Below are 269,049 nucleotides of genomic sequence, written 5' to 3' on the forward strand. Positions count from 1 at the left end.
CAACAATGGCCTATCTAACTCATCTTGTCAACCAGCTCTGTGACAGGTTAACAAAGAGGTGACTAGTCAGTTAGCAGGAGGCTAAAGTCAGTAAAGAAAAAGCTCAGACGGTGGTGGGATTTTCAGTGGCCATTATGGTCCCTCTGTGTGACAGCTGGCCATTGCCCCCATTCATCGCCTTTCAGCGTCTTTGTCACAGCCTCTTTAATCACACCAGAAGGACTGTTACACAGCAAATAAGCTGCCATGACCTGCGAGCTGACTGAATGACTGTCCAAACGTATAATCTACTGAGCTGCTGTAAAGTTTTTGAAACATGTATCCCTCTCTCATTACCCCATTAACATTATGTCAGGATAGCTATCACTATTTATAATCAAGAATCAGTATTTTGCATTTTCAGTTCAATGCTTTGGCTGAGACAATGGAAGAGGGCACAAATTAAATCAGCCATCACACAGTAATAAGATATTTTCAAATCAACACTTGATTATTTTACTACTTATATGTGAAAGGGGTCATTCATAGTGATGAATCTACAGAAAATTATCTGACCAACTTGCTCACTGTTTCAGTTTTCTGGTCTGTAACTTTAATGTTTCAGTTCGATCTGACTTCTCTTATCTGCATTGTTTTCTCCAAAGCAAGCTGGAGTTTTCAGCAAAAACGAAACTATGAAAAACCCATTCTGCTCTGTGGAGCCCGATATTTCATTAAGAACTTACTGGACAACACAAACAGAGCAAAAAGAAACTAGACATAGTTAGCCAAAGACATGATTTCACATTTGTACTATTGTTGGTACATACTGTATGATCATGATCTGGTAACAGGCATCTGTTTCCAAAATCCATTCATTATCTATACACCGCTTAATCCTCATTAGGGCCACGGGTGGGCTAGAGTCTATCCCAGCCGACTTAGGGCAAAGGCAAGGGACACCAGTCGTCAGTCTATCACAGGGCTACATATAGAGACAAACAATCACACTCACATTCATACCTACAGACAATTTACAACTATCAATTAACCAGAGCATGTTTTTGGACTGTGGGAGAAAGCCCAGAGAAAACCCGCGCATACACAGGGAGAACATCCAAACTCCATGCAGAAAGATCCCATTCTGGCACGCAAATCTGGGATCGTCTAGCCATGAGGCGACAGTACTAGCCACCGATCAACTGTGCAGCCCATAAACAATCATTCAGGTTTTAATTTATCAAAAAGAAAAATGAAATCGGTGAAATGGCCGCGATTTAGTGAATTTCTTAGAGGCAAAATACAGTAAATGTGACTAATGTGTTTATATGGAGTTCTACTGTGAACAGCTGCGTGGTCTGTAGCAAATTGATTCAAGCAATCTAAACTTTGACAGTTAATATTACAGTTTATTTTCCTTCTCTCAAACGACCTACAAGTATTATCTGTCATCAAGATTCAAAATGGGCACTGCTTGTTTTAAAAGACTGCACACATTCCTTTAACTGTGCTATTTTCTAGTGTGAACTGACACTAACTAATAAACTGTGTTGAGTGACGTTACATTGGAAAATTATGGTATTTCTCCCTGTGGGTAAAATCGCCAGATATCATCCGACTAACTACCTCTGCAAAGTCCACTGAGTTCAGTAATAACTGCCTTGCAGCGGTTCGATGGTGCTGACAGCACTGTGAAAAGACTCCATGAAAATATTAGGCCACGTTCAGTATTTACCCTTTGCAGCTCTGTTCACTCACCACTGTACAGTGGTTGACCTGACAGATTCTTAATCCCCATGTGGGAATGTTTTCTCCAATTATTTTCTCTTTCAGTTCACTATGCAAAGTCAAGAGGGGGCAAGTCATTAGCTGGGAGTGTTTACCCTACTTTCTCAGCAGTCATGCCATCTGTGTGAGCTCTGTAGGTTGCATAAGGCCTGGCAGATATGACACCTCCGCAAAACCTGTTCCCTATCATCCATTGTTTCAGTCTGCTCCTTCCAAAATTATCTTTCTCTCCTGCGTGTCTTTTTTTCTTGTTCCTTCTGCTGTCTTTTCATTATTTCACTCTCCTCACCAATTACTTTTTCATGATTTATTTACCAGTTTGCATATCTACCTCTTCCTCTGTTTCATACACCTCTCCTCTCCTCTCCTCTCCTCTCCTCTCCTCTCCTCTCCTCTCCTCTCCTCTCCTCTCCTCTCCTCTCCTCTCCTCTCCTCTCCTCTCTTCTCCTCTCCTCTCCTCTCCTCCTGTCATCTCCAACAGCTGACAGTCCAGACCCTGCCTGGTGGTGACACTTCACCCACGCCGACCCGAGCCAGATCCCTGGTCCATGTGGGAGCCAGAGCCAGGGCCAAGGCCAGGGTTTCTGCTGCGGGTGGAGGAGGGCGGAGGTGGGGGGGGATACCGAGGCCAGCAAGATGGCCCTAGTCATCATAATCATTCATTGCCTGCTGGTCCTTCTGTCCCTGGCCTCCTCCCACTCCGCATGCTTTTTTGTCCTCCTCATGTCGGGGCCACAAGGCACGCGTATCAGCTGAGCCCAGGATGGTCAGAGTCAACGGGGTCAGGTGGCAGACGCCTGGTTAATTCTCCTGAGGATGCAAAGTGCTTGCGTCAGCTCACACAAACGGACACTGAAACGCACAGATAAAGACAAAACGTACACGCATTTGCATGGACTCGCATGCACGGTATGCACAGAAATAAGAGAGTGAGGGATATAGATAGGCATGATATTATTAGAGAGGGGCTGGATCGTTGGAGGGGTTGAACAGATAGACCGGCATTAAGAAGGAGGAGGGGAAGATTATAAACACATGACCAGATGGAGAGAGAGATAGCCCTATTATGTAGATCCCTGCAACCCTCTGCCCTGTCTCCTCTCCTTCACTTGAATCCCTCATGCATATATACCTTTACATTATTCAGTAGGTTATAATGAGAGTAACTGAATATTGTGGGGGTTAAAAAAAAAAAAAAGGTTGCTTGGTGGTTTGGATGGCAGAAGGTGGGCCACAGGTGTACAAGCCGGAGACTTATTCTTCTCTTTGACCTCTCATTATCACCCCCAAGTTCTCATTCATTACTATCCTTCCCCATGTCCTCGGGTGTTTGGGAGGCAGCGTGGTGTGTCTGCCTGCTGCAGTCTGTTCGCCGCACAGTCTGTCATTCATATTTTAAGAATAAATTATTCCATATTTTTCATGTATTATTGTCAGCTCATCTGTTTGTCTGTTTTGCAGTTTATCCATCTGTTTTCCTGTCTTTCAGCTTAAGTCTGATCTCCCAGCTTTGCGCTTTCTTTCCAGCGATTTCTCAAATGGCTTGCAGGTGCTTAACAATAACATGATTCCCAGTTGCGCCGATAGATTAAAACTCCAGAATCATCACTCATCCGACTGTCACTTTCGGTAGAAGTCTTACAAAACCCTACTGTCACATCGAGCTCAATCTATTTTCCTTTTGTCCGTTATCAGTTCATCCATCTATCCACCAGCCTGTCATGGGCGGCCTGTAGATGAGAGGTCTGGTCTGTTGTTACAGAGGAACAGGTGGGGCAGGCTAAACAGTCAGCGCAAGGCTTGAATCACACACACACACATGCAAGCTGCAGGGAGGCAGGCAGTCAGCCGCTCAGACACTGGCCCATATGGTAGACCTCTGGAGCTGTTGCCCTTAGCAGAGTAGGGGAGGGAAGGCTGGAAGGAAGCAGAGATGGTTGGAGGATGGCAGGAGCAGGAGGAGGCAGAGGGAAGCAGGGGGAGGTTGAAACTAATCAGCAGGACACCCCAACTGTCCACTGTCTTTGGGGAGTTGAGACATGCATATATGTGGCTGATTGAACTGTGGGTGTAGAGATGACATGCGGGGGGTTGTAGCGTGTTCAATTGTGTGAGTGTGTATAAATTACTGGTTTTATTTCTTTTGTTATTCCACTTGATATCATTTATCTCGCAGAAATACAAAGATTTGTTCGTATTTTAAACTTTTGAACAACTTAGAAAATGTGAAATGTATTCAATAAGACATTACATACTTGAACTCTTGTTATGCTTCACAAATGCTGTAAAACATTTCTTAAAGTTTTCGATTATATTTTTTTCCAACAATATATATTGATACTTTCCAGATATGCCATAATTCAAAAGAATTAATTTTTTAAATTAAATGGTAAATATTTTTTAAAGCTGTTTCTAACTTTGTTTACAAGTTATTCTTGTTTGTTAAATTGCAGAAAAATATATACTATTTACACGTTAAAAACAGGCAACACTTAACACTTAATATCCATGTCTCTCTGTCTCTCTGTCTCTCTCTCTCTCTCTCTCTCTCTCTCTATATATATATATATATATATATATATATACACACACACACACACACACACACATACAGATATTTACTGTTATGTTAAGAATTAAAAAATGGCTAATAATTCCTTGAACCGTTATTTTACAATTATTCTATGTTTTGTTAAGTTACAGATAAAATCTCGTAATATCACAGAAAAATGTATTAACCTGTATGTTAACTACAAAAAAAAGGCCAAAACTGCAAACAAAATCCACATCAAAACAAACTTTTATATATGCATATCTATCTATCTATGACACTACACTATTACATTGTTTAATTGTATTTAAATCAGCTAAAACATTATTTTTCAGATATTTGCTGTTATTTTTACAGTTTTTAGTTTTTAAGCCTTACAGTATTCACTGGATTCTTTTTATTTACTTATTTCTCTATTTTACTGTGTACCGTGTCTGTGGTTTGCAGTTAATATTTGCTATCTTGCATATGGCTTCTTGTTACTACTGGATTTTTACACACAAGCACAATGAAGCTCTTCACAGTTGTTAAGTTTAGCAAGTATATCTGGATAAAATGCTCTGTTAGAATGTATTGCAACTCATGAACACTTCAGAAGTTGTTGTTGTTGTGACTCTACTCCACAGGAACTGGATCTGCCATTTAAAAATGTTCAGGACAATGCAAAGGCACTGATGGAAAATGTGCATTAAGGGCTGAGAATCTTCCAGCATTCATTCAGTATGGATGTAAACACCCTCAAAGACACTTACAGCAGCGCTTCGCAATCAATCATTATTTCATCTCAAGTCAAGAATAGAGTGAAATATCAAAATATACGGCACTGTCCATATACTTAGACATGGCATTGTGCTTATGTTCCCATATGACAAGCAACTTTAACAGCTATGCTTGACTACATAAACTCCAGGCTACAAATGTGTTTTCTATGAGAGGACATCTATTCTTCTTTGTGCGAGAGAGCCTTACAAATCCCGCTGTTCCAGTCACTAAAGCTTTGAAAACACATTAAGCCATGCTACTGTGAAAGATAGGCTGGCCACCTGCCACTCACATCACACAGTAATAGACTGACAGATGTATAGACAGGAGGTCAGATGGTCAGACACTTTGTCATAATGCTAAACATCATTAGATTGAGACGCTGCTCAAGTCGTTGAAGCCTCCAATTCATTGTTGCAGAGACATTTACATGTGATTCATTGTGCATACAAGTGTCTTTGTCTGAACTAATAGGTGAGAGAGAACTTGTCAAAAAACTATATAAACCATACGTTTACTCAGTTAAAAGTATAAAGCATTTACAACAATTTCAATGTATTTTACATTTGATAGAGACAGAGAATCTCCCTATGAATCAATTCAGTTTTATGGTGACTTCGAGACAAAACAACAAGCTTTAATCAGATTATTGCTCGTAAAATGTTAAACAGCTGCCAATGTACACATCAAGAAGACATTTTAGTTGGAGTTGTGGTTGGGTGCAGCTAAAAAAAGTTTCTTCTCCTTCTAATGTTTTCTTGCTTTTTTAAAAACTGTTTTCTGTCTACTCCTGAGAGAAATAAATGGTTCTTTATTGCCACATAAAAATCAGCTGGCACGCCATGGTTATATCACAGTCGTCTTTTTTGCTGCAAACATTGTTGTGAGTTCTGAGATTGAATCATTCAATGGATTTGCAGGCCTTAACAATGGGGTGCTAAAAGAAGCCAAAAAAACATCAAAATCATGTAAAATCGCTGTTAATACCAAAAAATAACGAATTATTGAAGCATTAAATAATTTGTCTCTTCCACAAACCTAGCTGGATTTCAAAACCAAACTCCGTGTTGCTGCATTATCAAGGCGGCTTTTTAAACTGCTGAACTCCATTCAGCATCACTTTATATGTATAAATTATCCAATTAAAAAAAAATGCTTTTGTTGTTAAAGCCTATCATAGTTGTATCTTGAGCAGTTCCCAGTAGACACCTCTTCATCTAACTTTAAATTAAAATTTCATCCTCGCTAACTGGACAACTAAAATTGACTGTAAATCGAAATGTTTCTCGATTAAAAAAAAAAAAAAAGAAGTCATTTCTGTCTTTCATTTTGGTAACTCCTTGAGATAAAATGGTATTTATCTGACTTTTCAAAATCAGTGCTAAATAGATTTGTTTGTTTAGAAAATGCATGCTGGACATATGGTTGGATATGAATTTAACAATGATAGTGCATTTAATCCTGGGGCAGACTGTGTTTTTTTTTTTATTCAAACAATGACACAGTAACTGTATCTTTAATCTTGCGCTGAAGAGATTAATTTATGTATGACATATATTATAATATGTATACGCAAACATATGTCTTCTTTAACAAGGTCAGTTTGAGATTATTTCTGATTGAAAAAACCCAACCTGTCTAGCAAAAAGTCAGAAATTGTTGCCCTTAATCCCTATTCCACTCTCATCATGCAAAAGCTGGTCTTTAAAGTGCTTTAAATTTTACCAAAAAGTCTAAACTACTGACGTTAGTTTTGTGTCATATTGAAAAGAATGCAGTGCTAGTCAAATGTTTGCACATGTTGAGGTAATAGAGCCATTTAATCACTAGGGGGAGACAGAAGATTGGGAACAAATCTTTAAAACCCATGTTTGATATTCGGTGTGCAGCCTGAATATTACTGTCAGTGAGTGCAGAAATTCAGGTATTGATAATAAAGCTACAGCTTCAATAGACACTACAGTAAACATGAGTCAATTACTAACCAAATGAGCAGTTAATGTTGGTGTCGTAGTCTACCTGTTTAACTGTTGTAAAGCAGTTTTATTAACAGATGGGCATCTGTGTGGGTTGACAGCAATTTTCAGTCAACGTGCCAAACTTGTTTTCATTAAGGTAAAAAATTGCCCCTCTTGCCAGCCCACCCAGAAGAGTGTTTTCTAAAATTGGGTGCTGGAACTTCTTTGCTATTTCACCTGCTGGGAAGCAGATGCAAACATGGGCTGCCACACACATAGCTGAGGGGCTGGCGGATTACTTGCAGATGCAATAGCGCATGAGCAATCTGGACTGCTTCATCAGCTTGTTTCAGTGACTCACGCATGTTGTTAATGTCTACTCTGTGCAATTAAGTGTACCTCTGCTGAGTCACCACGTCAGTGCAGCACTAGTCCATGTTTAGTTGGAGTCCAGACCAACAGCAAATGGCTTATTACTGCTGAAGCTGTAGGTTATTACAGATCAGTTTTACATATATAAGACAAAGCATTTTCAGTGTTTTCCATTAAATTTGGTTACCGTGTTATTGGAAGAAAAATTGAGAAGTTATAACTGGTGGCTTGTCGGAGACAGGAATTATTGCAAATCACATAGAATTGCTTGATAAATCGAAGAGATGGAACGTGGATGAAAATAAGAAGAATAAATCTGGAAAAACAGAGTTGGTTCAGAGAAACTGATGTTTAAAATGTAATATTGTGGACTAAAAATAATGGAAACATAATTAGAATCGAGGCAGACAGAAACAAAAAAAAACTGAGAGAACTTTGAGCATACAATGCCATTTGGAGGACATTTGTTCCAAAACTCTGTCTGAATATCAAATTATAGACATAACCAGCGATGCTATGTTATTGACTGATGGTTTTGAAGACACCCAATAGCAAACTTCTTCGCCAATAATTTTTGGTCTTTTAAAGTGTTTTTCTTTTCTCTTATGGAAGTCCCAGTCTGACACATCAGGTCCTTGGGCTTTGGCCTGTGTCCAGTATTGATTCAGCTTCGTCAGTGCCCGCATGCTGTCCTGCCAACTCATTTAGAGCCTACTGGACAGAAGCTTTGGGCTAATCGCTCTTCAGAGAACATCTCACTGGTCCTGTGTCTGCCTTTCATTAAGGTTTTTGCTCATTACTGATCGGAGCTCTTTATTTTCCACAAACAGTTTAACTATGCAGGAGTTGTTGTGCAAAAGCCCAGAACTGTCATGGTACTGAGCTGGCATCATTTTTGTCAGCTCTTTCAAGGCAAAGCCAGAGTGTTTTTGTTTGTTTGTCTTTGCGACTAATAAATCTAAATAATTCCTCTTTGTTTAAAGCTGACAGGCTTTAGGCTTCTTTACTCTGTTAACATCACACCCAGTGTAAGAATGTTTGCTGTCACGCCTGATGTGAGACCTCTCCACTGGAAACTGTTACTCTGCCTTTTGGAAGCATATTGATTTTATTTTCTCCCTGACAGAACATCTGTACATATGAAAGCAGTGATTTTGTGTGTCTTTTGGGGCACAAGGCAAATGAGATGTGTGATCTGAGACCGGGTGGTTGAATGCACTCGATATAAATAAATAAATGAATGAATCAAAACTTAATTATGTGTGACTCAGCCGCACACAGCTGATTAATGGATGGGCCCAACAAGAACCTCTTTGAACTTTGAGTGTGTGTGTCAACACCGTTGCTAATCGTATCACCCTCAATTAACTTTAGCCTACTTCTTACTACTGGATCAAACCTCTGTGGTGAAGGAGAAAGTAGCCGGGGAGAGAGAGGGGGAGAGAGGGGGGACCGAGAGTCTGCATGCCCCCTACCCCAGCCCTCCACCCCCTCTTTACAGGACTGCCAGCCCGTCTAGAGTTATTCCAGGAATGCGTTGAACATGGCTGCCGCGATGAAGGCGCAGAAAACGGGACTGCTGGAACTTCGAGTGACCGTGGACCGCTGGATCCGAGTGTTGGCCACACTTACCGAGGACACGCTCACCGTGAACCCCGGCGAGGGCGCAGAGGAGCCCGCCAAGCCCAGCCCGAGTCCCGCCGGCGCTATCAACGGAGACCCCCCGAATCTCAGCACGTCCCCGGTCCCGGAAACCATCACCAACGTGAAGCGCACCGTGCGAGTTACCAAGCAAGATGTTGGAGGACTCGGTATCAGCATTAAAGGTAACAGACAGTTTACTCCGGTGTCACAAAAAACGGCGGAAAACTTGTCAAACGGCGAGTTACAGTCAGTGAACCCAAGTTTTATCGAGGAGTTTGAGAGCAGCTGCTGTCAACGGCGGCGTAGAAACACCGCAGCCAGTTAAGTTAGCTAACTTCACACTGACCGTTAAGTCCTTTTAGTGTGCCGCAAAGTTCTACTTTTCCCACCTTTTGTGCAGACGAGGTGTCATTTACAGTGCATTTCGGGCTGCTGTTTGCTCAGAAATAAAATGACAGCTGTGGTTTTCTCAAGCTGTGCCTTACCTCAACGGGGAACCATTTCAGTTGCCTGGAGTCACCGGAGATGGCAATTAGTTAGCTTCTGTTGTGCAACGTTAGCCTGGAGGTTTGACTTTAATAAGTTGCTTCGTGTGTGACAAGGAGGAAAATGCACGTTGCTCTATAAAGCGTACTCTTTTGAATTAAACGAAGGTTGCACATTTATAAAATAACATGTCTACTTTCTGCACTATCAATACTAATAGTAGAGTTAATTTTTTGTGCTTTATTTAAGTGTTCAAGAGCCAAACTATAGCCAGACAACTAGCATGTTAAACATGCCACTATTTGCACTTGTTTTGTGCTCTAAAATTTAATGTAAGCCCTGCACAGTATCCAAATAGTTCTAATAGATGCAGTAAAAGCAGTCACTGAAAGGTGTGGCTCTGAGGACCAATAGGTGACAGGAGCAGATTCATTGCTCTTGTAACAGAATAGTGTCTAAACTGGTAATTTAGCTTAAACCTATTTTTTGCCTGATCAATTTTGGCTTTTCTAATAAGCTAAAGTGAACATCTGACATGCACACAGAGAACACTCCTGCACACTACCACTGTTGCTCCCATAACCTCTCAATAGGAAAAAGTTATAGCCTTCCCGTATTTTACAAGCCAAGCTTACATACCTGTGCTGTGTTATGCAGAAGCTCATAAAAGCCCCTTTCTTTGTCTTCTTTCCTGGACCTGCAGCAACAGGCTCCTATCTCTGTGGAGATCTCAATGTGGAGAAGGCTGGGAAGGTTGAGCACAGAGAAGATATGTAAATACAAAAGATGTAACAAATAGCATAGCGCAGTGATTACACAGTTGGAGAAATGATCTGATTTGATTTGACGGAGGTGGTCAAAGTTGTTAAGTTTTGTAGAGCATGCTGCATTGACAACCACAACATTTCTTTTCTCTTTTTGCACAGCTTTCTTGTTTATGATGTGTCTATAATTTCATAGCCACAATATTTAGTGTTCTACCTCCTGGGTTAGTTAAACTAGGCCTGTTTGGGGTTATAATGTTGAAGTTGTGAGTCCTCTGTGCCGCTCACCTTGAGATGTCATGCACAGCATCACAACAAACATCAGTGCAGTGAAAGCTGTGATAAATAATGGACGTGCATTCTGATATCTATATGCAGTATGTGCGTGGGCTTGCATGTATGTGAGTTGATGCCTCCTCCTCGTGGCAGGTTTGCATTCTCAGGTAATCACTTGGCCACTGGCTGATGCACAGGGTCGATGTGATGGATGATTGTGAACTCGTATTATTATCATGTCGCAAAGATGGCTCATCGTTGTAGCTGCTGGTGACGTGCTAATTTTAGCCCGCCATTGCCACCAACAGCAAAACAAAGCCAGACCCTAATGACATAAATGTAATGTCCACCTCTGTGAAAATGGGTGGTTTTGAAAAATCAGACAGCATGCTATTAAAACAAAATCATAGCTGGCAGCCTGTTGGCTTGACATTGTTGTGATGTCGTTTGTTCAAAGGCAGCAAGGGAGGAGGGGTATAACAAAGCGATAGAAAGAGAAAGGCGCAGGCACAGAGAGCAAGCCACAGATCAAATGGGACATGGAGCAACCCAGAGAGGTCAAATGAGTGGAAAGGAGGAAACAGAAAAAGTGTCAGTCAGAAGCACACAGGGTGAAGCAAATGAAAGAGCAGGGCAAAAGTTGTTGTGGGCTAGCTGACACCACATTGTGAACAGCTGAGAGGAGCAGCCCACAGCAGTCAGTTGTCATTGGCCAGAGATGAAAGCTATGTGGCTGGGAGTGAGTACTCCACTAGTGGTAATTTTAGGGAGCCCACCCCAGCATGCAGAAGAGCTTGAAGGCAACCTTTACTCACATGTCTAAATTTAAGAGGCGAGGCGAGGAAGCTAGACTTCAGGTCTCTAGACAGGCCCACTGGTCAAATGTAGGAAGGAGGAGCCGGTTGCTGCAGATCTTTTTTCCTTTTCAAAACCATCAAGGTGTGAGCTTGGTGGGTCTTTACCACAAGCAGTCCGTGGACAGTATTCTCAGTGTTTTAAATGGGCATTGTTTACATTTAGAAGAATCCCAAGACATTATCATAACAGTCCGTATGTATTGGCACAACTTTTAATAAGTTGAAATTAGTGATCGGATTTTAGTGAAAATCTGAAATAGCTTGTTTCCTTGAACTGAAACCAGCTCAGATGTTCATAGAGGCAGTCAGTTAACGGGGCTCAGGTGCAGTGTGACACATATTTTTTACTAAAAATGTTTTCTCTTGGGCTGCACAGTGGCATAGCACTTTCGCCTTGCAGTCTTGCTCTCTTTTTTTTATTCAAACTGTTTTTCTGTTTGCAGCTGTTACACTGTAAATTTCTGAGCAATGGCATCAATAAAGGTTTTATCTATCTATCTATCTATCTATCTATCTATCTATCTATCTATCTATCTATCTATCTATCTATCTATACTGAGGTTTAAGTAGTGTATAAATAATGGATGGATGTGGCTCTGCGCAACAATCTGTAATACATACAGCTTTTTTTAGTCTTCTTAAACCTGTTGTCTGTTCATTTGTACGACTAATTTGATGAAGTTTGATGAAGGTACATGCGGATCATGCTGAATTCCTACACACATCGTTAGCACAAAATTACCCTAATAGGTACATGTCAGCATGGCATTCATTTACCTGCCATGTGTGGCTCCACCCCGTCTTCACCGCTGCCTCCCACAGGTCAGCTGAGTGACAGACTGCCAGCTGAAAGGTGCTCAACTGTGTCTGACATGAAAAGTTTAAATAAGAAAGGTAGAAATAGGTAGGGAATAAGGGTTGTGTCGGAGTCGGGGACATATTGACAGTTATTTTTGCTACAGTATGTCAAATATGTTCATTCAGCAGTCATGTCAGTAGGAGGTATTTCAAACTGGAGTGAAACTTCAGAGTCTGCAACAAGAGGAAGGTGATATAATGCTGTGAAAGGGTTATTGTAAGTGTTTCTTGTCCCTGTTGTTGGCCGTCACCTCCTTTGGCTGCCCCAAGATCAGATTTAATAGTTTAGAAAGTTAAAAAGAATCCCTTCAACCATCGTTTACATCAACTTATTTTGTGTCTGTATTGATTTGAGCATCTACTATCTAAACGTACCTTTGTCCTTTTGATGCTAGAGTTGTTTTGATTCCAATGTCATCCCCTTTTCTCTCCGACACCAGTGTTACTATCATCCTCTGGCTGACACAAAGAAACAGAGCTCCTTTGCCTTCCTGTCAAACCATTTACAAGGTAGAACTGCAGTTGGCAAATTGGGAAGTGCTTTGATGAGCTGTTTGTATGACATGCAGCCAGCCTATGTCAGTTTTAATGAAGGAAAAAGTTCAACGTCTTGGCAGTCATTGTTGAAGTGTACAACACCTCCATGCATTAGTTTTCAATTCCAGTCATTTTATGGTCGGATCAGATCAGCTTCTCACTGCAATTATGGTATAGCCTAGCCGCGCTAGACAACCCATGGCAACGAATTTAATTCTTTGCTAGGGTCGGTCTAATTACCCTCGGTAAGCCTCGAGGTTGGATGCTCCTAAAACTGGCCGACAGAGGCGCGACGATTCTGACAGAAACAACCGGAAACAACTAGCCTAGCTGCGCTAGGCAACCCACGGCAACGAATGTAATTCTCTGTCAGGGTCCACAACAAAAACGACAACAGTCGTTGAGCTCCATTAGCACCGACTCTAAATAATCTTTCTGTTAACATGTCTGTAATATACTTGAGCTTCACCCATTGACTGTATAAATAAGGCTTCACCGAACTACCGCATCCTCTGATTTCCGGCGCTCTAGGAACTACGTCAGCCTATTCGTTGCGCTGATTGGTTGTATTCCTACCCAATTGCTGCAGAGTGATTTGATAGACAACCTTTTAGCCTGCCTCCCTCCCTGTCGAGAGTTCCTAGACCCTTAAGTCTTCAGACCTGGGTCTAGCGCGGCTAGGCTAATTGTGGTATGTAGTGCCATTTTAATTACAATTTTTGCAATATTAGTAATTCATATTTAGCAGTTTAGGTTTTTTTTTATTCATCAATTTTGTGCAAATCATTTGGAGCTTTTCTGCCAGCTGGTTCAGATAATAAATCTGCTGTTTGTGTACTGGTTGTGGTACTGTGGAGTTTTCATGCAGTGAAAGTAGATTATAGAGCAATTCAATTCACAATGGTTATGTCAGTGTAAAGTGGGGGCAGAGGTGATCTTAAGGTTAGAGAAGCAACTTGTGACTGGAAAGTATTCAGAATTAATCCGACAGCCAGCTGGGGAAGGTTGGATTGGAGCGAGTGAAGGACAATGGATGTCAGAATATTTATCTGACGGTCAGAACCACGTGTTAACAGTTCACATCTTAATTACGTAAAATAAGTGCAATGCTAATAATGATACTGTAAATATGTATTTGCTATGACTGTGAGCTTGTTCTGCGTAATGATTGTCATTGAAAATCTTCTTTTGCAATGTGGTGGGCTGTGTTAAGTCTCACTGTTGGTTGTGCTTCGTTTTCCAGGCGGCTGTTTATAATAACCTTCAGGTACATGTCGTTCCTGTCACTAATTCTCATCCATGTAGAATGTTTTCACAGGATTACTTGGTGCTGACTTTTTTCAACAAAGCTGTCCTGCTTATTAATTGTTTGTGATTGCAAGAGCACAGTACAGTCTTTTATTTTGAATTAAATGTCAGAATGACCAGACAAACAGTTTGTCTGCAGTACTATTTTACAGAAAGTCCTAAAGAATTGCAGCTTAGAGCTGTACTCTGCTAGGCTCCGTAGGTAATAAAAATTAATATCTTGGTATAAAAATTTAGTATAACACAAACTCCAACACAAAACTTTTATGCATCACATATGCTTGATTAATAATGAACCTTTCCACATTTATCCTTCGGGGTTGATAGGCCACTTCTCACGATGTGCAACAATCAGACAGTGCTGAGAGCTTGACATAGCTTGAGTCCATTGAGTACAGATACAGAGAGGTGGCTGCATCGGAGCCAACAGTGCACAAAAATGATACCAATAATCACAGCAATGCTGAATGTCAGATTCTATATTTGATCACGTCGATAATCGCTCATTCCCTGATAACATTGATATTAATAGTAATGATGACAATAATGATAATACACACGTATGTACTGTATGTGTTCCTGTAACAAAAATAGCATTTTACATATTTAAAGAGTTGAAACAGTTGATGAAGTGAGTGATTTGGATGAATTTTAAGCTTATGTCCACTTCTGATGCAGTCTGTTACCACATCATGATTCAGAAACTCAGTGAGCACAGAGCATAGCTTCACTTCTCATACTTGGTCATGCAGTAAAAAACTATTTGATGATACACAGTGGGCAAGAAGCTGGTAACTGCCTCTTTCTAAAATGTTCTAAAACTTTGTAACACAGCAGTGTGAATGGCATTCATAGTAGTTTTGTATTACGAGTCGGTTGCTTCCAACGAAAGACACCTGAGGTAAATGGGAAAGAATCCCCCAGAAAAACACCCCGTGGAAGATGCATTTAAAATTAATTAAATGTAATCCTCTAGTAGATAATTTCTCACCAGCTTGAATGCCTCTGGCCCAGCTGACATTAATGATGATATTTCTGGGGAAGAGTGGAGGCCCACAGCAAGAGGTACATCCATCAGCTTACCAGCTGACCTTCATTTAACGAGAGAGAGAAAGGGAGGGAGAGAAGTTGGTACAGGAGGGCAATAACTGTTGTCTGTCTGTCCTTATACGCTCTTGTAGCTGCAGCTGAGGTGACTGAAGTGGCTTCAAATGAGGAGTGCAGCATTGGAATCATAATAGGTGTAGAATGGAGGCTGCTTTGCTAGTTTTGCAGCTCACCAATTGTATTCTGTTGTGGAGTCATAGTGAATATAATGACATTTTCACTCAGTGCTGCATTTGCCAAGGTATGAGAAAACATACATATTTTGATTCTGTGAGAATACGCTCCTGGCACATGCATTTGCACCTTGTATGGATTGTCGGTAGGAAAGAATTTAATTCCAAACTCTGAGTGAAACTAATAAGAGCCAAAATATTTTGATTGTACTCTGCAAAAGTGAGCACATGTAGCTATGTCATGTAATTGTAAGATGAAACAACAACATGATTTTCTTCTGTTGTCATGCAGGTGGCAAGGAAAACAAGATGCCAATCCTCATCTCCAAAATTTTTAAGGGCCTCGCTGCTGACCAGACTGAGGCACTTTATGTTGGCGATGCCATACTGTCTGTCAATGGTTTTGACTTACGAGAGGCCACGCACGACGAGGCTGTGCAAGCGCTGAAAAAAACTGGCAAAGAAGTCATCCTTGAAGGTAAGATATTTTTCATTGAGAAGAAAAAGAATCTGGAATACACTGCAGTTTTTCTTCTTTTCATTGTTGTGGCTTTGCTTTGTCTAAATATGTTCGCATGCAAAGCGAGAGAAGTCTAAGAGTTATCTACAAGACACAACATATGTCACAAATGGATGATAAAGAAACACGACATTCATATTTCTAAACAATACAATCCTCAGGATAGCAAGAGAAAAAACCGACAGAACACTTCCACTTACCCCCGTCTGCACTCCACAGCTCCAAACAGATACATAGATGGAAATGATGGGAACATTTGAAACCTTGATATGCTTTGATGCTTTTCTCCAGGCCTGCTTGATTTTTTGCGTAAAGGAAATGTATTACAAGCTGCGAAAGACAATTCATTAAATCAGAACTTTGATCAGACTTCCTTGGAAACATCCAAGTAACGAGTTGAACTGAAATAGCAAGAGGAAACCAAAGACTCAGAATCGAATAATATTGTTGTGGCTCACACCTCTGAGCGTCTCAGCATGCTAATGAGCAGGCTGCCTGAACATCAAACACTTTTGACACTGATGGGAAGTTAAGTTTATGTCAGATCGTAGAACTATGGAGAAATTATGGAGTAAGACTTGATATGCGCAGGAAGGTTTGCCGTGGACTCAGCAGGTGGTTTTCCTCCCTCTTGCTGCCACTCAAATGTGAGCTGCAAGAGCAAAAGTACAGTATCTCACAGTCTTTTACTGTCGAGTCATTGGATGGGCGGGTTCGTTCGGGTGTCTGTCTGACAGCACATGTTAAACAACAAGGTGAATCTGAGATGTGATCTTTAGTTGTGAGGACAGGCAAAAGGGATTAAAAAGGATCCTTCCTCTTGCAAAATGATTGCTTCACAGGAATTTGGCATCTCCCACCAGGCTGACGTTAAATCCCAGGGCTGAATTGCAAATTCACCAAAAATACACAATGTCTAAAGGCAAAAGTTAAGCAAGGTTTTGCACTGGATGCTTTTATTGAAAAAGAGTATATGCCATAAAACTTTAGACTTTGTTTTGTTCTCTGTTTTTTTTTCTATTGATTGGTAAATTCAAAGTCCGTGCTTTGAAAAACAGATTCCCAACAGATTCTAAACAGAGGCTAACATTTATTTTCAGTGATGTGAGTCAGACACATTGCATTGCAGATGCATGGTGTTTGCTTCAAGATGAAAACCTCATTTGTGCTCTCTTTGGAAAGTGCAACAACAACAAAAAAAAAACAAAAAACGGTTGTTGCATTTTTTCAAACCTAAAAATGTGATTCAAAAGCAGGTTAAATACGCAATATGAAGGAGAAGAGTTACCACTTTGCCGTGTCACAGTATTTCTATGGGTTAACTTGCACAGTGGGCTAGCTTCAGTAACTTCAGTCAGCGGAGCAGATCCAGCTAGAGCTGCAGCCATGGGAAATTATTGCAAATCCCCCTGTCTTACTTGTCCACAGTCAGGCAGAAAAGTGTTGATATCAGACGGCTCAACCAGCGCTGCTCTGTGATCCGTCATGTCAGGAATCATTTCATGGGTTTCCCTTTCCCCTGAGGACCTGATAGAGGAGTGAAGAGACGAAAGAAGCTTGAGGCTCACTGAGGGGAGTGGGCTGTGGCTGTGTGTGTGTGTGTGTGTGTGTGTGTGTGTGTGTGTGTGTGTGTGTGTGTGTGTGTGTGTGTGTGTGTGTGTGTGTGTGTGTGTGGGCATTTTTTGATGTCCAGCGATTTCTTTGCTTATGTCTGTCCGTACATCCGTCTGACCTGGAGATTGGAGGACTCCAGGATTCATATGTTTAGTGAGAAAGCTTTAGAGTATTTTTAGGGAGCAGACGAAATAAAAATAAAAAAATGCTTTTGGTCAACACTTCAGGGCTATGCGCTTTCCAGCTGCAGTTTTTGAGATTTAGATTTAGTTTCAGAGCTATTTGCGCATCATAAAAATACTTGTAAATACAGATGACATGAAGTTCAAGCGCAGTGTTTATTTTGGTTTTGGCATTTTATCAAGATATTCAGAAACACAGTCAGAAACAAACTCCTTCTTGGCACCACTACAATGTTAAAGGTCACGGTAACAGTCTTTCTAGCATGTGCACAGCAACAAACAGCCACCACTGCTATGCTCACGGCAGTTTTCAGCGTTCTGTGAAATTCATAACACAGACGGCCTTGACTGAGATCAAGGAAAAACTGCCTCCATCACATTAAAATATCAGGAAAATGTGAACAGTAATGCTCGAGTCTGTCAGATGGGTAGTTTCACAACATTTACAGAAGGCTATAAGCCCGATTGCCATTCAGCACAGACAAAGAAATATTTTGCATTATAACAGATATCTGCTCACTAATTTTTTTTTCATTTTCGTTGAAGTCATATCTGTAGCTGTACAGTTAAGCTGAAGCATGCTTTGCTTTGTGTGTTCTAATTGAGAGTGCACTGGCAAAAAGCGTCTACATGCATAAGATGAGACCATTAGAAAACAACAAAACTGCTTATTTGATACATTTTTGTGAAGGTTAAAGGTTTCCAGTTGCTCATATGTGGCACAACTGGAAACATTATTACAGTTGTTCACTTTATCAATTTTTAATAAATCTTCTAATTTTAATGGGCCACAGTGTTGCTTAGCTTCCAACAGTGCAGGGAAAGGGCAACACCCGACAGCTCCTAAGTGTGAGTGTGAATGTGTGTAAAAACCTTCTGTGCATAGCAAAAAAAACCCAAACAACTAGAGACTTACTTTACCTTACTGTCGCACCTTACATCAAAATGGTGATGGAATAATCAATGAGTCTGTACAGGAGAGGGGATAAACATAACAGACCAGATGAAACAATAAAAGCACAGCTGCCTTCATTTCCTCCTGGCGACATTTAAAGTCTGACTGTGTGTACACACGTGGACAAAATTGTTGGTACCCCTCAGTTAAAGAAGGAAAAACCCACAATTCTCACTGAAATCACTTGAAACTCACAAAAGTAACAATAAATAAAAATTTATTGAAAATTAAATAATCAAAAACAGCCATTACTTTTGAATTGTTGATTAACACAATTATTTAAAAAAACAAACTAATGAAACAGGCCTGGACAAAAATGATGGTACCTCTATAAAAGATTGAAAACTATTTGACCAGAGTGACATGATTAACTCAGGTGTGTCATTTAATTGACATCACAGGTGTTTCCAAACTCATAATCAGTCAGTCTGCCTATTTAAAGGGAGACAAGTAGTCACCCTGCTGTTTGGTGAAAAGGTGTGTACCACACTGAACATGGACAACAGAAAGCGAAGGAGAGAATTGTCCCAGGACATCCGAAAAAAAATGATAGACAAACATCTTAAAGGTAAAGGCTATAAGACCATCTCTAAACAGCTTGAAGTTCCTGTGACAACAGTGGCTCATATTATTCAGAAGTTCAAGACCCACGGGACAGTAGCCAACCTCCCTGGACGTGGCCGCAAGAGGAAAATTGATGACAAATTGAAGAGACGGATCGTTCGAATTGTATCCAAAGAGCCCAGAGCAACCTCCAAAGAAATTAAAGGTGAACTCCAAGGCCAAGGTACATCAGTGTCAGATCGCACCATTCGTCGTTGTTTGAGCCAAAGTGGACTTCATGGGAGACGACCAAGGAGGACACCACTGCTGAAAAAAACTCATAAAAAAGCAGGACTGGAATTTGCAAAAATGCATGTTGACAAGCCACAAAGCTTCTGGAAGAATGTCCTTTGGACAGATGAGACCAAACTGGAGCTTTTTGGTAAGGCACATCAACTCTATGTTCATAGACTCAAAAACCAAGCATACGAAGAAAAGAACACTGTCCCTACGGTGAAACATGGAGGAGGCTCAGTAATGTTTTGGGGCTGCTTTGCTGCATCTGGCACAGGGTGTCTTGAAAGTGTGCAAGGTACGATGAAATCTGAAGACTATCAAGGCATTCTGGAGAGAAATGTGCTGCCTAGTGTCAGAAAGCTTGGTCTCAGTCGCAGGTCATGGGTCTTCCAACAGGACAACCATCCAAAACACACAGCCAAAAACACCCAAGAATGGCTGAGAGAAAAGCGTTGGACTATTCTAAAGTGGCCTTCTATGAGCCCAGATCTGAATCCCATTGAACATATGTGGAAGGAGCTGAAACATGCCATTTGGAGAAGACACCCATCAAACCTGAGACAACTGGAGCTGTTTGCTCATGAGGAGTGGGCCAAAATACCTGTTGACAGCTGCAGAACGCTCATTGACAAATACAGAAATCGTTTAATTGCAGTGATTGCCTCAAAAGGTTGTGCAACAAAATATTAAGTTATGGGTACCATCATTTTTGTCCAGGCCTATTTCATTAGTTTGTTTTTTTAAATAATTATGTTAATCAACAATTCAAAAGTGATGGCTGATTTTATTTAATTTTCAATAAATTTTTATTTATTGTTACTTTTGTGAGTTTCAAGTGATTTCAGTGAGAATTGTGGGTTTTTCCTTCTTTAACTGAGGGGTACCAACAATTTTGTCCACGTGTGTATTTCTGTGTGGCTGTGTGAGCACATGTTGTGTCCATACCTCTGTGTGTGTGTGTGTGATTCTGCTGCACCTTTAAGTGTATAACAGAGTGTCCCTGTATTTTTATGTGGGAATAGAATAGAAGGGATGAGAGGGGAACAGGACGGCTCAACATTCTCCCAGTCACACGTCTCATTTGCGGTTGCTGTCACAATCAACGGTAAGCTTTACATCTCAGTTTTGTAAAGATATTAAGTGCGAGAGCATAATGAATCAACAACATGTGGCTCTGTGGAGCAAAAGTAAACAAACATGAAGTGAAAAAATAAGAATGAATCTAAGGCGCTTCAGTCATATGACACATGGATGAGCAACAGTGCATATCTCTGGTCCCTCAACTGTCCCGCTGTGTTTATGCCCAATTTTTATTTGGAGTCTCCTGCAACTGAAAACACATCGATCATATCAAGCAGCTTGCCAGCCAAGACAATGCCTGTTTCACTACCGTATGTACAAACACACACATATATACACAAAGGCATAAACTGGGTGTGTGTGAAAGAAAGGGTAGGGGGTAGGGATAGTTCAATAGTAAAGTTGTTCCCTGGGCAACCAAGGTCTGACAGAAAAGCAGACACACAAAGAAAGTACACAACCACATTCTGTGCATGTTTACACACGTGAAAATTTCCACACACATACATGTGCACAAGATGCTAAGCAGAGAGGAAGGATAAAATGGGCTGTGGAGGACAGGTCAGGACACCCAGGTAAGTGAATGTGGAGGCTAGGTTGTGTGTGAGTTTTTTCATTGAGGACAGATATATGTCTTTGTGTGTGCATGTGCGAGTGCCGTCCATGTATCCAGAGAGTCAAAGTGCTGGCACACGATGTTTTGTAGTGCAGCAGAAGAATGTAACAGCCCACCGGTCACAGTGATGGACAAGGAAAAGGGCACATAGCAATTGAACAGACACTAAGTGTTGCAATGAACTCTTGAAACCATGGAGAAAATGTGACAAATGTCAGCTTGAACTTTTCATACTAGTGTTCTACAACAAGTTTAGACAATTTTGCAGCCAGTGAGGGCCAGCACAAACACATAAACAATCAGGCCACTGACCAGTAGGGTGGGGATGATCCATGTTGGACAACTGCTGCATTAGTACAGCACTTTGGGTTACTAATGGAGGACTCTTGGCCATATAATTTAGTGGTTAAAGGCCATGGTGTGCTTGAATCAACCTAGCTTGTATTACTGCTGTCATAGAGAGGGTAAACTCTAAATGGGGATAATGGTGTTTGGTTCCAGGCAGTTCATCCTCAATGTCATTTATGGTGTTATACTTGTCTGATGGAGGTTGTGGTGAAACAAGTTATTTTTTTAATTCCTCTCTCACATACCAGAGTACAGTAAAGATCCAGCTCTGATCTATAGTCTATAATCTTAAATGACTGAAAAGCCCCATGTGGAAAACTCTCCCCACTTGGCACCCAAAAAGACTGAAAGCTGCCATTAAAAGTACATTTTGGCCTTGGCACGACTGGAAGGTTTGACGTTCTTGTTCCATGCGGTTGGGCCCATGTTTGTCCTGGGTGCGGGTATTAGCTTAATGTCAGCCTGAATTTCAGCAGAACTTGGATACCCAAAGGGACACAATTTTCTGTGTGTCTGTGCAAATATGTGTGTGCAAAAGAGACAGCGAGGGACAGAATGAGAGAGAGCTAGTCGCCTCTGCCAAGACTTTTCTGGACACTGCTGGTTCTCTCTGTCCTCTCCTTTTCATTAAGGTAGTTGTGCTCAGGCTCAGTGCACACACACACATGGATTAAGTAGGCTTAGTTATGGAAGCTCTGTGGTTGCAATCTTTCCCTTGTCTAAATTTCTTTTAGCAGGGAGGGTGTATGTCTTGGACATGTGTTGTTTGCTGTGTCAAGTCTCCTGATTTCTGTCATCCTGACTGGGCTTTTGGCCAATCAGCATGAACTATTGATTCATGCTGAACAAAGTCCGGTGTGTTTGTGTAAGTCATGCTACTTTTAAAGCCAAAACAAGATTGAAGCAAATGTTACTATGTTACTCTGCCAAACAGTGAAGCAAAAATAAGTCAATATTACTAAATTTGGTGATGTAAACGGAAGATTTAAGTCTGTTCACTGTGCTTGGCAGGTAGATTTTTTTGGTTTACAGCGATTTGAAACAATGAAGAAGAAAAGCATTTTATCTGCTGACATGAAGTCTCACTAGCCTGAATAATACAGAAAGATGGTTTATTTATATGCACTGCAGTAACCTGGTTACTCAAAAACATGCAAACATACTTGTCTGTAAGCTGATTCAACTCTCTTCTGTTCATATGACAGTTAAAAAAATCTTTTAATTTCAAAAAGCTGGCTGTAATCCTGTTAAGTGCATTTAAACACACAGCCATATGACATATGTTTGTTTAAAAGATATGTTGTTTGATTGAAAGGGAATCTTGTCATAAATTTCTTAGGCTGGAGTTTCTCTCTCTCCACGGCAGTAATGACTAATGATGTTAGAGAGAGCCACACACTCATAATTAAGATGCAGTGTTTCTATTTCTAACTCTGTAGCTCAACTTTGTGTCACATTTTGCCTTCCTCATGAAAAAAACACCATGTGGCGTAGGACAGGTGTTTCCACTCAAAGAGCTCACAGGGTAAGCAATGTGAACATAGAGCCAGAACACACAGAGAGGTAATTTAGCAAAGACAGGTCTCTAAATTGTTACTGCTTAAGTAGAATTTTTGCGTTAAACCATTTTTTTTTAAATCCATAACTTTCTGATTTGCTGATTCCCATACCATGGACATATGAACATTGCAGGCCATGAATTACCTCTCTATGGGATCTGCTTCGATGGTCATGTTGATTGCTCACTGATTCAAAGCACCTGTTCTGTACGCTGTATATGTCACTCAAAAAGGCATGCAGGTTATTTTTTTTATTATTCTAGCGACAGCAGTGTGTTAAAACACAGATGCATGCAATGAAAAGTGCAAGTTTATGCAGTTTTAAGTGTGAGGGCCTCCTCTTTATCTGATCTTTAACCTCAAGGCAGCATCTTACAAGAATGTGTGAGCATTTTTAGCCACATGGGCTACGCAGTACCACATGTGCCAGGGACCAAGGGATAATTAATAGCGACAGCCTCTGCTGAGTTATGTGTTGCTGAACTGTTTAGTCTGTGCCTGTCATGCAAGCTATATTTTGTGAGTTCCATTACCTCTTAAGAAAACCCAGCGCTTGCCCACTGCCATGACTTTGTTTAATAAATGTGACTACACTCACTACATCATTCCTCGAAATAATGCTTGCTTTAAAACTGTCCAAGGGTGAACATCCCGTACGTGCAGAGGGGGGATGTGTTTCAGGACTGCTTGAGTTGAGACTTCAGTCGAGGAAGTACATTTGTGTTTGTGATAAGCATTTGTGGAAGGCTGCCTTATCGTTCTCAAACAACAGCTTACCCCAAACCTAATCTCTCTGTTGCTCTCTCTGACACACATGCAACCAACTTGCCCCTCTCTATATATCTCTATATCAAATGCTTTAACAAACTGCATTTGTAATGGAGACCAGCGGTTCCATTACATTATGTAGTGGTGAATTTGGGATTAGGTGTTCTCTCAGTATAAAGTAGAAACTCTGATCAATAGCATTCACAATTCGGATCCAGTGCTTCCTGTGTTTAAACTACAGCATGTTCTTCTGCAGTTTCTGTTCCTTTCTGTCTGTGTAGAAATCAATGAACGGCCGAACTGATGCTTTGCAAACAGGGCCACTGGACGTCAGACTGGGTCTGCCCTCAGCTGCAGCATGCAACCCCTTTTAAACAGTATGTTTGACCCATTTAGCTTTGGTTATGCTGCTGGTCCCTGAAGAGCAGTATCGTTATATTAAATGAATATTACTTAGGCTATTATTACAAGTACAACTCGAACAGTGTCGCCCTTCAGAAGGTTTAGAGTGTAATTCGGGCTCCAATTTGCAGGCTAAAAAATCGTATTTCTTATCTGCAAATCAAGCTCTTCAAGGACATGTAAAAAAGGAAGATACATATCATACAGTCTTTTTAAGCAAGGCCAGCAGAGATGTATACTCACGCCCTATCTTCCTCCACTGATTCAAGTATGGTTAAGTGAGTGATTTATGGAATATAATGACTTTGGGGAGTAAGGTTCAAAGCTGCTCATTGGGACACAGCGTGCTGCTGCCTGAGACTCTCTGTACTATTCATTCTTTGTCTGAAGTTCTTTCTGTATAAGTTCAGGTTCTGTTACTGAAGCAGCATATCCGTCAGCCCTGTTATTCATTCACACACAATAAAATCTTTAAATAGACTGTGCTCATGTATGCATACACATGCGCTTGCACATGAATCTTCGCTCACACATACTCGTTCTCCCTGTCCTCCTGATCCACACGGTGACCAGTGTCTTTTTTTGGACCTGCTAGAAGTGAGATTTTCTTAATTCACAGTTTCAAACTGCAAATTCTCAGGTGGTTGTCTTTTGGCTGAACTGCATCAGTCCAGTCAGAGATGTGATAGTTGGCGTTTTTGTGTATTAGCTAATCTATTCATCTGGTGGGTGGCAACAGCAGCAGCACAGCCCTGTTGTTTGGACTGTTCCTTCCAGTATCCCTTTTGATTCTTCATTTTGTGTTGCTGGTTAATCTAGGGATGCATACCCTCTTCTGTGTTGTTTTTTTTTTTGCAATGAAATAGTACATTGGGAAATAGAAGGACTCGAGGTCTTATTTCCTTGACATTGTGCAATGATTTGACTGTGCTTCGACAAAGATTCAGGCATTCCTGTCTTTCACTGTCACCTAATGAAACATGTCTTTTGAAAACATGCGCACCATAGTGTCCATTACGCAATACTGCAAATAAAACCATTTCTCTTAAAATTGGAACTCCAATTTAAAGTTCTGGATTTCAAACACCCTTTTTTATTTTTCCTTTTTTCTTAAATTGACCTGTCTGTCAAATATAATTGAAAAGTGCATCTACATGTGGAAATGTGGACCATGTAGAATCAAATATGGATGGTTTACTAATGAACCTGTGCACAACTCATGCACATACAGTAAACATGGCTGTTTTATCACACTGGTAACTGAATGAATCCAGCTAGTATCAATAGTGAGGGTGCATGCATGATTGGAGTAACCTTTTAACAGGGCTGTGTTTGCTCTGTTTTAAACAAAAAGTGTATGGTTGTGCCAAAAACATGCATGTACTTTATCACCTAATCAAACTTTCTGGCTCTTGCTAGTAGTGTGACAAAATAATTACTACTTTGAAAATAATTCTTCCCTCTGTACCCTGACTGAATCCCTCATCCCTCCTGTTTCTTACTACCTATTTCATATTTGTTCTCTTTGTTCTCCTCTTCTCTGCAAGTGACTTATATAATAGCAGAGAGATAATAGATTTTCTTGTAGTTGAAAGTGTACTATTATCTAGATATGGAAGGCTTTGTAGAGCGGGTTAGTACACCGAGTAGTCTGCATTAATTGGGAACAACCTGAAATTCAATTCAATTTTTGTGGTTCAGTTGATTGTTATGTATTCCAGGATGCAGGGCGATCTCATTTAGAGACAGAGCTTCTTTCGCTGGCATTCATTTCGTTTTGTTCAAGATGAGTAAATGTGGAAACTATTTGTGAGTCTGTACATTTTCCAGTGGGCAGTAACAAATAAGATAAAAATGACTTGTCAGTTTTTGTCTGCTTACATTTCACCAGTGTACATTTGATACTCAAAGGGAGTTAGCAGACCTAAAGACATACAAAAATCAACTTAAGTTAGCAACACACAACTTTTTGAGTCTCTTGTAAGGTTTCAAAGTGGTATTACAGTTGCAAGGAGCGGATCACACAAAATGAACACCACCTAGGATGTAAGTAGGAACAAGGATACTGCTAATAGCCTGCCTACTGCCCAAAGTTACAAACAGCTATAAGAAATACAATTTGTAATAGTAAACCCAACCTCAATGGTATGATAAAGGTGAGTACATCACCAGATTGTATTCATAAGAAGGCTAGTTTGGTTGCTTATTGTGGATATTGCAGATTTCGGGGCAGCTGTGGCTCAGGTGGTAGAGCGGGTCGTCCAAGGATTGAAAGGTTGGCAGTTCGATTCCTGCTCTCGCCTGTTGTGTCCTTGGGCAAGACACTTTACACGCCTTGCCTCCAGTGCTGCTCTCACACTGGTGTGTGAATGTTGGTGTTGGTCGGAGGGGCCGTAGGTGCGGATTGGCAGCTGTGGCTACAAATGTAGCTTACCACCACCAGATGTGTGAGTGAATGAATAATGGATCCATTGTGAAGCGCTTTGAGTGCCTTGAAAAGCGCTATATAAATCTGATCCATTATTATGACATTCTAATGTCTGATTTGAACCTTTCTCCATTGCATGTCTGCCTGTCCCAGGTTCATTCGCTTTTTGCCTCACTTTCCATCACTCTCCCCCTTTGCCTTTTTTGCTTCCTCTGACAGTGGGGCTCTTTTTCTTTTGCCTGGTAGAGCTTCCACATTTAGTCTGGTTGTTCCACCATCCGCCAATTCAGCTACCAGGGGAAAGCTACCGATAGCTATCAGGGAAAATAAAATTGCTGTCCTCTTCCTGTTTTGGTTGTAGAACTGTACATGCAGTTAATTTGTGCTGTAAATCGAGCTTTCATTTTCCAGGGCGGTTTTGTGTCCACACAGAATTACATGGTGAAAGTGAGGCTGACAGGGAGCCAGAGGTGTCACTGTGTAGCCGTTACATTGTGCAGGCAACATTTACGTCACAGTGATGAGTTGAGGCAAAACAAAAACTTGTCTATTGCTCCTTTAGCTTATCGCCTTGTTCATATTGTACGGAGTTGAGCACATTTAGTGCATCTAAAAATAATGCTGACGTTGTGAAAGTGTATGTTTCTAGTGCTGAGAGCTGCATTAGAATGTGTGGTTCTATATTCCTTCTTTACACTGACCTAGATAAGTTGATGATGTTCCCCCTTTTACCTGCAATGGTCTTCAATCCTTCTTGAAATGCCTTTAATTTAGCACTCCGATCTACTCCCCGGATCTGGGCCAAGTTGTACTTTGAAAATACTTTCTGTTTGTTTTAGTGTCTTCAGGTGTGGGTCTTCCCAGGACACAGGAAGGTGTGTGCTGTTATTGACAATGTATCTGGCACTTTGTGAGAAATAAATCCCACCCATCTGCTGCCCCAATTCTTTAAACACTCACAAATGTAGCCCTCCCCAAGGAAAATCGAGCATTTTCACTTTCTTGCTGAAGACTTATTGTGTTCCTTTTAAATGCAAGTTATCTGAAAAAAATGCACAGGAGTGGTATATGTATTAAATATAGTAGTGTCATGCCAGCATATTTTTGCTTTCCCCTTGCCTCTGTTTTTTGTGGCTAAGTATGGTTAAAGTGAAAAAGACATATATGCACTGAAACAGCAGCTTTTTTTTTTAGTGATACAGGCATGGTTCCTCTATGCATTACTCTTAGAAACATCAGATAGAAACAGCTATTAAGTGTCGATATTTCTGGTTTGTGTATTTTAATCAAAATGCCACTTAATGTAACCAGAGAGCAATCTGTCTGCATCAATCATCTTCCGCTGAAGTCTGGTTGTTCTGTTGCTGTTTCTGCTCTGAGTCTGTGGTGTGTATCCCTGCTGTGAAACCTCTAACCCTGTGGGCACAAAGCTCGGTTCCTCTTTCCTTCAGAGCTGCTGGCCCGTAAGGACATTCTGCTTACTCTCAGCAAGGGAATGGATTAACCGGCAAAATAACATAGCTTTATTAAATCACAGATCTCCCTCAGACCGTCTCTCCCTCTGTGGCGTCAAGTTTGCTTAACAAGCCCCCTCTGAACCCGTCTGCCCTGATCCTGGGCCCCTGATAAATTGCAGCCCCAGTCTTAGTGCCACTCTGTCTCTTCATTACAAACTCAGATTCCACTGAACCATCTCACAGTATTGTGCAGCACGTGGATGGATGCTACTTTTATTTTTTTTTAAAAGATAAGTAAATAAACAAGATAAAACATATGTGCATAAAGGCATGTATACACAAAACAAATTAACTTTTCACAGCATTTCTGAAAACTGCTCATGCACCAGCCAAAATGACATTAACTTGCCGTTAAATTTAACACTCTGTTATTCACTATTTTTTGGTACTCTGTTACTCTATACTTTACTTTCCAAGCCTGCTGTTATTTAAAATGAAGAAGCTGATGGTAAAATTGCTTCATTTGCCTCAACACAAATGAAAATGAAATGTAAACAAGGCTGACAAGCTGCCACTTTGAATCACACTGAGAAACTCTACACAAACCTATAGATGGAAAATTGAGTTTCTTTACATGTCGTGCAGCAAAAGGAAATGCAAAGATGGAAAGCAAAGTGGAAATATCTGCAGCTGGACCTTCTGTTCACTCTGTTTTTGTCCTCTGCCAGATCCTGTTCAAGTTTCCGTCACTCTCACTTTGTTGAATTAGGATAATTAACTCTCCTGACACACTATGCAAAGTAATCAAATCTGGGCTTTGGCAGTATGTGAATTAGTTTAAAAGTGTGATTCGCTGTGCTCTGCCCTCTTTCTCTCTCTTAGCCTCTCTCACACCACACCTAACACCATCCGATGCTGGCATTTATCCATGATTTTAATAAGATGGGCTATAGGAATGATGAACTTATCTAAATCATACAGAACAGGGGAAGTCTTCCCTGGCAGGCTAATGCTGCCAGAAGGAGGCACACATTAATCAGTGAAACACTGGGGATACTTAAAGCTGGCATTTATTAACTGCACATGACCTCACAGATTACTGAAACGAGTCATCGCCATGCTCTTTTTTTTTTATTCACACCCATGCACACATGCCTCAGAATGGGCACAAACGCCACAATGTAGAAGTGGAAACAGGATTCTGGTCATATTTCTCTGCTATAGTGTCCTTTTGACAAATTCTTGAGTGTGATTTGGTTCATGCTGCACAGTGGAGTAGTGGTTAGCACTTTCGCCTTGCAGCAAGAAGATCCACGGTTCAAATCCCGGGGTGGACCTGGGATCTTTCTGCATGGAGTTTGCGTGTTCTCCCTGTGCATGTGTGGGTTTTCTCCGGGTACTCCGGCTTCCTCCCACAGTCCAAAAACGTGCTGAGGTTAATTGGTTACTCTAAATTCCCCGTAGGTGTGAATGTGAGTGTGATTGTGTGTCTGTATATGTAGCCCTGTGACAGACTGGTGACCTGTCCAGGGTGTCCCCTGCCTTCACCCAAGTCAGCTGGGATAGGCTTCAGCACCCCCTGCGACCCTAGTGAGGATAAAGCGGTGTATAGAAAATGGATGGATTTATTTGGTTCATAGTATCTGTAATTTTTAACTAAGAAGACCTTCAAGCATTAACCAGTATATTGAGATTAACAATCATAGAAATTACATCTATATGTGAACTGTTGTTTGAAGCTATGTTCCTAACTACTAATTTCTTCATCAGTTAAATGGAAATTAGGGGGCTGTTATTTGTTGGTGCTTCTGGTGGGCGGCTGCCTAACATCTTAGACCCTGGTTGTGCTGGTGCACCAAATGCTTACATATAGGTGCACCTAAAAATTTTTGTTGTGCCTTCTAGCACTAAATAATACATTGCAGACAGGATTCCTATGTGCAGTGATTATTGGTAAACATTTAGCTATCATTTTTGAATCCTCATTGCTCCAGTCATGACAGAGGATGAGTTTTTTTTTGTTTTTTTTTAACCATTTCAATTGGAAACATTGATGCCGTGAGAGCTGTTCCCAGCCATACTTTGCCACACTCTTTTCAATAAATGCAATGCACAATGCTGGTCGTTTATCACATCTCAGTGTTTTTCCACAGGCTGTAAATTTCCTCGTGGTGTGGGTGGCACGGTGTGACTGATGTGCATGTACAAACTCATACAGTTTAGAGGTGGACAGTTTATCCGAATCCTGAGTTACAGCTACTGTTTACATATGTCCCCTGAATGCCACACATGCAGACACATAATGTCAGTAGACATTATAATTACTGATGTTGCCTAAATGTGTCAGATGCGGCGTTACATTTTACTAAGGGTCCCTAAACACCTCACATGCACTGGTAGACATTTTTGAGACAGCTGAGCACAGAGAAGCCTCTAGTCCTCAAGCACAACAATTCAGACCGGCATGTGGCCAAAAATCACAGTGAAAAGAGTCAAGTAAGGTGTTCTAATGTCAGACCATTTAGTGGTTTTATCTACTTGGGCAGAGACAAATCTCTGGAGCTATAAGTGCAACCATTAAAAATAGTTTATCACACTGCTGAGATTTTTTGTCACATGTGCAGCTGAAATAAGCTAAACATTCCTGATAACATTCTGATAACGGTGCTGAATCTATCAACTTTCTCATATATAGTTTCATTCTATTTTGCACAGTCTCTGTCAACTGTTACAAACCATGAAAGCCATCTTTGTCTGCGTCTTATGTATGATTGGAAGGCTTATTAAATAGCCTCAGAAATAGCTTCCTTTTTGTTCTCTTTTACCTCAGTTGACCTCGACGTACTGATTTAATGCAGCAAGAGTTCCTTACGTTTTGTTAAATTATTTATGCCGTTGTTTTGGCCCAAGACATCATTCCTCGGCAGTGTAACATTGGGACATTCTTTGCTTGACATGGTTTACACAGCCAACAGCATGCTTCTGAGGTCGCTGACTGGCCAATGACATTCCAGCTGCTCCCACAGTAACCGGCAGTCAGGGGGGAGGACAGGCTGGTATTTAACTTTAGTGCATTGTTTGGTCTCTGACAAGCCGATGTAGTTTTTTGACTGCCAAGTCAAGAAACATGTTAGCAACTGCCTAACACATCAAGCTGCTGGTGTTCTGATTTGACACGGGGTAGTTTAAGACTGCTACGGTGTTTGTAGAAGAGTACATCCGGGGGACTGGGAGGGACGGGTTGATGTATGTATATTAGGTAATGAACACAATGGGGAGTATTGACTAAGCACAGTTTGAAGCCAAAACTTTTCAGACCTCATTTAAGTGAATCGTATCAAAACTGAATGGGCTGAAAATGTCTAGTCAGGATTCGTGGGGTTCAATGTAAAAGTAAAAACTTTAGCAGGAAAGCTTAGTGGCAGATCCTGCAGAAAAAGCAAAGAAACACCACATGTGCGCGCGCACACACACACACACACACACACACATTACAAAAGTAGTTTCACTGGCTGCCAGATAAGCTGAAGTAATAACGGTGCCATCTCAGCTAATTTTAGCTCTGTATTGAATGTGCCGCCACTGGTATTCATGGCAACATTGCTGGCTGAGCTTAGCTGTATATTCGGTCTGTCTGTATGGCTGTCTCACTCTTTCATTTTCTCTTTTCTTACTGCTGATCTTCGTTTTCTTCCTGTCTGTCTCTCTTCCGTGTTGTTCATTCTATTCCTCCATGCCTCTCACCCCCTCTTTACAATACACCACTCTGTTTGAAAGCTATCTCGTACGATTTGCTATGTGGGGCCACAGCTAATGCCTGACAATTCTAATCTGGGAAATACCAATGTGATCATTTCCACATCCCTTTTTGGAGAATGGTAAAGCCTCTTTACAGAAGTAAACATCTCCTTATACCTGCTGCGGTTGGTGTTTTCTCCCAATCTGTTCTGTTGTGCGGTTCGTGCAGCATGAAACGGCGTCATAAACTCATCCTTATATAATGAAGAGTAATGACTACTGGGAATATAAATCTGTTTATGTGCCAGATATGAGCACCTCAGCCATGCCTGAGCTTTCTGTGCACTCTTTTTCTGCAAAGTTTTTGTACTGTTCAGAGTGTCGCACTAGTTGCATGACTGAGACGTCCTTATCTCATAGCTGTCACTGAAGTGCCAGTCTGTATCTATTTGACTGCACCATGCTGCCACCCACAGATTTGATTGAAAAGTCTTGCAACTCTTAGTACAGTTCCAGGGTTCAAGAGACCTTCTATGGTGGCTTTCACTTGAAACAATTTTGTATCCAATCCAATTTGCATCCGCAGTCTTATGGCCTTGCCTGCCGTATTGACATTGACCACATCAATTTTGAATGGCCTTAGTCCAGCAACAAGGAAGCAGTTGGCTACCCCGTGGTACAAACATCAGTGGGTTGGCACAAGAACAAATGGACAGAAGCTCATTTCCATGAAACATTACGTATGCAAGTTGACAGCTACTTCAAAGCTGGTACATACTGGTTCCTCACTGCTTGATACACATTCTGGGTCTACACTTTCCCAGTACATCTGGTTTTGTCTACAAATGCACTTTTTTGTGCGTGTGAGTAAATGTGGCATGTAAACATGACAAATTCTTCAGAAAAATGTGAGAATTGCATTTTTATAGAGCTTTCCATTTTAGGGTCATGGGAGGTGAAAGGTTACAGAGATGCACAAAACATAACATTAGGGGAACATAGAACACAGAACACAGTGGTGGTACATTAAAGGGATTTTACACTCGAGTCCTAAATACCTCACTTGGATACCTATAGAGCTGGGTATCATTTTCGATACCAGTGCTGGTATGATACCTGTAGTTGGGTGCCATTGGTTTCGTGCAAATCTCATACCTCTCCATCCAACCCACGAACATTTTGTTGGCAGGATTTTAATCAGGAGGTACAAGTAAGTGAGTTTTTTCTAATGTGTGCTTGTACGTCTACTTGTCCATGTGAGTGTGAGCAAGTTTTTTTGTAATCGCAGGATGTATCTTTAATGTGTGTCCCAAGAAACCATCCTGGTAGGTCATCGATGAAAGAAATGCTGTTAAATCAGCAAAGAGAGAAGCCGAGTGAGAGAGAGAGTATTTTCAGTACTCTTAATCCAAAGTCAGGAAAAGGACTCTTTGTCCTTAATGATTTTTATAGATTTAAGAGGGAAATCTTTAATGGTGAGATTTTTTTTTTAGCTTTCTGGTATTGAAACAATTCACTTCCAAAATCAAACTGAGGAGGAATCGACCTCACCTTCGAAGAGAGAGGCACAGAAAGTCTAGACAGATTAGAGATTCAGGACATTATAACTGAGAACGAACACATTTTCAGAAGAAGAGGTGCGAACTCGAAGACACTCCTTATTGTGCTGACTCAGAGGAGACACTGCATGTTTATCGTTTTCAGCACGTAGGTCATGCCCTTTGCTGCAGCAACTTAAGCCCCCTTTTAGACATGCACTGTAATCCCTAAATGCTTATGGCACCATGTTGGAAAAGAAACTGAATCTTTTTTCCCCACAGATGTTGCTATAGTAATTTCTTTGACATGTTTGTACAATGCTCACCTGTGGATAAATGTAGTTTCTTGTGCAGTTTATAGACATGCTTACATTTTAAATCGTATGTAGCAAAAACGTGGCGTAATTTGTGAGTTCTGACTGCACAAGAATTTTACTTTTCAGATTACACTGAAAATAGACTCCTGTGAACCAAACACAATACAGTAGTTTTATAAGAATGGCTAGAAATGGCTCGGTCTAACACTGAAATGTGAAACTCATTGTTTCTTTGTGCCAAGGACGAGATAACAAGTGAACCACCTCCCGCCTTGCTTATCATACATAACTTCTTTCGATAGCTGTTCTCACGTGTTAGTTGCCAGCTGTGTGGGTGTTTCATTTGTAGCGGTCACGTCCTTTGAAAGAGTCAACATGACGCTTTTCCACAACAGAGACCTATGTGTGAAAACTGAAAGCCATTACTTAAATTGACATGAAACAAGCTGTGTCCACAGACAGCGAGTAGGTAGGTGTACAACTCTTGACCCTCTGACCAGTCTCTGAGACACAGTGTCACCTCCTGATAGATGATGATGGATGAATTGCTAGCGCTCTGCTTGTAGTGGCATAAACCCACAAAACGGAAGGAGCCATCCCACTAATTCACAGCTCGATGTTTTAACAAAATAACTGCATGGCTGGCTGGCCAGCTGGCTGGCAGAGGCTCTATTTAGGGATTGGTGGAAGCCCCCCTCTCTCACTGCTGTTGTCCTGTGACTCCTGTACTTGCCCTCTGGCTACATGCCTCTTGTACTGTGCAAGGAGAGCACTTCACACTTCCCAGTGAAACCAGAGCTGCGCCTTCAGCCTCCTGCCTGGCCATGTCCTCCGAGCTATTTTTGCTCTTGCTGTGGCTACTTCTGCTAAACCCATACCACAGCCTACTGGACTGGTGCTGAGGCCATGTGTTTCCATCTGTGGTGGTGGTGTGTGTAGGTGTATGTACACGTTTGTGTGAGTGGTAAAACTGCATTTACAGAAATGTGCACCCAACAAGTCATAGTCACAATATGATAACACTTGATTATATCCAGCAAAAAATGTGTAATCATGGGGCACCCCCAAAGCTTTGAGGTTAGGATGCTGACCACAGGCCACAGATTCCCTGATTCCAATTCAGGCGGGAGGTGTCTGGCAGCTGTCCAGTTTAGCAAATTGAACTTGTTCCACTGCATCCTGTTGATGCTTGATCAGAATAGGGTCTTGGAAGTTCAGCGATCAAATCAACATCTTGGACGACTGTCATTTTCCCCAAGATGTTCCTGATTGTCTGAAGTTTTTGCGATGGGGTGGGGTGCATTTTCCTGCGGGGGAATGCCAGTGACATTTGCCATGAAGAATTTATTTGCATGAAAGAGTGTGCTTGTTCTGGGACCATGTTTATTTGGGTGTCTAAGTCTCATCAACATGAACGCCAAAATCCAAAGTTTTCCAGCAGAACACCACATAGAACCAATCTGATCAGTGTTATCCACTTCACCTGCCGTTAGGCTCTTATAATATACCCATGGAAAGATGAAAAATATTTATTACAGGGGAACTGGTATAGGTAGACGACTGAAAAGTGCAGCCTGTAAATAAAGTGTTTTATTTTGGGGACGTCCAGTGTAGTTGTGCACTCTAAAACCTCCTGGACAAGAAAAAGTGCAACAGTTCATTTATTTATTTTTTAATATGATACTGAATAAAAATCCTCAGATATTTAGAATTTGGCTCCTCCAGCTGTGCTTGGAGGAAATTACATCCCCTCTCTGCCTCCAGCTGTTATTCACGATAAGCCCACCAACGCCAGAATCAACTATAGACACAGAAATCCAACATAAGCCTGATTTTAAGATGATCAAATATTTAATGTGGCTGATTTCTTTTGCCACATTAAGACTTTTTTGCCAACATTAAAGAGCATGACAGGATATAATGATCAAGAGTATGTTGACAGATTCTTTAGAGACAGACTTCTGTACCCTTTTTAAGGCGTTCCTAAATGCTACAGTTTGCAACTCATCTCCAAACCTGGAGGCTCCATTTTCACAAATTTCTTTTCTCGCCCTCGTTTGTCCTCTGGTACTTCATCTGCCTTCTCTCTTATCTAATTCGCTCTCTCACCCTCTGTCGCTCTGCTTCAGTGAAGTACATCAAGGAGATGTCTGCCTTCTTTAAAAGCTCCGGGTCCCCTGGAGCAGCCCTCCCGTGGGAGTCTCCCCCTTCGACACCGCAGAGGGTCCCTGAGTTCTCGCCTCCTGAGTTGAAGGAGCCCCGCAGCATCCCCCTGAAGATGTGCCAGGTGTCACGAAAACAGTGCCCCCCAGACACAGAAAACAGGTACTACATGGTAAACGTTTGCTGCTTCACGAAAATAAAGAATTTGATTTGGTTCATACAGCTCCCAGGAAAAAAAAATCTGGTTCCTATCTGAAAATAGCGAAACGGCTGTGAAAGATTACTGAAAAACGGACATCTTATCGTGGCTTGCTCACACATTCTCCTTAGTATCTGAAACTTGCTCTTACCCCTCAAGCTCTACTCTCGTTGCCAGTTGCGTTTTGGTTCTCTAACTCCGACCTTTTTCTATCTCCATCTTGCTTCTCTCTCTCTCTTCCTCTCATCTCATTTGCCAGGTATTTTGAGGTGGTTTCGTCCAACAGAAAGAACTCTGTGTTCCTGCGGGCAAAAGACCCTGCCATGGCCCAGTCCTGGTACAATGCCATCCAGGCTGGGGCTGCCAGCCTTCTACCACGAGTGAAGGAGGCGTTGAAGAGCATGCAGTCTGGCATGGAGGTCAAACATCTGGGCTGGATTACAGAGCAGGTGTGGAAGAATGCAAGTGTACATTGTGATAACTGCAAACTCCACTACAATATTCTTTGTTGTAACAGTATTTTTAATAATGCTCTTATTTGCTCTTTTGTGTTACACGCTTTTGTGCTTTTGCATTAGGTCTTGCTAGGAAAGTTTTCCACTCAAAGGAATCTGAAAAGCACATTCACATATACCATGTATGCGTGCAAACTACCTAATCCCAGGCTATATACTAGGCCTAGCTAATATCCACTGGCATTTGCTATTTACAGTGGTCACATTTTTAAAATTACCTTTGAAGCTGCTTTTCCAGATTACCCTCCTCAGAGGTTTGCCTAAATGCTTTTTTCTGCTTTAATGCTCTAAAACCCAAAACCTGCCAGCAGATTTTAACAGCATGTTTTCTTTAACTAACTGTCAAAATGACATATAATTGACAAAAATGTAGTTACTTTCTGGTGGAAAAGAAAACAGATTAAATATTGAAGTCATAGAGTCTGCAGTATGCAGAGCTCCCATGCTTTTCCAGGACCAGCAACAGATGTGGGCTTCTGGAAGAATGCTGGTAATTCCATTTTTTAAACAAGTCCACAGTGAGTAAAAGTACAACAGGAGCAAAAAATGCCTGGAAACTGCTTGGGGCTCAGATGATTACACCATCACTCTTTTGGAATTATTTTTTAAAACATTCGTCACAGGAAAATTTTCTTACACAGTGTTGGGCAGCTGTCTTTTTCCTTCCAGGCCAATCAAAGTCTGTGAAAAAGAAAACCAGGAAGAACATCATTTGCAGATGTAATTATGAACACATATTTTATGTTTGCACAACTAATCATGTACATAAAAACAACCATAGTTACTGTAACAACATTTACACTAAAAGCCGTGACCCTAAACACGGAAATGCCGAAGAATTTCACGTGCACAAAAAGAAGGTAACCTGTATTTTAGAAGCTCTGAAGTGGAAACGGTGAAACGGACCCGCATCACAACGGGTGATATAAATGATTTGTTAAATGCTGATGTGAGTGTCCGTGTTCGTAGGTGTCTCATGGCCCAGAGAAACCTGTGCTGGCTGTGCTGACTGACAGGGATCTGCTCCTGTATCCTTCCTTGCCTGAAAGCAAAGAAAGCCTCAGCAGCCCCACCAAGAGTCACCCACTCATCACCACAAGGTTCACATGCACATATATACACAAACACCACACACTCCATATTATGTTCTGGTTTTTCTCTTCCTCTTTCTCCTCCTTTTTATATAAATACGCTCACATAACATAACACATACTTATCTTGTTTCCGAACAGCTCTGTCCTCCACCACAGTTTACAGTTAGCGTTCGTTTCCCTGGCTTGCACGTACTCACTCTTTCCATAACTGGACTATTGGACATTTTGCCACACAGCATCACATTCAATTGGAAAAAATGAGTGGAAACAGAATCTATGAGTCATGTGTTTTTCTTCCTTTTTCTCTCTCTTGCGTATTTAGGATCTCACTTTCCACTTCAGTAATAATTTTTCTGCAGCATAATTCACTCATGGTTGCATTGTTTGGCTATTAGTCTTAATTATCTTTCTTATCTGTGTTCTTCTCATGTTTTCTCCTTCCTCTCCTCCCTCCCCTCCAGGCTGGTCCACTCTGGCCCGGGAAAAAGCTCCCCTCTCCTGGACTCTGAGCTGTCCTTTGGGCTGCGTTCAGGCACCAAGCAGGGTGTGGAGACTCATGTGTTCAGGGTGGATTCTGCTAAAGAGCTGTCCACCTGGACTCATCTGCTGGTGGAGGGTTGCCACAATGCCGCCGAGCTCATCAAGGAGGTCACCACGGGTACAGAGATTCTATGACCTCAGTTAATATTCTCACGTTTGGCTGCACAGTTTCTCTAACTTGGAGTAGAAAATTCAGATATTTCTGTGAGCTTTCAGAGGTCCAAAGGAATTAGAATCATTTAGTCATCTCTAAGTGTGAGTCTAACCAGAGCATGACACCAACAGGGTTCAAGATCTGACTCCTGCTGGGATCACCTTTAGTACAAATGTGTCTTCTCGTGGTGATGCCGTTTTTACTGAACTGTATGTCCCCTACATATCTGTGATACTAACACAAGTTGGAGTGTCTGCCCCTGCTAGCAGTCCACAGTAAAGGCTTGCTAGTTGCTGATTAGTAGCTAAATGTTTAATTACAAACACATTTAAAGAGAAAGTGCCTTCACAGCACAATGTTTTGACCAAGAGAAGGTCGTGTAGACTGAACATTTTTCTTTCACTATCAGCTGACAACACAAACAACATTCTAAATATGAGAAAAAACAGAGAAACGTAAAATATAACACTGCTATCAGTTTAAAATTGATAGACGGGGTCTTTTACATGAATGCATGATGAGTTAATCTAATTTGTTCTGTTTTTGACGCTGCCAAAACTGGTTGTTAGAGCAACTCAGGACAACATGCCTGTTGTTCAATCCGCTAAGAATTAAAATAGCTGATTGTATCAAACGCTTCAGTCAAGTCTATGAATATACCTCAAATCTGTTTCACCCAAACAATTCCTGCTCGGGCACAAGACGTGCTTCTATTCAGTGGAGACTCACAAACATTTCAGTCCAAAATAGTGGCCCGTCTCACAAAGCAGGATTAGTGTGTTTTATTGTTCTTTACACAGTGATTCCAGACACTCTGCTTCTCCGCAGAATGTCCCCAATCTCTAAAGATTTCTTCTGGTTGTATTTTTATAAAAGATTTCAATCGTGTTTTTAGAAAGGAAAGCTTTTTTATAACAGATTTTTAGGAACAGATTAAATAAAGACAAAACATTGTTCATCTCAGCCACAGCTGTGTATATGCTGTCTTTTCCCATATCTGCGCTGAGTAAAACTCCCTACAGCTCTTTATACTTCAGCCCAGGATGGAGTCCGACTTGATGAGAGGGGTACCGTGCCACATGTAGTGCAGAGGAATAATGTCATAACGCCCTCTGCTGGTAGCATGAGGTGGTACAAACACTTTTAGGCAACATCAGACTTATGACAAGCATAAAGGGATAAGAGTTCAGTATAACTAAGATTTAGATCCATTCTCTTTTTGTAACAATATGAATGATTTAAGCCATACTATATCCTTTCAAAGCACTGAAATGTCCCGTTCAGAGGAGACTCCTGGAACTCTTAGCTGAGCTCAGTATAGAAGTCACAACAAAATGAAAACCAAGACATCCACATTTATTTGAGATGACTTTCATTAAGCACTGTAACCTCTTTTTTTTTTTTTTTTGCACTGGCAGCCTGCAGTTGGAACGGGAAAGAGTGCACCCTGGGAGTGCACATCGATGAGGGCTTCACGCTATTCACAGAAGAAATGGGGGTCAGGAAAAGCATTCTGCTCCAGCAGCCCTTTGAGCGCCTCAGAATGTCGTCAGACGATGGAGTTCGTATGATGTTTCTTGACTTTGGAGGCCCCGAGGCTGAGATTGTAAGTTAGACATATTAGTGTAGTTACAGTACGGTTAAATCATTGCCACCACAGCTGTTATATTTAATACATTAAGTGTAGCAGTAAGACTAAATCTGTGGAAATGATTGCAAGTGAATGAAGTCATTTAAAATTATATTTATCTGTAACTATAGTAATGGGAGTTGTCTGTATTCTGAGATGTGATCACAGTGTGTCTAGGATTTTGTATCTTTAAAATTTTCATTTGAAGGTATCACATTAATTTTTGCAAATCATCCAAACATGTGGTGTCCTTGCTGTTTTCAAATGCTCTCAACTGTATGTTTGAAACACTCAAATCTGCTCGTTTGTCATGAAGACGGTCAGTCAGGAGCAGCATCTGAGCCTCCTCCATGACAAATGAGATGCAGATATGATCCACATTTGGAAGTTCAGTGCATCCAAAGTTCATCATTCTGGTGTAATTTCCCTTAAAATGTCTGTGGCTGTCCTCTGAGTATTGCCTTGTTTGTTCTGTGTATTTTATGAATACTTGGGAACTGTCATCAGTATTCAAAGATTCTTTTTCTGTCTCTGCTTTTTTCTAATTTTTCAGCAACTGGACCTCCATTGCTGCCCTAAGACCATAGTCTTCATCATCCACTCTTTCCTGTCTGCGAAAGTGAAGCGACTTGGCCTCCTGGCATGATAATGACCAACCATCCACAACACCATATTGGAATACTGAGTAAAACATACAGCCCAGAAGACTCTGAAACTCCAGACGATGGGGCCCAGGAATCATGCTGACTAGCCTTTTCTTTTCAGCCTTCCTTGGCCTCTAAATTATCATCTGTGGTCAGGCACCCACTGGTCTTTCTAGTGGAATGGAGAGAAATCGCAGCAATGATGGACATTTGTTGAACCTGTAGTTGTGAGGTAAAAAAGAGATTTTAGAAAAGGCGCAAGTCAGTAGCCACTTAAGGGATCTGTCAGATCTGTCACAGTAGGTCATGACACACTAGGATGGCAAACTGTATGACAACGGCAGCCTGTATCTTAATGTTTCTAAGCTTGAAGTCCCAAACATTTTTTTTTTGTCCCATTGTTTAGTGTTTTTTCATGAGTCATGACAGGCTTTTGTCATGAGCATCCTTTCATCTTTCAATCTTTGCTTTATGCGCTGTCAGCAGCCAACAAAAGTTTTTTTTTTCCACAAATGTCCTGATTGATGTTGGGCAAACACTTTTAATAAAGGCAGCTTCGGTGGAGTGACAGGATGACGTGACTGATCACTACACGATCTATAGTCTGTGCTGAACGATGTACAGAATACAACCATAACGATATGTTTGTGTGAACGGTTAAGTTGCCTTTACCTGGAATTGTTTATGTAAGAAGCTTTTCCAAATGCCAACTCAGATACATGTTTATTGTAGCTGAACAACTCATTTTATCTTCCTCTGTCTCTCCTGAACCCTCATTTTAAACATATGCATAACCTATGGCCTAACAAAGAGTTTAACAGAGTATATTATAAGAGCCATTTTTTTATTTTGTTTTAGTTTACCCATTAAATTTGATAAAATGGTCCAAACAAAAAGATACCTACCTTCAATCTCATTTAACTGCTGCCCATGTGAAGTACAGAATCAGAGCTCTTGGTGTTTTTACCAGCAAAGGTTGTCACATTAGGGTTAGCTTAAAGAGTGCCAAATAGTTCTTCTGTCTGGATAAATAAATAAACCCACTATACAGTACAAAATAGTTTATCTGTACTTCATTTAGTCAGCAGAGGACAAAAGGCATCATCAAACTCCCTGATATTAAAATACATTAGCTCAAATAATATATGAACGATATTAAGTTGTTTACATCGTAAAATGTTTGATCATTTACTTTTTTTTGTTTGTTTGTGATGACTGAACATCTGCAATTTGGGGCCTTCTTTCTCTGTCCAACACTAAACAGACTTGTATTAATATATATTTCACAACTAAAAGTTGACTGCTTTCAAGAATAAAATGTGTTGTATATTCTTATTTAAACAAAGGTGTGCCTTGCAGGGTTGTTTGTATATAAACATGTAATAAACTTTGTTAACTTTTACTGTTGATTTGCATGGAATTAATTCATACCACATAAGTGCCGCTCTGGATTATCAGGTCTCTCATTTGCTTATTTGAAAACTGAGGTTCAACTGGAAATTTGAAACATACAATTTTATTTGCAAACCACTTTATTTCAATGTGAAAATATTTAGAAAATGATACTTAATGACCCTCTGTTTTACAAACTGACCTAAGCGTAAAGTGTGTCCTCTGGAAGGTATTGCTTGTATGGACAAACTTGCTCACATTTCCTCTCAACTCTGCAGAAGTTTTCAGCATCTTTCAGCGTTTTGTTTTGGTTTTCCAGCCTTCAATTGTTGTGGTTGATCCTCACTGCAGTAATAGACATATTTTATTTACATTACATTTTATCACTGGACCAAAGTGAGTCTGACGCCCCTGGTCGACAAGAACTACAACTAGACGTGACGATTAGGGAAGATGGTGTAACAGCAAGTACAAGGACATTTTCCTCTCTCCCAGGAGTTGATGGAGGGATAAACAGCCAAAGCAGAGTAAATGTTGCACTTAGATTCATCAGGTAACCAGAAACACGAACACAGATTAATGCTAATACTGTTGTATGTCTCCTGGATGTGTAAATAAGCAATTGCTTCCAAGCACTTTAGCCAGAGCAACCGTATTAGGTTAATGTGTTTTCAGCCTCATCCACAGCATCCATCCATCTCTCTAAATAGCTCTTAAACCAAAGTCCTTTAAGTCAGTCCTAATGCACTTCATATATTCAGCTGCGAGTTTTATATCTCATGGCCCGTAATGAGCCGTTCCACTGAGCTGCTTCTGACAGCAGATCGAGCCTTCATGCTGTCTTTATTTAACAGTCCCAGCTGGTGGTCTGACAGTTTTATTAAGTCCAGACAGATCTGTAGAGAGGAAAGAGCAAAGATGATGATGATGAGATGCTTAAGTCAGCAGGGTGCGCGACGGAGACAGTTAGGCCTGCTGCTAGCCATTGTAAAAGGAGCAAGCAAACAGTCCGCTCTCATATGCTTTTACTGCCATGAGGCAGCGTTATCAGTGAGGCGCAGATGCTGCTTGTTGCTATATAAAGTGTCAGCCTGAGTGTGTGCATACGCCTTTTAAACACATGTGAATCTGCATGTGCGTGTGCCTGAACAACAAATGGAAGCGGGAGAGTGTGGTAATAACAAACTGCGAGCTGTATATCGAATCAGAATGGACTGCTCACATTTGATCATATCTTCTCCCTCCTTTCTCCCCCCCTCCCTTCCCATTCAGGTCTCACCCCTGTTGTTGAGACGTTACCACGGCAACGGCAGGGAGCTCTCAGTTTGGCTGCGTCCGTCTCTTCCACTGAACTCCGGTTTTGCTGCTGAAATTGCCAATCAGCCTCTCAGATCCTGCTGGAGAGGAGGAGGAGATTGTGTGAATATATTTTGATTAGCAAAAATGGAAGGGCACTTTGGAGGGAGAGGAATGGGGTGGAGGGGGTGGGTTGTCAGAAAATATGATGCTAGTGAGGGAAGAGGCTGAGAGAAAATGTTGCACTACACAGAGCACACTCCCGACAATCCCTTCTTTTGTGTTGAGGTCTGGAAAGCAAACATCATTTCATGCAAAGAGAAGTCTCTCAAGTCTATAAACAAGATTGGCAAAACTCCCATCCAGCCAGACATAAGCGTCTTTGTGTGAGTTTTTACAATGACCAAAAATATTATATATAAGCCGCTGTCTCTTTAGATCCAGGCTGTTCAAAGCATTGATACTCTACGATATTTAAAGGCCTTCCTTTGGCATCTTTGCAAGGTTTTAGTTTGTATTTCAAATCCTGTGCTTTATCCTATAGCAACACTTTAATAATGTTGCAGACGTAATGATTTCCAGAGTCTCATATTATCCATGTAATCTCAAAACATCATAATCTCTGTAGCTTTCTATCTCGGATCAACTACATTGTCACGCAACCACAATCAGTTATCATCAATTATGATCTATAGCCAGGAAGTCTACATATTTATTTTTGTCTGTCATTCTGAAAAAAAAATTGGACCACATTCTTCTTGGAGGAATGGGAAAACTCTCACAAGTGTAAAAACAACCAAATCAATTCTTGGCATAAAAGGCCAGTAAAACAATAATGAGATTAAATCCTTGAGAAATTAGTAGTCCATCTATGTCTGTAAATTTCTAGGGCTACATAAAACCAAACACTTCAATATTCAGTTTATCACTTTTGTGGATTCTTGGCACAATTTACTGCTCTACTATCTCAAATACACCAGATTATTATTTTAAAAATGTAAACTCCCTGCATTCTGGCTCCTTGTATTCAATAAAAAAGTTTATGTCCTGAATGCTTCATGGCCACAGTAAAGTCTGATGTGAGGTTCTTCACAGTCTTTTCACATATTTAAGTATTTAATCTTTTGTTGCATTTTCATTTATCATTTTTAATAATTTGTATTGCATTTGGAGTAGATATTGGCAAATAGTGTTTATTAGAATGAAAAGACATTACAGTGGATATGATACTTTTGAATGATAAAATTTAAATTTTCTAAATTATTCTCCAGGTTACAACCTGGACTGGGCACAGGCCCAATTGGTCCATTTGGGATCATATTTTTAAACTTTATTGCTCCATTAGAGCTTTAACAGATGAGTATTACCTTTGTACAATGACCAGCTACAACCTACTGCTAATATCACAAAAGTACAAACAGAGATGGACTTCAAAATGCATGACCCAGGAGGCTCTAAAATCCTAAAGATTTATTGCACAATTAGGCACAGTAATCAGGCAGAGGTGTCTAAATCCCAGAAGCACATGAGAGATCACAAAGAGAAACAGCAGGGCAGGAATTTACACTGGAAAGCAGACAAAGACCAGGGAGTGCAAACATATGCAACGAGTGTGAGCACAACATACAACAGGAACTATCATACTGAAACAGGAAGCAAGAGTACAAAAGCAGGAGCTGGACGTGACCGTACAGCCCCCCTAGGGTCGGTGCCTGACAGCCGTGGATCCTCAAGATGAACTCAGTGAAAACTTAAGATGAGTTCAGGGTCCAGAGTGTTGCTGGCAGAAACCTGTGTCCTTAATCAAGGCCGTAGCCCTCCCAGTCCGTGAGGTACTCACAACCATGTTTTCGGCAATGAATGGCCAAAAGCTTTATAACTGTGTGGCTGGTCCATCACTGATGAGTTGGGGTAGAGGAGAAAGAGTGGCCGACACCAAACGGCTTTCCCAGGCAGGCTTGAGCCGGCTGACATGGAACATTGGGTGGATTCTCGTGGATCTAGGGAATGTCAACCCCACAGCAGAGGGAATGCTAACTTCTGACAAAGTAAAGGGTCCAACAAAATGAGGGGGTCAACTTACGAGATTTGGTGCAAAGAAGGAGGTCCTAGCTGGCTAGCCACACCTTGTCACCCACCTTGTATTGGAAGGTAAAAGACTGATGGCGGTTTGCCACCCGAGCATCATTTCTGAGGAGGATGTGTCAGGTGTGGGTCCAGGTGCAACTACAACGCCTTACCGGGGCAGAGAACAAGGGTGCTTGGTAGCCATAAGTAATCTGGAAGGATGAGAAGCTGGTGGAGGAGTGTGGAGGCAGCAGCACTGAGTGACAAGAATGGTGAGAAGGTCACAAGGATGAGGGCACTAGACAAGCTAGCAAGTAACACGAAGAAAGGGGTGAGTATATAAACAGAGGAGACAATCACACACAGGTGGAGAATGGTGAGAAGGTCTGTAACAGAGGATTCACTGGATCACCCTGTCTGTGGTGACAGGGTGATGAACAGGTGAACCACATTCTCTCTCTCTCTCTCTCTCTCTCTCTCTGTGTGTGTGTGTTTAAGATTCTCAGTCGTTTGTTGATCTTAGCAACCAGGACAATTGGAGGTCTAAGTCGGCAGGCACGTCATGAGGAGCTAACTGATCCTTCATGACAGCTAAGAGTCAACGCAGAAAAGCACTGAAAAGCCCCAACTGGTTCCAGCTGCTCTGCAGGTAGTGTCTGCTGAAGCCACTCACATCATCCTGAACTTCATATCTGCCCTGTTGGAGACCCACCAGAGCTTTGACTGTTTCTCTGCCAATAGCAATATACTGGAAGATTTGGGTTAGCATCTGAGTGAAGAGGGAGAGCTACTTACTAGAGACTTCCTGCTCCACACTGCTGTAGCTGTAGCTGAAGCAAGACCAGAGTGGTGAGAGATGATACAGACTATTTTGGCTCAGTCGGTATGCCAAGCCGAGCCCTTCAAGCTCAAAATGGAGTTCAGACTGGGTGATGAAAGTCCTGTAGTCTTCTGAATTGCAAAATAAACCCTCTCTGGGCTGGTGAGGCGTGGAGCAGAGAGAGAGAAAGGAGGAAGTGTAACTGTTGTGGGAGAAACAGCGGCAGTAGAAGGCAGACTTTCAGGAGCAGAGAGGACAGGAGAGAGCGTGGAAGATGATACAAAGAGTCATTTGACTGGGCAGAAGCTTATCTGCTCACTCACAGCAGAGAAGAAGCTTTCATGTTGGTCTCCCGTGTTCCTATGTCCGAGCCTCGCTTTCTCTTCCATGGGGTGAATGTGTCGTCCTTGGGCTTTAAAGGCAGCACAAACAGGATCTGAGTCTGCTGAGTCCATCTTTGTGACCAGTTCCTACGATCACAAAAGAACAAACAGGAACAGATTGAAAAACATACGACTCGGGAGGCTCACTAAAATCCAAAAGATTTATTGCACAGTAAAGCACAATAATCAGGCAGAGGTATCCACATCACAAAAAACAAGCTTGGTAGTCAAAAACAGGCTACGTCACAAAAACACACAGGTAGCACTCTAGCGAGATCACAAGGATGAGGGCACTGGACAAGCTAGCAAGTAACACGAAGAAAGGGGTGAGTATATAAACAGAGGAGACAATCACACACAGGTGGAGAACATTAGGGCGGGGCAGGAAAGCAGACAAAACTGCAACAAGGTAAGGGTGAGTACAACACACTGCAGAAAAAGGCAAAATAAAACAGAAAGTACACCGATCAGCCACAACATTATGACCACTGACAGGTGAAATGAATAACACCGATCATCTTGTTGTAATGCAGTGTTCTGCTGGGAAACCATGAGTCCTGACATTCTTATCTATGTTTGACGTGTACCAGAAATACAGGTCAAGCAACCTCCCAGCCCTCAACCCCCCAGCCCCCATGGACACACTGCAAAAACTGGTCAGGAGTGGCCCAGGGAGCACAACAGGGCAAAGAAGGTGTTCACCATGGTTCCACACCCCCCAGATCCAGATCTTACTGAGGATCTGTGGGATATGTCAGGATAAGCCTGATCTAGGTAGGTCCCACCCTGCAACCCACAGAATCGCTTGCCACCATCCAGGACATCCCCAGAGGTCTTGTGTCCATGCCCCACTGGGTCAGAGGAGTTTTAGCAGACCAACACAGTATTAGGCAGGTGGTCATAATATGCCTGATCGGTCTAAGTAGCACATGATCTAAGAATGGAAGACGGGCGTGACAGGTGATGTTCATTTATGTAATTTCTTATTTATTATGATGTGTAAAGCAATTATCAGTGTGATCATTATTACCGTCTCTGCAGTCATCAATACTGTGAATCTTTTATTTCAGATTTTGCAATATTTGATCATCTTAAATATGAACTTTTTAAAAAATTAAACTAACCAACAGCACATGCGGTGAGCAAATGAGCTCCACCTCAAACAGGTACATTATAATAGACTGCGACTGCAAATATATCAAAAATAGAAATCTCATAGTGCAAATTATAGGATCATATAACACTAAGGACATTCTGTACAGTAAAATTTGCTGCTAAGCCTTCTAATAAAATAGATGCAAGACTTTTACTTGTAAGGCTTTTTTGATTACTCACATGTCTCTTATCTGTGTTATGCTATTGTATTTAGTTTTAAGCCACTGAGTTAGAGTGGCACAAGTAAATAAAACAATACAACAAACAAATGAAAAAGACAGACAAAACTAAGAAAATACATCTTGCCACTTTGCAAATCACAGAAACTTGACAGTTATTGTCAACCAACTATTCAATCATATCTTTCCAGATGTACATATAGGGTTTAGCTTAGTCTCTATGTTCATAGGATTTAATCAGGTTTACATTATTTTTTTTCTTAATTGTAGTTTAGCTTCCTTGAGAATGTGTGCAAATGCAACTGGCATTTTTAAGCAAAGAATGTGAATGCTGATACCCAGTGTAAAAAAATATATGACCTGTGCAGGGGTTTAATTAAAAATCTGCTCAGCTGTAGCCAATCCGGGGGGAAAAAAACTTCTGATATTTTAGCTGGAACTTAATAATGCCCAAGTAAATTAAGTTCCTGCAGCACTGAAAGCTTCTGCACTTTGCTTGCATTTTATGAATGGCAGACAGGTGGCAGTAGAATATAAAGTGATGAGAGGGAAGATTCAGTGTGAATGACTTCAATGTATCTTCAGAGACAGTAGGGGTCTCTGTCTCTCCATAGAAAAGAATCACAAAGAGTGCTGGTGTTCAGAGGTTTAGAGAGAGAGAGAGAGAGAGAGAGGGAGAGAGAGAGAGAGAGAGAGAGAGAGAGAGAGAGAGAGAGAGAGAGAGAGAGAGTGAGAGAGAGAGAGAGAGAGCATTTAAGCTTTGATTGGTCCTGACCAAATTCAGAACAGGACATCCCACAATATTCAATACTCACCCTACCCCCCACCCCCACCCCAAAAACACAAAAGGACTAGAGAGAGGAAAGAGGACAAGAGATTAATACTAAGGCTCAAGCAGAGCAATTCATATTCCAATTGGAAGAGCATGTTATCTATTTTCTCACACTCGTTCATTGTGCTTTTCTTCCTGAGAGGCATTCGAATCAAAGCAGGATTCAACAGGAATCAAATAGGACTTTCAAGGAACTGAACAATGGCGACAACATTTAGTATAACTGGAACGTTTCAACCCTGCACAGAATCCGAAAGGAAGCAACTGTGCAATCACTTTCACATCAACTCCTCAATAGCCATGTCAAATATGTACAGAGGGATGGGGTGAGGCTAACGCTGAATCCTGTGTCATTGGAAAGTCATTCATCCAAGCTTAATCAATCTGGGTTGTTTGATTCAATTCAAACTGCCTCCCAGGCAGAAGAAGAGAGGAAGAGAAAAGCAGAAAATGAGAGCAGAGCTGAGCTGACTCTTTCTAACTTTGACAAGGCTTCTCGCCATCTCTTGTCTCCTTCATTTCCTCCCCTTCTCCTTCTTTCTCTCTATCTTTCCCTCATCCTCCTCCTAGAGGCAGGAATTATGGGTACTCATTTCATGCTAAGACATACCTTGAATTTCTTCTTTTTTTCCCAGTCACCAGTATTTTTTTTACATTGTTATTACTACTGTATGTCTTAAAGACCAGGTTAGGGTTATTAAATATGCCAAAGCGAATTGTATTTTCGCTCAAGTAAGCTCCTTGGAAATATTCCATCAGGGCACCCTTTTATTCTTTCCAAATGTAGTTATGAATTTTAAAGTAGACTTGTATTACTGGAGGAGGGAGGTGTGTGATCAGAATACTGAACAAAGCCCAGATTGGACTTCCTTGTTCTTGGAACATTGAAAGGGAGACTGTAGGTGTCAACAGGAGAGGTAAAAAAAAGTAATAAAATAAAGAGAGAGGGAGAGAGAATAGTGGTTAATATCAGCTGATGACAAGCATATTTGAGGGGTTTTTTTTCTTTATTTGAGGCAATGAAAATTGACCACATTGCTTTCAGAAAGGTGAGAAAACAAAACATTGCACAGTACGAGCATTTAAAAACAATGACTGATGAGGAAATGGCAATAAAATGTGTTATTACATTTAAACGCCTTTGTTTTAGTAGTAATATCATCGTATAGACATTCAGATCCAGCAACACCAGCCCCCCTCAACACCCTTCCCCATCCTGCCTGCATTTCATTTTTTGGTATTCATGAGCATATGCTCCTGTGTGAAGTCCCCTGTCAATAAATATGCACAGTCTTAATTGTTCCCATCGTAATTAGACTGCAGTTCTGTTCTTTTTGGCTCAGGTGTATGTTAAAGCTCTTTCTTTTGTCCGCGGTTTGGCACCTCTGATGATTTCCATGACAATCATTTGAGTGAGCGAGGAAGTGAGAAAAGGGGAAAGAGAGGGAGAACGAGAGAGAGACAGAGAAAGAGAGAGAGAGGAGGTGAGAAACAGTTGCTGGAATAAAGCCCCATCTCAATCTGAATAGCTTATTAATAGAGCTGGTCCCAGGCAAACAGATGACAGCTGCCAAAAACAAACACAGAAATCACAGAAATGAAAACCCTAATTCAATTAGGTGGGAAGCATTCCTCACTGCAGCAGTTATTGAGCAGTTTCCATTAATTTGATAATCCATTTTTCAAAAGGAACGCATTCAAAAGTGTCTTTTCCAGAATGTTCTCCTGTGTTTATTATCTGAGGCTGACAAGCAGAAAAAGGAGAGGCCGCGAGCTGCATGTATGTGGGTGTGAGAAGAAAACAGGATTTAAGTCATTACTGGCTCACGGTTAACAAATGCAATTAAAGTTACTAATGAATGATTAAACTGTGGTGTTTCTAATATGAATTTATGGTTCAGGTTGATGCAGTCCACTGGATGAGTGAGTCAGGCTCTGGACTGCTCATATAAGAACATATTGACTTTTTATAGATGCGGCAACAGAAAAAAACAAGAGAACGGATGGAAAACTCAATCCATTTTGAAGATTGTGGATTATTCTTATCCATTTCCATCAAATCACCTTTTGCTTTTCTGTCCACAATAGTACTTGATAGATCTAAGCAGATAGGAAACTGCAGAGTATTTTCTTTGTAGCCATGCTTAAGGCTAAAAGGATGGCAACAGACTATCACCCATTTTTATTAGGACTGTAATATCTCAACAGCTATTGGATGGATTGCTCTACAGTTCACATTCACGGTGTCCAGAGGATGAATACGATTGACTTTGCATAACTTTAAAGCTCAATTTCAAAAAGCACTTGAAGTATTCAGTAAATACAGAAATTTGTTCACAGGTTAGCACGGTATGCGGACGATGGTCATGTTTACTTTCTGGAATGTCAGACATCCCCAGTGGAACAGTTGGACATGCTCACATGGCAGAAGGATGCAAGTAACAAATGTGTTTCAACTGGTACACACTGATGGAAAAGCAGCTGCCGCCTGGATTAACCTGCTTTGGGAAAAAGTTTCTTCTTTCATTAAGAAAGCACTTTGCAGCGGGCTTTGCATCCTGGGTCGAACATGTGCTTTGTTTGAGGCAATTAAAGCCCTTCCATCAATGCTAGGAGAAGATTGCTGTTTTGTTAAATGTAAACACATCCTGTCTCTCCACTATTTCATCTTGTTTCACATTTTCAATAACTGAACCTTTCTCCAAGTGCTCTTATTGCCTAAACATAACCACAGTTGAAAAAATAAATGAGTTATCACTCAATATTTTGCATTAATTTCAGAATGAACATTTTGTGACTTGGAGAAGTTAGTGATTTGTTCATTTTGAGAAAAAGAGGGTAACAAAAGGTCAACTTTACCCAAAGTGCCTGAAAACTCAGTAGAATTTTAGCTTCAGTGTGTCTGCAAATCTTCCCAGTCTGATCTATCTGTCTTTTCTCATACTCAGGTAAAGTCAGGGACATTTGCTTTTTTGGGCCCCAATGCAAACTCCCCATCCTATTTCAAGCACTCATGAATAAATTTGATTCACATTCCATATACATATACATATATGAAAGCAAATGCTACATTTTCTTACGAATAAAAACTTAAACATAGGGAAAATAGATGCATTGGTAGCTTTAACATCTAAATAGACATGAAAATGATCAAATCTGAGTATTAAAATAGCATATCTTAAACACAGTTATAAGCAGCACGATGAAACTGTTGCTTTCCCTGATTCAGCTCTGACCAGCTGTCCTTAGGGAAATGCCTTTGAAGACAACAACATGCCTGATGCTGTGAAAAAGGGGCTGAGTGAGACAGAAAAAAAGGCATGGAGAGTGTGGGAAAAACAATCGTCGGCACAAGTGGGGATCAAACCCACAACTTCACTGTTCGCAACATCTTGGTCTGGCCAACTGAGCCAGTGAGCCATTGCTATGAAACCACTCACAAAACAGACTTACATGTAGGGGACCGAGACAATTGTTACACACTGCGACAGTCCTGAGGCCTGTAATTACCGAGAGTGTCAATTTATATTCAAGGAGGAAAAAATACGTTGGCGCAACAGGACCCCTTGGCGGTCAAGGGGCTCTGTGAACATAGGTAATCTGGATATACGAAGAAGTGACTCTGGGTGGTCAGCTTCAACAGCTGGTGCCCATCTCCATGGCGAGCTCATCCTTGACAAAATAATTCTGGCAGATTTTAAGAACGAATGAGTAAAAGTCAAGAAAAAAAAATGCATTCAAGGAGAACACATTTATTTGTAACACTTAAGTGGTCACTATGTGGTCTTAGTCAGAGCTCTGCGTGAATGATTAAGTTCTGGATGATTTTTTTGAATTGAATCCCAAGTTAGAATTCAGCCTGCATTTTTCATCTGCCTTGAGCCTTTTAAGTCAATTTCTCTAAAACCAAGGAGACTGATTGAAAATACTTTAGAGTGATAGCAAGCATCATTACTTGGAAGAGACACAGAGAGGGATAAAACTAAAGAAAGAGAAAGGAAAACGTTGTGGTGTATTTGATTCTAATGGATGCAGATGCACCTGACAAAAATAAATGTCCCTTGGGAAGAAAGAAGAAGTTTGTCGCGCAGACATAAATAGAAAGTGAGAGGGTTTAAAGATAGAGCGATATATTGGATTTGAAATATGAAAATTGCAATCATGCACAAAGCAGTCTGGATTCTGCAGGTACATAAACAATGTAATTGGTGAAAGAGGAAAACTACTTGAGCATAACATACCATGTGTCAGACACAATGGAGCTCACAATGACTTAACAAGACAATCTGGTTTGTCCTCGTTTTAACTTGCTGTGAGCTTATGTTCAAGCGAACCACACAGAATTCACATTTGTCATCTTTTACAAAGAAATTATCGGAAATGTGACAACTTTCTGAGATAAAGACATGCAGAAGAATCTCTGGCTCTAGCTTGGCTGTGTGATTTTATCAGGAGGTAAAAACCTGAAACATGGCCACATGTAACAAACTTTTGCTTTAACAGATATAAAAGGCGAGATTTACAGCTATCAACTCAATCACCAAGTATACATCACCATAAAGGTGAAGGTGCTTTACGCTGGAAAACGCAGACAAAAAGCCTTTTAAAATCATTGCCAGAGAAGCTGTCTGCCAACTTAAAAGTGCGTCATGTAGCATTTAACAGCAGCTAGCATCTCTAAAGCTCAGGTTCACCAAATATCAGAGAGATTTGCACTGACCTCATATGCATACTGACAGTGAAGCGAACAAAAATGACAAACTCACAAAAAAAACAAGACAAAACACAGTTCTGTTTCCTTTGTTCGTACTTCCTGAGAGTGTCTGCTCTATTGCACAAGACTACTAGAGACTGTAGGAGATTGTTGGTATTATGAGCCACGACCTGCACGCTGCCCTCATAGAAACTTGGCAAAAAGCATGCTTTATTCACGCGAGTTGTCATATCTGAATCACATTTGATGGTATGATGTTCTTTTTTGTATGCTGTTGAATGGAGAATGTGCTCTGCTATAGGAAGACGTATCACTCTTTTTTAGCCATGTGGCAAACAGCACGAGAAAAATGCAATATTTCCCTGCGAAAAGGACTCAGCTATAAAAACTCATGTTTATTTTTCCTGCACTAGAAGTCACTGTATTTGTGGTCTGTTGTCCCCCTTCCTTAATTCACTGAAATCATCTCATAACTCAGTTACTGAGTAGACAGAACATTTTCAAATAAGTACTTAATTTGTTTATTTTCCTGTGTCTTTTCTGTTGCATGATTGTGAAAGTGAATTAAGCAGTGGGTGCCACTGTGATGATAAAATAAAGGAGCATGCCGCTAAAATGCATTGTGATGTTATGTTTACTGTATATTGGCAAAGCATGTTCCACAGCTTGGTTGCTATGGCGCTGATTTTAAGAACATGGACCTTTTTTGCCAACCAAATGCTAGAACTGACTATTATACAACATGCCAACATGTTGCTCTATATTCAGTTGAATCCTTTCCCGATCTCATCTTCAGGCTTATTCAAACAGCGTTAGATGCCATGTGCATGACAGAGCCGAATACCTAACTCACCGAGTAACTATATTGTATTTTCATAAAAAAAAACCTTTAATCCCAAACATCTGGACCAGAACCTTATTACAATAACACAACTGTTTCTTTCTAACACTCTCTCCAGCATGCAATTATTGGAGGATCTAAGGTGCAGCGTGTGTGGGCGATATTGCTCAAATAGAGCAGCTGTGGTGTTTAACAAACATCTAAAATGACTGTGTATGGCTGGTCCTTTTTTTTGCTGTGGCTCCAGTCTGAGGTGTTCCAGGCCATAAAGAGACCTGACTTTCACAGACGGCTGCAGGGGTGATGAGAAAATAGTTATGTGTGCGGTTCTCAATCTGACTCATCTCCACTTCAAGTCAAGACTTAAGAAGTGCTGAGATGGAGAAATGTGGGGCTCTATTATTTTACCTCTTAGTCAGTGAACACTGCGGGTTCTCTACAGGGATGTGGATTCCTGTCCCATACAGCTCCCCCCTCCCCCAGACAAACGAGGGGGTAGAGGGGTGGCGACTTCACTTCTCATCAAACAAGCCTGTCTTCCGGCCACCACTGGCTTAATGCTCTCAACCACAGTTTTTATTATTTTTACACATCCATAAAACTCAGAACTGCCTCATCAGCTTTTGCACATCACTTTCTCTTTCTAGTCAGACAAAAGAATCTGATAGACAAGGACAGCTTCAGAAATATCATTTTTACAATCACAGTCAGAAATGTCTAAATCTGCAATGATTTATTCTTCAGCCACGCGAGCAGCGAACACACTGCTGACGGAAGTTGATGCATCATGTAAATGAAAAGCAACATTAGCATATTTTAAAGTCGTGGTTGTACGTGTCCATTATGTAGCTCTGCGTACGAAAACCCGGGGGACGGATTTGTTTCTTAACCTACTAAATCCTCTGTATTCGCCACTTTAAACACCAGCTAGCTGCTAACTGTGTCTGTGTGCCGTTGAGTGTTGGGGCGGTTAGTGTACGGTTGGTTTTTAAAGCTTTTTCACTGCTAAGAGCTGTGATATGAAACCAAAACAATGCTGCAGCCGGAAAACCAATATAATAAGGTGTAAGATGCCATAAAGCTAAGTCAAGCTAATGTGAACTGAGCTCGCGATGTGCCATTATGAGTTACTATAAATCATTTAAATCTAGCATTGTCAACGCTGGTAGCAAGTGGCAACATTAAAAAATGTGTAATTGGAAAAATATAATATATATTATACAGTAATGTTGTAAGGCTGAATTTGTACAGAAATAATGTAAAGGATAGGGACAATCTCAAATAAACCTTGTTTTTTGTGTTTTTTAATGATGAAAATAATTGCCTATACACCCCCTGTCAAAAGTTTTAGGACACTTTCTCATTGAAATAAAGTAGAACCTGTCCTACAGCTTTTGACAGGGGGTGTATCAACCAAATTTGGTACACATATGCAGCACATCAGGCTGAACAAAAAAGTCAGTGACAGCCACATTCCAAACCCAACAGGAAGTGAGTTATTTTTCGTTGAATGTCAGATTTTGCCCATTTTTCATTTTTTCTAGAGCGAACTCCTCCTAGGGGGAAACTCCAATTCACCTCAAATTCGGCCAGTACGTACAGGAGGCCTTAATGATCCAAAGTTATTAAAATCTTTTTCCAAAGTCAAAGGGCGTGTCCGTGGCGGCCTCTGGAATTTTGATCCTTCACCATGAAATTTCAAATGCTGTGTAAACGCCCTGAACATGCTCCAATCTGCCTGAAGCTTTACATGTATGATCAGAGTCCTGCCCTGATCACATCCATGTGATGAAATACACCCCCTGTCAAAAGTTGTAGGACAGGTTCTACTTTATTTGAATAAGAAAGTGTCCTAAAACTTTTGACAGGGGGTGTATATAAACTATCATTCAAAGGTTTGGGGTGACTCATTCAATTTTATGTTTTCCATGAAAAGTCACACTTTTACTCATGTGCTAACAAAACTGCACAAGGGTTTTCTAGTCATCAGTTAGCCTTTTAACGCCATTAGCTAACACAATGTAGCATTAGAACACGGGAGTGATGGTTGCTGGAAATGTTCCTCTGTACCCCTATGGAGATATTCCATTAAAAACCAGCTAGAATAGTCATTTATCACATTAACAATGTCTAGACTGCATTTCTGATTAATTTACTGTTATATTCATAGAACAAAACTGCTTTTCTTTCAAAAATAATGACATTTCTAAGTGAGCCCAAACATTTGAATGGTAGTGTGTGTGTGTATTTAAAATGTCATGAAAAATCAATCATTTCTGATTGTCTGTACAGATTGCTTGGCAAAGTTCCCATATTGATATTGAGACACCCAAATTTAGTTTAATCAGTCATAGAGAGAAATTCTTCATCACCTGATGTTTCACAATGAGTCGAAGGGGATTTCTATATGTATGTAAAAACACGTGAAGCCCCCGTTCTAAGAAATACAAGGCCACTGCTTTTAACATCTGATTAATGTTCATATCAGGAAAAAGAGGAAATGGATCAAATTTGGCCACCGCAGGCAGTACTTAATGGTTAACAGAGCTGACATTGCATATATGCGGGATTACGGCACATAAGCCTGGGCTTCAGGTGTGAAACCACAAGTGTGCTCTGTGCCCCACATTTTGCCCTATATGATCTATTTTGTCACCCACTGTTTGCTTTGGGGGTTTTGTGCAGAACAATGAGAATGTCAGTTGCAAATGTCATGCTAAATAATTTTACTTTGTGAAAAGAGGCGCATTTTATACAAAACACGACTATAATGAAATGATGAGTAACTCCTCACTTAGCACAAGTTAACAGCAGCAGAATAACTACAAATTAGTGTTGTCTTATTGTTCACAAAATCTGCAGGCACTATTCAGTATCTAGATTAACTAATACAGTTTGTGCAGTACAGTCAACATTAAAAAAAGGTAACCTTAACTGATTCTGAACACAAAGCGAAACTCATTTCTTGTCAAAACCACCCACATTTCCTGCTGTTTGTTTCTCCACCGCAGCACCAAAGTTGCAACTGAAACGTTTTGCCTGTGTGCTACAGTGGCTGGTCTGTGAGAGGCTCGGTGCGTTTGGAGCTGCATGCACAAGCCTTTTTGAGGTTTAACTATAGCACTGACCTTCTCACCTGCTTCAAGCTCAACTCAAAGGACAGAGAAGCTCCAGTTCGCTGGTTGTCTGTCGTGGTCAAATAAACAACATTTTAGGAAAATAAGAGGCTTTTATCGAGGCGGATTTTACAAGTCTGTTGGTGATGGAAATGTTCCACCACTGGCTGTTCTTCATCTGCAAACACACTGAACCTGTTGTATGTGCTTTTCTGTTACTGAATAAGAACGGGGGGGAAAGAACATGGCAGCTATGCACACAGTTTCCAACACCAAAAGCACATTTTGCAGAACTTCTTCTGTGTTACTGACTCGCTGGGTGTCATAATGTCTTATAATATTTAACACTGCACAGTTGTTTTGGTAATAATAAACTGTAAAATTAAAATTGCTATGTAACTTGGTTTCCAGTTTAACTGGGTCACTATGTAACTGCAGGACTTTTTGTAACATAGTTGGAATTTTTGCTGTTTTCAGGCCCAAAATCAACACGACCACCTATAACCAAACACCACATGGCATTTTTAGAGGAAGATTCTTCTAAATATTATATTTACAATCGAGTAAAATTGAAATTGAAAGTTATTTTTCAAGATATTTTAGTAAATATAGTTCAGATCAGGCTCAATCTGCTGCACCTGTGTGATTGAGCTCAGCTGTGTGCTGTTGCCAATCAGCTGGGCGGGGATGTAAGGAGGGATCTCCCAACTGCTCAGATGGCTGTGGGTAGGTGACCTGGAAGGTTTGACACCATCAGTCGGCCTTCTAATGGAAACCTAAGTGTCTTTGTTTCCTGTCAGTGCACAGAACCCAGCACTTCCTTTCTTTTGTTTTGGGGAATGTTTTAATTCTAAGGGGTTTTGTTTGGTCTACCACCTTGGTAAATTTAGTGGAGGATAGTGGTATTCAACCACACACTATCCTCTTTTAAACCACAGAACCCTGTTTTCTGCTTGTTTGTGCGGTTTTTTTGTTAGTTTCACCCTTTAACAACCATGGTTCATTTAGTTTCGTCTGAGACAAGAGGGGGATGAAACGTAACAATATGTTTACATGCCATAAATCCACACTTCACTCACACACTACTTTATATTAAATAACTCAGAAAGCCTTGGAGAATCTCAGGGTTTTTTTTCTCCAGGAGGAAATGACATCATGTGGAGCAGGTCATGTGATCTGGAATTAACACACTTCCTTGAGAGGTGTTTCTGTAATGGGTGACTTAGTTGAAAGGGATTTCTCAGACACAATTTATCGTTTTCCATATAAAATTTGATATATTGTCAAAAAAGAAATATCCCAGATAGCAAACTATGGGTGAATCAGTGTTGAATCTATGTTGAGACCTAACGTCGAAATTATACAGAAAGCGCAAGGTTGATAAAATGTTGAGTCAACGTTTGCTTTTCAACCATAAATCACACTTTACCCAGACAGCAAAAGATGTTAAATCAATGTTGAATTAGGGTTAAGAAGGTTGAATTGTGGTTACGGTTGAAGATTGATGGTTGGATCAACGTTGATTCAACAACATTTTGTCAACATTGAAGTTCGTGTTTAAAAGATGCCATTGAATCTACGTTGTATTTTGGTTTAATTAAAATGTTTGACAGGTCAATGTTTAATTAATGTTGAATCTATGTTTGCAAACATGTAATCTATGTAAGCAAACGTTGACTCAACATTTTATCAACCTTGCGCTTTCTGTATAATTTCGACGTTATAATTTCAACTTAGATTCAACACTGATTCACCCATAGTTTGCTATCTGGGATTTGTCCTGGTTATCTCAACTTAACAAAAACAACACAATCAAAACTATTTTTGAATAAACTCATTTTATTATTGTTTCGCTAATTAGAAGATGCTGTTATTAAATTTGGCTGGTTATTTAGTGGACATTTTAGAGATTTCCAGTCATTAGTGATTGTTTGCATAATAAATAATTATGGAATTTCTAAATACATGATCATAATGAACACAAAAGACGAGTTTTTTTCTTTTGATAAAAATGTATGCAAGATACAGCGTCCTCCGTAATTATTGGCACCCCTGGTTAAGATGTGTTCTTTAGCTTCTAATAAATTCATTTTTTCCCCAAAATAATATAGGACAACAGTGAGGGGGGTGGAGAAAACCCAACCTTTAATTCAAGTGCATTTATTCAGTGGGGGAAAACCACACATTAAGAAATAATTCTTTTACATCAAATCATGTGTGCCACAATTATTAACACCCCTGATGTTAATACTTTGTACAACCCTCTTTTGCCAACAAAACAGCACCTAATCTTCTCCTATAATACATTTTTCAACTATTTCCAGTGTGAAAGTATGCTTCTGCAATAACTGAATTTATTTTAAGGCTTTCAACACATCTTAACCAGGGGTGCCAATAATTATGGAGGGTGCTGAATATCCCACGGACTTCAAAAGTCCCTCAAGTATATATTGAGCCGAATAATGCCACAACCTGTGAAAAGAGAGCCACAAAACAAAATATAATATCAGCATCAGTTTGCCCAAAAAAACGTCTTTCACTGAGGTTTTTAACCTTGATATTTAACAGCAGGTTTATAATGGTTTTGCATCATTGTCTTCTAGAAGGACACCGCTCTGACCTTGTCTTTGTCGACCAGCCTGCTGTTACAGATGTCCTCCATTTAGTGGTCTTTTCAAATCTATGGAAACCAAAAAGGCCGCTGCATTCACCTCTTCTCAGTGGCGTCCTCCACTATAAATTGTTGCTTTCATTCTCTGCTGGCCTCATGACTTTGACTCTGGGATGAGGGATGGGATTAAGGGCGCTGACAGAAGCGTCAAATTGATACTGTCTTCTCGCAGTATTTACTACAGTATTACTACAGACAGTGACTGCCAGTGTGGCTGTGGAAGGCAGAGTGAATATGTAGTAGCTGTTTTGGTTGTTTTTTTTTCTTCTATTCTATAATAAGAATGAAGAAACAGACTATTGTTGCCGTACCACTTTTGTATGCACAAATATACCTACAGCTAGAGAGGAGAGGCAACACCCAAACACAGAAAGGAAGAAAAACACACACACACACTCGTACAGAAGCAGATATTCATGCTAACACGACTGCATGTACACAAAAGGCACAGAGGCAAGGCTGTGTGGCTGCACCCCAAACCCCCTTTTATCTGACACTGCATTAAGAATGTATGACTGTGATTTTCATATAATGTGTGTCATATCACAAAGTGGCAGGTTTTCCAATTGTCCAATAATGATCTATTTGCCAATTCAATGCAAGTGAAGAAGAGACGGCAGGCAGACGTAAAATGAATAAAACATTGAATGAAGGGATCGTGACAGTTCCATTTCAATCTCTTTCTCTCTCTCTCTCATGAAGTCTCTAAGAAGACTCGTGTGCAATTGGGGTAAAATCAGTACTTGGACGGTTGCCTGAGTTTGTATGCACATTGCATTTCTCTGTTCTCTTTATCTCACACTAGACGCCTACGATGCACTACTTTCACAAGCAAAGCAAACGTCTTCTCGCATCTGCTCTCTTGTTTGTTAAGATAGTTTACTGGCAATATCCGTGCTGGCTGGTGTACACTGTATCCATGGTTAATTAGCTGATGGCACTGGAGCCCTGAGCTAAATATAAATATGGGAAACAAATGTGACCCTCTTAAGTGCAAACACACTGCACAGTGCAGTAAGTTGGGGGTGTTTGTGTATCTTTAAAATAACTTATCATGTCTTCAACGCAAAAAAAGAAGAAGAAAAAAGTGTGATAGTCTAATTAGAAAAGGGGACAAAAAGAGAGAGCCTACAGGGAAATGAACAGGCATCAGGCAAGAGCACTTTTAAACTTTTTTTTCTTTATTATGCAGGTTTGAAATAAAAGAAGCATTGTGACACAAACTGATGCTGCTGGCAAGGAAAGAAAAGGAGCAGCATCCCAAATGTATAAAATAAAGAAATAATCATTGTTGTGGTCATCATCATTTTTATCAAACCAAAGCAAAGAAACAATAAAATAAGAATAAAAATACACCTCCATTGTAAGAAGCAAAAGAGATCTAATTTCTTTCATAAATAAGAAAAAAAAAAAAAAAACCTGTCAAATGGCTGATGGGTAACTAGCAGAAAAACAATATACTGATAACCATTTAAAATATTTATCATTACTGGCTTTACAAATAAAATAACTACAGTTGGCAGGTTTTTTTGTTGTTTTTTTTACACAATTTAAAATGTTATAGTTTTGTAGCAACTAAAACTGAAATTATGCTACACGTAAGAGATAAAAACGAGATGTCTTTGTCAGCAAAATGCATTTCTGTTAATCACACAAAAGTTAAAAAGATGAGATCAACACAACCAAACACCAACTAGAAACTCATAAGAATCACTGTAATGTGGATGTGATGGCTCCATTCACATATTTCATTACTTCACTTCTGCATGTTGAGGAGACAAAACTGACATTATGGTCAGACAAAATAACAAAAAGGGAAGGGGCGGGCATTTTGAGGCAATATCTTTTTTTTTTCTTTTCCCACCTGCAACATTACATCTCATTTTATCTCACAGCGTTTCTTTCTCTTTTTCTATCTCTTTGCTCTCTATCTCTCACCTGGCTCTTTCCATTTAATGATCTGCAGGACACATATTGTGTATTCAGTTTTAGATTGAACTTTATTGGAAAAAAACACACCAGTGAGCACAGATTTAATGCAAGAACGAGAGTGTGAAATACTCCTCTGAAATCCAGCTGCACAAGGCTGTTAAAATTCACGAGAAAGACTCGACACTCCAACACTGAGACACCCTTGCACACAAGTGTGTGTCCGTGCACATACACACATACGTACTCAACTGCACACATCATGAATGCGGTACATTCTATCGTCCAGACACACACACACACACACACACGCACACTCAAACACACACACAATGACTTACATGTAATATTAAAGAAGAAACAAATCTATCTGGACTTCCAATTCCCAATTTGATCCCATAAAAGTGATATTTACAATCACACTGTGACAGCTCAGTAGACCTCAACAGGTCTTTAATATTAAAAAAAGATTCTTTTTTTGTTTTGTTTCTCTTCCCCACCCAAGCTTTTTGTATTAATTTGCAGGCCCTTAAGCAAAGCTACCATAACATCAAGGCCTGCGTTGAACCTACTAGAAGTTAATATTTCTCTACAGTACAGGGCCCATCGCTTATTGGCAAAGAAAGAATAAAAAAAATAGAGGAACAATTTTTGCAAGCCAGAAATAAATAAAACGACAAACAACAAAAAAGAGGGAGGAAAAAAACACAAAAGGAAAAATGAAGTGATTAAAGAAGAGGAAGAGTATTTTTTTTTTCTTCTCATTCTAATTAAAGCTGGATGGGGTCCCTGAGGGGACTTTGATGGTGACACACAAGAGCGGCGCTCCACAGCCTGTATTCAGAGAGGCCACAGACACCCGGCTCAGGAGGAGGGGAGGGAGGGAGGGAGGCTTTATAAGTGCTTGGCAAATTCAAACAGCAAGAGGACTGCTAATACATTAAGTGGTACAGACAGTAGTCATCTAGTCAAAAAACTCTGGTCACAAATTCTAGAAACTGAGAAAAATAATAATTACATTGACCAAAAAAAGGTGGTGTCTGGGAGGTGGAATGTGTGTGTGTGTGTGTGTGCGCATGTTTATGTATGCGATTGTATGTTAAGTGTGCACTGCATGTAAGTGTGTGCATCAGAAGACGATGGGGATGGAGGAGCAGGGCGTGTGAAGGGAAATGACGGGGATGAGAGTAGACTCCTCGGTGTCGTATTTGTCGACAGAGTATGATCTTCAGTTTTAGGTGAGGTAGAGTGGCTTGTCCCTGCCTATCATGCTGCCACTGGAAACAAAAAAAAAACACAGAAGAGAAGGTTACATTTGCACTGAAACTCTCATGGCCGCAATTCAGTTTTTTCCACCATCTCTCGAACCAAATCCTGTGACTAAAATCAGCATTTTACAGCAGCCGAGTATGAATAGCGCTGCACACTTGCACCGTCTCCCACTGCTGCAGGACTGCACAACATGCCAAACAGTTTAGTACAATAAGAGTGAAAACTTGTGCGAGGAACATCTGTCTTTTACCGCTGTCTGACAAACACATGACAAGCTCTATTATCTCACCATTACCTCTCCAGCTGTCTGGCCCGTCTCACTGGAATGGAGCTGACAATTTTCAACACTTACATTGTGAAAGCAGTGGGAGAGACGTCTGACATGACTATATATACTGATTTTTAAGGAAGTTGTGGCGTCAGATTTCAACTGGAGCGCATGTCTCTGACAAATGCAACTTGAAATTAAGACTGTGGAGACATGTAATCTTAGCACTTTCATATAAATAGATTTCATTTAATGAAACTGTCTCCATTCCAATCTACATTATATGATTTGGTGATTCTGCGTCCACTGACCTGCAGTGGTTGCCACACTCCCGATTGCAGTATTCACTGTCCCAGTCATGGGTTTGAGCCACTCCGGGGCCTGGACCAGGGCCAGGGGCTCCTGGAGATTGGGAGCCCCCAATGCTCTTCTGGTACTCTGACTGGAGGTGAGAAAAACCCTGCAGGAGGAACATTGAGAAAATTAACCCCACGTCTTAAACTACTTCACAGACACCATGTCCCAGTTTTGTTACATCAGTCAATCAAAGTTTATTTGTGTAGCCCTTCACAACAGCTCAAAGGGTGACCAAAGTGCTTCACAGTAAAAAAAACAACAACAAAAAAAAACAACAAGAAAATAACTTAAACAATACAGTAACTTAAAGCAGGACAATCGCACTTGCGCCTCTGGGCAAATTTAGAATAATCCATTACCCTCAGCCTGTTTTTGGACTGTGGGACTTCGTACCTGCTGCCCTGGAGGTGGGGAGTGAAGGGAGGCCTGAAGCCCCATCTGGTGAGAGATGATTGGCTGGGACTGGACCTGCTGCATGCGGATAGGCTGGTTGAGGAGCGAGCTCTGGTGCAGGGAGAGCTGCTGGTGGGGGTGGAGTGGTGGGCTGATCTGGAAGGAGGAAGGGGGAGAGGCACTAATGCTGGGCAGCATCTGCGATTGGCTGAGCGTCTGCGACAGGGTGTGGCGAGGGGCGTGTCCTGCGTAGCTCTGCAGGTCGGTGAGAGGGAAGGCCCGGGCCCCAGGTATGGCGATGACGGCTGTGGGGGGGGTGGCACGCTGTACAGGGGCGGGTTGGCTGGCATCATATGTGGAGAAGCCTGGCTTGTTTGGGCACTTTTTGTCTCCACGGGGTCATTATATGTCTGGAAACGGACAGAAAATGGTTACACTCGTTGCAACAATACCTTCACCCTTAAAGGATGATTCTAGTTAATGGCAGCATAGATCACGCTTTATAGTTCTGTGCACCCATAGCTTCATTGTGTAATGAGGAGTTTTTGTGTGCTCACTTTGAGGTTTTCTTCCAAATGAAGGAGTTTATATCATCTGTCTTGTTTACAACCTGTCTGATTGCCCGACCATTACTATTTCGTGCCCTGTCTGACATTATTGATGCTGGCATGCTCCCAGATCTCAGCAGTTTCTTTGATGAATACAGCGTTACCACGAGCACTACAAACCATGGTCAAAGTCCCAAAAATAACACCCAAAGTGTAATAAGTGGGGTTTATCCTGTTTTAGATCTGTAAGTTTTATAAATTAGCTGTAGTACTTTGGCACTTCTCTTTCCAGAATTAAACAGTGAGTCCACACTGCTCAAAATATTATCTACTCGTATGGGAATGTGCATACACTACCAGTCCAAAGTTTAGACACACCTTCTCATTCAAGGCTTTTTCTTTATTTGTATTTTCTACATTGTATTCTTTTATAGTTTTGATGTCTTCAGTATTAGTCTACAATGTAGAAAATAAACAAAGACAGAATGAGAAGGTGTCCAAACTTTAAACTGGAGTGTGCAATTGTACTTTTTGACAGATACTGTATGATGGTCACCAAATGATAAAACCATCCCATAATTCTTTGCAGCTCCTTTTTCCCACAGAGACGATCCTCTCAGGGGAACTTTTTAAAACAACATGCCAGTGTAGGAAAAGAAAAGGAGCTGCAATCATCTGCAACTTTAAATTCAAGGACGATTATTTCAGCGACTTCATGGAACAAACTAAACGCTGACTCCTCTTCCAAGAAACTTTACTAAAAATGCGGTTGCAAATGGCAGCATGCACTGTATTTAACATGTGTGCACTAATCCCATACTATTTATTCCCTGCAGTGAAGTGCTTATAGTATGTTAAACTATTTGATATGTTTCTGCCTGTGGTCAACATTCTCTTTTTTCTTCTTTGTATTTATTCATTCTTTATGTATTCAATCCATCTTACTCCACTGCCACACCCACATACATTCATACATACATACATGCATACATGTATCCTGCAGCTCTTTCTGCCTCCTTTTCCTTCATGTGAAAAAGGTGTATGTATGAAATGCATCCAGTGTTTCTCATTAACTGTCAGTGGCTGGAGTGATGTGTGGTCGTCTGCTATTTAGTAATGGCTCACAGCCATCCAACTGAATCCCTGAAATAATCAATGGAACGGGATGAACGGATGGATAAAGCAGAGGGACGGGCACATTTGCAGGGTCAAGTGGAAAATGAAATACTGAAGAAATAGTGTGGAGGGGAGAGGGAAAGAGCGAGATGATGGCTTTGATTTGTTGCAGCTTATTTTATTTTAAGTGGGGATTTAAGGATGGTTTATTGCAATAGGTTGGTTTGTGGAACATTATTTATGTCAAAATATAGTCTAAAATTTGTAATTTTTTTTTTTCTTGTACATGGAGTCTTTGCATTCAGCGTTAACACAACAGAAGTGTCCTGACATATAGCTGGTGGCAATCAAACTTTTGTGTTTTTCCTCTCCTCCCAAACAAACTAACACGCGTCACAAAACAAAAAGGCAACAGGTGCACGCTGGAGATGTGAATCCTTCAAATGAGACTCCAATTACCTCCAATTCCACCCACCCCGATTCACTTTGAAAAGACTCCTTCATTGGTAATTTAAAAAAAAACACAAAAAAGGGGGGAAAAAAAAGAGTCGTGTTGAATCATGAGCTCCAGTCCTGCATTCAGATTGGCTGATCCTGAATGAGTGAAGGAGGGCTTGCAGGTTTATTTTTGTCCTTTTTTTTTTTTTTTTTTGTGACTGGCAATCTACCAGCATATAGTATCAATCAAGCCTCTGTATAGGAGCTCTGACATGAATGTCTAATTGCAGCAAAGACAAGAGATGAGAATAGTCTTTTTGGTTGAAAGTATGCCACAGTGAAGGGCCTGATGAATTAACTATTCATGCCTTAATCAAGGTGCTTGTTTTGGGCCCATGAACATGAGAGGAAGTGTGGCGCTGTGCTTTGGGGGTGGGGGAGTGCGAGGGGATGTAGGGAGGGAGGGAGGGTGAGGAGGAGGAGGAGGAGCTTGGTATATGCTAATGCAATTTGGAGTTGTATTTGAAAAACAATGCAGAAAGACAGAAATGAAACGCAGTGCACCAACAGATTGGGGGGGAAAAAAACCCTTTACTGTATTAGCTGCTGTAGAAGCCTCGCAGATGTAAGACAATTTAGTGAAGGGGGGGGGGACGACACACATTATCATTCTATGGGACTTTTACCATGTGGGTGTGTAAAAGCGGGTAGAAATATGTGGGCTAAACTGGAGCAACCTGCATCAAAGTGAGAGCAGTGAGTGTGAGAGAAGCTCAGCTAGCACATTAGCGGCCCGTCGGGGTGGACAGAAACACCAGGAGGACGGCAAATGACAGGTAATGTCCATTTCTACTTACAGGTGCACACTGATGAGCACACTCACACGTAGGCTGTGTGCTATTACTTTCCATTTCTCCCCAGGTTACAAATCGGGTGTGTTCGAGGCCTAATTTTCACAGTTCGCCTCTGAGCACACACACATGCACAAACATACTAACGGCTCTGTGCAGCCAGTGGACCCTTTCCTTAGAGTAAGAGTGAGAGGAATTCTCTGTCTAATTTATCATCCCTTATATCGCCGCTGACCCATGTATATCAAAGACGTGACCCCCGCTGTTACCTTGGAAACCAGACTGGCTCTGTAGGCGGCCAGGGCTTTCAGGTACTCCTTCTTAGCAGCCTCTGTTTTCCTCTTGTAGCTCTGTAGGAGCAAACACAACAACAACAACGACTGATTACACGGTGGTGCCAAAGGCTAAAATGACCCTGCGGTCCACACCGACTGATGTGGATGAGATTTTGGGAGTCATGGTTTGATTGTGTGACCCGGCAGTGTGCTCTCTGATGAAAAACATATCAAATGCATTCACCACACAGCATCGGGTCAAGGAGATTTGGCCCATCTGAATGTTGTTGCCGCATTTGAATCATTTATTCCTTCAAAAAATATCTCAAATGAAAACGGCGAGAAAGCTCGCGCACAATAACAGGAAAATAGGGTTCCAAATTTCATGGAGTCAAATGAGGAGTGAGACGCTGTTTGTCATTTTGTGTACTGCTTTTCAGTCTCCTCCTCTATTAAGGCTGTTGCTCATCTCTTAATCAGAGCTGATGTCCCAGCAAATCATTCAGAATTGGAAGGAAGGGGGGAGAAAAATAATAAAAGAATTCAAAACAGCATTAGCAAAGAGGCAATCTCAACCCTTCTGAATGAACCTCAAATGATGCGTTAAGACAGGGAATTCGAGTTAATGTCATCACATGTCACTCACAGGCTCTTTATAGCTGGCATTGCCTTTTTGATGCACGGAAAGCAAGTCGCAGAAAGTCCACCCTTAAATCGATGAGGAAGACTCAGATCTCGGCTCGTCTCTGGAGCATTTTAATATGAAGGAGAGCAAGTGTTTGTGTGCGAGTGAATGCAGTGGGTAATTACTGATCCTCAGTGAGAGACTGTCTGTGGCTCCGTGGACAGGGTCATTTCTTTCAAAGAGGTGGGGTAGAATAACCATTAAGCATTCATGTGTTGCCAAATGTACATAGGCTGGCAGCCGCTAACACATACAGTCAATAAACAGACATGCACGTAGAACGGCAAACAAACCGGGATGAAGGCGGATACAATCTCTTGCTCAAACAGCTGATGTTTATCCTCTTACTCATCCGTATTTACAATACTATTATTATTTCCCTTCCCTGATATACATTCACATATTTTTAGAAACAAGGCTGGATGAATTAGAAACTCCAAAATACAGGAATAAAACCACACATTTGAATAATCAGCAGAAAAACAACATGACTTACCACTCACCTCTTGCACACTGACAGACCCACAGTGGATTCTTTAATAACCCAAACTACTCCCAACAGCTTTAATTTCAAATTAATTTAACACAGCTAATGATACACCCTACGTCGGATACTTTTAAATAAATTACCATGCCTAAGGATGTCTAATTATTCCAAAGTGAGTGGATTCATTAGCAATTGAAGCCGTCAAAGGCTGCAGGTCAGTATGAATTAAAAATAACAAAGCTGCAAGGGGAGAGCATATGCCTCCATCGTAATCCTGACACAGAGGTGTCCCGCCTGAATTAGCCCATAATTGTACCTTAATGAAATGTTCTTGTTTGATAACCAGTTAATTACAGGAGACAATAACTCTGCACCCTGCTGACACTGAAGGGAGTGATTACCCTACAACCGAAGGACTGAAGCATCGGTGAGACGTGGAGAGAAGAAACAAGCGGAAGTACGAATGGAGGAGAGAGAAGAGGTAAAAAGGAGATCAGTTACTGAAAAAATACTCAAGTGTATGCAAATAGCAGACAAAGATGCTTGAAAAAAAGATGATTATACTTAGACTCATGCTAAAACTGAGCCTACATAAGGAGTTTAATAATAAAACATGCAGTTTAAACAAAGTGACAGTGTTCTTTTCCTTCTATCTTCAACCTTTTACTGGTACACAACTCCAACACACAGACTCAATTAAATAAAGCTAAAGGTCTCCCCTTCTACCTCCCTAAATCCATTATCACTGTTCCTCCCCACTGCTGCAAAAAAAACTGAAAATTGATCTTAATCTTAAACAACAAAAACAAGAAAAATGTTCTTTTGTGTTTCTGGGGCAGCTTTAACATGTTAGTCACCTTGAGGAATAACACAGCCCAAATAACGCATTGATCTCACACTATAAAGCAAAGTCCATTGGGAATTAAAAAACGCTGTATGGCGTGCAAGCTTGGAAAACATCTTAATAAAAAAGAAAATATGAACATAAACATAAATTTTGAAAGGGGGAAAAAAGGGGACTTTGTTCTTCCAAACTCAAGGAGAGGCACTGGAGAATACACAACAATACAAGCAAAGTGGGGGAAAACGCACAATGAAGCTCGACAAAAAGAATCACGAAAAGAACAAAAATCACAACAGTGGAACTTCTAAACATTTCTCCAATAAAACACAGCAATAACAAAAAAAAACCCCGCTGCCTTTAATGTATTTATGTGAATTCCGCTGCATGGTATGTTTGAGGAGTGCTATAGGTAATTGGAAACAGGGGCCATGATCTAGTTAAAACAAAGCTGTGTGTAGGGGAAGGGTTGTGTTTACATTCTGGTGCTCCTGCATGGCTCCAGAGGGTCTGACTGTGGCATTATAGAACACACCTCATCGCTCCTATAGACATGATGTGACGGCCTGTGTTGGAAGAAAAAGGCCATAGCAGCATATACGTCAAGGGGAAGATAGAAATTAAAGCTGTGCGATGAAATGGTTAAAGTATGAGAAGCTGTCATGGAAAGTTTTCATTCCGAACGGATTTCACGGCAGCATTGCCAGTCAGCAGATGTGGATACAGCGCGCCACGATGTACTTTGACGAGTTTATGCCATTGTGAAGAGCAAGGACAGAAATTTTAATGACTTTAATGAGTATTAACGTGCACTCGCAGAATTGGGTCTGCTCTGTAAATACACGGTTATCAAGTTTATCCATTTGTTGTGCTGGAATAAATGACAGTGCTAGTCAGTGAGAATAATTAGAGCAATCACAGTGTTATTGCCCCGACGGGCTACTACATTTCATTCCATAATGACATCATTACCTCAAGTTAATTATGTGTCTTGCGAGGTGACACGTTTGATTAAACACATGAATGCACAAACAAATCAAAAAATTAGCTGTGGAATGGCACCCTAAATGGGAGGATTTTTAATGGTGGAATTGTCATTTTGCTGGTTCGCCTCTGTTCCCAGGTACAACTGTGAAGGACAAATGCATTTAGGATGAGACACACAGAGAGAGAGAGAGAGGGAGAGAGTTGCCTGTACGGTGCAAAATCTGAGGTGAAAAAGAAGCCAGGACGCAAAGGGTTAAGAAGCACAAACAATAACATTTCAGGAGCAGATGTCCTTGAGGCAAAACCAAGGACAAGGCAATTGCTAATCTTGTATTCCCAGCATGATCAAATCACCAGGCAACAGATATAAATAAAAGGACAGGAAATGAGGAATTCACATTCAACGGTGTCAGCGGCGAAATGAAGATTCATGGTGAAGAGCCGCGGTGAAGGCGGCAAAAATTAACTGCAAATAAAAGGGACAGACGGCCTCCAAAGTCCAGCGTATAAAGTAGGTTTGGTGGGAGAAAAACACACACGCGCTAGATAGGGTCTAGTAGATGGTGGCTGGGGCGAATGGGCTGCACTTTGTCATGGAGACAGGTGCTTTTATTTGACACCCAACAGGCTGCGCCCTGACTGGATATTCTAAAAATATGAGTCTGCGCATGATCATCAGACTGTCTCGTTTTCCATTCATTTCACACAGTCATTTGTTACTGCAAACGCACACAGAAACCCCCTTTTGACTTTGTCTGTTGGTCTGAATGCTAAAATGAAATAGAAAATGTGCTGGACGGGGATGCTCTAAACTGCAGTAAATGTTAATGAAGTTTCATATTCACAGGTCAGGCTGTAAGAAAATGAAAGCGACTCCTGAGAATATTCAGGTAAATAGATCTACACAGATAATGGTTCAAATGCACTGCAATAAGACATGAAGCCGTACCGTTGGCACATGTCTAATACACAAATACTCATATAAAAGAAGAATTTAAGGCATTCAATACATGACTCTGACTTCTTAAAACAAGTATGCTATGTGCAAGAGGACAGCTATTTAATTTAGAATGGAAATGGTGACTTCATGAGTAAAAATGATGATTGTTTTCCAGTTTCAGCAAACAAATTTTTATGCGATCACATATAAAGCTCCATTTAGAGAAGGTGGAGACCAAATGTAGAGCTAAAATATAGACTGTATATATAGTGGACGTAGCATCTGGCTCCAGAATTGAAGCCCACCCGGAAGTGTCAAAAACTTGCAATATCACGCCGTCCGCTAGGGTTGGCTCCAAAAAGCTTTTGCTCCATAGACCTCAATTCATTTTTGGAAAAAATCTAATTTGATAGACTGATTTTCTACAGCTCAGGATTTTTTTCCCGTTAGTTTTCATGGTCAAAATGAGAGATCAGGTGGCCGATCTTAAAATAAATCAATACTGAATTTTAAATAAATCGTTAAAGTTGGCGGAGCCAGGGGGCGTGGCTATACTTGATAGACAGCAACAGAAGCCTCTGCGGTAAAATGTGGGAGGGGGTTAGGGAGTCCTCAGCCAATCGTGCTCCGAGTTGCTCTCCAGTCCAGTCTGTTTGATGACGCTTTTTACGTCACTGGCTCCAAAAAATGCAAAACGCGACCAGGAAGTAGCAAAATCCGGGCTTCATTTTCTCGGCGTTGAAACCAACGGGTGACGTCACGGTTAGTTTACGCCTGAGCTAAAAGGGGAGTAAATATTCAATTTAGATATGCCAGGTGGCCGGAAAAAAGACTCAAAAATGAATGTTAATGATGTTTCATAGTGACTGGATGTACACTACCGCTCAAAATTTTGGGGTCACTTAGAAGTGTCCTTATTTTTGAAAGAAAAGCATTTTTTTTTTCAATGAAGACTTATCACAAATACAATCTAGACGTTAATGTGGTAAATGACTATTCTAGCTGAAATTTTAATGGAATATCTCCATAGGGGTACAGAGGAACATTTCCAGCAACCATCACTCCTGTGTTCTAATGCTACATTGTGGTAGCTAATGGTGTTGAAAGGCTCATTGATGATTAGAAAACCGTTGTGCAGTTATGTTAGCACATGGATAAAAGTGGGAGCTTTCATGGAGAACATGAAATTGTCTGGGTGACCCCAAACTTTTAAACAGCAACGTGTAACAAGTACCTTTTTTCAAGCAAGTTCACTTGGATGATGATGTCAGATTTAGCTTGTTTCCTCTGTACTCAAATAACCGAAAGAATTGTTATTGCAGGTTAAACATTTTCCCTTAGTATCAATCTACCTGTTTCTGCTCCTCTCCCAGTCCGTCCCACATGGAGGCTACTATTTTGGATACGTCTCCAAAAGTGGCGTTGGGATTCTGTCCTTTAATGGCTGCCTGGGTGTCTCTGAAGAACAAGGCGTAGGCCGACACGGGCTTCGTAGGCTCATTCGGATCCTTCTTCTTCTTCTTTTTTGGGGCTTGGGCTTGGGCTTCATCATCTCCGAAGACGGCCGTTTCTCACCCGTGATCTGGAAGACCATCAGTGGCACAGAAAAAAACACAAAGCAGCTTATTGACACTGAAACTGGCTCTAGCAATTCAACTTGAATGGGAAAAAATAGACACCCATAGAATGAATAATTGCATCTGTGATGAATGCTTATAACATCGGGTCCAGGTGAAGCATGTAAACTTCATTAAATCCATAATTCAATTTCTCTGTTCAATACCCAGCGTTTGAATATTGCAGCAATGTTTCATTGACAGTAACCGTTTTACCCTGGCACTGGTTGGCAGCCGCTTTTTCCTGCCTTACTTTGTCAAAAAAAACATCTGTTAGTTGAATTTATCAAACCTTTTCAAATCTTTATTTTGCAGTTGTTCAGCAAGTCATAAATTCTGACTTTTCATGCTAGGGGTGAAAGGAATTTTAAATCGCCTGCTGTATCTGCTCTGGCTTTGATGTGGTCTCAGAATGAATTGGAGAGAGCAAATGGAATTACTTACTGATAGGAGAGATGGTAATCATTTTTATTCACACACACAGTGAGAAGCACAGCAGAGATGTATAGCCAGGGAAATATATTTTTTTAAACTAAAGGATCCCTTTCTTGTTATACTGTATCACTGCGAGCTAGCAGTTAAATACACAGATGAATCTGAAACAGTGTGCAAGTGGCAGATTCAATTATACACTCATTCACATTCCCCTGACAGAAATGAAGCAAATCCACAGAGACATTGGTTGGTGGGCAATTTATGAAAGCAGTTTTACGGATTTACATAAACCAAATGAATGTAAACAAGTATCCTTCTCCTCTCATTTAAATGAATGAGTGATTTAAATGAGGGAGTGGTAGCTTCAGAGCCAGAGTGTAACTGAGAACACGGTGAACCGGCGGTGAAGCAGGGCAGGAATGGCAACAAATCATGCTGGTGTTGTTGATGGTCAAAGCAATTAAAACATTTTTTTGACATTTGTACATAAACTGAGGTTTGTTCACTACAGAGGGGAAAAAAGGAAAAAGGTTTTGTGTCGGGTCCTGTGGGTTTAAGAGTTAGCCAGCAAATGTACAAACATGCCACGGTGGTAATGGATTGCCAGCTATTCACGAATGTGTAACTGGAAAAGAAATCTTTTTCTGAGGGTGAAATTATGTCTCACAAAAAGAAGATTGGGTTGCTTTTAAGTGAGAACCAGATTTTGAACTCTTTCTAAATGTCACTTTTGATTTAAATGGACTGCGCTGCAAAGAAAAAAGAAGAAAAATGAAGAAATCACATCAAATCAAGCTGGCTTCTGCATTTGTTAAATCTAAATATCTCAAATGTACTTTCTTTCTCGAGATGTGACGGCACGCTGCGCCACACCGTTACAGACACAAAGAAATATAGCTCTACCTCCAAATCCAGCAAAACTCTATAACCATGCCTGAGACTTCCAAGCAGCCATAATAAAAGAAGTATCCCTCTGAAAACACTGCAGTTAGCATGGGAACCATCTCTGAGAAGCACAGCCAAGCCCCTATGCCTCCATTTCTACTACTACAAGCCAGAGAAGCCACATCAGTACCTTCGAATGAGGATCAGTCTCCTCTTCCTGATTGGAGCTTGAAGGGGAGGGTGTGGCGGATTTACTCCCGGGAGGTGAGGGGGAGCCGTGAGGCAGTGCGCTCCGGCTGACCTGAGGGTTTAGCTGGGACAGTGCACTCATGGGGTTGGGCAGTATCGGAGGTGAGCTGTTTATCAGGGGGTGGTTATGGGCGGCGGTGTCATAATGAGCGCCGTCAGGGTGCTGGTGATGGTGTTGTTGGTGGTGGTGGTGCATAGCCATCTCCTGCATCTGGGGTGAGAGAAGAACACCAGCTTTACTATCTTCTCCTCTACTCAGAATACTCAAAGTTTGCCAATTAGCCAAATATGCAAAAATTTCAGAGTAGGAGATGACATTTTTTTTAATTTAAGAAAACTTGTATGTGTGTTGGATAGGATGTAAATAACGCAAAAAAACTGTGAGAAGTTGTAGCGAGGGAAATGTTTGTTGGAAGAAACATGACAGACCAAAAAGAAAATGTCTTGCAGGTTCAAACTCGTACTTTGTTCTGCCAACTTCAACACTGACCTTCACACAGGGACCGATACGGAGAAATAGACACTCAATCAGATAAACATCTACACTCAAACCAGCCAATTCAACTCACCCCTCCACTGACAACATCCACTATTAACGAACCAGACTAGATGAACGCAAATGTGGCATTTTGGTTTGGTTTATTGCATGTTGCCATTTTTGAGCGTTAGTGGAGCCAGAAAACACTTTCAATGAGGTTCTGGGAGGGGCCTGATGATAAACAAGAAAGCAGCAGTCGCAAAAAGAAAGAGCACAGTTAGAGAAGTGAAATCAGCTACTGGGAACTTAAAGAGGCCATGAATAATGTTCTCACAGTCGATCACATGACTAATATGAAAACAAGGTTATTGCAGGGATGAGGGTTTGGCATCTTTACGTTCGGTGTTTCGGTTTAGCCGCAGCAGGAAGCTGAGCTTAGGGAAACTGCTCTAAAACAGCTGTACACCACCTACTCTGCACCAAATGACAGACCTACACAGCTAGCTAGTAGCTGCATGCTACTGCTACACTTCAGAATTTAATGTACATCAGACGTAAATGACGAGAAAAGCTAAAATGATGGCGGACATGGCAACATGACAACATTGTCTGCTAGATGAGAAGATGGAGCAGGTTTACCATAAAAAGAGACGATATGTCAGTGTTGTGTTCTGTTGGTTTTACTAGTTTATAACAAGTTTGTCTATGAACAAAATCTACCGAACAGTTTATTAAAGTTTCTTTTCCAGTTCAAGACATGGTTTTAGACGCCTACAAGCCATATGGGAGCTGTCTCCCAAACCAGTTTTGCATCATTGTAACATTCAGCCATGTCACACACAGGACAAGTTTCCATCCATCCATTATCTATACACCTCATTATCTTCATTAGGGTCACAAGGGGGCTGTAGTCTATCCCAGCTGACTTAAGGCAAGGGCAGGGGACACCCTCAGCAGTCTATCACAGGGCTACATATACAGACAATCATACTTGCCTTCACACCTACGAACAATTTAGAGTTACCAATTAACCTCAGCATATTTCTGTACTGCGGAAGGAAGCCGGAGAACCTGGACAGAACCCACGCATGCACAGGTAGAACATGCAAACTCTATGCAGAAAGATCCCAGTAAGGCCAGGAGGTGAACGGGCGATCTTTCAGCTGCAAAGCAAAAGCGCTAACCAAACAGTGACTTTGCAGCCAGGACAAGTTTATTTTTAAAAAATAGATAATTTTTCAATGAGGCTCTCTTTTACAGTTAAAGGTACAATCTATGAATTTTATTGACTTCTGATGACTTCTGTGGGCAACAATTGCAGCCCCTCCAAGGTCTCTGAGACACGGCGGCCTGTTTGATGGCGGACATAGACTTTAAGTTCCTGCTTCTGAAAATTCATTTTAGAGAAGCCAAGATCTGAGCACCTGCTAAAGCAATCGTTGAGTAAACGGTATCGATCAACCCCCTGCAGATACATTATATCCACTGCAAGCTAAAAATGAGAAAAATCGCACTAAAACCAAGTTAAACAACACCTTTTGCAGCACAAATGGAAAGAAAAGCGGTGCTCACAGCTGGACGTACATGTAGAACACCCTTCAGTGATTACTAAGTCAGACTCTCAGAAAGTTCCACTCTTAGCCATTTTAAAAGATCTTCAATAATAACTACATCAAAAGCTTTTCTTCAAGATTCAACAGGACAGAACATGAGCACGGAGCAAAGGATGCTTTTAATGCAGGCATAAATGGGAATGTTTGGCAATTTACAGATCAGAAAGTGATGAACTAGCATTTGTTAGCTCTTTTAAACATTTATGAGTTAAATAATACATTACACATTAGTGCAGCGCTAAAAAGATCAAATTGAAAGGGCCCGAGCATATGAGGTCTTGATAAACACGAGCAGAGGTTCAGAGATGAAGGCTCTGCTCTCTAATCATAATTGGTCCCAGTAGATTGCTCGAATAAAAATGCACAACAAAGTAATGTTGTGCGAGGATCTGGCCTGCTTTGAAAACTCATAATATTCACACGACATTAGATTCTGTGTTTGCCTCAGCAGCTGCTCACAAAAGCCAGCCGTGAACAAAGACATTCCTTTTGCATTTCAAATAACCGAGCTCTAACCTCCCCCCATCCACGGCAATCTCCAACTTCCAATCATAATTCAAAACACCATCGCTACACTTCTTAAAACATGAGGAAATGGCTTCAGCAAAATAAGTAGTTAGACAAAAAAAAAAAGGAGGAAGAAAGAAGGAGCAAAAGAAGGAAATAGAAATCCATTAATTTTCCATTTTCCATGGACTTACTCTTTAAGGGTCCTCACAAACCAAGAAGCATTGAAAAACCAATTAATCAAACATGAATGGCCTATCATAGCTATAGCAGATGCATTTCCATAGCAACAGCCTCCAGGCAAAATTGTCACCCTTTAATCTGAGTCACACCATGTTTAATATAAACAAGAAGGAGACATGCAGAGCAGAGGAGTTCATTGGGGGGGAAGGCACCATGGCATCGTGGATACTTGGTGTCAGCCTCATAAGAGCAGAGACAGAAAAAAAAAGGTCGCTCATGCTTTACAGACATACATAAATCTACATTTATATTCCTAGTGGAGGAAAACCATATTTTTTGAGATTGTGGTAGCGTTCACTCCAGATATGAGTCAATATCACGTTTTTAGCAACAACTGTTTTGTTTTTTTCATATGTAATTCTTCAAATGTACTTTCATATTTCATTTAATTCCATTTTCATTAGAGCTGCATTGTCAAAAAACACAGAAGCATCAAAACTGGCTCGTGCTAAGACCGCACAAGATGAATTATTTAAGCATGAAAGTGTCCTATTCCTAAAAAAAGTCTGCATTACTATATGACAGTTGCTAAAACTAGCCTCATACTGTCAAAGAGACTTGTGCACACTGCTCAGAACTCCCCCACTGTGATAATTTACTTCTAATAGTCAATTCCTGTGTCCTTTCTGAAAATGTCTCTGAGTGCTTTTAGTTGGTGCTTTCACCTGAGTGAGACACAAAGAGCAAGAAGTTATCACATAGCGCCATCAAGCCCGAGCTAAATAAAGCTAGTGGCAGACGGCTGTACAAATATTATGAAAGAATCTGACAAAGGTTGCCGGTTGCCATAGGTACTGTATGCTAATTCCTAATGGTATCATCCAAATGGCTAGCCGAAAGAAGTGGGAGTGCACAGTGAGTAGCAGGATTTAGTTGGTCAGTGGTCTCTGCCGTTAGCATGCAACACATGGACACTTCATATAAATGGCAAGCCTGAAATACTGACTTCTTTTCCTGACATATGTCTTATTGTGGTATCATTTTGAGCGGGGCAAATCGGACAGAACTGTAACTAATAGATGGTGAATCATTTTGGAAACTTTGTTCATTATCATTCTGCTTTTAATTTGCTACGTTTCATGGCTGATGTTTATATTTAGAATATTAATAAAGTGGGATTCTATGTTCTCTTGATGGATTAACCTCCTGAAATTTAGCTGTTTGTTGCAAAGCCCCAGGACATCACAAGTCCATCATAAAGACTGGAAGGAGAGTAAGAGGGAAGGAAAGAGGTCACTGGAGCAGAGAGCCAGACAGAAAGAGAAAACGGAGGGGGAAAAAAAAGAACTCAAAGTAGAAGAGGAAAAAAACCAAAACACGTGACCTAAGGAGTAAAATCCATCCCCAAAGTTAGCGAGGGGACAGTTAGATATTGCTTTTCGGTGATGAGCAGCCAGGCAGACCTAAACTGTGATGTAAAGCCAGGAAACTCGGTGTGAACGTGTTCCTCTGCCATCGTTACGCCTGTCGTGTTTGTATTCACATCTTGTACATCATAGTCAAATGGGAGTCAAATAACAAAGGCTTTCCAATTATGTGTAGCACATTGTGTGCGAGATGGAATATCACAAAGCCATTGTTCCCTTGCTCCTGCTGACCTTACCTTTGAAATGGTTTCACGGCCGCTCCAATTGCCTGCACCATTTGATTTAGCTAAGGGGATTTGACCACCAGCACAGAGATGAGAGAAGGGGAGAAGAGAGCTCTACACACAGCTACAAGGAGAAAGAGGAGAGACTCACACCAGAGGAGGGTAAAACGGCTAACCTTGCTCTGTCCTTATGATGATTATACCAGAGTGGCATCTGTTTCATCATTTAAATAAGCTACTTGATTGCTATGCAGGTTTTTTATTGCACAGGCATCATAATAAACCAGTCTGGATGCTACACAATCAATAAATGTTGTGGTCATGCTTAACTTGTTAGCTTCACCTGAAATAAATCTTCTCAGTTTGTACTTTCAGTGGAGCCAAGTCACTTTTTGTTACTTTAAAATGTGTAAAATGGGACATTTCGTTCTGACAATGCTGCACAGTATCTGTCCGATTGGGGATTTTAAAGAAACGCCACCTGCGGATTCGTTTTAATCAGCATTATCAAACGCCTTCTAAATGCCGTCCTGCCTCGTCTGAACGAAGCGTGATCAATGCCTCTGCGAGTCCTGAGACTTTCCTCTCCTCACTCCCTGCTTGACTGGAGCCATCTTGTTTAGAGTGATGGCTCACTCACACAGGTTCACGGCTGCTATTGTAAAATCAGCCAGCGTTTAATTGAAACAAATGACTATAATAATAGAACATTATCCCTGCAGGCGCCCAGCCATGACAGCTTTAATTAGAGGCGCGTTCGAGACTGATCCTTCAAAAGCACAGCCGCCGCGCAACAAGGTGGTAAACACGCCTTTAGGTGGGGAGCCAACCCTGGGTCTCGCAGCCCTCAAAGCTACTTCTCATTCACCCTCAGGGCAAAGCGCTAACAACTCTGTTCCTCAAAGAGCCTCCGAGCCTCCCATCCCCTCCCGCCTCCTCCTCGCTCTCTCTCTCTCTCCTCCCCTCTGTCTCTCCCTCTTTTCTCTCTCCCTTCATCCACGTCTTTGGTTTATCAAGCTTATATATACCCAGGAGGGTCATTTACACAAGCTGAGGAGAATTAATAAGAGAGTGGATTCATGAATCATATGCTACTTAAGTATGAAAGCAAAGGAAAAACGCTGCATCTGCCTTCTTGTGACATCAGACAGATGCTAAGTGAGGAGATATGATGGGCAGCGGATGCTCACAAAAAGAGAAACACGAGCGTTTTTAAGGATTTGTTGGCGCTTAATTGGCTGCATCTTTTTAAAAGTATTTTTATTTCATTTGATACAATAAGGCAAGGTGACTTTGATATAAATGCAATCTGATGCTCTGCTCCAGGTGTACTACCAGCCAACTGTATTTAGCAACACACTATTAAAACCTCATTTTTTTTATTATCTTGGCAGTCGCTGCATGTTGCCAAAACAAGACACTCTAAGGTCACTTTCAATCCTTCCAATTACATGCGAGTGAAAAGGCGAAAAAAAAAAATCAAATAAAATACTTGCTCTTGCACCTCCTGCGCCGAACCGCGATCGTGTAATTAAACTGGCAGGAAAAACAGCAATACCTCATAAACTAGCAGTACAAGGAAATAATTGTGGGTTTCAACGCAAACTTTACAAGAGAAAGAAAGCAATTTATTCCGAGGACGTCTTAAGTAGCCACACTGTTGAAATGCACTTCGCTTCTATATCTCTCAAAGCCAAGAACAGTCCACACCAACACATTTGATATTTTCATAAAATACAGGAATGGCTTTTAAGTCGTGCCATAAAGATAAAGTTTAAAACAGCAAAACTGAAGTGAAGTCATGAGAAAACGCAAAAAGGAAGAGATCAACTTTTATGTTGTTGTCCCTTTGGGTGGATATTGTATTTTTCTCACAGTAATTTTTATAATAATCATAAAAGAAAGTACAACTGTAAGCACTTGCAAAGGCGCTGACGTTTCCGGCTGCGATTGACTGTCGGCTTGAAAAGTACAGTACCACCCTGAACGTTTCTACAGCGAATCTGCAGCGGCAACAAGGCAGTGGTTGATTTGCAGATAGTAATGTCATGATGTCCCCCTCGGCACCATCCTCCATGTTCCTCATTACTGCTAATGTTAGAACCTCCTTTGCTTTTATTTTCTCCCTGTCTATTCCTCTCCATTTTTCTCCCCACCCCATCCAGTTCTCTTTCTTGTTCCTCGGTCTTTTCTTATTCTCTCTCTCTCTCTTGTTCTGTCTCTTTCTCCTCTTCTCTTGCTCCCTCTCAGCCCGGGCGTGTCTCTGAGCTCACCTCACAAAGCACAGCGTCAGAGAATCAGAGCCTTGCCTGACATGACATGTAGGAGACGGTTGTGAGGAGCGGCAGGGACAACACTCTTGACAGCAGAAGGCAAGGCTCCTCTGCTCCCACTAATGAGACTCCTGACTGCCGTGTCAAACGCACTTTGTGTGTGTGTGTGTGTGTGTGTGTGTGTGTGTGTGTGTGTGTGGATGCGCCCATGCTTGCACAACAACAAGAACATGCAGAAATAATGAACACAAAAACAACAAAGAGCACAGAAATGTTAAGAAAAAGCACATACAGCATTGCCTGCGCCATGCGAGCGGAGGTCACGCCAAGGTTATTTAAATGCGCGCAAAATCCGAAGAGGCCATCTTCACCTTATTCTCGAGGTTTGAAGTATCTTCAGACTAGTTTTTACCAACTGTGATCACACGGTTCAATGTGAGTGCAAAAAATACACACGATTTCAAGAGGAATAATGTTCCCACAAATCAAAAAAAAACTGGTCCAGGACGACTCCGAACACCAAAGTGGATGGTCAGTTAAAACCTTTAGCAAAGACAACTCAGAATACACTTCTGGTAATGGGGATCGGTCTTAATGAGAGCTAATTTCTGCACAGATGCCATACTTGGTGACATTTTGGCCCATATTTTCCCTCTATTTCAATACTGCAAGCTGTGCCAACATTTCATAGTTTGTGTCGACAGGATCGAAGAAGGCTGCTGCCCCTGAACGCAGCCTGCATCTCAGATCTCTCCATCTATGAACTGTATTATGTCAATACAAGTGTTTTAATCACCCCGGCTCGAACCACTCCTGCACATTAACAGACAGAGGGGCGGTGATGTGAAGCTGGTGACGGGAGGCGTCCCAGAGTGAGATGACACGGGATGGCTCTCCACTGCCACCAGGGCTGAATATTCCTGGTGGTGAAAGCAGAATGAGCTGATGGATGGTTGAGATAGGGCACAGTGCAATATGGACACGATTTCATGGCATGATAAATCTCAGCAGGGGCACGTGGCTAAGTGTAATATGAAATCCCTTATCTTTGTATCTGCTTCATAACACCTGCTATCTGCCGCAGCTGAATCTGCGTTTGTTTCTTTAGCTTCTGTTCTTTGCTTGAATGGCACCCGGTGATCGCATCTACAGTATGGAGGAGGACGCTGACAACATGCGTGTGATAACACATATTTTACTCAGTTGTTTTTGAAATATGAGGTGATGAATTATCTAAATTGAAAATTGTCACTGTGGAGGTCCTCTTCTATTACCGGTGATCACGGTGATAAGCAGTGTTATTAGAAGAGCTTTTGCGTAGCGCTCCATAGGAGCTGGCCTGTGTTTGTGCAAAACAAGTTTAAATTACACCTGCAATATAAATGAAATGCAATTTGTCCCACACAACTGATCCTTTTAAATTTCGGTGCTGGTGTTATTTAACACCATCTCTTTAGAATTTTTGATTAAAACAAAAGAAATGAAGTCGGCACCTTATCCTCTGATTAGCTTAATCTGGTAGGTTAATTGACTTTATCAGGGAGGAGAGAAAAGATGAGCTGCCATTCCAGCCTGCAATAAAAATCCCTCCAAAATGGTGAAATTGGAAAATAACCTATATTTCTTTTAAGATATTTCTTAATATACAACTACAGTTTCATATCACATTGCCAGAGAAATAAGGCACTTTCTCCCAGGAGATGAGAAAAGAATTGAATTTTTCCTTATCGGTCATCTATTTTTCCACAGAATGCTATTACTTGCTGCCTGCCGTTGCTAAGCAACAGGAAATATTAATAGGACCTTTTATTAGCTAGGCTTTACCAGTGGAGTACTAAAATGAGGAAGTGGAAAACATGAATGTGTTACATAAATCTTTGAACCTTTCAGGGTTTGCACAAGTCTCTGTTTGTCCGGTGATTTATGGCTGTGATGGTTCATTTATGGGACAGGGAGGTGTGAAATGCCAAAATGGAACATTAGCCTAAGGGACAATTTGAAAATAAATAATCACAAAAAAAAGTGCAAAAAAAAAAAAGGGAAGCAGTTTAAAGAACAGCCTTCCCTCGTCTTGTATATTTCAAGAGGCCATCAAACAAGCAAGTGATTTTTGTTCCACTGCAGGCATTGATCATTCAGAATCATCTATGCCTGAATCAACATTGGAATAACTAATATAAGTCCCATTCTATCACTGGGCTTGTTGAACTGTGGTGAAAAGCGACAGACATTCCATCATTTTCTGCAGACGCTCTAATCCCTTTAAAAAATGACTAAAAATGAAGGTCTTTCAAAGGAGAAATAGGTTTTCATCATCTGAATAAAAAGTGTAGAATAAAGCAAAGCCTCAAAGAGCAGAAAGTCTTTAAAGGCAGAAGTAAGACAATTTTAAAATCCTTATTGGGAAAGTCTAAACACATTTAATTACAGCATGCCTGAAAAGTCATTTGATTGCAGGTTGGTTGACATATTCATTCTTTAAACTTAAAATTAGGGCCGGGATTTTCTCTACAAATGCATCACCGTATCTCTAATCCACCTTTTCCTGTTCCGTGTTTATACAAAAGCCAGCAGGTGTACAGTATGCGATAATAGGTTTGCTGAGACCTTCCATCAGAGACAGAACACATTAAAACACACCTCTGCTCTCTTATCATTAATTCATCCCAGCTTGTCTGTGACAAGTTCAGTTGACATTGCAGCTCATATTTCATTCACACAGGCTTGGAGAGCGAGCACCTGCCAGCAGCACTTAATACCTTGTGAGGAAAAATAAAGAAAGAAAAGAAAACAAGGCTTCCACCCAACTTAACATGACAATCGGGGTGGGATTAATACTTGATAATTAACCTCAACAACTAAAGATAAAGCGCTCGTGAGGAAATTCTCACATTCAAACGTTGCAACAAAAGAAATTAGAAAGACGAATTTGAATATGAATGTGGCAGGCAGATCTTTAGGGTGCCTCATTACAAACGAACTGACCCTCATTCAAGCAGATTCGCTTCTTGTATTCTGGAAAAATAACAAATGAGATAATACCTGGGTGTTTGATGGAGCTAAGGCGGCTGGCTCCTTTACATAGCTCTCTCTCCTAATACACTGCTGTTATGCATAGCATCCCCTAGCTGATTATACATTCATCATCTGTTACATATTCAAAACATCACACTCCAGCCAGTTTGATGATGGCTAATACTGCATGCACCATTGAGGAATATGAAAAAAACTAAATCAAAGATAATTTATTCCAGTTGCAGGCACAGGTCATATGAATTTGAGAGGCATTTTAAATATATCATAATTGAATATGAAGCGTTTCTGTTCAGACAGACTGCAGATGTAGTCGTCACAGTACAGGTGTGAGGCTTAAATAAATACATCCACCCAGCCAGTAATTAAACAGCGTGGCTTTAGGCAAATTCGAGTTGTAAATGAAGATGGAACAGACAACAATGAGGCCACTTTCCTTGCGAGACCAGAAATTATTCAATAGTAGCAGCCGAGATGTGTATCTGTTCTGGGGTGTATTGATAAGATCAATGCAACCTGAGCAAGGCTATTAAATGTCTAATGTGTTTTGGAACTTGTAGATGCTATGACAGTGGGGGCATTAACAGAGAGAGGCAGAGAGAGAGAGAGAGAGGCCCTGCCAAGTGCATCAGAGCATCAGAGAAAAGAGCTCCCTGAAAGATATCAGGTTTGGCCAGGAGGGGCTTCAGACCACAACACAATAAGCATCGGTTTAAAAAAACAGAAAAAGAAAAGAAAATATGAATTGAAAATGGCCTCTTTACAAAATTAGGGAAGGGGGAGAAAGAAAAGTAACTTCTATGGGTTAAAATCTCAATTGGTAGCTTCATTGTTTTGACTGAAATTATCACCCAATTTCTCAAAGTCAGACTGAACATGTTCAAAATGCCGGAAAAAGCACCAAAAAAAAGCAGATAGTCCAGTCAGCTCCTCCCTTTCAAGAAGTAACAACAAATTCATTTGCAGATTATGAATTAGTGCCATATAATAGACCTCCACTGTTGTCCAGAAACTATTAAATCAGCCGATGCTCTAATTAACATGCTCCATGAACCTGAGCTGTGTTGATTCTACATCCTGCTGCTGCTGCTGCAAACCAGACACGTTAGTCTGCTGCTGAAACGCCCAACAAGTTCACCATTTTGTCCTGTGCTGCGAAACAAAACTACTGTCAGAGCACAGCTGTGTTGAGAGCTGATTTGTTTAATTAATGAAGCCACATGAGGCATTGTTAAAGATTTCCGGGGAAGTCAGAAACACACACTTTAATGGAATCTGCTGACAGTAAGAAAGGTATAATAAAGCTCCAGTCGTATCCTCTACTCCTCATTTTTTGCGAATATTACTTCCCCCTACCTATGATTGGCTGGTCAACGCCCTGATTGATGTAAATCTAAACACCATTTAGTCCTGTCGTTCAGCCCGGCACAACAAAACCAAACGCACCCTATCTGTTCTGCTCCCTGCCTATGATCAACTGCTGCTGCAACACTGCTCTACTCTAAATCCTTTTTGTTATATAATCGCCCTATTTATTTTATGTTTATATTGTTGCACCTGCATTGGAGTACTTTCAAACGTCCTCATACTTGAATCACGTAGGCACACATTTGAAAACCAGGAGCTCTCAGCCTTTTGTTGAGACAGAATAACCTTATTTCACTCAACTGAATTATCTCTAAAATATCTAATAATGAAATCCAGGAGGTACAGAAAGCTGGAGGTATATGCTCATTTTGAATGAGAGTTACCTTTTTCCTCTTTACAATTTCTTCTTGCTTTCCTCCTCACAATGCTCCCTCTCTCTCTCTCTCCCTCTCTCTCCTCTCTCTTTCCATCCTCACCCCTCCTTGCTTCATCCAACTCTATTGCACTCTTTTCATTGCCCAGCTCACGTATTGAATCTGCCTGATGAAAACAGATCTCACTGCAGCACCACAATAGAATGGCTGATGCAGGAAAGATGAACCCTAATGGATTTTTTTTTTTCAGTGTGCTCAAGATTGAATATAAGGCCTGACCTCCAGATGTAGTAGATCCATTTCAACAGCAGAGATATTGTTTATAGTGAAGACACAAAAACACACAGACACACACACACACACACACACACACACACACACACGGTACAATGTCAACAGCAGCGGCCGCCGCATTGTACACCGCATCTTTTAACAACCAAAACAGTCTAAAATTGGAATTAACCCTCATTATTTATCTATCCGTGTCAAGTGAGTTATTCAGCATCTCGTGTTTGAACTGCAGAGTTTGCTTAATTACTCTGCTCAACAGACTGTGTCAAGGTGAGGCACCAATTTAATAGACACTTCGTTCTCAGCACAAATGAACCTCTGCTACGGTTTGGTAGTTTTGCCAGGCGGACTATTTGATTTAGAAATTTTCTGAGTTCGCTTTATACGCTGCTTTTGAAGCACAGCCCTGAAAAGATCTCCTATATATGTTTAAGGAGCTTCAGTTAGAAAGATCCAAGAAGTTTACAGACAAAGATCCACCAAGTGGTTCAAATTTGATGCTTTAATTTCTCATTTTCCTTAATGTAGACAATGCATAGCCTTTACAACTTGTGTGGCACGTCTCTTTGTATCCTTTAAACCCCTATAGGCTGATCAGAACAACAATCACCAGGAGTTAGAGGCGTTTGTACTACGTGTGTTTTAAATATATGTTGATTGTGTGTGAGCTGAAGATTTAAAATCTCATGCATTTTTATCACACAGCCTGCAGTATTCAATCTATTAAAAGCACAGAGTGTGGCCCTCTATCGCAGTAACAAATACCCCGGCTGCCGAGTGGAAGACCAGCCAATCAACCACTGTCTCCACAGTAAAGGTCATGACCAAAATGTGAAATGAATATGAAGATAAATGACACATGAATTCAATACCTCGGGGGGAATATTCCAACATTACATATAATGCATAGTGTGTTTATATTTCAGATCTTTATCGAGCCATATTTTGACTCTGTGCTGACTGTTGTTCGCCTTTTATCTCTGCTGTTTATGATGAACATTATGCTCGACCTTGATATGTATCTGTATGTATTTAGTGTGCGCTGTATATAACACACACTGCTATCTTTTTATTAACATACACAAAATATACCGGTAGCTTCTGTGACGCTAGAGAGAAAGGAAGCAACTATAATCTGACCTGCTGCTGGTAATTTATTGAATTAGCAGAAAGGCACATCTGTCAAGTCAAACTATTTCTGTATCTGTTTATGATATCAAAGTCAATATCAAATAAGCTATGACATGACCTTCAAACCTTGAATGCAAAAAATGTATATGTCAACATTGTTTACTATTCTTTCAATCAATACAGATCATCATACTTTCAAAGGAACATAGGTAGATGTAACACTATCTCACACAAACGCTACATAAAAGCAGCACTTTTAGCACAATATCTAGATTTATGTTGCACAGTTGGTAACAAATAATTAATCTCGACTTCAAATTTGAAAATACACTACATGTTTACAGCTATAGGTGCAGCATACTGTAAGAAATTACATCTAAAGAGATATCATTTGCGTGTACATATGGTCTATGTATGCAGCTTTCCATAGATCATTTGTTGTGATAGAAATCGGCTCCATTTCCAGCAGTTTTCATGAATGCAATTATGGCTCGGAGACGCTAATTTGTAGAGGTGCAGTTGTGCGAGGAGCTGAGGGAGTAATCAGCCTGTATTCATGTTTGAAGGCCTGACAGATTGACCGATGCATGCTGTCGATGCAGATATGATGCTGATGGATTTCCCACAATCCTTTGCTCCATGCATTAGAGCTGACACGGCAACCGCCGAACAATCATCCCGTTCCTCCACTTAGTTACAGTCTCTTGAAAACTGCAATTATCTACAAAGGTTCTCGTCCAGTATTAAAAAGCTGGCAGTTTTACATGGTTTGCATATATAAACCATGCATAATTCATGGTAAATGTAATTTAGCACGACTTTTTAATTGCAAATCATGCTAAATTACTTTAAAAAGTAAAATTTGTTCAACCTCTCAGGTGCTCCAGAAATGTATCCTGAAGTGGAGCATTGATTGTACTCTTCTTTTGCTTCGGTCTAGTGTTTGTTTGTGGTTATGTAAAGGTTAACAGTTTGCCTTCATGTCCTCCAGGTTACTACAAACAACAAAATGAGTTCTTCTTTATGGTTTAAGCCATTATAGTTGACCAAATTACACTTCCAAATCCAAAAGGTTTCATTTAAAACCAACACTTAAACCCCTGAAGCATAAATTAAATATTTTTTTACTGTAATTAGAAGCTTAAATTGACTGAAAATGTTAGTTATATGCTGCTAGGGCCCCCATGGGACGCTTCAGTCCACGTAGCGCTACTCACCGAGGGCATTTGGCTGGAGACAAGGTGGCTGTCCTGTGCCAGCATGTTCGACATCATGAGTGTGGGCAGCTCTGGGTAGGAGTACGGGTTGATGAGCCCATTGTGTGGCAGCGAGTGACAGAGGTAGCCTGTAGAGTCGTGCTCCATCAGGTGAAGAAGAGGAGGCTCGGGGTGGTTCGGCGGAGTGATGGGGGGGATCTCGTAGTCCTCGTCCCCGTTTCCACTGGAGGTGCCGCCGCCGCCGCCTCCTCCTCCACCGCCGCCTGTCTGACCTGTGTAGTTCTGAGTGGAGGGACAGGCACAAAAATGAAACAAGATTAGGTTAGAAAAAGTGGTATAAACACTTCGACTTGAAGCTAAGTTTCTAAGAGACACTGTTATTGTAGGTGCAATCAACTCCAAAAGTGCATTTAAAACCGTACAGATTTCCTGCAAAGGTGACTCAGACTTTTATTCATGTGCTAAAATAATTGCACAAGGGTTTTCTAATCATCAATTATCCTTTCAACACCATTGGCTAACACAATGTAGTAGGGGTGTAACGATACATGTATTCATAGCAAACCGTTCGGTACAGAGGTGTACCGCGGTGCGAAAATGTTAAGACTATTAAGAATGGCCAATGTACAGAATTGTTTCAATTGCAAAACCTAAAACTTCATAGTGCCCACAGTTGCGGTGGACCCTCTCTGGCTCACGCAGTCGCACAGTATCGCGGAACTAAAAACAAGTAGGAGTTTCCAGTGAACCACAGGATGTGACGGATCGTTTATTCTCATGCCGGAGTTTCATGGATAATGCCAGCAACAACGAGAAGAAGCTCGAGCTGGAAGATGCTCCGGCGTCATTAAAATCACCCGTTTGGGATCACTTCGGTTTCCCAGTGAAGTACGAAAAAGTAGAAAAACAAGCGGACAAGACGAAAGCCGTATGCCGACACCGTGAAGCGGTCCTCAACTGCATCCGTCAAACTTAGACACACGTTTGAAAAAGCACCATCCAAGTGTAACTATCCCCGCTGCTAGGAAAAAAAGTCTGAACTGTACAAACGATGCACCCAACATCATTTCATCAAACCCTGCCAAGCAATTCAGAACGGGCTAAAGCAACAACCAAGTCCATGGTGTTTTCATAGCAGCAGATGTACGGCCATACTCTGTTGTTGAGAACCGAGGTTTTAACGTATGATGAAGGTAAGCTTACGTTAACTTTACATTATTGCTGTGCTCTTTGCCATAGGTAAATGACTATATTGTGTGTGTGTGTTTTTTAGCCTACTACTATACAGGGTGTCCCAAAAATGTATACACCTTTTAGCAGCTGATAACTAGCTAACCTCACACCACTAGACTTCTTTTTATGGGGATACCTGAAAGACAGTCTACGCAATGAGACCTGCAGCAGTCACTGAATGGAGAGCAACCATTGAACGTGAATGCACGCAAATACCAAGGGAACTGTTTCATGGTGTGTGCTATTCCATCGCTTCGTGTTGTCGGCAGTGTCTGGACCAGAACGGACATCAGTTTGAGAACAGGCAGTGACAAAACAATAGAATGATGTTTGTAAATTCTTTTACATGTTGAAAATTAAACGAATTATAACAAACACCTAGTTTACAATTATTTAAAGTGTGTATACATTTTTTAAAACACCCTGTATTTATGTTGGTAAACAAGATCCTAACTCCACAATAACACTGCATTAAAATATATTTCCTATTTTAGGTGATAGAGCCCCGTTATGAAGTTCTTTCTTGTCCACACTTCAGCCAGAAAGTCATAGCAGCTCTTATATCAGCAGGTTTGTTTGTTGTTGTTTTTTAAATTTTTCCCTTACTGAGAACCCAACCAAGCCAAACCATGACTTCTGTCGCGAAGTATGTACCAAACGGTGATTTTTGTGTACAGTTACACCCCTACAAAGTAGCATTAGAACACAGGAGTGATGGCTGCTGGAAATGTTCCTCTGTACCCCTATGGAGATATTCCATTAAAAATCAGCCGTTTTCCAGCTAGAACAGTCATTTACCACATTAACCATGTCTACACTGGATTTCTAGTTAATGCTATATTCATTGAAAAAACAGCTTTTCTTTCAAAAATAAGGACATTTCTAAGTGGCCCCAAACTTCTGAACGGTAGTGGAAACTCTCCAATGCAGCTGAATTATCAGTACCAGAAAAGATGAGCAGCTGTACTACAAAATGCATTGCTCTTTACTGAAAAGTCAAACACACAAGCCTGTGTACATAAAGTGCATGTGAAAAAGCCAACTACCAGCTCCCAGTGTGTGCTTCAGAGAACTGCCAGATTTCAAATTTTGTTGTGTGCTCCCCAAACAGTGAACAAAAGCTCCTGCAGAAACTAGTTTAGTCTTGGATTAGTGGTCAGTTTGGGATCAATCGGACAACAATGACAGAATGTCTCGTCCCCCGAGTGCAACAACAAAGTGTGCTGGATTTGCTATAGCCATTCACAACACCAAAACTGTTGTAAAATGTTTTTTTTTTCTTCTTTTTTTACTAAAAGTAACATCAAAGTAAACCTTTAACAGTGGGAAATGGAAAATACCTAACAGGGAGATGGAGATGTTTGAATCCTAAATGTAACGTGTTGCTTGTTGGAAAGGCAAAAAATAAAGACACGCATTGATGCTCATCTGCTTGCTGAGGATTCTAGCCTTTATTTGGCAGAGAATTCGTCACCAGCAGCTGCACTAACTAATATTTGGTTGATTGGTTAAAAAAATGCAAAACTGAGTTGTTTGAATATACTGACCAGTGCTTTAGTGCTTTGATTGATATCATGTATCAGAGGACTGATTCATTAATTAACATAGACGTCATGGTGTTAGAAGGATTAATTCAAAAATAATGTAAATGTTTGGGTGGAAAACGCTGCCAAAAATAGCCTGAATAAATATTATTCTGTTAACATTTTGTCAACTGAGTAATTCCATGAAGAAGCTTTGTAAACTGTTTAAATTCTGATCTGCCATTGTGGTAGAATAGGTATAATTTTGTTTCAAATGCTGAACGGCTCATTTTGGAACAAAAAAGCGATGCTCAGCGATTGGTAATAAAGAAGACCAACAGTCTGTGTATTTGTGTGCTGTCACACTAACACAGTAAGTCCAATCAGATCAGAGTTGTGCACAGAGCAAGAAGAAAAGAAAAATAGCAGGGAAATTCAACGGGGAATGAAAAGCAATTTTGTCTGAGACGATCCAACTTGACTCCCATTGTAATGACTGAGTCAAATTAATCATCACAAATAATATTCTGGTGTCAGCCATTCAAGGGTTTTTTAATAGAATTTTTATGATTCATGTCTAGCAGTATACATCAAACAGTCAGTTCTGCAACATTTCTGAAATCAATTCAATATCATCTTTGTGTAGGCTGTCATCCTCGGCAGCAGAGTGGTCATTTATCTCTCAAACAGATACTTTTAGAAAATAAGAGGCATGGGGAGATGGAAGAAAGGAGAAAGGATACAGGGTACATTTTTGTCTTGTTTCTTTCAACCTTGTTTTAAAATGAAGGTGAGTGCAAAAGCCTACTCTGCCATTTTTGAGGGTATATATTAGAGAATTTTAACAAATATATAAAGAAGAGGCTGATTTTTATATGACAATTAAGCATTTTTAGCTGCTCCGAATTCAACAATAGGACTGTTTTGCTGCAAATGAACCTCAATCGACACCAAAAATGATTAACAATGTGAATGGAACTGTTGCTTAATGTGGGTGCGTGCTGATTTTGAAGTGAAAGCAGCTTTAGATCCTTGTGTTTTTGAGCCTACAACACATAATGGCAGACAATCTCTTTTCCACAACAACTTCAGCAGGATTAAAATGCATCCAATGTCTTTTAAATGAACACCAATCTGAGGGCGTAAGCACAAAGCCAGATGAGAGGAATTTCATTAAGTTACAATACCTAGAACACCCCCTCTTTAATTCTACCACAAAAAAGGAGGTTAGCGATGTTTTATTGTAAAGCAAGGATGTAAAGACACACTCAGCATTAAAAGCGCACTTTCATCTTCCTGAATGTTCCAGCAGATAAAAAGAAAAGAGGAGAAAGAAGTGCGATTGCCTCAATTTGATTTACTTTGTCCTGACATAGCCTGCGAGCAAGTTGATATTAATTTTCTGGACTGTCCTTTGAAGACAGATGTTTTTGCAAACCTTTGGGGATAGTGTTATTGTTTGGTCTAATGGACAAGAAAACGAACATTTCCTGAGATTCAATTTCCCTCATAATTGTTGGAAGGAAACTAAATTGTCTGCTGTAAACATTGGCGCTATTGTGTGAAGTGAGTCCCGGTGCGTGTCCCCTCTGAGCCATCATGTGCTCCACTCCGACTGTGGGAGACCGCTGTGTAATCTGCAGACCACCGTGCTTAGTCATCACCCCGCACGCTCATCAATCTTTTGTTTTTCTCAGTGTATTAATATATATCCGAGCGACCGAAAACATTTTCCCGGTGCCATCCGTTGCTTTTTGACTGTGCAAAAGGGACAAGGACTGAGGATGTGCCATGTGTTAGATTGCTGTGAAGGCTCATCCAGTGCCCTTGATGATAAAATGTAAATACCAAGGACGCTCCCAGTTGGATTGTGGCAAGATAAATTATTCATATGCCTCTATTCAGAATGAGATTGCATGTGCAGAACCACATGTACACTCTGGCTAATGTATACTCTTCTCTCCTTTAAAAGTAAAATCCAAACAAAGGCAATGCATTTGATGGATCGTATAGACCAGCATGTCTCCTAGTATGGAATTGGCTTTTCAAACAAAAGCATCCTCTTTGTTTTCTTTTTTTTTTTCCTTTTTCCCTATGAGCTACTCGTCATCGGTTTACTTTCAATAGTCAGGGCCACACTCTCACCAAAGGCTGCATTACCCAGATTCTATTTTCGACACTGAAACATCCTTTATTTTCTGCATCTGATCAATACACAGCACTATAGAGAACATTATTTCCAATACACAGTATGCTGTGTGCACAGCGAGCGAAACACAAGCTGTAACATTTTAATTAAGAGACAGATCTCTAGACTGTAAGTGTTGCATACCAGCACACCTTTCATTTGAAAGAAACAGATGAATAGACAGTTGGTCTGGGACTGAGAGAGAAAATAACATTGATTGGGGAGCTTTCCAGCTTGTCTTTTATTTGGCACAGATCTCTCCCTCCCTCTGTAACACTGCCTGAGTATTCAAGGCCTTCTGGAGATGATATTGACTGTGGCTAATGGCTCATTATCTGTATATTCTTCTTCTTATTAGATTATTGTTGTGATGCCTGTAGAAATCAAGATTTAGGACATCATGCCGCTAATGTTAAATTGTATAATCATTTTAAAAAGACTCTGCTGTCAAATATAATTCATCTGTACAATAAAAAGTTGCATGCCTTGTAGGATGTAAGAAACATTACATGAACCTGACATGAAGGTGTGCTTTGAGCTGAAACTATCGGTCCATTAAGCATCTACTTGAATGAATCTGATATGAATTTAATCACTGGAGTTTTTAACTGAATAGCAACTTGAACAACTAAACAAACACTCCTGCATTTGTTAGAGTTCTTTTGGACTGCTATCTTAGACTAAATTATTAATTTACTACTCTAGAAAACAACAATCTGTAACCACGACGATGATTAATCGCGCCTATACTTAGTATCATTTGCTGGTTAGCAAACAAAAAGGAACGTCATTACACAAACATTTTGACAAGTGGGCAACAGACTGTGAGCATTTTGCAGCAGCGAGACATCAAGTGACACAATAAGAGCGTAAGTGCTGTGTTTTCCAGGCCGGTTCCTTGTGTTCCACACAGACGAAGAGTTTGGAGTCCTCCCAAGTCAACGTTTGTTGCGGGGAGAGGGCGGGACCGACAGCTCCAAGACAGACGATGACATATCTGTCTCACCACTAATGTGCACTTATCTGCCTATTGGAGAGCTTTGTCACCGCCGTGATTTATGCTTAAAATCCCCCACACACCACCGCCACTTCCATCACCTCCGACACTCTTTGTTCCAACACCTTCTCGCACTCGGAGCGCAGAGACAGAGTCGGGCCCTGTTATCTCTCCTTTCCACGCAGTCCATTTTGAGTAGAAAACTGTAGATTTATCTTTGGGATGAATTTAAGAGCATCATCTATTTTCATTCACTCCGCCATCGCTCTCCCGAAGGAGGATTATACTGTGTATTTATGAATGATCCTGTTTGCTAGTGTACACATAGCTCTTGTTTTAATGTAACACAGCAAAGGTAAACAGTGTCGAACTACAAAGATTCTTACTTTCAAGCGCCTAATCTGAACGGCATGAGCTCGTCGCTGGCTGTTTTCGATACTCTTTCTCCTCTATGCTCCTTATCTATCCATCTCGCTCCATCAACTCGGGCTTAATTAAAGCCATAGCTGTTCTTGTGCTACAATATCAGGTTGGGGGGGGTATCAGCACGCCACAGAGCCTTCTGTCTAAGAATCCAAAGACAGGGAGGGGGAGAGGGCACCAGATCCAGTTACAGCCACCCTACACCTCCACTTTCTTGTTTCTTTCTTAGGTTTGGCCGAGTCGGGTCTGTCCCTAGCAAAAGCCCAAACAGTTCTGGTCCCTGCTCCACATCCCTCCCTCCTCCCACCCCTCTGTCATCTCATCTCGCTCTAAAATAGCCCAGCTGCATTATTTATCTGTCACTATTACTGTTTGGGAATCATGAAAAGAGCAGTGGGGATGGGGGGGGAGATGCCAAACCACCAAGTTTCTGTTTGGCGAACGAGTCGGACGGGAAGGTGGGAAGAGAGGGGGGAGGGAGGGAGGGAGAGAGAGGGTAAGGGACCTACTCTTTCAAGGAAATAAACCCAATGGGAAGGGATGGATAATATGGAGGGAATAGAGAGAATAATTAACGTGAGCACCAACTGTCCGAAGTCCAAAGATGCAGATGGCCTCATTCACCTCAGATACTGAGGTGACTACTAACTAACCTCCTCATTGACTAAAACCGGCCCTTCCGATTGCATGTATCCCCCTCCACCCCTCTTCTCTTTTATATTTCCTTCCCTTCTTCTCCCTCGTGTATCCTGTTCCCAGAGCTCGTCTCACTTGTCAGTCAAGGTCAGGAGGTCATCCTCATCTGATCGCGTGTCAGAACAGATTAGAATCAGAGCTTTTGTGCCATGTCATATTTCATTATGCATTTGACTCATCTCGCAGGTCAAGGGGTCAGTGTGATTTGATTGGATGACAGAAATGATATAATTTGTATTTAACCCTAGGCTGTATGAGGCTTTGAGTGGTGTACTAATGCATTTTGCAAAGACGGGGCAGGCCCTCTCCACGAGCGACTAATTTGAAGTGGCACACCGCAGAGTTGAAGGAGAGCCAGAGCCATTGCACAACATGCTGAGGTTATAAGGGAGGCTTTATCAAATAATAAACACAACCTCCCTTGTAACTCTGTTTCTGTCTGCTTCTCATGCGCTTTCTCTTTATTCTGCAAACTGATGCAAGTGCCCAGAGATTAGCTGCCTACTGCGGCTAACGCGTTACTTTTACTCTCCCTTTTTTTTCTTTTTCCCCTCTTCCTTTATTAATTTGATTCGCTGAAAATGTGTCACTGACCCTCATCTCTCTTGTTGTCTTTGTTTCCTCCTCACTGTCTAATCACACTTGATTCTGGTGAGAGAGGAGACTAATGGAGAAGTGCTGTCAGCTACAACAACCACATCATTATTGCTGGACATTCAACTGGAACACAACATTACAATCTCTGCCAAATGACTGTTTAATAGAATAGAATAAAATAGAATGAGTATTCATGTCTTTCTCTGGTGGTTTGTGCTCAGAGAGAGTTCAAGACCTTGTGGTAGTAATGATATGCAGATGCCGCACAGTGTCAGTGAAAACTGTGATCTCCAGTAATGCGGTCGGGGAAAACAAACCATGGGTGCACAAGATAGCTCAGGTTTCCCAATAGTCATCTAGAGTGATTGTGATGCCGATGTTGATACTCCTGTCAGTGGAGGAGGAGGTAGGGAGGGGAGAGAGAGCGAGAGGAGGGGAGGATGGAGTAGAAAAATGGAGAGGAAGGAGCAGAAAATAAAGGGGGGGAAGGGAACGAGATGAATCCAACATTTCAAATGAGGACCATAATCAAACTTATTGCCTGACAAGATGAATCTAGAATTACAGCGTTGCTCTGGCAGACATTTAGTATTATTTCCAGAGTCCCCCCTCTGTCTCATCCTGTCGGGAGCAGCCATGTCTCGCAGAGAGGGAATGCCGTTTTAACTTTGGCACACCGCTGCATGTTCTGCAAGACTTAACAACAGCCACTGCCATCACCGAGTTACTGCACAGAGGCAGCACAAGAACTCAACAAGGCCAAAAAAACAACAGCCAGTCAACTGTTTTTTAATTTTTAATGACTCTTCAGTTATCTACTGTTCTGCGCCCACTGTCAAAAATCGTTATTAGCATGTGGACAATGGTGCCACTGTTTCTGAATGACAAAACTAATTATTGTTAGAAGAACAAGTAAATGGACAAAAAAAAGGCAGCAGAAAAAAGGGTTGGTGAATCTGTACCGACTGACTCTAACAATGTTCAAAATAACAAAGGGAGCGCTGATGGCGCAGTCATCCAAACAAATGTGCATTATTCTGAGAATTGTTAGGATCCTGTCACCCACAAATAACTCTGCTGCTAACTCTACACCAGGAGAAGAGGAGGGAGAGGGGGGTGTAAAGTGCATGTGGCTGGTGAGAGTGCATATGTGTGTTTGTGTGTGTCATTTAATCTGCAAAAGCATTCAAGAGCTATTGCACTCCGTTTCGTGCAGGCAGAAAACAATGCAAACATTTCCTAGGTATCCCAGTATTTTTAACAAAAACCTACTGTAAGGGACTGCCTGCACTGTGTGTGTCTGTGTGGTGTCAGTGTGTTCTTAAGTGTCTTGCCTCCCTGGTTCAGAGTCAATGAGGCTGTGTATCGGAGGCTGGCACAGCTGGTGGGAGCAGGAGACTAACATCTGGACCCTTGTACTCTTGGTGCCATTGTTAATAAGAGGCTGGTTGTGAGTGGAGGGGAGTGGAGGAGACAGCTCTCCAGTGTCAATGAACCCCCCTGTCTCTCACTAGAGCGCTGCGCTGCAAGTCATAGTTGATGCGTCATAAAAGTGTCCACGAAAGGACCTCCAGCTCCGCAGCAATGTCCACGAATAGAATTACAGAGTTAATTTCAAGCAGGGACAACTTGGTAAGCCTGAGTTTTGCAGCTTTTAGCCACGCAAGGCTCCAGGGACGGCAGAATTGGTCCGCCAACTCAGAGGAGAGCCACCATGAAGTTGGCATTTGATGTTTTTTGTCTCTCCACAACTATTAGATTAGATAGATTATGAAGGCAAAGATATTCATGTGCAACTTAACATTCAATTTGAGTAACTTTGGAAAGCCTTTAACCCATCTTGCATAATTTTAAGCACATTTTTAATAGAAATGTACCTGAAAAATAAGTACTATTCCTGTTTGCTTCTGCTGAACTGTGTATTATTGATCAATGTCAGATATTACCATACTAACATGTGTAATAAGATAAAGAATTGCTCAGTTGAATCAGTTGGCATTCAAATGGTGGCAGCCTCACAGAGCGACTAACATGACTATAAACTCTATAAATAACAACGTGGTGGTTTTAACTGCATTAAAGTAAGCTCTGTTTCTTATGAGGTTAACATACCATGTCGCAGTACAGGAAAGTTAAAACCAACTCACAAATATATTTTATGTAAAACTATAAAAGCCACTTGCCCCAGGCTTGGTACCAACATTTCCACTCTGTACTATTTAACCAGTTTAATAGGAGAAATGATATTACCTCATGTCAACTTTCTCTAAGCAGAGGAAATAAGTCAACATGGATCGATGTCAGCTCTGGGCTTTTTTCTTACCTCGAAGATATTGCATCAATAATTAACCAAGTATTTTGCTAATGAATCGTGGTTCAATGTTACATTTTCCTCTCTAATAGCCCATAGCTTTTTTACCCCACACTCACGAAGGAAAACCAATCTGAGGCAAACTTTGTACGTTTTTTTTTTTTAAGAAATAAAAAAAAAAATCTCTGCAATTAGGAAAAGGCTGAGTCGACACTGTGCATTTTATATCTTTTATCCTAGCGTGTGATCTAGCACAAGAGCAGTCTCTTGTAATTGTATCCAATGGGGTGAAAGGCCTACACAAACACATTAAGGTCGCCATTACTTTCATCTGATCACCTGGGGCAACAGTTTGGCAGAGTGAAGGCCTTACACAAATATACAGCTGTGCATTTATACATCGTGCCATGTCAGATGAGTATTTCAAACAGAGGGCTTTTAAACAGGCCAGGAGAGAGTGAGGAGGGTGAGGTGGGGAGTTTCCAAATGACTGTAAAAAGGCCACAGGGAGAGAGAGCTTTCCATCTTTCTGCTGCCGCGACAAATATGCCTGCACATCTTTTTGCTTTGTCTCCGTTCCCTGCTTCGTCAGCGAACGGCTATAGAAATATTTTGGCAGGCCGCTCTTTGTTTTCATTTTCACAAAAGATGTAGTGAGGGAGTGAAAGAGTGAGAGAGAGAGGGAGGGGGGGGCAGGACATAGAGCCACTGGATAGGAAAAGGTAAAGGGATGTTGTCAGAGGTTGTAAAGAGGGATATTTGGGGAAGAGTGGAGGTGAAGAGTGGGGCCATGGGTTACAAGAAACGCAGAGAAGGGTAAGGCCAAAAGTGTAAGTCGGAGAAAGAATAAGGAAGATGAGCAGTGGTGGAAAGCAAGAAGCCAGAGGGGGGACTTGCAAATGAGGTGAACAAGGTGAGGTGGCATGAAAGGGGGAGCAGACAAGGGATTGAGAAGACTGAGGTGACAACAAGAGGGTGAGGTACAAAGTGGGAGAATCAATGGGAAGGGGGGGCAGGTGGAAGTGAAGTGGAGGAGGAGCCTGCCACTCTGGTACCCGGCTACAATCTAAACAGCAGGAGGAAGCTGTAAATCAGACTAATGCGACCAAGCTGTAATTCAGACCAGCAGGGCCAGGGCGCTAGCGCGGGGACCCCGAACGGCGGGAGTTTACAAAACGCCGCCGCGAGGCTTTAATCAGTGCAACCATCCGAAGATACCGTCTCCCCCAATCAGCAGGCTTCCTGTCAGTCACACACGACTGAACCTGACCAATCAGGCTCCGCCGAGGTTCCAGACATGCCGGCTGGGCTTTGGGCTGCTGCCAAACAAGAGAATTACTCATCTAAACTGGAAAGGTGGAATGGGCCTTTAATTCAGAGCATAGAGGGAAGAGGTGATAGATTTGTCAAAGGTTGGACATAAAAGACTATGGGATCATGTTGTACAATGGTTCATCAGAAACATATGGGAGAAAGATGAGACACGAGGGAGCTTTAGAGGAGGACTAAATCATATCTAAAAGACGGCAGTTTGGAGAAGTTTCGGCACCAGAACTATGTGACAGACCTCATATCTGATCAAAATCTGTTAAGTAGAGCTCTTACACCACTAAATCTCTCATTAAAAACAAGATGAATAAAAAAATTAACACTGAGGCCCCACTATGAGTTCAGTCTGTCAACTTGTTTTATAAACTGAATCATAATCACATGTGCTTGCCGCTCGACGAATAAAAAAAAAAAACACTAACTTTCCGTCAATCGTCGACGTGCCTCTACTTTTTCTGTATCTCATAGATCTGCTGTTGGCACTCAAACACCTCCCTAATTACAATTACAACACCCAAGGGATCGCAGTCATCCCTGCCAGCAACGACTTACAAAATAATAGAGACGAGAAACAGCATCAAGCTCACCGATAAAACATCATTTGAACTCCCGTCATGTAAAAAAAAAAAAAAAACAGACAAACTTTCAAATCATTCGTTACCAGAAACTGCCTTTTCGTACCTGCGTTTCACTCAGAGGGGAAGGAGGGCAATGCATTAACTTAAAAGTGAGCGGAAAATGCAAATGCAGTCCACTTTATCATCGTGCATTCAAACAGACCCTTTCAACTCGGCAATCCATAATATTTCAGCTTTGATGATCAGGAAATGGCCACAGCTCGATTTTAACACTGAGCTGGATTCTACTCTGGCAGTGTTGTAGTAGTCGGACTAGTGTGACTGGCTGGGCTACACACACACACTGTGCATGTTAAAACCACATGCAGCGTCTTGGCAGCAAAGACGCTACAGCAGCAGCCAATCAATAAAACCTTGTTACGCTAATTGCAAGATCATAATCTCCGTTCCTACTTCTGCTGAATATCCAAACAGTCACTCCATTAGCCGAATTATTCCCCTGTGCAGTTTCTCCATCTCTACTCTCCCCCTCCTCCTCTTCCATTTCCTCCTCGTGTTCTTTTTTCTGTGACATATTTCTCTCAAACAGCAGTTCTGCTAAATTAATTCATAAGTCAGGGAGAAAGACATCAAAAGAAAGCATTGTCAAGGTAAAGTGCTGATGAAGTATATTGTTTCTTTTACTTTGCTGTGCAGCTATGAGAAGGCATCTCCATGGTGCATTATCTTTGATCGTGTCGCTACGCACTTCTGTTTAGTAGTAGCAGGAGAAATCTCACTTCGGATGATCTGGCCTACTAGGACCTTTGTCATATAAAGGCTCTCTACTTAGGTGGTGCTCTTCTGCTCTTTCCACTATGGGGATTTCATCAGATCGAAGCCATGTGATGACACGGGAGCTTCTCTTCGTTGGTTTCTCCTTTCCACAGTGTTCCTACTACAATGGTCAGTGGCCACGGGGGCAGACAAAGAGCTTGTTGATGCCAAGACCAGGGTCTGTGACCTTGTCATAGAATCACTAACACTTTGTCACTCTGCTGGGGGCACTGGAGAGAGAGAGACTGGAAGAAACACTACCGAGAGCTAAGCAGGGTCATGCAACGATGCTCATGGGAACATCGATATGACAATGGCACTGACCCCATTTCCTTGTGACTCATCACTAGAACATACCCATCTAAGCATCGCACAATTTGATGTGCTTACTTAGCCAGATTCACTCACCAGGGCTGTGCTTATGACCTACATGAATGTGCCTTATGTGTTTCTAAAAATGCATTGAGGTAGGTAGATTGAATAGAGCCGTTACATGGCGAAACTGAAGTGAGAGAAAACCAAGCACTGAGAAACACTCGTTCACACAGTTCTGAGGCAGAACCGCTGACCCAAATGCATTTAAATGCAATGGAGGGTGAGAGAGAGAGAGAGAGAAACAGTGAGAGAAAGCGCAAAAGAGGGGGAGTCTGAGTGAAAGAAAGATAGATAACTAAAGTGAGATAATAACGCAGCAAGCAGAGAAAAAGTCAGCTTTAGGCAGAATGATTTGTTTTTGTTCAAAATGGAATACATTGAGAATAATACGGTGTGTGTGTGTATGCTGTGCTGCACATTTCTTGAAGAATATAACTGGTTAATAAAAATTAGCCCTGCAGCTGTCTTATCCCGCTCAGCACAAGTCCATTTTACTTCAGCCCTGGCAAACAATTGAAGCATAAACAGATTCAGAATTTTTTTAATGTGTTTTAAACTTTATCACTTTAGCCAATCAGTCAAAATCCCAAAACAATGAAACACACTTACAGAAAGTAGCTGGAGTGTACTTTTAGATGAGACACAGAAAATCAGTTCGCAGGAACGTGCACTGATCGTGTCAATCAAACTGTAGCTTCGGCCCAAATTTGCACTAAACACAAATGCTGTGGTTACAAAATAAAGTTACTATGCATTCTAAACAAAAAAAGCACTCTGCAAAGGCTGCTCAGTCGTTGTATCATTTCCATGAGATAAATCCAGAGCAGTGGATTTGTAGTAGGATCGCAATCATGTGATCATCAGCAGGCAGCTGATGTAGTGTAGACTGGTTGTCATAGTTACAGTGCCGCTATCTCACAATGATACAGAAATCTTAAAAAAAAAAAAATCTGTGGATTCAGACAAAAAGCTGCATCACTGCCAAAATCTAATCAGTTGGTCTTTGTGACAGTTCTGGCCTTCCCTGAAAATCTCATCCAAATCTGTTTTTGAGTTATGTTGTGCACAGACAGACAGACAGACAGACAGAAGGACAAACGTCACATAACTCCACCAGGTTCCATGGTGAAGTAAATACGTGGTGTTGATGCACAATATTTTACTGAAATGCAGAGCAAAAAGACAAAAGTGGAGATACTGAATAGTAGCTCCAGAAAACCGCAGAAAAGAAAAACTATGAACATTTTGAAAACAAATATCATTGCAGTCTTCTGGTGATCACTCATTAGTAGCTCGATTTCTGCACAAAGAAAGTGTTCTATAAGGATCAGTACAGAGTATGTATTGGTGTGTAGTTTGGATTTAGGACACTCGATTCAAGAACTATGACCTTTTTTAACAAAATCACACTCAATGATTAGAAAACCTTAGCATCCATATGACTTCATTGATTCTACTTTTCCACAGTAAACATGCTTGGGGTAAATATGTAGTGTCGACTTAGGCCACAACTAAAGAGGTGCAGATCAGTGATTTTTCTTTTTGTTGCCTTTCTTCTATCTCTGTGTTTTGTTGTCTGAGTGCGTGTCCACCCCTAAGGCCTCCCTGATTCTAGCTGTCAGAGGAAAGGAGAGGCTAAACTTGGTGAAGCGGAGAATAGAGCAAGGCATATGTCAAATATGAGGGGATCTTGAGTAAACAAAGTATAACACAGAGCAAAGCAAAATCGTCTTTCATCCCATCACCGTCTTTCACGCTACTTCCCTCTCTCCCTTTCTCTCGTGCTTCCTCGATCCCTACCTTTCTCCCCCTCGCTCTCTGTGTCTATCTTTTATGCCAAATTTGCAATGTTTTATCTGTCCCTCAGTAATTCAGCAAAAAACACTGCGCACAACAGCGCGGCTTGTAATCAGTCAATCAGTACTCCAGTAAAGCTGCATGCGCTGAATCAAAATGGTCGATAAAAGCAGTGGTTCTTAAGGGTGTTTTTTTTTTTTTTTTTTTAAGTCAGCCAACTATCTGCATGAGAAATTTGTCAGATAACAGCACTATTCCACAGAAAATCACTTGGTGACAGATATGTTTGTTGTCAGAAGCATCTAACTAAACTTTACAAATGCAGAAAAGGAAACATTAAGCAGCTCCGTGTCTCACTCCGGGCCCTGAGCCATACGCTAGCGAACCGAGGCATTAAGAAATTAAGCAAAACAGCAAATGCAACAGAAACACAGAACCACCCTTGCCTGTGGGTTCTAATAATTGCAATTGACAGGGACAAATTCCCTGCTCCCCTGTGTATGTCAGATGGGCTTATTCCCAAACTCCACAAATCCCCCTGTCCAAACACAACCATATGGTCTCCCAGTTGTTCATGGCCAGCTGTGCTACAGTATCTGGCAGGGTTACCATGTACTGTAGAAGAGCACTGACTCTCCCTCCATTCCATCTTAATAAATCCTTTGCAATGAGGCCAAAATGTTTCCTGCACTGGCTTTCACTAAAGTACAAAAACTGTGTGTGCACAGAGGATGGTTGTATAATTGGAATACAGTGAATTTAAAAAAAAAAAATGACGGTTGTGTTAGCTTAGCGGTTGAAAAAGACAGTACCAGCACCCTCTGTGTGGAATTTGGACATTTGCTGGTTGAGGTTCTCTGGTTTCCATCTACTAAGCAGAAATGTAATTATGAAGTACAATGATGGACTAGCAACTTGTCCCTGAGTGTTTCCGTGCCTTCTGCCCTTCGCATGGTGCACAGGCTCCAACTTAAGCGTACAAAGACAATAAGATTTTTTTTTATTTTACATAGGAAACATAACTACTGATTTAAAAAGTGTGTTTTAAAATCAGGATACGTCATGCTTGAAGAATTAAGTTGAGGAAACAAAAGGTTTCCAGGAAGAAATAGAGTGCTCTTTGAAAAAAGGGAGTTTTTAAAAATGTTTTAGTGGTAATTATTCTAGCGGTTTTGACGTATATGTTTCTGATGATAGGTGTAACAGTATTGTATTGTGTTGAGTTGTAATTATTTTACACTGTGTTGATTTTACTTTACATTATATGTTTCCTGGGATGAAAAGTGTTCGTAATGGGGAACAAAATGAACATTAGATAGTAAATAAACTTAACCAGACCCTAAATCGACAAAACATTTCTCTGCATTTAGATTCTATGTCCTAGGAATAGAAGAAATGACTTCTCGTTTGTTTCCAACTGTGACCACTACAACCCGTATTAACAATCCTGTGGGAGCACTTCAAACACACAGTGCATAAAACATCGAAGAATGCTCCCCGTTGCATCTGTCAGTGTAAAACTAATTGGGATAGTTTTTTGGAGGGATTACGGTCTCTTTGCTTTCTGCCGATGTCATATGACTCCGTGGCTGTTTTCAGTAACAAGTTGTCGTCCATCTTAACAAGCATGAACAGTGGCGGAAGGAAAAATGGCTCGACAACAACTCGGGGAACAATCCTGAGGAACAGATGAAATGAGAGGAAGAAAGGCGAAGAGCAGGCACCCCATTAGGAGCAATTTGAGCTCACCTGGTTTGGCGGGAGGAACTCATGGTTGTTTTCATTCATGTACATGTTGTCACCATCAAACTGTAGTAGAGAGAGAGAAATGAGAAAACAGTTAGGCAGAGGCCGACACATCACAACAGGGATGAAAAAGAGAAATTTCAGTCAGTGAGTGGAGATACAGAAACGGGTGTAGCACGGCGGCCTAATGACTGCAAGTCCTCGGCTTATAGACCTCGATGCTCTGGTGGATGTCAGTAATTACAGTTCATTAGAGACATGTATAATTAGGCCCTGTCAAAGCTTGTGTAACTCACACTCTTCGCCTCAGCCTGCCTTCAGCTCGTGTGCGTCTGCCTATGTGTAAGTGTTTGCACACCTAACTGCTGCGATTCCTTGGGTGTCACAAGGCGACAAAGGCACAACCGAGTGATAATCACAACACTGAGAGCTCAACATTCACACCAACGGCCATCTAGTTAGTCTACCAGCGAGTTCGCCAGTCAATCATTTCAGTACAGCAGATCCATATCCACTAACAAACTTTTCAGTGTTATTTTTAAATCAGTCTTGGAGCATGGATCTAAGGATGGCATTTTGATGTACCAGTTGGTTAATCAATATGGCACTTTTGTTGAGACCAAAACATCTTAATAATTTCAAATTACAGCCAAGAACATAAATCCTACTGACTCTGAGTTTCCTGACTTCTTTTGCTGCTACTTTGAGAATAATATTCACTTCATTACACTCCCATTCGCTTTAGTTATGTTTAGAAAATAATTGGATATTGTTCACTTTGTCGTTTCTTATTATAGGATAGCGTTACTTTTAAACCAACAATTCAGTAAGAAAGTAGAAAAAAACGGGCACGTCATCACACATCAGATGACGCTCTGAAGAAGACGGCTGATGCCACCAAAACATGTCGGCAAGGTAAAACCATACTTTCTGACTGAATTGTCAGTAATGCTATCCTATGTTTAGCAAATGTTTTCATGCTAACATGCTAAGCTAAGATGCTAAACATGATAAACAGTCTACCGTCTTAAGACACCGCTTAAAAATTAATGCTTTATTAATAGTTTTAAAATTAATTTTTTAAAACAATTGAATGTTGTACAGATTTGTTCTGTTTTGTTAAATTACTGATAATAACAGGTAAAATTAGAGAAAAAAATTAAAATTCACATGCTTATCTAAGAAACGGACACAAAAAATCATGTCAGCATTTAATTTTGGTAATTTGTTCTTTTCATTGTTTGACAGAAAGATTGCACTGTTTGTTTAGTTATTTTGTTACTGTATTTAAGGTTAAAATTTTAATTATGTCACTGTTAACTTCACATTTTCTACATGAGTTTTCCACCATTTTTTTAAAAACATTTTTTTCTGGCACCCATGATGCCACGTTTCACTTTTTATTTTAACATTTTATTTTATACATGCTAGCATTGTCCTATTAGCATGTTACTATGCTGATGTGAAGCATTGCTCAGGAAGCCTCACAGATTTTGTAGACTCATGTGTGCACGAAGTACATGCACAAAAGCTGCATCAAAGGCAACAGTGGTGTCATTAAATGACACACAACGGATAAGTCAGCCAGCATGTTGACCCAGAAATTGATCTGCTGTGCCACCTAGTTCTCTAGAAAAGCTACAGGGATTTCCAGGGACCTATTTCACAAAGACAAGTGTTCAAAATGATTTCTGTTAAATAGGCACTTCTCAAGATGTAGGATGCGGGGGTTTTGTTCTGATCTACGTCATTAGTGAAGTGGCACAAGATTTTTCAAGGTGGCATGTAAAACATTCTCATGACAAACTGTCACAACAGACAAAAAAAAAACATGAGAATAAAACCTTGGCTGACAAATACAGAAATTTTATTCATCAGCTGAACTGTCACCCACAAATCCAATCACCCGAATCAGTCGGTGACATGGCTGACCAATCACAACCTAACACTTTTTTCTGACCTTGTCAACCAGCCGCTTGGCTAGCGATAGACCACACACGCTCCACGAGGTGAGAACAGCCTTTAGCTGCTCTGCAGTTTTCCAGAGAATCGAGGACAGGGCAGGCCTGCTAATGTGGAGCTTCAAAACACAGAGCTCAAAAAGCCTAAAGGGGAGGCTTAGGCTAGAAGAAAGGTGACAGTTTGAGGTTATGGCGAGAGGAATAAGAAAGACGAGGCTGTATCCCTGAGCTAATGGGGAAGGAGACAGCGATCTTGTGTAAGTGGGAGGTCAAGTAGGGAAGATACTGTAGGTAAGGGGGGGAAATTGAGAGGGAGAAATAAAAACAGAGCGAGCGCAGAGTATGAATGAGGAAAGAAATGGAGAGGGAGAGGAGGAGGAGGGCTCCGGCAGCAGTGGTGGCAATAGAGCCTGTGGTTGTTGTGGCTGTAGAGTGATTAACACTGGGGTCACAGCCAGAGGCTGCAGCTTGAAACACACAGACGTATAAACACACGTACACACACACACACACACACACACACACACACACACACACACACACACACACACACACACACACACACACACACACACACACACACACACACACACACACTCTCAGAGGCCTCCCCTGCCTCTCTGTCTGACACTATTTGGCACCGACCATTTATGAGAAAACAAAACACACCTCAAGACAGCTAGTGGCGGAGATGAATTACTGTTGCTACTGTAAGGTCAAGTAACGGGATGGATACGTGCCCAAAGAACGCCACTGAAGGTGTTTCTAAAGCTGTGGCCAGGGACTGAAAACGGGACCACAATCATTTTTATAGGCGTGTTTCACCACATGCAATGGACCATATGTTCCAGGGAAGTTCATGCTGTCAGTCATTTAGTAAGATTTCAGTATTTTCTGTTTAAATTATGGCCAAATTCAACTCCAGTAGAGCTTTTCTTCCCTTTTTTTTGTTTCTGTCTTCATACATGACACTTTCAGAGCACCAAACAAACTCCAGTACAAAGGCAATTCTTTGCAACATTATTCAATTTGAAGCCCCAGTTCCATTTTCACGTTATCGTTCAGTCTCTGATGGAAGTGTTACTTCTAGTGCAACGATTTCTATCTGATAGCACTATTAGTTTGCTGGAGGAACAATCACCGCATTCTGCAATGAAAATGAAATCGCTTTCTTTATTGCTCTTGGAAAATGATTTTACATGCTGTCCTAATCACATTGTGCTAGATGTGATGGTGTCTCGCAATAGGTTATTTTCACACCTGCAAACCAGGTCTTGATGAGCAAAACAGGGTGCGTACAAAACAATTATACAGAGTGTCAAAGAGCAAAGTGAAGTCTTCGGCTGTGTGTCTCCTGCACAATGGGAAAGAGTCACTGAGGGCAGAGCTGTTAGAATAATAAACAGGATCTAAATCGAGGGGAAAGGTAAAAATAATTATTTCCGAGCTCTTTGTGGGTAACAACTGGTGAGTTAAGCTCAGTGCACTGTACACATGCTACAACACGGACACAAGAGGTGATCAGAGCTAACAAATCTCTGCATGACCTTAAGAAATGAGAGTTTTACAAGCATGCGTGCCCTTGGTTTGCATGCTGTGCCAAGTGTAGTTTAATGGTCTTATTCCAATCTGGAGTGTGTTAAAAGGAATGATTTAACCTTTTGGGAAATACATTTATTCACTTTCTTGCCTCGAATTAGATGAGAACATCAATACCACTCTCATGTCTGTACAACAAATTAAAAAAAAAAAAAAGAAAGAAGGAAGGAAAATGCTTAAGCCAGCAGGTGATTAGCTTTGCTCAGCTGAGCAGAATACAAGCAGAGAAAAACAGCTTGTGTGACTCTGTCCAAAGGTTAAAAAATCTGCTCATTGACACTTTATCTCATTATATCTGTGTACAAACAGAAAAACAAGAAGTTGTGCTTTTATTACACGCTGTAACTATTTCATGGCCGTTCACACTGTCATCATGCTAAGCTAAGCTAACTCATTGCTGGTTCATTTTACAATAGCAACCTAGATGACAACACAGGGAAAAAATGTTTTGGTTTGTTTTATAAGTCAGATCTGACACACGTATGCAAACTTTAACTTTAACCATGCTTCCCAGTGACGTGTTGTTGACCCTGAATGCCTCTATGTTCAACTAATTTGATGCTTAGCTCGGACCGTTGACCCCTAACCTCTGAGGTCTTTAACTGACATCTGGGGTGCATTTCATCATTTGGAGCACACAGAAAAAGGACAAAAGCTCTGAAATGTGAGTCAATAATGCCAAAAAAATGGACATACCGCACACTATAATAGAGATTTATGATAGAAATTACATTTATTAGCTTAATCTGGAAAATAAAAAATTAGCAGAAACATGTAGAAGATTAAATTATGTGCATATAAACTCTTGGTCTTGTGTGATCTGGTTCCTAATATGCAGATCTTTTATCAGAAGTCATAATGTGTTTGGTGTGAACATATAAGCGGTTGACATATGAGAAAAAGGGAAGGTTTTGTAAGAGAAGGGCGAGCATGTCTCTCTGTGTTTGCTTTCCTGAGGCTTTGAGGTCATTAATCATAGCGGTCAAATCTACAGCAAAACAATTGAGCAAAGGAAAACACAGACAGGGAGAGAGGGTGAGTCGGGGGGGAGGCAGGGAGGAGAGGGAGGGAGGGTGAAGGTGAGAGAGGTGGAAAGCTACAGTGAGATGGAGGAGAGGGGGAGTCATGTCGAGCGAGGGAACGAAGGGGAAGAAATGTTGAGGTAGATTGAAGCTCGAGAAAGAAAAGGGACAAGCAAGGCCCGTACGACTGACGCACTTGACACCAAACTCCTGTTTGCATAGCAGAAATGCAAATACGCAAGAGGGAGAAAGATAGAGAAAGAATAGGAGGGAGAAAATAAAGTGGGAGAGATGCTATAAATAACTTTGGGTTTGTGTAAAGCCAAACCAATGTCAGTTTGATGCAGGAAGTGCAGCACAGTCGTAGAGGTTATAGAACAACAGTTGGCTGGAATGCAGCATATCAGAAATGAAGTTTTCCAAAATCTTCAAATAGTCAAATAGGGACTCAGTTTCATCCACCAATTAAATGATAAGTTTCCTTTGCAAACCTCATACCATATGGGTCAATGTATAATTGCGGGATTTTTTGTAACATTGCGGGATTTTTTGTAACAGTTAGTTTATACTAGTTGGCTTCAATGGAAACGGCTGAACTTTGAATATTTTAATTCTCTGTCATGCTTCAGTCTTATACATAATCTAGTTTGTCTTTAATGCTTTGTATAAATCTGTAAGCACATTTGGAATATCCATGTTTTTGCTTTTGTTTTGGACTTCTGAAAGTATGTTAAGTGCGTATTATAAATTGTATAATAATCGATGCCAGGATTGCTAAAGCCTATACATCATGAGATGAGTTTGAGAAACTCTTGTGATCTTAATTCAGAGTTTTTTGTTACATTTGTGTTCTTTAGTAATGTTGTTTAGGTGCTAAAAGAATATGATTGTACAAAACATCTGGATATGTATTGGTTAAACTTGATTTACTTTATCTAACTACTCACATATTGTGATGAAATAAAACCAATGTAACACTAATCATGTATAAATAAGGTTATGGCAAATTCTTTTGTTTCTCTCCAAGATCAAAAAGTATCTGCCAATATTGAGTACTGACTGGATATCATGGCTTTCTTCAAGCCAGGATTCAAATCTGTATAGCTTCCGTGTTTACAATTCTCTGGGATAAATAAGAGAAGTATTTAAAGTGGATCGATTAAGTCAGCTCGATGCACGATCAACTCCCCGAGGTCACTGTCAGATCAGTTTTGTACCACTTCCATATCCCTCCTATGACGGTTACTTTGCATTCTGTGCTACGGCGCTGCTAACCTGCATTGATCTGGAGGAGAGGGTTTTCTCATAAGGTCGCTGGGAGCCCAGCTGTGCTCTACTGTACGTACTGAATACCAAACCTCAGAACCGGCTACTGCAGCCGGGGATGTTTCAGATTTAAAGAACGATGAGGCAGGAGAGACGTGGAAGAAGAGGACTTAACCCTCCTCCTCGTCTCTTTTCATGGTTACAGCCTGCGCCTCCCCAGTTTTCACCCCAGCGTAACTAATCGCATGTCAGTCAATGTGCCGATGGAAAGAGGCAGCAGTCAAAACACCTGTGTCAGGACTGTGGTCATTAGAGCATTCAATGACTCACTGGCTGGCACGCACACACATATACATACAGACATAACCAAAGCACTGTGAACATGGGGGATGGTGTGTTTAAAGCAGATATGGATTGGCTGTGTGTCTGTGTGGTTATGTCTGCTGCTGCTGCTGCATGTGTATTTCACCTTTATGTGTTGCTAATGCACGTTTGCATAAAACTTCAGCGTGCGCGCATTTTGCTTCAGGCTCAGATAGCATATGTGTGCATATGGCACATTCTCCTTGACGTGTTTGTGTAATGTATCCTGTCCAATAATACACACATTGATCCCAGCGCGATAAAGATAACAAAGTTAGGCCTTCCATAATATTTATTTTCCCATAACAGACCTGCTCAGCCACGCCCAATCATATAACTCCATGCAGATGAAATATGGTCCTCATTACCTTTAAACCTCAACACACAGACACTAGTGAGGTGGAGGGGTTAGACTTGCCCTTCTTTCCCAACTGAAAGAGCACGGAGCAGCTGAGATTTTTAACATTACCATGACAAATACAACGAAACAGGGAGGAGAGAGAGCGAAAGGGGAGAGACAGGGAGACACATGACGACAGACAGTAAAGGGCAGAGCAGACAGAAAGACCAAATTGTGTGTGGGGAAAAAAAAAACACATCAGTTCAATTTGTGCTCGACTGTAAGCTGTGAGCTGAGAGGAGAAATAAAATAAGGCATTTAGCTGGGGATCATGTTAAACCATGCAAGTGAATGAGTCCCCAGAGAAGAGTGTTCCCCCTCTCGCTTATGATGGACTTAATTGCCTCTATCAGTGTTAAGATATAACATTCATCTCAGGTTTATTGCTCGGCTTTATGGTCTTGTCCATCACACTGAGGGGCTTCAAGAGGCAGGCCACTCCTCAATTGGCGCCTTAAAATAATGAGACAGATTACAAAGCAACAAGAGGAAGGGGGAAAAAAATGAAAGAGCATAATTTATGTTTGGAAAATGAGAGCATTTGACAAGAACTCTGGATGAGCAGATCTGATATGTGAGCGAGCCGGCGAGGCAGAAAGGTTCTGATGGTATGCTGGATGGATTACTCTTCGGGTTTCTGGCTTTTTCAAAACGCATGGTTCACCGGGCTAAAGGCACACACATCTCCCCCACCTCTGACCCCCGAAAGCTCTGGGTAGGTGTAGGGTTTCAGATGGCCATACAATCGTACCATTGTGCTCCTGTTAACACAATGAAAACAAAGCTAACACATCGCTGGCATCCACCTCCCCCCCACTCTGCCTAACCTTGACTGCCAGGTGGAGCTCAGATATGGATAATCAAGAGATATAGAAGTCTGACAAATGCTTTCGGCAACGTAAAAAGAAACACGCTCAATATTAGGTCCGCATGCACCAAACAGCTAAGAATATTGAACATATAATCAGAACTTGACGTGCTTCTGGAGCAACATGACATTGACATAACATTTCATTTCTTTAAGATGTGGTTCTGATCACCTAAAACAGGCTGCTTCTCATCACATGCGGGCTCGAGAACCATGTCTGCTTGTTCCATTAAATCTATTAAATCCACTTGCATTATATCATAGTGCTTACCACACAATAGGAGCCTTTCAAGGGCAGTCCCAGAGGAAGCCAACAAAGGGCCCTCTCTTTCAGGGACTAGTCAAGTAATTCAGAAAAAGCCAAACACAATTTTTGTGTGCGCGGATCTTCTCCACCAGACCCACAAGCCGCAATTCCACGAAGTCAAGGAAAAGGCTGTCAGAAAAGAGGAAGAGAGAAGAAAAAAAGAGCGCAACAAGATATCTGTTTTTACTCACAATCGCCTTATTTGAAAAGATACAAAGCCCGGTGAAGTGTTCTTCCATAAAATAATGAGCCTCTAGAGCAGAAAAGGCACAGACCTGGAAAGAAATGCTGCCGAGAGCAAATGAAACCTGATGATGTTCATTAATAGACCAGCAAATACATTTATTTGCATCCGCTATTGTTACATTCACCACAGAAGTAATGTTTTCAGTTCTGTTTGTCTCTCACACTAACCTCATCTTCACACAAGAGAGTAGATATTAGGTGACACCACAAAGCCGGCAGCATCCTTTAACATCAAAGTTTTTGAAATTCTGGCTTTCTGTACTATCAGCTGTGGTATGGCTAAGTTTAAGAATAGATCGTGACCATAGAAAATAAACAGGGCTAAACCACTGAAACACTTGGTTAAGATGAATCCTAATTGCAGGTCTGTGATGGTACACAAACTTCAGTCTGTTGTACAAAAGTCAGCTGCGTTCCACCCTGAGCTTTCTACACCACTGCACCAACAGCACTCTATTTTCAGCACTGGCTCTGAACACTGGCTTATCATATGGTGCAAAATCGTCCAATATGGATGTAATTCCTTTGGATACCAGGCAAGTCTGTCTATCTGTTAAATTCCCTGGAAATGCTTAATGTTGCTTTACACAACTGCCATGTGGCCATTTGGTAGTACGCTACAATTACAAATTATGAGATGATTTAAAACAAAATGATTCCTTATTTTGATCATTTTTCAAGCCAAAAAAATTGCCAAAGACTCACTGGTTTCTTTTTTTAATGTAATGAAGCTATAATTCAGGGGTCATGAGTTGTTACATCGGGATGGGATTTACACTACCATTTAAAAGTATGGGGTCACTATTTTTCAAAGAAAGCATATTTTTAAATCAAGACAACATTAAATGAATCAGAAATCCAGTCTAGACATTCTCCATAGGGGTACAGAGGAACATTTCCAGCAACCATCACTCCTGTGTTCTAATGCTACATTGTGTTAGCTAATAGTGTTGAAAGGCTAACTGATGATTAGAAAACCCTTGTACAATTATGTTAGCACATGAAAAAAGTGTGAGGTTTTCATGGAAAACATGAAATTGTCTGGGTGACCCAAAACTTTTGAACTGTAGTGTATGCATTCTCCAAAAAATTATCGGTCTTTTCTCAGTCAGCATGATTTCCTTTCGCTGTGATACTTGATGCAGACTTAGATGCAAAAATTTCCCATTAAAACAAATTCTCAGCATCTTGTCGTGGAGGCTGGCAGATGTAAGTGCTCCCTGAATACTATTTAGTGAAGAAGAACTGGAGCAATTTTGATTAAAAACCTGCACACTCTTTATGTTTTGCAGACAATGACATTTCTGAGTCTCTCCATTCAAATCACAATTACAGCCTTGCTTCCCCCTGCAGCACTGAAGCATAACTTCAGCTGCTCAAGAACTGTTTTCCCAAGAAACCAACCTGGTGTGCACAAGTACAGTCATTTGGAATTTGAAAACACACAATATAGCACCACTAGGAGAGGGAGAAAAAAGCCTTCTTTCTGTATTTTGTAACTCACCATATATTTAAATCTAAATACAGCATCCAGCAGCATCTACTTCTGTCAATGGGGCTCAAAATAATTCACTGTTCTTTCATTCACTGCCATGCTGACTCCACATCCAGCCTATGCCACTAGCATTCAGGCAGAATTTTCTATTACCAATCTAATTGCACATTCCACCCTGACAAGAGCTCATTAAACCTTAATTATACACATGTTGTTTTCTACAAACATCTCCATTTGGGTCTCTCTGCCTTGTAATTGTTCAGCAGGGACAACCAGTTGAGATTTTGCAGATTGAGAGCAGAAGAGGAGCGAGAGCGAGGAAAAGAGAGAGGGAGGAAAAGAGAGGTGAAGGGAAACGAGAGAGAGAGAGAAGGAAGAGAAAGAAGAAAAAAAATACCAGAGAGAGAGAAAGAGAGGAGTGTCTGGAAGTAGGTCATGCCTCTCCATAAACAAGGCATGGTTTCTAAAATAATATACCCATCCAGTGGAAGTAATGCCAAACAACTGAGCGAATGTGGAGCTCATGTAATATTTACAGAGCACTAATACATAGATGGCAGGTCTTTTTCTCAGCGCCCCCGCCCCCCCCTTTTCCAAAGCCAGAGGTTTCTCTTTTTTTCATCTGCTTTTTTTTTTCTCCCCCTCTTGCCATTTGAATTTCAGAGAAAGCCAACTACACTGATATATCTGGCAGGGAGGGGGATTGGCGAGTGTTAAGATGTTGAGTTTCCCTTACTTTCTTTCTCCCTTCTTTTCTGCCTCTCCTATCTGTTAACCCACCACCACCCCCATCACCACCACTCTCTACATCGTTCTCTCCACATTGGCTTTGGCTGTGATGTTTTTCACACATTTGTTACATTTTAGCGAGGGAAAGTGGGCCTTAATCCAGACTCTTTGAGGCATGGGCGATGATATTACTGTGGAGAATCGGCCTTTTAAAGACTTCTTTAAACTCCAGCTGGTGCTGTAAGGTCACCGAGCACTTGTTCGACGTCGAGCCCAGCATGATGCTTCTGGGCTCAGGACTAACTGGCTTTGTCAACTCCAGGCCCGGGCTCTCTGGGCTTTTGACGGTGCCTGGCAATGCTGCTGCAAGAGGGAAAGGATTGTATAGAAGCGCCACTTCAGCATGTTTACAGGACCAAATCCTGTGAGGAAAAATACTATCTGCTGATTATTATGGTTGATATGCGGGAGATTTGTGGGAGCCTACCTGGTTTGGCAACTAGAGGGAAATGGTGCTTACTTTGAAACAAACAGAAAACATGGACAGTAGATTAAAATCCTGTTACCCTCCAGAGGATTTCTGACTCACGAAAATGAATGATTTTTTTATTGTGGCTGAACAAAAGCAATTGTAATCATCGTGTCTGTGGAATACAATATATTTTTGCTATTACATCCAATTATACTTTAAAACATATACGCAAGAGGGAAACTGTATCAACAGCTAATTATACGCTTTAACTGCACTACAAGACAGGGACATTATTCAACATTAAACGCTCATGATATCATGTAAACTTGTAGGTAATTAGACAAGTCTAGGGGCTGCACAGTGGATGGTGGGTAGCACTGTCGCCTTGCAGCTAGAAGATCCCTGGTTTGTGTCCCGGCCTTACAGGGATCTTTCTGCATGGAGTTTGCATGTTCTCCCTGTGCATGAGTGGGTTTTCTAAGGGTTCTCTGATTTCCTTCCAGTCGAAAAACATGCGGAGGTTAACTGGTAACTCTAAATTGTCTGTAGGTGTGAATACAAGTGTGCTTGTTTGTCTGTATATGTAGCCCAGCGATAGATTGGTCGCTGGGATAGGCTCCAGCCCCTCTGAGACCCTAATGACGACTAAGCGGTGTATAGATAATAGATGGATGGATGGATGGACTAGACTAATCATTAAAGCAAAATTGACACACATTCAATTTGTGCATCATCTAAAATTTGAAGATTTACTGCATTTTTCTACTTTATTTAACTGAATTTTGGTTTTGGCCTGCTGGTCAGACAAAACAAGCCATTTCAACACATCAGACACAGCTATTCAGTTTGGTGTATGTTACTTTTTTATGACATTTTACAACAGCAAAAAAAAAAAAAAATCATTAAAAAAAATCCCTTAACCAACAGTTAATGAGTCATCAATTCACTGTTAAATGAATAAAATACAGTGGATTTTTCCAAAACAGGATTTACCAACTGACACTTAATTTAAAAAAATATCATTTTGGGAATTTGATTAACGGATAAGACACCAATTTACTAAGTTATAAATGAAATTGAAATTGCTACAACAATTTAATAATCCAGAGTATCAAACACAGCAAACAAGCTGCAGTTTTCTACAGTAAAAAACAAGTAATGGTATTAATGTCTTCAAAGTGGTCTGATATCACAGTAATCCTCATATCTGATCTACATGATCGAGCGACTTATTCACTGTAGTTAACATTAATCCAGCTGTTGGAAACAGCTGAAGCAGATGTCTACAAATACAGTCACAGCAACTTTATCAGTCCAAGAAATCATTCTGTTTTTACAGCCATCTCTAAAGTGTATTTATATTCAGCATCACTGATACACTTCATCACTTAAATTTGAAGGTTGTTAGAGGTGTGTAATCAGAGTCCTGCTGCTCCTGAACTTTAGCGACTACAGCTTGTCTCTACTAACAGACACTAAGTCTATGTTAGCGTTTGGAAATCCTAGTTCACCATTAGCATAAACCTCAGGTAGCTACGCAAACCAAACAGCAAGCAGACACCTTTATGATGTGGACTTTATCAATTCAGCTACCACAGTGAGCAGGCAGACAGCAGGAAGGGGCGTTTGTTTAAAGCAGTTGGTCAGCAAACACACCTGTAACTCCATTTCATTTAACGTTAGGAGACTCCACCTGGTGGTGCAAGCAGGCACCGCAGAAAATCTACATTTTCTGACATGCATGCCCGTTCCCTTCTGCTTTAATGTTCAAAATGTTTTCAGCCAATTAAATTATCAATTTGAATTTTCTGAATAATGCTTAAACATTACTGCACTGATTATTTCTGGGTTTACAAAACACCCTCTTTAACAAATGATATAAGTTATTATGCTTTTATACAGTGTTTATGTTGATTACTTTCTAAAATCAGATGCTTTTGTCAATCTGTGATGGCATGAAATGAGATGTCTATCACAGACCACATGGTGTCACCGCCACTTAGCACCCAAAAAGCAATAAGTGTCCACGCTGAGCCTCTCAGTCATCGCTGGGGACCATCTCAGCCTGTCACTGTTGACACTTCCTGTATGCATCATTGATACCCACCCAACAGCAGAAAATAAATGGCCTGCCTTCAGATCCCCTCCTGCTTTGCAATATGCAATATTACAATTATCCTGGCAATGTACTTTTTTTTTTTTTTAGTATTTACAGCAGGCATTTGTTTTGTGTCTGTTTTGTTTGTTTATTCAGTTGGTTAGTTAAAATATTCCATTCTTAGCACAATTACAGTGGAACATCACTCAGTTCTCGCTAACATCAAACACGCTCACTGTACGGTGTGATGTGAGCCATGTCAAGATAAACAAACATGACGAATTAAACAGGAAAATGACTCACTCTTATTATCCCCCCAAAATAAATCAGGAAAACACTAATTATAACAACCTGGGCCTGATCCTGACTGATTCACCCCTGCTCTCAGGCTTTGTGTGTGTGTGTGTGTGTGTGTGTGTGTGTGTGTGTGTGTGTGTGTGTGTGTGTGTGTGTGTGTGTGTGTGTGTCACATTCTTCTCCTGCTGCTGCCTTAATAGGCAGTCTCTTAGATATTCGCTACAGAATAGCGCTCATGCAATATTAATATCACACCAAAATATGGAAGCCGGAGCCCCCACTCCATCTCTCACTCCCTACATAATTGACTATGCAAGGCTCCAAATCAGCTTGGAAAAAGAGAAAAAGACACAGAGAGAGACAAAGCAGCAAGGAGAGCGGAGGAGAGAAAGAGACGTGGAAACCAGGAGAAAGAGACGCTGAAAGAGAGAAACAGAGGGAGTCCTGAAACGATCCTGTCATCTCTGCGTTACAGCAAATTCTGAACCTTCACCCAATGTACCACCGTCAAGGCAGCGGAGGTAAAACAACAACAACAATAACAACAACTACAACGGTAGCTCAAACAGTTTGACTCCCTCCAAAGAAAACAGTGATGCTAATCCAACCTGAGCTGAACAACTCTCCACTCAAACAGGGGTTTTACGGCATCACTTCAAACACTCATTGTGTTTTGGTATTTCTTTTCGTTGTATAAATTACAGTAGTTTCATGACAATAAAACTTAAACTAGAGCAGATTAACCCAGCCATGCAATCAGCAGGTATGAGTTGACCTTTTAAAGTCTCACCAAAGAGTCAGTTATTACAAAAACTGTGCACTGTTCAAACCCACTTTTGCGTGAAACTCTCACAAAGTAGAAGACGCACATAAAACGATGTACTAGACACCTTCAAGGCAAGCTAGGATGAGACAAAATAATACTTTATTAATCCCAAAGGATTATCTTGAGCCAGATATTGCTCCAAAAATAATAAATGCAGTGCTTACCTGAATAGCAAAAAGATACAAGTGTGATACACAAGCAGGAATAAAAATAACCAAGGCCAAATAAAACTAGAATAGAAAAAAGTACGAAGTAATACTAGCAATTTGAAGCTACCTTGACTTGTCTTACAGCACAAATCAACAATATTCAGTACTACACAAGAATATTTTTCTTTGCAAATTCAAGGTATGTAACCTTTAGGAGTTATGGATTGCTTTTGGCAGCATGCAGCTTCATTTTATGAGTGGGTCCTCCTTTTATCCATTCTCTTGTACGCACATTAGCACATGTATGCACACACACAAGCATAAGTCTGACGCAACGCACATTCCTGCCAATGGTTTCACACTATTCCGCTAATCTATACGTAGTGGTAATGTGCCCAGATATGCAACGACGTGCCAGCAAATGCAAAGGAAAGAAGACGCCTGCAAGCTAGTAAGCAGCACACATGTAAACAAAGCAGGTTTCAGAATACTGAAAAGAGTCAGCCTTGCAAATGTTCTATGATGAAGAAAATGCATTCAGCACATTTTTTAACCTCAAGGATGCACAGTGTTTGGTGAGACAACACTGAAACAGAAACTTTGTTTTGTTTTTTTCAGTAGGAAAAGCTCTGCAGGGCGTCTTTAAGGGAAAAACAGTGAAAACAGAACAGCCTGACCTGCATGTTGGATGGCAGGATAACATCTACCCAACACCTTTCCAATGTCAGACGGGGAGTGTCTGTAGCAACTCTTTTTGTAAAAGCTAAGAATCTGACACTGACACCCACTTCACTCTGTCACTGGCCAGCTGTGCAAATGTCAGAGAGGTCTCAGGTATTGTGCTTTGATTTCTAGCTGTCATTTTTCATCTGTTGCGCAACTATCTGTGGCACTTTTAATGTGAACAACTCAGTGCAACACTATGAACGCCTCCCTGGAGGAAAACATGTGCTGTCATTCCTCATTTTTTTTAACAGTGTCACATCTCTCTGTCTCTCTATCACGGCCATTTTTTTTTTAACTTTCATGCCCGTTTGGAACAACTCTTAACACTTCTGATTTCCAACGTGGTCCCAAAGAACATGTTCAGAACTGGTCCAGAGAGGCCATAACCTCGACCTCACCCTCTCTGAAACCTAATTTTCCTCAGAGGAAGTCGGTAAGGGAGTCGAAAAGGTTCTACCTCCCGGCCCGATGGTATATGCTGCATAAGTGGACATTATGCAGCACACGCAAAGAGCAATGCAATAAAGTGTAAATTCTATTGTACGGCCAGAGACTCGGTTCAAAGCCACAAATACAAAAAAAAAAATAAATCCATTCTGGTCGTGTACATGCAGAGATGACAAGATCCCTGTAGAGCACAAGGAGGGGGTCACGCCCTCTGCACTGAGCATTTAAAACAGAAGAAGAAAAAACGAACTGTAGGCATTTAGAGCCGTAATAGATGTTGAAAGAAAGAAAAAGAAAAAAGGGCCGTGGGGGGGGGCAGAGCCAGTGGGTGGAGGGGAGGAGGAGGAGGAGGAGGAGGTGGGCAGTGCACCTTGACAGGAAGCATAGAGGTGAAGAGCAGGAGTTGGAGGTTAGTTTGACAGAGAGAAAAAGAAGTGGCGGCGGCGGTGGTAGTGGGGAGGGGTGAGGGAAAGGGAGGGGAGGGGAGGAGGTGGAGGGGGGGGAGTTGCTGCGGAAGTGCCAAGCCCACTTTTAACTGAACCGAGGGGTTGGCAAGAGGTGGTGGTGAGGGTGGTGGTGAGGGAGGAGGGGACAGAGATAGAGATCAGAGTGGGGGGGAATAAAAGGGGTGTGTAAAGGGGAAGGAAGAGGGGAGGAAGGAGAGGATAGGTGGGGAGGGGGGGGGTGAGGGAGGGGGGGTAAGGGGGGTGGGGGCAGGGACCTACTGCACCTTGACACTTGCTCTCACCGCAGCACCTGATAAGTGCAATGGAAAAACGTCTGGTTTCCTCCTGCATGTTAAGTGGTTTGTATTCTGCTCCTCTCCATGCAGCCTGTAGCTACAGTCTGCTACTGTACTGACGCTACACCCAGGTAATAACAGACAAACGGAAATGACAGAAAGGCAAGGGTGAGGGAGGGAAGGAGGGGTGAAAAAAATAGCACATATTGTCTCCTTTTGTGATGTGTGTCTAATCTGCACGGGAGATGTCATCTTTTAAGTCGAAAAATAAAATAAAAACAGGCAGTTTGGACACGTTCTTCCCCTTGCGTTAATGTTTATCCGCAACTTTGCGCATGTTCATTTCACTACTTGCATGGAGATTTAGGTGCGGGCTTTAATTTGCACAACAGAGGGTCAGATGAAAGTGGATATATTTCTTTACTTCCTCACGCATGTCCTGACAAGGAGCTCATTCCCATGATTTGTAAGTGGGTCTCTCCACTGAAAAGCATTAACAATATTCACTTTAGATAACGTATGATTCCAGGCCCTGGGAGAGGATGGGTTTCTTAGAAATGCTTTGTTAGCACTCTCCCCCCTTGATAAATGATTTAGGACATGTGGCCTGAGACATCAATACAATCTCTGTTGTAATTAAAAAAGGTGCGCACCAACAATATTACACAGCTTTCGCTTTGTCTGTCTCTCTTTCTCTCTTTCTCTCTCCCTCTCTCTCTCACTCTGTCTCCCCCTCTCTCCCTCACTCACCCACTCTTCCTCTCGTTGAGCCCCGGAGCAGTGAAGAGATAATTCAAAAAGCACTTGCATGGAGTGAAACATGAAAAAGGGGGACGTATGAAATTAAATTCTCTCTTTTCGCTCCATTGTTCTTTCATTTTCTCTCCTTTGTTACATAAATGCATAAAAGCAAGGCAAGCTAGATTCTAATTATGATTTTCACAATACTAAAAGATTTTTTTTATTAAAAAAATGAAAGAAAGGTTTCACAAACAAAGTAGACTGACTGTTCCAGCACTTTGTCAAAGTCAAAGTACTGCGAGTGCTGCATCACTTAACTTCAATAAACTTAATCTTTTCCTCTTTCCATGCGTCCCCTCATGAAGACTTATATAATAAAATAACTGAAAATGAGACTTTGATGTCCAAATACAGCTGCTTTACAACAAAAGATATAGGGGGAAAAAAAGGAAAAATCACCAAATATTTTAACTTTTATACTTAATCAACATTCGCCCGTCCTTTCTTTCCACCTAAATCAGGTCTGAAGCAGCAGCATTTCATCCAGAAAGCCACTGCCTGTCTTTGTTCTGTGTGAGCGTAGTAGGAGGCGGTTGGTTGGCCTATCACCTGCAGCAGCACGCTTTGAGAAGCTACCAGGCAGATACCACACAAACCACCAAGTCAGACGGGTGTTTTACTGGGAGTCTTGTGGTGGCCAAAGATGGTTTGGGGAGAGAGGACTGTTGGGGTTAGTTTTAACATTCGGTGGAGACAAAGGGTGAGGAGGAAGTCGGATTAAACGAGGATTAAGTTTGAAACGAGGTTGAATTTGGAGTTTGCTGACTCAAGAGTTCCCCAACTAAAACTTTCAACTGTTTGGAGCTTTTGCTGTGCAGATGAGGGACGGTTCTCCTCACTGTAGGGGTAAATGTGGCATGTAGATATGGATGACACCAGGGGTGAGGAAGCAGGGGTGAAGGGGGGAGGAGGGATGAATCTTACCCCAGTAGAGGGCAGTCTCTTGCCGTCAGGGTTTGGGCGCATGGGCAGGGAACTGTAGAGCCTCACACCTCGATCTGCAGCACCGTATCTGCTCTGGAGGGGCGAAGAGAGAAAGATTTTAAGCATATTTTCTTCATTTGACAGACCAACATTGTAGAAAAATGAATGAAAAGGTCCAGATTTGGATTCAACGTCTTTAAAACAAACTTAGTTTCGAAGTTGCTCATCCGAAAAGCAGGCATCGTACACAGCAGTCACTATGCATACTCATTTTGTTTACCAGTGTTAGTTTCATAAATTTCCACCAAGTCACAAAGCCTGCACATGGGCTGCCATGTTAAATCACATCACCTCATGGTGATGTACCACACATAATAACTGGATAAGATTGGCTCATGCAGCGGCACTAATGGCACTAAGCTGTTGTGTTTGGTAGCCAGAGTTCCTGTGCGCAGCTCTCCTCGACTGACTCCATCTTTCTATACATTACACAGCTGATAATTACAGTGTAGTGGGTTCTAAGCCTGCTAGCTCCTCCCTGCACTTCCCCATGTGGGTTTCACATGTATAGCATGACCTAAAGGAGTGGTGGAAAAGCCCTCAGTGCTGTGGGGGGCTAATGATTTGCAAAAAGTGGTCCTTGCCAGGGAGAGACAGTGTAGCTCAGTGGGATTCACACTGCTACAGCCACAGCATGGGCACCTCCCAGGATTTACGTCACATCTCACGTACTTTATCTCACTCTTTGTCTTCATCTTTCTCCTCACTCTCAGCTGTACCTCGCTGCACATCTGTGATTGCTTGATATTCTGTTGTTCTCATATTAACATCTCTCCTCTGTAACATCTGGTCAACAGTTTGCATGTGGTTTCAGTCGTCTGATTTGTGCAGCGATAACCTATTTACTGTGTGTGTGTGTGTGTGTGTTTTAATTGATCAAATGAGCTACATCTTTTGCTCTCTTGTGCTCAAGAGTCTGGTTTAGCGTCTGAGTGCTGCCTTCTGTCAAAATAAAAGCTGCGACTGGTGATGTGGAAACTGCTTTCTCATAAATAAGAGGATAAAACATGAATTCGTGTTTGGAAGTGACTGCGGCTGCTTCCTGCTATGTATAGTGCATAATGACTTTGCCACACTCGATCCATACAGTCTGCTAATGAGAATATGATGCAGATTGTTGAGGGAGAAAAAAAAACACAGTGCTGCAATTTGGAACAAATGTCACATTATCTCTGCCTCACATACTTACTCTTTTACTTGGGTTCTTCGTTTTAGGGTAAAAAACACCCACATGCAATCACACAGACACGAATACATTTCAGGGCAGGGCCTCGGATTGCTATGCAGCGAGACATGCAGTATTTAACTATATTTAACAACTGAGTGACAGAACATCAATGAAACTAAGCAAAACTGGCCCTGCCTTTCGCTTCCAATTGCTCACATGACGAAGACAAATAAGCATCCAGCGCACAAATGAGTAGGCCGAGCTTTAACAGTGCAACACCATAAACACACCTTTGCAGATTGTGTTTATGGGCCTAAATGCTGAGAGAATACCACACAGTGAAACCCACATAGCAATGTATGCAAAAGCTCGTGTAACGTGCAACATGTGAGATACAGTCAAGCAATAGCAGCCGCAAAGAGAATGATTTATACCCTATGAGTAACATTCCACATAGATCAGTGAACAGTATGTGTTTGCAGTATGCTGATCTAATGGCGTGGGCCCTATCACACACTGTACACAGTGCAGGTTATCCCCCCAGTGAGAATACTTGCTGCGTAAGGTTTTGATTTCCTGTGCTCATTATGAAAGGTAGAAACAGATGAGTGGACAGCTGTGGCCATCTTGTCGATGTGGTTTGCATAACGATGACGCAGCATTATTAAATATAATGCTGCACCGTTCTGACAACAACAATGGAAAAAAACAGCGAAAACAGACACTTTATAAAGTGACCTAATGTGTCTCCTATGTCCATAATGAACTAGTCAGTTAAAACTAGGGCTAAACATTTAATTTGAATCCAAATAGCAAATCGAAACAATGGAATTAGCGAATCCCAAAGGCTGAAAGTTAGCATCTATGTTATGCAGTGCAGCTGACAGAGGATTTAAACTGTCATGTCAATGGTTTCACAAATTCATGCCGTCCTCCATGTGTGACAGTCACACTTTAGATGGTGTGGTGACACTTCATCGCATGTTTTAAATCTGTAACACAGAGAATATTCAACTGAAGCTTGACTTTGAAAAAGAAATCTATATCGCAAATCATTGTTCAGCCCTGTATAATTCTAGGCAAAAAACCAAAACAAACAGTAACGTGACCTGATGTGTTGTCTTAAACATCCTCTAGTCTGACATTTCTTTTTTTGCCAGCCCTGCAGAGCAGCTACTGTACGCTAACTCCATCCCTAAATGGAGACTTTTTCTTTTGAGGCTTGTTAGGTAGCTTGCCAGCATCACAGCTAAATGAATGCCTCGCAGAATTGCTGCTTTAGCCAGCGAAGGAGCCACAGTAAGTGAATGTTTGATATTTCTCCAGTGTGCCAGGCTAATCTGGCCCTGTGGCATGCCATTACGGGGCTAATAACAGCTGTCTGCGGCCTGGAGGGGACACAAGCAGGCCTGGCTGTGCTAACTGGCCCTGACAGACTCATTAGGAGTGCTGGCACCCAGAACAGCAACAGCCAAACTCCTCACATTTCCTCGCTGGCTCACAACAGTTTGCAAGTGCAAGAAGCATTGTTCTCTACACTTGTTCTCTGACACCTTTCTTTTGTTTTCTAGTCCTCACTTCAGAGGCTCTCGCCCTCGTCACCTCTCTCTCACTTTTTGGCTGGCATTGGAGTTGCTGCGATATTTCTACCAAACCAGATGCTGCCAGCCATTTACCATCTCTACTCGACATCATGTTGAGTCTAACCTCTTATTCTTCTTTTTTTTTTTTTTTAAATCCTGCACACCCACACTCTAGTTCAGACCAAAATAGAGCAGAAGGCAGAGCTCAGTTTTTAGTTTTTCCTTTTTTTTTGTTCATGCCTTTGCAATCTTCACAGAAAAACAAAAGGTAAATAAATGAATCTGTAAACAAGTAACTGACGTCGATTTCTAACTTTTTTGTGATCAGCCACAGGAAGATGCTGCACCACACCAGGAAGAGGCTGGCGTCCTCTGAACTTTGCGTTAGTTACTCTATCTAGGCCTGTTTGAGGACAAGAGGGACTTCCCCAGGCAGACAGCAAAAGCAAACATTGTCCTGTCGCTTAGCAGGGCTGAGCCAATCAGCACGAGCATAGCAGGCTGACAATAAACACAAAAAAGCCAATGACGGTGCTCTGGATGTGGAACCATTAACAATAGGGGGAGGATATGCATTCTCACATGAGTGCAAGCAAACTTTAATGCCTGCAAACTGATTTACATGATTACTCTGATGATGTCAGTTTCAGAATCATGTTACTAATATTAATACGAAACAATGAAAATATCCACGAGCACGTTATTTAATTGAGGTCAAGTTAAAGTTTTCACAGATAAAAATAAACTGCGGCAATTTTTTCTTTCTGCATGTTTTTTTGGATATATATATATATATATATATATATATATATATATACATATATACATATATATTCAAATTAAATTGTCACTGCTATTGTCATCATCAATAATACCATAAGGCTTATTGTTCAGCTGAAAAACAGCTAAACTTAGCTATATCTTTATTACATGAAGTTAGCACATGCTATGTTTTTATGCAAAATTAGGAAAAGACTGTAATGGCTAATATTTTCATCTTATTTGCTTATTCTCAGTAGACGATACAACCCCAGTATCTCTGCTCTATTATGAAACAGACATGAATTATCTTTATCTTCTCTACAAAGCTTATGCACTGCAATACATTTTCTCATTAGATGTCAACACTGGCTTTCCCTTTTTATAGGCCAGGCTGTTGGGGCACCGTAAAGCCAAAGGCGCAGCTGTGGGGGTTTAGTTACCTGTAATGTTAGCTGTTGCATGTTATATTATTTACGCAGATCTGGACTTAATGGAACACATGTGCGTCTGAAACCGACATTCTTCCCAGATTAGCTGAAAGCCCGCACACATCAGACTCTACTGATGAGAGGAATGCAAGGCCCAGACGGGCTTATGGGGGAAACCCTATCACTCATCTATGGTATACAGTACTCACAATGTATGCACAAACACGCACAAGCACTACTGCATGCACACACATTCTGTATTTATACATTACGGAGGCAGTGCTTCATAGTGTATGTACAGTATGCACTCCACAATGCGCGCACACTGACATCAGCAGATCAATAATACAAACTCTTTCCTTATAGCCTTTATGTAATTCACTTCTCCCTTTAACATTTCGGATATTCTGCTGATAAAACGTGCAAATCTGTCAAATCAGCTGCACAAACATAATATCAGTCAGCTCTGGTGGTCTAACAGTCAGTAACGGAGTATGATTCACGTTTTCAGTGGTTTTTGCAGACTTTAGTCTCAGACAAAACCGACTGCAGCGTGCAACATTGGTTTGCATATTGCATCGCGATGAATCATTTTCATCTTCATGCATTTTTCACCGAACGTGCTAAAATTTATTTTGACGACAGATGATAGCAGTCTTTCTACCATGCTTTATTTACATCTGTGATGCTTACACTCTGTAACTGTAGTATTATTTTTTAAACAAAGGCTGGAAATACCTTGAGTTTGGGGAGGTTGTTTGTACTATTATCCTACTAGAAGAGACTACTCTGACTGTTTTTTTTTATACTCCTCAACTTTATGTTGCTAACTTTTCTTTGCAGGGACTTGGAAACGATTAACTGACATCTTTTCATGTTAATTCATCCTCAGTATATCTGCCACCATCTGTGAGTTCTAGCCTATGGACCTTGAAGACACAGACATTTAAAGTGTTGTTTACTTCAAAGTGAAGGGCATGCTGAAGCTGTACCAGAAACGAAGATATATTAAAGGGACATGCATTAATATGTGGCTCAAGGTCCTAGTATAGAGATGTGTTTGGAGCCTGTTGTGAACCCAGTACAATGCATTTATATTATAAAAAAAACATGTGGAGGCATACTGCACATCCCATCCATGTGTTGTTTCTGTTTACTTTTCCATGCATTAGGAGTATTTTGTAATCAATTTAGGTGAATAGAAATACTATTATGTATTTCTATGAACTGTATTGGGAAAAATAATGTTTTTATGTGTGAAAGAGATGTTAACTAAGGCCATAGCAGCTCAAACATAACCAAGACATGAAGCCAGGGGCTACCTGCCTCAGGCCACTACTGACACTCAGACTATTGATCACACCATTGGGAATATCCAGCTAACACCAGCTCAGACTATTTATAGCTGACTGCAGCTTTTCCAGAGACTGTCCCTTCATTCCTAATGTAAACATGCCAGTGAGTATGTACATACATGTTTAAACTTCTGCTTCTATGGCGTGCAGAAGTGATTATACAATAACCATTCTAGTTTAATTTAGCACAGCTTCGCCCTCACATTATGACTCCAATATTCATTTGTCCTCTTGGTTTGGCTCATATTTTCTGATGGCCAACACTCCTCACTGAGCCTCCGCCCTTCCTCTTGTTGCCTTATCTTGTGTTTACATTTTCCCAATAGTTTTTTGTTCTACCAGTCAGCACGGATTGTGATTTACACTGGGGTACAATATATCAGCTGGAGATACTCCACACTTCCCCTCCCTCGCTGGCCATCTATCAATCTGTATATTCATCTATCTCTCTATATGGTTCTTTTATTCATTTTCTCTCCATTTTCAGCTCAGTCTTCAGGCGTTTCAAGAAATAAACATGTTGTGATGAAATGCAAATTCATGCTCATGTCGTTGAAAAGCGAAAAAGTGCAACGGAAAGTGAAGCTAAAGACGTGCTTGTGCTTAGTTTCCAAGCCAAGATGCTCCTAAAACTAAAATCTGATCATATTGATTTTTTTTTCACCATAGTCCAAACCTAGGCCTTCACCAGAGTGATTTTTGAACAGCTGAAAATGTTACAATTTTTAAGGAATACAATTAATAGTGAAAGCTGAGGTCGTGCATCTGCAACTTGATTTGGGTTTCTGACTTTGTGCTCTTTTCTCAAACTTTCACGACGCCGTGCTCCTCTCATTCCTGTTCTGTGGTTCTTTCTTATTCTTTCTAGCGTGCCTTTGTGTGTGTACCTGGAGCTACAGAGGCCGGTGACAGGAGGTGGATTCTGCATCTACTGGAACAAAAATGCAGAGCTCAGGTGCATGTTTTCAGGTGAGATCGGAAATTCGACAGTACCATCTAAAATTGTATATAAAAGCTCAGATACAACGCACAGTCCGCTGCCTCTGTTACGGAGCAGATTCAACCGTGCATTTTTTAAAACTCTCCACAGGATTATGGAGGTAAATATATTATAAAGGTAATTAGAACATTTTTGCTTAACTCAGAGGTCAGGGACAGTTTGTTGTAGGGATCATTAAAGTGCCAAAATGACCAACTAAAATACTTAAGCTTCATCTATGACGAAGCTGAATGTAAGCAAGAAGCCATTAGATGACGAATTGTGTCCCCTGTTTACATCAAAGGATTATTTTAAGGATGCCACAAAGACCTCTATAACACTGCAGCCCTCGCCAAGGATAACACAAACTGGAATAGCTTCTGATGATAGAAATTTGGTCGCTTTCTCCACCGTCACTTTCTCTCTCGCACTCACACACAAACCTGCCCTTTGTATTACACCTGACACAAAAGCGAGGGAGATGGAGTGCATTAATAAAGTGCAGTCAGTGCCCTTGCTGTCTCTGATTCAAAGAGGAGAAAAGAAACTTTTCATTTTCTTAGTTTTTTTTAACCCTTCTCCAAAAACCCCTCATCTTTATAGGGCTGTTTCCTGCAGACAAAACAACACGGTGTTACAACAATACAACTTCCCACCAGCAGCTGACAAGCAGAGCCAGCACCTCGGCTATGCGATGGCCACAAAAAGAGCGTTACAGGCAGAAAACAGATAGCTGGAAGAAGCTTTAGCTAATACAAAAACGGGATTTTTTTTCTTTTTCTTTTATGCTACACGGCATGCAAAAGGCTATATTGCTTTAACACAGACTGATTCCTGGGCAGAATGATTCCTTCACATACTGGGATTGCTGAACAGAGCTCTCAGACTGTCATGTTCTGTATTTAGTTTCCATTAACAGGACTGAGTCAAAGTTACGACATGGAAAATAGTGACATATTTCTTTACAATATTCCTGATAAGTCAGGAAAAGCAGTAGTGCTTAAGATCAAATGATTAGTTTGTAAGAGAAACTTAATCCACTTTTTTAATAGCTGTTATGTGTGGCATCGGTTCATTCTTGGCCCCAAACTGGTAACCGATTTATCAAGTGGCAACGTTCTTTAGTGATAATTTACTGCTTTTGTCTCATATGTTTTGGGTTTTGAACAAAACAAGCTGCTTGAAACTGTCAACTTGGACTGTCAGATTTGATCGACATTTACTCATCAATCAATATCTAAAAACAATAGTCAATTGCAGGCCTAAAAGTGCCAAAGTGCTACATGCTGGTAATAATGAAACAGTGGGAATTCTTACTTGCATTATGCTTTATTCTCATGCTGAACAGAAACGGAATGGTTCCTTGTTCACTTTCAACTGGCAAAATCAACACCACCACCCCACTGATGTTAGTCAATACAGCAAACGCACATTATGTCATTTCTAGCACTAACATGTAGTGTTTAAATCAAACAATTAGACAAGATGTTTGATGATGTTGTGAGGATTGCTGCTGAAAATGACTCAGGCAAAAATAATGTTTATGGACGACACCGACAGGCGACCGAAATGAAACGTATGTACGCAAGTGAACCGAGAAAACAACGTCGGCCGAGTCGGCAAATTGAAATCTTGCTGCATTTGGGTCTCGGTCAGCGGTATAAAAAGGTCATGATCCTCAGCCCACATAAATATCACAACAGAGCAGCAGCAGATGCAACTTCTTCTCCAAAAATAGCATCACTTTAAAACAATCAGAGCTGCTGAGGTAGTTACCATCTACAGTATGTCGGGTTCGTACAGTAAGCCGGCTTTCGAAACATATTTATACGTTCAATCACACGTTGAGGAGAGAGGGGAGGGTGGGGAGGAGGCTGCTGCAAAGACAGAGCGGAGAAAGTGAGAGCAAAGATAGAGAGATAGAGGGAGAGAGTTAGCTGAGAGTTGATATGCTGACTACAGGCAGTTGATTTGGTTTCAGAGAGCATTGTTACGGTGCTTTGAATTAATGCCTCCCAAAGAGTCCAATTGTGATTCTTGGGCTGTGCTGACAGAATATTTGACAGCCTAGGGTGAGCTGCTGATCTCAGCTGAATCCTCTGTTCTGTGTGTGTGTGTGTGTGTGTGTGTGTGTGTGTGTGTGTGTGTGTGTGTGTGTGTGTGTGTGTGTGTGTAGTGTGTGTGTGTGGCTGATACCCAACACATTCATACACCTACTCATGTTCAGATATACGTGGATGTGCAAAACAGAAAATGAACCAACACATAAATCAAATCATAAATGACAGTTAACTAAGCACTAACACACGCAGGCTCCACAGTATGCAAACCGCCCTCATATGCAGGTAAATCGAGCACTTTCACTTAATCAAGATGAAAAAGTTTGGCCGACTGTTCTCCCTTTTTTTTTTGTCTCCTCTTCCCTGCAGGAAACATGTTGTCCCTCTGGGCTGCTGAATAAATAAATAAATAAATAAAAAAAAACACACAGACAAGCCCAATGTTTCGTTGCAGCGATGGGAAGAAAAAGAGACACTCCATCAAAATAAACCTGCTGCACAAATACTGCTCCATTCTGACAGCAGCATTACACAAAGAAGAATCATTCGGGAAAACGTAATTCACAGACTTGCCGTTTCTGCGGGTGTACTAACACAGTCATCGTGTTAAATCTCTGGATAAATAAGCTTTTTTAATCAATTATGCTAAACGTCTTTCTGTAAAGACGCTGTGGGATTCAATGTAGAGTAAATCATTAGCAGTTTAAATAACTGAATGTGCTTTGATAAACACTTAAATACATATACAGATGCTAAACTGAAGCAGTTACAGGACTCACTGATTTAAAAAAGATCCAGCTTGCATGCCCTTGTTCAGTTATTTGGCTTCTCACTGGCGTCAATGTCCACTCTTGTATTTTTCTTGAGAGATAAAACTCGAAATAGACACAGTAAAAGGACATAATATGTGAATTATTATTTGCAACAACTTCATACAAACTTGAAAGCAAAACAAGAACATCTTAAAATTGAAAAGGGATTGTTCTAGCTGTGTTTAAAAAAATAAAACATCAAAACAGCCTTAAAAGGCAGAGAAAAGTAACTAGCATAGCAATTATCATTTGTTGGATCCAGCTTCTCAGATGTGAGGATTGGCAGCTTTTCTGTGTAATACATCACTGTAACGTAGAACATTACCATTAGTTTCAGTCCGACTTCAAATGTGGTATAATTTTAATAGCCAGCTGACAAATGATATATGGTTTGATGTGGATTAGGCCTTAGGCTTTTGACATTTAACTCTGAAAAAAGTTGACTTTGACCACCAAATAGAAATGTATATAATACACCAAGTAATGCAAAATGACTTAACGTATGAAAACCTCTTAAGAGTGTGCACGTATGACTTCACACAAGGAATGAGTCAAGTGTAATGACAGAAGTGGCAGATGAGTCAAAGGTAGATAAGTCCCCTTCATTTTTTCCCATGTGAAACTGTCATTTGGCTAATTTGAGAACTAAGCTCACCACAGTGTCAGAAAAAGTTTAGAATCAATGTGAATTTTTTTTCTGTAAAACTTCCTTCAATTAAGAGTTTTTCAGTGGTTTTAAACAATCAGTCAATCAATCAATCAATCAATCAATCAATCAATCAATCAATCAAGGTTTATTTATGGGTCATTCCAGAATGTCTCACCCCACAAATTCAAATAATCCATGTACAAAATACTAAAACATGCAGCTGTTGTGTAAATTTACTTGTCCTAAGACTGAATTAAAAAAAAAAAATAGTAAAGGAGAATGTTAGAAAATATTTTTAAAAATACTAAGTAAGTCTGGAGCACCCCTGAAATGTAATTTTTCTCTTGTTCCACCCCCTGATCACCAAATTGAATATCAAATAAAACTGTTAAAATGAAATGTAAATTTTCGTTTTGGGCTTTTTTTTTGTTTTTTTTTTAATTGATGTCTTTTGTGATTGTGGGAACATTTTTTTAAATCAGCATAATATTTTAAATAATAATTACTATGCATGTGTCCCATAACAACTCTGCTAGTATAACCTTTTAGCAGGTAGAAAAAGAAAAGAGTGAATCACATGAAATGCTGAAACTAAAATCATCAAACAGTTTTCCTGAAGAATGGGTAGAGCAAACTTATGTCCTCTCTTCATAACATTGTCAGCATTCACTGAATGTCTCAGTCTACCTCATGCAACCCTGTTATGCATATTATCAGGATTAGACAAATTCTTTTACTTTTTAACATCAGTCAGTTTGTCCTCTTGGTCAGCAGTAACAGCTAGCTAAATATCTAGTTTCTACTCCTGAGAAAAAGCTAACATTAGCATGGATTAGCAACCCTGCTACTATGATTAGCTTAGGGTTAGCAAACAACAAATAAAACATAGAATAAAAACGGTACCCTTGATGTGTAAACCTTTGATAGTTTATTATCTATTACTGATGAATACAGAGCAGGAAACTGTAAAAGAAAAGGTCTATTTTTCAAAAATGCTGAAGCCCAAATGTCCTCCAATTCTGGAATGACCCACATCTGGCACCTTTACAGCAGCACAAAGGGTGATCAAAGGGCTTCACAGTGAAAAACAAGACAATAACTTCAAAACAATATTATAACTTATAACAGACACAGCAGTACAATATACAATAAAACAATAAAATAAAGATCATTAAAACGACACTAAAATGTACATCTGAAAGTGAGCGCATGCAGATCGAAATAAAATGTCACCACGCAGCTAAGTATTAAAAGACATTTTCAACAGAAAGGTTTCAAACTTTGATTTGAAAAGATCCAGGGCAGTGATAATCTGCACATCAGGGGGAGCTTGTTCCAGAGCTTATGGGGTCAATATGAATAGTTTTTTTTTTTATGTCAAACTTCCTTAAATAAAAGTTTTTCAGAGGATTCCACAGTAAAAAACGTCAGCATGTCTTCATAAATTCAGCCAGGAGCACATACAAAACCTGTTATAAGCATGCTTTTTTTTTAAGAGCGTCAGAAGCCGGGACATAATTAAAATTAACGAGATAAGTTAGAAAAAGAAAAAAAAAAAACAATGAGAAGAGAAGGAGGCAGGAGACTCGCAGCCAACTGAAGAGTATAATTGTAATGCAGGTGTTGATTTCGTGGACTTCTCTTCTTCCAGCTCTCCCCCTCTCTTAGCTTTCTCTTCTACCTCTCTCCTTACCTGCGCTATCCATTTACAGCAGCGTTTCTCTACCTCACTGTCTCTCTCTGCCTTTACATCTTTCTCTCCATCTTGAGTGCCGTGCCTCACCCTAATTAGAAATTCCCCCTCCGACCAACTGAAATTGAATTGCCCATCATTTGCATAATGATAGCTCACCGGGCTGACGGCCGATTTACCGTGAGATGAAATGTAGCAATCACTTAAGAGAGTGACCATGAGGGAGTGTGGGTAAGAGGGGAAAGGGAAAAAGAGAAAAGAGAGAGAACGTGGGAATGAAATGGGATCATGACGACAGAGGGGAGGTAAAGAAACGCAGACGCAAAGAAAAGAAAGTGGGAATCCGACAGGTATTTAGGTTATTGTCTCATACGGTAATATTGCTGGAAGGAAGGTTGTGTCCTCAATATGACAGTAAGTGGACACGACAAGGACACCTGAGGACGCTTATGTAACACCGTTCCTCTTCTCAATGCAAATACATCTGTCTCTGAATTCTAATTATCACTGCTGCTACTCTGCAGAAATGCAAAAAAAATCTTGAATACTTGGATGATCACCACCGTTTCTCTTACATCTTTGCCATGGCAATTAATCATTAAAACACACAAATAGGGAAGTAAATTAAAATGATTAGGAAATACTTTGCAGTTAATATCATTTCTTTAAGTAAAAATTCAACATCTATTAAGAAAAATTGATTACTGACATCCAGATTTATGTTTCCCGCTCTCAGAACACGAACAAAACACTTTAAAAATGAATAATGACCTTCATTGTTGATGCCAGTGTCGAGCTGTCATATGTTATTTTTAGTGTCTTGAGTAGATGTTTGGCATGTTCTGACTCGTACTCGAAAACACACGAGGAACTCCCGAACCACCCACAGTTTATAAGAAGTGGCCACATTGTCAACTGTGTAGCTGTCAGTGAACGCCCTCTCAGCTGAACCGCCGCCACACCATGTACAAATTACTGTAATCAATGATATGATAATCATCTTGTTGTCTCGCCTCTTCTGGGCCATCAATCTCACATTCCGGCAGGCCTGAAAATTTGATTTGAGAAAAATCCTGATAAATCTTGCGCCCGTGATGTCACGTAAACCACGGGCAAATCGAATAAAGCGGCGTGATCAGCGGGCCAAAGTGACAGTGAGGAAGCACGGAGGTTGAGACAAAGTTGCCACCGAGGGTCGCTTTTCGTACAAAAAAAAAATTGCTTATTCATGAGAGCGAGTGGTGCTGCAGGCAAGTGGTGTAGAGGTCATATTTGTTTCTAATACTTGGAGTGATATGTTGGGCTATCAGGTTGGAAGCTCTGCCCAGAGTCTGATAAGGCCACTGTTTATTGTCTAACTTCCACTCTCTAACCTGAGGAACCTCAGACTCTCAAACACGGTACTTTCCACTCCTGAGCCATTACCTCAATGTGCGTGTGCATGTGTGTGTGTGTGTGTGTGTGTGTGTGTGTGTGTGAGAGAGAGAGAGAGAGAGAGAGAGAATGTGTACTTGTGTGAGAGAGCTCTGTGTGTGTGTGTGTGCGTGTGTGTGTGTGAGATCTTTGGTTTCCATCACAAGTGTTGACCTAATTAAAATGTCCTGTCAATGCTCAATAACTGACAAGTCATCACAAAGCTCACAGCAGTGCTCCCACACACACACACACTCACACGACTCCAAATCATTTATTCACTTCTTCAATCTCCTCTTCCTCTGTCCATCTCTACATAAGTGATCAGTGATCACATGTCGCATGTTAAAGTGGGCCGGCCCAGACAGGAGGGAGTTAAGTCCCTTATCTCTCCTCCCCAGAAGAAATTCCTACTAGAGGCCTCGCTCTGCTGGTTTCCTGCCTTCTTGCCCAATGCCCTATTTTTACTCATCGGGGCTCTAGAATACCAGGGGCAGCTTTTTCCTTGTCACTAACATATTTCCTGCCATTCTCACTCTGACATTTCTCCCCTCTGCACGCTTCGCTCAAATCGTTCCCCCTCTTTATGGGTCATAACCTTTCAGTCGCAGCCGTTCATATTCAAATGTACCTGCCGATGCCGGAGCTACTGCAAGCTCAGCTATCATTCTGGTTGACTTTCTTTCCTCTCTCTCTCTAGTGTTCACAGGTTTTTAACATCAGCTTTCAGTAGGTGTTAATTTCAGATCTCTCTGAGTGCTGCCAGAGACAATCAGTTCCACTCTGTTCTGTGCTGTCAGGCTGACTGCAGCATATGATGTTCTCCCACAAAACCATAAGCTGTTTGGTGTTTCAGACTCCTGACACTGTTATGAGGCCTCTTCACTTTCGGTTTTTCATTTGAAGAGATGAATTTATCTGTTTTTTTTTCAAGAGCGCCACTGTAACCAGCCGAACAATCTTCTGTTGGTGTGCAATTTCAAACGCATTTATTACCACTCTGATAAGCAATCACCCTTCCAGTATCATATTGATTATCTGTGACAGATGGGACCTTCCCACCAAAGATCTAGACTTTCTACTGGTCTTCACAGTGGTTCGTAACCAGCCTGAGTAACAAGGTGAACTCAGATGGTCTGGTACAGACTGTAAAGTTAAAGAATTCAAAGTAAAGAGGCCTAAAAGACAAGAATGAATGGCAGTTTAATGAATGCCTGGGGAGACATGATATCAGTGACTGGCTCTTTCAGCAGCTTTTATCCTATTCATACACCGACATGGTCTAAATGCAGGTGGATCGATGCTGGTTAAAAACACTAATGGCACATAAAGGGGGCACACTTAGCCACTGTGTTTCTTTCTCGCCAAGGTCTGATCACTCCTATTAGTGGAATGCAGCTCTCAGTACAGAACATCCAGCCATCTACAGGTGAAAAAAAGAGGTCCATTGTCTAAATTTCAAGGCTACTCTTCTTTTAAAAAAAAAAACACAGCAGCATTGACATTCTAGATGGAGACAGTTTGGCTTCCCATTCATATTTGGAGTAATAAATGTGCTGATTCTCATTCTGTCGAGTGGGATGCTACGAATTCAAGACGACGGACACCTGCGCTCGAATCACACCAGCTTTTGTAGTGCTTATTTTTTTGTCCCTTTACTGGGTACATTTGTGAATATCAATATTATTTCCCAGTAGGAGGTAAATTGTATTGAATGGTTGCCAGGCTGCAGGAGGAGGTGGATTGGAGGGAGAGGAGGCGGGGGGAGAGACTGCTCAGCTGACTAAAAGAGCCATTCTCCATTTTATCTCTCAATCAGTGCATTTGTGTGCATGTGTGTATGTGTGTGTGTGTGCATGTGCCCGAATGTCATTCCACTGGTGTGTGTCTTTGCATGTGCAAATGTGTGCTTCGTTTTGATGAGAAGCAGAACGAGCCCCAGCTTGCTGCACGGCGAGGCCATGTGAGAAAAAGTTCACGTGATTCCGACAAATACAGCCAGTCTTCAGCAGGATGGAAAGACTGTAATCAAACCATAAATCAGAAATCATTGAACTGCCATCCACCCAACCCTCTCCCTCTCCTTCCCTCTTTCTCTTTGGCTACTGCCCTCCTCCTCCTCCTCCTCTCTGCACAGCCATATGTTACATTACATACAGCCATGCATACCGTTCCTGAAGAGGTGAACAGCAGCTCCATGAAAAATGCATACAGTTTTCAATCGTTATGCACCTGAAGCCATATAGTGTAAGAAAAATCCAATACTTTTTTGAACAGATCGGTGGGCTGAGTTGGAGGTGTTGCGTTTATTAAAATAATTTCCATAACTTGCTCAAACAGCTCCGAAATCCACAGTCACGTGTCTTTTTTTTTTTTTTTTTTTCCCTGTTCACAAACACATGCACTCCATATTTGTCTGGCCATGACTTTCATAGTGAGCCACCTGGTGTGCTGTAATATCAGGAGAACAGTGGGGTCATTGTGAAGGAGCTGTGTGATATCAAGGAGAGTGACCCATTTAGAGCCCAGCTACAGAGCTGACAAGCCTCTGTTATGTCTAGGACATCTGGAAGGCCGGAGCTGCTCACTCCACTGAACTCCACATACGAGTCAATCGTTCTTCAGAGAGGAAAAGACGGATATTTTACACACTCGCTTATAGGACCTATAGGTAAACTGGCGCTGATAGGGGTGAGGCTCTGTTCGCAGTACACTGATAAATCTGGAAGGGATCCAAACAATATCTAAAGCTCTTTTGGTCATCTTGCAGTGATTTCTGAGAGAGGCCGGAGCGAGATGCTATCTGCTGCTCGGCTAAAGTTCTCTGCAAAGATCAAGCGATCGAGGCAACAAAAAAAAAAAGAAGTTATATCTCATTATCTAAATGAGAATTACTTTTCAGTAGCTGATTCATTCTAGTGATGTTCAAAAGGGGGCCTTGCATATTTTTGCAAAATAGTTCTAGCAAGAGACTGCTTAAAGTAAAGAAAAAAATACACAGAATTCAAAGAAGAGAAATATTACCATTCAAGTATCATACACAATGGTGACCAAAACGACTGAGATTTGTCCAATGAAGCTGCAGAGTTGCGCATTATATAAACGAATACATGAATGCATAATGAGAGGCCAAAATGAGCCAAGGAAAGCACACTGAACAAATCCCCCAGGGTAAAGGAAATTATTCAGAAGAGACGAGGACACAATTCATAACAATATTGGGAAGGGAAACTTTTTCCTCTCTTTATTTAAACCCATGCTTTAAATGTAAAACCAGAACTACCCCACATGAACCGAGCATACTTTAGCAGCAAGATAAGGATTTTAAGGGATCCGTTTTTTCACTCAATTCAAAGCCTTGCTTTCATATTATTGCCTGAGGTAAGATTGCCGAAATGATATATAGACAAAATGCAAGCTAACCTAAAATATGTGATGGTTCAAGTACAAGCATTTCTGCAACTACTACAACACAAGAGTCTCAAAGAATCCCAATGACATTTCCCTTTTTGTAGCTCAAACAATAATTCTGTATCATGAGGTAATTCATTTTTGTATGAAGAGGCAATTGGCTGCAAAGATTGAATCATCAGCCCTTGTTTCATTTTCCATGTAATTAAATCAGCTATTGAAAAAACTATGTAAGCTGGCATACAATTTAGGGAAAATTAGCATTTTTAATCACAGTACATTACTTTAATAACTCAATAAATCCGTGGCAGCTGGAGCATCTGAGAATGTTGTCACAGCTACTTAGTTCTGCATTTGCAACTAATACAGGCTGATGAGAATCAGCCTGAGAGAGAGGAAGAGAGGGAGAATTAAAAAAAGAGAGTAGAAGAGAGGAGAGAATAGAAATCCAGCGGGGTGAGACACAGAGGACGAGGATGCGGGGGAGATAGAAACAAAAGCGTGGCAGGTGAGGAACGTGGGTAAACGGAAACCTGGGAGGAAGAAACGCCACCGCAGACTTTGGCACCGAAATGGGCTCGGCACTTGTCTCCCCTCGTTCAGTTATTAACGGTTAATCCCCAATTAGCTCATCCGTCACCTCCATGTCATACATGAGACCTGCTTACCCCTCATGCTGCTTTGTTGCTCGGGTTTGTTTGTGCAGCTTAGCAATAGTAGTTGCCAAATACACTAAACAAGTCTGAATGACGACAGGAAATCTCATTTAATTATAAAAGAATGTCAGAAAGAAAAACAGAAGTCCTTGAGATGCTTACAGCCACACAACCAAACTGCGAGAGCCACTACAAATTAAAGCCTTCCTCTCTCCCCTGGCTTCCACCCTGTTCTATGTTTAGTTCAGTTTCCCTTTCAGTTATATAAAACAAACTTATTTTTGGTTGTAAATCATGTGTGGTCTCCCCTCCCTATTGTCCAGCTCTGAGTGAGGTTGAAACAATAAACAGTTCAGTGCACCGACTGCAGTTTTTGCTTTAACATTTTGAACCAACTTTCTTCAGCGGAACGCCATAAACACGTAAACAACTGCACCTCGACCGTCACAGAAATGTCATACGGCCCATTTCCGACTGTCTTGACGATGCACTCGCCATTTAGTTTTACAGTGCGATCACACTGTGGTGGGAACTTTGATGTAGGACAACGTTCTCTCCTCTGTAATGAAAATAACAGTGAGTGTCAGCAGGTGCATGAGCACAAATGAAAGTGAGAGCTGGTGTCATGTCAGCACGTGCATGCTTGAGAAAGAGACCTGTCTTGGTATGTGTGAATGGGTCCATGCTAATGTGCGGTACACAGCGACTTTATTCTGCTCTTTTTTAGTTCTTTGTTTGCAGAATTGCTCCACTTTTTGTCTGCCAGATAAAGATCTATCTCTGCATCTCCTCTTCCTCTCTTGCACTTTGTATAAAGTTCCTTGCACAATTACAGAGCTGCAACAGTAGAAACCTCCATCGTTTTACAGCTTAACACACACACGCATTTTCACATCAGTGTATCTGGCAAGGCCTAAACATGGAAGACAACGTAAAAGAAAAAAAAAATCCTACGCTCCATTGAGATGCGAGTTTACATTCAACATAGGCAGGAGAGGCACATGAATGCATTATGGCACAGAGTCAATGCCCTGAAGGTGTGCTGGCGTGCGTCTGTGCCCGTTCGCTCTATCTTTGCAGTTCCATTGAGCAGACTGAGGAGCCTTGTTTCCACTGATACACAGCTTTTTTGATTCACTTAGCAGGCTTTGTCGTGTGCATGCTGGATTAAGCCTCTAAAAAATCAGCCGTGCAGCATGAGCACACACACACACACACACACACACACACACACACACACACACACACACACACACACACACACACACACACACACACACACACACACACACACACACACACACACACACACACACACACACACACGCATGCATGCATGCTACAGCACCCGCAAACAGCCATTAGCGTGACAGTGGTAGACCCCACTAATTAGCTCATCATCTCAGCACCTCTCTGCCTCGTTCCATGGATCCGGTTTCAAAGTATATTTCACTACAGTGTCACAGTATAACGATGGCATTATGGCCTCGGACACACAAGTAGATTTGCATGGGCTCTCTGGGGACAAGCGGCGACACACACACACACACACACACACACTCAGAGAACTCGTAGTTTCTTCTATCGACTGTGTGACTAACACTAAAATAGCACCCAAAGAGGCTAAGTTGATTTGACAGAACACGTACAAGGAAAAGCTATTATAACGCTATGCCAGGCTGATTTTGTAAGAACGGCTCCGCTGGCCAGCTCGATCCATTTGCAGATCAGGCAACAGTGGATCAGAAACGGCTGGATTTTTATAATACTCCACGACCGACACACAAAAACCAAACAGCTCACCTTTATGATTCTGAACTTAACTGCTGGTTCCTCTCTCCCTCTCTTTCTCTATCGTAATGCAATTGTTCAGGCATTTTAATGATGTCGTGACCAATCAGAATTCGCTATTATTATTATTCCACTTAAACGTACTTGTAGGGAAACCATAAAAGTCCTCTCAAAATTAAAGTGCAATTTCCAGAAATTTGAAAGCAAAAAAAATCTGCAAATCTGAGAGTTTCTGTGTGTGTGTGTGTGTGTGTGTGTGTGTGTGTGTGTGTGTGTGTGTGTGTGTGTGTGTGTGTGTGTGTGTGTGTGTGTGTGTGTGTGTGTGTGTGTGTGTGTGTGTGGTTCATACTGGTCTGCGGTCATTTGAAGAAGTTGAAAATTACTTTGTATAATAAGAGTGCCAAAACAACCTCAAAGGTTAATTACTGTTCTTTATAATACAGCTGAAAGGAAGAAAGTGATAACCCTGTACATTTTTAACTGTCTTCGGTTTATACAGGTTATGATGAATTCCTTTAGATAAAATGTTAAGTGTGCTTTTCATAAATGTAGCAGCGAGAACATTTGCTTTGACATACCATCATATATTTATATGTTTGCCTACATTGCAGTTCTCTTTACATTCTGAAGAGACTTCACTCTTGCTTTCACGCTCTAATATTTTTCCTTATGTGTGTGAATCAGTTGGTCATTATTTTCGAATTATGATGGTTGGAAACATCTGTTACATGTTTCAGTGGTTAATTTTTCGAAGGACAGAGGAGAAAATAAGAGACTCACACCCTATATGGTACATAAAAGCAGTCTAGTGCAGTTTCATATGTAAACTGGGAGCAACAACTGGGCTTTACATGTGACTATATACAAACATTATTACAAAGTCTACTTCTGCAGCATGGTCTTGTGGTTTCTGATATGGCAAAGCCAGTGAAATGGCAGCGAAGCCAATCTACAGTTTATAACTCAACCACACATCAATAATAGAAAAAAATAGATTACAGTAAATCCATGGTTCAAAAGCTGCATACCTTTGAAATGTCAAAGGGGAAACCACAACGGATAACTCATCTCAAAACTCATTTCAACTGCACAATGCAAGCTGTATTACAAATATTCAACAGCCTACTGTTCCCTCCAGGTATTTTTCAGCAAAACACTCTATACATTTTCATTTGAGATGAGAAGAAAGAAATGTATTTTTTCACTGGCAAGCAGCCAAACCAATTTAATTACATTCCAAACGGGCGCAATCTCCACATAGCAACCAGCTCGTGTTGTATTTCTCAAACTTCAACAGCCTTCTTGACTTTCTCTGAGTAATTGAAATCTTCCACTCTTCCACCCTCGTCATTATGCGGAGCAGCAGAAAGTACAACAAACCAAACCAAAAGGAACAAGGAGATCTGGCGCTCGGAATGAGCTGCTTTAGCCAATTTGTAACTTCATCAGCACGTCTTGATACAGTTTCTCTGAAGTCAATTAAAAGAATATTAGGTGGTGCATACCTAGAAAAAACCTGACGCCTTTCTCCTGCCAAAAAGCTGGTGATTACCCGTGACTGGTGTCAGCAAAATCCTGTCAAAGTCTGATGAGGGGTCACCACTTTCCATTTTGGATTCATTCTTCCAGCCTCGAGCCATGTCCAAAAAACACGGAAACAATTCTTTTGATGTGGAAATATTCCTTCATTACTTATCAGAATGCAATGCTTCTGCATCTGAAAGATATCAAACTTTGCAAACAACAGCCCATGGTGCCAAGAGGTAATGTTTCACTACAAAAAAAAAGCAGAAATGCAGCAATTAAAAACACAACTCCAATTTGGATAAAAAATAAAAAAGATGTTTTTCATTTTACAATGTTTCAAATAGTTTTTCATTTCCATTTCCACCACTACAGCGATGGCGACTACATTTCCAATTAATGTTTCCGTTCTTGATAAAACATCAAAAGACGCTTTAAAACAGCTTATTGGCAAATCGTTTAAAGTCTCACTGGATTTTTTTTTTTTTTTACGGCAAAGACCAACTATAAGCTCAGAGAGATCCTCCCATCTTCCCAGTGGGTAATTATGGGACGGCAGGCAAATAAATCATCCATCCATACTGGCAGTATATGTGGTTGTCTGTGTATTCTACAACCCAGAATAAGGTCCTGAGGTGACCAAAGCACCAGGCATGAAATCAGTCATACGATGCTGTGTTTGCTTCAGGAAGTCCTTATGACTGTGATGTTCAAGGCCTACAGAAATCCTACACAAAGGTAATCTTCCTGTCTAGGTAGGGAGATAATTAAAAAATAAATAAATGTAAATGGTTTAAAAATGTGAGATCTGGTAACTTTCGCGCAATTATCCCCCTATTTATGTACACTTCCCCGCACCTCTCTCTGCCTAGCTCTCTTTCTCTGTCACTGAATCTGTCTGAGAGCCCAGCCACATGCCAGTGCCTTTGTGTCAAAGATTAAGTGAAACCAGGAGTGCCAGCAATGCTGTGTTTGCACAATGGACACACTCAGTTTCAGCTGCACCAACACATCACATACCAATCAACATACTGAGGCCTGAAACAGCTACTGTACGTTCACAGTTCTTGAAGAGAGGGTATGAATTTAAGTAATCTCAAGCTCCTTCACACATTGCTTTCAGTATCATCCTGCATGTGTGTGAGGATTTAAAAACAACAGTGTAAACGTAGTGGTAGATCAGCTTCATCACCGATATGCAAGAAGAAGAGAAATGCAATTACATCTGCATTTAAGTACAGGGTATCTGCTGCATAGGACTAATTATACTAGGCTGTCACTGAAAATGACTGGGTAGCAAAGACTGACTACCAACACACGGAGAATAAAAATTCCTGGAAAGTAAGGCAAAGCTACAATGAAAATATTATGAACAAAGCCCAGAAGTGCCAGAGGTGGTTTATAAGACTGAGGCAAAAAAGGGGCCTGGGGGGACTGTGGGTTTGTAGTGATAGGAGGGGAGTCATACACACACTTGGCTCAGAGAGGCACCAAGACAAACAGAACACGGTGGAGGACCAATCCTCTGTGGCCCAGCCAGCTAAGTAACCTCCTGTTGAGCCCCGAGGTAACTCAATCACGATCTATTGACAAGTCGAACATCTGCGGAAAAAGCCAAACAAATAAAACTTGCTTATCTTCCTCATCAGTGTGGTCGCCGTGCGTGCTTTAACCATAAATCTTTCTGAAAATAATAACTGCAATCACACATTTGATCACAGGGTCAACCGTTAATACCAAAAACATTCATGCTATAAAGTACAGTAATCTGCGGGTTGGGCTGTCGGTGCACAGCAACACGACAGCATTTCTGTGGTCTGTGTGCTCGCATGTGCGCTCGTGTGTATTTATGCTATGCAAGTACGAGCATGCTTGCATCTGCATGCAAGAGTGTGTGTGTCTACCTGTGGGAGAGTGTATGTCTCTGTGTGTGTACTCAGTGGGCCCGTGGTCTTTGAGTGTGGACCTGAACCAGCCGTCTCCAGTTCTGTTTGCACAGGACATGCCTCAGGAAGCTAAGACAACTGTTCGTGTTTGCCCAGGCTTGCGAACCTCTCTTAATACACCCGACAGCTGCATTCTTCGACAGCGCAGACACTGTGTTTATCAGTGTTTTTATACATTTATCCTATGGAATCTGTTGGATCGCAGCATTCTCGCTGACCTTTTCTGAAGGAACACCCATCAGGAGGAGCCGCGAGGATTGCGGTGCCAGCCGATAAACCACATGGCATGTTGCAACTCCAACAAGCAAATTCTCTCTGCCTCTTACGTAGTCGAAAACTTTCCTGTACCTGAATCGGCTATCAGTCAAGAATTAATACGACAAAAAATGATTAAGTCAACAGTGGCGGTGATGAACGCTGTCTCCAGAATAAGCTGAGGATGAATTTATTTTGTTGGGTGATTTGGTGTCTTAACAGACTTAACTGAGGTTGATAGAAATACCCAGCGTAGAGTCGATCTGTCATGTCCACAGCTTGTCAAAACAGGCACTGTCTGACCTGTCAAGATGCCCCAAAATCGCCCTGACCCCTCTCCTCCACTCCTTCCTTTCCTTCGTGTTTCATTTCCTGCACCATGGTCTCACACCATTTCAGGTAAAGGCTTAGCTGTGAGAAAAAAAAGTCATGACAGTACCAAAACATGGGCTATAAAATACCATTCCCAGAGAGATGGAATGAAAAACAAATTGCTGGATGAACTGTGAGATCTTTGCAGAGTGGCTAGTGTGAAAGTGAGAGATGATGAGCTCCGTCTGTGCTTATTTGAAATGTTGATATGGTTTTCTCGTACAATCGTTACGCTAATTTATGTACCAAAGCCTGCTTTACACAAATCTGCCAAGGCCAAGAACTGCGCTCATAATCTCCAGCATCTAGAATAATCACTTTGTGGTCTATTTGTTTATGAATGAAATGGAGCAATTATCCTAATGAAGATCAGCTTTCTTGCTGGGGGAATTGCAGCATTTCAGCACAATGAAAATGTTTTGTCTTTGTTGCCTCCACGTTGGCATGCTGATACCTTAATCATAAAACAATAGGAACAACAAAATGTTACTGTATGATAATTAGGAACATGCAGTTCACAGTTGGGATTCTAAAACTGTTGCAAAAACACTGAACTACGCACTTCCTGACCCACAGTCTAAACCACATGCATGTGGATGCCGCTAAATGTCAGCAACAACAATAAGTTTGGTTGTTGGCCTTGGTGAACCAAAGACATCAAGTTGCATAACAGGTCACAGCTGTCTGAATGTTAATACTGACTTTGACATATTGTTATAATGAAAAAAGAGGCTTCCATACAACAAGTTTGGATGCATTGTCTTTGCTGTAAGTACCATATTTTAGTCCACTAAAGCATGCTACATGGTGCTCTTTTGTCTCTATGCTTTATGGAAATATAAAGGCCACAATCTGTAGAAATCAAAAGGAAACATGACTTAATACAACAAGGCCTCGGTACAACAAGGACTGAGTCAGGGGGTTGTATTTTTTTTCATATGCGGTGCTGATGGAAAGCAGATGAATCCGCTTTGAAATGCTACTGTAGCACAGTGAAATACAGTCTCTTCTCATCAGCAGACAGAGCAAAGAACAGGGCACAGAAATGGTTAAATAAATCAGATAAAGCAGATCCTTCTCTGTCGCTCTCTCTCATACACACACACACATACACACAAATTCCTTAGTGAAATCCATCAATCAACATTTCATGCAGTTTGGGTTTGAACCACACCAAATGCACTAAAACAATAAACGTCTGTCTTTCAAGTCGCTATCTGGACTGGAACACATCTGGTGGCAAGGCTCATTTTGGTTTCCACATCGTTGAATGACATTACAGACTCAATGGCGAGCTGAAAAATAAAGTACCCCTAAAAAAATCTTTCTCCATTTTCCCTCCATCTACAGCCCCCTTCTCTCTCTCTCTCTCCCTCTCTCTCTCGCTCTCTCTTTCTGTATCTTTATGCACACACCAAATCTACTTCCCCCTCCCTGCACTAACCAGCTAACCTCTCAAATGCTATTCCACCACCCCATCCCCCAACCAATCAAGAAGTGAATATAAAACAGCACAAGGAAACTGGGCTGCATGAGGAAAGCAGTAGAAGCAGGGGGGGCAGGCGGGGAGAGAGGGAGAGAGAGAGAGAGAGACAGCCAGTCAAGGCAATTGCTACTGAGAAACCAGTGGCCTCCTGAGGTGAAGACAGTTTAAAATGCTTTGGCACATTGGACTAGACTTTACACAAGCCACAAGTGTATGAAACACACACCCAACATCCAGCTGAGGAGCCAAGAGTCAGGCCAGACTGTAGCATTTGGGTTTCAAGGGGCGGCGACGATAATTAGGGTTAATGTGATTTAATGAGGGGCACGACTTGGACTCGGGCTGGGCTGCTTCGATTAGCAATCAACGTCAAAACCGGAATTACTCTGACATCTCGCGACGCGGCTGATGTGCTTCGCAGTAACTTACAGTTCGCCATGCGTGCCACCGAGCCTGGAAAACCTGCTATCAGTCTTACCCTAAAAGCAGTCTGGCGATTTCTTATAATAAACTCACTGGGTGATAGATTAGGGCGCGATAACAGCACAGAAATGATTTGGATAGCAGTAGTATATCACCAAATTATATTGGGAAGACTTTTAAAAAATGCACTGTCATGACTCAATTCTTGGTAGTTAATACAATCAATCATCAGCATAAATAGCCTGTTTCTACGGACCTTGGTGATTAAGTAGCTAACCAGGCAGGATAAACTATAGTATCTATTTTCAGCTATACATGACTTATGACCCTCTTAACACCTCTAGTAGCTCTGAGTCATGTCTGGTCGAGATTATAAAGTACAGAAAAGAGCGACGGGACTGCTGCAGAGCCTGGTTAAGGCTTTGTCACCTTCACTATCCTGTAGGTTAAACTATAGCCTATTGTGGTAAATCCCTGTTATGGACAGCTGTATCCCCCTTACTTGTTCTCCAAACAGACAATTGTCCTTAAAATACCCCCCATGAAATCCTCAGTAGGTGCAGCTATGGAATAGGAACTACACTATCATTGCTGTGGCAGCGCTGGGGGCTTTCTCCTGTGTTGAAACTATACAATAATGTAGCTGAACAAACATAAACCTATTACAAGGAAGGTTAAGCTCTGCATGTAACCGCTCAATCCGTGCAATTCAGTTGAAAAATGCACAGCATCTCTCGCTTTTTCTTTTGCGTTTTAAACGCGATCTAACAACAAAATCCTCGCAAACAGTCCACTCTCCTCCTACTGTAACGGTCTGTGCACACAACACAATCTAAGCCCCACTGCTCCGAGAGAATAACACTGTAGCTACTTATCATTAACTCAAAGACACAATCAGCCCCAGGCGATCCAGCTTCCCTCCATAACCTTTTGACATTGCTGCTGGGAAGGTAAATGAGAGAAGAAGTTAGACAGAGAGAGAGAGAGAGAGAGAGAGAAGGGGGGAGATGTGGGGAGACAGAAAGACTTGATTATGAATACTGCCAGGAAAAGTAACGTCACAAAAAAACACTGTTTAATGATCTTTTTGTAAATACAAAAAAATAACAATAACAAAAATGTCCATTTCATGCCTCCAAGATATGTTATCTACTATTTGCTCTGAGCTAACTGCCTGGAACTGCGTTAGAAAAATAAACTCTTTGATAGTTCCCACTTCCAGCCACTAAGATTGCATTTCTTTGCCCCTTTGGTGTGCATTTGAGCCATGCATGGGTTAACATTTTCCCAGTGAGAATGGTCGGGATATTGCAACTCGGACTGGCCAGTCAGCAGAATGTTATGAATGGGCACAATGAAAAACCCCAAGTCCAGGCTGCCGACCCAAGAATGCTTGCCTCCATGTAATTAACTTCTCTCTGTGTACAGAATGAGGTACTGCTGGAATAACTCTTCTTTTTCTGTTTCTATTACAGTCATGTTTTTGGAGAGAGAGAGAGAGAGAGAGAGAGAGAGAGAGAGAGAGAGAGAGAGAGAGAGAGAGAGAGAGAGAGAGAGAGAGAGAGAGAGAGAGAGAGAGAGAGAGAGAGAGAATTCAACATGGAAAATATTTTCGCCTGTCCATACTTTGAAGTATTCCGTGACTAATACAGTGATTTGGATAGTATTGGAAATGGAACGGACCACTTGAAAAGGGGTGGTACGTGCTCTGCAAAAGCGGGCCTCATTGCTCTTTGAGTGGACAAATGTCAGCTGCTTGTTACTTTCGCTCATGCAGTGATGTGGGGGAAAAAAAGGTATTACAAAGCAAAACTGAGAAAAATCTGCATCGACATATATGTAAATGAGGGTTATCTTGTTGAAGGATGTGTAATATATCTCGCCTCAAAGTATATCAGCAATTAGGCATGCACTGCATACAAACACGCATGCATGCGGTCCTTCATAAAACGCTGAAGTGCATGTAAATAACATACAGTAAGTTGGAACAGACTGCGACTATTGTAAAGAATAACATCTGCAAACCATTGGATTATAAACCTACAGTATAGCTAGCTACAGTATAATTACACGAGAGGCTCTCTCTTGGGCACTATGCTGTTAGAGGGAAGAGGGATGAGGAGAAAGTGGAACATCTACAGTAATCTATCCAACTTCATTTCACCGGAGTGATTCTGCCTGGGGGTATGCACAAGTCATAATGCATTTGACAAATAGTCTCCCACTAAAACAGGCATTTGCGAAGAAGTGGCCTTCAGCGCTGGTATACACAGCTGAGTGTACGCTGAACAAACAAGCCTCCCACTCAGCGAGGAAAGATACAGAGAGGCTTCAAAAAGATTAGGAGAAATCTTGGGCGAAAAGTAAAGATGACTCACAGTGATTGTGCAAGTGCAGGACAATGCAAGTTGGATGGAGTTGAGAAGAGCAACAGAGCCGTGGGGTTCTTAGCGAAACACAAATCGATGCTTTTTCTCATGTGTTGTTCTTTGCATTGTTCCGAAATGTGGATGCACAGGTTGTGTTATCAAGCACTTTAAAATGAAATGCAGACAAGCACAATGCCCCTTTTGTCTTACATAATCTTATTATCTCTTTGTGTTTTGATTATGAAGCACATTGTGGTTTGGAAAAAGCAAAACAAAGCATCACCTTTTGATTAAAACATCAGTGTTGCGTACATTCAGTTGCTCGTTTATTAGGCACACCTAACACTAATGCAATCAACAATCCTGCAATAAATCCCACCTTTATTAAGATTACAGCCTTGTTTTGTTTAAATTGTTTGAGAGAGGTGTTAATTCAGCTTTATGACTGCAGGATGGAGTGTGTGGTGCTGTTGAACTGTATTGTGTTATACTGGCAGGTGTTTCTAATATCTTGTTCACCTCATTTATAGGATCGGCTAAACTACAGAAACACCTCGGTGTATAATGCAGTAAAATGGAACCAAAGTTCAGCATTCATGAAGGTAGAATGTATACTGTAGTCGACTGCATTTCAACAAGTATCTCAACCTGGAAACTGATAGCTGACTTGTGGATGTTTATTCACTATTTACAAGCAAACTCTTACTAAATTCAAAGCTCAAACGCATTAACACATTTGTGGAATTCACTTTTTCTGTCAAAAGGATCCATATTCTTGCCATGCATCAATCAACCACCACTCTGACCGTAGTCAATCAGCTTGAACCGGTTTCAGTTTACACATTCTTAACGTTCCTCAATTATTAACCCCTTCAGGTAGAAAACAGGAATGAGTAAAGGTCCAGCTACTGTTTGTGCATGTACACTTATAGCCATTCTGACAAAGCTCAACAGTCACCCTCAGAAATAGACGTGTTGAGTTTGTACCACTAGAACAGGAAGCCATGGGCTTTTAAATATGGACTGTCCCACTTACTGTTATGCTCACTTCCTGGTTGCTGTGCTTTGTACTGTACTGTGATGCATAATCACACTGCTGACTTTCACACAAGCTATATATGTCCGTATATTCGGCCTGTTTTAAGTGTAAATTATGGTGATGAATCAACACCTTCCAGGAGGCCTCAATTGGGAGGGTTTGAGACTTTTGAGTCTGTTCATATCGCACTGCATACGTGTAGCTCTTGCACTAGAAATTATTCTATCTGGTTTTTATTCTTGTCAAAAAAGCTCCAAGTACAAATGAAATCCAGTGTAATGCAAAAATCTGTGACTTATAATCATCTTTCCAATTTCCTGTAAAATACACTCAGAAAACCACTCAAGTCATGGATGCAGTAGCTATAACTAACCCACTAATAACTGTGAAATGAAGGGGGAAAAAAGTTATTTTTATCATCTTTGCAAATTTGCAGGCGACGTAGCATTAGAGCACTGTGGCACTTCTGACACAGTGCTATTCCAGGAGGTCAACTCCATCCTGCTCCTGAAATGAAACTGCCTGAGAGATGAACTATTGCCAGAACGTCGCATAAAGCTCCTGTATCATTATTCAACAGTTATGTGTAGCAGCAGGACTACAGTACAGATAATGTGTCACTTTACATCTTAGTCACAGCTGTTACTTTAGTAATGACAATGTTATATGATTCTGTCCTTGAAACCCAAACCTGCTCCGTACCGGGCCAACAGCCTCGACGCTCGCTGAATCATGATAACTAGAAGGCTACAGTTCATTGTGTTAATGCTACAAGACCTGAGACTTAGCCTCAGTCGGAGGGAACCGGGTCCCACTGTGATCTTAAGTAAACATCTGCAGCTACCCTGTGCATTGCTATGTGTATGCATGTGCAAGACTTAACCACACATACACAGAAATACACACAGACACACACTTAATCGTGAATGTTGTAACTCTGTCATAGGGACAAAAATAATGCAGCAGCCCCGCTATTTGTGTCGTCATTTATAAACATGAGAATTGAAGGTGTAATTTGAGGTTAAGTTATAATCACTTTACGTTGGAGTTTTACAGTGTGTTTGGAGTCAAGGCAGAGCTTTGGATGATGTAAATAGTCATGCATTGTAATTCAAACCCCTCTGCAAGTGAGTGTTGTGTAACTGTGGGAGAGTGTGTGCATGTGTGTTGTACAAGTATACATGCAGGTGACTGTGTGTATGAACAGGGGAGATTAACAATTCAAATATTGTCCTGTGCTATAATGTTTCACTTTGTCATCAGCAAATGTTAACTGCCTGCTGGCTTCCCTCCAGGTGCTAAGGCAAGCAAACCTATTTGAATGGCTGCGGGTATAATGCGTCTTCTAGCTCTGCCCAGCAGTTACTGACAAATGTTTACACAAGTTTTACCTTGACCACAGGAAAATGAAACAAGCTTTACTTGCGACTTGTAATCTTGGGACTATTAGTTGGACATTTCTCATTTGTATATGCCAAGCTTTTTTCTCTCTCTCTCTCTCTGCAAAGCAAAGAGCGTGCACCGTGGTGTATACCACTTGGAAAGAGTGCAACAGTGAAAAGCTGATTTCTTTACAGCAGGCTCAATGACTGTCAACAGAAATATCAATAACTGCATAATTCAGGAAAGATGACAATTCAAAAAGGACTGAAGCAAACAAATACTGTCTCTCAAATAGAAGCATGTCAGAGATAATTAATTCATGGCACGTATTTACACTTCAGGTCATCAATAAAACTATCTGTAAATATACTAGTTCGTGCGCAAAAAACGCAATTCATTTGGCAACTTCTTGCAATTAATGTCTACACAAATGGCAGTACAAAAAAAACCTAAACCTTATTTTTCATTTTCTGGAATTTTAATTGCCATAGATGGTTGATTTTTTTTATATCGCTGATGAATTTCAATCCCTAAAAAGTTACTATGCGCGTAATGGTACGATTAGGTTTTTGCGCATAACGGTGTTGATGTCCAAACATGCAAGAATATCCCGGTGAATATTCTAAATGGAAATACTTTTGTCAAGCAATAAGGCAAAATAACACAAACAAATGAATATGCAGGCTCGTCAGTGGCACGGTGCATGTTACAAATACCCCAGACGCGTAAGATGCTGTCACTGTCACATTTCAAGGCAATCTTGATAATTGTCTATTACGTTAATTGCACACTGACCATTACCATGTGCGCAGTAGATAAGAGTGTGTGTGAGGTCCTAAACGTTTAAACCATACAATGAACAATTTGATGGTTATCAGGTAAAAAAGAAAAAAAAATCATGCACACATTCGCTGTTTGCCCAGTTTGGTTTGGAGAGAGCACTCTCCAGTTCATCCAGTGCGCCAGAGAGAGTGGTGCGCTCTAACTCTGCTCACAGGACGGTGCAGCGTCCCCACAGTTAATTCACATTAACACATTAACAGATTGCAATTAAAGGAAGCCCCACGTGCACCGAGGAAAGAGCAGGTGTCATTTTCAGCGCCGCAGCAGCATCAGATCTGCAGCAAAGTTCCGAGATAATTCAGACTCGCGTCACTCATTTCATCCCGAGGGAACCAAAAGTGCACCAAGTCTCCAACACATTTGTAGCTCATCATGTGCAGCCCGCATGTAAGAGTCACCATGTGAAATCAACGCACTTCTGCGCGCTTGCATCATCTCACTGACTGGAAAGTACAGAGAAAATGTGTTTACCTTGTTGGAATGGTAATAGTCCAAACCGGAGTCAGTCGGTAACGTACATGAACCCACGCTTGAAGGGGGAGCTGGATAAAATCTGACGTCCATCTCAGAGTCCGCAAGACTGACGGCATGAAAGCGTAGCTCCAAAAAAACCTGTGCGACTTCTCTCTCCCTCTCTTTCTCTCTCTCTCCTGCACGCGCACACACACAAACACGGGTCTTTCTCTCCCTCTCTGTTTCTCTTGTGTTTCAAAATCGAGCCAAAAAAGTACAAGAAGAAGAAGAGCACAGCGTCTCTCCAGAGGTTCGAGTCTTTTAAATCCGTCCTACAGCTACTTGAGCACTATCTGTTCATTCGGCACGGTGATGCTCTGATATAACATCCCTATAAAGTTCACTTGGAGAGACGGGAGAAAGAGGGCAGGGGCAGCTTCCCGCCTCAGTAATCTCAGTAACTAAAGAAGCAGTGCGCTCGGTGAAGTTGCCTGACAGCGAGCCGAGCCGGACGTGTTGCAGGTAAAGATGCGGGAATGATCTTGTCGACGTTTTTTTTTCTCTCTCTCCCAAAACGCCCGCTCTCCGTTCCTGATTTCCAGACGCGCTGTAGCTTTGTCATGTGGAAGCGCTCTGATCCATCCATGCGTTCCCGTCCACTCAGCCACTGCTAGGCTGCGACCTCTACCGGCCAGAGGGAGGAGAGGCGAGGAGAGGGTCAGTGGGGCAGGGAGGGATGGACGGAGGGGAGCAGAACGAAGCTTCTCTTCTTCTTTTTTTAAACAAAGAAAAAAAAACGGAGTTTAAGTTACCACCTCGGTTGGCTGGGATAGAGGTTGTCTTTACGCGCAGTGATCGAACGCTATCTCGAGTTGATTAAACACTGGTCTGTGTCAAATCGGGCCTGATTTAAAGATCTGTGGACAAATTGTTTGTGTCGAACTTGTTTTCTGCAAATTAACTCTGATGGTGTGCCATCAAGATCCCTCTGAATTCATTAAATCGATCATTAGTCTCATGTGGCAGCTGCTCTTCCCTAAACTGCAACAAAAACTGGTGATGCAGATGAAGTTTATCATTGTGTCTTCACTAGTCAGAGTAACATTGGCACACGATTAAAGTGCATCAATGGAAGTAGGTAAACATATAATTAGATTGCACTGAAGAAAATGCACGTGTCAAAAATACTACCCTACTTATATTATGTTATGTTATATTGTATTATATTATAAAAAGAACAGTTTTCTATTGTTCCTCATATGTTTGGCATCTTTCGCTGTCAGAGATGAGGAAAAAAAGCAATGCTTGTTTCTCTAACTGTTGTGGATCTGTTAGTATTATAAGGAGTACTTCAAGACTGTCCTTCCTCACTTCAGTAAATCGACTTCTTTTCTCTCTCTTTTTTACATTCAGCCACAGATCTTCAACTACATGGTGCTTATTGCTACATTTACATGAGAAAACAAATCAATCAAGTCACAAATGAAGTGTCTCTGAAGATTACAAAACAGTATATTGATTGAATGTATGCATGTAGCATTATGTGGAAATGTGTATAAAACACGCTTAAGAATTAAAAACACCTCGGTGAGTAGTGCAGGAGTTAATATCATTTCATACACTTTCAGAGCCGATACATAAGCAGACATAGTAATTGTTATATGCAGTCGTGATATGCCACCCAAGAAAATAGTTTGAAATCTCTGCATTAATTGGTATCTCACAAAAATGCAGACTAGAAAATCTCACCGTGGAAATGTATGAAGCTTCTGAGGTTCTCATTGTCACATTTGTGTTCTGCTTCTCTGGTAATATGAATGTCTACTGACACACATACGCCTCCGCTGAATATTCGGAGTGACACATCGCGTCGGTAAAGAATAAGACTGCAGACTGCAGACAAGAATAAGGCTAAATACATATGTAGTGTTTACTTCTCATACAGCCAGTAAAATATGATCTCCAGGTGGTGAGCGTTGTAAAGCAACACAAAGGGTTTAAAAGCAAAGGTGGAAATACAAACTATATTTTTTATAAATGCACAAATTTGTGTTTTCTGACCATTTTTTAAGGCCATACATTTTGATTATTTATATCACTTTGATACCATTTGTTGCTATGTATAATTCTGGCATCAGTCAGAGTGCAGAGTTCATGCTAAGCTGTCTTTGATAAACAGTTTCACTTACTTCACCACATCGCTGCCTGCAGCCAATTTGGAAATGCACTTCTTTTTTTCTTTACTTTATTTTGATGCCTGTCTGCTAGCCAGTAGGCACTGGAATACAGACTGAGAGTAGACACACTGATCATACGCACTGCTACTGAGCTCCAGTTATGACCCTTACATTCATACAGACATTTACACGCACCTGGACAAATGCAAAATGTACTTACACAGCGGCCAACACAACAGGATGTGTACTCACAGAACAATGTCCAACCACAGCTTCAGTTACATACAGAGAGGGAAAATAACCTCGCTCACAGCCAGATGTGTATCACACTGCTTTTAAGAATGGGGTGGAGTGGTGTTATGTACTCACTCATATATGCCTTTTAGGTGTTTTTGTGAGGCAGAGCTACATGTAAGTCATGCGTTTCTGGCAAAAGTGTGCATTTCTTTTCTGTGCTTTTGGTGTGGGAGTTTTTGAATGAGTGTTAGACTGCGCTTGTGTGAACCAAGTCTTCCATTGTCATCCCAGTGGGTGACTTGTTGGCCCCCTCAGGACTGTGCCTATGTCCATGTAGCTATTACACGGCATGGTGGCTCCGGCCCTGGGGTGCGAGCCTGCTTTAATACCAGGCACAGATGGGTCGCACCACGGGCTTGCTGTTGCGGTCTGCCATCGTCTGCCAGCTCAGGCTGTCCTGACTCCAAGCTCATAAGGTTAACTGTCACAAGGCTACTGGTTTCTCCTCATTCTGTACCTCTGTCTGTCTGATTCCTCTCCGTCCGTCTCTCACTTTCTCTCTCTCTGCCACTTGTTCACTCAGTCTTTCTCTGTGACTGTTACGCCAGAAGATACAGTGCACTGGGGTATCTGGCACAAGTGGACACATGGCTTCATTGGAAAGGAATGTGTGTTTTTTTGCGTACGTGTGTGTGTGTGTGTGTGTGTGTGTGTGTGTGTGTGTGTGTGTGTGTGTGTGTGTGTGTGTGTGTGTGTGTGTGTGTGTGTGTGTGTTGAACCCCTGCGTAACATTGGCCAGACAGAGAGGGAATCTTGCCATAGAGAAGGAAAATGGGTGATTAAGAAAGGAGGTGGTGGAAGAAACTGGGTAAATGGAAAAGAGTAAAATGACAGAAGGATGCTGGTAAAGAAGATTGAGACGAGGTGGAATTAGCTGTGGGATGGAGGGGTGTAGAAAGTAGCGACTCAGACTCATGTCATATGTATGTAAAGTGGAGACAGGATACAGGACGGGAGCACAGTCACATAAACCTTAACGTTCAAGAATTAATTCTTTCCGACGCAGGATGCAAATCATAGCATTTGGTGTACCACTTTGAAAATACGCTCATCCATTCAGAGGAATAGTGGAACAAACACTTTTTATTGCCACGCTAAGAGCTCTCGCTAGCATCAGGAAATGAGGGGAAAATATAAAACATTATTTTCCATTAAGGGTTATAACCCTGTAGCTACTTAGATGATGCCAGCAGTACTGGTTTTATAACTTCATCCGAGCTTAAGTGATTTTACTTTTCAGAAATTGATAACTAATTTCCCATATGTGGAAAGATAACTTTTAGAAGGAACTCATTAATGTTCACTTGTGTACACTTTCTGTTTGTACACAAGCAATCAGCTTCACAGGAAAAAAAACATCTGTTTTTTTTATATTTATTACAATTTCACTTTAGAAGGAAACGTTTACTGATAAGTGGCATAATACAAAGACAAAATCATTTTATTCCCTTTTTACTCTGCTTGAGATCTGAGATCTCCCTCCAGGCTTTCGACTGGGCTGTTAATTCTTCTTCCAGACACTAATGTTCACTGATTACCCCCAGTTGCTGTTTTTGCTACTGCTTTAGCAAATGTTTGGATAACATATATTGCAAGATTCCATTAGCTTTAAAATAAAAAATAAAAAACACCAATTTATGCTGCAGTTGTTAATTGTGCTCAAAATTGATTGTGACGAATATAAAAGTCACTATCACAAAAATATATTCTTGTATATTCTGTTTAGAATTACAACGCTTTACCAATATAAGAAAAAGAAGAAAAAAGCAAGTAGACAGTTCAGCCCTACTTTACTTTAACACATAGTTCACCCACAAAGTCGTGAGACCTCAGAAAGAAGATACAAAATCTCGTAGGCAATGTCCTGATGACACATTTGAGAAAGAGACACATTTGGGTCTGAAAAGTGAGGCAGATGAAGAAGTGTCTTAAACCTGCATTCTCTCTAATGGCCAACAGGGGGAGCTTCACTGGCTGCAGGGGGAAAAAAAGTAATTGTCCAGAAGTCTATGAAAAATTTGATCCACTTCTCACTCGGTTTACTTGCTCAGAAAACATTTTCCCAATGAGTATATGGTGTCATTCACTAGTTTCCTGTTTTCTTTGATAAAGCATGCAAAGCTATGTTCATCTTTTGTCTACAGTTTAAGACTCTACTAGATTCTAAATAATAGATTCTGTAACTGAATGCAGTCTGTGCAGCCTGAAACACACAGTGTATGTTTTAGAGAGGTTCTTTTCCAAGGATGTATTGTTAGTTAACTGCATTATTTATCAGGGCATCCAAACTAATTGACCATACAGGCTGTTTCTACCTGACCTCTAAGATAATCCAGTGCTACCTAGGGGTGGAAGGAGATACACCAGATTGAAACTACTGAAAACCAAACTGTCACTTGTCTCATTTTTTTGTGGTTTGTTGAGGTTTAAGGACGAAAACAGTTTGGTTATGCGTAAGGATAAGATCAAGGTTTGACTTAAAATATGCATTTTGTTCAGGACAGAGATCTTTGTCATCATGTGTTAAAATAATATATACGCATATAAACATTTTTTAAAGCATTTGTGTCCATCAGCAGCCTCAGACACTGTATCTAAAAGGTTGTATTGTACACTAAAGTCAGTATTTCTTAAGTGGTCTCCTCCTCCACATGAGAGAATACACATTAGCCTACTCTCTCATCTGTAACAAATAAGAGAGTTATGCAAGTGTTATTTAACGTCACTATAATAAGAGCTTCAGCTCCACACTAGTTATGGGAAGTGAAGCTGTCAAGGTGCAATTTCATCAGACACCAGGACTTTTGTTGTCGGTCATTCTGAGTAAAATATTAATGCCTATTCTTTTGAGAAATAGGTCAAAGCGTTCACTTTCAGAAATTACCCTCAGAACTTTTGTAGGTCAGAGACTTTCTTCACTGCAATCCGAAGAGAACAAGGTTATTTTCTATTTTTCATTTGCACCAAGTTATTCTGCTTTTGACCCAAATTTAAGCCACTAAAAGATGCTACCTTTCTCTGTGATTTAATTTAGCACTTATGTAAATATTGTAACAACACTGCCTCGGTCCACTGGCAGCAATTCCATATAAGGTTGTCCTGAGTCCAGCAAATAGCAAAGTAATGGTAAACAGGAAATAGTTCAATAGGTCCATTAAGCCGAGAGATGACTCATTAATGACCAAAATTTATACAGAAACACACACTGTTTTTGCAGTGTTACACATAAGCAGCGTATTTGTGCGGGGGGAAAAATCAGACCAATGGAAACTGATTATGCTAAAAAGATTCACCTTTGCTTTGATTTGTGTCATTTGTGTTCTGCGAATCACTTTGTTATAGAGCAGCTTGTGAAAATGCTCTGTAAATGCCTTTATAAATGACTTTGCCTTTGACATTGCTTCTCATACAATGAATTTCCCTTCATGTCAATTTAAGCTACATCAGACTGGTACTGAGGTGCTTAATTTTCCACTTTCACATCTCTGCTCAACGCAAGCTACATAATGAAAAACCATTCAGGTCAGTAAGTTTGGTTTTATCCCTGCAACCATGCACATAAAATGATTTTAGTTTATCTGTTCAAAAAGCATGGGACGGTGATCGTGAATGGAAGACAAGAAAGTGATTTTCGTTGGGCCTTTAGCAAACAACGGTTAAGACAATGGAAATTATGACATGGCAGAGTTTGGTGGGGTATGATTCTGGGAAACAAGGCATCATTACTGCTCCAGACGCAACATGTACATTTCCTAGATTGCCTAAAACTGACACACTGACCACAACATTACAAAGGACTCCATTCTTGTCTCAGGGTGTTTTAATGCCCACAGATGGATTGCTTTTGCTCCCCTATGACATGAAACGACAATACACCTATAGCTAAGAACAATAAGAGAGATTCGCAAACATTATGTGGCAGAGCAACAACTCAATTAAAACCTCCAAAATCAACTGTAATGTATATCAGTTCCAGAATGACAACAATTACGTGCCACAGAACGCTTTGCAGAATTTGCACTTCTTTTTCAACCGAAGCACAGTTGAGTTTTGTATCAAAGCTTGTGTGAATAAATTCAGTGTGAGGCCGTGGCAGGCGCACCACAAAGGGCTGTTCAATGGTGAACCTTTGCTAACCTTTTCTAGCCACTGACATTCAATAATGAGACTATGTTGTCTCTTGTTCCTTTGGACAATCGTCCATTGAAACAACTGCCATTCATGGAGTCAGCTCCACCCTCTGCATGACCCTTGTCCGTACTAGTAATTAGCTGCTGTTGCATTTCCACCAGATGCAAACCAACCACATACAATATTTACTATTCATATAGAGATGCATGGGATTTTATTAGATTATATATCATTTCTTACAGCATTGTCAGGTTTAATGTGTATGCTCTGATTTGGTTTTGCTTCACAAACCACTGAATGCAAATAAATGGATTATAGATACAATTAATTTGACTTTGATTCTAGCAGAGGTAGATACCACTATACATGTGCTTAATGCAAAATGAAGATTTTTTGTTGTTATTTTAGCTTTTAATCCAGAACGTGTTATTTTCCCTCATGTTTTCACAGCTCCATCATCCCCTCATCCTCCCATTCCGCTGTGGAATAAACCCTCCTCTTCATCATCCTCTCATTGCCCGACCTTCTACTTATGTTGCACATGAGAAATGAGAGGGGGATGGGAGGGAAGATGAATGAAATAGGGAGTGGGGAATGAAAGGGAGGAGGGGGGGGTGGTGGTGGTGGAGGGAAAGAAGAGAGCAAGATTGGGAAAAATGCCCTTTGACTGGATTTAAAAGTCTGTGGCATTTCATTTTCAGAGAGAGGGGAGCTTCATCTCCTTCAGATCCTTTAAGGGCCAACCTAATTGATTAATGTTTCCATCTCATTGAGAAGGGGGTGGCGAGGAGGAGGTGGTGGTGGTGGTGTTGGGGGGGGGCATTTGAAGCTTAACCGGAGCCTTTCACATTCCCAGGTCTTAAAACAGGACCACCACAAAGAGAGATGATGACAGAATGAAAGACAGAGTGATGAAACCAGGTCTAAAATTCCAGCAGATGAGTAAAATATGTTGAAGGTCGAAATTGTTTCAACAATGCTCTGAACAGAGAGGGACAGAGCCACGTCTCAACCGCCGCTATAAGATCTCCCAGTAATGAAATAATGTGCATAGTTCTAGCAACCAGGTATTCAGCTTTCAAAGAGGCTGTTTAGGTTTTCTGCACCTGTCACGAGGAGCCAGCAGCAGGCACTTAATATGATTGCAGAATCTAATGTAAGAAAATCCATTGCCTTTCCATTGAAAGTGAAGTCTGAGAGAAACTACATGCTGGTGACATTAAATCTGTGGTCGAACGGGAAAATGCGTGTTTGTATTTCGATAATTTAGTGCTTTGAACAGGTGATGCTTTCCCCAGATTATTTTATTTTTCAGATCACGACACATGATACGTAAAGTCTTACGCTAATTTCAAGCTTTCTCTGCCTGAGAAGTGAGGTCAGAGCAACACAAAGCTGATCATGGCTGAATCGAAGGAATGGAAATTAATAACATCACAGCTCTGTACGCTCAGGTGTAAGCTGACCAGCCTGGTGCGGTTGGAAATCTCAAAGATCACTGGCGGAAAGTGTATCATGATTGCTTGCCCTTTGCATGTTTTTGACAGCAACATGAAAATATTTATATATCGAAGACTCTGTGGGCATTTCCAATCACACAACAAAACCAGTGGAGAGAAGCCAAAAACAGGAGTGACCTTTACCCAACATGGTATATTAAATATGAAAGGTCAGCTTGCATGGTGGGGGAGGGTGGCAGAGAAGTCTAGCACATAGCAGACACAGACAAAATACTGTAATATCTATCAGGCAAATCCCCGTGCTGCCTTCAGAGGTCATTTGAATGTGAAGGATGTTGAGGCAAGAGGGAAGCAAAGATACATAGTTCACAGTCCTTCTGCTGTGGTTGAATTTGAGACATGCTGCTCTGCATTGTGTTGGCAGTTTTTTTTTAATTAGTTTTTTTATATAAACCTTTTTAATCCTGCAGCTCTCAAAGCTGATGTTAACATCTGTTCCACTTCCTCCATCGAAAATATTGTAATTTAATATAATTTGTGGTTATTTGTTAACTTAAAAAATGCAGACTTCACAATAACAGCCATACAAATGATTTCTATTCACTGTAATTAAGGCTCCGTTTTATAATTCAAATGTCCTCTGAAACTGGAGTCAACTATTTTGCTGCCAATCACTCTGCTCATCACTGAAAGCTCGCAGCGACAAAACAAAACAAAATTGTTACCCTTCATGCATGCGTCTGCTTTTCACTCTGCCTAAATTAATGCACAATCAATAGTTTTGACAAGAGTGAGACATCTGCGGCTTCATTAATACACCATTTAGCATTAGTTTTAATACTATATCTGTAAATAAAAATGATCACATAGCATTTTCTAACATGACATGCAGAGGGGGATATATGTATCTGTCACGGGGGGAAAGATTGCCCATCAGTTCCAATTCATTTCAGCATTGGTATGTTTTTTGATTTGATTGCTTTTAAATTAAGTTTGATCTGAAAAACGGCATAGTCATCAATTTTATTTGGGTTAGGTATTATCTGAAAAAACATTGCTTTCAAACTCACGAATCCAATCCAAATGCATTAAGTTTATTAAAACATTTGAATGTTTGAAAAGGGAGTATTTGCTTTGAAAAATGGCATGTTTGAGCAGATACTGACACATTGTAAGTTCCTCCATTCATTGGTTTTCATCCATCAACCTTCTTCTGAGATACTGTTTATCAAACATGCCAAATGGTTTTTACCCATCGCTTGTCCCATTCACAAAGTCATTGTGTTACCAAGTCATGGCAACAGTAAAACAATAGTGGACAATTACCAAATGGATTTCATTATGTACTTTATACTTATACACTATTGACATCCCTCTGAATAGTAATGGGAGTGGGAAGACACATTCTCATGGTGTCACACTATGTATTTAAGGAAGCTTGTGTGTGGAAGCTGATCACTCAGTGTAAACAAACACACTGCTACTAAACATATGTAGCTAAAGCTAATGCTCCAAATGAGATCGAAGCGCTTTAGTTCCTCTGCACAAACTATTGACCTTCTTCTCCTTTTCTTTGTAGGCTGCATTGTTCAAAACACCTGAAGGTCAGCTCAAACTTCCACCTCATCACCAAATAAGATTCTAGCATCCCAAAGCCCAAAACCGATGGTACATTCAGGTGGTTCTTGTCACATTTTAACGTCCAGTAGCTCTACAGCTTTGAATAAGCTGACAAAGCACAAGTGGAAGACTGGGGCAAGTTTCACAATACCAAAGGTTAAAGGAGCAGTTAGGATGTTTCTCAATCTTATTATAAACAACTGACAAAAATACTGCACCAGATAAATTGTAAACAACATCCAAGATAAAGATCTTCATGTCCAAGCTGCTTCTAAGAACCACTGTGTTTATGCCTGGTTTCCATTATTTACAGTATTTGCTGCAGGATCGTTTTCATTGGTCCTGTTCATGTGACAGTATGAGAACCATCTGAAGCAAAATGCCATGTAAATACACCACAGTTACATGACAAGGATCAGCTGAACATTCAAGTGTGGGATAGTGAGGGCTTTGCTGAGCCATTATAATAATATCTGGGCGAGATCCTGCTCAGGAACTGGCATACGCTGGTAATTGTTTCCATCATGATCATTGGAAGCTTACAGGAAGAAAAGAACTTGCTGCTTGCAGTAGGAACTTATTGGATACAGAAAGGAAATAAGTGTTATTAGATATATAAAAGAGGAGGATCAGTAGGGCACAGATAGATTAACTAAAACTCCATAAACATTAAGAAGTGTAGTTTTGATTTTCCAGCATTACTGAATATTACAGCGCTAAAAAAATTAATCGAAATGAAGCATTCACTGATGTTCAAAAGGGCTTGGTAAGTTGCTTTCATAAACGGATTGGCCATCTGGAGAGCCTGGAGTATTCCTGGTGGCTAGTCGACCTGAGGGTCAGGCAGCAAGCCAAGCAAGGCTGATACAAAAAGATTTTAAAACGTCCCAGACTGTAGCCTGATCTGACAGCTAGAGAGGGACAGGGGTGGGAGGCGGAAATATGAGGAGAAAAAAACACATCAGACTTACAGTGTTAAGAAAATTCCAGTTAAGTGCCACAAAATGATTTATTTAAAGTGTATGGTGGAAGCACAAGAAATGCCATTAGTGCAACAAGTGTTAGTTCTGTTAACATCAACTTCTCATAAAGCGCATTAATGTTCACACTTCACACAGTAACACTGACACACATAAACCGCCCCAGAAAACCTCTTAAATATGACCAAAATACATTTTTAGAGATTCTATTAAAAATCCATAGAGGTTGAGGGTTGAAGTAGAACATCTTTAATGAGTAAATTGATTTAAAACGCAACAATAAAAAGTGTTGTTTTGGCTACTCGGAGGCTGAAGATCTCCACATCAATATGAAAAATATCAATCTCTGACATATTAGTGCCTACTAAAATTGCTCATGTGCCATGTGTACACTTCCTAATTATACTGTCCGGTTTTGTTCTTGCACTACAAGTTTTACTGAAACTAAGTTGTAGGATTTTGAGTCCAAAACAAACTGAGAGCTATATTCTGTCTCATCTGACAACATTTTTAGCTCCTATGCATTGTTCACAGAATGGGAAGTACAGAAAACCTGTTATTCCAACATGGTCATGGTCAAGGTCAAGGTTCACTTTATTGTCTCCCATAGGAACAATTTGTCTTAGACAAAGGCAAAAGCAAGCTGCACTGCAACACATAAAACAGAACACATGCTACTAAAAACACATAAAATACGTGACATATAACAAATAAGTTAAATTAAGTTAAAATGCCATGAAGAGGCACCTATCTGTTCATTAATGAGCTTGATTGAGAGAGGGATAAAAGAACGTTTAAAACGGTTGAGCCTGCACAGCGGGACTTTGTACCTTCTGCCTGAATTCAACATAAGATACTCTGGAAATGGGGCATGTGATGAGTCCAAAGGAATACTGTTAGCCTTCTGATGGTGTCCTGTATAAATAAGTCTTGCAGAATGAGTGGAGCAGGCGTACCCATGATCTTACTCGCCATCTTCACCATGTTATGAATCTGAGTTTTTGATTTGACTGTCAGTGCCCCAAACCAGCAGGTGATCCTGTACCTAAGCATGGACTCAGTGGCTGCACAGTAAAACATCAACACGTGGGAGTGGTTTATTCCACAGTGTTAATATTGAAGTCGCACTGTTGAAATATCCGATGTCACATACTGTAACTGGAAAGGCTTGTTTACAAAGAAACTACACACAAATGAATAGCATCTATCATCTTTCTGAATTTGCTGAATTGACTCTATTAGTACTAAAATCAATTCTTTGGATGATCCACAGCTGTTTTCATCAACAACACCATGACCACAACATTGCTTCTTCTTGCCACCTAGGTCTTACCTATTGATACATTTTGACTAAAGACAATCTAAGTCCACTTATGTACCGGGTCTTCACCAATAAAAACACCAAACTTCATCTAGATTAGATCAGATCTAATCAGGGGTTGTGTTGCTGAATGATGTGTTCGGATTCATAGCCAGACTCAGTCTACTCGTATCTTCCTTACAAAAAAGATCTGCCCTATGCTTAACCCCTTCCCCCTGTACTCTCAGTTGTATGAATCTGAGTAAAGTCTTCAGGTTATGTAATGCCAAGGCAACATTCCAACCACTCAAGCATTCACCACTGACAGGTTTATCTAACTGTATCATAGTGTGCTTTAAAGGAAGGCGGCGTTTTTGCAGAAACTACATTTTTACAAATTATTAGGGCAAATTCTGCAGACATTTAATCTCTCCCTGTAGTTCTTTCTGTGAGTGACAAAAGAACAAGCAGCCATCAAGCGCTGCAGTCATCAAAGGACTTTTTATTCCTTTTGTGGGGACTTGGAAACATTAATTATGAACATCTGAAATAAAGCATATCTCCATTTTTTCTCTCTCTCTCTTTCTCTCTCTCTCTGCATCTCTCTTGTGACAGGCAACATTTCCAAACTGCGGTACATCGCATTAATTGTGGCGACACCATCACTTTAGAGAGGCTAATCTCATGCATGCAGCATAATCAAGGATACGTTCTCGCAGCTTCTCTGAGAGCAATTTCCATCAGCACAAAAGATGTATCTTGGATTTTTAGATAAGTGAAAAGAGGAGAGGATCTACAGATTTATACCATCTTGTAAAGTTACATAAGCCACTCTAGGCCCATGACATACTTAAATAAGCAAGGTTATGTAACGGCTCCATAACTGCACTTTACCATTGAGTTGCAAAGCAAATTAAGTAGGTGCACAGGAATTTACAAGTGAAGTAAAACATTGTACCAGATTCCTGCTTTTGTTCTCGGTGTGCATTAAGCAGTGTTTTCACATAAAAAATAAAGGTACAGCTGTAAAGTATTTCCCCCCACTGCTGGTGAGTCACAGGAAGTTAAAGGGAAAAGTGAAAAAATAAGTCAAAGCTGCACAAACAGAGCATGCACATGCACAGGCACACGCACACACACCATGTTTCTGCTCGGCGTGCCTGTGTGAGAAAGACACAGACAGATGCGACTGCCTGTGTTGTGTACCCATCTATTAAAAGAGAAAGGGGTGTGGCTGTGAGTGCTGGAAGAAGTTATTTATCACTATCCTGTGTAACTGTGCGCCCTTATAAATTCAGAAAAGCGACTGTTATGAGTAAAGCCTTTCATGGAGTCATTAATATTTGACAGAAAACATGGCTTTTTACCAGACAAACATTTTTACCATTTCTTTTCTCTGCTCAGATGTGAGGCCTCGTGTCACGCTGCATTACAGGGTTTTGCTTTTATCTCGCTTCATTCTATTACCGCACCAGCCGCACACCTCCAGAGTTAGCCGTTCTCGACCCCTGAGATTGCGAATTAAAATTTCTACTTGTGTTAAAAAACAAAAGCATTCTGTCACCTTCCTCAGTCGTAAACGTGTCCTCTACTTCTATTATCACAGCCTTTACCGGGACACCTCAATTATTCCAAACATCTGTTTCATTATCATTAATTTGCCATTGCAGTGTCTGTCATTTTGTGTATTCCCACTCATACTTGATGAACATGGAAGTAGTGCTGAAAACAGACGCAATCAAGTGAATAACAGCTTTGCAAGGGAACATTCCCTGATGAAAAAATGTAAACAGGCTGCTCTGTGTGTATTTTGTAGACACATCACTTCTACTTGGATTCACATAGGACCTACATTTTATATACAGCATCAGCGTGGAAATGATTAGTTGAAGCATCAGTTAGGTTTAGATAGGCAAAAAAAAAAAAAAAAAAGTATGGCAAATGTAGTCAAATGTGCCCACTCATTTGATGACTGATGAATCATTTTAGTCAAGTAAAATGACAAGCTGTCTCCGGGTTAGCTTCTCGAAGGCTTTGCTTCTTTTTTTTTGTAATATCTGATAGTATATTTGGGACCCACACTGACACAAGGAATCACACATCATTTTGTAAGTTAATAGGCATTACTACTTGGTTTGTATGAAAATGGATTACAGACTGCGCATCTGTACTATAACCATTTGAAATGGTATCATTGATCATTTTCTATAAGCCTGTGCTGGTTTTATACTGTTGACTGTGTGTGAAATTCTCAGCTTTGCCGTGCGTTATGAATCCATAAAGCACTGATGTTTTAGTCATAGTCAGGATGTTAAATTATGTAGTCAGAGTTAACAATTGTACCAGAGAACTTGTGTTTTCTGCAGGTAAAAACTGGTCTGAGAAGTCCAATGAATGGCGGCAGTTCAAAGGCTGTGACTCTTCACAGTTGCAATAATTTTTTGGCTTATTTGTGAGTCAGTCCTGTTGCTGTCATCAGAAGGGAACAACCCTGTTTCTATGGCAATCACAACTGGCCGCTTAATCGACGTTGTTACATCCGTCCTTTTTTCAGATCTGGTAAAAAGTAGTCTGACTCACCAGATACAGATTGCAGGTATAAACCTCCCATTGGCCTAGCATTTTCACTTGCATTCTACCACCCTTTCCACTACCTACATGTCACCGTTTTCAAAATCCCCTTTGCTGTGGGAAACGACAACAACACCAAAACACGCTGGGCTAGCAACCTACCACACTGAAACTTTCAGGTTTTTGGATCATGCAGTAAGGCAGCCTTCTGGTTCTTTAGTGAAGCAGCCATTTAAATGACAGGGTTCACCTCCCCGCTGCAAATGTTTCACAATACCTCTGTCACCTTCGCTCAATACGACTGTGATTGTCTGAAAGAAATACAAACAAGCCAGAGTTTTCTTTACCCCTGTGTTAGAATAATAATGAAGTGTAGTCAGATCATTCTGTTCTGCACTATGGAATGACTAATAGGCATGCAAACCAAAGTTTTTTTTGTATCTGCCACCCAAATGTTCTTGTTAATAAGCTAGCCACTATGCCCAGTGTTTGAGGCTAAAGTGTTGCTAGGATAGGGTTTTAAGCAGAACTCAGATTCAAGTTAGACCAACGGTTCAGTGTTTTTATTTTTTTATTTCTACTTTTAGATTTAATGTATTTCTTTAATGGTTTTGTTGCTCTCTTATGACTCCTATTTAAAACTGAAGTGTGCCTCTGGAGTTCACTTTCCAAATTCTAAGATAAACCAGCATCCCCTACAGGGATTTCTTGTTAAAAACTGCATTTTTTTGAGATTTTAAGTGAAAAGGTAGCTAACAGACTGATGATCCAGAGCCATAATTTAAAACTTCACTTACTCAGCCACACTTTAACATTTGTGCTCCTTACAGCACTTTCATTTGAACCTCAACCTAATTCAGTTTCTACACTTGAAACTCCAGCTCATTTCAGAACTTCCATGTTGAATACTAATTCAAGACTGTTCTCCCATAAAGCAACTCATGATCTATGGTAGTGTTTAATTACATGTCATTGTAGTCCATCCATTATCTTAGGGTCTGGAGCTGGAATCTATGCCGGCTGACTGACTTAGGGCGAAGGCAGGGACACCTGGACAGGTCACTATTCTATATCAGGGCTACACATAGAGACAAACAATCACACTCACATTCACATCTATGGACAATTTAGAATTACATTAACCTCGGCATGTTTTTAGATTTTCTAGCTGCGAGGTGACGGTGCTAACCACCGATCCACTGTGCAGCATGTCATTCTAGTGAGCAGGAAATTTTAAAAGAAGCGTAGGTGGACATGATGTGAGAAAGTTACAGAGCCTGGGAGGAGGTTGGGGTGGATGGATGTGTCGATAAAATATTGAACTCTCATGTGGGAGCTTACGTTTTCTGTTTCGAATCGATTGTCAGCGGGTTTTTTTAAAAAAACTTTAGCTTAACCACTTTATTGTAGCTATGATGCCAAATCCCAAACCCTGATCCTTACCTAAACAAGTTGCTTTTGAAGCCCCCGTGGGTCACATTCAGAGGGCAGTTGAACATCACCTATGGGCTGTTCAGGCTGAAGGGCACGTTGGCTAATTTAGCTTCAGCTTTTGGTATCTCTATAACTGGATTGACAATTCAGCTGCAGCTCACAGTCATATCAGCTATTTCAAATGCAAAATGAAATCTTCAGCAGAAAACTTTTTTAAGAATATATATAACCTTTTTTTTTTTTTTTTTTACAGTACAAAAATATTTTACAGTGTTTTTTCAGGTTTAGGTTATCTTTACTGCACCTGCCCTTGCAATCATCATCACTGAATTACTAAATGTCATTAAATGTCTTTGGATGCCATTATTGAAAGTGTATTTATCTGGCAGTAGAGCTGTGCAATTACACAAATAGTGAGAGAAGTGTTCGGCCAGAAAGACCAGAAAAACGTGGGTTTTTTTGTCTGTCATGATGGATTACAAGACATTTGTAAAATTTTCTATTGCATTATGCATGTTGTACTATGTGTTGAAAAGTGTAACAATTTAGTTTGTTTAGTTTTATTAAAGTAAATTATAGTGCAAAGTCACTGGATGTTTGCTGACTGAATTAATGGTAAATTCTGTTAATAAATGAAACAGACGAAAACACGAACACCACTCTTACCACCAGCTTGCTGAAAAATGAAACATCAGATATTCATTTCAAATTGGTAGATTAATAATAGTTATTCATTGGTACAAGACTGCCATCCTCCTACAAACTGTATTGACAGACCTGGCATCACATTGTCCAATTATTTGACAGAGCAGACGGCGTACCAGAGAGAAGTCTGCTCTTACCACGTCTTTAGCGTTACAGTTGGTTTGGATCTGCAATTCTCTGTACACATTTCAGTTCTGGTGCTCGTTCCACAAAGCCAATTTTAGTTTATACTGATAGCTCCACTGGTAAACAAAATGGAGAAAAGACAGTTCACAATGAAGTTGTTTATTTGAATGTTGTTGTTTTTTAAATCTGTGCTATTGCAGTTTATCATACAGGTCTGAGAATGTATTGTAATGAACAAGCTCTGGTACTTGCATCATTAATATATAGTTAACCACAAAATCATTTCAGACATTACAAATAAACTGTACAAGGTCTGGAAGTTATGGTCGGGAGAGTTTTAAATCTTTCTTTCAGTCATTTTTCTCACCACACACAGTAAGATTTCATGACAAAAATTAACCATTTGTTATCTTGCCATCACTTTCAATTAGCAAATAATTCATCTCATGCTGTTTTACATTAATGCTTCACTTCTCTTGTCTGTGAGAAAAAAATAAATTGCTCCCAGCTTTGAGGACAACACAAAATCAAACAATCTCGTGTTCATATCTAGCTGGAGAAAGGCTCACAGTAACCGTTGCTTTCAGTCTATTATTTCCATCCATAATGTGCACAGGTGCAGCTTAATTCAATTGGAAGACGTTGCTGTGGTTATACACAAATAATACATCTCCATGTTACCAGTAAAGCCGTTGTCATGGAGATGATAAGGCTTATATAAGCTCAAATGTATTTTGTTCAAAACAAGTATTGTCTTCCCTGTGCTCATTTCATTATGATTTGTTATACCCACACATATAACGGTAAATTGATTCAACTGTCTCTGTCTTTTCAGACAGGCACAGTTATAAAGCAATACACTTAAAAATGCTTTCTCTTTTTTTTTGAATGGCTAGCAAGGCACGAAGGATCTGCTCTCAGGCAAAGACCTTCTGTGCCATCTGCAAAAGTTGATAACAGGCATTTTGCATTTCCCCTCAGTATCACTTTCATCTGTATCACTGTCACAAGCAGGGCTGCAGCTTTGATATTAAAACTCAGACGTCTGGTTTCACGAAAAACAATGAGATGATTTGAATCCTTACCTTTCAACCAAGTATGCACGGGTGATGGAAAAAAAATACTCTTGCAGTGGTTTGGTTGTCATTCACATCACCTTTAGCCTCCTGTCTGCTTCTAGATCCAGCACCTACCAGCTTTCAGCAGAGGATTAAACAGCTATTGACAGAGAAGTGACGTGATTGACAAGTTAAGGTTTCCTTCCTTGTCAGAAGGGCCTCTGTGTCTGTCTGGCCCATTCCTTCCCAGAACTCACATTTCACATTCCAGCGTGACTTGAACAACTTCTGAATTTCTCTGCTGTGAAATACGAGTGAATTTCTGGAGCCCTGCTATTCGCACTGCGTGTCTAAAATGACTCCTGTACATCGAAAGGGGGATGAAGTTCTTGAATAAACTATCAATCATGTGTTATGTAAAGTTCTTACTCTGCTGTTTGTGTGCCTTGAACAAGGTTCTCTCATAGCTGCCTGTGTCCAGTGTTCATCAGTGCAGCAACACCTACAGTCTGCTGCAGTCACTCGTCTCAGATGAGGGAATTTTCAGTCTCAGTGAAACATGTGGGAGTATGTAGTTACTGTACATTTATTTTAAGAAGCCTTTGACTATTTCAACTGAAAGAAGGGCTGACTGCTGGTGGGTATCACCACTTGAATAACCCCTGTTTGGTTATGATTTTGTCTGGAGAGCCCCTGCGTTTGGAGGCGCAGCACTCTTGCTTTACTGGCACACTTTCAGCACTGTAACAACACGATAAGCGTTGTGTTTCTTCAAAAATTTCGACAGCTAAGTGGAAAAGAAACTGAACGCTGGTGGAGGTAGGTCAGAAAATGAAGCGACGCCACTCTTAATGTTCCTGTCACATGAAATGAAATGCATGGCAGATAAGTTAGCTGTATATCAGTGGGAATGGACAGAGAATTATAGCATAAAGTGTAAAGCTGGAAGGACTTGTCTCTCTGTCTCCCTCAGTCATCTGGACCCACCTGTCCACAGTCAGAGCCTCTTAGAAGATTTGCTGCCGGTTGGGGAATTTGTAGCTGAGCGATGCGTCAGGGGTTGTCATATAAAATGTAAGTGCTTTCCCCTGAGTAATTTAATCACAGACTTTTATGGAGGCATCAGCCAGCACACTGAAAGACAGAGTGAAAGGACTGTAATTGGCATTCTTTCATTCAAAGTAATATATGGAATATGTGGTATAATTACAGCACCGGGTAATGGTCTGAGGACGACTGAAATGCTAACGCGCAGTGATTGGTTTAATGTGTGTTCATCAGGGGGAATTTGCACCGTATTGACTTGTGACTTTTCTTTGGTGGTATTTCATTTCGGCGAGTCAGACATTATCGCGTGGCTTTCATAACCTCCCAACTACTCATTGTGACCATCCGGGATGATGGAACAAGCAGAAAACTTGGTCTTCTCAATAAATGAAACTTAGCAGAAATGGTCTATTATGTGCCAAATGAGTAGCTTGCGTGGGCGATGTCTAAGATCAACTCTCCCGTCATTAAAAAAGCTCTTGAAAAGTCTGGAAACCGTCTTATACAACTTCAGGAGAAATTGCTGTCTGCTTTGTAGCTTGTTACCTGCTTTCATTTTCAAATTTGGGTGACGGCAAATTGTTTGTGGTAAGATTGAGCATGTAATCATTTAAAAGGAAGCTGTACCAGTAGTATTATTAATGTTTGATGCTTTCTTTGTTGTCCTACGTTATGCAGGTGAACAATTACACAGTGACAGGTTTATCTTTTTAAAGTAATTTGTAGAAATCTCATAAATAATAAATCACGGTTTATTTGAACAATATTCCAACAGTAGAATACAAGTCAAATAAAAATATGTCCGTTGTCTTTGATAGTTGACATATCCGTACATGTACAATTCCACAACATTATTTGCATGCGGTTACATTGGGCACATTACTGTTCAAAAGTTTGGGGTCACCCAGGCAATCTCATATTTTTCATGAAAACTCACACTTTTATCCATGTGCTAACATAACTGCAGAAGGGTGTTCTAATCATAAATTAGCCTTTCAACACCATTAGCTAACACAATGCAGCATTAGAACACAGGAGTGATGGTTGCTGGAAATGTTCCTCTGTACCCCTATGGAGATACTCTATTAAAATTCTCAGCTAGAAAAGTCATTTACCACATTAACAATGTCTACACTGGATATATGATTCATTTAATGTTATCTCCATTGAAAAAAAGAGTTTCTTTCAAAAATAAGGACATTTCTAAGTGACCCCAAACTTTTAAACAGTCGTGTATATTTGGTTTCTATGGAGATTCAAGCATATCGCCACTTAATTATTATGCTTCCCGAGTGTACCACATACCCTTTAAGAAGCAGATCTTTGTGTGTGTGATCTATATAAACAATGGCACCACAGCAACTCCTTGTTCCTGAGAAATTGTACATCAAACACAAACTGCATTTGTGGTGACGTAAAAATGATTTTTTACTGGAAACCAGACAGTTCCTGGATGGCCTGGGAGTTGACATGCTGCATGCTGCAGGTTTATGGTACCCTGGGCTTTTCTATTTGCATCAGCCCCCTCATTTCTCTGTCTCTCAGCTAAACCAATCAGATAAATCTACAATTTCACATGGCTTCTGTGCAGTGCGTGTGTGTGTGTGTGTGTGTGTGTGTGTGTGTGTGTGTGTGTGTGCCAGCACGCGGCAACATACAGAAGCTTTAGTTATTCTCCTCCTTAAGAACTTTTCTATAGAGATTTTTATTTGAGTCGTGTAACCTCATCTGATGAGCTCCAGACCTCTGTTGCTCCAAATATACAAGTAAGAGGAATGCATCTTGCCTCACAATTAGCAGTGTAATGTAACCTGATGATGGCGCCACACAAACATCCAAAACATTAGGTGTAGTCACACTTTCCATCATCTCCTTCATCATGAAACATTACTGAAATGAGATCCAGGCTGGGCGAGTGTGTGTGTGTGTGTGTGTGTGTGTGTGTGTGTGTGTGGGGGGGGGGGGGGGGGTGTCTCGGTGAAAAAGAGAAAAAGTGTGGGAGAGACATAGGGGGAGAGTAACAGAGAAACAGAGAAACAGAAGAGGACAACGTTCCACAATCCTCAGATAAACTCAATGTGACAAGATGGTTACTTTCTCCCTCTGCTGTGACAGTTAATTCTGGACTAGGAAAAATGTCAAAAATGTTTAGCTGCGCTTGAGCGGAGTTAATTACAGAGCCCAAGGCAAGTCAAACTAGGGCTGCTAATGGTCCTGACTTACAGATAAAGCTCCATTTACCGAAACAGTTTTTTTAACCACTGATCTAATTTACTTAAAATCAAATATTTTGGCAGCAGCAATTAGATTGTCTCTGTTTAACTTACAATTTAGATTACATTGTCTGGTTTTGTTTCACCTGCCATTAACTTGATGAATGCTCATTCCAGTTTCTGTCATTTAAAAAACACCTTTACCCAATGAGTGCAGTGTATTGTGCGCAGAGGTTTGACATGAGAAGCGAAACCGCTCAGCACTAGTTTGACATTCATGCTCCAAACTGTCACCACCTGACATTTAGACCCCCTGACCACCTATTAAACAGTCACTCTGTCTGCTTCTATGCGTCTCTGTCTGCCTCTCTCTTTCTCTCTTTGTCTCTTTCTTTCCTTTGAGGTCAGTGAACCACAGTGTTAGTGTTTCCAAGCCGCTCTTACATGTCTTTGTGGTTGCATCACTTCCTCCTCACAGGTCCCCTTGGCACTGCTGCACTGACACGTGAAAGTCTATGAAACAGCAATCAAGACATCAGTAGCACAGGGGCCGGGGCCAAGTGAACCCAGTCCCAGAGATCAGGACCCAGAGATGGCCCGTGAAATGAGTTGGAGTAGGAAAATCACCAGAGGGATATTCCACGCTCCGCTGCCAATTTCACTATCATAATCAACCTCAGCTTGTAGAATGATATTATAGGGCCAACTATTTTCGCTGACACTTTTTTTTTGTGGTGCAGATGATAAGAGAGATGAAAAGGAATATGCAGGGGATGAACTGTAGACTGTGCCAAAAGAAAAAAAAATTGAAATGCAGATCTTTTTTGAGTTTTAAATATTCTAAATAAAAAAATATGAATTATTTTCAAAGTTGACGCCCGGTTAGTCAGTGATTAATGTCATTATGTGCTGCTAAACATCAAAATACTGACAAAACAAATGTTGATGTTTGTTTCTTTCTTTTATACACACGTGGACAAAATTGTTGGTACCCCTCAGTTAAAGAAGGAAAAACCCACAATTCTCACTGAAATCACTTGAAACTCACAAAAGTAACAATAAATTAAAATTTATTGAAAATTAAATAATCAAAAACAGCCATCACTTTTGAATTGTTGATTAACATAATTATTTAAAAAAACAAACTAATGAAATAGGGCTGGACAAAAATGATGGTACCCATAACTTAATATTTTGTTGCACAACCTTTTGAGGCAATCACTGCAATTAAACGATTTCTGTATTTGTCAATGAGCGTTCTGCAGCTGTCAACAGGTATTTTGGCCCACTCCTCATGAGCAAACAGCTCCAGTTGTCTCAGGTTTGATGGGTGTCTTCTCCAAATGGCATGTTTCAGCTCCTTCCACATATGTTCAATGGGATTCAGATCTGGGCTCATAGAAGGCCACTTTAGAATAGTCCAACGCTTTTCTCTCAGCCATTCTTGGGTGTTTTTGGCTGTGTGTTTTGGATCGTTGTCCTGTTGGAAGACCTATGACCTGCGACTGAGACCAAGCTTTCTGACACTAGGCAGCACATTTCTCTCCAGAATGCCTTGATAGTCTTCAGATTTCATCGTACCTTGCACACTTTCCAGACACCCTGTGCCAGATGCAGCAAAGCAGCCCCAAAACATTACTGAGCCTCCTCCATGTTTCACCGTAGGGACAGTGTTCTTTTCTTCGTATGCTTGGTTTTTGAGTCTACGAACATAGAGTTGATGTGCCTTACCAAAAAGCTCCAGTTTGGTCTCATCTGTCCAAAGGACATTCTCCCACAAGCTTTGTGGCTTGTCAACATGCATTTTTACAAATTCCAGTCTCGCTTTTTATGAGTTTTTTCAGCAGTGGTGTCCTCCTTGGTCGTCTCCCATGAAGTCCGCTTTGGCTCAAACAACGACGAATGGTGCGATCTGACACTGATGTACCTTGGCCTTGGAGTTCACCTTTAATTTCTTTGGAGGTTGCTCTGGGCTCTTTGGATACAATTCCAACGATCCGTCTCTTCAATTTGTCATCAATTTTCCTCTTGCGGCCACGTCCAGGGAGGTTGGCTACTGTCCCGTGGGTCTTGAACTTCTGAATAATATGAGCCACTGTTGTCACAGGAACTTCAAGCTGTTTAGAGATGGTCTTATAGCCTTTACCTTTAAGATGTTTGTCTATCATTTTTTTCCGGATGTCCTGGGACAATTCTCTCCTTCGCTTTCTGTTGTCCATGTTCAGTGTGGTACACACCTTTTCACCAAACAGCAGGGTGACTACTTGTCTCCCTTTAAATAGGCAGACTGACTGATTATGAGTTTGGAAACACCTGTGATGTCAATTAAATGACACACCTGAGTTAATCATGTCACTCTGGTCAAATAGTTTTCAATCTTTTATAGAGGTACCATCATTTTGTCCAGGCCTGTTTCATTAGTTTGTTTTTTTTAATAATTATGTTAATCAACAATTCAAAAGTAATGGCTGTTTTTGATTATTTAATTTTCAATAAATTTTAATTTATTGTTACTTTTGTGAGTTTCAAGTGATTTCAGTGAGAATTGTGGGTTTTTCCTTCTTTAACTGAGGGGTACCAACAATTTTGTCCACGTGTGTAAAGATCTCCTATTAGCTTTTGCAAGACAGCAGCTTGATGTAACCCTCAGCACAATCTTACTGAAACCTAAAAGGTCTTGCAGCTATTGTCAACAAGGTTATCACTCAGTATTGAAGAGTATCTTTGATACTCTGAACATCCTGCTATACAAATATAGGATGAAACTTAATGTCAAAAGTGCTTTACCATCTGCAATATGTCAGTGCAGCAGACAAATACCACTCAGCGTGTTGAATCAATACTTGCTTTCAGGTTTACCGACACATCCAAGTCCTTGAACTCACATATCAACATATAAACACATGTATAGCCAAACCGTGCTTTCCTGACAACATACATGATCGCAAACTGAGAGGCCATATGTTGAAAAAGTACCCTGACAGCTTACTGAGGTGACTTTTACTTTTCTGTAATGCCAGTTTATTGTAAATCAAAACTGCTTGCAAATAAATAAATTAGGGTGGGTAAAGTCCTGGTTATGTTTTCTCACATTTTATATTGATTTTGAGTGTGTGGTGAATTCTTAGAATCACAGACGAGACACTGGAAAAAACCGATAGCGTCACCAAATAGTCCCTAGTGTTTCAGGCAACAAAGAGAAGGAATGCAGCAGTTAATCCGATGACTCATTGATGTAAATATTTATTTGAATGTGCTCTGAAAATTATTTTCAAAATGCTCTTGGACATGTATACACTAATAATCCAGAAGTTATTTTTTTGAGAAGACAGAAAAACAGTCATGGAAAAAAAAAAGGAAGAAATGGTGGTTTAAAATGCACACCAGTATGTTCAACCAGTTTGCACAGTAAAAAAGTACATTGTTGTGGTGGTGATAGCACCTTTTGCCCATTTGATAGACTCAGTTTAGTCTAGAAATTGCTCAGTATGCAGACTTACAGATATTCAGGAAGTAAATGTGGTGTGGTTGAACTGATTAGAATCAAACCACCAACAGTTTGTTCTCCAGTAACTTATTATTATTAGGCATTCATTCAGATACAGTACATTCATTTTCTGATCTCCTACTGTCTTCTTGACCTATTTGCTGTACTTTTTGTGTAATGTTTTTTGGTTTGTTTGATGTACAAATGCCATTGACTTTCTTAAAGCCGAAAAAGCCTGACTGTTTTGGCCCGATCAACATAAAATACAATATTTATAACTGTAGAGTTTCATGTTTCAGCTGACCCACATTTATGATAGACCAGTTTTTTTTATCTACTATGTTTACAGATAATACTGAAGTCAAGAAATTTTAAAGTTTCTCATTTGTCCAGTCAATATAAATTTAGCTTTTGTATGTAAATATGTTTCCTTGTGCGACTGCATGAATGGGAATGCACGAATATGTGCTATTTCTGTGATGTGCAGTTAAAACAGGTGCACTTCTAATGTTCTGCTTATTTTATTGAAAGATTTTCATTTTTAAAGAATACAGATATATTCTCAAACTTGTTTTAAATCCTTTGTGTAATATTTTAATTGAGATTCAGAGCAATTTAGAATTTGCTGAAGAACCTTTTAAAATGGTTCTCTACTGAAATGAGAATCCTACAGATTTCTGTTGAAGGTTCTTTGTAGCTCAATAAAGTTAACACATTTTGCTGGTGTATACATCCTGTCTGTCAGTTTTGCAGTGATGGCAGGTTTCAGACTTGAGTTTGGTTTTGTCTGCAGTCTGATTACAGGTTAGTCTGTTGCATTTTTGACACAAAATTTCTTTTACTAGTTCAGTATCTGTTGCCAAAATCTTTTTGTATGTTCAGTGTTGTGCACATCTTTTTTACTCTTTTTTTGTCTGGTAAAATGCCAAAGTTATTGAAGCAATGAAAACAACTGAATATGGGTCAATATATAATTGAGGGACTTTTGAAGTCCGTGTTATATATCTTGCATACATTTTTATCAAAAGTGAAAAAAATAAGGTTTTTATGCTCATTATGATCATGTCTTTACCAATTCTATAATTATTTATTATGGAAACAATCACTTATTCATAAAAAAAAATCACTAAAATAACTAAATAACCGTCCGAATTTAATAACAACTACTTTCTAATTAGCTAAAAAATAACAAAATGAGCTTATTCAAAAAAAAATTGATTGTGTTATTTTTATTAAGTTGAGATAATCATGACAGATATTTCTTTGTTTGGCAAAAAAATTAAATTTTACATGGAAATTAGAAATTGTGTCTGTGTCTGAGAAATCACTTTCAACTAAGTTACCCACAACAGAAACACCTCTCAAGGAAGTGTGTTAATTCCAGATCACATGACCTGCTCCACATGATGTCATTTCCTCCTGGAGAAAAAATTGGCAAGACTCCGTGAATCCAGAGTGGATTTATCACATGTCAACAAGTTTACTACTATACACACGTGGACAAAATTGTTGGTACCCCTCAGTTAAAGAAGGAAAAACCCACAATTCTCACTGAAATCACTTGAAACTCACAAAAGTAACAATAAATAAAAATTTATTGAAAATTAAATAATCAAAATCAGCCATCACTTTTGAATTGTTGATTAACATAATTATTTAAAAAAATAAACTAATGAAATAGGGCTGGACAAAAATGATGGTACCCATAACTTAATATTTTGTTGCACAACCTTTTGAGGCAATCACTGCAATTAAACGATTTCTGTATTTGTCAATGAGCGTTCTGCAGCTGTCAACAGGTATTTTGGCCCACTCCTCATGAGCAAACAGCTCCAGTTGTCTCAGGTTTGATGGGTGTCTTCTCCAAATGGCATGTTTCAGCTCCTTCCACATATGTTCAATGGGATTCAGATCTGGGCTCATAGAAGGCCACTTTAGAATAGTCCAACGCTTTTCTCTCAGCCATTCTTGGGTGTTTTTGGCTGTGTGTTTTGGATCGTTGTCCTGTTGGAAGACCCATGACCTGCGACTGAGACCAAGCTTTCTGACACTAGGCAGCACATTTCTCTCCAGAATGCCTTGATAGTCTTCAGATTTCATCGTACCTTGCACACTTTCAAGACACCCTGTGCCAGATGCAGCAAAGCAGCCCCAAAACATTACTGAGCCTCCTCCATGTTTCACCGTAGGGACAGTGTTCTTTTCTTCGTATGCTTGGTTTTTGAGTCTATGAACATAGAGTTGATGTGCCTTACCAAAAAGCTCCAGTTTGGTCTCATCTGTCCAAAGGACATTCTCCCAGAAGCTTTGTGGCTTGTCAACATGCATTTTTGCAAATTCCAGTCTGGCTTTTTTATGAGTTTTTTTCAGCAGTGGTGTCCTCCTTGGTCGTCTCCCATGAAGTCCACTTTGGCTCAAACAACGACGAATGGTGCGATCTGACACTGATGTACCTTGGCCTTGGAGTTCACCTTTAATTTCTTTGGAGGTTGCTCTGGGCTCTTTGGATACAATTCCAACGATCCGTCTCTTCAATTTGTCATCAATTTTCCTCTTGCGGCCACGTCCAGGGAGGTTGGCTACTGTCCCGTGGGTCTTGAACTTCTGAATAATATGAGCCACTGTTGTCACAGGAACTTCAAGCTGTTTAGAGATGGTCTTATAGCCTTTACCTTTAAGATGTTTGTCTATCATTTTTTTTCGGATGTCCTGGGACAATTCTCTCCTTCGCTTTCTGTTGTCCTTGTTCAGTGTGGTACACACCTTTTCACCAAACAGCAGGGTGACTACTTGTCTCCCTTTAAATAGGCAGACTGACTGATTATGAGTTTGGAAACACCTGTGATGTCAATTAAATGACACACCTGAGTTAATCATGTCACTCTGGTCAAATAGTTTTCAATCTTTTATAGAGGTACCATCATTTTTGTCCAGGCCTGTTTCATTAGTTTGTTTTTTTAAATAATTATGTTAATCAACAATTCAAAAGTAATGGCTGTTTTTGATTATTTAATTTTCAATAAATTTTTATTTATTGTTACTTTTGTGAGTTTCAAGTGATTTCAGTGAGAATTGTGGGTTTTTCCTTCTTTAACTGAGGGGTACCAACAATTTTGTCCACGTGTATATACTACTATATCTTTATAAACAACTTTCAATTTCAATTTTACTCAATTGTATTTAAGATTTTACAAGAATCTTTCTTTAAAAATGTCATGTGGTGTTTGGTTATAGGCGGCCATGTTGGTTTTAGGCCTGAAATTATATATTGACCCATATATTTTGATGTAAACTGTGTGTTTTTGGACTGTGGGAGGAAGTCAGAGTACCTGGAGAAAACCCACGCTGCACAGGGAGAACATGCAAACTCCATGCAGAAAGATCCCAGGCCGGGACATGTACCTGGAATCTTCTTGCTGCGAGGCAACAGTGATAACCACCAACCAACTGTGCAACCCATCATTTTTCTCCTTTTAATATCAGTCCTCACATATCTTCCTGAAATTCCTTTTCACTATTGATTTGAAAGGGAGGGCGACCTGCATGCACAGAGAAAAATCAAGATCAATGCATGTCTATTATATGTTACAGCAGGAGACCTTTGAAAATCTCTGTATAGCGGAGAATAAGCTCTTGAATGCCTCATTGTGGATGTGTGTGTTCGAGAATGGCCTTTCTTACTGTAAATCTCCAGCACATTGCGCAGATATCTCAGGCAACCGCAGCCAGTCATCTTCATTCACTCCCAATGCACATCTGCCTTTGGTATGAATATGGCTGTCAGTCCCGTAAAGACCATCACAATGGAACACACTCATTAGTATTGTGCTGCACTGTGCTTCACCATCAAGCGCGTACCACCCTTGACTAATTTTCTGTTTGTATCAAGAAACAAAAGCTCTTCCAATCCCCCCATGGGCTCCGGAGTGGCTTTACCGCACATCAAACTATGCTAATTACCTTTTGCATGATTAATTGGACCAATTAGAATTAGTAGAGGAAGGAGATGATTCTTGGCAAGGTGCGAAACATTAATTAGTCGTAAAAAAAGAACGTTTATTAGTGTTCAAATTTAATCTCGCAGAACACAATGGGATTAAGAGGAGAAGGACTGTTAATATGTGGCGTGTTCAATCACTCTTGACTGCAGATGGAATAATGAGTGTCACCGCTTACATTGTGCTCTATCACACACATACACACACGTAGACAGCCTCCATCCCCTACCACAGCTACTGTACTGTTAGAAAACACCCATCTTCATCCATCATACAAAGTGGCAGTTGTAACACAAACATTCCCTCTCTGATTGATGAATCAAGACCATACAAACGACTCATACGCAGTAATCCCATATAAGATTTATGGCCCGGGGACGATGCATTACAAATTTGCAATAACAAAATCAACAACAATAGCAGCAGTGGCAGCAGCAGCAGCAGCTAATGGTGATTTAGCTGCAGCAGCTTTTATAATGGTGATGGTGTAGTAATAACAACGCTGCATTACACCAGGTTCACACACTATATCTGTAGCATGGGAAATGACAGCCGCAGGGCAGTTGTTTGTGCTGCTGAAAAAACAAGCAGGTACATTATGGGCAGTGAGGAGCGTGTGGGTGTTTTCTCACATTTTGCACATTTCATGCAATAAAATAACACAGGGAGTGGCTTCACACTGAGCGAAACCTTGGCCTATAAAAAATAATCTGCACACACTCTGAACATAGAAATAGCTGTTCCATGCTGATCTCTGCTCCACGCTGCATTGTTGTAGATTATGTATGTGTGTTAGAGAATGACTGCAGGTATTTTCTATTTTCCAAGTTAACAAATCCTACTTATAATCTCATGTAATCTCTCTCTCTCTGTGTATTTCTCTCTCTCTCTTTCTTTCTCTCGCTCATATAAGAGTTACAAGCTTGTTGCTTTGTTCCAGGGGAAACACCTAAACAAGTAATAAAAAACCGAGAGTCAGAGGTGAAATATGAAACTTAGAAAAATCACACTGCAGTGTCTTTCCATATCACAAACACAATCTACCAAAGCAGCTGTTTCAGCAATGTGAGCGTTTGGTAGCCTTTAAACATGATAAATATATCGGCCAATGTCTTTGTTGTTGTTTTTTCCACTTCTCTGCTGCATTACATAAGAAACAATTTCAGTGAAAAACCACAGACACTGACAAGTCAAGTGATAACCTAATTACAATGAAATGTTTTGCTGGGAAATCTTTCATTATCGTGTTATTTTGACACGCACCGTGCATCTGAACACACGCATCTCATTTCCACCCTGGCGTGACAATGTGCTCCACGAAAATGAGACGAAATGCCAAGGCATAGACCCCGCCTCCAGATTTCCCACGTCTCAATCTGATTGAGCATCTGTGGGATGTGCCAAACTAATCCACTGTGTCCCAACCCTGCACCCCACAGTTACCAAAGGGTCTGCTCCTAATGTCCCACTGCCAAACACCACAGGACCCAAAGAGGTCCCATGTCCATGCACCGATGCATCAGAGCTGTTCTGACAGCGCAAAAGGAACCTACATAAAATCCAGTGGGTGGTTTAATTGTGTTTACTTATACAAACCTATATTAGAGCTTTATTTGTCGTGATACAGTGATAAATGTATCCCAAATGATAGCAGACTGGCTGCTCTTAATTTGACGTATGAAGAGGTTTCTTTCTATGCAGACATTCCTGACGAAACAAGAAGGATCTTTTAAATGGAAATCCTAAATAGTGGACTCAACTTAATGTCAATCCACAGGTTTCAAAGTAAATCACTGAACGTTCACTAAACTGTTCAAATGAAGTTTCTAAAAACACACAATTACACAAACTTTCCGTGCATGATTTAAGTATTGGCACACCTTTCCTTCCAGTCAACGGACATAACGGTAGCGTATCTAGCTGTGCAGAATGACACATGTTTGATTCACTCTAGAAGGCTGTCTTTGCAATGACCTACCAGCCTACACATGTAAAATGGAAACCTAAAGCTTCCAGAACATCAGAGAATTGACTTTTCAAAGCAAAATGTCATTTTATGGCATGTCTAAAAAGAAACTTAAGGTCACACTGCATGTGTTTCCTCTGACCACAATGATAATGAACATTTAATCTTTGGCAACTTGCGTTCTATCTTTGATTCACATTTTGGTATCAGATGGTTATATGGCTGAATATATGACAATTCTAGCTCAGCATGATTTGAAATAACATGTTTGTCATTGCAGTATACTGTTATTGATCCAACTTGTTTTATCTTTTTCATTGAACTTAACTTAGTGCAGTTTTCTTTGCAGCTTTCAACAGCTTGTGAGCAATTTTTGAACATATTTTTCAGACAGAAATGGGAACTTGCCATGTTTGACATTGTGGGGATCTTTCACTATATTGGAATTTGTATTTTTTTTTCTTCCTTAGTTACTCTTGATTAATATCTAAATGTTAGAAAAATTGAACATTTTTAACACAACTATATCCACTGAGCAGACAGTCTGAGAAAAGTAATTACATTCCAGAGTCATTTGGCCAAATTGCTGTTTCTCTATGTAAATAACCTGGTTTTGAAGCATCATAACAAAGCATACAGTGGCATAGTTGAACACAGATCTGATTAGGAGTTTTCAGCAGAATTTATCTGAACAATCAAGAGTTATTCCAACCAAAGAAATCTCAGGTATTGCTTGCCCACAGATCAGTTCTAAAATCTCACCCTTTTTCTTCTTCTTCTTTTTTTGCATGTGACTTATATGAAATCTTTTGAGCAGAGGTAATATAGAAGAGCAATAATGTCCAGCACTAATTTAATACCTTATTACCATAAGCCTGGTGCAATGCATGCATAATAAATTGTTGTATCTTTTACACGGCTCAAGCATATGGTTGGGAGACCGGATTCTCTTCAAACTGCACCAAATTTGCATGATAGGATGTGAGAGTTGGATGGATTTGGGGATTATATGAAACACAGCTTCCATTTCCAGTTCATTGTACTAAGGAGAGGTATCACATTGACACAGATGGCAAGGAATTTGGAAATGCACAGCTTCTGTGAATCACAAAATGTGCACAGAAGTTAAAAGAAATCACTTCGAAGACAGAATCTATGCTGTTTTTTTCTCCTAAAGAAAAAAAAAGGAATGTTCTTTATCATTCTGTACTTTTTTTAATGGGCTGCAGCTTTATGCAGCTCAGATGGAGCTGATCAGTGCTGTTAGCAGTGTTAAAGCCACGTGGTCACAGCCGCACTGTGTTTCATGGGAGGTTCTAGAGACCCTGCTTGGACAATCATGATGTTCATTATGGTTAGATCATTCTGGGGGTCAGTCCAGGGAACGCATTACTGCACAGTTGACTGGCATTATCATAGCAGTCCACAAGCGTCTACTGGTATTCAGTGAGCACAGCACACTGCATTGTGCATTGTATAAGAACAGACAGCTTGGTAAATAAATCTTTTCCTTCTGTAGTAACATTTTCTGTCCCTTTTATGTTTGTTTTTTATGTTTGTTTGTGTTAAAACATTCATATGCAATTTAATTTTATTGTATTCCCTCTTTATGTTCTTCAGTTATTATTTCAAATACCTGTATTGTTTGCCATTCCGCTGTTTACGTGAGCTGTGTTGTATAATGTGTTTTGCTGATTACCTTCCTCTGAAAAAAAGGAGCTTTACCGGTCCTATTTTTTTATACAACCAAAGCAGCAAATATATTGACTCAGTAAGCTTACAAACACTTCACAAAGATTTTATCGCAGAACTTGAATTGCAAGATATTTACTTGGCCACAGATTATAGTTTTATGTTTAAAAAAGACTTCTTCGAATATGAATGGTAACCTCTCTGCCTCCTGCTGTCAGCTTGACTCTGGTTCGGCCCAGTGTCTGATTCAGTATTCAACCACAAATACCAGTGGCCAGGTAACGCTGATCTGTGGTGACGTCAGGGACAGGGGAGTAGCTGTGTTAATCAGGAGCGTTTTCTTCAGGTGACACTAACACGTCTGGCTTTGCTGTAAAAGGTCAGGCACACAGCAGTGCAACTAGCTGGGGTCCAATTTGATGTTTTGTTTTCTAACAAGGCTCTCTCATAGTGTCCGCTGTGCTGATAATGGAGCGTCAGGGTAGGTTGCGTTTTAATGTAAGTACACTGACTTACTTACAGCCATATATGTGCATAAGTTATATCAAAACATCATTTACCATCCAAGAACCTATGGGTTATTATTCCCTGTGTCTCTCTGTTTTCGTAGCTAGAATGGGGGCCTTGTTGGACTCTACAGAACTAGCGCATAAGATTTTAAAGAGCAGTGTCATATTAATTGGCACTTTAATAAAGGTCAGTCCAGTAAAAGGCAACAACTTCCTGTGATGGCAAATTCAGCCCAAAGTTCAGATCACATTTTGGAATGTAATCTGAAGTCTTTCGTTATGCAGAGGTGGAAGTAACACAAGCTGAAACTAGAAAAGCTTTCAGGGAGCACAGTACTCCGCAGAGGCTGCTCAGTCGTTGTATCATTTCTGACAGATAAAATTTGTAGTCGATTAGTAGTAGGATCACAATCATGATTGTCACCAGGCAGCTGACGCAGTCTTCACTCATTGTCATAGTTACAGTGACGCCGTGTCGTTATCAATGATACAGAAATCTTTTACAAATCCGTGGATCCAGTATAAGCCGCATCAGTTTTAATCAGGTGGTCCTTGTGTCATTTCTGACCTTCCCTGAAAATTTCATCCAAATCCGTTTGTCCGTTTTTTGAGTAATGTTGCTCACAGACGGAAAAACAGACAAACATACGGTAATCATCACACAACTCCGCTGCGTTCCTTGGCAGAGCAATAATGTAGGTCCCACTCCGTACGGTCCTACGAGAAACCGGTGCTTGCAAAGAGTTCCTAGGTATGTATTGAATATGCACAAACTGGCATTGGAGGAATACATACGCCAGCGATATGATGTGGATTTGCAACAAGCAGCGTTAAAGGCTTAAAATAAGACTATAAGCCGCATCACTGCCAAAAATGGATCACTTGGTCCTTGTGTCATTTCGAACCTTCCCTGAAATTTTCATCCAAATCTGTTAGTCCTTTTTTGAGTTATGTTGCTAACAGACAGACAAACAGACGAACCAACGTCGATCATCACATAACTCTGCAGCGTTCCTTGGCAGAGTAACAAAGTGCTCAGTTGGAGTCCAGTTTTTGGGATGCCTTTACATTCAGTCATCAATGGAATTTTAATTGTGTGGCATAAGCATGAATTCGGCAACAAAGATGAACAATGTATTCCCAAATCTTGATCAAAATTGTTCAGTGGATATCCTACCCTTCAGTGTTACTGTTGGCTCCATGTCCAACAACTCCTTAAAGTGACATAAATCTACAGCTGAGGTTATAAACTGGTCACACTGCAGATAATTCTCAATAAAATAATGTGTCACTCACAGGCGCTTTATCAGCAGGAGCAGCTATGTATGCTCTGTTGCAAGGATGTAGTTCTGGTTTTAACTGGGGGAGGAACTGTTTTGCCAGATGTTACTCTTAGTTTTACACTGTGAAATATTCACATTTTCACTACGCATTTGCTTAGTCTGACACATAATAAAGTCATAGCGAAATGTTTCTGACAAAGCAAGACAAGAATTTCCTGCAGGTATTAAAATGGTGTTTACTCACAGAGCCACTGCGGAGCTAAACTCATGACCTTCACCAAAATATGTACCCATGTGACGCTACTTTGACCAGTGTTTGGCAGAATATCTACTCAGAATCAAAGGAATAAATAAACTGACTCCTGCTTGTAGCTGCTGGTGGCTCCTGATCAACGAACAAATTTGATCTTGTGAGGAAAAGCTCTTTTTTCACTTCAGTTTTTCGGTTTGCATTAGTTTCAAGTAGCTTCTATGCTTTGCATATGCATTGTGTGTGGTGGTCGGTCTTTATACATGCAGCTTCGATTATTGCCACTTAAAGGCCAAACAGATAAAATGATCAAAATTCTACCTAGACTGTTGGGCTAACACAGAAAAGTAGCAGAGCAGTCAAGAACCATGCGATAATTTAAATTATGCCAAGAAAAGCAAAATATTTAAAGCTGACTACTAAATTCAGGGCTGTTTTCTCTTCCTTTTTCCTCTCAGAATGAACACGTGACTTTCATTGTGCACAGCAGCTAAGTGTGCCTCTTTCTCTGTCTGTGTCACTCTGTTTTATAATTGTGTACTTCAAGGTCAATCTGAAGCACGAAGCTCGCTAAAATTAGCGTGTCTGTGAGTCATATTTGAAACCATCCCATAAAGGTTGCATGATTCTCAACGGCAGTAGCTGCAATCAAGGCATGTTGACTGTGATGGAGGACTTTAACCACAGAGACCCAAGTGCCGTTGTGCTCTTTCCACATGCTTTCAGTCAAACCTCGTCAGGTTCTGTGAGTGGACTGAGAAGACTTCGGCGCTCAATAAAATGTTGATGGTTTGAAATGAAGGTCTGGGAGTCAATGAATTGTTGTATCCATCATCTGATGCTATTGCTGTGATTTTGATAAGATTGCAAAAAGCAGTCATTCTGTTTGTATTTCCACTGTAGAAATGCTTGCATCTATTGAAGGCAATGTCAGTGTTTCATTTGGCTGGTGCGCTTCGGTCCACACTGAATCATCTTAACTATCCAACACCTCGCTATAAAATTTTATTCAAATATTTGTGATCTTGCAGAAACTGATTATAATACATTTTGCTGTGACTTCCTGTCCTGTGGTACAGTGACATTTGTGGTTTGTCTCACAAAAACGAAATGCAGCAAACTCGTGGTTCATTTTGTAGCAAAGAAATTCGTGATCTTGAAAACGTTGCCACAAGGTTTTCTAGTACTGGCCACTGGTGGTAAAGTTCCCGAAACATTCTGGCAATGATGAGAAGTTTACCATTACTGGCAACGAGTTTACTCATGCTTTGTCACGCAGTTGGTGTTACACTTCTTCCAACGTTTTGATAATAAGTTTTCCGTAGTGGCAAACATGTCACTTTATGCAATGCCGCAGATAACATCTATGGCATTAATGGTTTCTGGTAAGCAGTCGTATTTAACTGGAAAAATCACAGTGTATGGAAATTAGATCTATGACAAATTTACAGTGTACTTATGGCTAACTTTGTGGAAAGCGTGGCAGGTTTGCTGGAATGTTCACTGCCTGCATCAACTTTGCCTCAAATTCAGATTTTATGTGTCATCATTGAAGTCCTGAGGAAACTTAGACAAGTTTTCTCTAGAATTGAATGATGACACATTGGTTTGCACTGTTGCCCTAACAACAAGAAGGTTGCAGATTTAAATCTATTCTGTGAAACTATTTGTGCTACGTTTTACACATGGAAGTTCTCTATAACTTTGCCCACAAACCTAACTGGCATATGAAAATATGACCTTATGGCAAATTTGTAGAACCAGTGCCAAAGCCGCAACTACTTACCAAAAATCTGAAATCTGGGGTTTGAGTGACACATCTCAACAACTCCTGAACAACCCTGGAATGTAAATAACGCATTTGTGTACCTTCAAGTTAAACTGCAATCAATCAAATGATCTCTCAATTTTCCTTGTCCATCGCCAATATCATTTTAAAACGTAAGTTTTTCCAACGCAGCCCTCAAACATGGAATAATTAGCATTTTACTCTATGCTTTCATGCTAAAAGTATCTGATACCAGATTATAGATGCAAAACGTCATCAGCATGTTAATCACAGTCATTATCATAGTTGTAGTCTCTTAGTACAGTAGAATTAACTCAGTAATGTTACACTACCACATAATAATAAAAAAAATACACAGCTTGGAGTACACATTAGTAATCACAGCACCTGATGACAGGGAAAGCTGATATGATTCACATTCAAATATCTGGAAAGATGATATCTGATGAGTTTAATAAGTTGGGATCAACTGACTCATAAGCGGCCTTTCTGGTATTTTCCATCCACATTCATTTCAGTCATATTTGCAGCTTCAGTGTTCTGTTGTTGCTACAGATACATGCAGCGTCTGTAACCTACTGTACAGTTATTCACAACACAGTTCTTTTCATTTCACTAACAGCACATTTCACATTAGCACAGTGTCAGTGTCAGGGTGAATCGGGAGCTCATTTGAAGCTGGAAATATGTCTCTGCATCATGTTTTGCTTTTGATTTGTGCAGTGCTGTTTTACTGTGGCTATAGTTCTGTTTATGTTGGGATTAAGGATTAGGACTTTCATTATCTACTTTCTCAACACCGACAAGTTCTCCTTTTTAAAGAAAACATTGGAAAGAAAAGAAAGAATGTTGACGCAGCTCCTCAAACTTGCTATGATGTCAGACATATCCTCTCATAAGAAGAAACACAAGCAGCCTTATTAACATCAAAAAGATAGGATTGGCTCTATCAACACAGCTCTAATTTTTAGTGCAAAGTTTGTTTGTATTTTTTGCAGTTGCACGGTTTAACACCTTTCTGAAAGCACTGTAACACTTTCGAAGCACCTGCAACTATTGACGCTCTGCTGTACGCTCACAATCCCTGCACTTTTTATCTGTACACCTTGCCTTAGATTTTACTAAAAATGAAGACCTTTATGTATTATTCATCTCTGCCTCTTCCATTTATACTTACACTTGGCTGGAGTTGTATACAATGAAAAAGCCAGGCTACGCACTGGATGAGAGGCCGCTTGCTGTACTCGTGCTGATATTCCATGTTTTGTGTCCTCATTCCCATGCTACTTGTGTTCTCATGATATTCAAATGGATTATTAGCATTTCACAAGACAGATTCATTATGTTCTTATTTTCCTAAATGAGAAATTTCCTGAATTTTTAATATAGGGTTTTTATAAAGTTAAAGAGAAATAGCAGAAGTCGTGATATGTATTGACATGTATGGTCCACTTGCCCTCATAGATTCACAGACAAAAAAATGTTGAAAATGCTGCTCTGTGGACTCTGAGCCTGTCACGGGGGAAGTCATTTTTCTGCGGCACCATTTCTTTCAGATGTGGTCAAACGGCATGCTCTCCTGCTGCATAAAAAGAACACACATTTTCTGAAAATGAAGTGTTTTGAGAGAAATGAGTTGTGGAGGGAGAGTCCCTTAATGGAGACAAGTAATATAAACTCACAGAGAGAAAGCAGTGTGGGAGACGAGAACCAGTTTCATAAAGTTTGAAGTTTTCCATCAGCAGGGACCACCAAATGCAGAGCTGACAAACGACCAGTCAGATGTTCTTGTACAGCGTGTTATAGAGCTCAACGAAAACGACTTATTAAACTTACACTGTGTCTTAATCTCTGTTTAGATTACAACATGTCACTGAATCCACTGGATCTAATTGAAATGCTATACAAAGTAATTAAATTCCACCATTGGTATGAGCCGCTCGAAAATACATTTTAGAATCCTGCTAATAAATTAAACAATCTGATCAAAAGAACACCAGGTATTTTCAATCCTTAAAGAGCAGCCTCTTAAGTAATAATGAGAGTGAGAAATGCAGCACATTGAAGTGAAAACTCCGATTAATTATGTATGATCAGAGGACTCCTAAAAGCTTTGGTGAGAGAAAAGAAAGAAACTGCATAAACAGAACATGAAGTCCAGAATGGTTGGATGGATACCAGATGTGAAATTGTAAATGAACCTTAAGTATACAGGTGACTGCAGAATGATGAGAGATATTGCTTCTGCATGGCTGGACACTGGCTGACTGAGTACAGGTTACACCACCCTTTGTGCCAAGGTACTGTCCAATGTTTGTAATTTTTATATCAATGCTGTGTTTTATATTTGCAATTCACTGTATACAAGCTTTCCTTTACTTTTAATACAGCTTTTCATTGAGATGTGACATTGTGATGCATGCACTTCAGTGGTTCCTGCACTCATCTAAGTACACATTTTATATTTACCTCGTGTTGCTTTTGAACCACTATATGTGATGCAGTGTAAATACAAGAGAAGATAACACTATTTTGTTTCATCTGGGAGGCTACATGTATGTTTTTATCAGCGAATGAGTCACTGAGCAGAGGTCATTTGAAACATCATTTCATCTGAAAATACATTCAGACACGCGGGTCATGCTATACACTCTAGATAACTTCTGCAATCCCATGTTGTTTGCCTTCCCTTCCTCTTTTATTCTTCTTTTCTCTCCCTCACCCACCCCACTCTTCCTTCCCTGTCAGCGGCATCATGCATGTTTTCACCTCTAAAGTGATTGTACCTGATTTATATGACAGGCCTTTAACCCTGCGTGTTCTTGTCCATCAGCATCACGCAGAAAACACCCAAGGGCATGTGTGAGTAGGACCAAATCTGGTTCTCTGTCATTCAGTGGCTACAACCTCCAACTAGAATACACTCCAACAAATCGCATTTATTCCTGCGCAGTTTGGAGATGTGAGTCAATCACACAAGGTGAGAAGCGCTGCAAGAGCTACGCATCCAAAAATATACTTCCGCCATAGGAATCTTTCTGTGTATACATCTTAGGGTATGTAAATCGTTGGAAGAGAACACCGACTTGACACTGATAGGCAATTTGAACAACACAATACTATTTGACACCGACTCTCTTCTACAGATAAAGCCTGCAAAAAATGATTATGCAACCACTTTACAGAATGTATGAGGTTTAAGAGATGAAAGAGCACGCTTGCATGTCTGAAAACATGAATTTCGAAAATATTGTAATGAAATCAGAGACTATGAGGAAGTAAACAAAAGAGAACATTGTCTCCACCTGCAGTCAGTAGACGGAAAGAGAAATGATTAGTTTTGTGGTGTAATGACTCCACTTACTGGTTACAAATAGAAATGCAGGTTGCAGAGAGAGAGAAAAAAAGATCTTGACTGCAGTTTTTCAACATTTATGGCTGAAATAATTAATGTTAGCGAATATCCTTAAGTGCTTGAAACTCACATCCATTGCGCTTTTGTTTGCTTTGAGGAGAGACAAATGCAGCTTTCACACAGCAATCACTGTGTAATAAAAGTATATTTCGTATATTTAAGGTTTATTTTCTTGTCTACTTCGCAATTCACCAAACTCTCTGTTAAAGATTGTTATGTGAGCGCTGCATCATCAAAAAACCTTAACCTTGTTAAGGTCTGGTAGAAAGAAAGACACTTAAATATGTCTGTCAATGCTATTTATGTTAATTTTTGTAGCATTTTTGTCTTACATAATTAAATATGTAATATATTTTAAAGGTTTAAGCTGTTGTTCACTCAAAACAAGCAAATTAAAGACATGACCTTTAGGATTTTAATAAAAAATATGTGATGCACATTTTCAGTTTTCTTCAGATTTGACAAAATAAATCATTATTTGATCAATCAAAATAATAATTTATAATAAATATTGATATTTGTTAGCTGGAGCCTCATTTTTCTAGTTTAATTCATCAGTTTGTGGTTTTATCATTTTAGTTCAAACGTCTTAGATTTGAGTTGAACATAAATTTCAGCATCCATGTAACAAAATATAATATTTTAGCGTTCAAATTTGATTTTATTTAGATGAGGAGAACACAAATTTGATTCGTATATCGATATGTACGTGTGATATTTTTTCTGTAGCCTCCGGAGATACTTTTTTTATTTACAGGGATTTCAAAATAGCGGTCCTATGGCTCCGTGGTCACGTGACTCCTCTGTTTACAGACATCCGGAGAAACATGGAGGACACCACTGGCAGTAATCCCCAATCTCTCGGATTTACAGAGAAACTGAAGTCTTGGCTGTCTTGGTCATGGACATACGTGTGCTTCATCTGGTTCGGCATGGTGCTGATTATGATTTACGTCCTGTGGAGTCCGCTGAAACTGCAGGAAACTCTTACCTCAGGTGAATTAAAGCAGCTGCTAGCTAGCTATTGTTAGCCTTCGGTATCTGTCTTTAGCTGGCAGCACCGGGAGCTGTTGGTTTGACAGCTCGCTGTCCGAGTGACTGACACACAAACACAGACCGCTTTCTGGTTGTGTTTAAGTCGAGTGTTTCGATACATATGGGCAGACACTAGCTGGACTTTGCTCTCACCGTATCGTACACTGTATACAGTCAGTATTCAGTAGTTTAATTCTGTTAACAAGTTTGCTACTGCGAGCTTAATATGTGACATACTCTGAGCATCCAACTGTCACCTCGTATAGAAAACCCACCACGACCGGTGTTGTTTCTGTTGGTGCTACAGCAGTTACTGCATGGTCACAGCAGACTAATCTAACTGTCTCTCCCTTATCTTCCAGCCTCAGTGTTTTTGAACACACTGACTCCCAAGTTCTATGTTGCTTTAACTGGAACCTCCTCTCTCATCTCTGGACTCATCCTTGTGAGTTATCACTTCAGTAATATTTCAATATTTCTGCTTTCTTAGGTGCAACTGGTATTCAGTACTGTGCTAGCCTCTTTTGAATTATGTCAAAGCCTGACGACAGTGTTTGCTGATGCACAATCAAGTCATACCTAGCAAATGATTTTTAAAAAACAATTGAAATTGGTTGTTATTTAATCAGAATTAAGTCTCTTAAGGCTTGAATTAGGCTTGCTGCCACCACGTTTATGCCTGTGCTGGATTATGTTGATGTCATATCCGTACATGCCTCCTCTCAGTGTTCACATACATTAGATACAGCCTCCACCAAGCAGTGAGGTTTATTACAAATCTAAAATCCCTTACTATTTTGCTTGAGTTGGATGGTCTGTCTAATCCACAGGTAGACTCCATCATTGTCATGTTCTTATCTGTCATTTAAAGCTATTCTTGGTTTCGTAGAGCAAGTGGAATGAGCTTCATTTGGAGAAATTTGGGCAACCTAATCAAATAGGAGTACTCTCTAGCTAGCAAGGCTGTTGAAAGTTATGTTTTGAAATTATTTCAGATACAAAGATGACATGTGGTGGGTACAGGATGGACAGATTTTTGCCAGAGAGGAAAAGAAAATTATGGTGCTCATCAGAAAAATGTCAACTTATCTTCCTGTTGAGTTCCTTGTCATTATTGTGATGGAGACTCTTGTGTTTTATGGCAATTTGGGCAGAGTTTAAAATGCATAAGTTAAATACATTTTTTTATCCTTTTAATGAGGGGCAACCAAAGAAATAACAAAAAAAAAATCGAGGAACCACGGGTTGATTGATGTGATAATATTAGTTGCAGTGTTTCTCATCATATTCTTTTTGAAAAACATCATGTGTGTTGTCACCGCAGATATTTGAATGGTGGTATTTTCGGAAATATGGGACCTCGTTCATTGAACAAGTGTCGGTGAGCCACCTGCGTCCTCTGCTGGGTGGAGTAGAGAGCAGCTCCACAACTGGTCTGTTCTCATCAGTTAATGGAGAGGCAGAGCCCAGACCCAGTGTCTCAGGTAAATATGTGTGCAGTAAAAACTGTGAGAGCAGTGCTATTCATAACAAAATCAGCACTAACAGCAGTGCAATCCTTTTTTTTAGAATGTAAGGTCTGGAGGAACCCTTTGAATCTTTTCAGAGGAGCAGAATATAACAGGTATGTGTGGGTGTCAGAGGGCTGATTCACATATTCAGCTGCTATGAATGCATCGAAAGTGTTATTAATGGTGACTCTTGATGTGAAACTGTTCATAAAAATGTAGATCTTCTTAAACTTCCTGTGCTTTTGGAGTAAGAAAATTAAAGGTTTAGTAAGCAGTAGGTGAGAAAGTTTGTCGATATTTGAGCAGCCAAACAAACACACCCTCCTCCTTCTGGGCTCCTTCAGAAGCTTTTCCCACCAAACACATGGACATGAATTGCAACTAAGTCAGCTGACCAAAGTAAAATCCTTTCAACCTCATGCGGCATGGATGTGGGTGTCCTTTTTTCATAGCTGAAACCAAACAAGCATAATAATATTATGGATGCAGAAAAAAATCCTAAAAATTAGTCTGGATTCTTTTTATTGGCCGGGAGAACCACAGAGCTGCAGAGATCATCTTTTCAGTGGTGGAGCCGGAGTTATTCCCAACTCTGGTTGCCACTGATGCACAAGCTTCTCATTCTGTGTCCGCGGGTGAAGGAGCAAAGCCTGGTGTTGCTGAAACTGTTTTTTTGCTCGACATTCCCCTTCAAAAACAGAGAGGAGAGGAGCTTTTGCTGCCGTCTCTCACACCTACTCTACAAGCTGTTGCAGTAAAAAACTCATCCACTGGTGCAAAAAAACCCAAGAAAAGCACTCAGAAAGAAGAGCGCAGTACTCCGCTAAGACTGCTCAGTCGTTGTATCATTTTCGATGGATAAGTCCTGATAAGTCTGCAGCGGTCGATTTGTAGTCGGATCGCAATCGGCTGTTATAGTGTTCACTTGTTGACATAGTTACGATGACGCCGTGCCGCTATCTCGCAATGACACAGAAATCTTTAACAAATCCATGGATCCAGACTATAATCCGCATCACTGTCAAAATCTCATGAGGTGGTCCTTGTAACATTTCTGACCTTCCTTGACAATTTCATCCAAATCCATTTTTCCGTTTCTGAGTGATGCTGCACACAGCTAAACAGGCAAACGTACACAGATCGTCACATAACTCCGCAGCGTTCCTTGGCAGAGCAAAAAAACAAACCTGTGTTTTAAACATCTTTATTCCAGAATATGTGCAGAGATTCACAGAGCTGTCCTCTACACACAGTCCAGGCCTAACGCCTCCCGTTGTTGGTGGAATAGTGTTATGTGGATCAGTCTGAACAAGTTTGATTTTTTCCCCATTTCCAGACCTAGAGCCGGGTACAAACACCAGATTTTTTCACCACACACGAATGGACAGCTAGTGGACTAAGAGCTGATATTTAGGGAATCTGACAGAAAGTGCAATAGAATGCCTTACTGCGCTTTTTATTCACAAACATGATGTTTATTTTTCCCTGTGTACTAAAGGTACACCTGGGTGACTGGGAAGGAACCCCTAACGTACTATGACATGAACCTGTCTGCTCAAGATCATCAGACCTTCTTCACCGGAGACACTCAGCAGTTAAGGCCAGAGGATGCTGGTGAGTTGTAATGATTTATTGTGGAATTGTGGAGTGCTGCAATGTCATATATCAGGGTTGTATGGCTGCATCTATATTAAGCTTGAGCGCATCATCTTCTTACAGTGATGCAGAAGGCCTGGAGAGAAAGAAATCCTCAAGCCCGGATCAGAGCAGCTTACCAGGCCATAGAAATGAACCACGAGTAAGTTCTACTAGTACATATCATCTCCATACACTCAGTTACTGAAAGTGAAAACTGCATCTTTATATAAATGCATCGGTGCTAGACTGCAAAGATACGACCTTGTATTACCATTACAGTCATCAGTATATAGTGTGAAAAAGTAAATTATATGAGGTGTGAGTAAATCAGTAGAAATGTGCTCATATATCTTTGAGGATGTTGCTGCAGCTCTAAAACGAATATAAGCAGCAGTTTTCGAAGACATTTGTTCAGAGTCGGATCCATACTTTTTATTTTTTTGCCGATACTTCTATTAATATTTGAGAAGACAGTACGCTAGAGTGGCCAGGATATTGGATAGGTTGGTATTTGCCCGTACCCTTTATACTGCTTTTAATACCCAAGTCCTGAAATGTGCACTTGAGAGCGAACAGCCAAGTTGTAAATGCAGTGTGAGTAAAATAATAAATTATAAATGCGTTCATATAATCATATTATAGCCTTTTTATGGGCAATGTCTTACTCAAGTCATTGCCTTGGTTATATTATGTTTTAATTTTTGATGTGCATGCAAACACAAATATTGTCTTTTCATGCACCACAAAGGAAAACTTAACGAGAATGGACTGCTGTAAATCTCACCATTTGATTTTCTTTTTTTTGTGTGTGTGTGTAGATGTGCAGCAGCTTATGTTCTTCTAGCAGAAGAAGAAGCCACCACTATCACAGAAGCTGAACGCCTCTTCAAAAAAGCATTAAGTATTGGTAAGGATGGGCTTGAAGGCTAATTAAGTACTCGATTGTGTGGTAGCACTAAGATAGCTGACTAGGTAAAGATGCTTCTACCCAGTTTATTAATGCTGCACTTGCTGCTCCTCCCCTTTACTATGCACTATTGTACAACACCACATCACAGGTGGGTACAACAGAGCATATCTGTCTCTGCCCACCTGTGATGATGGATGTAGTCTCAAGTACAGTTTGACAACGGTGCTTTTCCTCTGCACAAGAGCATTTATTTAGGTCTGAGGCCAAATTATAATCGTAATCATGTTCTTAATTTTTCACATTTCTCTAGACTGGTAATTGTTTTTTTAATTACCACACATTTTTCTCTTTGTGATCTACAGCTGGAAAAGATATAAACTTACTGGTGTACATTAAACGCAGACTGGCAATGTGTGCACGCAAGCTGGGGCGCATCAAAGAAGCAGTAAAAATGATGAGAGATGTAAGTTTTCTTCCAGCCTCTATCGAAGTATTAATCTATAATGTACGCTGCCAGAGTGTGGAGTCTGTCAAATTGCTCAGGCGTCTACGCCCTGAAGCGATATGTTGACTGCATCTCACACAATGGACAGTGCAGTGTGTTTTATCTCTTTACAGTTAATGAAGGAGTTCCCTCTGTTGGGAATGTTAAATATACACGAAAACCTCCTGGAGGCACTTCTGGAGCTTCAGGCATATGCTGATGTCCAAGCAGTCCTTGCAAAATATGATGGTGAGACTAAGCACAACAAGCATTCTTAGCCATTGCATGAATTTATACACATCACTTAGCTGTTTTTGGATTTACACAAAAATCCCTGACTTAAGCCACATTTTCTGACTGAATTTTTAGACATCAGCTTGCCAAAATCAGCCACTATATGCTATACATCTGCACTGTTGAAAGCACGGGCCGTTTCAGATAAGTATGTTTTCTTTGAATTGTGCACGAGGCTCACATATCATTTACTATGTGTGGCTCCTGAAGATTTAACCTGCAGCAGCGTTTCATCAGAGGTCTGTTGTCTCAGGTTCTCTCCAGAAGCGGCGTCCAGGCGAGGGTTAAGCACAGCAGAAATGAATGCAGTGGAGGCCATACACAGAGCCGTGGAGTTCAATCCACATGTGCCAAAGGTTAGTCTGACAGCACATGTGGGCCTTTGAAACCTGTTGATCACTTTATCATGGGGTGTTGGCCTATGAATGAAAAATAGCCTAAGCGTGGCTCGCGTTGTCAGTGAGTCAGTCAGTCATCCGTCTCTCACATTTGGTATCAAAATGAGCATCAGTGCTAAATTTCTACTTGAATTATTAGTAGATGAATAATCCTTACACTGTCTGCCATCTAACATATGCATTTCTTTCCATCTCCACACACAGCTCACAATTTCTTTCCACAATCATCAAGATTTGAACAGATTTTTTTCAGTTTTAGTTTTTATCACATTGTGTTTTTGGCTGTCATGTGTCAGTCACATGTGTAAAGTTCTCCTGCAGAGCAAACAGGCAAAGCAGACAGACTGTATGTGTAATCAGTGTGACAAATCAAAGACAGGTTATGTTGGCTCTAACAGGTGGTGCAACTAGAGCAACATTCATTCCAGACGTGCTGCTGGCTCACCAGGAGATGTCAGTGTGGGTCTCTACACAAATAGTGTCGTTATCTCACATTTGATGTCAGTTGTTTATTGGGCCTTGTTTCTGCTTTTGCAATTCTCTCTCTATATGCATCATCTTGGATATGTTAATATCAGACTGATATTTCTGTATTTTATTACCATAGTTATTTGAAGTGTGACACACCACCATTCAAAAGTTTGGGTCACTTAAAAATGTCCTTGTTTTTGAAAGAAAAGCATTTTTTTCAATGATGATAACATTAAATTAATCAGAAATAGAGTCCAGACATTTTTGATGTGGTAAATGACTAAATCAGAGAGACAAAAATCCTTTAATAATCAGCCGTTTCTAGCTGGAAACAGCTGATTAATAAAGGAATATCTGCATAGGAGTGCAGAGGAACATTTCCAGCAACCATCACTCCTGTGTTCTAATGCTACATTGTGTTAGCTAATGGTGTTGAAAGGCTAACTGATGATTAGAAAACCCTTGTGCAGTTATGTTAGCACATGAATAATAGTGTGATTCCTGGGTCACCCTAAACTTTTCAACGGTAGTGTACATTTGATAGGCAGATTTACACCCCTCAGTTGTCTATTGTTATGAGACTTCATAGTATTTTTATAATTATACCTCTAATTAAACCTAAATTTTGAACCCTCAGAAAAATGAACAATGTGTTAATATTGCAGATTGGTCAGAGTACTGATTAGTAACGTCAGTGCAGCCCAACGTCGAGCTGAACCAGGGAGAACACGGCTGGATATCTGTCCTTCCTTTCACATCAGTTCCCACAGGATTAGATGTCACACATGCACACACAGATTTACGCACAACCAGTTGCAGCAGAGTTCTGTCCCAGTTTAGCCTTTGTACTGTGGTGTTGTTTCATTTCACAGACTCCTTTTCTGAGAGGGAGAGAGAGAGAAAGAGAATCGGTGTGTTTGTATGCGTGGAGGTGGGAGACGTCAGCCAGCACTTTGATCCAGCCTTTGACTTTAAAGTGAGGGCCCTCATCTTCAGTGTCTTTCCAACTCCTCCCTTCTCATCCTGCCCAGAGGCAGCCGTCCTCTCTCCTCTCATCGCGTACCCTCATCCTGTTTCTTATCCTCTCATGTTCCCTTATCCCTTCTCATCCCCAGTTTGAGCCAAGCAGACAGTCTGAATGTGACCACCACTGCCAACTCTGTCCAAATGACTTCTTTGAATTTAGGTGAATAGCTAAATGACATTATGAAATTTTAACACACCTTTCATGGAGGATTATTGGAGGGCTCGTCTTTCACCGTTTGACTCTGGAATCTGGTACGTACCCAGTGCTCTCATAGCAGAGCGCTGGGTATGAAAATGCAGCGGGGAAGGAGGGGGTGTTGCTTTGTGTTGTCTGGCTTGTCTGAATGATGACTGCACCTGTGACACTGGCCTTTTTAGCTGGGTTGGCCCGTTGTCCCAAAAAGCAGATTCAAAGCGTAGGGATTTTGCACCAATACTCTGTCTAATGTGTAGATCTGACTCATAATTTCTTCAGTAGTGGAGAGACTAGTGTGTGCTGTGGAAAGATCACACCAAAAAGTTTCCACCAACTAATTAAAAATTGAAATAATGTTTCAAAGAAGGCCTCTAAAAATCACAGCCAGCTTGAATACTGAAACTGATTTCAATAGCTGTAATAATTCATCCCGTTTTTATACTGACCCTTGAATAATCTTTTCACGATCAACTTTCAGCTTCAACAGTGTTAGAGAAACATATTGTTCTGTGTTAAAATGTGTTTCACAGTTTTCATAAAGCTAACGCGATGCTTCTATACGCGGATAAGTGGCATTACATCTTTTTCTGGTAAATAATTTGGGCTTAATTTGCTGTTTTTGTAACTGTTTGTCTCGAAAAGAAGAAAAAACTGCCCAAGAATACACAAAGAGAATAGGCTGTACATTTGGAAAATATCCCCTTAATATGACTTGCTCATCCTGCTGAAGCATCATATTAGTTTTAGATGAACATTGGGGCACAGACTAGGAATATGGATCTTTGGAAGTACAGAACAGATGAAAAAAAATCTTTATTTTTACACTAATTGGTTTTAAGGCGGTTTATTTGACAAGTGTAATTTCCTTGTAGAATGGGAATTAATGATGAAAGAACCTCAGAAGATGCATCAAAAGTGACTTAATAGCAGAACCTGTGGGTGTTTGTGTTACTGTAAAGAATCTATAGCAAATATTACTGTTGAACTGACCTGAGGCAAGCAGAGTAGAGAGCTTTGGCTACTTAAAAAGTGCATTTTTCTTATTTTCACAATCATCAATTTACCAGTCGGCACTCGTGGCCCAAACTTAACAGAGACGGGCTTATAAAAGGAAAAGTTGCCCGTTTCAACTTTATTGCTGCAGGTTAGATCTAGATAGGGATAAGTGAAGCTGCAGCGCTTGTTCTTCCTCATTACCGGCACTGAGGTACCCTTAAGCAACAACATAATCCCCCAACTGCTGAAGTGGAACTGCTCAGCAGATCAGACAGTGTTTCTACAGGACAGCTTCCAGGTGTGAACATGTGCAACTGAGTGTGAATGGGATGTCTTCTAACCCCAAGCAAAGACGCACAAGTAGAAGTTTAGAAGTATGCTAATGACTCTGTGAGGATGTCATTTTAATCTGCTTGTGATTACAATGCTACCATGTAAAAAAAAGCAAAAAACATGCAGCTGACAGGAATAGCATTCATTTTTGCCAAGTCAAAGGATTGAGAAAAATATAATTTTACCCTGATGGTGGTGCTAGATGAAAAGTTAAGAAATCACCACGATTATTATAATTTACCCTGAGGGAGGCAAGAAAGTCTGTGCTAAATTGCATGGCAATATGTAGTTTTTGGGGTGTAGTATTTCTCTTTATACCACAAATGTCAACTTGCTAGTGACGCTAGAGGAAAAGTTGATCAGTGCCAAAATCCACTAGATATTTGAGATACTTGTCAGTATAAATGAAACTCCTGCCCTGCTATAGGTGCTACATGAAGGCAGAGAACCATCAAATGCAGGATTTATCTTCTCTATACCATACATATCTGCACCAAATTTCATTTCACAACAGTCGGCTCATTTCTGTCTGGACCAAAATGGTGAAAAGACTACCGACATACTTCCCTAGAGCACGGTTAATAAAAACAACCTTAATAGCCTGTGGGACCCTTGAAAAGGTGGAGTACTGAGGGAACATTGTTAGGCCGAGCATTAACTGGTGCATTAAGTGCTGGGTGTGTTATCAAGCATGCCAAGCAGATTATATATGAATATCATGCTAGGCTACATCACATGAGTTCATTCAAACTGCTCAAGAGGCTATACACACACACGAAGCCTACACACACACACACACACAGCTGTTTTAGTGCACACCGTCCTCCCACACCACCCCTTTCCCTTTTCCTCACCAGCTCTCCATCTTGCCTCTAATTTCCTCCTCTTCTCCTTTGCTCCCGTCTATTTTCCTCTCATCCTCATCTTCTTGTCCTCCTCCATTTATCCTACACCCATTTCTCCATCTGTCTGTCCATTCCAATTAGCCTCTCTACCAGCCCGTGGTTAAGAAACTGACAGTTTCCCAGATGCTGGGATAGCTGATCAAGTGTTCCTGCTGCCTAAATCTGCTTTACATTTACATTTACAACCATTTTGGTTCATACGCGTTCATTTTGAAGCAGCCAGGGCGACCCGATCCCATTTACCTTGCTAGTTTGCTCCACTTTGGACGGCAGTTTCTTATCTCACCCCATTCTGGTTGACATTCTCTCATCTAGATTGCCTGTCAAGGCTCAGAAATGCAGAGTTTTTCTTAGCGTACCTCTGAAATTGGCTATTTGGTTTGTAAATTGAGACAGAGAAGCAGTCTTGGGTTTGTTCGGAATTAAGATAGATGAGGTTTGATTCAGACAACAAAGAGGGGGTAGTTACAGGAATTGCACCGTAGTTTAGGATTTGCTCACTTTGTGTTGGATATTGTGTATTTCTGCTATTTCCATGTCCCGTTGTAGAAGATGGAGTAGCTCGAAGTGTTCACCATTTATTGAAATTCTCATTTATTCTTTGTGTTTCTAAATCCAACACCTGTTTTTGTTTATGTTCTTGCACTACACGCGTTTGCTCAACAATTATACGGCAACTACAAGGCTGATGTCATTGTTGCCTCTGTGTCCCATTGTGAGAGGCCAAGTGCCGCAGATTAGACTCAGGAGGGAGCTTATGAGTTATGCTCCGGGCTTATGAGTGCCCAGGGATAAAAGGAGAACACATGAAACTCAATCCCTTCATCAAAGAGGCGACAGGGAGTGGAGAAGAAGACCGCAGAACAGGGAGGTGGGGGGGTAGCGACTGAGGTGTCAGCAGGTCTAATGCTGTGGCATGCGAGGAAGGACAGCTGAGCAGCCAGCCTCTCTAAATGGTTAATCTTAAAACACAGAGACCTACGCTTTGTTCCGTACACTGTCCACTCATTATCAGGAACAGATTGTCGAGGTACAAATATGTGGAGAAGTGTAAAATATTTACAGATGTTTCTAAAATAGCTAGACACTCCTACAAAACAACAAGTAAGAGTTCCTCAGAGTGCCTTTCTCAAACAGATGACATTTTGTTTTAAGTAAATGTAACTATATAAGTGAGGCGGGCAAAGTTGTAGTTGCCTGTTCTTGCTGACAACAGAGGAAGTTAGAATGGAAAGAGGAAAAGCTACAAGACTGGTTGAGTGGGGTTGATAGAGATCGACTGGTTTTCATGGTGGTTGCGTGCTGTATTGAGCTTTTAGTCATAAACGCGAGAGGTTCAAGATGTGATGAAGGACAGGTGTGAAGCTGCAAACTCTGCACAGATTTGTATCAGCAACACATGCCCATTGATAATGGCTGGAGCACGACGATAAGCAGAGGACGCTGAGTGATCTTGAGTGGGGTGAGTGTATTAGAATATATTGCATTAAGTGTCCAACAGTATAAGGAAATGAAGAGAGAGGAAGAAAAGGCTAATTATAGATTTGTAGCAAAGTGAGTTTGTTTATGTAACAGTGGGAAAAATGTCAGTAAACACCAGTCCTTTGGTCTAACAAGCTAAAGGCATGCAAAGACGGGTTGGAGAAGAACGAGGATGAGCCAGGTTAGAGAGCCTGGGCGCTCTGTGAACATGGGGGCAAGGGCGGAGACATGGGGGGCTAAGGCAGGGGGAGATGGGTGAAGCAGCAGGGTCCGGCTGGCTGGATAGATGGATGGATGGCTGCCTGGCTGAGCCTGTGACCATGGAGGGGATTAGACAGGATTAACTGTGGGGTAACCTTCCCAAAGTGTCAGTCTGAGATCCAGAACGCTATGAAGCTGGCCGCCTGGGAATACAGCCCAGGGGGCCCCAGCCTCGCACATGGGTTTTGTTTAACACAGACTCCTGCCACACTGGGCACCACAGAGATAAATTACATGGAGTGGCAGGTTTATCAGAGTCCGAATGCATCTTCTTGGCTGACGAAGCTTGACCTTATTTAATATTTAATGCAAAAAGGCAGTACTCAGTATGTTATCGCTAAAAGCTTGTTCTGTGTTCTTTCAAAAAGGCTGCCTGCTCTATAGGGTGAAACTCTGGACTGCGGGTTTTTGTCAGCGCTGAGAACCGACTGACTCACTGGGACAAACTTACACAGTAGGCAGGGAGAGACGGGGTGGGGGGGGTGTTACACATTCATGGAATGAATGTACTGTAACAATAACACACATACATACACATACACACACACACACACACACACACACAGCTCTGGGAAGCTTTTCCCTCCCACCTTGAACAATTGCAAAATACGGCTCTCAACAAATACCTCACATGAAGAAAATATGTTTTCTCTCTGCAGGGAGTTAGCCAGGGGGAATTGCACAATAGGAAAGAGTAAGAAAAGAACCGACTGAGAAGCAAGGAGATAACGTGAATGAAACCATTAAAGCTGCACGAAGCGATTGTGGGCCACAAGGGGCAGAGTCTTTTTAAACTCAAACCCACATTAGCACAGCTTAGACTCGACAAACCGTTATGTGCTTCTAAATGAGCACAAACAAAGCAACATCCCATCTGAATTCACTTTCTCACCACCTGTCAAATGTAAGAATGTAAATATTCACAGAGGTTTTCGCTGGTGGTTTGGTTCGACATATATCTGAGAAAAGCATTAGCATTCCTTGGTGTGTTTTACTTTTTGACTGTCAGACAATGGGATGACCTGCAACATATGAGTTTACACTGCATTAGTCTGACTTCACATTCTGTGAGCACCTGACCAGAGTAAGAGGCGAGAACAATCACAACTTCCAGGCCAGTGAGCAATGATCGGTGAGGACTCAGATACTGAACAGAAGTCTTTTGTTTCTTTCACTTCCTGTCTGTAGTACTTATTAGAGATGAAGAGCCTGATCCTGCCTCCAGAGCACATCTTGAAGAGGGGTGACAGTGAGGCAGTGGCGTACGCCTTCTTCCACCTGCAGCACTGGAAGAGAGCAGAAGGAGCCTTAAACCTACTACACTGCACCTGGGAAGGCAGTATGTGTCACTTTTACCACCGCCTGAGATGACGTGTGGTTTTTTATTTGTTGTTCTTTTTTGTTTTCTTTCATGTGTGGCATCAATTTTGAAAAACCTTTTCTTTGAGTCTTTTCAAAGTTAACAATCCTCAATTTGTGTCTGTTTGCAACCCACAGTTTTACTTTAATACAGCCGAGTCAGTTCCAAATGGAATCATGCTGCTTGTAATCTGCTCTTTCTCTTTAAGTTATTGTATCATAGGTCACGTATGCACTGCACACCCACAAATACTCCACTTGTGATTATAAGAGAATGAGCTCATCAGTCCCCACAAGCAGAATGTTATTGTTATATTTATCAGAATGTTCGTATCTTGTCACTCTGTGTATCTTAGAAGATTTACTAAAAATTGTCTCTGCTTTTTTAAGTGTCTATGGCGTGTTATTCATTCTGATTCAGTTTCCTCTTTGGCGTCTTTGTCTGTCGTTACAGCCTTCCGAATAATTCCCTACCCACTGGAGAAGGGTCACCTGTTTTATCCCTACCCAGGATGCACAGAAACAGCAGATAGGGAACTACTTCCCTGTAAGTAAAACAGCGTTAACCCTCTTTAAAAAAACAAACAAAAAAAACGACCTCGCTTTGAAATGTGCACTGGTTATGGCGCTCTCTTTTTCTGACTGTTTCCTTCTCCTTCTTGCTCCAGCTTTCCATGAGGTGTCTGTGTACCCAAAGAAAGAGCTTCCCTTCTTCATCCTCTTCACAGCAGGCCTTTGCTCTTTCACTGCCATGCTGGCCATGCTCACACATCAGTTCCCTGAGCTCATGGGTGTCTTTGCCAAAGCAGTAAGTACTGCCACAGTGCTGTGCATTAGCTGGGTATTTGAATTTATGCATTTTTCTCTTTATCTTCTGTTTCTCTTCATCTTGTCATCACCACTCCAACTCCGGTTTCATCTGTAATGCATGTTATTTGTGGCCTGAACCCTTCAACCCCTGTGTTGTTGCTGCCTTCCATCTCTGTCAGTAACACTGGAGGCTCATGGGAGTTGAAGGCCTGTAAAGTCTGTGTTTACCAAAACAAGCTGTAGTCCAACTTAAGCTATCAGTGAGAACATCTGAACAATGCGAGCTTATCGCCTTAGCAAACACACATCCTAAAAGATTTGGAGGCTATAAATGTGCACGCTGCTTCCTTTTCTGTTTATTTATTATAGAAGTGTTGTGTTATCTGTTTTCAGCCTGTTTGGCACACTCATTACTTTGACTAAGCCTTTGTTTATGGCCAGCCTGTTTATTAGGGCCTGTCTTTACGTAGACTCATAGAACTGTAGCAACATCAAGGCCACAGAGAACATCTAGTGCTCTTCCTTTGTTATGGGAAAGATTGGGCGCAGATTGGGTTTTTACAGCAGGCACGGCAAGCCTGGTTTATGTAATGTTCAGATAGAGTGCATGAAAAGCATTGAGAGAGGAACACAGAGGTCCTCGCTGCCTTGTGAGGAAAAGCAGATTTCTCTGGATCCACTGCTCGTGAAAGGAAAGCAGGACAGTGGTGGTGGTGGTGGCAGTCTGCCTTTCTATTATTTATGGATAGCAAACATACGTAGTAGGTTGAATATGTTTCATATATTAAATGGGATTAAAGAGTGCTTGATTTTGTCTGGCCAGGATGATACACCCACTTCTGAGCCTATAAAACTGTCAGGTGTGTCAAGCACACCTCAAGCAGTTTCAACAAGAAATCATATTGTAATATTTTAGAGGATGTCTTAGCTCACCTAAATCATCAACATGAGCTTTTTTATTGTACACATGCTTACCATAATATACTGTAATATACTATATAGCCTAGATCTTAATCGTAGAGTATTTGACACAACATCTAAGGGTTTAAATTGGATGTGCAACGGCTGCCAAGTTCCATTGAAGCATTGTGTGCATTTAGTTTACTGTTCATTTACATCAGGGGTGTCAAAAATGCGGCCCGAGGACCAAATCCGGCCCGTCAGAGTCCAGTCCGGCCCCTGGGACAACCTTACAAAGTGTAAAAATTACATTGAAGACATTAAGTGCAAATTGTACATTTGTAAAACGATACATTTAAAATAATTTCTAGACCATGACAAGTTGTTTTGATCATAAAGTAAAATACTAGATTGCTCATTGTTCTTTTCTCATTTTTGTAATATTTTGTCTTGTTTTTGTCGTTTTTTGTCATTAGTCTCATGTTTTGTTGTTTTGTTTCTTATTTTGTCATTTTGTATTGTTTGTCTCATGTTTTGTCATTTTGTGTCTTGGTTTTGTTGTTTGTTTTTTGTTTTGTCTGACTTATCGTTCGTCTCATGTTTTTGTCGTTTGGTGCTTCCTTTTTGTCTCCCTTGTGTTTTTTGTCTTATTTTAGTAATTCTGTGTGCTGCTTGATTTGTTGTTTTATGTAGCGTTTTTGTCTTTTTGTGTAATTTTTTGTTATTTGTGCATTCTGTTGTCACTTTGTAACTTCTTTGTCAGATTTTTTTAGCTCGTTTTTGTTTCGTTTCATGTCGCTTGTCTCATTTTTGTTATTTTGTGTCTCATTTTTGTAATTTTTTTGTCTTGTTCTTGTTGTTTTTTTGTCTTTTTTTGTCGTTTTGAACATACAGTAAAATGCGATGTCATTCAATTCCAGATGCCTGTGACTAAAAGTTTTATGCCTTTGTAGACAAACTGTGTCAGTTGTAATGTGTAAATGATAAAATGAGGCATAATGCTGTTGACATTTCACTTATTTTTCTGAAGAAATTTCAGGTTGCTGCTGCTTTGTTGCCTTCTTGTCTTAGGAAGCTTCGGGATTTCATGTATAAATGACTTCTACTAGTGACATCCCAGCTGCAATTCAAATGCATACTGAATACTAAACTTAAGCAAGTTTAGTACTCCTAAAATCACATCTGGCATTGTTTCCCTAAGGAGTGAAATATGAACACGTAAAAGTCAAGCTTGTGGAATTATTTAGGTGTTCTTTTATTTTTCCTTGCATGTTATCCGAACATTTTTAAAGGAATGAGCTGAATTCTGTTGGTTTCTTACTGTCTGCAAAAGGCTATTTTTTTTCACCTTGTACCCCGTGGATGAGATGTTTTATAGATTTATAAAAGAGTGAACATTATCTAAAATGGAAGTTTAATCATTAACATTTAACTGAAGGTTAATTCTGCTTTTTCGCCCTCGCAGTTCTTCAGCACACTCTTTGCACCCCTGGGTTTCTTTGCAGACAAGATGGAAAGCTTCATGCCGTCCAGTTTTTGGCACCAGCTGACTCGGATCTGACCCCATCTCACACGCACACACACACACACACACACACAATGCATACACGCACACACGCATACATCAGTACCACTCCAAACCCTCGGACAAAAAGTGTTTGCTCTCCTGTCTTCAGCATTACTGTCCACTTGCTGCATTGTTACTGATTATGTTGGCTGAGGTTGTATCAACACAGCAATACCACTCCTAAGATGCTCTCCCACACTGTTCCAACAGACGGTTTTTCCAAGAACACATTTGGCGAATACCATTTGCAACAATTTCACAGGGTCACTCACTCGTTATGATTGTAACTTGGGGGAAATCCTACATTTTTCAACATCCCACAAAGCCCGGCTCTAAATTTGGACAGTTTATTCACAGTAATGAATTAAACCATGAAAGCTGCATGATTTTATCTTCTCCCGCCTAGACAGATGAGTTTGTTTCTGCCAGTGTGTGTGTACGTGAAGGATTTCTATCTCAGAATATCTGTTTATGGATACAGCTTATCACAGTCTTCTCTTTTCTCGGTGTAATTATTTTTGTGTATCAAAAAGATTCCATATGGCATTTGAGATGGGAACCTGTGTGTCCTACATCAACCCGCAGTGCCTCACAGACATCCAGCGGGGCAGATCTAAAAGTCTGTGAGACCTCCTAAAAACACAGCTGTGATTTACAGCCTTGGAGTGGCTGCAGTGTATACATCACCTCTGCAGTTCAACAGTTGTTACCAAGGCATGACACCTCGGCACTATATCACTGGGGCAACCGGCGCCCCTCACAACATCAAAATGTGAATGGGATCGTCACTGGTCACAGTTCGGCCTCTCATGGCATCACTCATTTCTGATGATTGCACTGCACATTCTATAACTTCACCGTTTTGGTCATCTGTATAGAAAAAAAAAAGAGAATCATACAGCTTAGTCGATGTAACAAATATCTGGAATACATATGGTTGCAGTCATTTTAAATGTACTGTGTTAGAGTTGTTTAAAAGTTCACTGGTGTGCATTGATCCTCTGTAGCTCTCATAATGCACTGACAGCGTATTTAATTGGTCGCTTTTAGGAGCATTTTAAGCTGTAATCAAGAAATACAGAGACATTGTACTAAATAATTTTGCCCCCCAAATATACATTAGACTAAGATAATCCTGCCGTATGATGTACTAACTGACAGATACCATACTAACTGACAGATACCATACTAACTGACAGATACCAGCCTTTCAGGAACACGTGTGTGGTTTGCTTTGTAATAAAACCTGTTCATGTAGTATTTATATATATTATTCTACACCACAAACACAGTGAAACTGCAAAGAATGTAACAAAGTTAAATGTTGAAAATACATCAGTAATGTATTGTACAGTAATATCGTGATGACCCATCATCCCAGCTGTTTATTGCACAGACAGGTTTTATGGCATTTGAAACCATTTGTTAAGTTATGACGGATAGTTATTACATTATCAGTGGCTACAGCAGCTCATGCCTCTGACATCATACTGACACCTCTCCGCTTCATATGTGACTACAATGTGATAATAATAAAGTGCCTTTTTAGTACAACCAACTACTAAATGACCACTTACTGAACACCAATTTGGCATTTACAGCAACTACAATATTGATGTAACCAAATTATTCCCAGTGATTAGATTTATGGCACATAAACGTATGCTGTTTTAGTGTGTTTTTTTTAATCTGAGATTATATTGGTATTAATTCTGGTCAAAACTACAAGGATTCTGCTTAAATTTCACACTCTGGTCAGTGGCATTCGTCTATTTAAATTCACATAAAATATCTGTACCAAGCAGCTGAGTTTTAAGTACATGCTGAAGACAGGAGAACGTGTGAACAATTGTAACTACCCTTGGATGAGTTTGAAAGCAAAACTTACAATAAAATACTCATTCAGTGCAGGTTCTTTTCATGTGTGATTCTTTCTTGTTGTATTAGAGATGCTTTCCTTCATAAACGAGTTGTACTGAACAAGCTGTAGTCACAGCTAACTTTTTAGATCCGAAAGTGAGAGGTGCATATGCTGTCCTTGGTAAAGTGAAAGTCATTTCCCCTCATCCTTTAACATCTGTATTGACAAGAGTTTGTGTCTTGTTCAAAGACAGACTGCTCACTCTGGCATCCTGCTCCTGCTATATAAAGCCAAGGGCCATCATGCTCATTGTAATGATTACACCACTCTGCTGCCATCAGCAGACGCTTTTATGTGTTCTCAGTGCCATAATCATACTCCGTGCTCTCATGATTAAGTGGTGAGCAGCAGTAATGAAAATCGCTGTTGAGGACTGTAGACGGGACCTCAAGTGTTTGCTCTCGGTGCCAGAGCGTGGTTTCATGCCGCATGTAGAAACCTGAATTGCTCACCGACCTCCACGTCAGAGAGCTTCAAAGTCAGGGTAGCAGGAAAAGGGAGAACGAAAATAGAGGATAAGAATGACAAGAAGAGTAATACGGCAGCAGTTTGATTTAATCCCAGCACGGTCTTTTTGATCAAATGAAAAACATTTGTGATCAGGCCCGGGGTAGCTAATCGGGAGGACCGGGACAATTCCCGGTGGGCAGTCATGGCTCTGGGTTGATCATTCTGCTGCTACCGCTGTTCCTGGGTCACCTCCACTGTGTCATTGTGGCGTAAAACATAGCGTTATATAATTTAAATAATAGTATGATGCGACCACATAACTGGGAAACTTTGTCCTGTAGCCCCTCAGAGTCAGAAGAAAGATCCAGCACCAAGCAGCAGCCAAGAGCCCACAAGTCCAGAGTGGGAGGTAGGATTGTTCATTGAGTGATTATTATTAGAATGAAGAGTCTGGTGTAGACCTGCTCTATATGAGCAGTGCCCTGAGATGCGAGATGATTCAGCTTTACATTAATGAAACTGACCTGACGACTTTGTAAAAAGTGGAGATTTGTGCTGAGAATTTTGGCCATTTTAAAATTGTGATTTAGTGTCAGAAGCAGAGCCAGTAGTGATGAGGGGATTACTGCTGTCAGTATGGAAGGAACAGGTGAGCTGTTGGAACAAAGTGAACAAGCAAGCATTAGTTCCAATAATTTCTATGCCGGGGCTGCACAGTGCTGTAGTGGTTAGCACTTTCGCCTTGCAGCAAGAAGATCCCTGGTTCAAATCCCGGGGTGGGGATATGCATATGCATCATTTGTATAGGAAGGGATATATGTAGGATGATCAAAACTGATACAGAGTATCATGCATGGGCGTGGTTCTGCCATCTACTGAAGGCTTGTCTAGTTCACTCCTAAGTTTAGGGAAAGTTCAAACAAAAGAGGACAGTTCAGATAAGACTTGAGAATGAGCTTATTTTGAACAAACATCTCAGACTTTCTGAGCTTCAGCACCTCTAGCAAGATATTTGAACAACAAGCAACTTAAGAGATCCAGAAGTTGGAGAGAGTTAGCTTTAGCTGAGCCAAAGAACATGTGGGACGCTAACCTAGCAAACATTTCAGACTTTTCTCTGTGAATTCTGAGAAATAATTTCCTATTTAATGACAGAGTTACACATCTGAACTCAGTCTCATTAAAACAGACTCTAATTCAGTGTCATCCATCCGTATTAAAGTGCAGTTACCCAAAATGTTTGTTAATGAGCTCCAACAAAACCTGCCCAGGTAGAAGGCCACTTTGACAAACAAGAAGTGGAAGATTCCAAGCAGATTTATAGAAGGGGAACCGGACTGTACTGTGTGTGGTCGAGTATAGAGGGGTGTTTTGTGGGTTTTTAAGGCTGATAATGATTATTGAGACATTTGGAGGAGATATTCATTTGCAGTAAATGAAAGTATTTAAAATCTTGGAGTTAAACTTGGAAGAACACAAACTCTAACAGAAAACTTTGTTGATATGTTTTTGTTTTGTTAACAGATGTTAAGTTTAAGATCCCCGCTTCAAATCCTGGGGTGGGCCTGGGATCTTTCTGCATGGAGTTTGCATGTTCTCCCTGTGCATGTGTGGGTTTCCTCCGGGTACTTTGGCTTCCTCCCACAGTCCAAAAATATGCTGAGGTTAATTGATTATTCTAAATTGTCCGTAGGTGTGAATGTGAGTGTGATTGTGTGTCTGTATATGTAGCCCTGCGACAGACTGGTGACCTGTCCAGGGTGTCCCCTGCCTTCGCCGAGTCAGCTGGGATAAGCTCCAGCCCCCCCCCCCCCCCCCCGCGACCCTAGTGAGGATAAAGTGATGTATAGAGAATGGATGAATCGATGGATGGATATTTTTATTTCTATTTTATTTCATTTTAAGGTCTGGATATCCTTGAACACCTATTTCAACAGAATATAGATTCTGATATTGTTGCAAAGAATAATGTTGGAGATGTGCACTCATGTTGGAATAAATCCTCATTGTGAAGCAACCCTTACTAGCACTGAATTGGAAATGTTTTAGAAAAACACACTGAATTACAAGACAAGGCTAGAATTACATGACTTTAATAGTAATAGGTCGTGATCTAAAGTGGGCCGGTTTGAGGCATGAAAGTCCAGGGCTGAAAATGAGTCTCACTCCGGCCCTGTTTGTGACTACAACCAGTAGGCTTTGTAAAAAATAAAAATAAAAAAATTAAGTACTAAAATGATGATTAGGGGTCTGTGCAAAGCCCCACAGGTGGCTAACGGTGTCATATTGTGGCTGTGTGATGAGTCACATAGACACACTTAAAAGCTCCAGCGGAAAGAAGCAGTACTGAAAGTTGACCCACTAAATAAGAGGTTTTAACACCCTGCTGCCAACCTAGTAAGCTCACCGGCATGATGAATTAATGAACTCTCATGGCCTGGGATCTGTGCCAAGTGTGTCCCTGAAGGTCACACATACGGTATGTGCTGGACTGAAGTCTCTGGGAGGAAAAGAACACGCTGCTCATGTGTTATGTCTGTCCATGTGTCTACGTTGAGCCTTTCCAAGAAAGCACCATGTGAAATATGGTTTTAAGACTTATAAATTCTGACAGTATGAGGTATTTCATGTCTGAGTAGTTTATCTTTATATTTCCTGATGACCACCCAGGGAGCTGATAATCAGACAATACTGGATAACTGAGTTGGTGAATGTTTTTCTTTGTCTCTGACACACTGTCCATTCATAGGACCTAACCCATACATCATTAACACTCACATGTGACACACTCTTTGTGCTGCAACACAAATCCAACGCACCCTTTGAGGAAAGGCGGGGTATTTTACCTGTCAGAACCCTTCCCACTGTTTGGCTCCTCTGAAGCCACCTGTTGCTAATGTAGCAGGCCAGAACTTGACCTGTTAATGGTGCAAACCTGTGTTTTATGCAGGTGTGCTGAAATGTGCTTAAATGATCCTGTCTTCTCTGTTGGTGGTGGAATTAAAAAACTCAATTTAGAAGTTTATTCATGAGCTCTGAGCCTCAAACACCGTTTGAAAGTGGGAGCTGTTTTCCTGTAAGCTCTGAGAGCTGGATGAGTCCTCACACTGACCAGGTAGGTGCTGTGCTGCTTTGTACTCACATCTGTATCTTAAGTAATGTCTTGGCTCTGTTGTGCGTTGCAGAATAAGTAAGCTGTGACACTGCTATTGCTGATTTGCTCAAAATTTTATGCTGCTTTCATCTGTTTACGGGCCTATCTTTTGGTTGTTTTTTTGGCAAGTATGGTGCTTTCATGTTGTTGGTTGGAAAATGGCAAAGTATGATAACTTGTGTTTCAGTGTTTTGAGGGCTGAAATGGTTTTGTTTAATGTTTCCCGACCAGGTCGCTGTTGTTTTGAGTGGTTTCCTGTTGTCGGTGAAGTATTACACTGCCCAGCCAAAAAAAATAAATCACACACTCTTATAATTTGTTGGACTGCCTTTAGCTCTGAGTATGGCACTCATTCACTGTGGCATTGTTTAAATAAGTTTCTGTTATGTCACAGCATTTATTTCTGTCCAGAAATGCATTAATTTTTCACCGTGATCTTATATTGATGATGGGAGAGTCAAACTGCTGTGCAAAGTCTTCTCCAGAACATCCCAAAGATTTTCAATGGGCTGAGGTCTGGATTCTGTGGAGGCCAATCCATGTGTGAAAGTGACGAACCACCTGAACCACTCATTCTCAGTGTGAGCCCCATGAATCCCAGCAGTGTCATCTCAGAACATGCCTGTGCCATCAGGGAAGAAAAACTTCACTGATGTAAAGACCTGGTCATTCAGGTAGTCAGCTGACCTCATTCTTTGGGAACATAATGTTCCTGAACCTGACCAACCCCCGATCATAACCCTAACCCCCACAGGCTGGTAGGCACTAGCCATGATGAGTTCATCAATTCATCTGCCTCTCTTCTTACCCTGATGCCTCCATCACTTTGGAACAGGGTAAATCTGGACTCATCCGACCGCATTTGTTCCTGGAAGATGATGGTTCACCACTATCCTTCAGGTTTTCATAATGCATTGGGCAGTTTTTAACCTGATTTTAGCAGTTTCAGAAATCTCCTTCGTGGTTTTCTTTGCTTGATGCAGACCAGTAATTTGACCCTTCTGAGACAGATTAACATCCTTTCCACAACCACAGAATATGTCTTCCGACATGGTCGTTTAAGAAATGAGAAGCTCCTCACTGCATCAGCTAGGGTTAAATAAGTTGTTGCAGCTGAAACGTATTCATCACTGCAGTAATTATTCAATGGAAGGCTCTTACCTATTTGCTTGGTTAAATCCAGGTGGTGACTTTTTTTTTTTTTTTGGCCAGGCAGTGTATATGATTGCTTTCCAGAGGCAAACTCGGCAGATCATTTACATTTTCTCTACACTCTTATTTCCTGAGCTCCTGTGTGTAGTTTACAGTCCTGCTGCATTAATTTCCTACTTTGGCGTTATATCTATGGACTTACATTTGCTGCTGCTTATCAGTGTGTAGGACACAAGAGGAAGGACATTGTGTTTGTTGTTCCTGATCATCTGCTGCATCATTTGTCTCAGTCTGCTGTTGCTCATCAGGTGGGTTAATGGCACATTTACTCATAGCTCTTCTCACAGGATTGTATTTTCCCTTCGTGATCTGCTGTGCGATATGATGTGCTGCATCAGTTCAATAAATGTAATGTAAGGACTTGTATCTCGCTCTGTATCTAATGTAGCATTTAGAGGGATGTTTGTATCATTTCCCTTCGGTCTCTGCAGTGTTGATCAGTGCCCAAATGACAAATATCAGCATTGCACATAGTCTGTATTCACACAATAAATCCACAGCATGTGAGCTGGCTGAATGAATTCAAGGATTATTATGGATCCAGTGGTAAAACATACAATGTAATAGCTGCATGCCCTGCTCAAGTATCCCCAGCATCCGTGGGAGTCAACTAGATACTTAAACCGTGATGGTTTTTGTAAAAAAAATTTTTTTAAAAAGCCTTGTTCTTCCATCTATAGAAACACCCTGTATGTGAGAAATATATCTGAGTTTACTCCCAGTAACAAATGTGTATGACATCACTTGGCAAACCATGAATATGCTACACTATAGCGGTTATAGTCAAATCCAATTTCATGTCCACATGAAGCTCTTAATTAATTCTGATGGGGTCATAAGGGCCATCCTCCCTTCCAAGAAAAACAGTGAAACAACTCGCCAAACATTTTTCAACTCATTCTCTAAACAGTCTAGAGAGCCGTAGTTTCATAATGTATACATATCAGCTTATTTCCCATATAGCTCGAAATCACAGATATCAATCATGTGATTAGATGGAGTACTTTTGGACCGGAGGACTAATCAGACAAGGAGAAAATTAAACATGTTTGGTGTGAAAATGACACAACACTGAATTGTTCTTGACTGCTTAGAATTTGTAAGAACGGATTACACCATTTCTCTGTTCTGGTTTCCCTGAATGTGAAACATCCATGTGGACCGCAGTGTCCTCTGGGACCGTTTTTAGCTCTGAAATGTTGTTAAATTCAGATGCCCATTTGATATCACTATGATGGCAGAGAATGCCTGCAATGCCACTCCTGTTATTTTTACAGACTTCAACTGGATCGCACACACTGGAGGACAAAGAACCATAGATACTACCACTAATTTAAAGATCAGCAAAGTCTTAATAGTCCGCTCTTGTCTATTACTTACTGAAATGTAACATTTATCTTGTGGAGAAAGATCTGAAGATCCCTTCCAGATAATGTTCTGTTTGGATTTCAGGTATATTTTGTGACCTATTTTCCTCCTACAATCTATGTCAGCCATCTGCCAGTCTTTTTACGCTACTGGAAAATACACTGTGGAATTACCTGACATTGAACTGGCTGAACTTTAAAACACTAACCTGGTCGGCTGCATTATTTTTATCCTGTCCGTGCCATAGCTGAAGCAGGGCTAAAGCATAGGAGACCATATGAGCTTGAAGAGAACGGAAGACCTCTAATAGGAGTGACAGAGGGTGGATCAACAAGGTTTAATATAGAACCAGTTAGATATTTTGGGACCTGCGTTTCCAAGGTGAAAATACCTCCATAGACACTCGTACACACCAAGACACTAAACCCAGACAGACCAAAAGCTTGGCCTGGGTGTAAAAATGTACCTTCACTCTTAGCTGAGAAGTCATGATAGCAATACTGGGTGGAAGTGCTTTCCTTTGCTGGCTGAAAGGGAACTAAATCAGAACTGTTGATTAAAATGTTTCATCATATATAAAAAAGATTTTTCTGTGATAGTTTTGTTTGATATTTTGCCTTTTTTTGTTAGATGCAGTGGAAAATGTGTGGAAACACAGCAAGGAAACGACAGGCAGTCGAGGGCTGGCTGCTAATAACATTTACACCTGTACGATATGCACATTAAACTCTCAGCTATCAACCCCAACATATTTAATATTAAACCCAGTAGACCCAGAAGTCTAATTATTATATTCATTATATTCAGATCTATAGAATACAATACGTTACTGGTGGTTTCCAATGTAGTTTTTGGTATAAAATGTTACAATTTATAACAGAGATTGCCAATTCTGTGTTTTGCTACACTCAAAACTGAAATGTGATTTTTGTTTTGAGCGGAAAAACTGACCCAGATAAGCCCACACTATGTGAACAACTCTCACCTTTCTAATTTTTAAGAAAAACGCACCCAACCTGCTCTTTGTTTACATTCAAACCAGGCTCTTTTGCTTGCAATTAACATTTGACTCGGCGTGTCACTTGGCTTTGTTCGGAGCACTTTACTTTGGCTCTCCCCCTCATTACGTGAACTTGAAACAATTTGTTGACTCTCAGCGTTCACAGCTTGTTGTCAGACTCATTTAGATCTATAAACCCCTCTGAGGGTTGTGTCTCCAGTGGCCTCGCATGATGTCTGGCTGTGTTACCAGATGTTAGGAAGTCAAATTTGAGCTCTATAGCTACTTCACTGCTCTTTTTGCAAGTCTTGGCCCAGCTTCATGAAATACTTCCCCAGCCAGAACCAGGGAATATGTGCACAAAGGACTGAGAGCACAGTTGCATAAGACTGCATTATAAAAGTGTCCTGTCACAATCTGGCGACGGAAGAAACATGCTGCTTTGGCCTTTTGTAACGAGAAAAAAAATCAATTAGAACAGATGCATTTGCAGCTTGAAGATAAAGCCCATCAAACTGGAGACTGGTTCAAGTAAAATGTATTTAAATGTTGCAGCAAACAAATGTTCTGTGACACTGTATTTCATGATATTAACTATGATGTTCAGATAAAAACAGCCCCACTTTAAAAATTGCAAAGGGGCTTGTTAGTGGTTGGGACGGGGTTGTTTAAGGTTCCAGTGAGGTACCAGGACAGCCGGTTTCAATCATTTGTACTGACTGCCTTCGCACTTTGAAACGTTATGACACAGGAATTTACAATTTTGGAAAGTCATCATCTCAAAAATAAGTTTGTCCTGTGATGGTTGTCGAATGTGCAGTTTTGTGTATTTGACTGGCCTACGCAGTGCCTAGTTGGATGACACTGTACTGTTTTGCGGCGAAAGTTGAGCCGGCTTCCAAATTTTTTTACGTTATTTTGCAATCGATGCCTACTTGAAATGGCTTGGCGGTCGTGTTGTTTTTATTGCAGTGCTGTCTGAACATGGCCTATGACAGTTTCTTGAAGGTATCGGGGGGGGGATGGAAGCAAAGACAAATAACCAGAGGTAGAAATGAAAAGGTTTTCCATGACGCAACACAATCAGAATGTGTTAGACCTATTACAGTCAAATACGCAGCATACTGTACAAGACTTCTTCAAACAGTCCAAAGTTCATATGAAACTTCTTTTTTTTTTTTTTCTGTCCACGTGTCCTTTTTCTTCCAACAATTTACCAAGATCTTATTTTACAGCAAGTAGGCTGCAACTTAACTACAAGTCTTAGCTTGCTTTCTTGTTTGCGGTTCCTTCAGGTTCACAGTGTGAATATCTGGCCTGTAATTAAGAAAGAGCTTGTCATAAGTGCCCTCTGACCTTTTTGTTATTTTGATAGTTACACTAATTAGCAGCAACTGTGCTTGAAATCATTTATAATGATACGATGTCAGTGTTTTTACAAGATTTCGAAAGATCTCTTCATTATTTTCTTTTCTCTCTCTCACTTCCGACTGAATATTACTATTATTACGCTCATCTCTCTCATGTCTTAGTCTTTACATACTGTAAAACAAGCAGGCATTAGGTCATATATCTGCCTCAACCAAGGATGCATTTACAACAGAATATAATATTCAGCCATTTCTGTGTCAAAGTTTCAAGAAATTGTCCTTAAAGCAGCACATGATCAGTAACTGGGCCTAATTTCCAGTTTGCCGTCATTCAACGAAGGCTTGTGAAGTTTCTGCCTCAGGAAGTATCAAAGCATCGAAAGCCAGAGGTATTACAGTTACGAGATCCCAACTAAAAGGTAGCCATTGGCGCTTTCAGGTGAATTAGTCAGTGGCGCCTGTGATTGGTCGGGTCTCCTTGCTTAGGTTATGTCCTGCCAATCAGGTCGCTTGTGGGGCTTGCAGGTGTGAACGTCCACCACGTCCTCGCAGTCTTTGCACTCCACAGCGCAGCACCACTTGAACTTGCACTCGCATTTGGTGACACGTTTGACTCGCATGGTGTCGTAGCCTCGTCCGCAGCACATGACTTCGCAGCCGTCCGTGCCTCTCGAAGACTTGTTGCACACTCGGCCCGCTGTGCCCAGGTAGCCTGCCGAGAGACAAAACAAAGAGTAGTAAGGCTGCAGTTTTGATGTAAGAACGTTTATCTTGCTCCTTTTTCCAAAATGCTGGTCAGGATCTTTGTGGAGGGCTTGAGGGACAGGAAATATTGACCTTACTGCTAAGCTAATGGTTTTTTGCCAGAAGTAAATCTTGTGCAGCCAACGACTTTAACCAACCAATACATGGATATATGTATTATTTATATATATAATATAACTTTGTCAGTGCAATTTGGCTATCGTACATGCACAAACAGTTTTAGGTCACTGGAAACAGAAATTTTGGAAAACACCTTTTGTTTGCAGTGTTGATATGTGGAAAAACAGATATTTTGTGCTAAAGTACCACTGATCCTAATCTTCTAAAGAAGACATTTTATATGTCTATGCATAAATAAAGAGTTACTTTTTTACTAGGAAGAGAGGCATCAGAATCGGTGCACACACAAAATTCCCTTCTTTGTCGGTGTGCCATTGGTAGTAGTCTGCCCAGACACGGTATAGCTTTTTTCAGGCTTGTGATTGGCCAGTATGGCTTTAGGATTACAGTAATATCGGCACATGTTGGCTTGTCGTGATCTTGATGGAGTTTCAATTGTATTTTTGCATTTTTAGCATTCTCACATTGCTTTATTCTTGGCGATGGATTGAATACCCCTGTACTTGTGGACAAGTCCTGAGACAAATGCAGCTGATGAAAACAGAATGAGTTTGTTAATGACATTAATATGTCAATAGATGGTTTTTCAAATTATAATCATTTTAAAAAACTGCTTATTGGGTACAAATGAACTGCAAAACGACTGCCATGCTAGCAGCGTATCTCTAGAAATGGTGGTGCTGGTCTATGCTTGGTTGGTTCCATTCATGGTGCCCAGAGGATGAAATGCAGTGACTTGGCTTTTGGCTTCGGCTTCTAGTGCTACCATGATGCAGATATTTGTGATCCGAAGTTAAATGTATGTCATCTGTGAATTACAGTGCAATCTGATGCAAATATTCACACTCTCTGAATATACTGAGCCACTGACATTTCCTCTAGCGCCATTATCAGAGCCACATTTACAGTTGTTCTAACAGTTCAATGCTTTATTTTTTTCCCAACACTTTGGTTTTCTTTTCAAACAAAATCACTGCCTGGTCACATATCAGCTCAGTTTCATTTAGGAAAATCTCCAGCAATGACGTCGATGTCATTAGCAGCTAATGCTGGCAGTTGACTTCTCTGAACAGCATTGGATATGTTGATGCTGAAAACTGAAATGAAATATCACTTTTCCCACACTTTCCAGCAGGGTTTAGGCTTCCAGACAGACAGAACGGCCTCAGACCCAAACACAATTGTGTACATGTACTCAGGTGTAAAATCTAAGCCTAAGATCAGATGCCAGGTCTAAAAACAGTGCATCCCGAAGTAAAGAGAAAAGGATAAGAGGACATATTCCCCTCAGGCTCTCGGGAGTGCAGCTTAATACTGACCAAAGGAAGGATTTGAAAAATAAGCCTGCATGTATCCCTAGGCTGTGAATTCCTACACAATGGAGATTAGTGGTGAGGAGGGTCGTGGGCTTCTTTTAAGATCACCTTTTAACAAGGAAAGGCAGCCTTTCCTTTGAGTGAACACACCTTCATTACCCGTCAGTTGTCAAAGTGCAACCAAGCTAACTGCGGGGAGGATTGAAGGAGTCTGTGAAGTTCGTATCATCATGTCCCCTGCACATGCTATCTGGCCTAACCTATTAACAGTGAGGTAGGGAGCTCTTTCATGCTCTACTGAAAGGGTTGGATTGGAGGAGAGCAGTCAGAGCCTAACAAGGTAAAGAAAACATTAGGAATTAAAGGAGATGTTAAAGGTCAAATCACTGAACTTTAAACTATGCAGGAATGCAAACCTTCAGTGGACGAGTCTTGGATTCTCATAGATTTTTTTGTCAAACTAGCAAAGGGTCAACCATCTGTTTGTCTTGTCTCATAACAATATACTCATATGTCTTTATGGAAAATGTTTTACAGCAGCGTCATTTAGTTATTTACTACAAGCTTTAAAGTACTTCACTGACTTTATGAATGGAGATTTTTGATGTTTCCATGTCTTCATTATGAAATATCTAATGTATCATACTTTTTTTTTACTAGCATCTCTTTACAGATCATGAGATCATGGCTAAGTTTATTTGCTTAGTCTTTCGGTATTTAAGGGCCTCAAATTAAATGCAGCTTACTGACAGTGTATCACGGCTGCAGTCAGTTTAGAAAGCAATTTAGAACAATGAAGTCATTGCATTTTTTTTTTCAACAGAGTGCACTGATAAGTTGATATTTCAGATGTAAAGTGTTCCACTCAGTACCTATTGGAATCATTAAACAATTTCCTTTCAAAAAAAAAAAATTGTTAATAATATGCGTTATGTGCATGATATGTGCAATATATTCAAAACTGGCATATATATACATATGTATCATTGTGTTTAAGCCATAAACATTTCAAAACGTACACTACCATTCAAAAGTTTGGGGTTACTTAGAAATGTTCTTATTATTTGAAAGAAAAGCTTTTTTTTTTTTTTTCAATAAAGATAACATTGAATGAATCAGAAATACAGTCTAGACATATTTAATGTGGTAAATGACTATTCTAGCTGGAAACGGCTGATTTTTAATGGAATATCTCCATAGGGGTACAGAGGAACATTTGAAGAGTTCATTTGCAAAAACAGATAACTCCGTTTTAATTAATTTTCAGAAAACTTTTTATTTTATTGTTTACTTGAGATAATATCAATCAAACTGAAGTTGAGTGGATTTGACTCAGTAGAAAAATACATGACAAAATAGAGAAAAAATAAATTATTAGTGTTGTTATTATTATCTCAAGTAAACAATAAAAAATGAGTTTTCTGAAAATTTGTAAAACAGAGTTACCTGTTTTTGCAAATGAACTCTTCATTTCCAGCAACCATCACTCCTGTGTTCTAATGCTACATTGTGTTAGCTAATGGTGTTGAAAGGCTCATTGATGATTAGAAAACTGTTGTGCTGTTCTGTTAGCGCATGAATAAAAGTGTGAGTTTTCATGGAAAACATGAAATTGTCTGGGTGACCCCAAACTTGTAAGCATTGCCAAATGCCAAGAGAGATGCACAGGAAAATGTTAAGTATGTGATGTAGGTAAAGTAACCACTTGGCCAAGAGCTCAGTGTGTTAGAGTTTTTTTTTTTTTTTAGTTACTATGCACCCTTGTTTATCCACATACATCTTAACTATGGATATTAATGATCACTGTAAGACTCTATGAGTCTAATTTTCGCCCATTTTTTTTTTTCAATTATACTGGCAAAACCTAATTCTCCAGTCATCCACTCACCTGCTGCTCGGTCCATGAGACAGTAATCTGGAGAGTTCTCGACGTAAACTAGCTCATTCTTGGTGCTTCCCTTGAAATCCTTGTCAGCCACCATAAAGCCTGTCCCGTCCTGGTTCATGGTCACCTCGATGGCGGTGTTGTACTTCTTGCGTAGGTAGTCTCCGGTTCTCCTGAAGTCCGACATAGCCAGCCAACAGGTTCTCAGAGAACAGGAGCCGCTGACCCCGTGACACTTGCACTCCAGCTTCATAAAGCGCTTCACTGCCTGGAGCAGAGGTCAGAGGTGACAAGGTGTTAAGCCTGTGATGTTGCCCATGGCATGATGTAGGTTCCTGCAAGAGCAGTGGTTAGCTGAATGTTCATCACTCTGACTGGATCTTAATTTGTGTTCCTCCAGAGACTTTTAACGAGACAAGTATTAAATAGAAAGCTAAATTTACTGATGAAAGCATCTTCTATTCAGTTCTCATGTATTCCCATTTTGTTGCATCATCAGGTCATTTGTAGATTGCATTATTTATATCAATATATTGGTTGTAAAACAGTAAAGTTTCTGGAAAGTCAGTCAGTGCGATTGGAACCACAATATTTAGCTGATTAACTGACAAGAAAATCAAATTTAATCAGCAATAACTTTAACAATTATTTGTTTAAGCCATTTTTCAAGCAGAAAAGCCCAACATTAGATTATTCTGACTTCTCAAATAGCAAAATTTCCTTCTATTTACTTTGACTTCATTGCCAGTTAAATAACTTTGATACAAAATGTTTAAATTAAGTTTTAATAACTTCTGTTGAGGATTTTCAATGTTTTCAGATGTTTTAAAAATCAAATGATTAAAAAATAAATTGCATAATAATCAGAAGATTGATAACCATGATGGCCATAATCTGTAGCTGCATCACTGATTGTGGCATAAATTAGGAAAAAAAAAAAACCTGTTGGGTAAATTTTGTCTAATCATGTAAAATAAACACTTGACAGTTGTATTTAGTCTCGACAATGCTAGCTTTTCCTGGAGTTTTCGGTAACGCCTCAGTGTTTATCAGTGCAAAGAATTATTGCCATATATAATACAATTATATACTCTAACTCCATCTGCTGAAAGCTCTAGAAATAGCCCATAAAATACAGTATTTCTCCCAAAATGTATAGCAAGATTGTCCACTGTACAATGGTCTAAAACACTATAACTTAATAAAAACTGCATTTAAAAAAATCAAACAAGTCTTCCAGGATGGACTATATCATCCAAGCCTATAGGAAATATAATTATTTTTGATATTAAATTAATTGATGATATCTACTAATAAAGAGAGGTAAATGTTGCACTAATAAATTGACGTACATTTCACAATTTTGAATTTCAAAGTGGAAACCTAAAAATTGTCACAAGACTCTTTTCATGTTCTCTGTCTTTAAACATGACTGTACAGCAGCCGAGGGCTAACATTTGTATATTTATTCTTACAGGAGGCAAATTAACAGCGATCTTAAATACACAGTGACTTGACTGCACCACAGTGGTGCTTAAGCTCAAATATTATTGTCAGAACTGTTGCTGCTCACCATTCGACCACAGCGGTTGTTGTGCAGGTTCATCAGGGCTCGGGCATCTTTCACCATCTTCTCCCGAGCGTCTACGAAAGCTTTGGCAAATTTTATGCCGTAGTTGATGTTGTCGCTGCATCCGCCCCAGTCAAAGTTGCCCTTGTCGTCGCTTGCTTGCCCACGTTTGTTACCGTCGCAGTTGCAGATCTTAAGCTCCCCCTGGCTGCAGGCTCTGGTAATGGCGTAGACCACTCCTGCTGAAGAGATGGCGTACACAAACGCTGCCTCTCGGCTGCCTGGATGGACGAGAAAAATAGGTGCTGCGATTATATATCAGAAAATAATGCATTATTGTTGGACAAGAAACATATATTACATTACAGATTTATTACTCCGCCTAATGCTGTGGACTTATGCGACGATCGGCATATGTTTGTCTGTTGCAACATTACTCAAAAACAGAATAACGGATTTGGATGAAATTTTCAGGGAAGGTCAGAAATGACACAAGCACCAAGTGATTAGAGTTTGATATTGATGCGAACTGTAGTCTGGATCCACAGATTTGTGAAAGATTTCTGTATCATTACGAGATAGCGGCATGGCGCCACTGTAACTATGACAACAAGTGAACACATCAGCTGCTTGCTAACGATCACATTATTGAGATCCTACTACAAATCTACTGCTGCGGACTTATCAGGACTTATTTGTCGGAAATCATACAATGACTAAGCTGCCTTTGCTGAGTAATGTGCTCTCTGAGTGCTTTTCTTATTTTATGTGCGACAGCATTGTGAATGTTTTCTGAACACCATGACTAAGATTTGAGCTGATCTTCTAATGCCCAAGTTCACTGTATTACTGTTGGATAAAGCAACCTATTCCAGTATGTTCCTGACAGCAGGAGCACTGAAATCAGCCCATTTATGGTGGATGGTCCAGACAGAGGTAGCAGCATGTCAGCTATAACATCACAGTCCAGCCTACTCTCCTTTCACCTTTTAATTTGCACAGATGGCAGCTTTCTCAGTCACTGAGCTGTGTTTTCATTTCAGACGAGAGGAGATTTTGGGGGTTATTTGGTCTGGCTGTCCCACCCTCCTCCTGCTCTCATTCCTGCTCACGCAATGAAGCAGAACACAGGCGATATGTCAGGGAGTAAAGCTTTGTCTGGCTGCCAGAAACATCTACCCAAATATTTACATCTCCTATTACTGTTTATACATCACCAGTGTGGATCTCTCAATCTGCTACTTGTTTTCAGAGAACATCCACTTTCCCAATCTTCTCTCATTCCAGGGAAGAACACTTTCTATTTCTGTTTGTATTCCAGGGTAAAGTTGATTTAATAAGACACCTATTAATTCTCTGCTTATCTGGTAACAGAGGAGACATTTACGAGGATGATTAACTCGCGTGTCAGTGACATAAACAACCAGTGTCGCACAAAGAACCACACAGATAGAGACCCCCATTGGCGGCGCATGTGCAGACTCACTTCGCAGCATCACCCTGCCAAACACAGTGTGGTCTCGGTCCAGCGTGCTGCAGTTCCAGCGATGGTGTCTGAACTGATGCTGGCACTCTCTGATCCACTCTTTGGCTCCCTCGCTGATGGACTGCATCAGGTCCGGATGCTGCTGGCAGAGCTGCCGCTGCTTGTTCACGAGGCCAGGAATGTTGTCGCATATCACCCGAGCACCCAGCGCTCCAATGTACCTGCAGACACAGATCCAGCAAACGGTGATGACGATCGGTTGAAGGGAAGCGAGGCTGATTTCACATGTGAAGTTCAGTTTATTCATCTACCTGCTCAGCTAGTAAAAGTACTATGTCTACTGTGGATCTGAAAAAAATCTCTTCAAAGTGTTATCGCTAAATGGATTTAGCTTGGAATCTGCCTCCTCCAGTCAGACTGACACACAAAGTTGTGAGGATCTCCAGTGTTGAGCTGCTTTCGGAGAGGGTGGAGACCGACCCATCATAAAAGAAATACTGGTTGTTTCTATTCTCGTTTCATAGCTTTACAGTAGAAATGACACAAGCAGCAGAGAAAGAAGCTTGAAGCTTAGTTACACAGAGCGTAAGGACAGTAATGGAGTGCTACCCATGCAATAAAGTGACTGGCATGCCTCACTGCTGAAGTTTATGCTGTATGTACGTACAACCAAAACATCAGATCTGACTCATAAAACATAAAATATGGATGTAGCCCCCGAGGGTGAAAAAGGACGCTAACCTAAGGGAACCTGCATTCTTCCAACAGCCAGCAGGGGGCGACTCCTCTGGTTGAAAAGAAAAGTCAGATTGCGTAAAGGTTTATAAGAAAATTACTCTAATACTCCTCAGATGTTACCTCTGTAAAAATAAATAAATAAATAAAAATCATGGTCTCAGTCACTAGTTTTAAGATGTTTTTAATTCAGAAAAATCTTCCCTTTGTAAATTGTGGATTAATTTAGATGAAAATGGACGACAAAGCAGAGTGTTTTTTTGTTGTTGTTTTTTTTATGTGAGGCTGCCTTATGGCTCACTCCTGTATTGCCATGCATAGTGTCCTTGAGTTCTTATCAAAACAGTGACAACCAGGTTCCAAACTTGATACTTCACAATCACTATGTTCATCTCTTTACATACAGTCTATGGTAGCTTCAAAGGCTACACATTTCTAACAAAGTCTAGAGCTTCATCAGATATGGAGGGTGGAGCAAAATCTTTGGAGTAGTATTATGGATGATGTAGAGTGAGAAGTAAGGATATGTTGACGTCTGTTGTTTGGGTTTCTGTCTCTCACAAGTTCTCCAACGTGATGAAAGTGCTATATACTTGCATTGACGTGTAAAAATGTGAAGTTTCCATTTTGCAGAGGGTGTAAAATTTGGCCTATGAAGCCGGTGCAGAGAGATGTGATAAGTGAACCAAGTGAGCGAGCTGCTAGTTTCATAATTAGCGTACGATCGCAAGTGTAGTAGCAGGCTTCTCATCTAACATTCACGATACACATTTTTCTAAGATTTAATAAATAACAAGCAAATAGTTTCCCCAAAATATCCCATTTTCAGTTTAGTCGAGACTCTTGATTGGATTCCCCGTAGTTTTCCTTTTGTCCTCACATTCACACCCATTGTGTACTTCAGAAGCAGATATTCAGGATGCTGAAGAGATTATTAAATTCCACACGTTCAGTGAAAAGCCTTTGCTTCCTGCTTTTTTTTTTTTCAGCCATAATCCCTAACTTTGTAGCAACTCTTAAGAAGGTGGATCACATGCTGGTGGCATTGTGTCACTGGGGGGGGGTCTCCTATCAACAGGACATGAGGACAGTCATCTACAGTACAAGTCAGGCCTCCCAGATCAACCATATGATGGCACATTACCCCCTTCTCCTCCTTCTTCTTCTTCTGCCGCCCTCTCTAAGCCTACACGCTCTACTCTCCATCCGGATATCATTATAGTCCCTAATCGCAGCCACATTTGTGTCGCCCGGCCACCGAGACAGAAACAGACATAGCAGGCAGTTTCCACTCCTGTTATGGCTTTCCCAGTCCCGTTCTAGCTGCGACTATCTGCCTGAGCAGTAAAGCAGAACAGGAGCAGTACTTGTGTTTATTGTGTGGTGTACATACCGGCTGTGCCAAAAGACCCCTGACTGTCTCCAAGAGGACACACACTTAGAGGGAGCCAGAGAAGTGGGTCTTGTGCAGCAAGACACACGGCACCCATCTAAATGATCGCAGTGGTTAAGAATGCGGGCCCAAACAATACAAACCAGGGTGAAATAAGTATTAATCACACAAGCTTCTCCTGTTTGTCTTTCTCTTTTTCTCTGGAATATCTCAACAGTTTAATCACATAATAGATTTGCATAAGATAACGAGGGGATTATACAACAGCAAACAGACTCTCTTGGGAAATTAGGATTCATTATGTTATTTACAAAAGCTGCATTTTCAATCTAGATCCATTCAACTGTTACAGGGCGCCGGGCAATAATTCTGACATAAAGACAGAAAACACAGAAGCACTTCACCTCAGTTAGTTAAATAATAAGTGCACATCAAATGCATTTTCTGTTAAGTGGGACCTGAAGCAGCTATTCCAGGTGAGAGGGATTGGGGGGAGGCATATTTTTTTTTTCTTTTTCTTCTCATCTGAGCCTTTAAAACCTCAAGAGAAATCATCAAGGGGCATTTATTCATGCACCAACGCCTGCACCTGCCACTTACTCTGGGCAAGATGGATGGATAGGGGAGATCCCCCCCAACACCATTAATCTTCATAAACTTGTGACACATTTTGCCGTGCTGAACATTTCACTTTGTATTGATGTTTTTAAAAAAAAAAGAACATCAACGCACATTCAGAAAATTCCCACACAGAGGTAAATAAGATGAAAGTGTTCTAATCTTTTGTGGTTATCCTATTTTAGGTGTGTCGGGAAAATACTGAAATGAGACAGGACAGGTTATGCAGTCTATGTATTTTTCACAGGATAATTTTTCATCTTTACTCCAGGAAAATAATCCAGTTCAATAAATATGTAGAAGAAAAGGTGCAATGCAACAATACATGTACAAATGTACATTTAATTTACTGTAAACACATTTATAACAATATTTTAATTGTAAAATGTTGCTTCTGTGTTTGCCTGCAACTTCACTTTTCCAAATGTTGCATTAATATTTGACATATTTTAGCTGGTTAACTAATTCTTCGTGATCAACTTGAACAAAACATCAACAAAAGCTCTTCAAAGGTCTCACTCACCACCACGACGAATCCACTCTGGGTGTGAAAATGAGCAGGAGCAAAATAAAGCTGAAGTACAGTTTGGAGACGGGTTTGGAGTGATGGTGGCTTTTTGCCCCATTTCTCATCCCCATCGCCCTACTGCTGTCTGAGAAGCCCCGAGATTGCGTGAGACACAACATGCTTCTTCCATTCATGTGTTGGCAAAGGCTGCACAATCAGGTGTGAGAGTCCTTGACGACTGTCCGCCGTCCATCATCGGGTAACGAAAGGAAACTTCACATGGAGGAAAAAGTGTCTTTAAACTCCGTTTGCTGTCAAAACGCGACGCAGAGTCTCTCTCGGGACATCCATAATCTACACTGACTTTGGAATCTGCACTTAATTTGTGAGCTGAGTGAGTTCTTCGTCTCAGATTGACTCAATCGGATAGGAATTCACCTTTCCTCCTCAGCTGTTGCGCTCCGAATTGGAGATCGCTAAAGCTGCGAGAAGTTAAACTGTAAGATCCGAATTTTTTTTTTAAAAAGTAATGAAAATAATAATATTGATAATAGTAATAATAGAGCCGCATTAATCAGTCCAGTGGATAAAGTGTCTCTGAGGATGGCACAGACGCGGCGCTCACCTTTCCTCCAACAGCCGAGAATGAAGATGCGCACCGAAACGCGCAGCGCTGCGCTTCGCTCCGGTGCGTCAGCTGTCTGCGACCCCCTCCCCGCTCCTCACAGCCAAACCCCTTTGTCAGAAAACTACAGACAACGGTATGCAGACCTACAGACAGTAAGGAAGGAGACTGTGCTTGAAATCAGTCCCTGCCTGTGATGGCTGTTTGTTCCAAATCAAGGAAACTAGCTGTTTTGGGGGTTTTTTTTGGCCACTTTTGAACAGACACGCGCTTCAATTGCAATATTTCCAGTGATATTCCCACTGGGGCCGGGAGTGTGCATGCCCTCCAGCGATCTGAACATATTTTAAACCCGACAGCATTGCCACCACTTACAGGCATTATTTCACTGGGGTTTCTTGACTGCTCAAACACTGACTTTTAAAAGAGTCCATTAAGTGAACTGTCAGTTGTGTGTTTAACATTGTAAATGAAGGCAGACTCATCATTGGATCAGTCAACAATCGCTTGTAGAACTGAACCAAAAGGCCTCCTGTGACAGACACGTTCAATAATCTATGTACAAAATGTATTAATAGTGACTGAGAGTAATTAATGTAACTCTTCCTTTATGACCATTTTAGGAGTTGCAATGATGAGTGGATTGGTTAGGTAATAAACTTACCTAAACTCACCAACTACACTCAACAAAAATATAAACGCAACACTTTTGTTTTTGCTCCCATTTTTTATGAGATGAACTCAAAGATCTAAAACTTTTTCCACATACACAATATCTCCATTTCTCTCAAATATTGTTCACAAATCTGTCTTAATCTGTGATAGTGAGCGCTTCTCCTTTGCTGAGATAATCCATCCTACCTCACAGGTGTGCCATATCAAGATGCTGATTAGACACCATGATTAGTGCACAGGTGTGCCTTAGACTGCACACTCCTCTTCAATGGCTGTGCGAAGTTGCTGGATATTGGCAGGAACTGGTACACGCTGTGGTATACGCTGATCCAAAGCATCCCAAACATGCTCAATGGGTGACATGTATGGTGACTATGCTGGCCATGCAAGAACTGGGATGTTTTCAGCTTCCAATTACACGCTCCCTCAAATCTTGCCACATCTGTGGCATCGTGCTGTGTGATAAAACTGCACCTTTCAGAGTGTCCTTTTATTGTGGGCAGTCTAAAGCACACCTGTGCACTAATCATGGTGTCTAATCAGCATCTTGATATGGCACACCTGTGAGGTGGGATGGATTATCTCAGCAAAGGAGAAGTGCTCACTATCACAGATTAAGACAGATTTGTGAACAATATTTGAGAGAAATGGTGATATTGTGTATGTGGAAAAAGTTTTAGATCTTTGAGTTCATCTCATAAAAAATGGGAGCAAAAACAAAAGTGTTGCGTTTATATTTTTGTTGAGTGTATGTTAATTATTGGTTTTGGGATTTAAGTGTAAATTCTCAGATTTCAGCTTCTTGAATGTGAACGTTTGCTGGTTTCTTTCCTTCTTTATGACAGTAAGCTGAACAGATTTGTCAACTTGGACTTTGGAAACACTAATGGACATTTTAAAGGCCAAACAACTGAGTGATTCATCAAGAAAATAATTAACAATGAAAAGAATTGTTTGTTACTGTCCAACATTGTTATTTTAACCATTTAGTAGCTTTGAATAGAAAGTTTGTACGAATGTTAAGTCTGCTGCCTCTTTGTGTCATACAAGACAAAGTTTTGCTCTGGAAACTTCAGCAATGACTAGTCATGCATTTTTTTATTTTTTTTTTTACACATTATCAAACAGGAATTCGGTGTCCATAGAGATACAGCCTACTGTATAATCCTTCCTAGGGGGCATTGCATTGTTTCGTATGTCTGCTGACCCACTGGTCTCAATCCAATGCCCACGTAGGATTAAACGCATCAAAACACCACTGCTGCTGTGTGCAGCCCTCATAAACTGCCAGTTCAGAATGTTAAGTGCTTTGAGCCGAAGCTCGAGAAACATATTTAACGGACCCAGACAGAAGACTACACATAGACAAGAGAGGCACCCTTCACAAAAATGGTGGAGAAGAGAGAAAATTTGACGTATCTTGAAGAGGAAAATCACAATCTAAAATGACTGGACTAAAACACAGAGAGGCCAGAAGCTAGAAGAGTCTCGTCCAGTTTTTCCTGAAGGTGTGAAAAGTGGGACAACAAATGTTTGCCTTGTAGTTTATTGGCCAGACTTGCGTATCCTGCCCCAGGTTTGTAAATACAGCTCCATGTACAGTAAAGGTAGCCTCGTACATTTGCATGGTGGTTGACCTTCGACGTGACTTGGATTCAGTTCAAAGAGGTCTTACTGGCATGAAACTTTGAAGAAACTGTTTCCAAAGCATCAAGATGTAATTGTCTTAATACATGGATTTTAGTACATAATAACAGTAATTTGAACATTAATACAACCTTAAAACTGATATACACTACCAGTCAAAAATGTTTACAACATAATTCCATGTGTATTCTTTTGTAGTTGTGACATCTTCTGTATTAATCTACTAATAACTAAACAATAACCATTGAATGAGAAGGTGTGTCCAAATCTTTGACTGGTAGAGTATGTTTAATATTTATGAACAGTGCATCATTTGCAAGTTCCTGCCTGTCCCTCGGGTTAAGACACGCTGATACTCATTGGGCAATGGGATGCTCTGGCTCCTTCTCCTGTGAGTATTTTAATTTTGAGAAGTCAGTGTGCTATTTTAAATTTGAAACTACGGAGCTGAACTTGTAGGAGAAAGTGTATCAGTGACTACATATCCTGTTGTCAGGTGGTTGCCATGAGCTTTTCTGTCTTTTTCATTCATCAGTTTCTGGTCACTGAGCCTGGATTTAGTTTGGATCTGCCTCTGTTTTCTATCACCGACAGAGAAATTCTGCTAATTCATGATCCCGCTTTTAAGGTCCAGATATTATTTTGATCTACTTTGGCTTCTAGTCTCGTCGTTCCACTGTTCCAAATACGGTTCTTTACATTGTGTCGCCATTTGGTTTCCTCTGATTGGTGTGTGGAAAGCGGCGTTGTTGTGCGGTCAGTCTCAGTGACATCGGACTCTTTTCTTAACTTTGAAATGGAGAATCTCTCGTGCTGGATTTGAGGTGATTGTATAGAAATTATTGCTTTATTTAAATCCTTTTTTTTTTTTTAAGATTATCTGCTTAATTCTACTCTGCATGTATTTATTGGTGTTTTTCTGTGTTCATGTAAAACGTGTCTTCTGCATGTACAGGTTATGTTTGTTCTGACAGATTTATCTCATATCTGTCCTATGCTGTAATGTGTTCTTTCTCCAAGTTTGGTCTGGCACCCAGTTTAGTCCCTTACTGTTCAGAAAATGATTAATAACTTAATGAAGTCGCCTTCATGCCATGTGGCTCAGGGTGGGAGAGTAAAATATCCTCCTCTCAGTTCCAAGCACTTGAACCTCTTCTGTAATGTCTCCGGAGTGCATGTTTGTAGTTCAGCTCATATCAACAGTCCAGGTTTGTCTCATCGAGCCAACGTGGAAACATCTGACCCACCTCAAGGACATTTCTGGCGACTTCAGTGAGTCACTTGGAGCAGTGTGTGGCCAGCAGGTAGAGAAAGACTCAGACAAGACGCTATGTGTGTGCGGAGTGTGTGAGGTCATTTTAATCAGTGCAAATCCAGGGGTGTTAGTTGGGGATGTAAGTCAAGGTCAGTAACAATGCAGCTGCCTAAAAATACCACAGCACAGACAGCGGATGTAATAGTGTGTTTTGAATGTGAATGTGTGATGTTGGTCATCTGGGAATCCAGTGGGATTCTCAGTTATATTGTGTCTAATCAGGAAATTTAATTTTTTCTGAGACAAATATATACAATGTTGCATACTTCAAAATAAGTATTTAACTATTGCAAGGTTCAAATGTGTGAAAATCTTTCCTTCTCATTCTGTATCACAGACAGACACACTCAGCCCAGCTGTTTGTCCTTCAGTTATGTCATATCTGGATTTGGAGCCACACTCGGATCCTCATTACATGTGACCCTGTCTTTCTTTACCCCGGGGCAAGCTATAGATTTTACAGTGACAACTCTATAACAAATTGCTTTACAGAGAGCAGGTGATGGTGGCGATAACACTCATCATCCAGCCCTCCCTCTCCTTCTGTCTCGGTTTGAGCCAGCTCCAGCTGTGGTCTCCAAGAGGCTCAGTGTGGGGGTCTGAGCTCCTATTCTTGGCCCATCTCATGCCCTGGGCTAATTTTGGATGGAGAGAAGGGGACAAGAGCAAGAAAAGACAAAGAACAAGAGAATAAGGAAAGCGACTGGACTGCTACAAGATCTGATGAGTGCTTAGATAGCAATGATTGTTATGGATCCAGTGCAGACAGCAGTCATCACTAATGGAGACAGCTAGACAGGCACACTGTACTTTCCTGGAACAAGTCTTCAGTGAGAAGACTGTAAATTTGTGGTTTAACTCCTGACAGGCCCTGTGCTACCTCCTTGACCTCAGTTTCATCGTCTCATTCACACAATATGACACTGCAATCATGTGCCTCGTCTGCTGTTGTGATAAAGTGCAGCACTTAGGAGATCTGCCCAGGAGGTACATGTGGCTGCAGCGATCCTTTTCTAGTTCATTTATCCTTATATAGTGCTTTATCACAAGCACGTCTCACACATTCTCACACAGAAGAAAGCCAATAAACACTTTTTGTCCAATCCAGGACAAAAAAAATCAGCAGCTGCATACTAAAAAAGAAATATAATCTACTCCTCTGAGATTTATTCTGAAGAATAAAATGAAAATAATGACACCTATGACACCAAGATTCATTTTGGGTCACAACCCATAGCTAGAATAGAGGTTTTTGAAAAATGTAAGTTATGCAGCACAAAGACTGAAGTCAGACTTTGACTATTAAGTCAATTTTAATTCTGCTTCAAAGACTTTTCAGGTCACTCCATGCAACAGACTGAATTATTGGAAGTGCCAGTTGCCAGCAAAGAAACTGGAAGGTTATTGGGCCTTTTTTGCATTAACCCCTTGATGCCTATTGTTGCAAAATCGCAACATACCACTTTTATTCAGACTGCAGCCGAGATAGCATATCCATTCCCCCAATGCCGGTTTGTGCATATTCAATACGTACCTCGGAACCTTTTGCAAACATTGGTTTCTCGTAGGACCGCTCAGAGTGGAACCTAATTATTATATATCTGTTATTATTATTATTATTATTATTATTATTATTATTATTATTATTATTATTATTATTATATATATGTATCTATGTTATATGTCTAACAGATAAATTGACAATCTCCACTTATTTTAGCATCAGCTGGAAAGTTCAGGTGTCAAGGAGGTGAAAAATCAGTAGAGCTGCTCAACTCGGTTGCAATCTCATACCTAGCCTTACAAAAGTACCACTCAAGATGTTTGAGCACGTCACATAAGGCCTTAAAATACAGACATTGACGTCTTCACCCCAGTGTCTCCCTGCAGAGGATGACAGAGTCCAGTACAGAGCGGGCCGCCATGCTGGCAGTGACAGCAGCGAGGACGTGGCCCCTCACAGCTCATCAACCTGAGCCTGTGTTTATGGAGGCTGGGAAAGATGGGGCTTTGCTGGAGGACCAGGCATGCCTGTGCTGGATTTGGGATGCAGCTCTGCTGTCCGACACTGGAATGTTAATTAGGTGAGCTGAGCAAAAGAGAGGTGACCCGTCCCGTTAACCAGCCAACCCTTCCCCGACAACCAGGAGGGGAACTTAGCGTGTCGGAAAAGCCGAGTCAGCCGATGCTCAATGTCAGGCCACATTGACTGATTGAGTGACTGAGTGTCTGTGTGAGAGGCAGACACAACATATGTTGACATTTTAGGGGGTATTCATCAAGTAAACAAATTATTCTGTGTTTTGTGTACATTTTTGAATTTTGGACTCCTTCTAAATGCCAAGTTTTAATCTAAGCTGCATCACTTATACAAGATGCAACACAAACACTATTAATAGATTCATCAAGAGGTGCAAAATAACAAACTGTTCAGTCCAGTTTTCATAGTTTATTACAGTATTTTAGATTTAGCATTATACTTCATTTCAGCAGCCTAATTCAGTCTGAGAATATGTGTGAATCTGTTTCCAAAAAGAATATGGCTGCTTACGGCTCTTTACTTTCAGAGGATAATGAAATCAAGATGTCAGTAGAATACTAACTTACTGTCTTAGTGGAATTATAATCATGCAAGGTTTGCATTTCCACTGAGTGGAAGTGTTGCCATGCAGCTAGGTGTACCAACAGCATTTAATGATGCACAGTTCACAAAAGGCTGTGCTATAGTAACTAACGCGCAATACTGTATTATTGCTTTAGATTTAAGTTGAGTTTGTTTAGCTGAGTTTGAGTACAATCAAATCAAGTACACACAGATACAATGAAATAAATATTCTAAATTTAAAAATACAGATCCACTTTACGGGGCTGCACAGTGACGTAGTGGTCAGCACTTTCGCCTTGCAGCAAGAAGATCCCCCTTTCAGATCCCGGGGTGGGATCTTTCTGCATGGAGTTTGCATGTTCTCCCTGTGCATGCATTGGTTTTCTCCAGGCACTCCGGCTTCCTCCCACAGTCAAAAAATTAAGTGATCACTCTAAATTGTCCGTAGGTGTGAATGTGAGTGTATTGTTCGTCTGTATATGTAGCCCTGTGACAGACTGGTGACCTGTCCAGGGTGTCCCCTGCCTTCACCCGAGTCAGCTGGGATAGACTCCAGCACCCCCTGCGACCCTAGTGACGATAAAGCGGTGTATAGAGAATGAATGGATGGATGGATCCACTTTACTGTGTACATGACAGAAGCAGCAGCAGATGTCTGATGTTCTTGCTGTAACTCTTTATGAAATGCTGACCTCTGCAGGACACTCTTTGTTAGTGCAACACTAAAACCATCATATGACCAGCATGTAGTGCAGGACAGCATTTCAGGGGAATTTTGAACATAAATTTCAATCTGTAAATAAACATCTAAAGGTCAATTACTGAAGAGAAAGTTTGTTTTCAACTTTTCCACAAATTAAACACATTTATTCACTTATATTATCAAATATATTTGTATCAATATCTGTTGATTATCAGACTGTATGAGGCAGGACAGCATTTTATACTTTGCATGATGGTTAGTAATGTCTATTGATGCTTGGAATCCCAGTTATAATTGATCAGTTAGTCGATCAACAGAAAATTTGCCTGAAACTATTGTAAGAGTTGATTAGGTGATATGTTTTAATTATTGTCATTCTTCAAGCAAAAATAACAAATTAACGAACTGATTCCTGCTCGTGGCATGTGAGGATTTGATGTGTTTTGTCATAATTGACAGTAAACTGAATATCACTGGACATTTTTTTTTAGTTAAAAAGCTTATGGAACTACATGACATAAGGCTGGCAATTTGTGATGTTTTAAAAGAGAAATGATTAATCAGTTAATAAACCTTTCCAAGTCATAGTTGTAAACAGATTTACTTCTTCAGACTGGTAGTACTATTGGCATTAAGATCTAAACCACTGGCTCCAGGGAACATCATTCCTATGAGAGTGAAAATAAAGAGATAAATACACAACAATCTTCAGATAAATTTATTAAATATGTTAATTCCAGCCTACAAAGTACTGCAAAGAATCTGATAATAGCAGACATAACCAACATGGCTGTCGGGTTGTAACAGAAATCAAAGATATGTCTGAATATAAAATACTTGTGTTTTACAATTTCTTATAAATGACAGGCTTGACATTCATCACAATCATTAATCTCAAAGAACATCTTGTACAACAGTGCCTGCAAATAATCTGAGCCTATATGATTATCATAACTATGTCAAATTAAAGTAATACAGAGCAATGTATGACACAAGAGTGCAGCACTGCTCAGATAATCTGATGTGTAAAATACATTTAAAAACGAAGGAACATTTTATAAAATTAGCTAAACAGTTTTATTTTTTTTAAAAAAACATGAATGCACTCTGAAACGAGACTGGCTTACATTGTCCAAGAATGATTTAGAAATTATTATTTGTTATAAGAACAAGCAACATACTATAGACAAAGTACAGGGATAAAAAATATATCAGTCTAACACCTCATCAGTTAATAGGTTTGTTTTGTATCCTCTGGAAATATGACACCATGACAAGAATATACTGCAACAGTACAGTGTGCCCAAGATACAGTATTGGCACTTTTTAAAGTTAAATTCAGTTCTAACTGCTCATTCGCACATTTACCTTAACTACTACCTACAATAGCATCTCTACGCATTTTTACAATAAATACAGTATAGTGTAACAGTGTTTGAAGGGACCTTTGTTGAAATGGGTAAATGATATAAATCCTGCCATGTATAAGACACCATCTTCATCATAATTATGAACTGTGTACGATGCCACAAACAGAGCAGCAGCTGACTCATTTCTCAGCGGAACAAATGATCGGTTAATTAGATGAAACCACCATGTCCAGTTCTTTGACCCCCTCCTGGCTGGAGGTAAGACCACAGCTGCCTGAGAGGGGGCTGTCAGAGAAATGGCTGGCAGACCGTGGCACCGTAGCCGGGGAGGGAGGAGCCTGGGCCAGACCGGGCTTCTTAGGTGGGATGGGTGGAGGGTTGCCCCTGTCTGCCCTGGGGATGGTGGGAGACCTGATCCCCTGGGCAGCTGCCCCAGCAGCCCTTCCAATGACTGGAGACAAGGGTGCTGCCAGGCTGCGATAGTCTGTACCAAAGGGCGAGTTATTCGGTGTGGCGAGCTTTGGAGCAGCACTCTGCTGGACGGTGGTGAAGCGGGACAGAACTTGAGTGACTGTGCTCCGGGCCATCTGCTTGACTGGGGTGGCCTCTGGGGAGGAGCTGCCTGTCACAGGAGCGAGGTCCTTGGGCGATAGGGGAGAAGCTGGCTGAACAGGCTGGGACTGTGGCTCTGGATCAGCAGTACCCTGGAACCTATGACGAGCCGCGTGGAAACGCTGGTTGATCCCGGCCTGGTAGGGAGACTGATAGCTCCCAGGACTTGGACTGCCTGGTTGGCGTTTGGCAAGAACAGGTGAGGCGCAGGGGGAGGAAAGAGGGAGAGCGGGGGACACAGCACTGCAGGAAGACATCTGGGTCTGATGATTTGGAGGATTTTCATTCCCATTCTGTAGGCATGTGTTCTCTGAGAGGTCGCTGTTTGAACTGTGATCCCCACTGGTCTCTGTTGGGTGATGGTGACCATTGACTTTTGGCTGCACAAGTGTCTGGTTTCTGTTTTCCTCAATGTCCTCGACTTTAATAGTGTCTACTAATGTCTTTCCTGGAGCTACTTTTGTGGCCCACTCCTTTCCTCCTGCCTCCACTGGAGCAGTAGTTGCTCCTTTACTTTCTTCCATCGTGTTCGCCTCCCCCAGCTTCCTCTTCAACTCTTCTACCTGATCACAAAAAGATGAAGAGAAAAAATCATTAACGCATAAATCTGGCTGTACAACTAAGTAAATTTTCTTCTCTTGTGCTGAGAGTACGTGACGTAATGTGAGAAACGATGCAAAAGCTGCTGCCTCCATAGAAATGCACGTTTCCACGTGTTCACACCTGTTGTTGGAGCTGACGACAATGAGCTTCTTCTTTCTTCAAACGTGAGCGGAGCTGTTCGCGCTCTGTGTCAAACTCAGCCAGCTGCTCCTCCACCCTCGCCTCCATCCTCAGAGCTCTCGTCCTCTCGTCCTCCAGCTCTTTCCTCAGGCCCTGACAAGCCTCTTTTTCCTGAATAAGAACAGCTCAGTGAAGCAGCAGCTGACAAAACAATGAAAGCCTAACAACTGTCAAACACAGTATAAGCAAAGAGCGCGTGCTAACAGTAAGAAATGAAATGAACCGTCTAACTTGAATTCAAAACGTAAATACCTTGTCAAGTTTCCGGCTCAGCTCAGTCAGCCGGTGACCCTCCTCCAGAGCCCTGGCACTCGCCCACTTGCACTCTTTAGCCAAAGCGCAGGAGAGCTGTTTGTGCTGAGCCCGTTCTTCTTCGAGCTGGTCAGTAATCCTCCGCTGTTCCTTTTCCAGTCGGCGAACTTGGCTCCGCTCAAACTCCAGCTAGAAGGTCAGAGAAAAGACGCACAATCGACAAACTTGTAAGTAAGAAGCGGAAAACCTTGCTTCTGCTGCCTTTACACTAACGAGTGCCTTCGCAATCCTGACCACTGCTCACTGACTCCTATTTGATTTACGCAGCACATTTTGGACAAATATTTCTTCTAGAATTAATTAGAGGGCACCTGTTGTTGGAGGCGCTCCCTCTCCTTCTCCAGGATGTAAGTCACATCATCTCCCTCTGCTGTGTCCTCAGCATGCCTCCGCTTTTCCTCCTCCAGGTCTGCAATAACCTGAAACAAACACAGCAGGGAACATTTGGGAATAAAATCATTTCACGGAGCTTCATCTGCTGGATATTAAAGCTAATAATGGTTATTGTGAAGCAATATTGCTGCATTGCGCTGTAAGCACAGATGCTGGTGGAAAGTGACGTAAACGACTGCATATTATCCTCATTCTGTGGTTTTTACAAAGCTTTGCTTTCCTCTGGCAGTGATGGAATAATTTTTGTTTCTTCAATTCATTCTTTTCTTTTTTACTGTGTGACGATCGGTGTGCGTTTGTCCGTCTGTTAGTCTGTCTGTTAGCAGCATTGCTCAAAAACAGAATAACAGATTTGGATGAAGTTTTCAGGGAAGGTCAGAAATGATTCAAGAATCACCTCATTAAATTTTGGCAGTGATGCTTCTTATAGTGTGGATCCACAGATTTGTTAAAGATTTCTGTGACACTGCGAGATGGCAGCACGGCATCACTGTAACTATGACAACAAGTTGCTGACGATCACATGATTGCAATCCTACAACAAATCCACCGCTGCCGACTAATCGGGACTTCTCCTTATCCGTATAACACACACCTGTGCTCAGTGCAAGATCATGTTCTTTGTGGGTACATCTATATTACACGGTCACATTCTATGGTGCCGTGATTTCTGCCACAAATGTTTTCAAGATTTCAGCCGTCAGAAATGCTACAATGACTGAGTACTGCGCTCTGAGTGCCTTTCTTCTTACTTACTGTGACCTGACTATTCTCATTATTACTTCATTCATACCAAGTCGGAATTTACAACAGTCATTTGAATACTAGAATCATCAAAGGCAATCTTACCTTCTGTCTCATATTTTTATCTGAACAAGAAGTTATTTGAGTCTTTATGAAAAAGTAATCTGATTAAAGACGCATCGTATTTGTTTTTATTTCACTTCAGTGAAGTGTTTCTTTTATCTTTGATAATAATTGCACAGATTTACAGGAATCTTATCAAAAGTTCGTCAGGAAACAAGGATGTCTACACATGATGGTGTGTTTACAAACTAGAAAGGTTGATGCTACAGGTACGGACCCGTACCCGTAGCATCTGTACTAGAGGTACGGACCCGTTAAGGTAACTGAAGAGCTGGCGCCGGTTAACTACTATTTGCTGCTATTTATAGCAAGGGAAAGTGCCGTATCCGTAGGCCACAGGCTACGGGTACGGGTTCGTATCTGTAGACACTACCAACTAGAAATGTGTTATCAGTTTACAGGTGTTTGTATTTTCCTTTTATTCGTGCTGGTTGCCTGTCACCTATACAGTACTTTTGAATGCCTGCGCCCCTCTCTGGGAAAAAAAGCAGTTTTTACTTTTTCATTGTGCTGGTCCTGAAAAGAAAATGAAAACTAAAAGTCTTGATGGACAGAGGTGGTATATAGTAATTAACGCAGTGTGTCAAGATGCTGTTGTCACCACTGTGGGTTTATTCATTTTCACACTGCTGAGACTTACTTTTATCTTTATTAACCCTTTAAGCTTCAGTCAATTCCAGCCGTTTTCAGTACAAAAAATCGCTAATATTCTATTTTTAAATAAAAAAAATTACGAAAAATACAGGGAATATTGGACGCACATCGCGAGGTGCATTTCCTTGAAAACGACCGATTCGTGGATTTTATACCGACTTCAGGACATGTTTTGGACAAAATAGTTTACTGGCTTGTGTCATCTGGATGTAAAAGGTTGGATTATGGCCGTTTTTTGTGGAATCTTTTTTTCTGTGTGTAATAATGAACCCGGAAATGTGAGTCGCGCTGTGTGCATTGAAGCCGTGTATAGAGAACGGATGGATGAATATTTGTTTTTGTCGGACAAATGTGTTTTTCTCACCCGCTGTAGTAATCACATCTGAAAGTGGTTTATACCGGCGGATTCATGAGAATCTAAGCTTTCCATCGGCGTATAGTGTTTGTATAATCGGGTTTGCAGCCGTCGGACATTCTTGAAATTCCTATGCAAATTAGTAGGTGTACCGCCGGCGGTACACCTACGACGCACTGAAGCGTAAAGGGTTAACCAACTGATTTTTTTCAAACCTGTGAAAGGAATCGGCTCATTTCTGGCTCCCCTAATTAAAAGCTACACATCCACACTCACCCTTCTGTGCCTGCTCTCAGCTGCAGCCAGCTGGGCCAGCATCTTCTCCTGCATCCTCCTGCAGTGGCTCACCACCAGTTTGAGGACCACCAGAGGGTTGGAGGTGGAGGAAGAACAGCTGGGCTCCTTGCTCTGACCTCCCACAGCCTCATTGTCTCGCTGCAAGGCCTGGAAGGGGTCGCTGAGGTTGTACCTTCCATAGCGCTCCTGGATAAAGAGCTCTTTACGCTGCGCCTGGAGAGATCACAAGAAGAGGGTCAGACTTTTTTTTTTACAGAAGGTTTGAAACTTGGCTGTAGAATATGTTAGTTTTTGGACCACTTTCCTGGCTCTAGTGTGGTTTATTGCCACTCATTTGGTTCTCAATTACTGCATACTTGCTTGGTGATATGCTAAATTAAGATGAGGAACATGGTCTAAATTAGCCTTGTCTCTTTGTCCATGTCACCATGCTGATGTCAGCGTTTAGCTCAAACTTCCTCTGTGTCTAAAAACAGCCTCAAAGATGCTAGTGTGGCTGTAAACTCTGTGCAATCTTATCAGTCTAGGAGTTGCACTACGTGGTGTATACTACAATATTATCCTTAAAGTGTCTGGATAATGGATATCTAATCCTAGCTGCAACTGATTTAAGCAGGCAGTCAAACAAATGAAATCCACAGCACTGAACATGATTGTATGATGTTATAATTACAATCCCTGGCCGTTACAACTTTACTGAACACATGCTGTCATTTCTCTTCCATTAAAACAGGGAATCAAATCAACTGTGTTTGGCACAGCATGATCGCCACCATTTAATACCAGACTGATAAATAAGCAGCAGATAAAGGAAGGAGACTAGAGAGAGAGAGAGAGAGGAAATGCACAAAAAAATACAGGAGAATGAGCGCTAGCAGGAGGAAGGAGCAACAGATGGTGCGTGTCTGTCTATCTTTAGCAGGACAGCTGCTCCAGACTGGGCGTTCGCCAAGGCAGACCTGTTCTCTGTTTAACTCATGACAAAGGAGGGATAATAGCAGCAAGACATTTCAGGTTCAGCAGATGCCTTTAGGCCTGTCGTGAAAAAGCAGGCTGAAGTGACAGAGGGAGAGGGAGAGGAGGGCTGTGGCAGAGCTGGCAGTGTGTCTTCGTGAGGTTTCAACAAAAGAGGATCAAGAGATTAGAGAGAACAGTATCCTCGCCGGCAGGGTGAGGACAGAGCTCCTGATGACTGATACCGAGATTACTTGAGAAGTTAAAGTGTAGTCAGGAGTGAGGACAGGCCCGCAGAGCAATATTCAGTCACTGTGCTGCTGGGTGGGTGATACAGCTGAGCGCATAGATATATACCATGACTCCTCCTGAACGCCACAATATTTGAGCAGGACTATGAGTTGTTGTTTTTTTTTAAACTATAGCTGCAACTAGGCTTTCTTTTAGTACTGATTGTGATGCCTTTGCTAATGTATCAGGCAACACCAAGTACAACTTCTTCTAACATTTTTACCTTACTGCAATTTATCTATGTAATGCGACATCTGGCCAGGGTGCAGTGTGGCAGAGAAAACCCACTGTGACTGTATGCAGCTGATACAGGAAAGACTGAATTTTATAATGACACTGACAAGAAAGTGGATATAATGTGGATCAGTCACCTTAGGCGGATATCTGCTCCGCTTAATGAGGTGCATATGGTATCGGTGCACTATGAGGTGAGAGAATTTATGAATAATTCCCTCATGCTGCAAATAACTGACTCAAAAGTGACATCTGCAGTGGTAATGGAGACATTCTGACACGACTGACATTTCACATGCAGGGGCAGATTTATGCAAAGCAGCGGGAGGTGTAGCCGAGAAGGAACTGCGTGGCAAAACGGTAAATAATACAGATTCTTTCTTCTACTGAGTACGCTTCTGTAGAACTTACTGGGTCTTGTCAAAGCGCATTAAAATAGTTTTTATGAAGCGGACTCATTTCAGCTGCTTACTGAAAAACACAGGGAGCGTTGATGAATGGATGCTGATAGAAACGCAAAGTTCAAACAATGTTCCACGAGAGATCAGAGGCTTTCTGATTGTCATCTTCTACATCTTCGGTATTGGCTCGTCTGACACAAAGAGAGGAGGGCAAGTCCGCGAGGCTTTGCTGCCGTTATTTGATCCAGTCCGCTGAGGATGGTGTGAAGGCGGATCAAACGGCATGGAGGGGTGAAGCAGGAAAACACAGGGCGCCCAGGAGAATTCAAAAATGCCTCTCAAATGCGAGCGCTATCGAAAGACCAATTGCCACTCAGCACCTCAGCAAGTCACTTTTGTGCAATGAAGAGCTTGCAAATGTGGCACATTCAGTGGTTACTGTACTTACAGTGTTACAGTTCAGGGTTTGTTTTGAAAGAAAATGATGCTTTATACAAATACTAAGCCTAAAAATGCCATACTCTGAGCAAGAGAACACCTAATTTTAACCCCCTGACGCCTACTGTCGCAAATTCGCAACATACTGCTTTCATTCAGACTGCAGCCGAGACAGCGTATCCATTCCTCCAATGCTGGTTTGTGCATATTCAATACCTACCTCGGAACCTTTTGCAAGCACTGGTTTCTTGTAGGACCGGTCGGAGTGGGACCTAATGTGTATTTATGTTCTATGTGTACTAGATAAATTAACAATCTCCACTTATTTTAGCAAAAACACACAAAAAACGTTTTCTATTTAATTATAAATAACTTCAGGCGTAAAGGGGTTAAAGAACAGAAATCTTTGGAAGAACTTCACAGACTTGGCCTGTAGCCCATCCCTGTTCCCGTCAGCGACCGTCTGCCCTGATGTATCACTGTACAGTCATAGACTAAATAAAGCTAACATCAGTTTTCATCAGAAACTAAAATTGCTGCAGCAGAAACCACTTGATTCATACGTCATTACTTTAGAAACATACACGAGAAAATGACTGAATGTCGACTTGTTTTGCTTCCAAGAGTTACAAGAAGACATGTAAACAGTTTTTTCCCATTTATTCAGTGTGCACAGTACACACATTACAATAGCTAGATAATTAGCCTTTAAACCGTCAGGATTTTTTTCAAATTCACAGGACCCCTTTTTGACAAAAGCTCCCTCATAAACACAGACTGTGCTTCTCTTTCTCCCCTTCTCAGTCCACTCCCCAGCCTCTTCAATGCACACACAGATACGCGCTTCCGCAACACAAAGAGAGGCTGTTTTCCTCTGCATCAATCCTCCACTGTTGCACGGGGAGCACAGAGAGGGATTACAGGAAACATTTCTAACATGCATTTAATACTTAGCACCCAAATCTACCAGAGCTTATTCATTACATCCTACTGTACACGCACAACACACAGAACCACTAAGTTCATGGCTGCTGTGCATCATAGTCTCGCTTCATCGCTCATGCTTTTGTCTGTTGGCTGCATTTCTTGGCAACCTGTGCGCCTTTGCTTGGGAAGCCGTCTTTCTGCCATGGCTACACTGGTTCAAATCCAGCTTATCTTTTGCTGACACATGCCTGGACTCTTTCAGCCGTGCAATGTTGGCAACAAGATCTGTTCGATACAAAAGGAAAGTGATACATGGACTTCTTTCCCAGGAGTCCTATATGTTTCAAAGCTGCTTTGGCAAATTGTTGGAGTCTGAAATGCTCATGCATGTAATCAACATTCTCTGCTCAGTAAAGTGATATCTGAAAACCACTATCCGTCACAATCACTGTCGATAAATTGCAAGAAGTGCTGCATTAACCGACGCTGAATCAAATCAGCTGATGCATCTCGGGCCGAGAAACAAAATTACTCTTTTCCTATTTTAGCGCGCAAGGTAAGCCGTTTGAAGCAGCTCCATTTGGAAGTCCTAGTCAACCACACCATGTGAACTCGACAGCTAATTAAAGGCTCATTTCCATATTTGAGTCCCTTTTGAACTTAAAGTAAAGACACGCAGTCCTTTCTCAAACCGAAGCAGACTACTGGATCCCTGCAGGGCTTTGTGTGCCAAATATGAGCGTTGCCAGTGACTGACTTCCTTTGAAAAGCCACGGTGTAAGCAGCTGCAGGAGTGAGTCACAAAAATGCAGTGGATAGTTAGAATGCCACTGATAGTTCTGCGTGATTAAACATAGAGTAGAGTACCATTAAAAAAAAATACACCGTCAACCATAAACATCCTGCACTTAAATTATATCGAGCAGAAAATCGCTGAAAGAAAGAAAGCTATTTTTAAAAGCACTGAGAGAGGAGAGCTGCACATGAAATCTACACTGCAGGGTGTGATTACCATGGTGACTTGTGTTTAGCTTAACATTTCTCACATGTCACTGACAGCGCAGTAGTGACACATCGACTGAGGCCGACATGAGGAACATGACTGGACCCACTTCTCTAATCTCTGTTGGCCATGGGCTAGCATCCAACAATTAGCACTGAATATAAATATAGATGAAGCTGACAGGACTGCCAGTTCTGCAGGTATTTGTTGTAAACCAAAGCCTCAGATAAACTCTGCCCTGACGTCGGTCTCTGAAAAGTGTAAGGATCGTTGAAGTTACCACAAGGTATGCTAATGGGGAAGGTGAATGAGTGAGTGAAGTAAAGTCACTACCTGTGTAGGTATAGACAAATGCCAAATCAATCACAAGCAGCATTATCAACCAATAACTGATTGATCAATAACATGAGTACGGTGCAGCGAACATTATTCCATCATGGGTGCTTTTAAACTACAAACACTCATGAAAGTACGCAATTCATTCATGTAAATATTCTTAGATTTGTGTCTTTTGTATCGTCTTTAGTATCCTTGTGTTCTTCTGTTTTTTTAATTATATTGAACATATAGTGTGTATACCTCACCTCTTTAATTTATGGTTGTATTTTCTTGCTTTTCTTACTGCCACCTTGCTGCTGTGATGTTGCAAATTTCCTCTTGTGGGACTAATAAACGATATTCTATTCTATTCTAAATAGCTTGGTGACATCAGCCATTCGGCAAGAGGAAAGCAGTCCTTCAAAATCTCTGGTCTGTTTTTAAAACCTGAACTCTGGCCAGAAGCATTGACCGCCACGGACGTCTTTGTCGTAGTGGCCCTTTGCTAACTAAACCCCCACAGTGCTCTCTGCTTGCCAACACAAAACTGCCTGTAGTTTGAGTAGTCTGGCTTAGTCAGCCTATTCTGTAGAACATAATGGTCTGGCTGCATCACATTATCATTCTGTTAGAGGGGAAATAAACATTCTGTTTGTATTTCTGTAAACCAATAACAGCCGTCGTGGGTGAAGCTGAGCGAAGGATGTGGCTTGAGGTGTTTCCTCAAAATAGTGACGGTAGAAAATTAGCACGGAGAGAGCCAAGCACTGTGGATGGATAGAGATACTGCACGATCAAAATCCTCTTCAAAACTTTCAGTTTCATCTGTAGTGCCGTGGGTTGCAACCTGGAGACTGTTGCTTTGTTGTTGCCCAGAGCAAAGACAACCGTAACACACAGACAGTGGAGGAGGGGGGGGGGGGGGGACTCCGAATAAAATGATGGCAGGCTTAAACCTCCAACCTATATCCGGTGAGTCAGATTAAAGTGACCGCATCTTTGGTCGCTACACTACCAGACACAAACTGCTGTCTTCCATCTCATTAAACAATAACATCCTGCATCTGGTGGCACAACCAAGTGCTACAACTAATGTAGAATAAATTTTCCTACATGCATGTCGCTCATTCTCTGGTTTATGGGCTGATTTATTTTCAATTGGTTGAATTCTTAATGGTAATAAACTGATTTACTGACAATCAGTAACAGCCTTAGTTGAGATATTTCACTGCATACATCAAAACTCACAAAGCTGCCGAGTACCACCAACGTAGAATCTGTCGTCTCTGGACCATGAAAGTCTGGATCAAATTTCACGGCAAACCATCCAGCACTTGTGTACTGATAACAATCTACTTTCATGTGAGGGCAGGACCAAAGATTCCACATTGTCAATACCTCAACAGCAACGCAGCGGAAAGGTATGAATCATGCAGGACACAGTGATTAAAAGTTCTAATTGGAGATTACTGGAATAAAAGGTTTTTAATTCATATGAAATATTCCTTTAAACAACCGATTCCTCAATTTCCTCCACTTGTTGTGCTGTAGACTTGTAATTACACCACTTTTAAAGCATTTGAAGAGTTCTCACTGCAGCAGTGATCCATATGATGGGATGAATGGGTTAACAGACTGCGCAGATGGAACTATGAAAGAAGCACAGCCATATTCCCCTCTAGCTCCAGTTAAGGCCGATGTTTATTTGTTCACTCCTACTCTCGCTCACATTGAGTCATCAGGCACCCGGTGCGCTGTAACTCTTCTTGCCTTAGATGGCCAGATCCCCGGGGAGATGTAGGAATGTGGTCTAGACACAACACATGAACGTTCAGCAGCAGGCTCCCTTAGAGTGCAGCCTCTCCACTTTGGTTCCTTTAAGAGTGAATTTTACACCAAGAAAATGAATAGCATTCCAAGAGTGTAATGGCTGTACAGCTTGAATGTAAATGAGGATAAAGTCTGCAGACTTGTATAAAAGTTTCAGAGAGGTACGGCCATCTTTTGCAGAAATTCTGCCTCCGGAAGTTTCTAACAAAATGCTCAACTTAAATCCCTGGTTTATTAACCGCATTCGACGTGCCTGGATGTTACTGTGAATTCTCAACACAGCACTAAATAACGAGACCTTAACCCTCCTGTTGTCCTCGTTTATTGGCACCAAAAAATACTCTTTGTCTGGCTTTAAAAAATCCAAAAATTCAGCAAACAAAATCACCAAATTTCTGAAAATTTGCAAAACCATCAGGAAGAAAATTCCAATAATTCCTTAAGTGTCCCTTAAAGGTTTTATTTTTTAAAAATCCCCCAAATTTGGCAAGAAAATTCTTGTAAAGATCTTCAAAAAAATTAGTAAAAAATTTTCCAAAAAATGTGATGTCATATATATATATATATATATATATATATCAGTAAAACTTCTGATATTTTCTTGAAGAACATTCACAAAAAATAAGCCAAAATCCAGCAAAAATTCACTGGAATTTGGTTTGTTTTTTTGTGAATGTTCTTAAGAAACATTTTAAACATTTCTTTTTTTTCCCACCAAAACATGTTCAAAGATTTCCCAAAAATGTTGGAAAAAAAAAAAAAAGAAAAATCAGAAGTTTCACTGTGAAAATGTTCTTTTTTCCCCCCACATTTTCAAACTTTAAAACGGGTCAATTTTGACCTGTTGGACAACATGAGGGTTAAGGCAACAGACAGACAGTCACAGAGAACAGGAGCACCTGCAGGTCATGGCACAGTATGGGAAAATAGCCTGACAATCCTTTAATTGAAACGCAGCATTAACCCAACGAACGTAAGACATCCTAAGGCTGAAACCAGTTGCTCTGTGTGAACTGACATTACCCTATCCATGCTGAGACTACTTCTGAGTTTGTGTTTGAGTTCACTGATGTATCTACTCATTTCAGCTTACGAAGAGAATGACTTATGTTATGTAGGGGCGGCATGGCTCAGTGGGTAGAGTGGCCGTCTTGCAACCAAAGGGTTGCCGGTTCGATCCTCGCCCCGTCGTGTTCGAGGTGTCCCTGAGCAAGACGCCTAACCCCGAATTGCTCCTGATGGGGTCGTGGTTAGCGCCTTGCATGGCAGCTTCCGCCATCAGTGTGTGAATGTGTGTGTGAATGGGTGAATGTGATGTATCATGTAAAGCGCTTTGGGTACCTTGCAGGTATAGTAAAGCGCTATATAAATACAGACCATTTACCATTTATGAGACAACACCCCAAAATATTTACTCCATTCTCTGGAGGCACAGACAGTAGTCTACTTAGAGCAAATTGGACAAACCCAGGGACAGAAGAATATTAACTTCAGTCGCTGACAGATGGTTTTGCACATTTAAAAAGACTTGCTTTTACATAAATGAAAGTGCTGCCGTCGCATCAACAGGGTCAGTGAGGTTGAATTTCAGCTTCACTAAATGTTGTCAGACTTTGAAGCAGACTGCAATTTTTTGAACATCTAGGTCATCAACAGCCCGACATTACAAGCTTTCTAGGTATGAATAGGTATATGTATATCCTTTATAATTCTCAGTTTAAATGTATGTAATACAAAACAGTGGCTCAGTGATTAGCACTGTTACCGTACAGCTGGCTTCCTCCCACGGTCCAAAAACATGCTGAGGTAAATTGGTGATTCTACTTTGTCTGCAGGTGTGAATGTGAGTGTGAATTTTTTTTTTTTTGTTCCTATATGTAGCCCTGTAATAGACTGGTGACCTGCCCAGGGTGTCCACCGCCTTCACTCTAAGTCAGTTTGGATAGACTCCAGACCCCCCGCAACCCTAATGAGGATTAAGCGGTGTATAGATGATGGATGGATGGATGGATGGATAAAATAGACTCCAAAGGTGGAATGTTTCACAGCAAAGGAAAAGAATCAAAATGTCCGTATCAACCTCCCAACCCACCAGATTGGCTAAATTTGTCTATCTAAAGTCCTTTTTTTGCCATCTATGACAATGTTTGCCTTTGTTTTGTAAACAACCCAGCAGATAATGATGATTATGCAGGATGACTAAGTCAAACTCAAAGTATCCTCAGATGGACGTCCCTCATGCGGTCAGCAAAAATGGTCGTTTCAGGCAGATCATTTCTGTTTGCTTTCTGTGGAAGAAAAATATCACACAGGCGTGCTAAAGTTCCCCAGATATACGCCCTTTTGTGCAAAGTGAAACGGGAACATGACCAATACGGCCACAACCGCCACATTGTTAGGCAATAAACCACATTAAAATAAGCCAGTGTTATCCTTCTGAGCTTAACTTGACTCACTTCTACAGACAGTCCGTCACTGCTGTGAAATCCTGTCATCATCCAATTCAACCCGATCACAGCTACTGTCACTAAACTACCTGCATTAAACACACACCTTTCAGCTTAAGGTTTTGAAATGAAAAAGACACTTTGTTCAGGGAGTCATTTCAGCGTTATAACTGATACCAGCTCTGATGATGAATACCTTTAGGGCTTCGATGACCAGGTCCCGGGCCTCCAGCTCTCCTTCCAGGATGCTGAAAAGCATCAGCAGCTCTGGCTTGGTCAGACTCTCCATGTTGAGTTTGGACTGTGATGGAAAAAGATGAAAGAGAAGGTTTATTTGTTTTTCTAAATATACATTTCTAGTAGTTTCTATCAAAAGAGAAAAATGCATAGGAACTACTAATCATCGCTTCTTATGTTTTCCCACAACTACACAGCAATTTCACAGTTATTTCACCTTGGAACAAAGCCCTTTGTTTTCCAATTTCCCAAAATCAAACATCCAGACAGACATCTGATCTCGCTCGCTGATTTATGAGCTTTCTGTGGGTATGTGGTTATTATCTTGGGCGGGGGCAATTTTGCAAAGCAGAGTCAGTGTGCAAAATATGTGCAACAGTTTTCTGCTGCATTAAAAGAAGTCAGACAAGTTTGGGAAAAGCTCACAGGTACGCCGGGTATCTGTGGAAAAACGAATAAATGTTTAGCGGTGTTTCAATGTTCGACTGAGATGTGACGGGATATGATCTCTACTATGTAATATTGTAAGGTCTTAACCTTACTATATGAAGAGCCTGAGATTACTGATGTTGCAAAGTGGTGCTCGATAAATAAAACCAAACTGAATTGAATCGATGTGAGGTCAAGATATCCCATTTATTTCACATGGCAACAGAACAAGCTGACATGGATCACATCAAATAAACTATTCATCTACCAGCATCCAAACCACTGCAGCTGTGTGTAAGGGCGTGCATGTAACGGAAGTTTTAAACGCAGAATATAGGGCCACTTTGTTTTGTTTCCCCGCTGCGTGTGCCATTCATAATGGGCAATGTGACAGTTAGTTATTTTGTATTGGAGATGTGATGTGGTCTCTTTGTAGTGTCTCTATGCTCTAATCTCACAGCTGTGTTGGTTCTGCTGACAAGCCCTGCGGTGTCCACATCTCAAACATCCCACCACACTCTGCCCAAGTGAATGTATGCGGGCCTCTCTTTGAAACAAGATCAAAGCTGCTGATGTTACTACACTAAGCATCCTTTTCAGATGAGAATCATCATGTGGGGCGTGTGCAGATGAGCACTACGCTGACTGACTACTTAATAACAGACACACATTGTAGCTTGAATCGCCGAAACATTCCTTCTGTAATGCGGCTGAAGCATCGAGAAAACCCCCCCTCCTCTGATCCACACCTGAACTAGTATTCATTCATTCTGCTCTGAACCCTCTGTGGTCACCACAACTTTCCACATCATGAAGTCATCAGGAGAGGGTGGGCTGATCTCTTTGAGCAGAGGTTGCATAATGACAGACAGGAACTCTTGGCCTTTCACATCTGAGCAAGAAGCTACAATGTCTCCTAGTTATCTCCACTAGCATCAGTAGCAAAGAAGCCTGAAAATGTCGTGAGAAAGCGTGCTTTCTGCAGGACAGTATGCAGAAGTGAGAAGACGAATGAGCCCCAGCCCTGGAGAGCTGCACGAGAAGCCTACAGCAGCGTCGTCTCACAAAGAAGCCACTCAGTGTTTTAGTTCTGCCTTTAGCAGCGCTCATGGTCTGTGGCTTAACCACAGGGGTAAAATGCTAATTAAACTGCAGCACACACACCTCCCTTGGTTTTGGTTTACAGGCTGGCTTGCTAATTTCACAGGCCACCATAATCACTGTGAGGAGTGTGTGTGTGCCGTGTTGTGAGAACTGTCTGGACCAGTGGGAGCCTCCGTGTGTCATCAAACTTGTTTGGATGCTCATCATTTTAATAGTGTTCCACCTAATCCCCACGAGTTAGAGTTTGTAATCGGGAGGGTACACAAACGTGGAGTGATAGCATGGGAAATACAAATATTCCCACACGTTCATCGAGCTCCACTTCCGATGACGAAAGGCCTGGGTCCGTAATCCTTTTATCCGTGTTTGTTTTAAGCCTGGTCAGCCATGTGCCTTGTCTGCAATGCCGTAAACTTGTTAAAAACACACAGCAGCTTTTACTGCAAAAACACATGCTTTGCTCCAAAGCCAAGAGGCCCTCAATTTGTTAGTAGCTGCTTGTGACTCTGTGTGTGCACAGTCTCAGAAAGAGAAAAAAAATCTTCTTTTTAATCCTAAGAAATCCACTAAATATTCCTCTTTTTTAAGTCTTGGATTTCTAAGCTGCTAAACTCGCTTTAAATCACAGCAAGAATCACAATGAGAACACTGCAGTGTTTCAGACTGCAATCTAATTTATTCTGATTGCTGCAAAAGTTAGAATTAAGACCTCATTTTTGTTTAGTGGAGACTCCAAAATTAATCATCCTCATCTTGCAGCTGGTTTTACAGAGAAATTGCAAGAGGAAAGAAAGGGGGAAAAAAAACAAAACAGACAACTAGAGCATAAATTCACGTCCCAGACTCTGGAAACACAACAGAAAAGGGGTCAGATGAGGGAAAAGTAGAGTCCGAGACGTCTGCTGGGTTTCCTGGTTGTGTTAAGCAGGATGGCCGACCAGATGCAGCATGTCTGGATACTAAATTGGATTTGTGAGCCAACCTAATTTATGTATAGGCCACCAGTTTGCTTCCTCACTTAGCCTCCTACCTACTGTGACTCTAACGAAGCTTAGTCTTAAAACACTCACTCTAAATAAATGGGAGTAAAGTAGCTGATAGCTGTGAAACTGCTGTGATCAGGAGTTAATTAAGGGTTAACTAACAACTGGAGCCACTGCAAGTTAAATCAATCGGCACTAGCATGAAGATCAAACGGTCCTCAGAGTGAAGGAGAGGATGGCGAGGACCGGAAAAGTGGCTGGATACGTTTAATTATTCAGTCTTTAAGTGTTCTGCACTAATAAAACACGTCTTAATGTCATTTGTCCAAACGGTTCGGCCTTTAGCCGTGACTACTTTAGCTAATTTTTTCTCTTTTTTTTCTTTGGCCCAAAAGACACGATGAAAACCTGCAAATTATCCTTCCCAGGTTCACTTTCCGGCACAAACACGCTGTCAGTGGGTTTTCTTACCTTCATATAGCCCTCGGAGGTCTTTCAAAACTCCAGCATGAACTTTTCTCCTGTCAGAAGATTTGTTTCACTTGATTTGCGTCTTCTGATCCCGACGCAGCTTAACACTGGACGGTCAAGAACTGTTCCGAGTGACGGCGGAGGGAGCCAATAGGCGAGGAGGAGCTCTGAGCTCTGACCAATGAGAGGCCAGATTATAGGGAAGTGGGCAGAGTCAGCGGCGGCCCGCCTCCTGGATTTTGGTTGGATTTCTTTGTTTAGTGTGTCTTGGGTCCTCCTGCTTCTTCTTGAAGAGTCTCATACAGGCACGCAAACTATTTTAATGACTTTTAAGATGTTTTACCGGACGAAACGTTGCAGTATGACTTCTGCTTTTATTTGTCTGGCATCGAGACACATTCATATTTTTGCACAGTATAGTTTTTGTTGCCATTTCTTGTAATAATCGTGTTATATTTCTAAGATACTCCCTCGATATTTTAAGAAATTTATATATTTTGGGGCTATCATATAGCGATTATATGAAATGTATTGAAAGAATATAAGTACTGACGTCTCTACTTCAAAAAATAAACAAAGAAAAATCTATTCCCAGTTTCAAGTCCTGCTTATAAAGCAATGCAATATGCATGCAACACTCTGGAGGGGGCTATTCTGCAGATTAGGATGATGGTTTATTACTATTGCAATATTATTTATCCATCAAAGTACAGGTTTAGTAGCATTTTCCCTCCACTGGTCAAGACTGAATTGGTTTGAACTACCTGATATACAGCTGGTTGTTGAATTTTTCATCAGATGTTATCATTTGATTGTTTTCGCAACCCCGTAAAGCCCTATAGTTGCAAAATCTTTTATGCTCCTCCAAAAAGAAAGCTTTTTTTTCCTAAAGACTACATTTACATCGCCAGTGGGCCGTATAGTTTGGACTCGCAGTGCTACGGTATTCTAGATGAAGACATAAATCCAGCCATCAAGCCATGAAGTCACACAATCTGCAAACTTTGCTTCCATTGTTTTGTTTTACTGGAATGCATGATTCAAGCGGGTAGAAATGCCTAAAATCTATATATTTTTTCTGATTATTCCTGTCTAGAACATGTAGATTTTTGCCTACTATGAAATACATTCCTAAAATGAAATTGAGTCTGTGTTGTAATTCTACATATCTGGGTGAGCGTGGTTGTCACAATGGTATGTTCACTAGACATGGGAGTACTGCACTTCTCAAATGTTCAAAATGAGGGGGGGGGGGGGGGGGGCTACAAACAGCAATATAATGCTTTTGAGGCCTCACTGTATTTAAGTTCTAAATGCGTCTTCTTTGTTAAGTTTTTGACTTTATACCAGAACTTAAAAACAATGCGAAATAATTTGTTGTTGCAGTAGTTGAAAGTTTCCATGTAGCAATGTTTAAATCTAGAACTATGTCTTACTGCTTTATGAAAAATGCATTTAACCTTTCTGTTGTTGTGAGGCAGCAAGAAATTTTGAAGTTTTTGGTGGATGGCTGTGACGTTGTTGTTGAAAGATAAAGTCCTGGAATGTGGAGATAGAAGTGTTGTGGGAGGTTGTATGTATTCAGTTTAGTGTGATAAGTGGAGAGAATAATAATCTAGGCAGACAGCATTTTGCGACCCCAGTATGACTTCAGTAGGGTTCGGCTTACTTTGTTTTTTTTAAGTCTGTAAAATACCACTTTAACCATTTCTGAACAGCACCAACAAAAGACAAATCTTCTAAACATTATGCCGAATTTGACTGATGCCATCCGGAATGAAGACTGACTTTTAAATGAAATCAGACGACACTGACAGAAGAAAATAATTGTTTTTGGGACCATCATATCGGATGGACATGGCTGAACGCAGTTCAGTCACAATTTCATGCCATTTTTTGATTATTAGATGACTTCTAATTAAGAAAAATATCACGGTTTTGCAATAATTATTTATGACATACGATACATCTATGGGGCTACATAAGCAAACAACCCTGAAAGTGAAGTCTTTGTTGTTCTGTACATCTTTTCAGACAATGTGAGTGTATTGGAAATTTTGCTTCTATGAGAACCAATACTGCAATATTACAACATGTTTAGCAACATGTAAAAACTATGAAAACACGTTTGCATCAGAGGCCTTCTTCTACCATATGTGAGAGATATTATTTCATTTAACATTTTTTGTTGTTGTCTCTTTGGCCTTTGTGAGGTTAATCTCCAAAATAGTTTGTCACTACAACTGTTGGATCAGCTGGTGGATTTAGAATATATAATGAATTAGCTATAGGGAATTCGATAAGTACTTTAAATAGTATGCAATATAAACAGGACATTACACATAAAAGGGAGACATGAACAAATAACTAGGATCCATATGTCACCCCAGGTCATTTCACCTTGCAGTGGTGATAAAACATGCAATGAATGTTATAAATGTCACCATATAAACCATTTGTTGAGCAGTTATGTGATATATTCTGGCATGATTAATTATTCCAACAAAAGCATCTCTTGCACCGATTCCTAGATTTGTAGGATTACAGTATTATTGACTGCCATCTGGTGGCACAGTCACTGTAAGAGTCTGCAGACCTGCAATAAGTCTGTGTGCATTTTGGAGAAAGTGGAAGAAATGTCACTGGGTTTCTGAGGTCACCTGGGAAATCAAAAGGTTTTCAGACGGTAGATGAGCTAATATAGCAGTCAGCTCTGAACTAAAAGAACTGAAAGCTCCCAGAGCGGGATAAATTGGAGGAATTACTCTACCCTGTTTTTTCTGGGATTTCAGAGACGGACTTACCTACACCTCCTGTATTGTATTAGCAGCACCCAGGAACCAGACTAAGTTGACTGGGGAATTCTAATTCTACATGGGGGAGATCAGCTGTGTTGCTGTTTTTGTTATTGTCATCTGTGAGGCACAGAGCTCCAGATGCCCCATGACAAAAGTCAGATGAGGTCTTCTCTGTGCTGCAGACCAGAAAATTCAAGGTTGCTTCGACTACAAGCTGCAGCCGTTTCTGTAATACTGAGCAGCTGCCAGTAGAGTGCAATACTCACACAACACGAGTCAAAGAACCAACAACCACCAGCGGTTTTTAGCACCCAGTGCACATGCAGGGAATAGTGCGGAACATGCAGGCTTTTCACCATTACTGTGGGTGAGTATAATGGACAATCAAGCACTTTCACTGGTTTAATGTATTGCTGTCAGAAGGTCATTCTGCTGCTGCACTCCTGATCACGATCATCAAATACTCAGCCTGAGATTTAAGATCGCCTATAACACTGCAATCTAATGCTGGAGGAGAGTAAAAAACCTTCATGCATTTCAGCAAAGAAATTTGGCTTGAAGTTGTAGGACACACCGCCTTGTGTCAGCGCTAATCTGGCACAACACACACAAATGCACATCCCATCTATGACTATGCAGCATCTTAGTGCTATGTGATAATTATGTCCTGTTTTTTTTCTCACTCTGCTGTCTTAAGGGTATACAGAGAGCAAAGTCAGAGGACTGTTGCTCCTGATAGGCTGTTGGTGCAGGGAGCCTTTCCAGCCTTAATAGAGAGTCTCTATTTCAGGCTCCTCAATTAAGCTGCTCTGTTCAGCCTGCTGACTGGCTGCTGTGGAGAATCTGTGTCCTCAGACTCGTTGTCCTGCGTCCTTGTTACCTTTCTCCAAACAATCGGCAGTGCAAAGTCTTCTATTTAGTTTGGGGGTTTTTTCCAAGAAGAAAAAAAAAAACTGGGTGCAGAGTTTAGTGGCTTAAAACTGTGTTGCCAAAAGTGATTTTTTTTTTTTTTTCCAATGTGTTTGCAGAGGCTGGTGGAGAGTGGAGTTGGCAAAATATCTGTTTTCTTGGAATCATGAAGAATATCAAAAAGCGGTTTAATGCAGAGGTGCGTTACAAATCTGGAGTAATTTTACTTATCTGAAGTTTTTCCATTCCGTGCCATTTTATATGTGATCTGCATGTACTTCAAACTGAAACACTATGATGTTCTCTTCTCTCCTGCCTTTATTTGACGACTACAGTTACGAGTTGTTTTGCAAATCAAACCTACAGTGCAGAACTTTTGCCCAACCCTTCTGGCAATGACAGTAATTACACAAACACTGCCAGCGCATGCCTATGCCTATTTTAGACTGTAACCATTCTTCTGAATGCTGAGTTTTGTTGTTGTTTTTTTTTAACTTTTTTTTTTAATCTGCAGCATCAGAAACTTTTCTTGGACGCCTCCTAGGTGTTTTCTGCCATAACTGTACTTGCTGCAGCCCATTTCATCTCCAGTGCTACAGTTGCTTCTCTCTTCAGTTCTGGCAAACTAGATATTGTCTGTTGACGCAAAAAACACATCACTGCCAGTACATTGTCGCATACACTAGATTTAAAACTCCAGTACACTAAAAAATGCAGAGAGATTTACCGACACCAATAGGCTTGCTCAGCATTGTGTGAAGTCATTTGGCAAGGCCAGTAAAAGAGGTTCATTTATATGTAAAACGTATATTTTATGTACAAACTTCTAAACTGTATCAACAAAACACCTGAATACTTTGTAAGATGTGACACATTATGTTCCAATTGCACATAAAATATTGAAAATGATCAGATGATATAATATGTAACGGTATGCCATCTTTTTTCTGCATTATTAAACATTTCTTTGTACATTCAGTACATTTTACTGTTAATACTCACATAATTCGGTGACATTTTCACTCCTTCACGTGTAATATATTTCCATATTGCAGTATGGCTATTCAAACCATAGAAGAATCTGAACACTCTCTTCCCCTTGGTAATATTACTGCATTTCTCTGAATTCTTTTTCTTTCTATTTTGTGTATTTTTATAAATCTTTTCTATTGACAAAATTGTTAACGAAACAACTTAATGCTCAAACCGCGCAGTCCTAAGAATCCTCTTCAAAAGAAAGACCCACAAGTCAAAATTTTGTGATGTCAGCACCAGCCCTTTTTGCTCTTCTGTGCTATTTCACACCAATCTTCCCCCACACTCTCTTTCTTATCTCCTCTGACTTAATCGCTGACTGAGGTGTTTTTTGTCAAGTCCGGACCTCTTTTTTTTTTTTTTTCAAAGGTGCCCTGGCTTTCAGTGAGTTGCTGAATCCAAGTCTGAATGGAACATTGACATTTAGCTTAGCACTGAAGGAACACAGTGGGGAAAAAACTTTAAACATTCAAAATAGCTGCTTGAAGGATAAAGAAATATTTCCCTAAAGGTTATCATTTCCTCAGCTGTGATAGTTCCAGCTTCCATCAGAGGAAAATATTACAAAAGTTTTCTCAAAACTGTCAAAGAAATGTTTAACCCCTAACATCTGGGGCCCCAATCTGCATCATGAATAAAAACACTACACAACGTCAATCTTTCCTTCTTCTGCAGTATTATTTGCTGCTTAAGTGAGAGTCTTCTGGTATTCAAAATGAATATTTCATCTCTATTTCACACCTGGCACTCCATCGTAGATGCAGGGCATAATGTGTAGATGACACACCACGGTGGCACAGACATGATCGGAGGAGGGAGGGAAGGATGGAGCTGTAAATATAGCGTCAGTGTCTTGGCGGGAGCCAGCGACAATCTAGGACCTAATCTGAGGCAGTTATCAACATCTGTTGCCTGGCACCCAGTTCTGTGGGGGTTTTAGTTATTCATCTATTGCTCCATATCTGTCACTTTCTTTTTTGCATCTGATTCCCCATACAGAGGATGTATTCAGGAGTGTGGGAAGATGTAGCCTCTCAATACCCCCCTGTGAGTCAGTCTGTCAGCAATACTCGCATCTTCTGTGCTCGGCTCACCTGATTGCATGAAGAGGTTGAGGTTTGGAAATTGATTTGTTTTGCCAGTGGCCATGATAAATGTAAATTGCCCGAGCGCCTGACCTTGAAGCAGTTCTGATGAATCATTTGCATATCCCCAGAGTAGTTACGTGTCTTCAGGCAGTCGATTCCTGTCACTGTTACCAATCTATTTCTTTTCTAACCACGTGGCAGCAGCTGGGTGTGAAATTTAATATCTACGACTGCTTTATTTATGTATTCACTGTATGTACCTATGTAACTTGTAAGCATGTTGCTTACTTACAATGTTTTGCTGTAAAGTGTTGACCGAACTCTAAAAGTCTGCAAAACCAAAGAAGTTTTTTATGTGTGTGTTGACTTACGTAACTGAAAGATGAGCAGATCTTTGGAAGGATTAGCTGAAAAAGATTCAGACAACAAAGAGTCTCTGAGCTTGGATAAACTACAGCCCACTTGAGTATTAGCTGACAAAAACGGAGCCCATCACAAATCACAGGCTTACGAGTGAAGAGAGACAAATGAGTGCTTGGTATGTTTGCTGAGATTTATTAGCAGCCTGCAACATTTTAACCAAGTTTTTGACAAAGATCTTTTCTTAAGTCCCGAATGGACAAACCAGCTTCATCAATTTGGATGTCCACTGCTTTCTTTCTTATCAAGGCCTGTGAGTTATAAAGCAGGAGTATACTGATCAGCATGGGGCTTGTTTTATTACCCTGTCTGAGCTGAAAACAACTCAGTTCATTTTCCTGAAGGTTGAGCTGTTTTTGTAAACTCACGGAGAAGTATTGGACTGAGTTTGATGAGTGAGTCACTGTAGGATTGAAAAAGTTCGATTTAATGCGTCACTTTAATGAAACATGATTGATATTTTAGTCTCAAATACTTTTCAAACTAAATAGCTTTAAAACTTTGAAATGCAACGTATAAAAAGAAATTAAAACAATTTAAAATAAACCATGACTCAATATCTCACTTCAATACTTGACCCTTTATCTTTCAAAGTGTCTGAGATTACTGCCATTTAAAGAAGAATAGTTTAATTTCTGCAGCTCACAATATAACATGATCAATTCCACACATGCAGATAAGTGTGAAATTCCTCAAAGGCATAAATATAAAACGATAATGTGACAGTCTGTAGATATCATGTCTCTGTCCTGCTCCCGAACGATACTCAGAGTATTGCCTAGAAAATGTAATTTGAATACATAATGGCGCAATATAGAGCACACGCATAACTCTTTTGGAAGAGGTGGCTTGTTTATCCAGGCAACCATCCGCGCTAAAAGCACCAGATAGAAAAATTATGAATGGTAATTTAATCACATAATGACTGCTACACTCTCCAAAAGTCTAATTCCTTGTGTCTGCTCCTCTATAACAAGTATGCAGTGTGAATTTTAATGATGGGAATTGAGGACGATTGTTTTATTCCATTTTAGACAACTCGATTCATGGCTGACGGAAAATGATCAACGCATTCAATACAGTAACTCAAAGGAGAGCACATGGATATGCACATCTAATATGAACACTGTCATAATCGGAATTAGATTATCGGCTTCATAAGGAAATATACGAGCAATAAAAACTCAACAATGGCTCTTCAAGCTTTTTCTTCTCCTGCTTCACAGTGAACATTTAAATATTTGTCTGTTCCACTCAAAGAGACGGTGGATATGAGTCGGTATATATGTAGATATATCTTTACCATAAAAACTCACACTTTTATTCATATGATAACATAACTGCACAAGGGTTTATTAATCATCAATGAGCCTTTCAACACCATTAGCTAACACAATGTAGCATTAGAACACAGGAGTGATGGTTGCTGGAAATGTTCCTCTGTACCCCTATAGAGAAATAAAAAAAAATCAGTTGTTTCCAGCTAGAATAGTCATTTACCACATTCACAATGTCTAGACTGTATTTCTGATTAATTTAATGTTATCTTTATTGAAAAAACAGTTTTTGTTTCAAAAATAAGGACATTTCTAAGTGACCACAAACTTTTGAATGGTAGTGTATGTATATGTATGTGTGTATAAATAAATTTATATATATAGTGTAAAGCCTTTTATACTCCCGTTGAAGGGATTTTTTAAAAAGCAGTGTTTGATGAAGTATTACTTGTTGATTTACAACTTAATAAGACTTCAGTCCATCTGCGCGGCTCATAATTCGCCAGCTGTCTGCACAGAAATCAAAATGAACTTCACTTTTCAAACCTATTGCCAGGCAAGAACATTAATAATTTGAAGCATTTCCGCACAATTCAACAGTTGAAAAACATCATTGCTTCTGTGGCATGGTTCAGCTTGGGTCAAGATTATGGTTATTTCTAATACAAACCGTGATTGTGATGTTACAGACTGATCAAATAACCTGAATTACACATTCTGTCCGTCAGACTTCTTACATATAGGATATTGTAATTTACTCGGCCTGCTACCTGCTACACCCGTCTTAATCTGTATTCTTGCACAGCAGAATTGCATTTCACAGTAATAACAAGGAGAGATTTACTGCGTGTTTTGATTTCTTTTTTTATGATTATTTAGTGGAGAATATTTGACATGTAAAAATGTCTTGTAAGCTATGAACAAGGCATTTCTAACTGCAAACTAATGCGGTTAAGCTATTCGCCGTACCTACGGTATTGTTGTCATTAAAGCATAACTGTTTCAACATATGGAGACATTCACAGCTGGACAGTCTGTGTCTAGTGATCACTGTCAACCCATGAGTGGACAGTTGCTGTTCAGAGGTCAGGTTTATTGAACTGTCAGTTCTTGTAATAGTGTGTGATGCAAAACTGTCCAATATGGACGTAAATCATGAGCTCATACTATGGCACTAATCAGTAATACTAGTAGGTGTTCATTTCACAGAGATCTGTTAGACGTAGCTAACAAGACAAACTGACTTGAACACTAAACGGACTATTTGAGTAAGTCGATTTCTAAATGAGATGTTCTTTTCAATGTGTACATTTATCACTCAGGTGAACATAAAATACATACAGTGGTCCCTTCTGCTTTCCCTCTCACTGACTTTGGCTGTAACTAATCATCGGTCAAAGGACAGATTGCTTTTTTGAGCAGGTGGAAGTGTCCCACAGAACCAAGCATGGCAGGGTGTTATTCAGCTGGCGTTGCACTGAAAGCCAAGTACTTTTTACTTTTATGTTTAAATGGTGGCACACTATTGATTCAGAGACACAAACGTCGAGGCCTTTCAAAGCATCTCTCTACCCCCCACTGTATCAAAGATGTGTTTGAGGGGATTCGTGGACGTACACCTATAGGAAAGCCAAAATCTGAGCAAACGCTCCAAGAAATCAATGAACGATGCGAAGCATTTGTCTTTCCTCGAACTGTTTAAAAAGTGAGCAGCGAGTAGCAAACGCTGTCTGAATAAAAGAATTACCCCGTGAGAGAAAGCGGTATCTGCATGCTAAAATGAAACAAGTTTGTCAGTTTGGTATCAATTACATGATGAAATTGTTTGAACTCATCAAAGTCTGTGTGCTAAACACAATCACGCTGATCAGTCGCTGGACTCGTGTAAATACCGTTTGACTTTTCAGGTGGGTAATTCTGTGTGTGATGTGAAATGGCAGGCTGTGACTGCTCATAGAGTGCAGTGTTTACCTCCAGGTTTGTCATTATCACTCACCAGACAGATTGGTTCAAAGGCACAATCAGACCGCTTGAAGTAGATTGTTTGTTTATATGTCTCTCTGGCTTTGGGTATTTTTGAGCCTTGCCCTCGTTCGGTCTTGGAAACGGGCCAGAATTTCACATTTCACTGTGGCAAAGATCCCCAGAATAAGCAACATATTCTGTCATTTTCATCAGCAAAAAGAGATCAGAGGAAACTCTCGGATGACAAATTGGTTGAGAGAAACTTAAAGAAAGGGAGGGAACAGATTGGAACTGTGTTAAAAAACAAACTCAAGCATCATAGCAGGGGAGGCAAACCATGAGACTTTAAAGAAATCAATTTGAAACAGTAATGCTAAATGGATATAGGTATTTAGATAAAGGTATTTTCCCCATATCGCACACATACCATGCCAGGGAGGAAATTGGACACAGCCAAAAATGAATCCTTCTTCCCAAAAATTTTAAGTACTCAGTCATACTTCACTCTAATCTAATTGGGTTGGAAATTAAAGCTCCAGAATAAGGTTAGTGACAGAACTTTTATAAATGGGGTATAATAATAGCCAAAGAAAATTGGATGTAATGATATCATCAAGTCAGTTTTAGGCTTACCAAGTTGTATGGAAGGTAAAATACCCCTGGACAAAGCTTTGTAAAGTGAAAGCATAGTCATTTTTTTGTGTGCACACAATAGAACAGTAATGCACAGTGTTTGAATCTCTGCATGTACTCATACTTTCATTTACTGCCTTTAAAGAATAAATCGCATCACTGCCAGAACAACAATGCACCATTAAACCTGCGTGCCTTTGAGAAAATAAGTCTGATGGTGTTTTGGTCAAATTACTGCATAATGACAAGAAGGCAGCCCACTGTTGTTGAGTCGAGGATAATAGCTAAAACCTTTGCTGCCCTCATCAAAGTGATATATTTAGGTTGTTTCAGTGTTTGACTTTTAAAGCTCATCAGGTTCAGAGCAAGCATGTTACTTTCAAGTGAAAATTAACTTTGTCAGCGAAAATATCATCTAAATGTCATCACAACATCGTTCCATACGTCTCTTTGTGAGCGTACAGCCGCTGACCCGTGGCTGATTGGTCCCGCTGTTCACACACTGCTACCTAGTGTAGTCTGTTTGTTTGATATGCGCATTCTTTCATTTTTAGGTCTCTTCATCTCTCTCACACACAGTCTTTTTGATACAAACCCTCAGTGTCAAAGTCCCTATGACAAGAAGACTGCCTCTCAGAATTCAAAAGTCCACTTCAAACATTTTGTACATTTTTATACAAAATATTTGATCTATTCCGTCTATTTCTTTTCTTTTTTAAAAAAAATTCATTTGCTCTAGAAGATTCCAAAATACAACATAGGTGGAAATTAACCGCTATTCTTTGTATCTATGAAATTACTTAACAACAATATGAAATTGCCAAATTTGAAATGATGTAAAAGAAGAAAATCAGTCGTTCATCACGATGGAGAGGCTGGAACTAGATAAAGATCAGTCTTTTTAGCCACAGTAGCAGCATGGCTCTATGGCTGGCTCGAACGCGTGACTGCTTTGATCCAGACATAAATATCTCAACAATTATGATGGATTAACGTGAAATATAATTCTAATGTCCATATTGGCCAAAATATTAATCCTAAATACCCACAAAATTCCCACACGTTTCCTGTAGCACCACCAGGAGTTGGATAAATTGAATACATATACTACCTTTCAAAACTTTTAGGTCATTTAGAAATGCCCTTATTTTGATAGAAAAGCAGATTTTTTTAAACTGAAGACAACATTAAACAAATCAGAAATCCAGTCTAGACATTGTTCATGTGGTAAATGACTGTTCTAGCTGGAAACGGCTGATTTTTAATGGAATATCTCCATAGGGGTACAGAGGAACATTTCCAGCAACCATCACTCCTGTGTTCTAATGCTACATTGTGTTAGCTAATGGTGTTGAAAGGCTAATTGATGATTAGAAAACCCTTGTGCAGTTATGTTAGCACATGAATAAAATTGTGAGTTTTCATGAAAAACGTGAAATTGTCTGGGTGACCCCAAACTTTTGAACTGTACATTTTCTATTTTATTTTTTTACATGGAGCCAGTGTGCTTATACATCATCTCATTGTGAAGTTGATATACACAGCACTGTAGTGAAGTGGCATTCATTTGGAGTTCCATTCCAGCCACTAGGCAAATCCAATGTTCACTCTCCTTACAGCTGTGTTGGTCTCTACCAGTTCCTAGAGAAAATGCTTGGCTTTTTAGTCACTAAATGCTTCTCTTATTGCTTATTAATTGCTCTTCTTGCGTGTCTGTTGTCTGAAGAATGACAAAAATAGTAACCAGTCAACACAGATAAGTGATGGTGTTGAAAGGCTAAGTGATGATTAGAAAACCCTTGTGCAATTATGTCAGTGCATGAATAAAAGTGTGAGTTTTCATGTTTCTCACTGGATCAATTGTAATGCATGCAATGATCCTCGGACTTCTCATCTACCTCCAAATTCTAGACAGCAGTCCCTTCTTCAGCTCATTATTTCAACACTTGTTGCCCAGCCCGCCTCCCTCCCCGGACAGTCTAATAGCTGTCTTGCATCTGCTTCATGCTTTGATGTCTCCAAATATCTGTTGCCCAAAATGATGCAAGCAATTAATAAAATAACCGGGTCGGGACAAAAAGAGACCCAGCTGGGATTATGCATCCTCCCATTGTCACAGCTTTGTGAGCAAATGTATGGACTTTTCATTCCTTTGAAAGGGTATTCATGAAACTTTAAATGCTGTGAGGTAAAAAAAAAACAAACAACAGAAAACACCATGATTCCCGCATGAGATCCAGTCTAAGCTGTCACAGGATGGAGTTTGTCTCATTTGAAGACCACTGAGGGTGAGGATTTTGTCAGCCAGGAATTTCATAATTGAGAATATTCATTAATGTATATAATTTATTACTTTGTCATAAATCAGCCTTGGAGTCTTTGGACCATTCACTGTGTTCATTAGAGTTTTAATTAAACACTGAACAATGATAGCGTTGCATTTTTCTGAAGGCCCATGAAACACAACACTCTGCATTCTGGTGTGTATTCTACAGTCCAAGGTTTCGCCTCATGTGATCCCACGCAGTCAACATTTCAGGGCTATTATCTA

The 269,049-nt window shown here is 40.7% G+C and overlaps 5 protein-coding genes across 5 annotated transcripts; 2 read left to right on the top strand and 3 right to left on the bottom strand.

The window, feature by feature from the left end:
• Window positions 1-8,830: 8,830 nt before the first annotated feature.
• Window positions 8,831-42,123, top strand: snta1 (syntrophin, alpha 1). Its single transcript, XM_022200880.2, has 8 exons — window positions 8,831-9,236; window positions 15,713-15,898; window positions 35,912-36,107; window positions 36,404-36,593; window positions 37,629-37,759; window positions 38,215-38,411; window positions 39,866-40,053; window positions 40,631-42,123. Exons 1-8 carry the CDS (start codon window positions 8,954-8,956, stop codon window positions 40,721-40,723), a joined length of 1,464 nt encoding a protein of 487 aa, XP_022056572.1. The 5' UTR covers window positions 8,831-8,953; the 3' UTR covers window positions 40,724-42,123.
• A 19,224-nt stretch (window positions 42,124-61,347) lies between these two features.
• Window positions 61,348-154,812, bottom strand: tox2 (TOX high mobility group box family member 2). Its single transcript, XM_022200989.2, is given in 12 exon segments — window positions 61,348-63,393; window positions 63,968-64,116; window positions 64,407-64,684; window positions 64,687-64,816; window positions 67,629-67,709; window positions 72,927-73,102; window positions 73,105-73,156; window positions 74,701-74,970; window positions 88,879-89,160; window positions 105,491-105,550; window positions 123,226-123,318; window positions 154,157-154,812. Coding segments are annotated over 12 exon segments (1,707 nt in total). The 5' UTR covers window positions 154,250-154,812; the 3' UTR covers window positions 61,348-63,350.
• Window positions 154,813-193,501: 38,689 nt separating this feature from the next.
• st7l (suppression of tumorigenicity 7 like) lies at window positions 193,502-212,132 on the top strand. The gene is made up of 16 exons (XM_022201271.2): window positions 193,502-193,509; window positions 194,404-194,642; window positions 195,044-195,126; window positions 196,006-196,165; window positions 196,251-196,305; window positions 197,691-197,806; window positions 197,912-197,990; window positions 198,649-198,737; window positions 199,103-199,203; window positions 199,359-199,473; window positions 199,594-199,666; window positions 199,772-199,874; window positions 206,775-206,925; window positions 207,400-207,492; window positions 207,614-207,753; window positions 210,121-212,132. Exons 1-16 carry the CDS (start codon window positions 193,502-193,504, stop codon window positions 210,214-210,216), a joined length of 1,701 nt encoding a protein of 566 aa, XP_022056963.2. The 3' UTR covers window positions 210,217-212,132.
• A 7,716-nt stretch (window positions 212,133-219,848) lies between these two features.
• Window positions 219,849-231,900, bottom strand: wnt2ba (wingless-type MMTV integration site family, member 2Ba). Its single transcript, XM_022201399.2, has 5 exons — window positions 231,109-231,900; window positions 227,840-228,060; window positions 226,357-226,634; window positions 224,787-225,051; window positions 219,849-221,409 (listed from the first exon to the last, which is right to left on the bottom strand). The coding sequence occupies exons 1-5, from the start codon at window positions 231,285-231,287 to the stop codon at window positions 221,180-221,182; spliced, it is 1,173 nt and encodes a 390-aa protein (XP_022057091.1). The 5' UTR covers window positions 231,288-231,900; the 3' UTR covers window positions 219,849-221,179.
• A 7,466-nt stretch (window positions 231,901-239,366) lies between these two features.
• LOC110956158 (CTTNBP2 N-terminal-like protein) lies at window positions 239,367-256,507 on the bottom strand. Its single transcript, XM_022201515.2, has 7 exons — window positions 256,374-256,507; window positions 253,346-253,450; window positions 244,286-244,519; window positions 242,052-242,159; window positions 241,681-241,869; window positions 241,369-241,539; window positions 239,367-241,208 (listed from the first exon to the last, which is right to left on the bottom strand). The coding sequence occupies exons 1-7, from the start codon at window positions 256,377-256,379 to the stop codon at window positions 240,240-240,242; spliced, it is 1,782 nt and encodes a 593-aa protein (XP_022057207.2). The 5' UTR covers window positions 256,380-256,507; the 3' UTR covers window positions 239,367-240,239.
• Between the last annotated feature and the right edge of the window lie 12,542 nt (window positions 256,508-269,049).

Source organism: Acanthochromis polyacanthus, chromosome 5, assembly GCF_021347895.1.
Source record: "Acanthochromis polyacanthus isolate Apoly-LR-REF ecotype Palm Island chromosome 5, KAUST_Apoly_ChrSc, whole genome shotgun sequence".
Classification (NCBI taxonomy): domain Eukaryota; kingdom Metazoa; phylum Chordata; class Actinopteri; family Pomacentridae; genus Acanthochromis; species Acanthochromis polyacanthus.

Coding starts and splice junctions, on each gene's coding strand:
- snta1 (XM_022200880.2), top strand. CDS start 8,954: ATGGCTGCCGCGATGAAGGCGCAGAAAACGGGACTGCTGGAACTTCGA. Junction 9,237..15,712: donor ACTCGGTATCAGCATTAAAG/GTAACAGACAGT, acceptor GTTGTCATGCAG/GTGGCAAGGAAAACAAGATG. Junction 37,760..38,214: donor CACCCACTCATCACCACAAG/GTTCACATGCAC, acceptor CCTCCCCTCCAG/GCTGGTCCACTCTGGCCCGG.
- st7l (XM_022201271.2), top strand. Junction 194,643..195,043: donor GCAGGAAACTCTTACCTCAG/GTGAATTAAAGC, acceptor CTTATCTTCCAG/CCTCAGTGTTTTTGAACACA. Junction 197,807..197,911: donor GTTAAGGCCAGAGGATGCTG/GTGAGTTGTAAT, acceptor ATCTTCTTACAG/TGATGCAGAAGGCCTGGAGA.
- wnt2ba (XM_022201399.2), bottom strand. CDS start 231,287: ATGAATGGAAGAAGCATGTTGTGTCTCACGCAATCTCGGGGCTTCTCA. Junction 225,052..226,356: donor ACAACCGCTGTGGTCGAATG/GTGAGCAGCAAC, acceptor CCTCTGCTCCAG/GCAGTGAAGCGCTTTATGAA. Junction 221,410..224,786: donor TCTCATGGACCGAGCAGCAG/GTGAGTGGATGA, acceptor GTCTCTCGGCAG/GCTACCTGGGCACAGCGGGC.
- LOC110956158 (XM_022201515.2), bottom strand. Junction 241,540..241,680: donor TGAGCCGGAAACTTGACAAG/GTATTTACGTTT, acceptor GTTCTTATTCAG/GAAAAAGAGGCTTGTCAGGG. Junction 241,209..241,368: donor GTCGTCAGCTCCAACAACAG/GTGTGAACACGT, acceptor TTTTGTGATCAG/GTAGAAGAGTTGAAGAGGAA.